At 44.2% G+C, this 288,358-nt stretch overlaps 6 protein-coding genes across 6 annotated transcripts; 5 read left to right on the forward strand and 1 right to left on the reverse strand.

The window, feature by feature from the left end:
- The first annotated feature begins 13,730 nt into the window (after positions 1 to 13,730).
- LOC100665852 (olfactory receptor 1M1) lies at positions 13,731 to 14,904 on the forward strand. The gene has a single exon (XM_003423031.3). The coding sequence runs from the start codon at positions 13,954 to 13,956 to the stop codon at positions 14,902 to 14,904; it is 951 nt and encodes a 316-aa protein (XP_003423079.3). The 5' UTR covers positions 13,731 to 13,953.
- Positions 14,905 to 41,402: 26,498 nt separating this feature from the next.
- LOC111748997 (mucin-16-like) lies at positions 41,403 to 123,841 on the forward strand. Its single transcript, XM_064279867.1, has 7 exons — positions 41,403 to 41,484; positions 42,193 to 42,284; positions 45,545 to 45,983; positions 111,018 to 111,137; positions 116,645 to 116,764; positions 122,008 to 123,652; positions 123,742 to 123,841. The coding sequence occupies exons 1-7, from the start codon at positions 41,403 to 41,405 to the stop codon at positions 123,839 to 123,841; spliced, it is 2,598 nt and encodes an 865-aa protein (XP_064135937.1).
- A 274-nt stretch (positions 123,842 to 124,115) lies between these two features.
- On the forward strand, positions 124,116 to 135,766 carry LOC111748996 (mucin-16-like). Its single transcript, XM_064279868.1, has 4 exons — positions 124,116 to 125,517; positions 127,118 to 127,231; positions 132,424 to 135,598; positions 135,694 to 135,766. The coding sequence occupies exons 1-4, from the start codon at positions 124,116 to 124,118 to the stop codon at positions 135,764 to 135,766; spliced, it is 4,764 nt and encodes a 1,587-aa protein (XP_064135938.1).
- A 953-nt stretch (positions 135,767 to 136,719) lies between these two features.
- LOC135230632 (mucin-16-like) lies at positions 136,720 to 137,926 on the forward strand. Its single transcript, XM_064280565.1, has one exon. It carries the CDS (start codon positions 136,746 to 136,748, stop codon positions 137,817 to 137,819), a length of 1,074 nt encoding a protein of 357 aa, XP_064136635.1. The 5' UTR covers positions 136,720 to 136,745; the 3' UTR covers positions 137,820 to 137,926.
- A 9,275-nt stretch (positions 137,927 to 147,201) lies between these two features.
- Positions 147,202 to 228,826, forward strand: MUC16 (mucin 16, cell surface associated). The gene is made up of 55 exons (XM_064279869.1): positions 147,202 to 147,447; positions 147,537 to 147,604; positions 148,622 to 148,794; positions 149,433 to 149,468; positions 149,675 to 149,734; positions 157,156 to 157,322; positions 157,653 to 157,720; positions 158,337 to 158,509; positions 158,620 to 158,655; positions 158,960 to 159,016; positions 161,777 to 161,898; positions 162,261 to 162,328; positions 166,670 to 166,852; positions 167,207 to 167,242; positions 167,529 to 167,536; positions 169,415 to 169,539; positions 169,787 to 169,854; positions 174,307 to 174,592; positions 175,093 to 175,248; positions 175,609 to 175,676; positions 176,315 to 176,487; positions 176,786 to 176,821; positions 179,943 to 180,097; positions 180,203 to 180,270; positions 180,680 to 180,852; positions 181,153 to 181,188; positions 187,618 to 187,742; positions 187,850 to 187,917; positions 188,365 to 188,537; positions 188,838 to 188,909; positions 194,946 to 195,145; positions 195,251 to 195,318; positions 195,772 to 195,944; positions 196,243 to 196,278; positions 198,561 to 198,739; positions 198,845 to 198,912; positions 199,341 to 199,513; positions 200,217 to 200,252; positions 204,588 to 204,712; positions 204,804 to 204,871; positions 206,932 to 207,104; positions 208,914 to 208,949; positions 210,236 to 210,301; positions 211,206 to 211,330; positions 211,801 to 211,868; positions 212,031 to 212,203; positions 214,550 to 214,680; positions 215,036 to 215,103; positions 216,136 to 216,284; positions 219,766 to 219,944; positions 220,280 to 220,347; positions 222,434 to 222,600; positions 226,050 to 226,091; positions 226,616 to 226,695; positions 228,284 to 228,826. The coding sequence occupies exons 1-55, from the start codon at positions 147,226 to 147,228 to the stop codon at positions 228,380 to 228,382; spliced, it is 6,009 nt and encodes a 2,002-aa protein (XP_064135939.1). The 5' UTR covers positions 147,202 to 147,225; the 3' UTR covers positions 228,383 to 228,826.
- Positions 228,827 to 232,875: 4,049 nt separating this feature from the next.
- Positions 232,876 to 234,154, reverse strand: MBD3L1 (methyl-CpG binding domain protein 3 like 1). The gene has a single exon (XM_064283112.1). It carries the CDS (start codon positions 233,925 to 233,927, stop codon positions 233,343 to 233,345), a length of 585 nt encoding a protein of 194 aa, XP_064139182.1. The 5' UTR covers positions 233,928 to 234,154; the 3' UTR covers positions 232,876 to 233,342.
- Between the last annotated feature and the right edge of the window lie 54,204 nt (positions 234,155 to 288,358).

A 288,358-nucleotide genomic window follows, 5' to 3' on the forward strand; every position in this document is an offset into this window, starting at 1 on the left:
GCATCTTCTCACATATTTATGGGCCATTTATTTTCCCTTTTGTGGAAATTTTCTCTCTGGTATTTCTATTCAACTGTTTATTTCTTATTAATTCATAACAGTTGTGTTTAGGGGTAAATGTTGCACAGCCGATTAATATAATCAATGTCAATAAGTCGAACACCTAAAAAAAACTGCATTGGCAAATAGTGTGTGATGGATTTACAAGAAAAAAAAAAAGAGCAGCTGCTGAGGCTACTTATGTGTAACCAAACATCTTATGGGATTTGATTTCTTGGTTTGGAGGTTTAGGATCATGGTACTGAAACAGGCTGCTCAGCCATATTGAAAACCCCAATCAACACCCCTTTCCCTCCCCCGCTTGTCTTGCTAACCACAAGCTTGTTTTGAGCAGGAAGTCACAGCAGGTAGTGGCTTCATACACTGACTAGCCCTAGTTACACTTTGAAGCATGCACAGATTGAAATCACATCCTTCAACTGACCCCCCCAGCCCCCAAATATAGGCATGGGAGGGCTAAAGGCAGAAAATTCCGGGTACCAAACCCGACCCCCTGACGCCATTGGAAACACAAAGCTCCCCAGCCCCCTTAGTCAGCGAGCACGTGGCCTTAAGGTCACTAGACCCCCACGCACTCCTTGTATGCGCAGACAATAAACTCGCCACTTTCTGTTTCCCTTGCAATCAGTGTCCGTCTTATTTCAATCGGCTAATAAGACAGGACAGGAACCCGAGTGGCGTTCGGTTACAGTTTCATGGAACGTTCCAGTTAATTGGCTTAATATCATGTTTAGTGCTTCTGTTCTACCTCCTAGTTTGTTGTGGAGTACCTGGGATCTTAAAAGCTTGCAAGCAGCAATCCAACATATAACATTGGGTCTCTGTTCACATGGAGCAGCAAAGGAATAAGGGGGGTCAGCAATAGGGGGAAGAAATGAAATGTGTGGCTGATTGCCTCCATGAACAACTGCCTCCTCTGCCAAGAGACCAACAGAATAGGCTGGTATGTCTGGCTTATTTCACTCAGTATAAAGTTTTCAAAGTTCATCCATGTTGTAGCATGTATCAGAATTTTGTTTCTATTTATGGCTAAATAATATTACATTCTATGGATATACACAATTTTGCTTATCTGCTGATGGACACTTGGCCTATTTTCACCACTTGCTATTGTGAGTAATGCTGCAATGAACATTGGTACACATGTATCTGTTTGAGTCTCAGCTTTCAAGTCTCTTGGGTATATACCTAAAAATGGAATCGCTGAGTCATATGGTAACTCTGTGTTTAACTTTTAGAAGAATGACCAATCATTCTTCCACAGTGGCTGTACTTTTACATTCCCAGCAACAATGTATGAGAGTCCCAGTTTCTCCATATCCTCCTCAACAATGGTTAGCTTCTTAGAAAAGGAAACCCTAAGTCTAATATGATCGAACAATAAAAAGAGTTATATCTCATTTCAAGGAAAGGACTTCAGAAGTAGGGAATGTACAGGAACAGGAGGGCAGGCTCCATTTAGTCCTCCCGAGGTGGCTTCATCCTAGAACTTGTTCCCTCTCGTGATCTCCTGATTGCTGCAACAGATGCAGGTATCCTATCCACACATGATGCCTGCCCAGTTAGAGAAGACCTGTCCACCATGGGTGACTCTGCTGGTATTTGAACACTGGTGGCATAGCTTCTAGCATCACAGCAACACGCAAGCCCCCACAGTATGACAAACTGACAGATGATGTCGGGGGAAATAAAAAGAGTCCTAAAACCAAACCCAGTGCCATCAAGTCGATTCCGACTCATATCGACCCTATAGGACAGGGTAGAACTGCCCCATAGAGTTTCCAAGGAGCTCCTGGCAGATTCGAACTGCTGACCTTTTGGTTAGCAGCCGTAGCACTTAACCACTACGCCACCAGGGTTTCCATAAAAGAATCCTAGTTATCTTCAAAATTTAATTCAGTGTTATACTGAGGATTTTGCACAGAAATATTACACCTTAAATCTCTTCCCAGGAAGGGTAATGGAAAAATTTTATAGGTCAACATAATTGGTAATATTGACCCAGGTGCACAATTATAAAAATACTAGCTATTTAAATTTTAAAACTTTATATACGTTGAAGGAGCCCTGGTGGCACAACAGTTAAATGCTTGGCTGCTAAATGAAAGATTGGCAGTTCAAACCCACCCAATGGCTCCACAGGAAAAAGACCTGGCAATTTGCTTCCATGAAAATTACAGCCAAGAAAACCCTATGAGGTAGTTTCAATCTGTTACATGGGGTCACTATGAGTCAGAATTGACTGGATGGCACTCAAAAACAACAATAACAAAATATACTTTTAGATACCAGTATAAAAGAATTAATTTACCTGATATCTACATTTTTTATGCCTGCTTTATAAGGTTATAGCCAATCCATTTTTCTTACGCACTAAAATGTTATGTTTGTACTGTAAGGACAAACATACAAATCGAAATCAAAAGGTTTTTATTTCTCTCCATTGAAAATAAGGAAAGTGGCTCCCCTCCTCCCCTGCTCTTTTAGAATTCACTTTAGGTAATTTATAACTGTAATTTTTTTCTCTTTCTTTGAGAAGTATGTAAACCTAAGGTGTTCCCCCAAAGACCTGTTTAAAAAGTAACTTCAGGTAACCCTCTCCTACCTCCCAGTTTCCTGGAAGATTAGCATGACCTCAGGTGGCCCTGGCCCCAAATTGTGAAATCTACATCTGAGCATAAAAATACTGGAAAATAAGCAATTTTATCTGGAACACTTGAATGTAATCAATTGTATCCACTTAGCATTGAGGAATGGAGTTTTTAATTCTTCTGGATTCCACGGAGGTTGTGGTAACTCATCCAACCTATCATTGATCTTTGAGCCTTGAGCTTTGAGAAGACTGATTTCCTGAGGGTCATCTTTAGGTGGAACAATAGTTTGGCTTAATTAATAAGGAACACTTTGCCTTGGGCATTGTGCTCTTTTAAAGAACTATTTATGTGTAATTTCCACAACAGAAACTTCAAAGGTTAGACTAGAGTTATAAAACCAGTTGCTGTAGAGTAGATTCCAACCCAGAGTGGCCCTGTTGGACAGAGTAGAACTGCCCCATAGGGTTTCCAAGGCTATAATCTTTATGGAAGCAGATTGCCACATCTTCCTCCTATGGAGCAGCTGGTGGGTTCAAATCACTGACCCTTTCACTTAACCACTGCACCACCAGTGCTCCTTTGTTTTAATTGTTCTTCAAGACAATGCTGTATGGAATCGTGCATAACCACAAATTGTTTTATGGGTTATAAACTGGAGTATAAGAATCTGTAAAATGTTTTTCTTCTTTGGAATATTTTTGACTTTCTAGTCAGAACGAACAAATCTGTCTTGGAAGAAGTACAACCAGAATGCTCCTTAGAAGCAAGAATGGCGAGACTTTGTCTCACATACTTTGGACATGTTATCAGGAGAGATCAGTCCCTGGAGAAGGACATCATGCTTGGTAGAGGGTCAGGAAAAAAGGGGAAGGTCCTCAACGAGATGGACTGACATAGTGTCTGCAACGATGGCCTCAAGCATAACAACGATTATGAGGATGGCAGAGGACCAGGCACTGTTTCATTCTGTTGTACATAACAGGGTCACTATGAGTTGGAATGGGCTTGACAGCACCTAACAACAACAGTCAGAATATTACCCCCATTTGCAAATTGCATATTGTATTAAGTAAACTTCAATAAATTTATATTACTTGTTTAATGTTATTTTTGTTTTAACACTATTTAAAGAGCAAAATTCCTGGTTTTGGAATCCCTTTAGTGGATTGCCTGTGATGAATCACATTTTGGCTTAATGCATATTCAATAACACAACTTTTCTTTCTCTTCTATGTTTGTGAAGAGAGTTTCTGGATTGGGAGTAGATTTTTGTTTTTAATTCTATTTCTCCAACAGTTTCCTAATTTTGCACTGGCATAAATTGCAAACAGACAGCCTTCTTTAAGCCAAAATACCCACCATAATTGAATTTAAGTTTTTTTTTTTTTTTTTTTAATGAGAGTCTACAGAATGTTGGGTTAAAATTAAATTAATTTACTCAAATGTACAGTTACACAAACTCTTAACTCTTGTTTCCAAGTTTAATACTAAGGTAAACTTTTATTTCTATACTAATAGGAGGGATTAGTGCCCAGGGGCATTTCTCAGTGTTGATTTTTTCCACACCTTTGGCCTTCTAATGAATTACGGATTCTAATGAATAACAGATTGGAAACCCTGGTGGCGCAGTGGTTAAGAGCTACCGCTGCTAGACAAAAGGTCGGCAGTTTGAATCCACCAGGTGCTCCTTGGGAACCCTATGGGGCAGTTCTACTCTGTCCTATAGGGTCACTATGACTTGGAATCAACTCGACGGCAATGTTCTTGTTTTTTAAGGGCCGGTCCACTGTTTCTTTAAATACTTTCTTCTCTCTAATTTTTGCAAAACAGCTAGATTTTTTCTCATCCAGAATTCTTTTAAGAGAGAGAAAGGCTTTTGGCTATATATTCGCTGCTAGGTGCCATCAAGTTGATTCAGACTCATAGCGACACCATGTGACAGAGTAGAACTGCCCCACAGAGTTTCCTAAGCTGTAATCTTTACGGGAGCAGATCACTAGGCCTTTGTCCCATGGAGCCACTGGCTGGGCTTGAACTGCCAACCTTTTGGTTAGCAATGGGTGCTTAGCTGTTGCACCACCAGGGCTCCTTATGCTATAAATATATATCCCAAAACCCTTGCCCTCTAATCAATTCCGACTCATAGAGACCCTGTACGGCAGAGTAAAACTGCCCCATAGGGTTTCCAAGGAATGGTTGGTGGATTCGAACTGCCGACCTTCTGGTTAGCAGCCATAGCTCTTAACCATTGCATTACCAGGGCTCCAATAAGCTTATACATTTTTTCCTCTCAAATTAAAAGGAAAAATTTCCAACAAGATTTTAATACCCAGTTGAGTCTTTAATTTTTGTTCCAGAAAGCCTCTTTTTCAGGTAGAAAATTACTTTGACATCTGGACCCCTTAACACTAATTTTTAACATATGCCCAAATCACAGTTTTTAAATTGCTACAGTCTCAGATGGCAAAATCATACGCTAGGTGGTCTTGACTAGCTCATTTTGGCTGTTGCTCTAGTGAAGTCACCAGACTAAGACTCCAAGTTTATATTAAAAACAAAATTTATGGAACGAATGAAACGCGGGAGAGCACACATTCAGCTTGCCTGTAACGGTATGCTGTAACTTACAGACAAAAAAAAAAAAAAAGATATTTAACAGAGTGGGTACAGACAACAGTTTCACATCAAAGCAATGGCAGCAATGGAAGAAGCTGAGATTTACAAGAGTGACAATTAACTGTGAAACTTTCTTTACATCAGTTTCTAATCTAACACAAATCTCTCATACTTGATACAATTTAACTAAGGCAATATTTCTAAAATGAAAAGTATAAACAATTTTGACATGAAAGTTTAGTGATATATTTGCAGCTGGGTCAGCTTAATTGGAATCTTTGGATACAGAGCTGACCATTAAAAAAGACAAAGCCAAACCCACTGCCATGGAGTCGATTCCGACTCATAGCGACCCTACGGGATAGAGTAGAACCGCCTCGTTGAGTTTCCAAGGAGCGCCGGGTTAGGAAAGTGTAAATATAATCTGCTTATTTAGCTGAGAGAGAAGAGGCATTGCCTAGGCACCTGCTGAGGAACTTCTCAAAGTAGTTAAAATAACAGGTTTATCTATGGGCTCTAGTTTAACAACTCAATGAAGCTTTTTCTAAAGCCAGTTGCAAGAACGCTCTTAACATAACAGGCATGACTGAGCTTTGTTTTTCAAACAGCAACTTTAACAGAAGCAGAAAGGTTATCAGGAGTGTAGAAGTAAAACCTTCAGTTTAATTTCAGAATGGAGTGCTTAATTTTAGTTCTGAAATCTCCCAAATTAGACTTACAGGCATCTCAAAATTTTAAAGCTCCTCACACATTATTAAAAGAAAGATAAAGAAAAGGAGGAGATAATGAGAGAGTCTGTCTGAAAGACAACAGGGATTTATAGCACCAAGTGCCTTCATTTAGATGATTTGAGTCCACCAAGAGACACCTTGGAGCCCTGGTGGTGCAGTGATTAAGTGATACAGATGCTAACCAACAAGGTCAGCAGTTCAAATCCACCAGCTGCTCCTTGGAAACCCTATGGGGCAGGGTCTATTCTGTCCTTTAGGGTCCCTATGGGTGGGAATCAACTCCACAGCAACGGGTTTGGTTTTTTGGGGCTTAGAAACTCTCTGGAAGAAAAGCCTGGAGACCTACTTCCAAAAAAAAAAAAGCAGCCATTAAAAACCCTATGGAGCACAGTTCTACTTTGAGATACGTAAGTTTGCCAGAAATCTGAGTCAACTTGAAGGTAACTGGTGGTTCTCAACCTCACCACCACCATTTAAGGAGTATCCTTCCTGCAAAAAAAAAAAAAAAAAACCCTTAATCCGATCAAATATCTAGATCTAAAAAACATTTTACGATTATAAGATGAACATGTCAAACAATAGCACAGGGATTCAATCAGCAGAATCCAGACTGTTTCTTCAACAAATAAATTGCAAGCAATGTAAACAAAGAGGAAAACCTATAGATTAAGAAGAATTTACAACATCTATCAACCAGGTAGAATATAGGGATATTATTTGGATTATGATTTGAATAATTTATTTAAAAAATTATGAGACAATTGGGGGAATTTGAATAATAACTGGATATTTTATGATATCATATGATTCTTACTGATATTTTAAAGTGAATGTATTAGTTTCTTAGGGGTGCCATAATAAAACACTATAAACTGGGTGGCTTATAAGAACAAAAATTTATTGACTCACAGTTCTGGAGGCTAATAGTCAAAATTCCGGGTGTCAACAGGACGCTTTTTTCTTGGAAGGCTCTAAGGGAAGACCTTTACTTATCTTTCTCAGCTTCTGGAAGCCACAAGTGTTCCTTGGCATGAAGATGCATCTTCATGTGGCTATCCTTCCTCTGCCTGAGTCTCTTCTCTTTTATAAGGACAATATTCAAATTGGATTAGGACTCATCCTACTCCAGTATGACCTCGTGTTAACTGATAAAATCACCAAAGACCCTGTTTCTACAAAAATTCACATTCACAGGTACTGGATGTTAGGACTTCAACATATCTTTTTGGGGGACACAACTGAGTGCGTAACTGTGAGATAATGGTACTGTGATTATGCTTTTAAAAGGTTTTATTTTTTAGAAACATACCGAAATTATATGATACAGGGAGCTCACTCTGAAATAATCATGTGGGAGTGGGCGAAGTGGGTCGAGTACAGATGAAACAAGGCCCTGAGTTGATAGTCAGTGATGCTGGGTGACGAATACGTGGGTTTCCCTATATTAAGCGGAGGCTTATAAAAACTTGCCAGTTGACAAAAATTGAAGCATATGAAAATTCTGTTGGCCCAAATTGCCAGAGTATCGGCAATCTTGTATGGCTCAATCTAGTACTATTTTCTCTATATTTGTCTACACAAAAAACAAAAATTTGTCTATGTTTGAAATTTTCCATAACTAAAGTTTTTTTTTCTTTTTAAAGATTGGCATTCAATGTAACAATCATTTCTTTAGTGTTTATTGACCAGACACCTGACCCAACCATCTACGGATGACCTCACAAAACTGAATTCCTAAAAATGCATAAGTGGAGACTCCCAGTGACACCACCCTGGTCCCGCTACTCAGTGAGGATCTGGCTGCATTTGGAACCCATCGGGGTAGATTCTGCCTCCTCCATTAGCAGAGCTGGAAAGACGCCACTGTGGCTTTACAGAGAGTTGTCTTATTGAGGTGAAGTGGGTTGAAAGTAGCTTTATTTTTTGGTGCTAGAGCCCTGGGTGAATCTAGGGACTCTTTGGATTGTTTCTTGATCCTTTAAGTGACGAGAAACACTGGGTTCAAAGAAGAATGGAATCTTTGTCCATGAGAAGCCCTGGCCCTTGAAAAGACAAAGTTTTTGAGACTAGGAGAGTCTATTCCCAGGGAAGAGGGTACCAAGCAAGTCGAGAAACACAAACTTGTCCCCTAGTTGCCTCCTGAAGACTGGAAATTGTCAATACAGGCTCCTTACTGCCGTGTCCCAGCCCCCATTGGAAACAGAACTATTCAGGGAATCAAGTTGAAATTGGACAATTTGTCTAACAAGGAACCTTGGGAATTCTTATTTTCCCAGGCATTGTAAATATCCCCTCAGTTCCTACAATTTGTTCCCCACTCCAGCTTCTCTACTTTGGGCCAGGAGGATACATACCTACCTGTGCCTCTAAGGCATCCTTCTGGCCCAAAGATCTAACTTCAACCTCTTTTTTTTTTTCTTTTTTCCTGGAAGCAGAGCCAACATCATTATTATCCATCACCAGGGAAGAAACTGAGTCAGTTTAACTCAACCCTGAGTGATGATGTCAAGAAGAGGAAAGATCACCCAGTAAGTGCTTTAGAAGAGAAAAAGAAAGAGAGAGAAATTGGAGAGAACGTAGAAAAAACAATGAGGGCAGAGCCTCTGTGTTCTCAGAGATGCTGGAAGCTCTACCTGGCTCAACTCAGCATCCAGTTCCCAGAATGCAAAGACCTCTTTTATCCACCCAGCTCAATCTACTTCAGCTGTGATGCCAGTCAGCTCTTTCCAAACCCAATGATACGTAGCACAGTTCTTAGTATCTTGACTTTCTCAAAGGCCAGAGAGGTTCCCATTTCACTTCTGTAGGCAAATGTCTGGGTTATTTTCATCATTGTGCCTCTAAAGTCTTTGCTGATTCCTGATTTTTCCAGGATATGAGAGCTCCTGGAAACTGAGTTCCAGGAGTCTGGCAAAGATAGGAATAGTCTTTCTTGTGTAGAACTTCATCAAGAAGATGAAAGAAACAACTCAATCTCTCAGTTCCTAAGATCTAAAACTTTTCCCAAGAGATGTGGAAACACAAGGGGTGACAGAGTAAGTCACTTATTGTGTATTATTATGTATTACTTATTATGCATCAGGAGTGGGACTTATTGCAATGGCTTCAGGCTCATAGAAGCATAGGACTTTCTAAATGAAAGAATGAAGGGGTGTGGGAAGTGAAATTTATGATTCTTACTTTGGTTGTTATCTGTAATGGCTGAAAGGAAAGTAAGAGATGTTATGCTGCAGCTGAGAGGAGAAAAGCTGCATCTGGAGTGGCTTGGGGCAAAAGTCAGGCTGCTTAAGGAAGATGACTGATAGGGGGCCACAGTCTTCTGGTTCCAGCCAGCCAGGGGCCAAGGCCATAACCATATGAATAGTCAAGGGATGGAGAAGAGAAGATGAAACTGGAATGTTTTAAAAAAGAGTTGTTTATTTGAATGTACTATGGATATTGAATGTTTCCCCTACCTAGTGTTGTAAAACATACCTAAATGTATGATAGAAATGAATACCTGGTATTTATAGATTACAGAAAATGTGTAACTCTTCCTTTGGCCAATACTTGATTAGATATGCTAAAAGGGGAACTAGAACTTGCCAGAGAGAAATGCAGGCTGTTCATTTCAATGCAGTAGCCCTGTGTATAGAGTAAAAAAAAAAAAAAAAAAAATTTGGGAGGGGGGAGGGTTTAAGTGGAAAACCTGAGCCCTACCCAGAATCTTTCCAGTCAGGAAATTTGCATTTGAAAAGACATGCAGACCTACCTAGAACTGCTGAGAGAGCAGGAGATTTGCATTTGAAGGAAGGATTTGCAGGGAAAAAAAAAAAAAAAACTTGCTTTTTGAATTTTGCTCAAGTGGTTTGCCTTTGGGTACGTTGAGGCAGGAAAAGTCAGTGCCCATCAGGAGAACCCCCTTCCAGGACTGGAAGTCAAAGGGAGCTGGTGAGTAGACAGCCTGGTATACTCCCTTGAGGTGACCACCTGGGGCCACAAGATTAGTGGAAGTGAGGGAGGTGCAGCAATGAAGAGATGGGCTAAGTTTGGACATGTTTCACTGACACATGTTGACCTAGACCTCGTAGGCTAGAGATGAAAGAAAGAGAAAGAAAGGGCTTGCTGGTCTGAAGTGCAGGAAATTGTGTGGACTCCTGAGGCTACAGATTGTGCTAATTAGTCTAGCCCATGGGGGCTAGGGATGAGATAGAGAGAGAAAGAGCTGGCAGGTCTGAAGTGTAGGGAGATGTGTAGATTCCCAAGCCTATGACTTGTACCCACTGACCTAGCCTACAGGGCCTAGGGATGAGCTGACCAGAACCAAGCTGAATGAAGAGAAAGATGTTTGACACCATGAGCTGGTGTAGGTTGCTGCAATTTGATGGCTTGCTCTAGACTGGACTTAGCTTATGGATGCTGATGCTCAAAGTTCCAACCAGAACAGAAGATTCTTCAGATCAAGGAACATGCTTGTCTCCTCAGAGTACTGGTTTGATACAGATGGGCAATTTAAACACTGGCTATTTTTTTTTTTTTAATCTAAAACAGGGTGGAAGGGGAGATAAAGGCATGAAGTAGCTGGCTCACATGCTTTCATGAATATGTTTACATTAAATGAGGGGAACAAGGTAGGAACCCCACTGAAGAGATTCCTCTCTTCTTGATAGGCTTAGAAAAGAGAGGGTGGGGGAAGATGTTGATAGGATTATATGATTCAGTTGTGACTGTTGATTGTTAATAGGGCTAATTTTGATTGTAAAAACTGTAGTTACAGAAGCAGTAACTGAAAGAGTGGACTAAGAGGGAGGCACTGACGGACTGGAGTACAGTGGCAGAACCTAAAGTTCCTTAAAGGCTTTGCTATGCTGATGCCTCATGAGGCTCAGAGCAAGGGAATAATCTTCTCTTGGTTAAATTTTATCTGATACTAGAAAGAGTGAAGCAGAGATGACTTTTGGAGAACCGGACGAGATCAGATGGATACCTTTAGCAGACCTGAATGGCTGGTACCTGAGTGACCTCACCCGGAGGACTTTCTGCCCTACTGAAAGACTACTTGTTAATGACTATTTTGGACTAGTGAAATGACTGGAAGGGGAAGTTATCCTCCAAATATGAAATAACCATGTCTAGAATTTTTTTTTTTAGAAAAGCCAGGAGGTGGCCTGCAGTGCGATGGATTGCATTTATATGGCCTTTTTGGCCATGGAAAACCCGATGACATAGTGATTAAGAGCTACGGCTGCCAACCAAAAGATCGGCAGTTTGAATCCACCATCCAGTCCTTGAAAACTGTATGGGTCAGTTCCACCCTGTCCTATAGGGTAACTATGAGTCAGATTCGACCTGACTGAAACAGATTTTTCTAGCCATGGTCTTGTAGCTCCTACCAAAAGATTGGATGGGACTATGCAAATAAGGTGCTTATGGCCCAACAAGGGGATTGAACAGTTTGCTAATAATATAAAAATAAGGTGCATAGCACCCTTGTGGGGGTGGGACCATACAAATAGTATATATGGAACACTATTGAGGGGATTGGTCAGTTTTGCCATTCCACTGGGCTTAAAATGAGCCATCCCAGACAGAGGTGGGAAGGGGGGACCTCACGACCACCAAGAAGAAGAGATGGGAGTGGTGTAAATCCTTTGGATTCTGAGAACCCCTAGACCCAGGAGATATATAGAGAGAGCTGTAACACCAGAGATGGTACAAGACCTTGAGAAGTAGTGGCAGAGAAACAGGGGCAGCAGAACCTGGAGACTCACATGAGGCAGCACAATGTGCTTCCCAACCCATGGAGCAAAGCAGTTGCAATGAGTGTGCCAACCACTGGAGCAAGAGAACTGAGTGCCTTCAGGCAGGAAGGTTCCTGACAAAGTGGGGTGCCCCTGGGAACTAAAGAACTTTGTAACACTTGCCTGAGCAGGGCAGAGGCTGAGCCAAGGGGCTGATTGGCCAAGAGCCAGAAAGAGGTCTGTCTGCAGGCATGGTTGGGAAGAGGCTGTCCTGATGGAAGAACTGTATCCTGAGTCATTCTTAATCCTGTATTGTAAACTGTTACTTCCCTAATAAACCCCATAACTGTGAGTATGGCTGTGAGTTCTGTGTGGCTATTGCAATGAATTATCGAACACAGCAGAGAAGTAGAGAGTGCTGTGAGAGGGATGGCTGGTGTCAGAACTGGTAAAAAGTTTGAAAGATAGAGGTATGTCTGACCTCTGTTTCATGGGAACCAGACTTGGGCTGATGTTGGTGATTCTCTCTCTTCTTCTCTCCTGAAGTTAGAAGAGGACCTCTGATGCCCCTGCCACACCATTTTTACAGTTTTGCCATCCCACTAGGCTTAAAATGAGCCATCCCAGAGGTGGACCGGTGGGATCTCACTACTACCAAGAAGAGATGGATCCCTTTACTGAGAACCTCCTAGACCCAAGAGACAGAGCAAGAGATCTGTAACACTGGAGACAGTAAGAGATGGCAAGAAGCAGTGGCAGAGAAACGGCAGTAGCAGAACCAGATCAATGCAACACAGTGCAGTAGACTTTTCAGTTCATGGAGCAAGGCGGTTACAGTGGGCGTGCCGACCCACCGAGTGAGAATGCTGAGCACCTTTGGGCAGGAGGCTCCCCAGTGAAGTGGGGTGTCCCTGGGCACTTATCGGCAGAACTAAAGAGCTTTGTAATACTTGCTCAAGCAGGACAGATGCCAGGCTGAGGGGCCAAGGGGCCCAGAGGCCAACAGCTAAAGAGAGGCCTGCCTGCGGGCATGGCTGAGAAGAGGCTGTCCTGCTCAAAGAACTGTATAATAATACATAATAATTACATATTATGTACTATTATGACATTCTTTATCCCTTTTAACGCCTTTCGCCTTGAATATATTTTTTCTGATATTAATAAGCTATCTGGCTTTCTTTTGGTTAATATTTCTTGGTATATCTTTTCCCATTCCTTTGTGTTCAATCTTTCTATGTAATTATTTATAATTTAAGTGTATCTCTTGTAAACATCATATAATAAGATTTTGTATCTTTGTCCAGCGTGAGAGTCCCTATTTTTAATGATGAACTTAAGCCATATAGATATTTTTGCAATTACTCATGTTTTGTGATTTTTCTTTGCCTATTTTTAGCTCCTCTCCTGGCTTCAAATGGCTTAATCAAAATCTCTTTATTTCTCTTGTACCCCTACTACCAATTTAAAAGTTATACGTTCTATAGCCCTTATTTTAGAGGTTGCACCTAAACTGTTACCACGTAGACTCAACATAGAAAGTTCAAAATGCTCAATGTTTCTATTCTCCTGAATATCAATAGAAGAACGTTACGAGATTTTTATTCTAATTCTACCTTGTTTAAGTACCAAAAACCAAAAAAAAAACAAACCCATTGCTGTTGATTTGCTTTTTATGCATAGCATCCCAATGTGTTGCAGAGTAGAACTGGGTTTTCTTGGCTGTAATCGTTATGGAAGCAGATCACCAGGCCTTTCTCCTGCAGTGCCACTGGGTGGGCTTGAACCGCCAACCTTTAGGTTAGGAGTCGAGCACAAACCATTAGTGCCACCCAGGAACATTCCTATTATTATTATTATTATTGCTTTTTTATATTTCTAATTTTTTTTTTCTCTTTATATATAAATTTCTTGGCTAACCATTGCTTCTTAGACATCAGTTCTTTTGGGATTCTATTTATTTTATTCTGAAACATACCTGTTTGTTAGTAGTTCTTCCAGCAAGGGTCTGTGCATGGCACACTCTCTCAATCTTTATCTGAAACGGAAGGTATTCGGGGAGGTACTTTGAACTGAATCGTGAAATATGACGTGTTATAAATACCATGTCAGTGGTACAATGTGCAACACAGATATAAGTTGATGTGGTAATTGAGCGCGACCTGTTCTAACTTCCCAGAATGATCTCCACAGCATAGCATTCATGTAACTTCCCCTTTCAATACTTTCAGAGAAATGATTCCCATGGAGCCAAGGAACCAAACCAGCGTGTCTCAATTCATCCTCCTGGGACTTTCAGAAAAACCAGACCAGGAGACTCTCCTCTTTGCTCTGTTCCTCTGCATGTATGTAGTCACGGCTGTGGGAAACCTGCTCATCATGCTGGTCATCAGCTCTGACTCCCACCTTTACTCTCCTATGTACTTCTTCCTGGCCAACCTCTCCTTAGTTGGTTTCTGCCTGGCCACAAATACTGTCCCCAAGATGCTGGCGAATATCCAGACTAGGAGCAAGTTCATCTCCTATCCTTGCTGCCTGACCCAGATGTACTTTTTCCATTTCTTTGGCATCATGGACAGTGTTTTAATTGCTGTGATGGCTTATGACCGGTTCGTGGCCATACGTCACCCTTTGCACTATACCATCATCATGAGCCCACGCCTCTGTGGCTTGCTGGCTGGTGGCCCATGGATGGTTTCCTGCTTCATCTCCCTCACCCACATCCTCCTGTTGGCCCGTCTGGTTTTCTGTGGCAGCAATGAGATTCCTCACTATTTCTGTGACCTCACTCCTCTTCTCCGGCTTTCTTGCACTGACACCACAGTGAACAAGATCTTCGTGCTCACTGTGGCAGGGATGGTGATAGCCACACCCTTCATCTGCATCTTGGCCTCTTATGCTTGGATCATCGTGGCTATTATGAAGGTCCCCTCTGCAAATGGCAGGAAGAAAGCCTTTTCCACCTGCAGCTCCCACCTCTCCATGGTAGTCCTCTTCTACGGAACCACTATTGGGGTCTATCTATGTCCTTCATCTGTCCGGACAGCCGTGAAGGAGAAGGCTTCAGCTGTAATGTACACTGTAGTCACCCCCATGCTAAACCCCTTTATTTATAGTCTGAGGAACACGGACCTGAAGAGGGCCCTGAAGAAGCTAATCAATAGAAAAGTTAGCTCATCTTCCTGACCACCAGGACACCCAGGAACTTCTGGGGAGCAGGATCTATACATCTGGAGTCTTAGGAAAAATTCTGAAATTGTATGGATTAGAAGAATATTTATTTTGAATTTTAGCAATTTAAGAGGAAACCTCAAGATGGCCTTGTGACTTTTTTCCCCAAATACTGCAATCACTAAGGGTCCTTCTGTATATGCCTCATGCTGCCTTCTCAGAAAGATCTGTCTGGCCAAACCAGCTTTGATTTACTCTGGCTCAGAATCCATTTAAAAACCCTGTTGCCATCAAGTCAATATATTTATTGAAGACTTATTCAGGGCTTGATGCTTGGTGAGCAAGAAAGTCATGATCTGGGGTTTATAATTCGATTTGGGAGACAGATACTGGGCATGTAATTACATGAAAAACCAAACCTATTGCCATCGACTTGATTCCAACTCATGGCAACCCCATGTGTTGCAGAGTAGAACCATGCTCTAGGGTTTTCAGGGGTTGTAATCTTTACAAAAGCAGATTACCAGGCCTTTCTTCCACAGCACCTTGGGGTGGGTTCGAACCACCAATCTTTAGGTTAGCAGCTGACCCCTTGCTCCACCCAGAGACCTTGTAATTACAATAGAATAAAATATGAACCATGAAGGGGAAAGGATAAGATGCAACAGGAACACCCAATAGAATCTGGAAGGGAGGATCAGAGAGGCTTCCTGAGAGAGGTGATCCAAACCTTCCTTATCTGAAGGATAAGCAAATACCAGAGGATAGAATGGTGTTGTTGAGGGAAACATGAGGAGAAAGAATGTCTCAGACAAAGAAAGCAGTGTGTGAAAAGATGAGAGAGTGATGAGAGAGAAGAATGCATTTGAGAAGTGAAAAATCCAAAGTGAATGACTTGGGGACTGTCAGGTCAAGAAGGACCTTAGAAGTCGACCTAAGAGTTTGGCCTTTGTCCTGTTAACTTGACTTCTAGTGTCCAAGGTGAGGGAGCATGTGGATGAGAGGCACTCCACCCACCCTTGCCCCCAACATATCTTCTGGGGCAGTGAGATGGGATGTGCTAGGGAAACATTGTGAGAGGTATGAGTGAGGAGGAGGAGAAAGAAATTCGGACCATGCACTAAGAGAATGGGGAATCACCGCCTAATAATATGTATCTGCAGAGCCAAAGGGTAAAATACCAATTGACTGAGTTACAAATCTCCAGTACGGATGGAAGCTGAGACATGTCTCAATTGCCATATATGCTTGTAGGATGTATAGGAGTAGTGACACTGCTTATAATAAGAATGACAGCTTCTCTTTGCAAGTTCAACTTCTGCCACACACCGAGCTATGTTTCTTTGCATCATCTCATGAAGTCATTCTAAAACCCCTGGCAATAAATTACATTTAATCTACTGTGGAGTAATATTAATACTCATATGGAGATTTACAATTACCATACAACAAGCTGTAGACTTTGAGGGGGCCAAAAGTTTTCAATGGTGCTAAAGAGCTGACATCATCTTAAACAGAATGGCTTTGAATGATCATACATCTAATTTTCTTTTGTTGCTTTGCTCCCAAGATAATTAAATTAGAATTCCTTAGTTCAACAAACACATCTGGACCTGTTATAACTCCCTATAAGTAAGAGCATAGGTGAGAAAGATAGAGAAAATTTGCTTCCTGGCACATATTCTGGTGGATAAAACCCAGAATTTAAGATTAGAGTTTGCACGGGGTGTCCAAGTGTCTGCCCAAAGACTTTTTGGAATAATCAAAAATCAGTGAAAGCTGAACAACAGCTCTCTCTCCTTGTAAAGTTTTTCCATTTCCCCACTCACACCCCCACCCTCCCTCCATATGCATGCAAATAGTGACAATGCAGAGCCACGGTGGCACAGTGGTTAAGAGCTCAGCTGCTAACCAAAGGTCGGCAGTTTGAATCCACCAGCTGCTCCTTGGAAACCCCACAGGGCAGTTCTACTCTGTCCTATAGCTTTGCTATGATTCAGAATTGACTCAACGGCCAAGTGACAATGCTGGACGGAAGAGGGTTGGAATTGCTGGAGACTTGGGAAATTATTACAACTTGAGTTTTTTTTTTTTTTTTGAGGGCTCAGAGGATCTTTGTGAAAACCTCTCTCTGTATTTAGCTTAAGCTGAGGACCAATTGAACCCTCTCCACTCCAACTCCCTCTCCTCCTCACCTTCTCTACCCTTTCCACTCTCTCCTTCCCCATGGAATACAAGATGCCATGAAAAGCCATGAGCAACAATAAAAAAACTCTTCAGATTTTGTCAGCCAAACTATCTCAGTCTTGGTTTATGTTTTGAAATAAAGGCCACAACGCTAGGAGAAGATTTGTCCTGGTAGCCCTCACAATATCAACTTCAATCAAGTGTTGACATCAATATCTGTTTCCTTCAACAAATATTTATTAAGTGCCTACTCTATACCATCTTTTGTTCTAGGCGCTGGGAATGGTGTGGCAAACAAGAGATATAAAAACTCCTTCCCGGTGGCTACAAAGGGATAAAACAAGGAAGTTTTGGGGGTAATGAAAGTGTTCTGTATCCTGACTGGAGTGCTTACAAGAAGCTATAGATGGGATAAAATTCCAAGAACAAACCAAAACAAAATCCATTGCTTTAGAATTGATTCCAGCTAATGGTGATCATATGTGTTAGAGTAGAACTGCTCCGTAGGGTTTACCCCCAAAAGAAACACACTGACATCAAGTCGATTCCAACTCATAGAGATCTGTTAGGACACAGTAGAACTGCCCCATTGGGCTTCCTAGGCTGAAATCTTTACTAGGGCAGATTGACGGCCTTTTCTCCCACTGAGTAGCTGGTGAGTTCAAACTGCCGACCTTTTGGTTAGCAGTTGAGGGCTTAACCATTGTACCACCAGGGCTCTCTTTGTACCACCCAAGGACCTAAAATTCCAAGGGGTATACACCAAAAAATGTTGATTTTACTGGTGTTAATTTTAAAAAGTAAAATTAGATTTAAAAATTAAAAAAAAAAAAACAAAACTAATCTAGTCAAACAGGGAAAACAGAAAACAAGCAAAGAAATAAATGAATCAGATAATCACATGTAGTAAGGACCCCAAAGGCATCATGCAGGGCGATGTAACAGTGAAGTGTGGGGGTACTTTAACCTGAGGGTTGGTGGAGGCCTTTCTGAGAAGGTGACTTCTGAGAAACTGTTTTAATTCTCCTATAATCCAGATGGAAACCCTGGTGGCGTAGTGGTTAAGTGCTATGGCTGCTAACCAAGAGGTCGGCAATTCGAATCCTCCAGGAGCTCCTGGAAACTCTACGGGGCAGTTCTACTCTGTCCTATAGGGTCGCTATGAGTTGGAATCGACTCGATGGCAGTGGGTTTGGGTGGATACAATCCAGATTTCTGGGGTGACCCACCCAGCCATTTGCTGTTAGGTGTCCTTTTAAACCCTGAAAAAACTGGTTTCCAAAAGTCAATCTTAAGGAGCCCTGGTGGCACAGTGGTTAAGCGCTCTGCTGCTAAGAGAAAGTTCAAACCCACAGCTGCTCCACAGTAGAAAGATGTGGCAGTCAGCTTCCATAAAGATTATAACCTTGGAAGCCCTATGGGGCAGTTCTACTCTATCCTACAGGGTTGCTATGAATCAAAATCAACAGCCATGGGAGGGTTTGGGAAAGCCACCTTTAAGTCTAACAATAGCCTAGTAAGCAGCTTAGTGGAGAACGTTTTGCCTTAATGCAAAACCATAACCCATTGCCATTGAGTCAATTCCAACTCAGTTTTGGGCAAATCTGCTGCAAAAGACCTCTTTAAAGTGTTAAAAAAGCGAAGATGTCACTTTGAGGCCTAAGTTGCACCTGACCCAAGCCACGATATTTTCAATCACCTCATATGCATGCAAAAGCTGAACGATGAATAAGGAAGACCAAAGAAGAACTGATGCCTTTGAATCGTGGTGGCAAGGAATATTGAATATACTGTGGACTGTGAAAAGAATGAACAAATCTGTCTTGGAAGAAGTACAGCCAGAATGCTCCTTAGAAGCAAGGATGGTGAGACTTCATCTCATGTACTTTGAACATGTTACCAGGAGGGACCAGTCCCTGGAGAAGGACATGATGTTTGGTAAAGTAGAGGGTCAGCAAAAAAGATGAAGACCCTTGAGAAGATGGATTGACACAGTAGCTATAACAGCAGGCTCATACATAGCAATGATTGTGAAGATGGCACAGGACCAGGCGGTGTTTCATTCTGTTATATATAGGGTTGCTATGAGTCGGAACCAACTCAATGGCATCCAACAGCAATACCAGAAATGACATCCCATCACTTTGCTGTATTGTTTGTCAGAAGAAAGTCACTAGGTCCAGTCACACTCAAGGGCAGCAGAGCCCAATGAGGTGGAATAATTGAGAGCCAGCTTAGGGGCTGTCCATCACACCAATATTCTCATAGCTGGCATCTTTTTCTGAGATTGACCCACAGTGTCCTGGGAAGTCAGAGGTATTCTCAAAGCCTGGAGGCTGGACATTGGTTCTGGTCTGGACACAGTCCAGAAACAGCTGCAGTACCACACTGGGACAGACGAGGGCAGCAGCAGCACGTAAGCTAAACCAAAAAAGCAAAAGAACGATTGACCTGTCTCATCAATTCATGGTGACCCCATGTGTGTCAGAGTAGAGCTGTGCTCTACAGAGTTTTGTTTTGTTTTGCTGTGGTGAAAACATACAAAGTTCCATAGGGTTTCCAGTGGCTGATTTTTCAGAAGTAGATCTCCAGGCCTTTCTTCTTAGGCACCTGGGTGAACTCAAACCTCTAACTTTTCAGTTAGAAGTCGAGTACATTAACCGTTTGCACCACCCAGGGACTCCGGTGAGTAGCTAGAACATCTTATTCCCCCAATTCCTCTGAACTGAAGTTTCCAGAGAGCCTCTACCATGCTATGCTCAGACCTTCTGCTAATCCTGGTCCCTTACCCACCCTCCCTGCCCCTTACCTTTCCCCAAGGGTAAACAGTGCATGAGAATGGGGGTGGTCTCTAGTTTAGAAACAGCTTTATTGAGATATAATTCATATATCATACATTCACCCATTTAAAGTATACCATTCAATGGTTTTTAGTATATCCAGAGTTGTGCAACCATCATTACTATCTAATTTTAAAGTATTTACATCACCCCAAAAAAGCAGTTCTGTACCCCTATTTTTCCCCAACCTCCTTATTCGAGCTCTGTTGTTAGCTGCTATCAAGTTGACCCCCAACTCATGGCAACCCCGTGTGATACAAATTAAAACTGCTCTATAGGTTTTCCTGGTCTGTAATCTTTATGGAAGCAATTCTCCAGGCCACCACTAATTTATTTTCTGTCTCTATGTATTTGCCTACTCTGAACACTTCCTATAAATGAAATCATACAGTATATGATCTTTCACATAAATGAAATCAGATGATATATGACCTTTTTCGCTTAGGGTAAGGTTTTTAAAGTTCATGCATGTTGTAACATGTATCAGTACTTCATTCTTTTATTTATTGCCAAATAATCCCACTGGATATACTGGGGCAGAGCTTGAGTGGTAGAATTCTCACTTTCCATTGCAGAGACCTGAGTTCACTTCCCAACCGAGGCACCTCATGTGTAGCCACGATTCGCCTGTCAGTGGAGGCTGGTATGTTACTATGATGCTGAACAGGTTTCAGCAGAGCTTCCAGACTCAGATGGACTAGAAAGAAAGGTCTGGCAATAGACTTCCAAAAGAAAAAAAGAAAGAAATCGGCCAATGCAAACTCTATGGATCACAATGGTACGATCCCATTGTGCCTGGTCATCATGAGTTGGGGGTCAACTTGACAACAGCTAGCTACAACAACATTGGTATACCATATTTTGTTTATTCATTTATCAGTTGATAGGCATTTGGATTGCTTCTACTTTTGGCTATTATGAATAATGCTGCTACCAACGTGTTTTTGCGTGGACCATGTTGTAGTTTTAAGTAAAGCGGTTAGGGAAGGTCTGGCTGAGAAGGTGGCATTTGATTAAAGATCTGAAGGAGGTAAGATAGATGGATAGATAGACAGACAGACAGCTGCCATTGAGTCGACTCTGACTCATGATGACTTTGTGTAAGACAGAAGGAAATGCGGCCTGTCCTGTTTCATCCTCACATTTGCAGGCATGTCCATCATTTTGGCTACTGTGCCAATCTATCTCACTGAGGGTCTCCTTTGCCCTCTCTGGCCCTCTACTTCACCAAATGTGACTTTCTTTTACAGTAATTTACCCCTCCTGATGACATGTCCAAAGCAAGTGAATTGCACAATGTCCTGTTGAGATACTGTTATGGATTGAATTATGTCCCCCCAAAATATGTGTCAACTTGGCTAGGCCATGATCCCAGTATTGTGTGATTGTCCATCGTTTTTTCAACTGATGTGGTTTTCCTGTGCTATAAATCCTGCCTCTCTAGTGTTAATGAGGTAGGATTAGAGGCAGTTATGTTAATGAGGCAGGACTCAATCTATAAAATTAGGTTGTATCTTGAGTCAATCTCTTTCGAGATATAAAAGAGAGAAGCGAGCAGGGAGACACAGGGACCTCATACCACCAAGAAAGCAGCATCAGGAGCAGAGTGCATCCTTTGGATCCAGGGTTCCTGCACTGAGAAGCTCCTAGACCGGGGGAAGATGGATGACATAGACTTTCTCCCAAATCAAACACAGACAGAAAGCCTTCCCATAGAGCTTGTACCCTGAATTTGGACTTCTAGCCTCCTAAACTGTGAGAGAATAACTTTCTCTTTTTTAAAGCCATTTACTTGTGGTATATCTGCTATAATAGCACTAGATAACTAAGACAGATACATAAGATTTTCATTGGCTAATTTTTTTAAGACTTTCAGAAAACCTTATGAATAGCAGCAGAATGTTGTTTAATACAGTGCTGGAAAATGAGCCCCTCTTTAACCAACAAGGTTAAACTATTCCCCCTCCTCCTCCCATCACAGTCAGGCTCCCTGGGTTCCTGATAAGGCATTTCTGTGTTACAGCCTGAGGTCATCTTACTGCTTCTCTGCTCAATGCCACTTCACTACTCACCAACCGCTCTCCCCCTCCATTTGGACATGAGTAATAACCCCCAAAGCTGTCCTTATGTAAACTTCATGCATCATACCCCCCAAAAAGAAACACACTGCCCCAGTAGGCATATTGCACCCCTCGCTGCACCATTAGTTCCTGAAATTGCCCAACTATTCCCAGAAACTTCATGAATCATGCATAACTTCTCTATCCCAAACCCTATAACTGCCTTAGAATCCCCAATCTCAGGTTGCTTAATTTGAAACTTAGTCTCCGCGCTCCTTACTTGACTGTCTTGCAATAAAATCTACTTCCTCTTTCTCAAAGGCCTGGTGTCTCTCAATTGACTCAAGGGGTCACACAGGGCAGAATCCACCCTTATTGGGTTATACCTCGGGTTGGAGAGCACTCAAAATACAACTGGGGAAGAGCTGCCTCCTCCAAATAGAGTGGACCTTAATGACATGGATGGAGTCAAGCTTTCAGGATCTTTCTCTACTAATGTGGCATGACTCAAAATGAGAAGCAGCAGCTGCAAGCATCCATTAACTGGAAAGTGGAATGTATGAAGTACGAATCTAGGAAAATCAGAAGTCATCAAAAATGAAACGGAATACATAAACATCGATATTATAGGCATTAGTGAGTGGAAATTAACTGGTATTGGCCATTTTGAATCGGACAGTCATATGGTCTACTATGTTGGGAATGACAAATTGAAGAGGAATGGTGTCATTGTTCATTGTCAAAAAGAACATTTCAAGATCTTCTGAAGTAAAATACATCAGTGATAGGATAATATCCATATGTCTACAAGGAAGACTAGTCTATAGGACTATTATTCAAGTTTACACACCCACCACTAACGTCAAAGATAAAGAAACTGAAGATTTTTACAAACTTCTGCAGTCTGAAATTGATCAAACATGCAATCAAGATGCACTGATAATTACTGGCAAATGGAATGCAAAAGTTGGAAACAAAGAAGGATTGGTGGTTGTAAAATATGGCCGTGGTGACAGAAATGATGCTGGAGATCACATGATAGAATTTGGCAAGATCAGTGACTTCATGCAAATACCTTTTCTCAACAACATAAAAGGTGACTACACAAGTGGACCTCACCAGATGGAATACACAGGAATCAAATTGACTATATCTGTGGAAAGAGACGATGGGAAAGCTCAATATCATTAGTCAGAACAAGGCCAGGGGCCGACTGCAGATCAGACCACCAATTACTCATATGCAAGTTCGAGTTGAAACTGAAGGACATTAGAACAAGTCCTCGAGAGCCAAAGTACCTTGAGCATATTCCTTGAGTATATTCCACCTGATTTTAGAGACCATCTCAAGAATAGATTTGACACGTTAAACATTAATGACCAAAGACCAGAAGAATTGTGGAATGACATCAAGGACATCATACATGAAGAAAGCAAAAGGTCATTAAAAAGACAGGAAAGAAAGAAAAGAACAAAATGGATGTCAGAAGAGACTGAAAGTTGTTCTTGAACGTAGGTAGCTAAAGTGAAAGGAAGATATGATGAAGTCAAAGGGCCAAACAGAAGATTTCAAAAGGCAGCTCAAGAAAATAAAGTATTATAATGAAATGTGCAAAGACCTGGAGGTAGAAAACCAAAAGGGAAGAACACATTTGGCATTTCTCAAGCTAGAAGAACTGAAGAAAAATTCAAGCCTCGAGTTGCAACATTGAAGGATTCTATGAAGAAAATATTAAATGACGCTGGAGGCATCCAAAGAAGATAGAAGGAAAGCACAGAGTCACTGTACCAAAAAGAACTGGTTGACGTTCAACCATTTCAGGAAGTACCATATGATCAGGAACTGATGGTGCTGAGGGAAGAGGTCTAGGCAGCACTGAAGGCATTGGCAAAAAACAAAACTCTGGGAATTGACGGAATGCCAACTGAGATGTTTCAACAAATGGATGCAGCACTGGAAGTCCTCACTCGTCTATGGGAAGAAATTTGGAAAACAGCTACCTGGCCAACCGACTGGAAGAGATCCATATTTGTGCCCATTCCAAAGAATGGTGATCCAACAGAATGAGGAAATTATCGAACAATATCAGTAATATCACATGCAAGGAAAATTTTTATGAAAATCATTCAAAAGCAGTTGCAGCAGTACATAGACAGGGAACTGCCAGAAGTTCAAACCAGATTCAGAAGAGGATGTGGAACAAGGGATATCATTGCTGATGTCAGGTGGATCTTGGCTGAAAGCACAGAATACCAGAAAGATGTTCACCTGTGTTTTGACTATGCAGAGGCATTCGACAGTGTGGATCACAACAAATTATGGATAACATTGTGAAGAATGGGAATTCCAGAACACTTAATTGTGCTCACGAGGAACCTGTACTGAGGCTAAGAAGCAGTCATTCAAACAGAATGATGGGATACCCCGTGGTTTAAAGTCAGGAAAGGTGTCTGTTGGGGTTGTATCATTTCACCATACTTATTCAGTCTGTATGCTGAGCAAATAATCAAAGAAGCTGGACTATATGAAGAAGAACACAGCATCACGTTTGGAGGAAGACTCATTAACGACCCGTGTCATGCAGATGACCTAACCTTGCTTGTGGAAAGTGAAGAGAACTTGAAGCCCTTACTGATGAAGATCAAAGACTACATACAGCCTTCAGTATGGATTATATCTCAATATAAAGGAAACAAAAATCCTCACAACTGGACCAATAAGCAAGATCATTATAAATGGAGAAAATACTAAAGTTGTACAGGATTCAGTTTTAATCAAAGGACACATTGCATTAGGCAAATCCACTGCAAACGTCCTCTTTACAGTGTCAAAAAACAAAGATGTCACTTTAAGGACTAAGGTGTGCCTGACCCAAGCCATAGTGTTTTCAGTTAAGCTGGACAATGAACAAGGAAGACAGAAGAATTGATGCCTTTGAATTATGGTGTTGAATATATCATGGACTGCCAGAAAAACAAATATGTATTGGAGGAAGTACAGCCAGAATGCTCGTTAGAAGCAAGGATGGTGAGACTTCGTCTTACATACTTCGAGGGACCAGTCCCTGGAGAAGCACATCATGCTTGGCAAAGTAGAAGGTCAGTAAAAAAGAGGAAGACCCTCAAAGAGATAGATTGACACAGTGGCTGCAGCAATGGGCTCAAACATAGCAACAATTGCGAGAATGGCACAGGACCAGGCAGTGTCTCATTCTGTTGTACATAGTGTCTCTATGTTTTGGAACTGACTCAATGGCACCTAACAACAACTAACAACAATTTTCAGAAGTGAATCTCCAGGTCTTTCTTCTCAATCTATCTTAGTCTGGAAACTCTGATAAAACCTATCCACCATAGGTGACCCTGATGGTATTTGAAATACCAGTGGCATGGTTTCTAGCATCACGGCAACACGAACGCCACCACAGTACAACTGCAGTGGGGTGGATCATTTTTATATGGCCTTTCTCACCATTGTCTTGTCACTCTCACCCAAGTGATTGGCTGGGACTATGCAAATGAGGTAATCTCCATCAAGGGGGATTGGTCAGTTTTGCCATTCCACTAGGCCTAAAATGAGCTATCCTAGAGGCGAAAGGAGATCTCACCACCACCAAGGAAGAAAAGCCAGGACCAGAGTTTGTCCTTTGGACCTGGGATCCCTGTGCTGAGAAGCTCCTGGAACCAGGAGACCGAAAGAGAAAGAGAGAGAGAGCTGTAACACTGAAGACAGTGAGAAGTGGTGGAGAAGCAGTGGCAAAGAAATGACAACAGCAGAACCAGGAGAACGGCAGGAGATGGAGAGGTGGACCAAGAGCCCACGAAGCAAGAAAGCTGAGTGCCTTTGGGCAGGAGGCTTGCTGGCGGAATAGGGTGCCTCCATGCACTTGGTGGAGCTAGGTCTGCCAACCCACGGAGCTAAAGGGCAGAAGCCAAAGGCAAGAGAGAAGCATGCCTGCAGGCATGGCTGAGATGAGGCTGTCCTGATGGAAGAACTGTATCCTGAGTGTTCCTCAACTTGGACTGTTAGTTCCCTAATAAAGCCTGTAACTGTGAGTATGGTCTGTGAGTTCTGTGTGGCCATTGCAAGGAACTGTCAAATGCAGCAGAGAGGTAGAGAGTGTCGCGGGAGGGATAGTTGGTGTCAGAACTGGTAAAGATGGCAGAGAGAGGAGGCGTGTCTGACCTCTGGCTCATAGAAATCAGCCTTGGACTGTTGATCTTGATTCTCCTTCCTCCTTGTGAAGTTAGAGGAGCTCAGGCACTGCTCCCACATCACTTTTATAACAAGAAACTGACAGAGAGTTAAGGGAAGGAGCCATATGGATATAGGGGGAGAGTCTATGGGGCAGATTATCCAATGCCCTGATCATCTGTAATGCACAATTTCACATTTTTTTTTACCACCTCAAAGATTCTGCTTGTAGGTATGGGTGGCATCTCTCTCTCTCTCCCAGCCCCACAGCACCTTCCTATAGAATCAAAACCTCTTTTCAAATTTATAATCCCTGTCAGGGATGGATTACCCAGTAGCGAGGTAAGCACAGGATGATTTTTTTTAATAAAAAAAAAAAAAAAAATTTTTTTTTTTTTTTACTACTCTGTAGTGAACAGTTTCACCTGGTTTTCACCATATCACGTGCTTGCTTCACCACACAATGTGGTGAAAATCATGTGAAATTGTTCACAACAGATTAGTAAATAAGCACGAATCAACCGGTGCTTATCTCACTTACTAGGTCATCTGTCCCTGGGGGGAGAATCTTCCAGACAGAGGGGACAGCTAGTGTAGATGACATTAGTGCATGCTGACATGCTCCAGGAATCAGACAGAGAATAAAGACCAGGGCATTTTAGCAGCTAAATAATGATCCCTTATTGCAAGAAAATTGGAGCTATTCCCAGAGACGGCTAAGACCGTGGCCAGTGAAGCGTGCCAAGGGTAGGGGAGCAAAGGGGTGAAGAACAGTGAAAGCAGGGAGCTGTGAGTCATTAGCACAGGAACTGGAGATAGGCAGGGCAGAGGTGTTACCCTGGGGTGGGTGCCAGCCACAGTGCGGAGGGTCTCACACGTGAAAGGGGCAGACCTTAGCCACAGAAAGCGAAGCTGGTACTGCAATGGCCTGAAGCCCCTCTGGGGAGGTGGAAGCCCACCCACTCTTCTTCCCCCACCCTTCATCTCCTCACCCCCCCATCTACCCTAGTCTCCTCTAGCAGCTCAGGCCTGAGTTTACAAATCTTGCTTAAAGAAGGCTTCTGGCTTAGTTTCTTAGTGATGCTGTAACAGAAATAACCCAAGCGGGTGATTTTAAAGACAGAATGTATTTTTTCACAGCTCAGGAGGCTAGAATCAGGGCATTGCTCTAGAAGGCTCTCTCCCTGTGGACTTTGGAGGAAGATTCTTGCCTCAGCTTCTTTAAACCCCAGAGTTCCTCAGTTCCTTGGTGATCTCCACATGGTATCCAACTTCCCCCAATTTGTGCTTGCTTCTCTCTGTGTCTAATCTGCTCTTTTTATATCTCAAAAGTCATTAGGTTCAAAACACACCTTACACTGATACAGCCTCATTAACATGATACAGCCTCATTAACATAACACAGAAAACTTATTCCCAGATAACCAAACCCAAACCTGTTGCCCTGGAGTCGATTCTAACTCACAGTGACCCTATAAAACAGGGTAGAACTGCCCCATAGGGTTTCCAAGGAGCAGCTGGTGGATTCGAACTGCTGACCTTTTGGTTAGCAGCCGAAGCTCTTAACCACTGTGCCACCCGGGCTCCTATTCCCAAATAGGTATACAAAACAAACAAACAAACAAACAAAAAACCCATTGCCATCTTTCTCCCACAAAGCCGCTGGTGGTTTCAAACCACCCACCTTTTGGTTAGCAGCCAAGTGCTTAACTACTGCACCAGCAGGGGTTAGGATTCCAACACATATTTTGTAGGGACACACTCAATCCCTAACAGTGGTCCCTGGGTCAGCCACGCCCCTAGTCTCAAGTGTCATTAATGAATTATTTAGGGATTTTCTGCCTATCAGGTTTCCTTGTTAGTCCAGAGGTCCATGAGGCCAGGGAGGGCCCCACTGTACTGCTCATCGCCGGGTCCCCAGCACCCAGCAGATGTGGAGCTCAGGTCCAGGTCACGTTCACTGTGACGGGCTCCTGCTCTGGGTGCCCTGTGGATTCCCCAGAGCCCAGGAGGAAGTTTGACCTGTCAGGAGAGTCAGGTTTCAGCGAATATAAGAGAAGCCCTTCCAGGGGGCACCTGGAACTCCGAAATAGGGTGTGGGTTCCTTAGGACAGAATGTAATGGGTGTGAGCCGAGCTGATTAGTAATAATCTCTGTAGCCCCTGCTCCAGGTCTTTGCAGAGGGAAGGGAAGTGGAAGGTCCTCTTCAGAAACAAAACCAAAAACCAGTTCCCGTCATGTTAACTCCAATTCATGGCGACCCATGCGTGTCAGAGTAGAACCTCCATAGGGTTTTCAATGGTTGATTTTTTGGAAGCAGATGGCCAGGTCTTTCTTCTGCAGTGCCTCTGGGTGGGTGCAAACTACCAACCTTTCGGTTAGTAGTCGAGCACTTAACCATTCACTCCACCCAAGGACTCCTCTTCAGAAATGAGCCACCTTAAAGCAGCTGCCTGTGCCCTTTTGGGTGGGAGTCAGAGGGAGAGTCTTAGGCACTACTGAAAATCTGACAAACCCAGCAGCCTCTTCTCCAGCCAGACACACTTTCACAGACACATCATTTTTGCTGTTTAAGTGGGTGAGAGAACAGACTTGGGGGGACAGGCTGCCTAGACTGGAATCCCAGATCCACCACACGCCAGCTGGGTGAGCTTGGGTAAGTTTCTTAGCTCCTCTATGCCTCAGTTTTCTTTCTGTAAAATGAGGGTGATAATAATAACAGTGCCTATCTCTTTGGATTATAGGATGGTTAAAAAAAACCCAAAACCAAACCCAGTGCCGTCGAGTTGATTCCGAGATGGCTAAACAAGATAAAAAGGAGCAACGTAAGTGCTCGGCTGTTAGCCAAAAGGTTGGTGGTCTGAACCCAGCCAGGGGCTCCTTGGGAGAAAGACCTGGTAACTTGCTTCTGTAAAAATTTACAGCCAAGAAAACCCTCTGGGGCAGTTCTACTCTGTCACTTGGGTTCACTGTGAGTCAGAATCCACTGCATGGCACTCAACAACAACAAACAAAGGTGTCTGTGGCAAAGAACTAAGTGCTCAATTGTTGTTGTTATTGATGAACCCCGTTGGTGGGCTCCTAAGGGTGCGTGGTCCCCAGGTTGAGAGCCCCTGTTTTAGGGAGGGGTAGGTAGATACACAGCTTTGGGGCCAGGACTCCATGCTAGGTGAGTGGGGAGGGTAATTCTTATTAAGAATCTACGGTTTTCAACTCAGCTTCACCTCAAAGCTGATTCCCAGGTGACCCGGGGTAGATCCAAAAGCCCTGTTTCTAAACTGTTTCTAAAGAGGAAGTTAAGGACATTGGTCTCCGCACCTTGGGAGCAGGAGTGCAGGTGGCTTATGGGTATCTGGGACATGGAAGGTGGAGGTGTTCTAAAAGTATCTCGGTCAAAGGCCTTTGGTGGCCTGCACATCCCGGCAAATGCCCCACGGTTCAGTACTTTCCCCACCTTGTTGAAATAAAATTGGCAAGATTGCTTGGTGGTGAGGGCCTGGGCCTGTGCTAATGTGTGCTGGTATCTGCCCCTGCTGTTGTACAAAAAAAAAAAAAAAAAAACCCAAACCCATTGCCATCAAGTCAATTTCCCCTCAAAGCAACAGAGTAGAACTGCCCTGTAGTGTTTCCAAGGCTGTAATCTTTACACAAAGGAGCCCTGGCGGTACAGTGGTTAAACACTCGGCCATTAATCAAAAGGTCAACTGTTCGAACTCACCAGCCGCCCCATGGAAAAAGATGTGGCAATCTGCTTCCGTAAAGATTACAGCCTTGGAAACCCTATAAAAAACAAACCAAACCTGTTGCCATCAAGTCGATTCTGACTCATAGCAACCCTATATGGGGCTGTTCTATTCTGTCCCGTAGGGTCACTATGAGATGGAATCGACTCAAAGGTAATGGGAATCTTTATGGAAGCAGACTGCCACATCTTTCTCCCGAGGAGTGGCTGGTAGGTTTGAACCTAGACCTTTCAGTTAGCAGCCCAGCACTTACCCGCTGTGTTACCAGGGTTTCTTTCTCCCTGTTGTAGGCCTCATTTATTTCTTTATGGAGCATCTCTGAGGTCCTGGGGAATATGCCAGAGATGAACAAGGCTTTGATGGAGCTATACCTGTGGGAGTGGCCCACATAGTGGGTCCTAGCTCAGCTTGGATGAGAGGTAGGAGTTGGGGGCAGAGAAGCCTTCGGAAGCAATTGGCCCCAGATGAAGGGGGAAGAGCAGAGTGAGAGAAAAGAAAATTGCAGGCAGAAGGAGCAACACATGGGTGCAGCAGAGGCCAAAAATTGCAGTTTTACTTAGGAAGCTGGCAGACAGAGTAACAGCAACTATAAGGCAGATGACTTGTCGTTTTTGTTGTTAGGTGCCATTGTACATAGCAACCCTATGTACAACAGAACAAAACACCACCCAGCTCTGTGCCATCCTCACAATCGTTGCTATGTTTGAGCCCATTTTTGTAGCCACTGTGTCAGTCCATCTCGTTGAGGGTCTTCCTCTTTTTCACTGACCCTCTACTAAGCATGATGTCCTTCTCCAGGGACTGATCCTTCCTGACAACATGTCCAAAGTGTGACTTAGATAACAGAAATTTCTAAATAGATGAATTCATTTCAGAAGTGTAAAGACATAGTTGTTGGCTTGCTTTACTGCCCTCAAGAGTGCAAAGTTCATGAGAATGGGGCCCTGTGTATCTGGTTTCCTACTATATCACCTATACCTGCAGCAGTGCCTAGCCCAGGTGTACTGTCAAATGTATAACAACTGGCTCTTGGGGCAGGGTAGGGGGTCATGGGAGGAGTACTGATTCGTAGTATTTGCCTATTCCCATGGGGTAAATAAATATTCCCATCATGGCTGATATCAGGTACCAATGTGACATCAAAGTTGGGAAGAGATACACAATAGCCCACCGCTGTATAATATTCCCACTGTAAAGCTATAATAGAGTTAAATAACCTCAAGATTATAGAAAATGGTAAAATAGAGGAACGTAATTAGCAAGCGATGAGTTCTGAGTATTTATTACCTTTTTTAAATATCAGGTATTATAAGTTTACATAATTTAATTTTTAATGATGCCTGTGTTTGATATAAGAAGATCTGGTGGCTCAGTGGTTAGAGTGCCGGAATGCAAACCAAAAGGTCAGTGGTTCAAAACCACCAGTGGCTCCTCGGGAGAAAGATGTGGCAGTATACTTCTGTAGCAGCCTTGGAAACCCTATGGGGTCACTATGAGTCGAAATCGACTCAGTGGGAACGGGCTTGGTTTTGTGTGTGTGTGTTTAACATATAAAAAAAATTAATATAGGTTTATATAATTTAATTTTCAATGATGTCTGTGTTTAATTGTTACAAAATTCCTCACAACCTGACAATCAGCTCTTGTGATCCAGGACAAGACTGCTCCAGCATGCCAGTGCCACGGCCTATAGTACCAAAAAAGCCAAACCAGTTCCTGTGGAGTCAATTCTGAAGGACAGTGATCCCAGATCACAAGGCTTGCTTCTGAGACACCTCTGGGTGGGTTTGAACTACCAGCCTTTGAGTTAGTAGTCAAGTATTTAACTGTTTATGCCACCCAGGGACTCCATAGCCCATAGCAGGTACTCAAAGACTATTTATTGAATGGATGAATTAATTCACCAAAGTAGTTCATGCTTGCTGGAAAGTATCCAGACAACCCTGAAGAGAATTAACAGAAAGCCCCCTTTTCTGCCCCCCTTTCTGGGGTAACCACAATATAATGTTGTGTATCTCTCTGGGCATTTCCTATAAAAAAAAAAAAAATTTTTTTTTTTTTTTTTAAATAAAGGTCAGAGGACAGTGTTCTGTTTTGTTCCAATGGGATCTTACCAAACATGTTGTTCTTCCCTCTCCCCACCTTATTAAATTCAACATTGCATCCTGGATGTTATTTCTCTCTGGTGATCAAGATCTAGCCCAGGCTTCTTACTGGTAGCATCCAAAATCTCCCACTAGATGGATCAGAGCTGAACTGTCCTGTACAGCATCCACTAGCTCCAGGTGGACGTTGAGCACTTGAAATGTGAAGAACTAGATTTTCAATTTTGTTTAATTTTAATTAATTTAAAAACTTTTATGTCCACTTGGAAACACCTTTGGTATGCAAATCTACTTTTTCAGTTGTAAATTTCATGTCATTTTAATACAAATCAAGGCCTGGCCATCTGCTTCCGTAAAGATTACAGCCAAGAAAACCCTCTGGAGCAGTTCTATTCCATAACACATGGGGTTGCCATAAGTCTGAATGGAACCAACAGTGATGGTTTGATTTTGGTAATCCTGACGATATTTAGCATCTGAATTGAAATGTGCTATAATTTTTATAAGTATAAAATACACACTGGGTTTTGAAGACTTGGTACGACAAAAAAGAATGTAAAGTACGTTCTTTGGAATTTTGTTACATTGAATTCATGTTGAAGTGATAATATTTTTGATATGCTGAGTTAGGTAAAATATATTATTAAATTAATTTTAGTTTTTTGTTGTACATGTTACTGAGAAAATTTTGATTATGCATACTGCTCACATTATATTTGGATTAGACATTTCCTCGTTTGTTTTGAGAAAAAGGGTGTGTTCTGGAAGGACAGGAATTAGCTTTTCACATGCATCTAAAATGCACCAGGCACCAGAATAATACTTTTACTAATAACAGTAATAATAGTATGCACTATGCACTTACTATGTTCTAGGCCAGAACTTTTCAACCCCAGCACTATTGACACCTTGGGCTGAATAATTCTGTGTTGTAGGGCGCTGTCCTGTGCATTGTAGTGTTATAGGACAAGGCTTCCCAGCTGGGGACCAAGTCCTGTTTAGGTTCTTGCCTTCTACTGACCAAGTATGACCAGGAGAGGCTCAGAAGTTCTACATGAACAAAGGTTTATTAGTGACAGAGAAGAAAAGAGCTCATGAGGGAAGGATGGAGAGGGGCTTCTGCCTACACTAGCTTCCAGTCTCTCTCTGAATGGAGATTTTCCTGGAGTTTATAAGAAGTTTTAGGCAGGAAGGAGCTCACGTTTTATTCACTGCTTTCTGGGGGAAAAGGTGGGGCTTTCTGAGAAATAAAGGGTTAAAAAAATTAGCTGCGCACACATCTGGAATCCAGGGTGGAGTCAGTTTGGACAATGTCACATCAGCACTGCGCAGTCTCAGCGGCCACTTGACCAGACTGTAAGGTCGCACCCATTCTCACTGCGCATGTCCTGGGGATCAGCTGATCCTGTTCATCTTTGGAAAGCAGCTTGTAGGGAAGATATGCGGAACTTTATGTGTCAGAGTCCAGAATGTGGGTTATCTTGTAAGACCACCCCCTATGGTGAGTTCCTGAAAAACAACTTACAAGGGAGATATGCAGGACGCTGACCCCATAGTGGGGTCCCGAAAAACATCTTGAGATATGTGATATTTTGTTCATCACGGGCTGCATGTGTGGTTTGTCTTGTAGCATCCCCCACGGGATAGAGTCCCGGATCAATGGGCCTGTTATTCCGGCCTTGAGGCTCTCCAGCCTTCTGTCCCTGTCTCAGCAGGATACTTATCAGCAATCCTGGCCTCTACCCATTAAATGCCAGTAGAATCCCCACCTCAGTGGTGACAACCAGAAATGTCTCCAGACATTGCCAAATGTCCCCTGGGTGGCAGATTCACCTGAGGTGAGAACCAGTTCTCTAATCTGAGTGTCATTGTTGTCAGGTGCTGTTAAGTTGATTTTGATTCATAGGGACCCCATGTACAACAGAACAAAATGGTGCCCACTCCTGCGCCATCCTCACAGTGGTCGCTATGTTTGAGCCCATTGTTGCAGCCACCATGTCAATCCATCTCTTTGAGGGTCTTCCTCTTTTTCACTGACACTCTACCAAGCATGATGTCCTTTTCCAGGCACTGGTCCCTCCTAGTAACATGTTCAAAGTGAGATGAAGTCTCACCATCCTTGCTTCTAAGGAGCATTCTGGCTGTACTTCTTCCAAGTCAGATTTATTCGTTCTTCTGGCAGTCCATGGTATATTCAATATTCTTCATCAACACCATAATTCAAACGCATCAACTCTTCTTTGGTCTTCCTTATTCATTGTCCAGTTCTCATATATGTATGAGGCAATTCAAAATACCATGGTTTGAGTCAGGCACACCTTAATCCTCAAAGTGACATCTTTGGTTTGTAACATTTTAAAAGAGGACTTTTGCAGCTGATTTACCCACTGCAGGACATCTTTTGATTTCTTGATTGCTCAATGAACTCCTGAAGTATCTCCACCTTGCAGACAGGAAACTGAGGCTCAGAAGGGTTAGGTGACTTGCCCAAGGTCACACAGCAAGATTGAAACCCAGGCCTGCCTGCCCCCGGTCCACTGCCCAGGGCACCACACCCCAATGAGCTTCAATCAGCACAGCTCTGCAGAGTGAATGTCACACACCAAGTCTACCCCCTGAACACCCAGCCTGGTTCTCCAAGGCACCATCACTTAATGGACATGTATGTGACTATGAGTCCTGAGCCTCAGTTTCCCTATGTGCAAAATAAGCCTGCCTGAGGGAAGGCGGGGCCCGCCTTCCCTCAGGTGCCATGAGAATCAAACTGGATTCCCAAGAACAAGGGCCTCTGTAACGGCAGGGGTAAAGGCTTCTTGGCTTACTTCTGCTTTTATTTATTGCAGCACACTCACAGAGCTAGCTCACTATGTACCAAACATTCTAACTGCTTTACACAACCGCTTATGAGAGAGATTCTTTCTTATTCTCAGGGACAGGTGAGGCTCAGAGAGTTGAATAACTTGCCCAAGGTCACACAGCTGGCAGCAGCAGAGTCAGGATTTGAACTCTGGTACTGTGCTCCAGAATATATACGCTTAATCACCATGATTAATTGAGATCCTATGTGTGTGACAACTGTATCAGAATCTGGGGGGAAAGACCTAAACCCTAGGAATCCATTTACCTGTACCCTGACCCTAGAGTCCTGGCCCTGCCAGGTAAGGACCAGGAGTTTACACCATTAGGAGGTGAGTGATGTCAAGCCTCCTTCCCCATCTCCCAGGCATTTCCCTTGATCACATGGAGAGGAAACAATGGCACCAGAGCTTAAGGACAATGGGGAAGGCTCAGTTACTAATGCTGCTTCTGGGCATGGTTTCTGCATTCCTGGGGGTGGGGGTGGGGGTAGCTATAACCCTCCCAGCAGACTCAAGGGAGCTGGAGGACCTAGAATCCAGAATCTCCACTCTGATCCGAAGAAAGCTCCAGGTGTGGTTTGAACTAAAAAAGTCATCCACACTAAGGGGCACTGGTCACCTCTGCCTGAGGGTGTTGCATTTGAGAAAAGGAGCCTAATGGATAATTTTTAACCCATCCTCTCCTCTGGGTGGCCCTCCTTGATTCCCTCAACTCAACCTAACTTCATTTTTACTGAATACAATATTCATTTGTTCATTATTCATGCATTCATTCATTCAGCAAGCATTTTCTAAAATGTTAGATGCTAGAAATGAGTAATAAGCTCATATATAAGGAGGCCTTGATCTTCCTCCTCCATCTCTCCTCCCCTCCCCGTCCCCCATTCTATGGGTCTCTTTCCACTTACTTCCTGTTTTTCAGCCATAGACTGGCCTCCTTCCTGTATGAAGACTGTGCCAGGCACCTTCCTACCTCAGGGCCTTTGCACTTGCTGTTCTCAGCAATGCTCGTCCCCAGGCATTTCGCGTATCTTGGATCTTTCTCATTTGGACACGTCATGTCCTCAGAGGCCTTCCCTGACTCTCCTGTCTAAAGTGCCCCTCCACAAGCCAACATGCTTTGATTAGTCACTGTCTCGTCCCCCTTTTTACACCCTCTGTGATACTTATTGGTATCTGAAATTATCTTGTTTATTTTTATTTGCTTGCCTGGGATCTGTCTCCCACACTAGGCAAAGACTCTGACCACTTTGTCCCCTGCTGTGCCCACAGTGCCAAGAACAGTGCCTTGCACATAGTGTTGTTGTTACCTGCCATCGAGTTAGCCCTAAATCATGGTGACCCCATGCACAACAGAACAAAATGCTGCCCAGTTCTGCACCATCCCCATGATTGGTTGTTGATTGGACCATTGTGATCCATAGATTTTCACAGGCTGATTTTCAGAAGCAGCTCACCAGGCCTTTCTTCCTAGTCTTAGTCTGGAAGCTTTGTTGAAACCTGTTCAGCATCCTAGCAACACAGAAGCCTCCACTGACAGATGGGTGGTAACTGCACATGAGGTGCCTTGGCCAGGAATTGAACCTGGACCTCCCGCATGGAAGGCCTGAAATACCAATACCCCCCATCTGCACACAGTAGGCCCTGGATAAATATTTGTTGCAGGAATGAATGAATGAATCTGCTTGAAGCAGAGCAGGTGTGTGCATGCAAAAGTGCAATAAGCGAGCTCAGCTGGTCAGAGAGGGAAGCAGCAGTGAGGTACTGACACAGGGGAGTGCGAGCAGCTTCTTGAGTGGGTCAAGAAGCCATCATAGGGTCTCATAGGACAAGCAGACATTTGCTAAATGGGTGAAGGGAATGGCATGCCGGTTGAAGGGGACAGAAAAGATCAGCATGTTGAGTTTGGAGGAAGGGTAAAAGGTTTAGAAGTACAGGAATGTGTATGTGTGTGTGAGAGAGAGAGTGTGATTGATTGATTCAGATGACAGGGAGCGGGGACGTTAAGCTGTAAAGGTAGCAGAGACCACCTCCTGCAGGCAGATCCAGCTACAGAATTTAGGGAGTCCAGTGCAAAATGAAAATTCAGTGCTCCTTGTTCAAAAACTATCAGGAATTACAACATAGCAACATCAGAACATTAAACCAAGCCAGCCCTGCTGCAGTCTTGTTTGCCAACTAAAGAACCGAACTTTCTCCTGGGGTGTCACGAAGAAACACTAAAAGTTTTTAAGTTGGCCCAAGTGATGGGATATAAGGTTGTGTGGGGACAGGTCCAAGGGGGAGCATGGGCTACCACTGGACTCGGGGGGTCCAATACAACTCCCATCTTGGAGCATTCTTCCTTGTTCCTCTCCCCCCATCCATCATTCTCCAAGGCCCCTCTGTTCCACCTTCTCAGTGTCTGTTCCCTTCCCTTTATCCCCACTGCCTGCACCTGATTTAGGCCCCATCCTCCTTTCCTGACTAACCCTAGCAACCCCTCACTGGTCCTTCTGTCTCCAGTATCTTTCCTGGGGTGGTTTCTAGAATCCCAACCTCATCCTGGTACTGCTCCATTTAAACGATTTCAGCACCTGTCCAGAGCCTTTGGAGCAAGGTGCAATTCTCCTTGGCATACAGTGCTGTCTTAGTTACCTGGCACTGCTGTAACAGAAATACCACAAGTGGGTGGCTAAAAGTCCAAATCAGGGCCTTGGCTGTATTGATTCTTTCCTTGTAGGTAGTCCGGGTGTTCCTTGGTTCCTTGGGTTATAGGCAATCCTCACATGGCACCTGTCCTCCCGCCCCTGGCCCCCGTGTACGTGTGTGCACGCACACGCACCTGTGTCTAAAATCAAAAGAACTAAACCCGTCACCATCTAGTTGATTCCAACTTGTGGCAACTGTCATGGATTGAATTGTGTCCCCCAAAAATATGTGTCTACTTGACTAGGCCATGATTCCCAGTATTGTGTGATTGTCCACCAATTTGTCATCTGATGTGCGTCTACCTCTATAATGCTAATGAGGCAGGATTAGAGGCGGTTATGCTAATGAGGCAGGGCTTAATCTACAAGATTGAGTTGTACTGTAAATCAATCTCTTTTGAGGTATAAAAGAGAGAAGCCAGAAGAGAGACATGGGGACCTCATACGCCCAAGAAACAACAGCCAGGAGAATAGCGCCTGCTTTGGACGTGAGGTCCCTGCACTGAGAAGTTCCTTGACTGGGGAAGATTGATGACAAGGACCTTCCCCCAAAGCTGACACAGAGAGAAAGCCTTCCCCTGGAGCACCCTGAATTCAGACTTTCAGCTTCCTAGGCTGTGAGAGAATAAATTTCTGTTTGTTAAAGCCACCCATTTGTGGTATTTCTGTTATAGCAGCACTAGATAACTAAGACAGCGACCCCCTATGCTACACAGTAGAACTGTTCCACAAGTTCTCTTGGCTGCAATCTTTATGAAAGCAGATTGTCAGGCCTTTCTTCCACAGCATCACTGGGTGGGTTTGAACCACCAACCTTTAGGTTAGGTGTCAAGCACAAACCATTTGCATCATGCAGGGACCATGTCTGTGACTAACCTGCTCTTTTTTTTATAACTCAGAAGTGATTAGATTTACAATCCACCCTCCTTGGATCTAACTAACAAAAAACACTATTTTCCAGCAGGATGACATCCACAGGTTTAAGGGTTAGGACTCCAGCACATATTTCGGGAGGACATAATTCAGTGCCTAACAAGGGCCCTTCCTGCTCAAGCTCCAAGTGGGAATTCTGGAGAACCCAGTTATCGAGAGACCTTGAGCCAGACCCAGGTGCCCGGTCCAGCCCTGCCCCTCGCTGGCTGTGCAAGCGAGAACAGGCCACTTCACCTCCCTGTATATCAGTTTGCCTTCTCTGAAAAATGGGAATTATTATCTTATCTACCTCCTGGCTACTCCAAGTGGGGGCTTAGACCAGCAGCATCAGCAGCACCTGGAGGCTTGTTAGAAATGCAGATTCTCAGCCCTGCCCCAGACCTGCTGAATCAGAACCCGCATTTTTACAAGGTCCCCAGGTGACTGGGGTGCATACAAAGTTTGAAAGCTCTGGTCTACACAACAGATTCTAAAAAAAGTAATGGTTAAACGAGAAACTCTTTGTTGAGGGCTTTGCATTGAGCCTGGTACACAATAACCAGTTAACCAGTTGCCTTCAGAGTAGAACTCTGCTCCATAGGGTTTTCAATGGTAGGTTTTTCAGAAGTAGATCGCCAGGCCTTTCTTCTAAGGTGCCTCTGTGTGGACTTGAACCTCTGACCTTTTTCTTTTTATTGTGCTTCAAGCGAAAGTTTACAAATCAAGTCAGTCTCTCATACAACAATGTATATACACCTTGCTATGTACTCCTGGAAACCCTGGTGGCGTAGTGGTTAAGTGCTAAGGCTGCTAACCATAAGGGTCGGCAGTTTGAATCCACCAGGCGCTCCTTGTAAACTCTATGGGGCAGTTCTGCTCTGCCCTATAGGGTCACTATGAGTCGGAATCAACTTGACAGCACTCGTTTGGTTTTTTTGGTTTATGTACTCCTAGTTGCTCTCCCCTTAATGAGACAGCACACTCCTTCTCTCCACCCTGTATTCCCTGTGTCCATTCAGCCAGCTTCTGTCCCCCTCTGCCTTCTCATCTCCCCTCCAGACAGGAGCTGCCTACATAGTCTCATGTGTCTACTTGAACCAAGAAGCTTACTCCTCACCAGTATCATTTTCTAACTTATAGTTCAGTCCAATCCCTGTCTGAAGAGTTGGTTTTGGGAATGGTTCCAGTCTTGGTCTAACAGAAGGTCTGGGGACCATGACCTCTGGGCTCCTTCTAGTCTCAGTCAAATCATTAAGTCTGGTCTTTTTAGGAGAATTTGAGGTCTGCATCCCACTGCTCTTCTCTATCAGGGATTCTCTGTTGTGTTCCCTGTCAGAGCAGTCGTCAGTCGAACCTCCAATCTATTGGTTAGTAGCTGAGTGTGTCAACCATTTGCACTACCCAGGGGCTCCCGGTATACAGTAGATGCTCAATAAGTAAATATTAGTACCTAGATTACTGCCTCTCCATCTACTCTTATTATATGAAACTAGTCACATTCTTTCACCACTACTCAGTGTTTAACAAGTACTTCTCCATAGTGTTTATTATAGCATTATGAGTTATTCTAGGGGTTTTAGAAATAGCCACTCTACAGTCCTTGGAGGTGGTGCTATTATTATGCCCATTTTACAGATGAGGAAATTGCAGAGTCCTCCACTTCCCTCTGCTCTGCTCTGGTCCAGGAGGAAGATGGCACAAGACAGTGAGTTTAAGCATATGTGATATGGCACCTGAGAGGCTTGCCTTTGAATTGGCTGTGTGACCTTGGCAACTTACTCAACCTCTCTGTTCTTAAAACCTGCCCACAGTCCAACAGGCTTGGAAAATTCTGGGTTCAATGGGTTTCCTGCTTTTAAAGTACATTCTGAGTTTCTAAGACAGGGATTTCCCCCAAAATATCTCACCCCTTTCTTTCCTCCAAGGGAGGAAATTTTCTCAGGGCTTGTAGTCTAGGCAAAGCTGATTTATCCTTTAAGTACAGTAGACACAGTACTCAGGAACCCACTAAAATGGTTTCATTTCTTTTAAAATGGGAAGGAAAAAATAATAAATATAATCCAGCCTGAATTCTACTGGTCCCTGGGTGGTACAAACAGTAAATGCACTAGGCTGCTAACGGTTGGAAGTCTGAGCCCACCCAGAAGCACCTCAGAAGAAAGGCCTGGAGATCTTCTTCTGCAAAATCAGCCATTGAAAACCCTATGGAGCGCAGTCCTACTCTGGCTCCCATGGGGTTGCCATGAATCAGAGTCCACCTGATGACAACTGGTTTTTGGAATTCTATTTGTTCTTATATGGAGTCCCTGGTTGGCACAAATGGCTAAGTGGTTGTCTACTAACCCAAAACCTAGCAATCTGCTTCTAAAAGATCATAGCCATGGAAACCCTATGTATGGAGTCCATTTCTAGGGGTCAGACTTGATGGCAACTGTTTTAGTTGTTTTTTTTTTTGTTGTTGTTTTGTTTTTTTGTCTTTATTCCAATGCAGCTATAAAATACACTTTTAAAAAATTGTAAGGGAAGAAGACACTCAAGAAGGTAAAAGTGCCTGGGGGGCATGAAAGTCATGTGGCCCTGGAACTGGGGAGCATCTTAGTGAAGTACTGCTGGGTGGAGCCTGTTACTGCCACCCTCGGCTGAATCTGACAGCCAAGCCCTCCACCCCATGTCACCCTGTCACGTAGTAGGCTGAACCAAAGGCAGGGAAGACAATCTGGCCTGGGAACCAGCGAGGGAGCCCTTCCCAGCCCTGTCCAACCTCCAAAGGATTAGGCCAACAGGGCACATTTGATACCTGCAGAATCTCAGCCACCTGGCCGCCCAGCCCTGGGAAGGGGGTGCTGGACATGTCTGTGGGCTCTGCAGGGGGGCTGGACCTAGGACAAGGACTGGCCCCCACGTCTGTCTTCCTGATGCGGTGAATGGCCGGCCTGAGGCAGGGCATCTGTGGAGGCCGCTGGTGGCTTCTGGTGCTGCTGGTGCTGAGTTACCTGTTGCCCACAGGTAAGGGTCTCCTGCTGGTCCTGGACCTTGGGGCGGAGGGGATGGGAGATGGGTGCATAAGAACTGGGGCCCATTTGCAGCCAGCCTTGAGTGTCAGTTTCTGGAGTGCCCCACTGAGTCTCTCTTGCCAGCTTTGATCTTTGCCCAATTGTCACCTTTTCAATGTCCTCAACCACCCCACCCAAATGTCCTTCTTTCCCAAGGAGTTAATTCCAACTCACAGCAACCGTATAGGTTAGAGTAAGCTGTACAATAAGGTTTCCAAGGCTGTAATCTTTAAGGAAGCAGACTGCCACATCTTTCTCCTGCAGAGAGGCTGGTGGGTTTGAACCATCAACTTTTGGTTAGCAGCCAAGCACTTAACCATTTTGCCCCCAGGGCTTCTTTCTGCTCCTTTACTTTCCTTCTTATCACTCCTCCCTACCTGGCATTATATTCCACAGTTACTTGTTTACTTGTTTGTCAGTATCCCCCACTAGCCTGTGAGCTCCACAGGACACCGGTTTGTTCACTGATGCGTCCCCAGTGTCTGGAACAGTGCTCGGCATAGAGTTGGCCTTCGATAAATATTAATTTATAATCTAGTCTAATCCAGCTGGGGGAAGAAATCACAATGGCCAAAGACTCGAGTTTGGGGGCTAAATCTTATCTTCACCAATCACTCGCTATGACTCCTTTAGCTACTGATTTTGACTTTCTGGGCCTCAGTGTTCCTCACCTGTAAAATGGAGATGATGAGGATACTAGTGTCCAGTTCACAAGGCATGTTGGGAGGATTTGATGAGAAAATTCAGACCTGTGTCTGACACAGTGACATGAGCCCTGACCATGACTGCTAAGAAGTGGGACAGACATAGGTGGGGTGAGGGGCATGGGACCCTCTCTCTGTGGCACCCAGAAGAAACCATGTTTTCCCTGGAGGCCTGAGGGGATGTAACATGTAGAATTTATGAGCCCACAGGGAGCTTAGAGATATTCAGGTGGCCTGATGACCCCATTTTACCGACTAGAAAACTGAAGTTCAGAGAAGTCAGGATCTGCTCAGGGCTGCTCAGCAGAGAGGCGTGTGTGTGTTGGGGGGCGGGGTAGGGGCAGGACCCATCACAGCCGCTACCAGTGTCAAAGTCGATTCTGACTCACAGCAACGCCACGTATGTCAGAGGAGAACTGTGCTCTACAGGGTTTTTGATGGCTGATCTTGGAGAAGTCGATCACCAGGACTTTCTTCTGAGGCACCTTTAGGTGGATATAAGTCTCCAACCTTTTAGCAGCTGAATGCATTAACCATTTGCACCAACCAGGGACTTCCAGACCAGGACCCAGTCTCCAGTCTCCCTCAGCTCAGTCCTACGCTCTTTCTGCCTCTCCTGCGAGGCTCTCTCAGCCACTCAACAGGCATTCATTTGTTCAGCCCCTGCCATGGGGCTCTGCAGGCTTTGAGTTTCTCTGCTCCCAAGTAAAGACCTCCTGCTGGTGTACACTTTGGTGGGGGTAGGAGGCGATGGGAGATAGGGGCATGTCTTAGGCTGGGTTCTCTAGAGAAGCAAAACCAGTAAAGCTTATAAATATACAGAAAGAGATCACAGAGCACAAGGACTGGAGCCCAGTTGCAACCAGGACTGAGTGTCAACTTCTGGAGTTCCCCACTGGGTCTTTCTTGCCTGTTCAAGGGTGCATAGGGAAGGCAGGCAGGAAGAGGAAAAGCACAGAGGGGCTTGGAGGAAAGGGGTAAGTAAAGAAAAAAAAAAAAAAAAGCAAGGGGGGCTGAACTATTCCTAGAGTGGGGGGTGGGAGGGGAACCTCCCACAAGGAGGTAGGGTGTCAAGTGGATCCCGAAGGTTGCTTAGCTCCCAAAAGAGGCTCTTGTGTTGGCCTAGCCTGAGGCAGGGGGTGGGGGTCCCAGCCCCAGGTAGGTGTTGAGGTTTAAGTCAAAGGATTGGCTGAGTGAGGTTGGAATTTGCCCTCCCTGCAGATCAGTAGAGGGATCTGAGGTGAGAGAAGAAAGGAAACTTTATGCGCTGCGATTCTAGATTCTGACTCATGGGGCCCCATGTGTGTCAGAGTAGAGCTATGCCCCACAGGGTTTTTAATGTCTGATTTCCTGGAAGTAGATCTCTAGGTCTTTCTTCTGAGGTTCCTTTGAGCAGACTCAAACTTCCAAGCTGCAGCCGAGCTAGCACATTAACCATTGCACCACCCAAGGACTCCTATTAAAATACAGATACTGGTTTTAACTGTTAGAATACAGTTTCTGGTTCAGTAACTCTGAACTAGGGCCCAAGAGTCTGCAGTTCTAACAAGTTCTCCGGTGACACTGCTGTTCTGGGGACCACGTTTTAAGAGCCACTTTTTTTATGACGTTGGCCATTTTCTACCTTATAAACAGGAGCAATCTTAACTCTGCAACCAAAACAGAAAGTGAAAACAGATCCCTCTGTGAGTCTGGCCAGCCAGAAAACCCACAGGGGCCTTCCTTCTGTGCCCAGGCTTACCCACCTGTGTGTCTGTGTGTGTGGGTGGTGGTAGGGTGTTGAAATCCAGATTCCTGGGCCCAACTTACAGAATTAGAATTTCCAGAGAAGGAGCCTTGAGCAAATTACTTTACCATCTGTGGCTCAGTTTCCTCACCACTAAAATGGGTTTGTTTAAGGGATTAAATGTGTTAATGAGTAGTGGCTCACACGCTGTGGGGTACATCTGAATCACCCGGGGAGCTTGTTAAAACATGGATGGCTGGGCCCCACCTACAAGATAACTTGAATTTATAACACATTCCCAGATGCTGCTGATGGTCTGGGGATCATTCTGAAAAGCACTGAGCTCAGTCTGTGGGTGGTACAAACAGTTAACACACTTAGCTGCTGAATGAAAGGCTGGAGGTTCGCATTTACCCAGAGGTGCCTTGGAAAAAAGGTCTGGCAATCTGCTTCCAAAAACTCAGGCACTGAAAACTCTATGGAGCGAATAAATAAAACCAGGGAACAATCCAAATGTCTATGGCAGACAAAAGGATAAATTGTGCTAACTACAAAATAGTGAAAGTAACTTAACATACACATAAGAGGCTGAACCTGACACAAAGTAGAATGGGAAAAAAAGCAAGTCGCAGAAGACTGTATATAATATAAGCCCCTGGCTATGGAGTGGATTCCAATTCATGACGACCCTATAGGACAGAGTAGAACTGCCCCAAAGGGTTTCCAAGACTGTAATCTTCATGGAAGCAAACTGCCACATCTTTCTTCCGAGGAGCGGCTGGTGGGTTCCAACCACACACCTTTGGGTTAGCAGGTAAGTGCTTAACCACTGCGCCATCAAGGCTCCTCATATATAATACAGTCTTTATAAAGCTCGTCATATTGTTTTGCCTAAACCAAAAAAAAAAAAAGTTGCCAGGGAGTCAGTGCCGACTCATAGCGAGCCTGACACACATGTATGGTGAAACATTTTTTTTTTAAAAGAGGACTTAAAAAATGACATTTACAACAATCCAGAGATTGTTGGGGTGGAGCCACGGAGATGGAATCAAGGAGGGACACACAAGGAGCTTGAGCGCAGTGGCGTCACTGGGGGGATGGGGGGTGCAGACCAAACCAGGTGACACTGCTAGAGGGGGTGACACCCATATGACTGTCTATAACATTTTTGTGCAGTGTTTCAGCAGCAATTTATTATTTTTATAAAAATATTCCCGAAGTTAGTTATAACAATAAAAACACTTTTCATAAGCCCAGCTTACATGGATCAATATACCTACAAGACTGTAACTGATCAATATACCTACAAGACTGTAACTCTAATTTACTTTTTGAATCTTCTAATGTGCTCAGGTCAGAGCTGTCATTATCCAATTACAATGACGCTTCGAAGGTTTCATCTGCAGGACTACCAGCACTGGCTATTTTCCTTCCTGCCAGGCCTTTAACCAATGTGCAACCAGGTCAGCAAAATCAGGGAGAGATGGATTCCCTGAACCTGCACACAGCTAGCAAGACTTAGCTTGCTCAGCTCCCTTCCAGGGACCTCAGGCCCCTCTCCCTCCCCCCACTCCCTCCCCTAGGGCTCGGAGGCGACAGCTCTAAGGCCGGGATTAAGAATCGACTCCGGCTGGTGCCTCCTAGCCCTCCCCGCGGACGCTCGCTCCCGCCCCTCTATTGCCCGCAGGGGCCAGGGACAGGCTTCTGGGCTGGTGCACCGCGAAGCCTCTGAGATCCTGAAGACGCTTCAAGGACCTTCAGCCTCACTCCTCCTGAGCTCTACCGAGCTCACCGGGATCCAGAAGGACGTCAGTCCCCGGCTCACAAAAGTCCTCTCCGGGGCACCCCTCTCCTGCCCCCCTCCGTGCCACCAGGCCACGCCACAGCCGTCCCTTCCAGCACCCCAGCCCGTCTTAGCTGGGAAAGCGCAGCTGTCAAGAGGCAATGATAGCTTCAGGATTTGGGACTCTCCTAGTAGCGTGGCCCAGGCCCCGCCCAGGGTCCTCATGTTTAGGAAGGGAGGTGAGAGGAGCAGCAGCAAGAGGGCTCTGGAAGAACTAGGCCCCGGGTGGAAGGGACCGGCCCTTGGTGGAAGGAGTCGCACCTGCACCTTTAGCTCCTCCCTAGGAGCACTTGTCACAGAAGGATGCCCTTCTCCCCCCATACCAACCCCTGCAAAGTCCAGGAGCCTCTCTGTACCCATCGCGTACCCATTTCCCTTACAAGTAGCCAGGATTCATTTATGAACATATTTCACTTTAACCACATGAAACTGTGTAAATGTAAATACGTGTAAGGTTGGATTTGATACTGTAATTTAAAGGTGTAATTTTAATTTTGCTAGTTGTTTATGTCACTACTACTGCCATTACATTCAGTGATACACAGGGATTACAGTTTATGAATAACCTTAGTACAAAAAACATTACTAACGATTCCACATGATCTGGTACTAATGGGTGACACCAACCTTTGTGACGCCACACTGCTTGAGCGGTTTCTGGTAATGTTTGGTTTCTTAAGTTAGGCGGTGGGTGGTTCATTATATTATTAAGTCTTTTTATAAGTCAGAACGGACTCAACGACAATAGGTTTGGTTTGGTTTTAGTTTATACTTTATATAGGAGCCCTGGTTGCACAATGGTTAAGCACTTGACTGCTAACCAAAAGGTCAGTGGTTCAAACTCCCCAGCAGCTCTTCAGAAGAAAAGACCTGGTGATCTGCTCCCTAAAAGATTACAGTCTAGGAAACCCTAAGAAACAGTTCTACTTTGTCCTTTAGGGTAGCTATGAGTGAATTGACTCAACGGCACACAATAACACATATATACTGCATGTATCAAATATTACCAATACAAATTTTTTTTTAATTGAGTGCAAAATGGGATATGTAAATCAAATCTTTCATTATGCAAAACGCTTTCAATAAAACATTAAACAATAAGAAAAACAAAAACCTATGGAGCACAGTTCTACTCTGACTTACGTGGGGTGGCCATGAGTTAGAGTCAAGTGGAGAGCAACTAGATTAAGGTGTGGGAAGAGGGCCAAACAATGCCTGGCACTCATATAATTATAACAGAAGTTACAGTTGTCAGCCACCCCTGGGGGAGTCTGAGGATGGATGCTGCTCTGGGGAACTGCTGGACTCAACTGACTAATAGTGAAAAGCAAGCTGTGTAGGAGGGACAGACAGAAGGCTGAGTGGACCATTGACTGGTGGAGCTCAGGTCACCTTTATTCAAAATGATGTTGTTTAAAAGGACCCAGTGTCTGTACATGGTCAACACTAAATGTTAGCTTTTACCAAAGGGGTGAACAGCTTTAAAAACGCATTGCCATCAAGTTGACTCTGACTCATAGCGATCCTGTAGGACAGAGTAGAACGGCCCCATAGGGTTTCAAACTGCTGACCTTTGATTCGCAGCCTTATGTCATTATTAATATTAGGGCTTGATCCAGTGCTAACCCAATGAGTGTTAGCTATTCTTTCTTTCTTTTTTTAATTTTTATTGTGCTTCAAGTGACAGTCTACAAATCAAGTCAGTCTCTCACACAAAAACTCATATACACCTTGCTACATACTCCCAATTACTCTCCTTCTAATGAGACAGCCTGCTTTCTCCCTCCACCCTCTCTTTTCGTGTACATTTTGCCAGCTTCTAACCCCCTCTACTGTCTCATCTCCCCTCTAAGCAGGAGATGCCCACATAGTCTCAAGTGTCCACCTGATCCAAGAAGGAGCGTTAGCTATTCTAAAAGTGTGGTTGACACTATTTTATATTTTTAGCAGACTTTATTTATTTTTTTTAGAGCAGTTTTAGGTTTACAGAAAAAAAAATGCAGAAGGTACAGAGTTCCCTTATATCCCTCCTCTGCTGCACGCTGTTCTCCTGTGATTAACATCTTGCATTCATTTGGTACATTTGTTATAAATGATGAGCCCGTAGTGGTTATTATTATTAACTCCAACTTTTACTGTAGGCAGGGATCTGTGCAAAGCCAGTGTGTCCACATTAGTCCTGGCAATAACCCTCCGAAATGGATGCTGTAATGTGGATGGCTTTAACAAACAGAAATTTATTTTCTCACAGTTTAGGAGGCAGTAGTTGCTGTTGCTGAGTTGATTCCGACTCATAGAGATCCTGTAAGACAGAATAGAACTTCCCCGTAGGGTCGCTATGAGTCAGAATCGACTCGACGGCACTGGGTTATAGGGCTTCCAAGGTTGTAATCTTTACTGAGACAGACTGCCACATCTTTCTCCCATGGAGTGGCTGGTAGTTCAAATTTTGAAAACCGAGTTTAATTTGAAACCAGCCCTGCGCTGCTGACTCTGCTCTTAGCAGCCCTTAGCTCAAAATCAGAAAATTACCATATTAAAGCCTCTATTTGTTCCACCTGGCATTTCCACTCCCCTCCAATTTTGAAATAAAAAAAAAAAAAAAAAAATCATTGACTCCTGGCAGTGCCTGCCACTCCCTTCCCCCCAGTGTCTTCCCCCAGGGCTGCTTTGTGGCATTGCGGCAGGAAATTCTCTGGTGACCAGTCCTGTTTGGTTAGGATTAGCGAGCCTCAGGAGAACTGCTCAGCTCAAGCCTTGCCAGGGCCTGCCAAGAAGTCTTCACATACCCAACCTCCAGCACCCGCCCCTCTGGGACTCAGGTGTCAGTGAAAATGGAAAGAGAGAGAGGATGAGAGTAAACTTAGGCTGGTGACCTTCCTCCTCCCACTCCTGGGGCAGGAGGCTTCCTGAGGAGTGAAAGGGGGGCAGGGAAGAGAGATGGGGAGGGAAACAGAGAGGGGGGAGTGGGGAGATGGGGGATAAGGAGAGGAGGGTGGAGGAGAGAAGACAAGGAGGTGAGAGAAAGAGGATAAAGGAGAGAGGGACTGAGAGGGAGAGAGGAGAAGGGGGGGGACTAGGCGAGGAGAGAGACGGAGAGATGGACAGGAGGAGAGAGCGATGGGAAGAGAAGAAACAGAGATGAGAGAGAGAGAATAGCAAGGAGAGAGGGATAGAGACTGAAAAAGGGACAGAGAAAAGGGGAAGAAGAGAGAGAGAGACGGAGATGAGAAGGAAAGAGAGATGGGAGGGAGGAGAGGAGACCAGAGATGTGTGTGTGAGAGAGAGGGAGAGACAGAGAGAAGAGAAAGGAAGGGGAGGTGGGAAAAGCGGGGAGAGATGAGAGGGGGGACTTAGGAAGGAAAGACAGTTGGAGAGGAGAGACAAAGGAGGAGGAAACAAGGGGACATAGGGAGAAGAGGTGGGGAGGGGGAGACACAGATGAAGAGAACAGAGAAAGGGGAAGAGAGAAGGAGGAGAGGGAGAGAAAGCAAGGAGAGAGAAGGACAAGAAAGGGCAGAGGGAGGAGCCATGAGGATGAGTTAGAAAGGGAGAGATAAGGAGGGAGGTTGATGAGCAGGAAAGAGGAGAGAGAGGGGAGATATAGAGTGATAGGGAGAGGAGAGAAAAAAGAGAGGGAGATGGGAAGGAGAGATGAAGTGCAATGTTGTTTTCCTGCATTTCTCTCCCATTTATTGAATGTCCACTTTGCGTTGTTGTTGTTGGGTGCCGTCGAGTCGGTTCTGACTCATAGCAACCCTATGTACAACAGAACGAAACACTGCCCTGTCCTGTACCATCCTCGCAATCATCACTATGTTTGACCCCATTGTTGCAGCCACTGTGTCAATCCATTTCATTGAGGGTCTTCCTCTTTTTCACTGACCCTCTACTCTACTAAGCATGGATGTCCTTCTTCAGGGCTGTTAAGAGAAAGGGCCCTAGAGCTGTGCTCTTAAATACAGCAATCACTAGCCAGATGGACTATCAAACTTTCAATTAAAATCAAATAAAAATGAAAATTAAGTTCTTTAGCCACAGTAGCCACATTTCAAGCAAAGCGTGCCTAAAGCCAAAAACACCGAACCAGTGGCTGTAGATTCCAACTCATGGTGACCCCAAGTGTGTCAGAGTAGAACTGTGCTGATTTCTTGCAAGTAGATCACCGGGCCTTCCTTCCAAGGTGCCTCTACGTGGACCCAAACTTAACCATTTTTACCACCCAAGGATGTCTGTTGTGGCAGTAATGATCCATTGGACAGTGATGCTTTAGAGTGAAACTTCCAGGGTTCAAAACCCAGCTACGTGACTTTGGGCAGGTTATCTCTCCTTACCTCAGTTTCTGCATCTATAAAATGGGTTCTGCAATCAAAGGGTTGTTGTGAGGATTCCATGAATTAACATATAAAGAGTTTTTGGACACTGCCTCCATATATTAATAAGCTATTATTATATATGTTATATATATATATATAACTGCATGTGCTATGATTAATATTATTTACTTTCCTATTATAGTAATTATTACTATATATCTTTCAGGCCCAGATAAGTTTCCCACCTCAATCCTCATTCAGCATCTATGTTGTTGTTGTTAGCTGCCTTTGGGTCAGCCCTGACTCATGGTGACCCCATGCACAACGGAAGGAAATGCTGCCCAGTTCCGGGCCATCTTCATAATCGGTTGAGGTTCAGAACATTGTGATCCATAGGGTTTTCACTGGCTGATTCTCAGAAGGAGATCTCCAGGCCTTTCGTCCCAGTCCATCTTAGTCTGGAAGTTCCATTGAAACCTGTCGAGCATCATAGCAACATGTAAGACTCCACTGACAGGTGGGTGGTGGCTGTGAATAAGGCGCATTGGCCAGGAATCAAATCTGGGCCTCTCTCACAGAATGAGAATCCTACCCCTGAGCCATCCATGCCTCATTCAGTGTCTGTAAGGTACACGTTATCTGCTCTGTACTACATATAGGGAAACAGAAGTTCAGATAGCTGTTGTCACTAGCTAAAAGTCAACAGCATTCAAGAGGTAAAACTGGGATATAATCCAAGGCTCTGATGCTCATGCTTGTCCACTCTGTCATGAGATCTCCTGAAGCAGAAGCAGAAGCAAAGGCCTTGAGGTAGGCATTACCGGGTGTGTCTGGGGTGCGATCGTCCAGTTTCGCTGGAATGCAGAGTATGTGGAAGGGAGGGGTGTGCTGGAGAGGGTGAGAAATAAAACTAAAAAGGTTGGAGGGGGCCAACCAGACATTGAGCAATAGCCTCAAGATTTGAGGTTTTGTTTGGGAAGTAATAGGGTGCTCTGAAAAGGATCTAATCTAAGGCAGCCTGTCCTTTAGCTCACGTTAACGAAAATAGCCAGCCACGTCTATTGAGCACAAACTATTTGCTAGGACCCATGCCTGTGAGGATCCTTCTCACTGAGCACTCACAGGAACCTCTTGAGGAAAGGTTTTAGTATTATCACTTCCATTTTACAGATAAGGAAACTGAGGCTCAGAGAAGCCCATTCATCTAGTCAATGGTGGAGTTAACACTTGTACCTCAAAGCCTTCTCCCTAGCCTGTCTCACTGCAGCACTGCCAGGCCGGGAAACTCTTAACCTGCTAACTCAGGAAGATAACTATGAACACCCTTTGCCTTTGAGTCGATTCTGACTTATAGGGACCCTGTGGGACAGGGCAGAAGTGCCCCATAGAGTTTCCAAGGCCATATTCTTTGCAGAAGCAGACTGCCATGTGTTTCTTCCATGGAGCGGCTGATAGGTTCAAACCGCCTTCCTTTCAGTTATCAACTGAGTGCTTACCCACTTCACCACCAAGGCTCCTAGTCAACCATGGAAAAGATCTTATGTTTGGTGGCAAATTCTCCTGTAGGCAAAATCGGTTTCCTCTAGAAGTATTTGCATAACAAGGATGTTGAGGTGCCTGTTGCCTCTGAAATCTCCCAAGGCTGTGTGACCCTGTGAACAGCCAATTGTGGACTGGTCCTTGACCCTGTGGACTCTCCCTGCTTTCCCTCACCCCCTACCCCTGCTTCCCTCTCCTGAACATGTCACTCAAAGAATCCTTTAGAGAATTGCTTGAGGATTTATTGAGCTAATATGTGTACAAGTGCTTAGACAGCCATCTGTCTCTCAATGTATCCTACTGTGATGGCTTGATTGTTGCAATGATGCTGGAAGCTATGTCACTCATATTTCAAATACTGGCAGGGTCATCCATGGTGGACAGGTTTCAGGAGAGCTTCCACATTAAAATAGACTAGGAAAAAAGGCCTGGCCATCTACTTCTGAGAATTGCTCAATGAGAATCTTGTGGATCACAACAGAATATTTTCCAAGTTGCTTGCTTTGGATACATTATCAGGAAGATCAACTGCTAGAGGAGAACATCATGTTTGGTGAAGTAGAGGGCCGACAAGGGGGAGGAAGACCCTCAGCGAGATTTGTTGGCACTGTAACTACAATGGACTTGAACATGCTGGTGATTGTCAAAATGATGCAGGACTGGGCAACGTTTCATTCTGTAGTACATAAGGTCACCATGAGTTGGAGTCAACACAACAGCAACTAACAACAACAATAAAGTGTTTAGAACAGAGGACAGTACATATTAAGTGCTCAATTAAAAAAAAAAAAGACATTGCCGTCAAGTTGATCTCACTGATAGCAACCCTATAGAACAGAGTAGAACTGCCCCGTAGGGTTCCCAAGGAGTGGCTGGTGGATTCCAACTGCCAACCTGCCCTACCAGGGCTCCTAGTGCTCAAAAATGTTAGATGTTAATGATAGTGATGGTAATAGTATTGTAGTTATTATTACCAATGTCCTCATAGAGCCAATAAAACCAACCCCAACGTCAGAGGTTAGGTGAGGATGGAGTGGTAAATTCTTGAGGAAGGCATGAACCCTGGTGCCTAAGAAGTCCTTGTGACACTTGAGAAAGTAGGGACAATTGCCTGTGGTGGGAGAAATCGTATGGCAAAGGGTTTTGGATAGAGGGGCTATGAAAGGAACATTGAATCTTCTAGAATCAAACTCACTGCCATGGAGTTGATTCCAACTCATGGTGACCCCGTGTGTTACAAAGTAGAACTGCTCTTCAGGTTTTCTTTTTTTTTTTTTGGTATTTTTTTTTCTTTTTTATTGTACTTCAGATGAAGGTTTACAGAACAAACTAGTTTCTCATCAAGCAGTTAGTACATACATTGTTGTATGACATTGGTTAACAACCCCACAAATGTCAACACTCTCCATTCTCAATCCTGGGTTCCCCATTACCAGCTTTTCTGTTCCCTCCTGCCTTCCAGTCCTTGCCCCTGGGCTGGTGCGCCCTTTTACTCTTCTTTTGTTCCATGGGCCTATTCACTCTTTGGCTGTGGCAATCTCAGGAGTGACTTCATTACCGAGCTGAAAGGGTGTCAAGGGGGCCATACTCTCAGGGTTTCTCCATTCTCTGTCAGGCTAGCAAGCCTGGTCTTTCTTTTTGAGTTAGAATTTTGTTCTACATTTTTATCCAGCTCTGTCTGGGACCCTCTATTGTGATCCCTCTCAGAGTAGTCAGTGGTGGTAGCCAGGCACCACATAGTTTTACCGGACTCAGTCTGGTGGAGGCCATGATAGATGTGGTCCATTAGTCCTTTGGACTAATTTTTCCCTTGTATCTTTAGTTTTCTTCATTCTTCCTTGCTCCCTAAGGGCTGAGACCAGTGCAGTATCCTAGATGGCCCTTCACAGGCTTTTAAGACCCCAGTCACTACTCACCAAAGTAGAATGTAGAACATATTCTTTGTAAACTATGTTATCCCAATTGAGCTAGATGTTCCCTGACATCATGGTCCCCACAGCCCTCAGCCCAGCAATTCAGTTCCTCAGGGAGTTTGGATGTGTCTATGGAGCTACCATGACGTTGCCTTGTACAGGTTGTGCTGGTTTCTCCAGTATTTTGTACTGTCTAACCCTTCACCAAAGTTTCCACTTATCTACTGCCTATTAAGTGTTTTTCCATCCCTACCCTTCCCTCCCTCCCTCATAACCATCAAAGATTGCGTCTTTTTGTATGTAAACCTTTTCATGAGCTTTTACACTAATGATCTTACACAATATTTGTGCTTTTGTAATTGACTTATTTCACTCAGCATAATGTCCTCCAGATTCATCCCTGTTATAAAGCATTTCACAGATTTATCATTGTTCCCTATCATTGCATAATACTCCATTGTGTGTATGTACCACAGTTTGTTTATTCATTCATCTGTTGAAGGGCATCTAGGTTGTTTCCATCTTTTTGCTATTGTGAACAACGCTGCAATGAACATGGGTGTGCATATGTCTATTTATGTGACAGCTCTTGTTTCTCTACAATATATTCCTAGGAGAGGGATTGCTGGATCATATGGTATTTCTATTTCTAGCTTTCTAAGGAAGTGTCATATCGTTTTCCAAAATGGTTGTATCATTTTGCTTTCCCACCAGCAATGCATAAGAGTTCCAATCTCTCCGCAGCCTCCCCAACATTTGTTATTTCCTGTTTTATTGATTCGTGCCAGTAATGCCGGGGTGAGATGGTATCTCATTGTGGTTTTGATTTAAGATTCTCTAATGGCTAGAGATTGTGACCATTTCCTCATGCATCTATTGGCCGCTTGAATGTCTTCTTTGGTGAAATGTCTTTCATTTCCTTTGCCCATTTTTTATTTGGATCATTTGTCTTTTTGTTGTAGAGGTGCTGGATTTCCTTGTAGATTTTAGAGATTAGAACTTTGTATGGTTTGTAATAGTCAAATTTTTTTTCCCAGTCTGTAGGTTCTCTTTTTACTCTTTTGGTGAAGTCTTTTGATGAGCATAACTGTTTGATTTTTAGAAGATCCCAGTTATCTAGCTTATCCTCCGGAGTTTGTGTGTTGTTGGTTGTGGTACGCATCCTGTTAATGCTGTGTATTAGGGCCTCTAGCATTGATTCTATTTTTTCTTCTATGAATTTCATAGTTTTTCCCTTTATATTTAGGTCTTTGATCCACTTTGAGTTAGTTCTTGTACATTGTGTGAGATAGGCGTCCTGTTTCATTTTTTTTTTTTTTTTTTGCTGATGGACATCCCATTTTGTCAGCGCCAATTGTTAAAAAGACTGTCTTTTCCCCATTTGATGGACTTTGAGCCCTTGTCGAAGATCAGGTAGCCATAGGTGGATGGATTTACACCTGGGTTCTCAATTCTGTTCCATTGGTCAATGTATCTGTTATTGTACCAGTACCAGGCTGTTTTGACTAATGCAGCTGTATAGTAAGCTCTAAGGTTAGGTAGTGTGAGTCCTCCTGCTTTATTCTTCTTCTTCAGTAGTGCTTTACTTATCTGGGGCTTCTTCCCTTTCTGTATAAAGTTAATGATAAGCTTCCCATCCCTTTAAAGAATGTTGTTGCTTTTCAATCGGTATTGTGTTGTACTTATAAATCACTTTGGGTAGAACTGTCATTTTCACAATGTTAAGTCTACCTATCCATGAGTATGGTATGTTTTTCCATTTATGTGGATCTCTTTTGGTTTTCTGCAGTAGTGTTTTGCAGTTTTCTTTGTATAGGTCTTTTACATCCCTGGATAGATTTATTCCCAAGTATTTTATTTTTTTAGGGGCTATTAAAAATGGTATTCTTTTCCTGATTTCCTTTTCATTGTTCTCTTTATCAGTGTGTAGGAATCCAACTGATTTTTGTATGTTTATCTTGTATCCGGCCACTTTGCTGAATCTTTCTATTAAAGTTCAGTAATTTTCTTGTGGAGTATTTTGGGTTTTCTATGCATAGTACCATATCATCCACAAATAGGGAGATTTTAGCATCTTCATTACCAATTTGGATGCCCTTTATTTCTATTTCTTGCCTTATTGCTCTAGCTAGGACTTCCAACGCAATGTTAAACAGGAGTGTTGATAAAGGACATCCTTGTCTTGTTCCTATTTTCAAGGGGAATGTTTCAGCTTCTCTCCATTAAGAATGATGTTGGCCATTGGTTTTGCATATAGGCCCTTTATTATGTTGAGAAATTTTCCTTCTATACCTTCTATAGGGTTTTCTTGGCTATAATCTTTACAGAAACAGATCTCTAGGCTTTCTTCCTCAGCACTGCTGGGTGGGTTCAAATCAACAACCTTTTGGTTGGTAAATGAGTATATAAACCATTTGAGCCACCCAGGGACCTATGGGGATGGTTAAGGGGAGGGCAAAGACCTAGGTGAAGGGGAGAGAGAGGACAGGAGGGAAGGATTATGAGGAAAAGCGCTTTACCATCATTTATTCATCTCACAAACACTTATGGAGCACCTACTATGTGTTAGGGGTTATGGTGGTTCAGTGGTAGAATTCTCACTTCCCATGTGGGAGATCCAGGTTCAATTCTCAGCCAATGTACCTCATGCGCTGTCAGTGGGAGCTCGTGTGTTGCTACAATGCTGAACAGGTTTCTGCAGAGCTTGCAGATCAAGATGGACTAGGAAGAAAAACCTGGCCATCTAATTCCCAAAATCAGCCAATGAAAACCCAAAGAATCACAACAGTCTGATCCTAACCAATCATGGGGATGGTGCAGGAACAGGCAGCATTTAGCTTCCATTGTGCATGTGATCACCATGAGCAAAACAGACACTGCCTTTGTGTTCCTGAGACTGATGTTCTAGAGGGAAAAGAGCCAAAAAACAAGAAAGGAAATTTATCATGTCTGGTGGTACTAAGTGCTATGGAAAAAAGGGAAGGGAGTTAGTGGGTGAAGGGGTGAGGGTGGTAAGAGAAATTTCTTTGAAGAGGTGACATCTGAGTGGAGGTCTGAATGAAGTGAGGACAGCACCGTTTAGATATTTGCTGGATGAGTGTTCTAAGTAGTGGGAATAGCAAGTGCAAGGGCCCTGAGGCAGGAGTGCATTTAAGAAACAGCAAAAAAGATGGCTGAAGCAGAGTGAACACAGGAAAAAAGAAGGAATGAGGGCAGGAAAATGAGCAAGGGACAAAACAGTAAGTCCTTGTAGATCTTAGTTAGGAATTAGGTTTTTACTCTGAGATGAATATGGAGCCACTGGAGAACTTGATCGGGCTCTGATTCATATTTTTAACAGCCTCCTTCAGACTGTTAGGGGCAAGGGTGGAAGCAGAGAGACCATTAGGAGGCTATTGCAATAATTCAGGAAAGACAATGATGGCTGGACCAGAGTGGTAAGGGTGGTGGAGGTGGAAGGTGGCCAGTTTGTGGATAGGTTTTGAAGGAAGACTTCACCTTTAAGGACTTGTCCCGAGTCCCTGTCAGGAAAGTCTGAAGCCACAGCATCCACAGGGCTGGTGAAAGTAAGTAAGGGGTTGGGTCTTGAGGAGAGATAGCAAAACAGTTGAGGACAGCAATGGAAAACAATTTGATGGTTCCTTAAAAACCTGAATGCAGAATTATCATGTTGCTGTTATTAGGTGCTGTTGAGATGGTTCCCACGCATAGCAACCCTACGTACAGCAGAGCAAAATGCTGCTCGGTCCTGCACCATCCTCACAATCGTTGCTATGCTCGAGCCCATTGTTTCAGTCACTGTCATTCCACCTCATTGAAGGTCTTCCTCTCTTTGGTTGACCTTCTACTTGACCAAGCATGAAGTCCTTCTGCAGGGACTGATTCCTCCTGATATCATGTCTAAAGTACGTGAGATGAAGTCTCACCATCCTTGCTTCTAAGGAGCATTCTGGCCGTACCTCTTCCAAGACAGATTTGTTCATTCTTCTGGCACTACATGGTATATTCAATATTCTCATAGTTCAAAGGCATCAATTCTTCTTCAGTATTCTTTATTCACTGCCCAGCTCTTCCATGCATATGAGGCAATTGAAAATACCATGGCTTGGGTCATGTGCTCCTTAGTCCTCAAAGTGACATCTTTGCTTTTTAACATATTAAAGAGGTGTTTTGCAGCAGATTTACCTAATGCAAAATGTCATTGAATTTCTTGACTGCTGCTTCCATGGGTGTTGATTGTGGATCCAAGCAAAATGAAATCCTTAACAACTTCAGTCTTTTCTCCATTTATCATAATGTTGCTTATTGGTCCAGTTGTGAGGATTTCTGTTTTCTTTACATTGAGGTGCATGCAATCCATACTGAAGGCTGAAGTATTTGATCTTCATCAGTAAGTGCTTCAAGGTCTCCTCACTTTCAGCAAGCAATGTTGTCATCTGCATATCACAGGGTATTAACGGAGAATTTTCATATAACCCAGCAATTCCACTCCTAGGTAAACCAAACCCGTTGCTGTGAAAACAGTTCTGACTCATTGTGACTCTACAGAACAGAGGATTTCCAAGGACGTAAATCTTTATGGAAGCTGAATGCCACGTCTTTCTCCCACAGAGTGGCTGGTGTGTTCAAACCACTGACCTTTCAGTTATCAGCTCAGTGCTTAACCACTACACCACCTCCTTTTTTCAGGTTCACCCAGGGTGCACAATTAGAGAGGCAAAAAAGACAGCCTAGGTAATGGGAGGGGGCCCAGCCTAGGATCAATATAGGCAGATGCATCAATCCAGTTAACACTTTCTCCAGCAAACTGGGAGCAGAGAAAGAAGGAAGTGACCTTCTGTTGGTCTGTGATAGACCTCTCAGCCTCAAGCCCCTACCCCAGGCACCTGTCCCTCTCTAGTGTTAGGACAAGGGGCTTCCCCCTCATTTCAATGACTTGTGTTAAGCTCTCTCTGAACACCCTGGCTGTCCAGCAGGGGCTGGGGATGATCTTGCAGCAATGTTTTAGCAAGGGCCTGGAAGTGAAAACCAGCAGTTGAGGAGGAAGCAAGCACTTTACAACTTCCAAGGAGGTGAGAAGAAAGGGACTAGAGAGCCAAAAATGTCTGAAGATGAGAAGAACTTCCAAAATTCTCATATTACATCTTATCGGCATTGCCATGGAAACAGGGAGCCGGAACAGTATTTACATAATAACAATTTACCCTGAAACACAGCATCCAATCTGACCCTGGAGTACCTGTTTCTCAGAACTGACTACACATAGATAGTTCTCCAGAAGGCCCCAATGCCTAAGGCAAACCAGTCTCCACTAGGCTGCTTACTAGGCTATTGCTTAATTTAAAGGGAAACCATATGGGGCAGTTCTACTCTGTCCTATAGGGTCACTATGAGTTGGAATCGACTTGACGGCAACGGGTTTAGGAAACCAGTCTCTTCAAGGCTCAAGGTTCAAAAGAACAGCTAAGGGCAAATGGCCTAGGTGGGTCATCCCAACTCCATGGACCCTAGAAATCTTGATTCCAGGAGAATTAAAGTGGTTTCTCATGGGTGACAGAAGGGAAGTGGAAGGAAACTAGCCAAGAAGCCACCTGAAGCAGATATGCTGGAGACAGAAAGGATTTTTTTGTGAGCATTTCCTTAGGAAAAATTCCTGAAAGTAGAATTACTGGTGGAAAGTTAAACCAACACCCGTTGCAGGTTGAGTGAATTCTAACTCATAGGGACCCTACAGCACAGAGTGGAACTGCCCTCATAGGGTTTCCAAGGCTGTAATCTTCACAGAAGCAGACTGCCATATCTTTCTCCCTCAGGGATGGTGGGTTAAGCCAAGCGCTTAACCACCACTCCACCAGGGCTCCTTGTTGCTAAGTTAGGGGTGTTTGATTTTTGACAGCTCCTGCCTAAAGATCTGTTGTCAGTGGGTGCTGCCCCTGGGGGGAGTTACCACCAGATCTGGTCCTTAGGGTGAATGCTTGTCTTCGTTACCTAATTCTGCCGTAATGGAAATTCCACAAGTGGGTGGCTTTAAAGAACAGGAACTTATTTTCTCAAAGGTGTGGAGGTTAAAGGTTCAAATTAGGGTCTCGACCATGTTGATTCCTTCCCTGTAGGTAGTTCTGGGCCTTCCTGGTTTCCTTGGCTGGTAGACAGTCCTCACATTGTCCGTGTGTGTGTGTGTGTGTGTGTGTACTCTGTTCTTTTTATAACTCAAAAGTGATTATATTACATTAAATGTTTAATACCCACCCTCCTGGGGAATGGTCTAATTGACATAACAAAGAAAGCCCTATTTCCAAACAGGGCTACATCCTCGGGTATAGGAGCCAGGAATGCAACACATATTTTGAGAAGACAGTTCAATCTGTAACAATGTTGTTCTCTACCTAGTAGAGGATGGCTCTTTAGCGCTGAGTGTACACCCCTTCTGCTGCAACCCGCACACTCCAGGATGAGTTGGGGTCTAGGGCCTGCTCCCACACCTCTGAGGCCCCTACACCGCCTCTAGAGTGAGGGGTTGAGGCTCGCCACTGAGAAGCTAAGCCATCTTTTGATTGTTTACCAACTTTTGATTTGCCCTCCCTGAGTTACCTGTTAGAGCCTTTGCCCTGCAAGCTTCTATCACTCACACTGGGATATCTCCCACCTGGCAACCACTAAATCTGCCCTACATTTCTAAAATGTTGTCATTTCAAAAATATTGCATAAACAGAATCCAACAGTATGTAACCATTTGGGTCTGCCTTTTTTCACTCAGCATTTCTGAGAATATTTGTTTTGTTCATTGATGTATTCTAAACGTTTAATACAGTGCCTGGCACACAGTAGGCAGTCAATAAGTGTTTTTGGAGTGAATGAATGAAAGGAGAGTCCCTGGCTAGGGGACACTATGTAATATTTATAAAGTTTCCAGACATAGTCTGAGTTGAGGCAACCCCTTGAAGGACAGAATCGCAGTTAAAGGAAGCCGTTTCAGCCCCGGTGTGGGGCAATGTCCACACTCAGTCAGAGTCTGTGCAGTCTCTTGTATCCTAAGGAATCAGGACTGAGACTCAGAATGATCTGGTAGAGACCTGAGCTGGGGACTGAGAAGACCCCAGAACACTCCCTGTTTGCCTGCTTGTACCTTTGACCTTACGTATACTTGTTTCCTCGCTAAGGTTTAGCTGTATCTATGGATAGTTAAGGGCGTGTGTGGGTATGTCTGTGAATTTGTTTGCGTCAATACACATACTTGTGTGTATTTCTGTGGTTAAATATGTGGGCAGGTCAGTTGGTGAGTGATGATACTGTTTGCCTGTGGGACTTACCAACAGTTGGGGGCCGGTTCCTGGTGTTTCACATTTGTGGGTATATGTTTAGGGAGGTGTCCATGCCTGTGTAATGGATCCATTGGAAAACTCTGGTTGAGGGGAATGGATGCCTGTGCATAAAATGAGAATAAGAACTTGTTTACTATTGCTTGCTTGCATAATTACTGTTTTAGTTATCTATTGCTATGTTGGAAACCCTGGTGGCGCAATGGTTAAGAGCTACAGTTGCTAACCAAAAGGTCAGCAGTTCAAATCCACAAGGTGCTCCTTGTAAAATATATGTGGAAGTTCTACTCTGTCCTATAGGGTCTCTGTGAGTCAAAATTAACTTGATAGCAGCAGGTTTGGTTTGGGTTTTATTGCAATGTAACAACCACCCCAAAATGTGGTGGCTTCAAACAATAGCCATCCATAGTTCCACGGTTTGGTTGGGCTCAGTTGGGCAGTTCTGCTCCATGTAGTATTGGTTGGGGTTGGACTCATCTAGAGATTCAATTGGGTTAGCCTTCCTGACTCTCTCCAAATCCAAGATGGCTTCCTCCCATGGCTAGCTGTCGACTGGAACCTCAGCTGAGACATTGACCAGAGTACCTCAGCTCTCCTCCACATGGCCTGTCTACATGGCTTGGGCTTCTCACATGATGGCGGATGGATTCCAAGAGGAAGTATTCCAGGTTTTCAAAAGGGGAAGCTAAAGGTCTGCTGTCGTGGACTGAATTACTAAAAAAAAAAACCAAAATATGTGTATCAATTTGGCTAGGCTATTTATTCCCAGTATTGTGTGGTTGTCAGCCATTTTGTCATCTGATGTGATTTTCCTATATGTTGTAAATCCTACCTCTATGATATTAATGTGGTGGGAAAGGCAGCAGTTATGTTAATGAGGCAGAGCTCAGTTTACAAAATTGGATTGTGTCTTGAGCCAATCTCTTTTGAGATATAAAAAAAAAAGAAGCAAGCAAAGAGATGGGGGACCTCATACCACCAAGAAAGCAGTGCCAGAAACAGAGCACATTCTTTGGACCCAGGGCTCCTGCATGGAGAAACTCCTAGCCCAGGGGAAGATCGATGACAAGGACCTTCCTCCAGAGCTGACAGAGAAAGCCTTCCCCTGGAGCTGACACCCTGAATTTGGGCTTCTACCGTACTAGACTGTGAGAGAATAAACTTCTGTTTGTTAAAGCCATCCACTTGTGGTATTTCTGTTATAGCAGCATTAGATGACTAAGACATCTTTTAAGGCCCATCCTTGGAAGTCCCACAGTGTCACTTCCTGCACGTTTTCTTGGTCAAAACAAGTCACGTGGCTGAGCCAGATTCAAAGAGACAGGAAATAGATTTTATTTCTAGATGGGAGGAAGGATTTGCAGCCATACTGAGCCCACTACAACTACCTCATCATTAATGATTCTTCCTTAATATCACCTAATAGTGATAGTCCATATTGAAATTCCCCCATTATCTCTAATATGTCTTTTTGCAATTGGTTTCTTTGAATACAGGAATACAAGGCCCACACACTGCATTTGGTTGTGGTTTTTCTTAAATATTTTATTCTATAACAGATTAGGGGTAGATTTAAATTGCAGGGGAGTCCTGTAGGTCTGTTTCTGGTTGTGTGTTTCCTTGAAAAGTTGTAGAAGCAAATAACTGGTGGTATGGTTTTCAGTGGTATCCCTGGGTGGGGCAAATGGTTAATGCACTCAGCTGCTAACCAAAAGGTTAGGGATTCAAGTCTACCCAGAGACACCTTGGCAGAAAGTCCTGGCAATTTATTTCCGAAGAATCAGTCATTGAGAACACTGTAGAGCACAGTTCTACTCTGACACACTTTGGGTCTCCTTGAGTTGGAACTGACAGCAAACGTGTCTTACTGGTTTATGTTTCTAAGTAGGGGGGTGTGGATGAGTTAGTGGGTTTGTGTGAAGAGCCTGTTAAGGTATGTTTCTGAAGTCTGTGTGTCCCTGAGAGAACACACACACAAGTGGGGGTCAGGGACTGTGGGTGGTTGTGTTTGGGTATATAGTGAGATTTGCAGTGGGTGAGTCTGAGTATCTCTAGTTGTAGGTCAGTTTGGGGGCAAGAACCAACCCTTGGTTTTAGTGACAGGAGAGTGTGGCTCTGGACAAGAGGGCTGTAGAGGCAAAGAAAAGGACTCCCTTCCTGTTCTATCTTCTTCCCAAGCAGCCCATTCCTGAAGACCCAGGAAGAGGCCCATGTCTTGAGTTCCAGTGACCATGACTTTTCCCAGTATCCCTGTGAGGTGGGTGTTGGCCTCAGCTCTATCCCTGAGACCACATGCACAGAATTTTGTTTACTTGAAACCTAACCACCCAGAAACACAATAGCGTTTTGTTCCACGCCTTACTTTTTCTTCCACTTGATGCCCATAAGTATTTCCCTCTTGCATGTGTGACAGGGCTCCAGGTGAGGAAGACCAAGATCCACCCTGGACAGGAATCTATACAGTTCAAATGTGTCACTCAACTTCTGGCCTTCTCCATCCGGTGCAGACACTTGGAGTTGCAAGAGCTCCCTCTTGGGGCAGGGGATGTCTCTGGTCCTCAGTTACTCATGTCCACAAACTCCTTCCACTGATATATAAGGAATATTGGGGGCCATGACACTAGAAAATATAGCCTAGGGGCTACATGCAATGGTTCTGGGGGCCACATGTTCAGAGTTTAAATCTTGGCTCTGCCAATCACCAGCTTTGTAGCACTGGGCATGTTACTTAATTTCCCTGTGCCTCAGTTTCCTCATCTATAAAATGAGGGCCATTCTAGTACCAATAGAAATATAATGTGAGCCATGTATGTAATTTTAAATTTTCTAGTAACCATATTTAAAAAAGTAAAAAGAAACAGGTGAAGTTAATTTTAATAATATATTTTACTTTAATATATCCAAAATATCATTTTAACAGGTAATCAAAGTAAAAAATTATTAGTGAGATATTTTACATTCTTTTCTCTGTACCAAGTCTTCAAAATCATGGGCGTATTTTACACTTAGAACATACCTCAACTAGGTTGTTGTTAGCTACCGTCAAGTTGGCTCCGATTCAGGGCAACCCCATGTGTAACAGAACAAAATGGTAACCTGTCCTGCACCATCTTCCTGACTATTCACCTGAGCAAGTACATTATTGCATCCACTATGTATTTTGAGTGCCTCCCTACCTAAGGGGCTCTCTAGCGCTGTATTGGACAATATTCTGTTGTGATCCATAGGGTTTTCTTTGTCTAATTTTTGGAAGCAGATCACCAGGCCTCTCCTCTAGTCTGTCTTAGTCTGAAAGCTCCATGGAAACCTGTCTACCATGGGTGACCCTGCTGGTATTTGAAATATTGATGTCATAGCTTCCAGCATCACAGCAACATGCAAGCCACCCAGTATGACAAACTGACAGGTAGGTGGTGGCACTTGGGATTAGTCACACATTTATTGGAAATACTTGATCTTATAGCTGAAAAACAAATTCACACACCCAAGTTTTTCCAAACATACTTAAAAGTTTTCTAGTAACTGAACTATTGGTTTTTAAATAGAAATTAATTAAATTTAAACCAAATTTAAAAATTCAGCTCTTCATTTACAGCAGCCATGTTTCAAGGGCTCAGTGGCCACATGGGACTGGTGGCCACCATACTGGACAGCATAGTTTTAGTACCTACATTATGGAGTTGTTTTCAATACTAAATGAATTGATACCTTTAAAACACTTAGAATAATGCCTGGTGGATGGTGAATGCTATATAAGTGTTTGCTAAATAGCAAATATACACAACTAATATTTATCAAACATCTACTTTGTGTCAAGTACTGTGCAAAATGATCTTTTGACTCAGTGGCTTCACTGTTGGAACTGTATCTGCTAGCAATAAAAGTAACCAGTTGGTGAGCATCCTTGTTGCAGCACGGATTTTAGTGGAAAACTGTAAACAAAGTGAGTGTCCACTGATAGGGTAATTGTTGTTGTTGTCAGGTGCCGTCGAGTCAGTTCCGACTCATAGTGACCCTATGCACAACAGAACGAAACACTGCCCAGTCCTGTGCCATCCTTACAATCATTGTTATGCTTGAGCCCATTGTTGCAGCCACTGTGTCAATCTACCTCGTTGAGGGTCTTCCACTTTTCCGCTGACCCTGTACTCTGCCAAGCATGATGTTCTTCTCCAGGGACTGATCCCTCCTGACAACATGTCCAAAGTATGTAAGATGCAGTCTCGCCATCCTTGCTTCTAAGGAGCATTCTGGTTGTACTTCTTCCAAGACAGATTTATTTGTTCTTCTGGCAGTCCATGGTATATTCAATATTCTTTGCCAGCACCACAATTCAAAGGCATCAATTCTTCTTTGGTCTTCCTTATTCATCGTCCAGCTTTCACATGCATTTGATGCAATTGAAAATACCATGGCTCGCATCAGGCGCACCTTAGTCTTCAAGGTGACGTCTTTGCTCTTCAACACTTTAAAGAGGTCCTTTGCAGCAGATTTATCCAATGCAATGTGTCTTGATTTGACTGCTGCTTCCATGGCTGTTGATTGTGGATCCAAGTAAAATGAAATCCTTGACAACTTCAATCTTTTCTCCATGTATTATGATGTTGCTCATTGGTCCAGTTGTGAGGATTTTTGTTTTCTTTATGCTGAGGTGCAATCCATACTGAAGGCTGTGGTCTTTGATCTTCATTAGTAAGTGCTTCAAGTCCTCTTCACTTTCAGCAAGCAAGGTTGTGTCATCTGCATAACCCAGGTTGTTAATGAGTCTTTCCTCCAATCCTGATGTCCCATTCTTTTTCATATAAGTCCAGCTTCTCGTATTATTTGCTCAGCATGCAGATTGAATAGGTAGGGTAATAGCCAAGTAAATTAAGGGCCATCCATACTATGGACTGTTGACAATCCGATCTCATACAGGTGATTTTTTAAAGGATGGCAGTACTCATGGGTGATATTCATTATTTTGTGAGCCAATCTGTTAATTAGCTAACAGGTGACCTCAGGGCCTAGTTTTGGTTCAAGGTTTAAAGAGTATCTCTGGGCAATAGTCTCAGGGAGCTCTTCAGTCTCAGTCAGTCCAGTAAGTCTGGTTTTGATTTTTGTTTGTTTTTAAGGAATTTGAGGTTCTGTTCCACATTTTTCTCTCATTTTATCAAGGTCCATCTATTGTGGCCCTGATCAGAGTGGTTGATATGTTGATATCTATTTGTTATATTTTTACAGTTGTCTTCAAATCCTTCCAATAGGATACTGGTGTTTCTTTTAAACATAGTGAGAGGAGTTTTCCTTTTTAATATTCATCAAGTAAAGTAAGTCAATTTGAAGATTTGTTCTGAATCCAGATGTGTTAAGTATAAAATATGCATGGATTTCAAAGACTTAGTGTGAGAAAAAGAATGTAACGTATCTCAATGATTTTTATATCAATTTTGTGTTGAAATGATAATAAAACCAAACCCAAACCCATTGCCATGGACCTGATCCCTACACATGGTGACCCCGTGTGTTACAGAGTAGAACTGAGCTCCAAAGGGTTTTCTTGGCTACAATCTTTATCAAGGCAGATTGCTAGGCCTTTATTTGCAGTGCCACTGGGTGAGTTCGAACTGCCAACCTTTGTTGTTGTCAGGTGCCGTTGAGTCAGTTCTGACTCCCAGCAACCCTATGTACAACAGAACGAAACACTGCCCAGTCCTGCGCCATCCTCACAGTCATTGTTAAGCTTGAGCCGGTTGTTGCAGCCACTGTGTCAATCCATCTCATAGAGGGCCTTCCTCTTTTTCATTGACTCTCTACTTACCGAGCTTGATGTTCTTCTCCAGGAACTGCTCCTTCCCTGATAACACGTCCAAAGTATGTGAGAGATAGTCTCACCATCCTTACTTCTAAGGAGCATTCTAGTTGCCAACCTTTAGGAGACCTGAAATAATAATATTTTAGATATATTGAGTTAAATTCAATATATCATTGAAGTTAATCTCTTCTGTTTCTCTTTACCTTTTTAATACGGTCACTAGAAAATTTAACATGATGTATGTGACTGGCTTGTAGTCTCTTCCTATTGGGCAGTGTTGCTCTAGAACACGGTGACTGATTGCATGTGCAGTGAGGGAGATAAGGGAGTGTATTAGGCTGGGGTATCTGACAAGTTGAGTGATGGTGACATGGCCAAGATCAAGACAGAAGATAATGATGAGATGAGTTGGATTGACACAATGGCTGCAACAATTGACTCAAACATACCAGTGATAACAACAACAACGATGGGTTTAGTTTTGAATGTTGCTTTCGAGTTGCCTGTACTGATTGATCCAACCGTCCATCTGTCAGTCCAGGCATTAACTGATTCAGCCATCTAACCATCCATCCATCCATTCCTCTATCAATTCAACATTCACTGAATGCTAATTTTGCCCAAAGATGTGTGCTTTAAATCTTTACTGTGCAAATCATGGTCTGTGGAGCAGCATCATCGCCTGAGGGCTCATTAGATTCCAAGAATCTCAGTATCCCTCCCTCAGGGCCTCCTGTGTTAGAATCTGCTGCTATAAATGTTACCAATACTGATAAGAGTTGTCATAAAGATCATTTGGAAGGAAGCAGGCCCTGAGCCTAATATATGTTGATGACTCAGTAAATGTTTACCAGTTACCGGTTGCCATCCAGTAGACTCCAACACACACTACCCCATGTGTGTCAGAGTAAAACTGTACTCCATAGAGTTTTCAATGGTTGATTTTTCACAAGTAAGGCTGCCATGCCTTTCTTCTGAGGTAACTCTGGGTGGACTCGAACCTCCAACTTTTTGATTAGTGGCTGAGCATTTTAACCATTTGCACTTCCCGTGAACTTCTCAATAAATGTTAGTGCTGCCATTTTCATTTGATATTATTGGGGCTTCCGAAATTGGGGTGGTTGGAACTGGTATAGCTATTTTTTTTTCAAGGATCATTTTCAATCACAGGTATTTGTTGTTCAGGGGTTGTTTATAGAGAACTTCTGAAGGTCCCTGTGTGGCACAAATGGTTTGCATTCAACTACTAACCTAAAGGTTGGGAGCTTGAACCCATCCAGTGGCACCACAGAAGAAAGGCCTGGCGATCTGCTTCTGTAAAGATTACAGTCAAAAAGTTCTACTCTGTAACATGTAGGGTCGCCATGAGTTAGAATTGACTCGACTACAAAGGGTTTGGTTTTGGTTTTGGTCTCTTCTGAAGTACATTTGTGATTCTGAATTGTCTCAATTACGGAAGAAGTAACCCTGATCCTGTCTGTCTCTTTTCTCTAGGAGGAATTATCCACCTGGACACCACAGCCCTACTAAGCCTAGTTACAACCGCAAGAATTCTGGGTGATCATCATGTGCCCACGTCTCGGCTTTCTGCAGACGGGCTGTGCCCTGAGGTGCCTGTCTCCCCTGGGAGACTCCCTGCGACAGACTCAACGTCCAGAGTTGGGACCACGAGTGATTCTTCTACAGGTGCCAAGGGGCAGCCAAACAAGGGACAGTTGATCCGAAGGGCAGTGGCCAGTCCAGCCTCCTTGGGGTCACCTGTAAGGCTAGAAGCTGCCCTCAGTTCCTGGAGGCCAGGTGCTAGAGGCCAGGGATGGGGCCGAGGAGGCCCCAGGCCCCAGATGCGTTCAGCATCCGCTGTCCAGCCATGCTCTGCACTCTACTGGCTCAAGCATTGGCCAGGCTCCCACACCAAGACTAGAGATGGTAAGTTCTTGCTTTTTTCATCTTTTAAGTGGAAATTTTGTTAGTCATACTGATGTTTTATTGTCTGTGGTTCTTTATTCATCAGTTAATAGATGCTGGGGGGAAGTGGTGGTTCAGTGGTCTATTTCTCACCTTCCATTCAGGAGACCCGGGTTCGATTCCTGGCCAATGTGCCTAATGTGCAGCCACCACCCATCTGTCATTGGAGGCTTGTGTGTTGCTGTGATGCTGAACAGGTTTCAGTGGAGCTTCCAGACTAAGATGGACTAGGAAGAAAGGCCTGGCAATCTACTTCTGAAAATCAGCTATTGAAAACCCTGTGGATCACAACAGCTCAATCCTCAGTAGGTCACGGAGATGGCCCAGGATTGGGCAGCTTTTTGTTCCATTGTGCATGGGATCTCCATGAATCAGAAGAATGAAAGTGGGGGCAGCTAACAATGTGCTTTCACAAGACTTGATTCAAGGGAGAGAAAAGTAGCACAATGGCTCTGCAATGTGGTTATTGTTATTGTCATTAAAATTGTCCTCAACCTCCCTAAGAAAGTCTTGGAGAAACAGAGGCCGCCAGCAGAGGCCTGGCCTTTCTGTGAAGCACTCACTAACGCCCCAAACCCCAGTCTTCACCCTGGGACCACCTTGCCCCCTACAGCATATGGGGCCTGATGGAGTCCTTGCTCTGGGGCTGCACTGTCCACACAGCAGCCACCAGCCACACGTGTGCGACTGAGGAACTGAAAGTTGAATTATATCTGATTTCCATTAATTTAAAATCGGACTTTAAAATTCATACTTGATGCAGTTATTAGAAAGCTTTTAACTTTGGGACAAATGTGAATTTACTTTTTCAATCAATTATAAATTTTACGAAATCTAAATACAGATCAGAGTCCCTGGGTAGTACAAATGGTTAATGCGCTTGGCTGTTGCACCAAAAGGCTGGAGTTCAAGTCCACCCAGGGGCACCACAGAAGAAAGGCCTGGTGCTCTACTTCCAAAAAACCAACCCCTAAAAGCCCTGTGCAGCACAGTTCTACTCTGACACACATGGGATTGCCATGAGTTGGAGTCCACAGCAGCTATTTTTTTTTTTTTAATATAGATCAAGTAATTCTGATAAAAATACAGCATCCACATGGAGGCATGCCGTGAGTGTAAAATACACACTCATTTCAAAGGCTTGGTCCCCCTCCAAAAAAATGTTTGTTATATGCTGAAATGATAATACTTTGGATATAGTGGGTTATTTATAGTATGTATTCCAAACCAAACCAAACCCGTTGCCATTGAATCGATTCCAACTCATAGCCACTCTATAGGACAGAGTAGAACTGCCCCACAGAATTTCCAAGGAGCACCTGGTGGATTCAAACTGCTGACTTTTTGGTTAGCAGCTGTAGCTCTTAACCACGGCAGACTATAGCCTGTGGCCGCTTTTTGCATAGAACTTAAGCCAAAAATGGCTTTTGCTTTAAAAAAGCTGTTAAAAAAAAAAGGAACATGTAATAGAGACCATATGGTCCAGAAAACTCTTTACTCTGGCCCTTTACAGAAAAGTAGAACCTGGGTGGTACAGACGGTTAAAGCACTAAACTGCTAACTGAAAGGTTGGAGGTTTGAGTCCACCCAGAGGCATCTCGGAAGAAAGGCCTGGTGATCTACTTCTGAAAAATCAGCCATTGAAAACCCTGTGGAGCACAGCTCTACTCTGACACACAGGGGGTTGCCATGAGTCTGGATTGTCTTTAAAGCACTGTTTTTGTTTTTTAATTTTACAGAAAATTTACTGAACCCTGGAATATATAAATAAAATTATTTCACTTGTTTCTTTTTACTTTTTTTTTAATGTAGTTGTCCTAAAAAAAAAAAAAAAGTTATCGCCATCGAGTTGATTCTGACTCACAGCAACCCCACAGAACAGAGTAGAAGTGCCCCACAGGGTTCCCAAGGCTGTAAATCTTTATGGAAACAGACTGCCACATCTTTCTCCCGCAGAGCAGCTGGTGGGTTCAAATTACCGACCTTTCAATTAGCAGCCAAGAGCTTAATCACTGTGCCATCAGGACTTCTTATGTGGCTACCAGAAAAGTTTTCATTACATGTATGGCTTCCTTGTATTTCTACTGGAAGCACTGCTGGGGCCGGGCTGGGGTGTGTCCTAGGATCTGTCCCAGAGGGGCCACCTTCCCCCTTAGCTCTTGCTCTTCTCTGCCCCTCAGTGCTGGCTTGTGAGCCTTGATTAAGGTGGGGAGACACAGGGAGCCCAGTGGTCACTCTTGTCAGTCTCTGGCATTAGATTTCCTGGGTCTGAATCCCAGTGTTTCTGCTCCCTGGCTGATGACAAACTGCTTGACCCATGGACCTTCAGCATCCCCATCTGTAAAATATGGATATGGGAGCAATACCTCTCGTTTGCATTGCCGTGAGCATTTCATGAGATGGTACATGGCAAACACTTAACACAGTACCTGGCTCAGAGAATGTGCTAGAAGGAGGATAGCACCATTAAGCCATTTGCTGGGGAGCCTCCAAGTTACCACCTCCCCGGGACAGGAGTAGTTCTTTGTGTATTCCTGGAGCACCAGCATACCTCAGCAGGCACATGCTCTCCTGCTCCCCTTTCCCCGCTCCCATCCCCCAGCACCTTCTTGTAGCCCTTACCAGCTGCTTCTGTGGACACAGGGTTAGCAGCCTGCCAGGGTGCTACCTGAGCTGGCTGATGCCCACAGGTGTGGCCAGGAGACCATGAAGACAAGTAGGGCATTACCATTGCTTGGACAACTGTGTGGTGGGTGGAGGTCTTCCTGGCAGGAAGGAAAATGCCACATGGCTAGTGCAGGGCTGGAGGAAGTGTTGGCTGACCCCTGCCTGGCCAGCTAACAAGAACTGGGCAGGGCATTGGTGCTGGGTATTCTGGGGATGTACATGACAGGATCCTCCTCCTTCCTGCCCCTGCTTTGTTTTCTAGCTCAAAGAATAAAGTGAACCTGTCTCATCGACACAAGCTTCACTCACTCACTCATTTCACAAATACTTATTGAGTGCCTGCTATTGGCATAAATAGTTTGTGTTCCACTATTAACCTAAAGGTTGCTGATTTGAACCCACCCCAGCGGTACCATAGAAGAAAAGCCTGGCAATCTGCTTCTGTAAAGATTATGGCCAAGAAAGCCGTGTGGAGCTGTTCTGCTCTGTAACATACGGGTTGCCATCAGTCAGAATCTACTCGATGGTAGCGGGTTTGGTTTTTGGTTTTTACATGGCAGTGCCTGTGCTGGGCAGGAAGGACACACAGTGAAGAAGGTAGCCGAGGCCTCTGTCCTCATAGGGGCAGAAAGTCAAGAGGATAAATGTTGTGAAAAGATAAACACAGATCTGGGTGAGTGTGTAGCTAGGGGCAGCCTCAAACAAGGTGGTCAGGGAAGGATTCCCTGAGGAGGTGACATGTGAGCCAAGACTAGAATGAGGAGAAGGATCCTGCTAGGGGAAAATCATCTCAGGTGGATGGAACAGCCTCTGCAAAGGTCCTGAGGAAGGAAAGTACATGGCAAGTTTGGGCAGCTTTAAGAAGGCCAGGGGGCCCTGGCGGCACAGTGCTTAAGAGCTCAGCAGCTAACCAAAGGTCAGTAGCTTGAATCCATGAGCTGTTCCTTGGAAACCCTATGGGGCAGCTCTACTCTGTCCTATAGGGTCCCCGTGAGTCAAAATTGACTCGAAGGCAACAGGTTTTAGGTTAAGAAGGCCAGAGTGGTTAGGACACGGCAGACAAGAGATCAGCAAGGTGGGTAGGTGGTAACTATTAGTTATCTATTTATTTAAATAATATTTTATTGTGTTTTTGGTGGAAGTTTACACAGCAAATTAGGTTCCCACTTGACAATTTCTATACAAATTGGTAAATAAGTTGTTCAGTCACATTAGTTATATCTTTCACAATGTGTCAACATTCTCATTAATTGCTTTCTGGTTGTTCTATCTCCAGTACTCTAGTTTCCCTGTTCCCCTTTGTCTCCTCATCTTAGCTTTAAAATAATGGTTGAGCTTTTGGTCTCATATAGTTTTTTTTAATGTGGATTGTTGTTGTTAGGTGCCATTGAGTCGGTTCCGACTCATAGCGACCCTATGTACAACAGAACAAAACACTGCCCAGTCCTGCATCACTCTCGCAATCTCTGTCATGCTTGAGCCCATTGTTGCAGCCGGTGTGTCAATCCCTCTCCTTGAGGGTCTTCCTCTTTTTTGCTGACCCTCTACTTTACCAAGCATGATGTCCTTCTCCACAGACTGGTCACTCCTGATAACACGTCCAAAATATGTGAGGCGAAGACTCGCCATCCTCACTTCCAAGGGGCACTCTGGCTGTGTTTCTCCCAAGACAGACTTGTTCATTCTTCTGGCAGTCCATGGTACATTCAATATTCTTCGCCAACACCATTATTAAAAGGTGTCAGTTCTTTGGTCTTCCTTATTCATTGTCCAGCTTTTGCATGTATATGAGGTGACTGAAAATATCATGGCTTCGGTCAGGTGCACCTTGGCCCTTAAAGTGACACCTTTGCTTTTTAACACTTTAAAGAAGTCTTTTACAGCAGATTTACCCAATTCAATACATCGTTTGATTTCCTGACAGCTGCTTCCATGGGCACTGATTGCGGATCTAATTAAAATGAAATCATTGACATGTCAACCTTTTCTCCATTTATCACGATGTTGCTTATTGGTTCAGTTGTGAGGAAGTTTGTTTTCTCTATGTTGAGGTGTAATCCATACTGAAGGCTATGGCCTTTGATCTTCAAGTCCTCTTCACTTTCAGCAAGCAAGGTTGTGTCAACTGCATAACACAGGTTGTTAATGAGTCTTCCACCAGTCCTGATGCCACATTCTTCTTCATATAGTCTAGCTTCTTGGATCATTTGCTCAGCATACAGAATGAACAAGTATGGTGAAAGGATGCAACCCTGATGTACACCCTTCCTGACTTTTAAACCATGCAGTATTCCCTGGTTCTGTCTGAACTGCTGCCTCTTGGTCTATGTAACAGGTTCTGCATGAGCACAGCGAAGTGTTCTGGAATGCTCATTCTTCTAAATGTTACCCATAATTTATTATGATTCACACAGTCAAATGCCTTTTTGTAGTCAATAAAACATAGGTATACATCTTTCTGGTATTCTCCGCTTTCAGCCAACATCATTCTGACATGAGCAATGATATCCCTCATTCCATGTCCTCTTCTGAATTCAGCTGGAATTTCTGGCAGTTCCCTGTTGATGTACTGCCACAACCGCTTTTGAATGATTTCAGAAAAATTTTTCTTATGTGTGATGTTAATGATATTGTTTGATAATTTTCACATTCTGTTGGATCACCTTTCTTTGGAATGGGCACAAATACGGATATCTTCTAGTTGGTTGGCCAGGTAACTGTCTTCCAAATTTCTTGGCATAAGCAAGTGGATGATATACTCATAGATAATATTGTTTATTTTGCACACCAATCTGTTATTTCTCTAAAAGATGACCTCAGGGGAGAGTTTTGGTTTAAGGTTTAGAGAGTATTTCAGGGCAATAGTTTTGGGAAGTCCTCTAATGGCAACTGGTCCAATAAGTCTGGACTTTTTAAGAATTTGAGCTCTGTTTCATGTTTTTCTCTGTTTTATCAGGGTACATCCATTGTGGCCCTGATCAGAACAATTGGTAGTGGTAGCCGGGCACCGTCTAGTTCTTCTGTTTGTATTATCTATTGCTGCATAACAAATTACCCAAAGCTGAAGGGCTTAAAACAACATCCATCATCTCACAGATTCTATGGGTCAGGAATCTTGGCACAGTTTATCTAGGTCCTCTTTCTCAGGGTCTCCTACAGGCTGCCACCAAGGTGTCCGCCATGGCTGTGGCCATCTCAAGGCTCAACTGGGGAAAGATTTGCTTCCAAACTCACTCAGGTGGTTGTCGGCAGGATTCAGTGCCTCATGGCTCTTGGATTAAGGACCTCAGTTCCTCACTTGTTGTTGGCCAGAGATCGACCTCAGTTCCTTGCCAATTGGTCATTTCCCACATAGCCACTTGCTTCATCAAAGTTATAGGATGAGAAGACAATAGAGAGACTCCAGGAAGACGAAAGCCTTATCCTTCTGTTACCTAACCATGGGAGTGACATCCATCACTTTTGCCATATTTTGTTCATTATAAGCAAGTCACTAAGTTCAACCCAGGAAACTCTGGGTAGTCAAATGCTTAACACACTTGACTGCTAACCAAAAGGCTAGAAGTTCAAATTTACCTAGAGGCTCCTTGGAAGAAAGACTTCCCATAAAATCAACCATTTGAAAACCTCTGGAGCTTAGTGCTACTCTGACATGCCAGGAGTTGGAGTTGATTTGATGGCACCTGCTTAGGTCCAAAACCACACTCAAGGGGCAGAGATTACTTGAGGGCATGAATACCAGGATGTGGGAATCATAAGGGACCATCTTTGAAAGCTGCCTAACATAGCCTTCTTGGCCAAAGTGAGGTATTTGGTCTTATTCTAAGTGCAGGGAACTGGTGGGCACTTGTTAGTTGCCCTTGAGTCGGCTCCACCTCATCGCAACGCCATGTATAACAGTATGAAATGTTACACAGTCCTGTGCCATCTTTATGTTTAAGTCCACTGTTGTAGCCATTGCGTCAGTCCACCTCGCTGAGGGTTTTCCTCACCTTTACTCGCCCTCCACTTTATCAAACATGATGTCCTTCTCCAGTGCTTGGTCCCTCCTGATGATGCATCCAAAGTAAGCAAGTTGAAGGCTCAAACAATATTCTGTGACCCACAGGGTCTTCATTGGTTAATTTTGAGAAATAGATTGCCAGGCCTTTCTTCCTAGTCTGTCTTAGTCTGGAAGCTCTGCTAAAATCTATACATCATGGGTGACCCTTCTAGATGAGTGGTGGGGTGGGCACTTATATACATTACAGGTAATCCCCAATTTATGATTTATTTGAGGTACTATGAACTACACTTTTTTGTGCATTTTCTCATTAGTAATATGTACTACATACAATGTTGCAACACATAATTTGCTGATATTATCACTATCTGTAAGTTTATATGTAATGTTTCCAACCCCCAAAGGCAAATGAAGGCTAGATTTATAAAGATACTGATAATAAAAAGCAAGAATAATGAAAACTAAAAAAAAAAAAAAAAAAAATGAGATATTTGACTTACATAGGAACCAACTTACGATGGAGTTGTTGGAACAGAACCCCGTCGTAAGTAGGGGACTACCTGTATTTTGTCAACCTGCCTCCAGCAGGTGAATGGGATCCCAAATTGGAAGAATGAAGAATAATTCTGTCTTAGTTTACTAGTGCTGCTATAACAGAAATATGCCATAAGAACAGAAATTTATTTTCTCACAGTTCAGGAGGCTAGAATTCTGGATTCAGGGCACCAGCTCTAGGAGAAGGATCTCTCTGTGGGCTCTGGGGGAAGATCTTTATCTCTTTCAGCTCTGTAGCCCCAGCATTGCTTGGTTCATTAGCAACCTTCATTTGGCATCTGTCCTCCCCATTTGTGCATCCTTTTCTCTGTGTCTATGTTGCTTTAGGTTTAGGACACACTACACTGATATGGCCTCTTTAACCTAGCAAAGAAAACCCTGTTTCCAAATAGGGTTACATCAACGTGTATAGAGCTTAGGGTTCCAACATATATTGGGGGAGTACAGTTCAATCCATAATAACTTTGTAGATCCAGTGGTTGAAACTTGGATTCCAACCAAGTTGGATTCCAAGAGAGGGAAGATATCATAAATAACCAAAAAAGTTGTAATGGGCTACCCTGGGTAAGGTAATGAGCCCTCTGTCACTGGAGATATACAGGTAGAGGCTGAAAGACTCCATTTTGGGAATGCTGTAGCAGGGCCTTATAAGTTGGGCAAGACATTCATAAGGTAAAATTGCTGTATGGAGACAGCCTGAGGGCTGAGAGATCTGGGCTCCCCGCTCCTTTCTGTTCTCCCTCTAAGAAGCCATGTGATCCTGGGCAAGTCATATTCTATCTTGGAACTGAAAATAACACTTAGCAAAAGTCATTGAGCACTTCCTGTGTGCCAGGTCCTGCCAATAACCACAACATCATCTACCTCATTTCATCTTCACAGCAGAAGCACTATCAACATTCCCGTTTTTCACATATTTCACAGCCCCAGCTGATACCTAAATCATCTCAGCTTGGCTTAATAATGCAAAGCTGAAAGTTTATTTAATGCATTAAATTTGTTTTGCAGAAGAGTTGCAAAGATAACACAGAGAGTTCTCATATGCCAGGGGTTGGCAAACTTTTTCTGTAAAGGGCCAGATAGTAAATATTTTCAGCTTTGGGGACCATAAACTCTTTGTTGTTACTACTCAGCTCTGCTATTGTAGCATGAAAGCAGCCATATACCAACACCAAACCCTTTGCCATCAAGTCCATTCCAACTCATAGTGACACTACAGGACAGAGTAGAACTGCTCCATAGGGTTTCCAAGGCTGTAAATCTTTATGAAAGCCTATACTCTCCTGCGGAGCTGCTGGTGGGTTCAAGTTGCCGCCTTTCAGATAGCAGCTGAGTGCTTAACCACTGGGTCATGAGGGCTCCTTGATGCAGCCCTAGGCAGTATGTAAACAAACGGCATGGCTGTGTTCTAATAAAACTTAATTTTAAAAATAGGCAGTGGGCTAGATTTGGTCTGTGGGCTATAGTCTGATCAATCTTGTCATATACCCTTCCTCTAACGTTAAAATCTTACAGCCATTATGCATTTATCGAAAGTAAGAAATTAGCATAGGTATAATTTCTATTATACTTCTTTAAAGTGCTAAACAGCAAAGATGTCACTCTGAGGACTAAGGTGCGCCTGACCCAAGCCATGATATTTTCAATTGCCTCGTATGCATGGGAAAGCTAGACAATGAATAAGGAAGACTGAAGAATTGATGCCTTTGAATTACACTGTCGTCAAAGAATGCTGAATATACCACGGACTGCCAGAAGAATGAACAAATCTATCTGGGAAGAAGAATAGCCAGAATGCTGCTTAGAGGCAAGGATGGCGAGACTTGGTCTGATGTATTTGGACATGTTATCAGGAGGGACAAGTCCCTGGAGAAGGAAGTCATGCTTAGTAAAATAGAGGGTAAGCGAAAAAGAGGAAGACCCTCAAGGAGATGGATTGACACAGTGGCTGCAACAATGGGCTCAAGCATAACAAAGATTGCGAGGATGGCAAGGACCAGGCAGTGTTTCATTCTATTGTACATAGGATCGCTATGAGTCAGAACTGACTCAACAGCACCTAACAACAAAAACAAACATAGAGACCGAAATTTAATGGTGGTTACCATGGGTGGGTGAGAGGGAGGTGGGAAGAGGGTGTAGATCCTTGGGGGACACTGGGCTTCTATTAAGATGAAGATATAATTTGGGAACAGACAAGGATGATGGTTGACCAACATGATGAACATAATGTCATTGAACTGTATATGTAAAGCATATTATTATATATATATTTACCACAATTAAAAACAAACCCCAAAAGAAAAAAAAAAAAAAAAGCCAAGAGATTTCACATGAAAACTGCATTTATGGCCTCTCTTGAAAAATCAGGGTGCCTAGCAACTCTGGGCCTCATTCCCACAAGAGAGTATTCTGTGGCCGGAACAGCCAAGGGTCTGCTACCTTTAGGTAGAGTAAGTTCTCCCTGGTGAGGTGGCTCCAGCCACCACCCTGTCCTGCTCCTTCCCTCCCTCAAGTTATCTGCCTGTCTAAGAAGGCCTCTGAGTCTGGACCCTGCCCTTGGGGACCTAATCTTTCAATCTGAGCATTTCCACGGAAATAGTCTGCCCGGGGGCACCAATGAAAAAGCCGTTCTAATTTGTTCCCCATAAAGGAAAATGATAGAATACTCCTGGATCCCTCGGAGGACCTAAATTCACCCTGGAATGTACATCCCTTGCTCCCTCCCCTGTATGCTGGGGCTCAAAAACCCAAACCAAACTATTTGCTGCCCAGTTGATTCCAACTCCTGGCGACCCCATGTGTGTTGCAGAGTAGAACTGCACCCTGTAGGGTTTTCAAGGCTGTTACCTTTTGGAAGCAAATCACCAGGCCTTTCTTCCGAGTCACCTCTGGGTATGTTTGAACCACCAACCTTTCTGTTAGTAGTTGCGTGCTTAACAGTTTGCTCCACACAAGGATTCACTGGTGCTAAAGGGCCCCTCAGAGTTTCCTTCTCAGAGATGTCATCGCTGCTACAGCCCTCCAGAAGGGTCCTTGGGGAAGGACATCTCATTTGCAGCAATGTGGATGCCTTCATTTGTCCATCTATTTAACGAGTGCATATTGAAGCACCACCACCTGTCTGTCAGTTTGTTGTACTGTGGTGACTTGCACATTGCTGTGATGTTGGAAGCTATCCTACCAGTATTTCAAATACCAGCAGGGTCACTCACGGTGGATAGGTTTCAGTGGAACTTCCACACCAAGACAGAGTAGGAAGAAAGGCCTGGAGATCTATTTCCAAAAATTAGCCAATGAAAATCTTATGAAGCACAACAGAGCATTGTCAGACTCGCTTGCTTCGGACATGTCATCAGGAGGAATCAATTGCTGGAGGAGGACATCATGTTTGGTGAAACAGAGGGTCAGTGAGGGTGAGGGAATGAGGGATACCCTCAGTGAGATGGATTGGCACAATGGCCTCGATAAACTCGAACATGCCAACAACTGTGAGACTGATACAGGACCAGACAACATCTGTTGTACATAAGGTCATCATGAGTCAGAAGCTACTCAACAGCAGCTATCTATATCTATCTGTCTGTCTCTGTATGTATGTGTGTCCATCTATTCATCCATCCGTCCGTCCATCCATCCCTCCACCTATTGAAGCACAGAGCTGAAAATACACACACGCTCTGGATTTGAACCTGCTTGGGTTCAAATCCTGCCTTTGCCCCTCCTTTGCTGAATGACTGAGAAAGCTGGACGATTCCTCTGAGCTGTGGCCCCTACATCTGTAAAAAGGAGAAAACAGTACATAGCTCTTGTGAGAGTTAAAGAAACAAAATGAGATCATGCTAGTAAAGGGCTTATTCATCGGAAATGCTCAAAAGGGGGTCAGTGGTGATGATGGTGGTAAGGGTTGCTAGCTTGCTTGTTGATTCATCTATTCGTGTCGTCCAGCAAACAGATTTTGGGGTTGGGGTGTTTACATCTCTTCCTGATGCCCACCAGCTGAGTGTCTGTGGGGAGTTGACATCACCCCTCTGAGCCTCCTCTGTGAAGTCCTCCCTCCCTGACAGGTCCTTCGGTATATGAGCTTCCTACCACAAATCTAGTGGCTAAAACAACATACATATACTATCCATAGTTCTGGAGGTCAGAAGTCTGAAAACAGGTCTTTCCAGAGTTCCTAGATGGTGCAAACGGTTAATGTGCGTGGCTGCTAACTGAAAGGCTAGAGATTTGAGTCCACCGGAAGTGCCTAAGAAGGAAGGCCTGGTGATCTGCTTCCAAAAATTCAGCCACTGAAAACCCTGTGGAGCACAGTTCTACTCTGCACACATGGGGTTGCTATGAATAAGAATCAACTCAGTGGCAACAGGTTTTGGGCTAAAATCAAGGTGTTGGCAGGGCTGCACTCCTTCTGGAGGCTCCAGGGGATAATTTGTTTCCTTGCTGTTTCCAGTTTCTAGAGGCCACACACATTTCTTGGCTCGTGGCCCCCTCCTTCAACTTCAAAGCCAGAAGCACAGCTTCTTCACATTGCTCCCTGACTCTCTGACCTCTCTTGTCACGTCACCTTCTTTCCCTTTGTTTCTGCTCTGGAGAAAAGAGGCTCTGACTCTCCTTTTTTCCCTCTAAGGACTCTTGTGATTACATTGGGAGCAGTTAATGCACTTGGCTGCCTAACCAATAGATTGGCAATTCAAAATTCAAGTTCACCCAGAGACTCCTCAGAAAAAAAGGCCTGGTGATCTACTTCTGAAAAATCAGTCATTGAAAACCCTATGGAACAGTTCTACTCTGATACACATGGAGTTGCCATGAGTCAGGATCAACCTGATGGCAACAGGTGGTGGTGGTGGTGATTACATCGGACCCCCTCAGATAATTCAGGATTCCCATCTCAAAAAAATTAGCTTAATCACGTCAGCAAATTCCTCTTTGCCATGCAAGGCAACATATTCCCAGGTTCCAAGGATTAGAACATGGATGTCTTCAGGAGTCCATTATTCTGCCAGGCACACCTGGGTCCACACCTTCTGGGCCCCACAGCCTTTGTCTCTAGATTCTCTCTAGGCCCCTCTCCTTCTGCCCCAGCTCGCTGACATCCTCCCCTTTGTCTGGCTGACATTACTTACCCTTCAGGCCTCCACCCCCAGATTTCACCGAGCCCAAAGATGAAATTAAACCTCCTCATGGTAAGTCCCAACCACACCTTCTAAGTCACTGTGGTCACACCGGCATGCGAGCTGGTCATTATTTATTGCCTTTCTCCCCCGGGACACTTCAATTTCCCTGACGGGAGGTACCGTACCACCCTCATACCTGGCCCAGCGCCTGGCCTATGACAAGCAGAAATCCGTCAGTTTGAATTAAGTTACTGTTGTGCCCTACCCTTCTCGTCCTCCCACTCCAACGTCTTTGTTTTTATTTATGGGGCTTCTGCCCTCAGAGCCATCCAAGCTTGTAAACTCAATCACCTTTGCCTCTACCCTTTATGTAATTCAGCAAATATGAGTAGAGGGTCTTGCTAGGTATAGTTGAGCTACGTATAACAGGGCATTGAGCAGGGGGTGCTGGAGACCCTAGGCAAGTCCTAGAAGGCATCTTAATCCTGCCTTCAAGATTTGCAAGCAGAGAAGAGCGGATGTGCCTTTGGAACCCATATTTCTCAGACTATGCCATCTGGGGGGATGAAAATGAATAGATTTGAAAATTACAAACAATGACAAGAAACTATTTCCTCGGCCCTTCTCTTACCGGCTTGTCTTAAGTCTGTCAAATTCTCCCCGAGGGCAACTGCAGAAGACGTCTCACATGAGCTCACTGATAAGCATGCTCAGTGCCACCTCAAGTTGTCATCAGCTTTGCTATGTGGGAATGGGGCACTGTGTTAGTTTTCTAGAGCTGCTATAATAGAAATACCACAAGTGGGTGGCTTCAAAGAACAGAAATTTATTTTTTCACAGTTTAGGATGCTCTAGGGGAAGGCTCTCTCTCTGTTGGCTCTGCGGGAATAGTCCTTTTTCTTTTCACCTTGCTGCACCAGAATTCCTTGGTTCCTTGGGGATCTTCCTATAGCATCTCTTTCTCCCTCCCCCACCCCATTTGTATTTGCTCCTGTACCTAATCTGCTCATTTTGTAATTCAGAAGTGATTAAGTTTAGGATACACACTACACTGATGTGGTTTCATTCGCATAACAAAGAAAACCCTGCGGATACATTGTTATGTGGTGTCCGGTCAATTCCGATTCACACTGACCGTGTAGGGCAGAGTAAAACTTCCCCATAGGGTTTCCCAAGCTGTAATCTCAATGGAAACTGATAGCCTGGTCTTTCTCCTCTGGAGAGGCTGGTGGGTTCGAACTGCTAACCTTTCAGTTACCAGCTGAGCACTTAACCACTGTGCCGCCAATGGCTCCTTCCATTAAAAAAAAAAAAAAAAATTTTATTTTTTTGTAGGTACCAGTAAAAAACCTAGCCCACTGCCATCAAGTCAATTCTGACTCATAGGATTTCAGCACATATCTTGGGAGACACAATTCAGTCCACAACAGGCACCATCTTATTTCAGCCTCAGTGAAACGCTGCAAAGCAGGTGCTGTCGTTGTCCCCATTTTAGAGATACAGACACTGAGGCCATTGCTCGAGGCTGTTCACATGGTGAAGCTATGACCTGAATCTGGTCCATCTGACTCCAGAAGTCCCTGGGTGGTCAAATAGTTAAAGCGCTTAGCTGCTAACCAAAAGGTTGGAGGTTCAAGTCCACCCAGAGGTACCTTGGAAGAAAAGCCAGGAGATCACTTCCAAAAATCCTCCACTGGAAACTCTATAGTTTCTACTCTGACATACATGGAGTTTTCATGGGTCAGAGCCAACTACTATTTTGTTTGTTTGCTTGTTTGGTTTTTATGTGTGACTCCAGAGTTTGGACCGGGAACCATGACTCAATAATTTGTCACTCCGAGTGGATGAGAACAAAAGCAATACAGAGAGAGCATACATCCAGTTCAGAGGGTGAACTGGGGTTAGAATTCAAGTAAATCTGACCCCAAAGCCACACACACTATTATTATTCCTTTTTGTTTTTAGGAACTTACAACTTATGCACAATTAAAAAACAAACAAACAAAACAGTTTTCATCAAGTCAGCTCTAACTCATGGCAACCCCACCCGTGTCAGAGTAAAACTGAGCTCAGTAGGGTTTCCAGTAGCTGATTTTTTGGAAGCAGGTCATCAGGCCTTTCTTCCGAGGCCCCTCTGAGTGCACTGAAACCTCCAATTTTCTAGTTAGTTGATGAGTGCTTAGCTGTTTGCACCATCCAGGGACTCCAGCGCCTGGTGAGTACTCAGTGAATGGACGAATGAGTGAATGAATCAACAAACTTGGTTTTTGCGCAGCCACTGTGAGCCAGGTACTCCATGTGGTCTTCACAAGTCTAGGAGTGAAAGAAATGAACACATAAGCATGTGATAATGTGGCCAAACACTATCATGGAGGAAGTTACAGAGAACTCTGGAAACAAAAAGAGGGTGAACACATTCTGTCTGAGGGAAGCAAAGAAAAAAATCAAACCAAGCCCATGGCCATCAAGTGGGTTCCGACTCATAGCAACCCTACAGAACAAAGTAGAACTGGCCCATAGGGTTTCCAAGGAACAGCTGATGGGTTCGAACTGCCAACCTTTTGGTTAGCAGCTGAGCTCTTAACCACTGCACCACCAGGGCTCCAAAAACACATTGCTGTTAGGTCGATTCCAATTCATAGCAACTGTCATGGATTGAATTGTATCCACCAAAAATATGTGTATCGATTTGGCTAGGCCATGATTCCCAGTATTGTGTGATCGTCCACCATTTTGTCATCTGATGTGATTTTCCTATGTGTTATAAATCCTATTTCTATGATGTTAATGAGATGGGATTAGTGGCAGTTATGTTAATGAGGAAGGATTCAATCTACAAGATTATGTCTTGAGCCTATCTGTTTTGAGATATAAAAGAGAGAAAGCAGCAGATAGACGGGGGTGGGGGAGACTCACACCAACGAAAAAGTAGTGCCAGAAGAGTGCATCCTTTGGACCCAGGGTTCCTGTATGGAGAACCTCCTAGACCAGACCATGGGAAGATTGGTGACAAGGAGCTTCCTCCAGAGCCAACAGAGATAGAAAGCTTTCCCCTGAATCTGGCACCCTGAATTTGGACTTCTAGCCTGCTAGCCTGTGAGAGAATAAATTTCTCTTCTTTAAAGCCATCCATTTACAGTATTTCTGTTATAACAGCACTAGATAACAACAACCCTATAGGACAGAGTAGAACTGCCTCATAGCATTTCCAAGGATTGGCTAGTGGATTCAAACTGCTGACATTTTGGTTAGCAGCCAAGCTCTTAACCACAGCACCACCAGCTCTCCCAAGGGAAGCAGAGAAGTCCTCACGAATCAGGGCAGATTTAAGCTTAGCCTGTGGAGAAATGTGTCAGGTGAAGAGATGTCTCTTGTTGCAGGGAAGGGTGGTGGATAATTCAGTAGGGTGGAAGCACTGGTTTATGGGAAATTGTGGCTAAGTGGATGGGGGGCAGGTCCCAGGTCATAATGAGCCTGGGAAGCCAGGCTGGAGAGTTTGGACTTGATCCTGAGGGCAATGAGAAGGCACTGAAGAATTTGGACCAAGGGTGGGGCACAGTCAAGGTTTGCATTTTTGAGAGGTCATTGTCAGCTGGGTGGAGGGGATCCGGGCAAGGGCGGAGCTAGAGGCTGGAGACAAGAAAAAAGCCTGCTTTAAAAGTCAGACAGAGAGATGAGGAGGGCATGAACTACAGAAGGGTGGCGGGTAGGGAACCAAGAATTACTTTAGAAACATCTTAGGATGGAAAGGAAGGGGTCCAGAACAGTGTTTCACAGAGTGTGCCCTAGAAGGCTGGTCTCTGAGGCTGTTGTGCCAAAAACGTTGTTGTTGTTAGCTGCTATCAAGTTGGCCTCAACTCACAGCCCCAACGCACAATAGAATGAAATGCCACCTGGTCCTGTGCCATCCCCGTGATTGGTTGTGCATCAGATTGTTGTGATCCATAGGGTTTTCATTGGCTGATTTTTTACGGAAGCAGATGGCCAAGCTTTCTTCCTAGAGCGTCTTAGTCTGGAAGCTCCACTGAAATCTGTTTGGAATCCTAGCAATTCACAAGCCTCTGCTGATAGCCGGGTGGTAGCTGTGCATGAGATGCACTGGCAGGGAATCGAACCTGGGCCGCCCTCATGGAAGGCAAGAATCCTAATGTTGTCCCCCACATGGCAAAAAAAAGCTAAATTAAATGGGATATGATTCTCTTCTCAACCCTATCCAGAAAATTCTAGAATTTTTTTTTTTTTAATTCAGTAAACATTTGAGAACCTGTTGTGTCCCATTCACAGTGAATACGGAGTCCTAGTGGCATGATGGTTAAGAGCTCAGCTGCTAACCAAAAGGTGGCAGTTCAAATCCACCAGCCACTCCTTGGAACCCTATGGGGCACTTCTGCTCTGTCCTGTAGGGTCACTATGATTTGGAATCCACTCAACAGAATGGGGATAGCTGTGAATAAGATAGACACAGCCTCTTCCCAGGGTGAGAGACAGGAGCAGACAATAGATAAGTAAAAAAATAAATGATAAAAATTAGTTAGAAATTTATAATATTGATATATGCTAGAGTCAGGTCCCTAGATGGTGCTAACAGTTTGCATTCAACTGCTAACCTAAAGGTTGGCAGTTTGAAACCACCTAGTAGTACTGCAGAATAAAGTCCTGGCAATCTGCTTCCACTCAGATTACAACCAAGAATGCCATATGGATCACAATTCTACTCTGTAAAGCATATGGTCACCATGAGTTGGAATCAACTCGATGACAACAGGTTTTTTGTTTGTTTGTTTGTTTGTTTATAGAGGAAGTAAAGAGAACAATGAGGTGGTATGAGATCCAGAAGGCAGTATGCTTTAGGAGTAGTCAGGATGGGCTTCTCTAAGGAGGTGACATCTGAGTGAAAGCCTGAGGTGAGAAGCTGGCAGAGGGAAGAGTATGTGCAAAGGCCCTGGGGTGGCAGGGCCTTGTGTGCACAAGGACCAGCAAGAAGGCCAGTATAGTAGAGCAGAGGAGGGAGGGAGACTGGAGGGAGAAAGAGACTGAGAGGTGCCTGGAGCAAGACTGCGGAGGTCATGAAGGCTATGCTGAGGAATTTAGATTTCATTTTAAGTGCAGAGTGAGGCCACCGGAGGGTTTTGAGCAGATGAACGGTAGAGAATGGTTTGGATCAGGGCAAACAAGGAAGAAGGGATACCAGTGAGCACAGTTTTTGTCCTTGTTCAGGAGAGTGAAGATTATTCAAACAGGCCTAGGTTCAAATCTGTGCTCTGCCATTGGATTCTTTTAAATTTTTTATTTAATTTTTAAAAGGTTTTAGTTGAAGTATAGCATATACACAGGAAAATGCACAAAATGTCCTAATCTTAAATGTATGACTCAATGATTTTTTACTTATGCGTAACCTCCTCACAGCTCAAAGTACAGAACATTCCTTTCCCCCAGAATGGGATTTCTCAGCCTTGGCACTCTTGTCTTTTGGGGCTGAATAATTCACTGTCTGGCAGAGGCAGGGAGGGGGCATCCTGTGCATTTTAGGGTGCTGAGCAGCATCCCTGGCCTTCTTCCATTAGATGCCAGCAGCAGTCCCCCCTTTTCTTATTGTGAACACCAAAAATGTCTCCAGATATAGCCAAGTGTCCCCTGGGGGTAAAATCACCACTGAGTGAGAATCGCTGGTTTAGATCAAACCTGAGCTCAAATCCTGGCTCTGCCACGTCCTACCTGTGTGACTTTGGGCACATCACCGAGCCTAGATTTTCTCATCTGTACAATGGAGCAATTTACAGCAATCGCTTTATACAGTTGCTGTGAGAGTTGCTTTGGTATTATGGTGATGGTTGAAAACTGTGCCTGGCACATAGTAAACCAGTTGCCATCAAGTCAGCTCTGGCTCATGGTGACCCCACGTGTCAGGGCAGAACTGTGCTACACACATAGGTTTTTCAATGGCTGTGAACTTTTGGAAGTAGGTTGCCAGGCTTTTCTTCCAAGGTAGCTCTGGATGGACTCAAACCTCCAAACTTTCAGTTAGCAGCTGAGCACATCAGCTACTTGTACCACCTAGGGACTCAATAGAAGCCCTGGTGTCGCAGTGGTTAAGTACTACGGCTGCTAACCCAAAGGCCGGCAACTGGAATCCACCAGCCACTCCACAGAAACTATGGAGCAGTTCTACTCTGTCTTATAAGGTTGCTATGAGTTGGAATCGACTCGACGACAACGGGCTTAGTTTTTTGGTTTAGGAACTCAATAAACAGTAGCTACGATTACCCATAAGGAGAACCCTGGTGGTGCAATTGTTAAGCACTTGGCTGCTAACTGAGAGGTCGACAGTTCCAACCCACCAGCCTTTCCATGGGAGAAAAGACCTGGTGACCTGCCTCCCTAAAAATTTCAGCCTAGGAAACCCTATGCGGCAGTTCTACTCTGTTCCATAGGGTCACTATGAGTTGGAATCAAGTCGACGGCACACAACAACGTGATTACCCATAGTAAACCTAAACCCATTAACCCCAGCACATCCCAGTGTGAGGACTGGGAGCTCCTGGAGCCCTCAGGCCCCATGGACTGATGATGGTGCTTTGTGGTGCTCATCCCTGCGTCTTGGAAAAACAGAGTTTTGAATCACCTAAACGGAGAGAGCACTGGCTGGGGAGTCCAGGGTCCTGTGGCCCGGCCCCAGCTCTGTCACTGACCCTACAGGTCTTGGCACCATTTGCTAGCAGTTTTTCCATCTGTGAGGTGGAGCAGTTGAACCCAATGAGCTCCCAGAGGACTCTCTGGCTTGGCCTCTTTCCCCGGTTGTTTTTCTTAAGGAAGGGAGAGGTGCCTTGGCAGAACGGGGGGTAGGGGTTTGGACCAAGCGTGACCCACTTCCTCCTTCCTGCCTTCCCTTCTGCTGCCTCCAGGCTCTGTAGCTGCTGTATCTTCTCCTTTCCTTTCTCCCCACGTCCCCTGGCCTAGCAGACTCCAGCAGGTCTTGGTATATGTGGCACTTCCTCCAGGAAGCCTTCTTTGATTCTTTCCCCACTCCGAGCCCTGGACTGGTGTCTCCCACCATTCTCTATGCTTCTGCCCTCCCAGCTCCATCATTCTGTACTCATTCGTCTGTCTCAGCCTCTAGCCTGGGAAGCCCCCTGAGGGCTGGTACTGTCTCAGCATGGGGCAGCAGTTCAGGCTGCAGGACCAGAGCATAACAGGGGCCTAGCATGTGTCTGTGTTGAGCATATGAACGGATGTGGGGCATGCTGAGAGTAGGTCAGTAGAAAATTGCATGGAGCATGGTAAGACCCAGGGGTTGCTGACAAGCCTGGCCTGGCCACAGGTGTGTGGGGCTTGGCTCTGTGCACAAAACACAGTCAAGATGTGAGGCCCCGTGGGGTGCCAGGCACTCCGGGGCAGAATCCGTGGCCTGCCACCTTCCAGCTGTACACTGGCCTTGAAAACTGGTGGTGATAAACCTCCTCTTAGGACTGTTTCAGACTCAAGGGGTAAGGAAGGAGGGAGGAAAGATGAGGGTCTCCTGAGTGCCTGAAGAGGAAGGACTGGGGAGCCCTGATGCTCGTGGTACTTAAGGAGGATGGTCCTGGCAGTCTGTGCTGGGCAGACTGGCAGGGAAGAGCCCGTTTCTGAGGGGTTAGTGTAATAGCTCAGGCCTGGGATGATAAACAGTGGATGGCGGCTGGTGAGATGGAGGTAGAACCCCAGGAACCTTCCCTGCACCCCACACTTGCCTCTTACATCTCTCTTCTGCTGGTGGGAACAGCTGAAGGGCTTGGCTGGGAAGTGAAGGACCGTACCCCATGGGCAGGGGAGGCGTGTGGTGGCCCTAAGGGCTCCCCGAAAATAGAACAAACCCAGCCCTCAGCTTCCGTGGCAGCCAGGGAGTTTCCACATGGGAATGCAGCCTCCCCTCAACTCCTGCACATTCCGGAACCCTCCAGAGCCAGCCACGGGGTGCAGCTGCCGCCCTGCCTCCCCTGGAGGGTCCACCCAGCTTCGGTCTGGCAGCCCCCAAGCAGGGGGGTGTCAGGCAGGAGCTACAGGCTTGTAGGCAAGGGATAAACCAATGCCTGAACCCCTGCCCAGACCCCTTCAGGCAGACCCCTGGGGTCCCTTGGCTTGGCAATAGACTCCAGAGCCAGGCTTCACCTGGGCAGGGCCTCCTCCCGCCCCTCCTCACAGGGTATGGGTCTGCAGGGGTTAGTCACTGTGCTGGCCGTTGCTGAGGGGACTGAATAATGCTGGCCAACCTTTGCCAGCTGAGGCACCCTTTGCTTCCCCTCAGGGCAGGCCCTGCCCCTCTCCACAGGCTCAGCAAGGTGTGTCCTCACGTCCCTCCCTAGAGTCAGGGCTGGGCCAAGTTGAGCTCAGTTGTGGGGACTCACTCAGGGTTTGAGTCTCAGGGGACTTGGGTCAGCTCAGAGCACAGCCCTGGCAGGCAGGAGGATGGGCCAGGAGCGCCCTGTACCTTGGGAGCACCGGCACAGGCACCTGCTGGCTCTGGCCATGAGCCTCCTCCTCATCTGTCTACCAGGTAAGCAGGGGTGGGCCAGGGCCAGCAGAGGAAGTGGACAGATTCCCTGGAGGAGAGTGGCAGGTGTGTAGGTGCTGGGGCTTCCCAAGCCCCCACCGGGGGCACTAAAGGAGGTTTTCTTGTGCTTTTTTGGCAATCACCTGCTTCACACCCAACTTGATGAGGCTGGTTTTCTGGACTGACTTGGGGGGCTCACACATTGCCACATTGTGATTTAAATATCTGCCAGGATCAGTCTAGAGACGACCATGTGTTTTTGTGTCTGCTGGCTCACTCCCATACCCATTCACTAAATCAAAAACTAAACCTCTTGCCATCAAGTCGATTCCAACTCATAGCGACCCTACAGGACAGGGTAGGACTACCCCTTGGGTTTCCAAGGCTGTACATCTTTAGGGAAGGAGACTGCCACATCTTTCTCCCATGGAGAGGCTGGGGATTCAAACCACTAACCTTCTGGTTAGCAGCTGAGTACTTCACCGCTGCACCACCAAGTCTCCTGTAACCCATTCTCCAGGGGGTTTTATCAGCACCTGTGTGCCCTGTACCTGTGCCCAGGTCTCAGAGGGGGGAAATGAGTATGGTACAGCCCAGGGCTTCCAAAAGCCCCCAGCCAGTGGACAAGGCTGTTCCCTGTCACTCAGGGTGCCAGGCAGAGAGGGGCTTTGCTGTCTTTGAGGTGCTGATGAGGGAGGGGGGTTTATATCAACTGTAGGGTGGTGTGTGGCTTGGCCGGGATTTCTACAGGCAGAGATGGAGAAGAGGGGGCAGGGCAGCCCTGGCAGGGGGAAGCGGGGCAGGGGAAGGGGGAGCGGCAAAGGCCAGGAGGCAGGAAAGGCCAGGCGTAACTGGAGAGTTAATATGATGATGGGGATGTGCGGAGGGCAGGGGCAGAAGCAGAAAGGCAGGCTGAGAAGGTTAGGGAGGACTGTTTCAGGGTCCAAAGGGGGAATCTGCAGGCCTATTGGTCATGTAGCATAGTGGTTAAGAGCTATGGCTGCTAACCAAAAGGTCAGTAGCTTGAATCCACCAGGCGCTCCTTGGAAACTCTATGGGGCAGTTCTACTCTGTCCTATAGGGTTACTATGAGTTGGAATCAACCGGATGGTAACGAGTTGTTTGTATTTTAATTGGTCATTTTGGGGGTCAGCTTGGGCCTTACCACCCAAGAAAACCTCACTGGCGTCAGGGGAGGGCTGGGACCCAGCTTGGGGTGTGTGTGAAGGTGGGCAGGCACTCTCCCCCAAGGAATGAAGGTCCAAGATCTCCCACACTGGTCCCAGGGTTGCCCCGACTCACAACTGTTTCCATCTGGCCACCTCCTTGGCTGGGAAGTTGGGGTTTTCTAACTGCACCCCTCTGGTATCCACGACAACCCAAGGCCCCATTGAAAGGAGCCACAGGATGTACAATTGCCTAAACATCTGTTCATTTACTCCTCTGAAGAGGGGCTGTCCTCACTGAGAGTGGTTTGAAGAGGAATGAGGTGGCCCCCTCCTGCGTCCCTGTCCCTAGATGGGATGGGGACCTGTGAGTTGCCTCAGGTGGTCAGGCTGCTGCCTTGGCCCCTCCCCCACCCAGAGCAGGCAGGGAAGATGCCCCAGCTTCCTCCCCCACCCCACCCTGAGTCACAGAGGCCCAGCTGTGGGCCTAGTGAGAGCTTTGTAGCGGACACCATTATGAGCCATCCACACAATGGACTGAATGGCGGGCGGGTTTCCACAGGACAGATCCTACCACCTCCAATGGGGTGCATTCTCCAAGCTATCTCCAAAGCACATTGCCACAACAGAGGCTGTTTAGCTGTTTCTGTCGCCCAGGCTCACTTGGGCTGACGCCAGTGGCTGTTACATGGGGCAGACCCCTGCTACAGGGAGCGCTGGTCACCTGGGCTATAGGATGACACCTCTGGCCATTCCCACAGGACATGGGTCAATCCCTCAGGCCACACACTCCTTCTCCAAGGGATTCTCCTGGAATCGATCCAGACACCCTCCAGGGCTTTTGATGTAGAAGACAGAAAAGATTTCCTTAATCCCTGGGCAGAAAGGGACAGAAATCCGAGTTTATCTTTAACAAGCTGTGTGCCATTGGGACAGACCCTTAGCCTCTCTGTTTCCATTTGCCTAAAGAGCAATTTTAAAAACCCCAGAGCTGGGGAAAATCCACCCCCACTTCCGTCTCCCTTTACCTTGAACCCCGTCCATCCTCCTCTATACCCCAACCCTGTGCCTTTCCCCTCTTTGCTCCTGTGGCTGCATGTCTTGGCCATCTAGTGCTGCTATAACAGAAATACCACAAGGGATGGATTTAACAAAGATAAATTTATTTCTTGACAGTAAAGTAGGCTAAAAGTCCAAATTCAGGGTGTCAGCTCCAGGGGAAGGCTTTCTCTCTCTGTCGGCCTTTTCATCAATCTTCCCCCAGACTAGGAGCTTCTCTGTGCAGGGACCCCAGGTTCAAAGCATGTGCTCTGCTCCCAGCATCACTTTCTTGGTAGTATGAGGTCCCCCTGTCTCTCTGCTTGCTTCTTTCTTTTATACCTCAAGAGATTGACTCAAGACACAATCTAATCTTGTAGATTGAGTCCTGCCTCACTAATACAACTGCCACTCACTCTCCCTAATTAACACCATAGAGGCAGTATTTACAACATATAGGAAAATCACAAAATACCAGGAATCATGGCCCAGCCAAATTGATACATACATTTTTGGGGAAACATAATTCAATCCATGACACCGAGATACTCAGAGATCCCAAAGGGCCTCAAGAAGCATCATTTTGTATTGCACATCTCTCTGTTCCGGGCTTTACCCGCATTATCTTGAATGAGCCTGCATGAATGGGAACGGGGGCACCTGTTACCCCCATTTTACAGATAAGGAAACTGAGGCTCACACAGCAAGGATTCAAACCCCAGTTTCTGGATGGTTCCTAAGCCCCTGCCTTTACACTTTGTCTGGGAAGACCCTGAGGATTAATGAGGATTTTGTCTCTCCTGGAAGTTTCTGGGCATAAAGGTCCCCCCTTCTCTGTATCCTCAGGAGGTGAATGCTCCCGCACCATCCCTCGCAGCAGGGCTCCCAAGGGCTGTGAAGGTACAGAGCACCCAAGGTGTTTACCGTGCTCTGCTGAGCTCCCTCCCAGGTCCCTGTACGCCGGCCATTGTCCCATCCCAGGCCTGGCCAGGGAGCTCTGAGATCCTGGGAGGGGGGTTGCTAAGGGAGGAATGTTGATGGGAGTAGGTGTGGGTGTGTATGTTGGGGGTACTTGGAACTGTGAGGGGGCCCCATGTCTAACCTGCCCTGGCCAGAATTTCAGTTTATCTTTCTCCACTTGTGCCCCATCTCCTGGAAAAGCAGAAAGGTTGGCTCACATTTCTCCCAGTCCTCAAGGAACAAAGTTACTTTTTCCCCAGGAGCTGGGTGGGCTTCCAAAAAGGAAGGTGTAAGACAAGATACTCATCAACCCTCAGCCTCTTCCCAGAGAAGGGGTAAAAACGAGGGCTTAGGACTCACCTAGAAACCCGGGTTCAAATCCTTGTTGTGTGAATTTAAATGAAAGGCTTAACCTCTCTGAGCCTCAGTTTCTACTTTTGTAAAATGGGAGGTAATTGTGTCCACCCCTCCATTTCCCCCTATGTAACTTATCACACCCAGCTTGTCCTTTGGTCACTTTTTGCTCCCAGAATTCCCCGCAGGGGGACAATTTAAACAGATGAATGAAGCTCCTCCTACCTCCCAAGGGCAGGACAGAGGCGGGCATTGTGATTCACCCAGGGACCCACCCAGTGCTGACCTTAGACTCAGAGGCCCTGACAACCATCTCATTTTACAGATAAGGAAACAAGCTCAAGAGGAAGGTCGTGCAGTAGCCAGGGTAGAGGTGGGCTTTGATCCCAGGTTTTCTGACTCCAAACTCTACATCTCCCTGCCACCATCCAGGTTTGTCCTCTGGGCATGGCCATCAGCCAGCTACCTCATCTTCTTCACCCTGGAGGCCCTCACTCACACCATGGGCTGGTCAGTTCTCTAAATGTAGCTCAGAGCTCTCCCAAGGGGCCCATACTCACTGTAAGCACAGAGCTGTGGAGGCAAAGCCAGATCAGAAGGACACAACCAATAAACCAGTTGCCGTCATGTTGATTCCAACTCATGGTGCCCCCATGTGAGTCAGAGTAGAACTGTGCTCCATGCAGTTTTCATGACTGTGACTTTTTGGAAGCAGATCTCCAGGCCTTTCTTCTGAGGCATGTCTGGGTGGGTTTGAACCCCCAACCTTTTGCTTAGCAGCATAGCCCATTAGCCATTTGTATCCCCAGGTACTCCTCACATCCCAGTAGGGTAACCAAATGTCCCGGTTTGCCGGAGACCAAGGGAGTTCCCAGGATGCAGGACTTGCAGTGCTAAACTGAGAAAGTTCCAGGCAAGTTGGAACAACTTGGGCAAGTTGGTTGCCCTCCATCTCAATTGTTCTCCTGTACTCATTCGCTTTCTGGCACTTCCTGTCTACAGCCTGTCCCAGTACCTGGTGCACAGTAGACATCCAGTGAATATTTGTGGCATGAATGAATGAATGAAATAACAGACTACTTTGGGGGCAGAAAGTGAGGAGGGTTTCTGTATCGGATGAAGTTTTCGTGGTGTCCTCACTCGCCCTAAAAGATGGGAGATCCCCTTCTCTCTCACCCTAGAAAAGAAAGAATCTTCCTTCTCCTTTTGAGAGGGTTCCCTTTCCCTCTCATTGAGGAAAGGGCCTTTGTCTACATTCACTCTATCAGGAAGGACCCTCACTCGTTATAAAATATTTGGAGAAGAGCCCCTGGGTGGTGCAAATGGTTAACACACTCAGCTGCTAACTGAAAGGTTGGAGGTACAAGTCTCCCTAGAGGCACCTCAGAAGAAAGGCCTGGCAATCTACTTTTGAAAAATCAGCCACTGAAAACCCTATGGAGCACAGTTTTACCCTGACACCTATGGGGTTGCCATTAGTTGAAGTCTACTCAGTGGCAACTGGTGCTAGTACTAGACTTGGAGATTCATTCTTTCATTTGATCTGTGGCTATTTACTGAACACCTACTGCGTGCCAGGCAGTTTTCTGGGCACTGGGGATACAGCTGTGAACAAAACAGACAAATATCCCTGCTGAGCTGACCAAGAAGACAGACCATGAGCTATAAGAACAGCTAGTAAGTTATGTCGTATGTTAGAAGATGATAAGGAGAAAAGAAATAGAACAGAGAATCATGGGTGCTGGAGTGGGTGTTGGGGGTCAGGTTGCTGTTTTCAATAGGGTAGGGTCAGGGAAGGCCTCACGGAGAAGCAAAGACTGAAAGGGGCTGGGGTTGTTATAGATCCATGGCTAACTCATTTTAGTTACCCTGCTGTAATGCCCTGGGTAGGTGTACTCTTATTATTTTTGTTTTTCAAAAAGCTAAACCAGTCATTGTCAAGTTAATTCTGACTCATGGTGACCCCATATGTGTCACAGTAGAACAGCTCCGTTGGGTTTTTAATGGCTGCAATATTTTGGAAGTACATCACCAGGCCTTTCTTCCAAGGCACCTCTGGGTGGACTCAAACCACCAGCCTTTAGGTTAGTAGCCGAGCACTTAACCATTTGCACCACCCACAGAAAACTATTTTTCCTTTAGAGATGGTGAAACAGAGGTTCAGTGAAATTAGTTGACTAGTGGCAGAACCGATGAAACCCAGGACTCCAGGACTTGAGCTCTTGCCTTGTGTGAGTGTGGGAGTATGTGTTTGTGAGTGTGTGTCACTGTGTATGAGTGTACATGGGATTGTGAGTATACATGAGTATGTGTGAATGCGCATGGCTGTGTGTATTTGTCTGCATGAGTGTGGGTGTGAGAGTGCATGTATGTGTGTGTCCAAGTGTGTGTTTTTCTTCCTCCTCCTGAAGGATCATCATCTCACTCCTGGCAGAATGTCTTCACTTTCTTCAAACGGGAAGGAGAAGCCTCAGCGCTCTCGTTGCAGGGCAGGTAGGCTGCAGGGGAGTAGTTGGTGCTGAAACCCTGAAGGAGCCCCAGCAGTCCCTGTGGCTGCAGGGCGGGCTAGCATACCTGGGTGGGGACAGTGGAATTTGCCCATGGCCTTGGCTGTCTCAGACCTTCCTCAGGGCTGGAGGAGGGTAGGTTCACATTTCCACCACTGTCCTGGGCCGGGCGGCCCCTTTCTACGCCCCTCCTTAGTCCCTGCCTGGGATGTGAGGTCCAGGGGGCTGCCTGGCTAGTCTAGCTGCATACCTCTGTGGAGCAGGGCCTCACAACTACCAAGGGAACAGACACCGCCGTGCAGCAGGGCAGCCTGGCTAGCTGTCTCCACCCTCTCTAGATCTCTGGTCCCATCCTGCACAGTCTCCTCTCCTCCATTTAACCACCTCACTCGGCCCTCATGAGGTCTGTTCTGGAACAGTTATTCTCTGTGTGTCTGACCTTACAACCCCCAACACACAGTGATCATCTGACCCGCCCCCTGGTTCCCCCAGTGACCCTGGCCTGGCCCCTCTAAATGACTCCAAACCATCCCCCCTCAGTGACTCTGATCCCACATTACACTCACCCCATTAATAACTGGAGTGCCCGGGTGCCACAAGCTGTTAAGCACTCAGCTATTAGCCAAAAGGTTGGTATTTTGAATCCAGCCAGAGGCACCTTGGAAGAAAGACCTGGCGATCCACTTCCAAAAAATGAGCCACTGGAAACCCTGTGGAGCACAGTTCTACTCTGGCACACATGGCATCTCCGTGGATCAGAATCAACTGAATGGCAACTAGTTTTTCTTTTGTTTTCTTAAATAATTAATGATAAATGCTGTGTGACAATACTAACGATAGCTAACAGAGAACACTAACATGTGCCAGGCACTATTCTAAGCTCTTTACATATGTTAATTCACTTATTCTTCATAGCAAACTGAGCCGGTAGATGCTATTATCATTTGCATTTTACAGGTAAGGAAATCGAGACATGACTGGTTATGTCACTTGCCCAAGGTCCCATAGCTGGTGTGTGGTGGAGCCAGGCACTTTAAGTTCCCGGCTCCCCTGTGATCTCATACCCCCTCCCCAGCAACCCCAGGTCTGTGCTGAAGGGAGGGAAGAGAAGGCATGGGGAAGGAAGCCAGGCAGAGCTGCATATCAGAGGCTGAGCTGACGTCAGAGCTACAACGGTGTCTGGCTGACTGTTTTGGGCTAAGAATCCCCCTATAAGAAATACATGATGGTACGATGTAGTTGGTAAAGTAGAGGGTCAGCAAAAACAAGGGAAAACCTCCAGGAGAGCGATCGAAACAATAGCCACAACGATGGACTTGAGCACAGCAACGATCATGAAGATGACGCAGGACCCAGGCAATGTTTTGTTCTGTTGTACACAACAGTAACTAACAACAACACAATGTGGTAAATGTGGATGATGTGCCTAGTTATGCCTATAGGTGTGTGTAACTGAAAACACTCTCAGAAAATAGCTCAACTCTTGCTTCATTCAGCGCACCCTGATGTCTTTCATTCCGTTTTATTCTCTTCTTTTAACCATTTATTTATTTATGGATGCTGGTAGCAACGCACTAAATTGACTTCCTACCTACTTTCTCCATGGTAACAGCCTCAGAAGCTGCAACTTGGTTCAAGTCATCTAACCCCTCTACAGCAGAGTTTCTCAGCCTCTGCACAAATGTCAGTAAAGTTGGTGCTGGATAACTCCCTGTTGTGGGTGTCCTGCCCTGTGCATTGCAGATGTTGAGCAGCATCCCTGGCCTCTACCCACTAGGTGGCAGTAGTATCCTCCCTTAACCCCAGTCAGAAACCAAACCAGTTGCCGCTGAGTCAATTCCAACTCTACGTGGTTCTCACCCCAAGGCCACTAACAACAATCCCCAGTCAGGAGTCCCTGGGTGGTCAAACGGCTAATCGCTCAACTACTAGCCGAAAGATTGGAGGTTCAAACCTGCCCAGAGGTGGCTCGGAAGAAATGCCTGGTGATCTGCTTCCAAAAAATCACAGCCTTGAAAACCCAAGCAGCTCTACTTTGCACACATGAGGTCGTCATGAGTCAGAGCTGACTTGGCAGCAACTGATGGCAACAACAACCCTGTCGTGACATCCAAAAATGTCTCCAGACGTTGCCAAATGTCACCTCTGGGCAAAATCGGTCTGGGTGAGAATCATGGGGTCTATCTATAGCCTCTACCCAGAAAGCATGGCAGAGGCCCCGACAGCCTTACAGGATGCTGCCTCATTGACCACTGGCCAAAGTGAAACCCAAACTCCCCACGCTGCCCCTACTGGCATAAAGACAAGCAAAACATCTTCTTTAGCAGCTGCAGCCTCTTCAGAGTGCCCCAGGGCAAACCCAGCCCTCGGCTTCCCTGGGGCGCCTATAAAAGCACCCAGTTTAAACCCTTTTCATCCCCACAGGCCCCTCTGGGGGAGCCCCCTGGGTTTATGTCAAGAGCCTCTTCAGCCAGGACTCCGTCCCCTCCCCCGTCATGGGCATCATCCTCTCTGTCCTTGGGGACATCCTTGGTGCTATGCCCAGTGTGTCTCGAATTCCTCCCCTCTCCACAGTGTGTCCCTAGGAAGCACGCTCATCCTGAGGCAGTTTCTCAGGGGGTTCCCTGGAGACAGAGCTGTCCAGTAGGAACTCCATCAGCTGTGGCTTCCACTGCTGAGCCTACAACACCCCTGAGCTGGGGCATCCATACCTGGCAGCTCAGAGCCCACAGTGTTGAGTGAGGAGAGGCCTGTGGGATCAGGGACACTTCCTGGGCCACCCACTTCCATCATCACTCAGTTTACAAGGAAGGAGTGCTGCCTTCCGGGTGTGTTGGGCACGGGCAGGTAGGCAGCACTCTCCGTGGCTGATCAGGGAGAATTCTGTCTTCTGGCTTCATTTGTTTCAGAATCTGTTCTCTGCTGTCTGTCTGTGACCCCTTACTTCCTAAATTCATTATCCTTGCCTTCATGCTTAGCTTTATCTTTGCTTCATCCTTGTTTCCATCCTTTTTATCTTATTAAGGAGACCGAGTGGTGCAAACGGTTAACACACTCAGCTCCTGATCAAAAGGTTGGAGATCTGAGTCCATCCAGATGTGCCTCAGAAGAAAGGCCTGGTGATCTACTTCTGAAAAAATCAGCCATTGAAACCCTATGGAGTACAGTTCTACTCTTGACCACACATGGGTTGCCGTGAGTTAGAATAGACTTGACAGTAACTGGTACTGGCTTTTCATCTTATTATTGTTAAGAGGAATCGTAGCCATTAAATGATTATTTAAAAAAAAAAAATCTTGACTTCCTAAGCTCTGAATGCTATTCATCACCCTCTGGGTTATCAAGAGCAAAATTTTTTAAGGTCCCTGAAGTTTGGAGATCTAGGAATCTGGGAGTCCTGTCCCCACCACTTCAAGGGAAGCCATTTATATCTGGCTTCTCTCTCTCTCTCTATATATAAACAGTTACCACGGATTTGACCCCATTTTTTTTATAGCCATAGCCAATCCCATGTAGATCAGAGTAGAAGTCTGCTCCATAGCGTTTTCAATTGCTGGTTTTTGGAAAGTGGATCGCCCGGGCTTTCTTCAAAGGCACCTCTGGGTGGATTCAAATCTCTATCCCTTCGGCTAGCAGCCAACTGCTATTGTGTCAAGCCATCTCACTGAGGGCTTCCCTCATTTTTGCTGACCCTCTACTTCACCAAACATGATGTCCTTTTGTATTGATTGGTCTTTCCTGATAATGTGCTCGGAGTAAGCGAACCAAAGTCTCACCACCCTCTCTTCTAAGGAGCATTCTAGTTGTTATTTCTTCTAAGCCTGACTTGTTTGTTCTTCTGGCAGTCCAGGGTATATTCAGTATTCTTCACCGAACCACAGTTCAAACGTATCGATTCTTCTGTCTTCCTTTTCATTGTCCAGCTTTTGCCCGCACATGAGGCCATGGCTTGGGTCTGGGACATCTTAGTCACCAAAGTGACACTTTTGCTTTTTAAAACTTTAAAGAATTCTTTTGCACGAGATTTGCCCAATGCAATACATCATTTGATTCATAGAAGGTGCTTAATAAGTGTTTGTAGTCGACGGCATTGGGTTTTTTAGAGTGAATAGGCCCAGGCTGAGAAAGGAACCATGGAAAGTTAGTTACTCCAAGGTGGGAGTAGGGTTTGCCATTGTTCATCTAAAAGGCAGATGTGGGGCTGTAATATGGGGGCCACTGAGGAGAGGATCAAGATCACTGGTGGAACAAACAGTTTACACTGGATTACTAACCTCAAAGTTGGAAGTTTGAACCTACCCAACAGTACCATGGAAGAAAGGCCTGTTTATCCGCTGGTTGTATCTGATGCCATTTCTACCCCTCACCACCGTAGTGCCCTAGATAAGGCCGTGCCCACCTGGGAGAGGTTCTCAAAGACAGTGGACACTTCTCGCAGATCTGAATGCAGCTCTAGTCCACAGCCAAAATCCAAGGCACTCATTGTTGGGAAGACGATTGCAGGGGGGTGACCTGGACACAGGCTCTGCTCCACCCAACTCTCCTCCTATAAGAGCTGCTGCTTCCGCCTTCCTCAGTGTGCAAGTTGGGGGGTTAGGCTGTGTCTATTCCCAGGTAAGTCAGACTGAATCTGACGAGTCTCCTTCCAGCTCCTTCACGTGGGTCTCTGAACTTGAGGCACTTTTCTGGCCATTCAACAAGGGATTACCAAGTACACCAGTATTCCAAATACGAGCATGGTCAGCCACGGTGGACAGATTTCAGTGGAGCTTCCAGACTAAGACAGACTAGGAAGAAAGGCCTGGTGATCTAATTCCAAAAACTGTTGTTGTTGCTCACTTGGACATGTCATTAGCACAGATCAATCGCTAGAGGAAGACATCATGTTTGGTGAAGTAGAGAGCCAGTAAGGGTGCTGAGGGTCTTCCTCTCTTTTGCTGACCCTCTACATTACCAAGCATGATGTCCTTCTTCAGGGACTAAAAAAAAACAACCCACTGCCATCAAGTCGATTCCCTCTGAAAAATTAGCCACTGAAAACTTTATGGAGCACAGTTCTGTGACACGCGTGGTCGCCATCGGTCAGAACTGACTCTACAGCAACTGGTAACTGGTGGTAATGTTGTAGATACTTTGAAATATCCTTTATGCCTTCCTTCAAAATTATGGTAGTTATTAGGCTTGCTACTAGATCTTATTTAACGTGGTGGTTAAATAAGTGCCTATATTATAAAAATTTTATTTTTAAGAATGATAATTACATTTCAATATAATTGATTCTTTAATAATTTAAACACTTTAAAATTTTATTTTATATTTTATTCTGTTTTTTTTAATGAAGGATTCATATGGTTCATAAGCCTACTAAGGAGGCCCATGATACAAAAGAAGTTAACAATTCCTGTTCTAAGCAGAATGTTACGTGTCTCATTTTAATTTATAAAATGAACAGCTTCCCTTCGGGGATCTGACAGTTTTTCCTGAGAGTATCCTGTATTTGACCTCCATCACGTCCTGTTAGAAGGTTCAGTTTGAAGTCACCTGACATCCTCTGGCTCACTCATACATCCTGGGCTCTACAGTGTCTGAGTTGAGGCAAAACAGAACAGTCAATGTAAAGGAATTGTATAAGCTGAGAGTTCTTCTTACACTTCCGGCATTCTGAGATAACGGATACCTGAATCTTTCCATCTCTCTTTTCTTTCAGGGACTGATGGAAATCTTGTGTCCACTACAAAGATGCCAAACCAGACAGCACATGAAGGCTACACATGGTCTTCCTTGTCACACCGGACAGGGACCAACTCAATAGGTATGCACACGCTTCATTTCTTTTTTCTGCTTGGCTGGCCCCACCCAAGTTCCTCATGGCACAAATGGTTAAGCTCTTGGCTGTGAACCAAAAGATTGGAGGTTTCAGTCTACCTGGAGACACCTTGGAAGAAATGCTTCATGATCTACTTCTGAAAAATCAGCCATTGAGAGCCTTATGGTGCACAGTTCTACTCTGACACACATTGGATCTCCATGAGTTGGAATCAATTGGACGGCAGTTGGTTTATGCTCTGTTTAAAATTTCCAAATGTTAACAGATGAATAAGTGAGAGGCCCTGGACTATTTTGCCCTCCTCCTACAACTCTTACAATTTGACTTCACATCTTGTCTAAAACCTCAACTTCAATGACAGGAAAGGGTTCCCACTGACCACAGTCCTTTCTGTGTCTCTGACATTCTTGGCACTTCCTCTGAACAATAGGGGATGTTGACCTTTCTGGAGTGTCATAAGATTACCACAGCTCCAGTGTGCAACTACAAACGATATCAGCCTTTCCAAAGATTCTTTTACCCCTAGAGACCTCAACGTTTGATGCCACGGTCTCAGAGCCAACGTGTAGTCTCGCAGAGACCGTTACTGAAATTCCAGTCTTCCCTAGCCCAGAGACAAATTCTCTTCCACTTCTTCATCTGAGCCTATAGCCACAACTCAGTCAGTTGTAGCAGGAGGAATGACTGTTGGCCTAGATCGTTCCAAGAGAAGAACTATAGCTCTAAGCATCAGGACACATATGGCAGAATACCTATTCTGTTTGAAAGCTCAATTTTAGTAGCTACTACAACTAGGATAGAGATGGGCTCACATAAAGCACTCTCCACTCAGACCCACAGTTCTGATCTCACCAGCAATGGATTCCCCAAATTCCATTGTCTGGGGATGACCATAGTTCTTCTCTGAGAAAAGCAATGAAATTGAAACAGTTTCTTCTCTGTCATTTAGTTATGAGCATGGCTGAGACACTGACACCATCCACATGACAATGATTAGTCATCCCACCCCACACTCTGCAGTTACCACTGTAAGAGCATCTAGTGGTCCTCTGAGAATCGCATCTTCTGCCCCTGTCCTCTCTGTGCCATCTAAGGCCACATCTCCTTTGCCCACAGTTGCCATAGCAGAAGTCCTCACAGATTGCACCGCAACCCCATCCTTCCCTGAGGTCACAAGTGAGAAGACTTGGCCATTGTTCAGTTTGATCCATGCCATATGGGGGGACTGCACACATCAACCCAGTACCAAAGATAGCAGAGCTTCTTGTGCAGTGGCCACTCCTTCCTCCAACAGTTCAATCACTGTTGTCACCAACTTGAGTGCCAAACCAGCTGCCATCGAGTCAATTCCAACTCATGGTGACCCCATGTGTGTCAGAGTAAACTGCTTCATAAGGTTTTCAATAGCTATGACCTTTCGGAAGTAGACTGCCATACCTTTCTTCTAAGGTTTCTCTGGGTGGAATTTTGGTTAGTGGCTGAGTGCTTAACTGCTTACACCATCTATACAGCCATGAGTCAGTGAGTCAGTGTTGACTCCACAGAAACTTGGGCACAGACCTAGACATATCCATGAATTCCACTGAGAACCTCAGGGCCATCCACACTATTTCTAATACCCTACCTTCCATGTTAGTCTTTAAGGATGACCTAAAACATAGTCAGGCTTCTTAACACTAGAAAAGCAATCCTTGTGCCTGAATCAATGATCATCTTCCACCGGAATTCAGGATTGCCTTAGGAGTGGAGGCCAAACTGACTGGATTTTGACCCCTTCTCTATCACAGGACACTACTTTCCTCAGGTCCAGTGCAAAAGCAATGACAAGTTTGGTTTCCTCATGGATCAGACCATTCTCTACAGAAGACTTCAGCACTTTGGAGCCCATGACCTCCACACTGAATGCCTCCCCACCCCCCAACTCCCACCATCTACTAGACCCTCAAGAGTATCAGAGCCTGGGAGCCTGGCTCTACTTCCTACAAACTCAACTCTAACCCTATTTTCAGATTTAACAATAGCGTTGTCCCCAAATCACACAGTTCTCATCAGGACCATCTCCTCTAGAGAACTCTTTAGACAATATCCACCTCTATGAGAGGAGAGAGTGGTAGGACAGGAGCCTCATCCTTGATAATCACTATTTCTGAATGCTTGACACATCCAAACTGGACCTTTGACTCCTCTTGCCAAAGCTATGTGACAAGTAGCAGCACTTGTGGAAAAGAGACAAGCACTGCCTTAGCTCCTGCCTATTTCATGTTGTTAGTTGCTGTTACGGTTTGAACTGTGTCCCCAAAAATGTGTTACCTTGGCCAGACTATGATTCCAAGTATTGTGTGGTTGTCCTCCATTTTGAGATTGATGCAATTTTCCTATGTGTTGTAAATCTTAATTTCTGCCTGTGGTTAATGAGGCAAGATTAGATTATGTTAAAAAGGATTAGGGTGGAATGTAACACCCTTACTCAGGTCACATTCCTGATCCAATGTAAAGGGAGTTTCCCTGGGATGTGGCCTCTATCACCTTTTATCTTACAAGAGATAAAAGGAAAGGGAAGAAAGCAGAAAGTGGGGGACCTCATGCCACCAAGAAAGTAGCCCCAGGAGCAAAGCGTGTCCTTTGAACCTGAGGTTTCTACACTGAGAAGCTCCTAGACTGGAGGAAGACTGATGACAAGGATCTTCCTCAAGAGCCAACAGGGAGAAAAAGCCTTCCCCTAGAGCTGACACCCTTAATTTGGAATTCTACCCTACCAGACTACAATTTTATCTTTGTTAAATCCATCCACTTGTGGTATTTCTGTCATAGCAGCACTAGATGACTAAGATAGTTTGCATCTTGAGTCAATTTCTTTTAAGATATAAAATAGAGAACTGATGAGAGGAGGAGAACCTCATACTACCGAGAAAGAAGCACTGGGAGCGGGGTACTTACTTTGGACCTGGGGCCCTGTTCTGAGAAGCTCCTACACCAGGGGACGACTGATGATAGGGACCTTCCACCAGAGCTGACAAATAAAGAAAGCCATTCCCTAGAGCTGGCGCCATGAATTCAGACTTCTAGCTTCCTAAACTGTGAGAGAATAAATTTCTGTTTGTTAAAGCCATCCACTTTTGGTATTTCTGTTACAGCAGCACTAGATAATTAAGACAGTTACCACTGAGTTGATTTTGACTCATGGTAGCTCCATGTGTTGTAGCTTAGAACTGCTCCATACGGTTTTCAAGGCTATGTCCTTTCAGAAGCACATCACCAGGCCTGTCTTCTGAGGCACCTCTGAGTGGGTTCAAACCACCAACCTTTCTGCTAGTAGTTGAGCCTTTAACTGTTTGCACCACCCAGGGACTCCCATGCCAACATGAAATCAGGACTGGTTTCTTCTACCTTTCATGTATTTAGAATTGCAGTTTTCATGGAAGAGGTCTGAATGATAGGTAAATATCTCTGTCCAGGTTTGTTTACTTCTAGGACTCCTCTGTCCACATTTGATCCCTTGCTTCATATCTTTTAATTTCAGTTTTTTCTATAATCTTCCTGAGCAACTTCAGTCTGATCCAACCTCCAACCTCCCTACAACAATAACTTTGATTTCCTATTGCCAACCGTCCTTCCCAATTTGCAGTCCTACACAATAAGATAACTCCAAATGGCTTTATGGTGGGGAAGGGAGGCACTACATGTTACTAATACTTACTCCCTAATCCAATCCTTTAGCTTTTCATTGTTGAGCATATTTGTGGATTCTGTTGATGCTGGGACTAAAGAGATAAAAGACACAATTTTTTTCCCTTTAGTTAATTTGTCCATGTCTGTTCATGACACAATTCTTGTGCAACACTGGAGTTCAAGTCAACCCAAACATGTTCCCTACTGTCTCTAGTCTTTGAGTAATGCTTCCTTGTAAATAATTGTCTTTGTTGACAAAGTGTGTGCCTGTTGGTTTTTCCCATTAACCTTCCTTCTAAATGGATTTATAGCCATTCCATTCGTCTTTCTCTCCTACAGGCACTGATGGGACTGCAGGATCAACCACTAACTTTCCCACACGTGAAAGTTCTGCACGGATGAAAAGTGACCCTTCAACACCCATGACCGTGGTTGACTCTACAGGTATGATGGCACTTCATCTCCCTGCCACCAAAATTTGCCTCTCAAGGGGCTTTGTTTCTGATGAATTATAATTTGTCTAGAAATAATCTGAAAAGTTGGTGCCATATTTTTTTTCTCCTAAGTATGCTGTAGGCCTCTCTGCCCTGTTTCTTCAATATGAAACTTAAGTATTTTAGAACACAAGAGACCCCTCTTTTTAAGTGACTTTCATTAGTAGGATGGTTCTTGCTAAAAGAGGTCTGAAACTAATATGACGAGAATTGATGAGGCATGGTTGATGATTTCTGGAATAGCCCTTAAATGGAAAAGAGCCATGATCTTGGAAGATATGAAGTAATGAGAAAGTTAGCCCTGTGTCCTGAAGGCATTCCCAAAGAGGAAACGGTTCTGTCTTCTCAGACAGAAGTGATGAAGGCCTAGAGGCTGACCAACCTTTTTATAATCTGCTTTCCCTGCATTTAACTTCTCTTTAAAGACCATATAGGAGTCTCCAAAAAGGAGAACAATAAGAGGAGAAATGTGAATTTTTCCCACAACCCCTTAGAAATATTATCCAATGGTCAAGGTTTCCAGATAGGCACTTGGTGAGCAAGGCCAAGCATGGAGAAGGAGCAGAGGACATAGAAGAAAAAGGACAGAATCTTCTCCACCTTGGTGAGATTTGAGATGTGTTCCATGTTCTCTTAGAACAAGCTCAAAGAGATCAATTTGATAGGTATGGAAACCTCACCACAATCTTTCACACTTCCTCAAATCCTGAGTGTATGTTTTAGCACATGGAGGGCTGGATGGGAGTAAGAATACAGAGAAGATTTTCTCAGGGAAAGCAAGAACTGTCCTCTGCATCCATATACAAGCAAGAACTCCAGCTCCACTGTCCTATCACATTTTCTACCCAACCAGGTGATCCTGTTACAGACCTGTCCAGCAGCATCCAAAGGACAACAAGGATGACTGATACGTCCACTACTCAAAGCTTCAGGGAGCCCACCAGTATCCAAGGGACTAGAGCCACTGTACAAGGAAAAGAGAGTGCCTTCACAATGCCCACCACTGGATCTTCCCACCTTCAGTACACCATTCCCACAGGGTCCGCACCTAGGTGGGGCAGAAGTACAACAAACATCCCAAACAACGCCTTCCTGTTCTCCAGATCCACCACTCCATCTGAGTCATCTGCAGACACAACACTGGATGAAGGAAGTACCCCAGATTTCACTTCTGCAGCTGACATTACCCTTGGCTCAAATACTACAGAAAGGACCAGCCTTTCATTTGGGCCATATCCCTCTGCCCTCTCTGAGTTAACACCTAGAACAATTCCAGCTTCTGGGGAGACACCCAACACAGCTCATGCTCCTGGGACTGATTTCTCCTCTTCTGGGACAAGTTCCATTGATGGGATCAGAAAGAGTACCTATTTTTCTCTGACGACATCTACCACAACTCTAGGTGCTGATGGTCCAACCCATGTGATAATCAAAAACACAATCTCAGAGGAACTTGTATCCAACACAGGTATGTACTTAAGTCCATCTGTCCTTCCTCCAACTGCTCTGAACAAAACTCCAATGGCAACTCCACCAGCTGTGAGTTTGCCTGATTTAACTCCCTCTGCCAAGACAACCCTGACAGTAAAGAGCGATTTGTCTCCCAGTGCCTTCCCTGAGGACACAGGCACACAGGGAACCACTCAGGCTAAAACCAACATCTCACTCATGACTCATGACTGGATAGAGGGTTCAAGACCCATGAGCTTCTCGTTCATGTCACAATCCCCATCCTAGAATCTACATCTAGAACATACATTGGAACAAAAGCAGAAACTGTTAAAAATTCTTCACTATTAGTGGCCCCCACTGAGGGCTTGAATTCTAACTTTACCATCGTCTTTATGACCAGCCCCAAGGAGGGAGTCAGAACCATGGACAGGGCCCAACCCACTAAGATCACCACAGGATACCCAGGGATCACATCCATTGGTGGCTCAATAACTACAGTCTCTTCCAGTGCCAGCCACTTGGGAAAGCCCAGTTGCAGCTGCCTATATAACTCACTGGCAAAGCACTTCTTTACCAGAAGTGCTTTCTGCAAAAGAGACACTACAGGCAATAAACTCTTTGCCAATCCCTGCCTCCAAGCCTCATGCTTACCCTGCTGCCACAACTTCAACCACACCAATGGTATTATTAACAGTTCAGGCCCCTGAATATACAACACTTACCACAAGTAGACACAAAATCAGTACCTTTGGAACTAAGATCAGTAGTACATCAATGACTGCTAAAGACAGGGGAGCTTCCACTGGTTCTAAGACTACAAAAATAACATTGGCACACAGAAACACAGAAGCAGAGGTAACACCAGCTTTGCATATTCCCATAGTCCATTCTGAGTATTCAAGTGCAGATGCAGAGACAAGTGTGTCCCTGTTTATTTCACAGCCTGGCTAAGCTACCATGAGCCTCAGCAGTACCTTGGGAGTAAAATCCAGCTCCTCCACACTTGCCATTTCCCTGTCAGTGGAGGCCAAGATTCAGAATTCTGTCACAGAATTAGAGACCCATGACACTGCCTCTCCATCTGGGATTCCACCTGAGTCTTTACTCTCTACTAGAGTGACCAGCGGGGGTAGTAGCTATAAGGCTATCACTCCAGGTGTCACCCACAAAAGCTGGTGGGGAACAAGCTCAGTTCCAACAAAAATGCCTAACCCAGAGGAGGGTTCCAGCACCAGGGATAGTACCCAAGCACCATACACCAACACAGCTGCCCCACGGACTATCACAGACACAGCGCCCACCTACATGCTTCTGGTTCTCCCAAGTCTGGTTCTTCTGAAAGAACACATTCTTCCTCAGCAACAACAACTGCAACAAGCTCTACCCATTCTCCTGTGACTTTCCCTGGAACCAGCCTGGCTACTTCATCCTCCACTTATTCAGCTAAAGTCATGGAAGTTGGTAGAGGTGGGAGAACGTTAAGTCCAGGGGACACAGCTACATCTGTTCTCACCACAACTTCTGATGACCAGGAGGTGAGCACCTTAGTCTCTATGATTTCAGATACAAACTGGGGTTTCAAAAGCCCTGAACTAACAACACTAGATGTTTCCATTACTTCTTTTGAAAAACCAAGCACACAGACTAACATAGATGACCCCTTTCCCACTACTCTGCCTGATTCTGAGTCTACCTTGAACTCGGACACAAGTGGATCTTGATCACCAGCAATTATAACCAGTGCAACTCCTCAAAGAGACACAAGTTCCCAAGAACACATTTTAGAGCCTGAGACCAGGCCACCCATCTCAATACTGGCCTCCTTTTCAGGGTCTAGGACAGGTGGGGCCAAGTACCCATCAACGGTCAGCAGCACAGAAGTGACTGTTATGGGAGCACCAGTCTTTACTGCACTGAGGTAAAGCAGACCATGGCATTTAGTCCCCCAGAGCACAAGTCCACAGTAGCAGTGACACTGCCTGATGCAACTCTGATTCTGAGTACAAGTACACAGAAACAGATTCTAAGGGCACCTACATTAGAGATGACACTTTTACCCATTTCCAGGAGTGAGGCACAAACAATCTCAATAATACCACTGACCACTGAGGTGAGAGGAGTCTCTGCCAGCTCAGTGGGGCTCATCAGTGGGATCCCTTACTCTCTGGCCTAGAGCAAACCATAGCTCCAGTGAGCACAAACCAAGAAACCGAGAACAGTTCAACTCCAAATTTGATCAGCACCTCAGTGGAGAGACTGGCTGATTCTGAGACCATCACAGACACCACAGAGGGAATTCATCCTTCCACAGATGCATCAGTGTCCACTGTGTGGGCAAACACTTCTGGAGCTGAACTACATTCCTCTGCTTCTGCTCACTCAGTGTCACAATAAGATCACATCACCCATGATTACTGCCTCCACTGTGGAGGTCACCACCATTTCTTCTTCAACTTCTAATTTTCCTAAGTCTGCAAGAGCTGGGGCAGAACCTATTTCCATATAGACCGCTGGACTGGGAGAGACCACTACTTACCAGGATACCAGGTCAACCACAGACACAGCCTGGCCATTTTCCAAATGTCCAGTACTGCAACTACAGAGGTCCCCAAGACAGAGTTCATTTTCTCTGAGAAAATATCTAGCCCAGATCCTACTAAGTCCTTGGAGGCCCACAATATCCCCCACAGAAACTAACACCAACCATTCTATTTCTCTTCCCACTATAGAATCTGAAGCTATGGCCACCACACCGAGAGATCCCACTAGGGCTACATTAGAGGGTGCCCTTACTCTGGACAGCACGACCATAGCCTCCTTGGAAGAGACCCCCTCAGCTGAGACACAAGGTTTTCCACTCTCAGAGATGACCTCTTCTGCGAGCAGAGGACTAGACATTCTGTCATGGACAAGCCCTTCCTCTGAAGAAGAAACCTGGTCCCTGTCTTCACAAGTGCCTGTTTCCAGCTTAACCTCACCTTCCTCCCATTCATCTGAAGGAAGGAGATCCAGGGATTCCACTTCACCTTCTCCTACCTCAGGACTGATGCTATTTCCAACGTCTACAAACACTGAATTCCAGCAAACCAGAGATGCCCCAGGAACTGTTTTCCCAAAAGTCTCCTTATCCCTGAGCACTGCCACAGGAGAAGACAGGACCTCTGAGATGAACTCTATAGACATCTCCACATCAGTGGCTGGGGATCAACCACCCAAGGCCCCAACATCTGACATATCCAAGACTACAGCCACCAAAGAGAGCTCTCCTGCTGTAGAGCCCAGCTCCACTCTAGCCTCTGACAATTTCACCCCATTTACAAGTAAGAACCCACTGTTCCTGACTTCCTTTGCATTGGGATTCTGGAATTTGGTAGATATGGTTGACTGGGGAGAACAGAAAATACCTGGTGAGACTTTCCTTTCTGGTTCCACATCACTACTATGGTCATTCCATTCTCTATTAGAAGCTAGTGGCACTTTCAGCATCCTTAACCTCAAATTCATTTCCTCCCAGTCAGGGTCTATCTTTCCCCACCCCAGGTATGAGCTATGCAATGACAACAGTTCTAAAAGAATGTTAAAGGAAAATAGAGTGAGTAACCAAAAAATGTTATTTATATACGTTAACTAAGGCACTCCTTGGAAACTCTATGGGGTAGTTCTACTCTGTCCTATGGGGTCGCTATGAGTTGGAATCGACTCGAAAGCACTGGGTTAATCTGATATGATGCTGTGATATTATCCTGGTTTTACTTATTGAAAGTCCAGAATAGGGGAAGGGAAAACTAAGTAATGTTGAATTCACATAAGTGGCAGAGACAGAATATCTCAAAAGTGCTTTCTGCTTGAGACCACATCAAATCAATAGTTCCATCATCAACAGTTCTCCATTCATTATGATCCAGGCCATCTTGAGGATTTGATTTTATGCCAACAAGGGAATTCTTCTTTGAGATGTGAGGGTGTTCCTTGTGGACATGCATTCTGAGGAAATGCATGACTGACACTTCCACCCTCTTCTCCTTCAGGGCCTGATGAGTCTGTGGTGATCACAACTAGGGAGCTGCCCAGAGAAGGGGTACATGGAGGCACCACGTGGTCAACCAGTGATCCTACATCTCCGGTGACTACCACCAATCTGGATCTGGGTACGTATGACCATCTGTGCACTCTAATTGGGTATTTCCTCCTGGTCTTGGAATAAAGTCTTTGATTCTTTGAATCCTGGGCTCTGGTGGATGAGGGCCAAAAAACCAAATATTTCTCTCAAGTTGATTTCAACTAATGGCAACTTCATTTCTGACACAATAGAACTGCGTTCCATAGAGTTTTCAATGGCTGAGTTTTAGGAAATAGATTGCCAGGACTTTCTTCTGAGATGCCTTTGGGTAGACTTGAACCTACATCCTCTTAGTTAGCAGCAGAGCGTGTTAACCATTTTCACTGCTCAGGGACTCCTACATGAGGGTGACTTCCTACAATTATACACAGAGGCTATTGATAATATTTTTACATGGAGATTTTATTCACTCCTAACTTCATTGTTTCTACTTTGTTTATTTATGTGATCAGAAGCCAACCATGTCACCCTTATGAGCTGACATTTCTCTGCACATCCCCTGACTAAAAACGAAGTGGCTTCCTAGAACAGAGATCATCAGTAAGGTCAGAAGTTGAGAGTGAAGGAGAAGGGTGAACATGAGATATTGTAGGTTTGCATTATGGTAAATTTATTGACTGCAATAAAAGATGAAAGAACTGTGGCCCTTTTTTGTGGCTTTAAATACATGGCCTGTAGTTGACAGGAGGTGTTCACTTGAGGTAGTGAGGCTGAAGGGGACAGTTGTCCTGATTCCTGAAGCAGTTACGTGATACGTCCTTCAATGCTGGAAGGCAAAAGAACTCTAAGGTGATGAGAGAGTTGGAGGAATATAAAATTATTCAGGAAGAAAGATGCCCCATCTTTCTCTTTCAATTAGATGCAAAGTTTTTGTTTTTGTTTTAACCATTTTTTTATTGTGGTAAATATATAGGTAACAAAGTATTTTCCAAGAATCTTCACATGTACAATTTAGTGATATTAAATATGTTCATCATGTTGTTCAACCAATAACACTGACCATTCTTGAAATTTTCCACCACCCTCGAAGAAGTCCCGTAGGAGACACAAAGTTTTGTTGCCCTAGGGAGAAAGGCAGTTTATCAGACTACAATAAGTTGATTAAATCCTCCAAGGAGGAACAATGGCAGAAAAGAAAACAAACGAGAGATTCTTCCTCAGCTCTGAGGGAAATCCTTACCCTTCCTTAGGATATTAGTCAGGTAGATAGGTCTGTGTAGAGGTCATCCTACAGACAGAAACTTCTAATGCAAAACTGAGCTCTTCAAGCCAGCAAGAGACCAAGGTGTTATATCCCGTGTTAGGCATGAAGATAGAAAATGATTCCTGCCATCTAGAGTGATGGTGGTCCCTGGATAGCACAAGTAGTTTGTCCTAGACTGCTAATCTAAAGGTTGGTGGTTCATACTCACTCAGTGGCGCTGCAGACGAATGGCCTGGTGATCTGCTTCTGTAAAGATAATAACGAAAAACAGCCTATGGAGCACTTCTACTCTGTATCACATGGGGTCACCATGTGTTGGAATCGACTCAGTGGCAACAGGTTTGGTTTTAGAGGGCCAGAGTATGGGCAAAGGATGTATCTAATAGATTATAAGGAGGGAGGAAATAAAATCAAAACCAGAAGATCTCTCTTTACACCTCCTTGCAAACTTCCTAACTAAACAGCTGTTCCAGTCACACGCCTACCCACCAGAAGTCCAGGAACACCTGAAGAGCTCATGAATCCAAGCTCCAAGGAGCCCAGCAGCAGCCCAGAAACCAGATCCACTGTGGGAACTTATCCTAGGGAGACTCTGACAAAAAATTCTCCCACAGATACCATGGTGGGACTGTATACCCTTCAGTCCAGGGCCGCAGAGAGTGGCAGCACCAGACTCCCTCACCTGGACACAGGAGTCACAGTGCCAGTGGAATCACCAACAGAAGGAACAGTGCCTACAGAAAGTGTCTCACTCTCCCCACTCCCATCTGAGACGTGGGCCAGCCTCTATTCTGGGACAACAGGAGGGACCAGCCAGTCATGGGGCACAGTGTCCTCTTACCACAGGAGTCAAATCCTAGCGGCACCACAGGGACTGGCAAGGAAAGCACCTCTGCTCTGACTCCCAAGACAGCTGGAATAGACTTGTACACATGGCTTGACCCCACTAGAGGGACTACAGTGGACACACACGTTCTTCTGAGCACTTCTTCCACTGACCTAGAAGACTCTGCAACAAGCTTTGTTACAATCTCAAAGGTAACCACAACCTCCATAACAGATGAATCTGAACTTAGATCCAAGACATCAGTCAGCACCACAGCCATTCCTTCCATTGTCCTGAGTAGAAAGGCAATGACAGTTGAACAGTGGGCAAGTAGAGCTGTGAGTGACCCTTATTCATCTGCTATCCCATCATTAGATCAGTCAACTGGGAGTGACCTGACTGTAGGTACCTTCCCTGAGGACACAGACATAACTAGTACCACTCCCACAACCCACATCATTTCAAAAAGACCTTGGACCTCTGACAGGTCAGAAGGCCCAGTCACCATCAGCCCCACAAGTATGGCAGAAAAGAAAATGGCATCTTCTAGATCTGCTACCTCCTCTTTAGTGAGGCCCAAATCTGAATCCATCACAAGATGGGAGACCACTGAAACTACATCTCCAACGGGGACCCTTTCTGTGACATCATATCCTACAAGACCAACAAGCGAGGGTGGGACCCCCACTCCAGGTATCAACACCTCCAGTCCCATGAGAGCAAGCTTGCTTCCAACTACAATGTCTAGCCCAGAGGGGAGTTCCAGAACCACAGACAACATCCAGGTAACAGGGATCAGCACTGTTGCTTCACCCTTTAGTCCAGGGTTGATTGGCATAAATACAGCAGCCCCCTCACATATCACTGTTTAATCCAAGGTCATTTCTACACAAAGGACACATTCTTTCTTAGGAACAGCCACTGAAACAGGCTCTACCCATCACCCTGTGACTTTGACTGGAACTAGCATGGACAACCCACACTCCTCTTATCCAGTTAAAGTCATTGACGTCATCACAAGTGTGAGAACCTCAAATCCAGGGAATACAATTACATCTGTTCCCAAGACAACTTCTCCTGATGACCGGGAGGTGAACACCTCAATCCCTGAGATTTCAGGTAAAAACCAAATGTCCAGCGGCCCTGAAAGAAAAACACTAAATGTTTCTATCATTTCTGAGCAGCCAAGCACACAGACTGACATAAATAGTTCCCTTCCTACTTTTATGCCTGATGTGCCCACCTTGAACTTGGCTACTACACGATCTGTGTCTTCAACAGGTATAATAGGCTCAACCCTTGTGGGAGCCATCAGATCCCAAGAATTCACCTCAGAACCTAGGACAAGCCCATTAATCTCACTGCCACCATCCCCTTCCAAGGCCCTAACAGATGGGATATTATTGCCTCGCACAGTCAGCAGCACTGAGGTGACTGTCACAGAAACACCTGTGCTCATCAGCAGAGAGGCAGAGCAGAGTTCTGTCTTGCTTCCCACCACAGCTTTTACAATTTCAGCACAGAGGTCCACAGTCACATTGACTCCTCCAGAACAGATGATGTCCACAATGGGAATTCTGACCAGGGACAGAGTCTAGGAGGACTCCTCTGTCAGAGATGACAGATTCACCTATTTTTCTAGAAGTGAGGTGAACACAACGCCAACCACACCACTGGCCACTGAGATGACAGCGACCCCTGCTACCTCACTTGAGACAAACAGTGAGTTCCCTCACATCTCTGGCCTGGTGAAGACAACAGCTCTCATGGGCACAAGATTTGGAGCTGGGAGCACAAGATCTCCAGTTTTGATCAACTCCTCCAGTGAGAGAATGGCCACCTTTAAGACCATCATGGAGACAGAGACAAATCCTTCCACAGAGGCATCACTGACAACTTTGAAGACGACCAGTTCTAGCCCTGGACCACATTCCTCTGCCCCTGTCCACTCAGAGTCACACAAGGCCATTTCTCCAATGGTTATTGCCTCCACTGTGGAGGCTACCAACATTTCTTCTTCAACTGACATTTTCCCTAAATCTAACAGTCCTTGGGCAAAACCTACTTCCATGCAGACCACTGGACTGAGGGAGGCCAGTGTCTCCCAGTATAGCAGATCAGCCATAGACACAAGCATGATCCCTCTCCAAGTGTCCAGTGCTGCTACTACTGAGGTCACCAGGACAGAGATAACTTCCTCTTACAGAATATCTAGCCCAGGCTCTGCTCAGTCCATGGAGGCCCACAGCATACCCACAGGAACCAGCAGCAAACATTTTACGTCCCCTGCCACAACAGAATCTGCAGACCTGACCTTCACAATGCCAGTAGGTTCTTCTAGGGCCACATCAGAGAGTGCCCTTACTCTGGACACCACAAAGACAGCTTCCTTGGAAGGAATCCCCTCAGCTGTAACTAGGGACTTTCTACTCTCAGAGATAACCACTCCTCTGAGTAGACAACCAGAGGCTGTGCCATGGACAAGCCCTTCCCATAAAAAAGAAACTAGATTCCTGTCTTCACAAGTGTCTGTCTCCAGATTAACCTCAATTTCCTCTGGTTTCTCTGAAGTAGGGGTGCCCAGAAACCCCACTATACTTCCTTTTACCTCAAGTCTGACACTCTTCCCATCATCCACCAACATTCATACCCTGAAAACTACAGTTGTTCCTGCCACTGGTTTCTGGGAAGACTCTTCCTGGTCCCTGAGCACTGCTATAGGAGAGGACAGAACCCCTGAGATGACCTCTATAGACATCACCAAGGATGGGAATAGACTACCCACATCAGACATGGCTGAGACTACAGCCACAGAGGAGGGCTCCCCTTATGTAGGGGCCAGCTCCACTCCAGCCTCTGAAAATTTCGCCCCATTTACAAGTAGGAACCCACTGTTTCTGACTTCCTTTGCATTGGGATTCTGGGGTTGGGGAGATATGGTTGAATGGGGAGAAAAGAAAATTCTTGCAGAGACTCTCCTTTCTGGTTCCACATCACTACTGTGGTCATTTTATTCTCTATTAGAAGCTAGTGACACTTTAAGCATCCTTAACCTCAAATTCATTTCTTCCCAGTCAGAATCTACCTTTTCCCACCCCAGGTATGAACTGTGCAGTGACAACAGTTCTAAAAGAATGTTAAAGGAAAATAGAGCAAGTAATCAAAAAATGTTATTTATATGTGTTAACTAATCTGATATGATCCTGTGATATTATCCTGGTTTTACTTATTGAAAGTCCAAAATAGGGGAAGGAAAAACTAAGTAATGTTGAATTCACATATTATAAGTGGTGGAGACAGACTATCTCAAAAGTGCTTTCTGCTTGAGACCATATCAAACCAGTAGTTCCATCATCAATACCTCTCCATTCATTATGATCCAGACCATCTTGAGGATTTGATTTTATGCCAACAAGGGAATACTTCTTTGAGTTGTGAGGTGTTCCTTGTGGACATGCATTCTGAGGAAATGCATGACTGACACTTCCACCCTCTTCTCCTTCAGGGCCTGATGAGTCTGTGGTGATCACAACTAGGGAGCTGCCCAGAGAAGGGGCACATGGAGGCACCACGTGGTCAACCAGTGATCCTACATCTCCGGTGACTACCATCAATCTGGATCTGGGTATGTATGACCATCTGTGCATGCTTCTTGGGTATTTCCTCCTGGTCTCTGGAATAAAGTCTTTGGTTCTTTAGATCCTGGGTTCTGTATAGATGAGGGTCAAAAAAAAAAAATAGTTTCCATCAAGTCGATTTCAACTCACGGCAACTCCATGTCTGTCAGAATAGAACTGTCTTCTGTAGAGTTTTCAATGGTAATTTTTAGGAAATAGATTGCCAGGCCTTTCTTCTGAGATGCCTTTGGGAAGACTTGAACCTCCATCCTTTTAGTTAGCAGCCAAGCATGTTAACCATTTGTACTGCCCAGGGACTCCTACATGAGGGAGACTTCCTGCTATTATACACAGAGGCTATTGATAATATTTTTACACGGAGATTTTATTCACTCCTAACATTCATTGTTTCGTCTTTATTTATGTGATTAGAAGCCAACCATGTCACCCTTAGGAGATGATGCAAAGTCATTTCTCCTGACTAAAGGTGAAGTGGCTTCCTAGATCAGAGGCCATCAGTAAGGTCAGAGGTTGAGAGTGAAGGAGAAGGGTGAACGTGAGATAATGTAGGTTTGCATTATGGGACAATTTACTGACTACAATAAAAGATGCAAGAATTGTGGCCCTTTTTTGTGGCTTTAAATACATAGCCTGCAGTTGACAGGAGGTGTTCACTTGAGGTGGTGAGGCTGAAGGGGGCAGTTGTCCTGATTCCTGAAGCAGTCATGTGATATGTCCTCCAAAGCTGGAAGGCAAAAGAACTCTAAGGTGATGAGGGAGTTAGAACAACAGAAAAATACACAGGAAGTATGACGTCCCATCTTCCTATTCTGCTAGACTATTGAAGCCAAAACATGGAGCTAGCTTCCAATTAAACACAAAGTTTTGTTTTTAACCATTTTTTTGTTGTGGTAGTGGTGGTGAACATATATGTAATGAAAACATTTTCCATTTCATCAACAATCTTCATATGTACAGTTCAGTAACATTAAATATGTTCATCTTGTTGTTCCACCAGTACCATTGACCATTCCCAAATTTTTCCATCACCCTCAACAGAAGCTGAGTGTCCCATAAGAGATACAAAGTTCTGTGGCCTTAGGGAGAAAGACAGTTTATCAGATTTAGATAAGTTGATTAAATCCTGGTCCCACAGAGGAAAAATGGAGTAAAAGAAGGGAGAGATTCTTCTTCATTCCTGAGTGAAATTTTACTCTACACTATGATAATAGACATGTAGATAGTTCTGTGTAGAGACCATGCTGGAGGTAGAAACTTCTAGTGCCAAAACGAGCTCTTCAAGCCAGCAAAAGACCAAGGTGTTATATCCTATGTTAGACATGGAGGTAGAAAATGATTCCTGCCATCTAGAGGGCCTGGTGGTCCCTGGGTGGCACAAGTAGTTTATCCTAGACTACTAACCTAAAGGTTGTTCGTTCATACCACACAGCAATTCTGCAGAAGGACCTGGTGATCTGCTTCTGTAAAGATTATAGCAAAGAACATCCTATGGAGCACTTCTACTCTGTATCACATGGGGTTGCCATGTGTCAGAATCGACTCAATGGCAATTGGTTTGGTTTTAGGGGGCCAGAATATGGGCAGAGGATGTATCCAATAGATTATAAGGAGGGAGGAAATAAAATCAAAACCAGAAGAACTCTCTTTCCATCTCTTTGCACACCTCCTAACTAAATAGCTGTTCTAGTCACAGGCCTGCCCACCAGAAGTCCAGGAACACCTGAAGAGCTCATGAATCCAAGCTTCAAGGAGCCCAGCAGCAGCCCAGAAACCAGATCCACTGTGGGAACTTATCCTGGGGAAACTCTGACAGAAAATTCTCCCACAGATACCATGGTGGGACTGCATACCCTTCAGTCCAGGGCCACAGAGAGTGGTAGCACCGGACTCCCTCACCTGGACACAGAAGTCACAGTGCCAGTGGAGTCACCAACAGAAGGAACAGTGCCTACAGAAAGTGTCTCACTCTCCCCACTCCCATCTGAGACGTGGGCCAGCCCCTATTCTGGGACAACAGGAGGGACCAGCCAGTCATGGGGCACAGTGTCTTCCTTCCTCTGGGAGTCAAATCCTAGTGACACCACAGGGACTGGCAAGCAAAGCAGCTCTGCTCTGACTCTCAAAACAGCTGGAATAGACTTGTACACTTTATTTGGCCCCACTAGAGGGACCACAGTGGACACACATGTTCCTCTGAGCACATCTTCCATTGACCTAGAAGACTCTACAACAAGCATTGTTACAATCCCGAAGGTAACCACAACCTCTGTAACAGATGAATCTGAACTTAGATCCAGGACATCGGTCAGCACCACAGTCATTCCTTCCACTATCCTGAGTAGAAAGACAATGACAGTTGAACGATGGACAACTACTAGAGCCACTATAGGAACTGGTAAGCAAAGCAGCCCATCTCTGTATCCAAAGTGGCCTGGACTCACTAGACAGACCATAATGGACACACATATTCCCTTGAGTACATCTTCCACTGGCATGGAAGACTCTGTGATTACTCCAGAGTCTGCAACTGTAACCATGAGCTCAGGGACAGATACATCTGAACTTAGCACCAGCAAATTGGCCAGCACCACAGTCATTCCTTCCACTGTTCTGAGTAAAAAGACGATTGCAGCAGAAAGGTGGATAAGTGGACATGTGAACGGGGCTTATTCAACTGTTAGCCCCTGGTCAGGGCAGACAGCTGGGAGTGACTGGACTCTTGGTACATTCTCTGAGGCTACTGACACATTGCACATCACTTCCAACTCCACAGACCAACCCACTTCACTAGTGTCTCCAAATGCTAAAGGCCAACCCATCATCAGCCCCACCAATGCTTCAGGAGGAAAAATAGGGCCTTCACCGTCTGCCACATTCCCCTCAATACAGCCTAAGTCTCTGGTGGCCACCACAACTGTAGCAACCAGGGACAGTGCCTCTACACCTGGGCAACTGTCATCGACCCCATCTGTTGGAATGAGCACTGGAGGCATCCTTACTCCAGGTGTTACCATCAGCATCATCACCATGGGAACAAGCTCAGTTGGGACTACTATGCCCAGCCCAGAGGGGAGTGTAAGCACCACAAATAGTATTGTGGCCACAGAGACTGCCTCAAAGCACCCTCCCCACTGGCCCTCCAGTGCTGCTTCTGCCCCAACATCAGGCCCCTGGACTATCACAGACCTGGCTTCAAATCTGGAAGTCACAACTTCTCCTAAAGCAATTTCTGCAGTAGGGACAACTTCATCCTTAGCATTAACCACAGCTTCAGGTTCTGGGTCTACTCCTCATGGCCCTGTGACTACCACTGGAACCAGCCTGGTCACTCCACCCTCCTCTGCTTCAGCTGAAAAGATATATACAAGTGTGAGAACATTGAGTCCTTCAGACACAACTGCCTCTATGCCTATCTCAACTTCTTCTGGTGTCCAGGGGCTGAGCACCTCAGTTCCTGACATTTCAAGCACAAGCTGGTCTCCCAGTAGAACAGAAACAGAAGTCCTGCCTGTTTCAGTGCCTTCTACAGGCCATCTAGTTATAAAGACTGACACCAATACCCCTCTGCACACTCCTCCACCTGATCCTCTGTCTACTGTTGACTGGATCACTGGAGGATCTGCATCATCAGCCACAATCACTACCTCAGCTCCTCAGGGGGGCACAACTCCCCCAAAACTACCTTTAGAGACTGCAATCAGCCCAGCCACGTACCAGTTGTTCCTTTCTATAGGAGGCATTACAAGTGGGATCACACCCGATGCAATGATAAGTAGCAATGGAGTCACTTTCTCAGGGAGTCAAGGTCTCACCAGTAGAGAGGCAGAACAAAGTTCTACCTATCTTCCCACCACAAATTCTGCAACTCTAGGGCATGTGTTCAGAACAACAGCAACAACTCTGGGTATGACCTCATACACAAAAAGAACTCCAGATCCAACTACCCAGGGCCATGGACTAAGCACTCCTACAACAGAAGTAAGAGTTACATCTGACTCCTGGACCGGGGAAGAAATAGCCTCAAGTGCATCTCTGAACACCAAGGTGTTAAGTGTCTCTTCTGGCTTGGGAGAGACAATCAAGAAGGATACTGACTCCTCTGGCTTATTGAGGACCACAGATCTGCTGGACACAAGCTTGGAATCTGGGACAAGTTGGAAAAACAGCACATATGAGAGAATAGCTACTTCTGAGCCCACTACAGACAAAGAGGCAATTCAGCCTTCTATAAATGCAACAGGGACAAGTGTGTGGACCACAAGTTCTAGACAGAAACCTCATTCCACAGTCCTGGTCCACTCAGAGTCATCCAGGGCCACATCACCAATGGTTACTGTCTCCACCACGGAGGACATCATTGTTTCCACATCAACATTCATCTTGGCAGAGTTCCCACGAACTGGAACAGAGATTGATTCTTCCATAACCAGTGAAATGATGACATCCAATACCTACATGAACACCAGCTCAGCCACAGAAAAAAGCATTGTCTCCTCCCCAGATTCCAGTGCTATTACTAAGTGGTCTAGGAGTGAAGTCACCTCCTTTGAAACAATATCCAGTCCAGGTCCAGTTCAGTCCACAAGATCATCAGATGTCCTCACAGAAAAAAGCATCAGCCCCTCTTCCTCCCCTCTTATAATAGGATCTACAGGAATAATTTTTCCCAGCCAGAAGGGTACTTCTGGAGCTATATCATTTGGTGAACTTACCTTCGACACATCAAACACAGGCTCCTGGGAAGGAACACAATTACCCTTCTCAAGGCCTTCTGGGGCCATAAATCCAATGAATACTGCCTCCATCATGGATGACACCACTATTTCCACATCAATGCCTGCCTTCTCTGAAATCCAAAGACTAGAGACAGAGACAAACTCCAATGAGACTCCTGGACTTGAGAATACGAGTACCTCTCAAATGACCAGCTCAGTCACAGAGACAAACACTGTCTTTTCCTATGTGTCCACTGATGCTGCTACTACTGAAGTCTCTTGGACAGAATTCACTTTTAGTAGGGCATCCATTACAGACCCTATTCAGTTGAAATCTTCTCCCAACACATCTATACAGAGTGGCACTAGCCTCTCTGACTCTGCAAGAATGCCCTTCACTACACAAACAGATATTTCTAGTGCTAAATCACAGGGTGCACTTAACTTGGACACATCGACTATGGCCTCCTGGTCAGGGATGCCATCGGTTGTGACTCAAGGTTTTCTACACTCAGAGATGACCACTCGCATGAGCAAAGGTTCTGAGGATGTATCAATGAGCAGACCTCCCCCCGTGGAAGAAACAAGTTCTTCCTTTTCTTTGTCTGCTTTCCCTGCCACAACCTCACCTTCCCCTGTATTGTCCACATTACAAGGGTACAGTCCATCCTCTCTGCTACCTGTGACCCCAGTCTTCACTTCTGATCTAGTGAAGACTGCAGACATGTTGGGCACAAGCTTGGAACCTGGCACCAGTTCACCTCCAAATTTGAGCAGCACCTCAGGTGACACACTGACCACTTTTGAAGCCACCAAGGATATGGAGGCAATTCACACATCCACAAACACAGTAGTGGCCACTGCGGGGGCCACTAGTTCTGGACATAAAGGACATTCCTCGGTCCTGGCCCCTTCGGAGCCAACCAGGGTCACATCTTCTGTAGGTACAACCTTTATCATGGGGGAGACCAGTGTTTCCAGATCATTACCTGAATACTCTGAGACCACTGGGATTGAGGCAGAATCAACTTCCTCCCTGACTCATGGACTGCAGGAGACCAGAACATCACTGGATTCCAGTTTAGACCAGTGGACACCAGTCTATGTGTCCACTGGTGCTGCTACTGAGGTCCCAAGGACAGAAGCCATCTCATTCAGCAGGAGATTTGTCCCAGGCTCTACTCACTTCAAAATGTCTCCCAATACACCTACAGAAAGAAACACCAATCCCTTTATCTCCCGTCTCAGGAGTGTATCTTCAGGAATAACATTCGCCACCACAACAGGTCCTCCTAGAGCTACATCACAGGGTGTATTTACATTGGACACGTCAGCCACAAATTCCTGGGCAGGGATCTCCTCAGTTTTGACTAAAGGTTTTCCACATTCAGAGATGACCACTCTCAGAGATGGCCACTCTCAGACCACACTCAGAGATGACCGCCAGGATGTGTTGAGCCCTCTCTCTGTGGAAGAAGCCAGCTCTCTCTCTTCCATGGCACCTACTCCTGCCACGACCTCACCTTCCTCTGTGTCCTCCATGTTACAAGAGGACAGTCCCTCCTCTCCTCATCCTGGGACCTCAGTTCTCACCTCTGGCCCAGTGAAGACTACAACCAATTTAGGGACAAGCTTAGAACCTGACCACAGTTCACTTCCAAATGTTAGCAGCACCACAGGTAAGATACCGAGCACTTCTGAAGACACCACAGATACAGAGGCAATTCACCCTTCCACAGACACAACAGGGGCCACAGCTGGGACCACCAGTTCTGAACATGTATCACTTTCCCTTGTCCCGGCCCACTCTGAGCCATTCATGGTCACATCTCCCGTGGTTATCACTTCCAGTATGGTAGACTTCACTCTTTCCACATCACAACTTGCATCCCCTGAGAACACAAGGATTGAGACAAAGCCACCTTCCTCCTTTAGTAATGGAGTGAGCGAGACCAACACTTACCAAGGAACCAACTCACCTACTGAGACATACAATGTTCTTTCCCATGTATCAACAGGTGTTGCTACTACTGAGCTCTCCAAGACAGAGATTCCATCCTCTGATAGAGCACTCATCCCAGCTTCTACTCAGTCAACATGGCCCCCGGAAATCTTTTCAGGAACCAGCAGCAGACCCTCTATCTCCCCTGTCATGACAGGGTCTGTACATAAGACCCTCACCACACAGACTGTTTCTCTTGAGCCTGCTACATCACTGGATGCACTTACCTTAGACACCCTATCCACAGCTTCCTCAAAAGGGATCCATTTTGTCTCCTCAAGACCGTCTGGGGCCACATCTTCACTGGTTACTTCCACTACTTCCACATTAATACCCGTCTTCTATGAGACCACAAGGACTGAGAGCGGGTCAACTTCCTCCCTGACCCCTGGACTGACTGAGTACAGCACGTCCCAGATGACTGTCTCAGCCACAGATATAAGCCCTCTCCCTGCTCAAGTGTCAATTGGTGCTGCTACTAATGAGGTCTCCAGGATGGAACTCACATCCTCTGACAGACTATTCAACCCAGGCCCTGAACAGTCCAAAAGTTCTACTGATATATCGACAAAAGATAGTCTCAACCCTTCAACTTCACCTCTCATGAAAGATTCTGCAGGAATGACTCTCACCACTCACACAGGTACACTTACCTTGGACACATTAATCACAACCTCATGGGCAGGGACCCCCTCAGTTTTGACTCAGGATTTTCCACACTCAGAGATGACCACCCTTATGAGCAGAAGTCCTAAGGATGTGTCGAGCCCTCCCTCTGTGGAAGAAACCAGCTTTTTCTATTCCCTAGTGCATATCCCTGCCACAACCTCATCCTCCTCTGTTTCATCCACATTACCAGAACCCAGTCCCTCCTCTCCCCTTCCTGTGACCTCAACTCTCACCTCTGACCCAGTGACAATCTCAACAATTTTGAGTACAAACTTGAAACCTGGCACTAGTTCACCTTCAAGTTTGAGCAACGCTTCAGTTGAGATAAAATCCACTTCAGAAACCACCACTAATACAGAGGCAATTCACCTTTCCACAAATACAACGACCACTGTGATGACTGCTAGTTCCAGACATGAATTGGTTTCCTCAGTCCCAATCCATTCAGAGCTATCCAGAACCACATATGCAAAGGTTACTGCCTTTTCAATGGAGGACACCACTATTCCCATGTCAATGCCTGCCTCTTTGGAGACGACAAGTTTTGAGACAACACCACTTTCTCATCTGACTCCTGGATTAAGGGACACTAGTAGGTCTCTGGACAGTGGCTCAGCCGTACCAACATACACACCTGCATCTCCTGTGTCCACTCGTCTCTTGAAGAATCCCAAGACAGATACCACCTCTTCTGTGACAATACCAATCCCAGATCAGTCTCCATCTTCACAGTCATCTGAAACTCCTGTGGAAGCAATCACTCACCTTTATGCTTCTCCCTCTGTTACAGGATCTCCTGGGGAAACTTCCCTCCTAGAATCTAACCTTACTGCACCTGTATCAGGAAGCACTCATCATCTGAGCACAGATATGCCTCCTTCAGCTGAGACCATCCCAGCTGACATTTTGAGCCCTTCTCTGCCAGAGGCCATGGCTTCCTTTGGTACGACTGGAGTTCTAGGCACCAGCTCAGCTGCCCTTTCAGCCAATCCATTCCCTATGACAGAGTCAAGCCCTGGGGTTGATACTATCTCCACCATTGCAGAAAACCTGCCTTCATTGGCTTCGACACCATTCCCCTCTTCCACCTTTACTACCACTGACTCTTCAACCAGCCCTACTGTCCATGGGATGACTTCCTCATCAGCTGCCCCACATGCAATGGACACCAGCCTTGGGGCAGAGAGCAGCACAGCTAAAGGACTCTTGATGATGGCCAGTACTTTGGAGATGTGGACCCAGCCAATCAGGACATCTTTATCACCCATTGAAGATACCAGAATAACAGAAAGTGTTGACTTGGGAACACTGACAAGTGGTTCTCAAATTCCTTCACGCTCAACACCATTGACAAGTAAGGACCCACGGTTCCTATATTCCCATTCTTAGGGGCTCATAGGAAATGGCTCCTTCCCTGAGAGGTAAAAAAGAGTTAATTAGGGTTTTATACCTGTACCAAAAATTCTTGTCAGTAAACATTTGTTGATCTAGTCTCATTTTCAAGCACTTGGTTTAAGCTTTAGGGAAATAAGGATAAATAAGTGAATAACTGAAAATTATAGTACTGTAATAAGTGCCCTAACATTACCACCAATAATGACAATGACAATAATAACATTAAGTGTTTATACAGCACTTCTTTTGTGCCAAGCACTATTCTACTAAGTTATTCAATCCTCATTGCAGTACTATTTGAAGTAGGCACTATTATAAGCCCATTTTACAGAAGAGGAAACTGAAGCACAGAGAGGTTAAGTCATTTTCTCAAGATTACACAGCTAAGTGACAGAACTAGGATAAGAACTCAAATTATCTGACATTGGGAATCCATGCTTTTAATGACTAGGCTAAGCAGAAATGGTCAGAGAGATAAAAGGAAAAGCAAGAGAGTATGACATGACAGAGGCCGTTTTAAGAAGGGGGAGTGGTCAGTTCTATCAAATGCTAAAGAGTAGCCAAGTTTATATGAGGTGAGAAGTTCTTTGGTAACATGGGAGTCCTTAGGTCCTCTAGTGAAGAGAATATCAGTAGATTGGAGGGGACGAGGACAAAAGCTAAAATATTACATAAATTAAAGGAAGTGTTTCTCTCTTTATATATTGATATTAAAGAGTCAAAATCAAGGGACAGGTGAAAAAAAAGGTCATCAAAATAAAATTGAGGCAACAAAGTACTTGACAATATGGGAGGGACCCAAGACTTAGGAAGAGAAACACCATTTCCAGATCAGTAGATGAGGGATGGAACCTCCTGGGGATTCCATTTCTTTGAAAGGGTTGAATTTGGCCCCCACTTTTGTTCTGGACTCAAGACCATAGACGACCTCTAACTATTCCAGCACCTACTTCCCCAGACAATGTCTACAGGAGGATGACTTTGATTCCCTCTCACAATTTTAACAACTCACAGTAAAGTCAAACACATTGATGGCTATTGACCCATGTTCTAAAACATGGCTTAGTAGTTCAGTCATTGGTGCTCAGTAAGTAAGTAGTGAGTAGGATAGTAAAAAGATGGAAGTGTGGCTGGATGGGTGGCAGGAAGAAAGGAGAGACAGAGAGAGAAGAAAGGAAGGAAGGATGAAAAGAAGGAAGGACGAATGGAAGGGAGGATCAAAAGTAGTAGAGGTTGAAGGAAAAAAGGATGGAACGAATATAGGAAGAAAGATTGAAGGAAAGAGGGGGAAGAAAAAGAAAAGAGGGAAGAATTACTGAAGGCTAGAAGGAAGGATGGAAGAATAGCTTGGTAGATCTAAGGATGGATGGAAGAATATGTGTGGATGGATGGATCTGTGATGAGTGTAGATACCCATGGCATGTATTCTGACTCAAATTCATATAGAAAGCCCTGAATACAATTGTGTTGAGTAGTCAATTAAGTGAATCCATTTAGACAGCGCTGTTCTTCTGGATGAGATGAGTTACCCCATGTTTCTTCCTCACCTTCACCTTCAGGGACTGATGGCATAGTGGAGCCCATCATAAAGATACCCAATGAAGCAGCACATGTAGGCAGCACAAGACCAACTAGTTTCTCTCAAGCATCTACATCACCTGCTAATCCCAGAGGTATGTACAATTTTGCTTACTTCCAAGTAGTTCAATTTGCGGCCTTGTATCCTGTTCCAGAGAGATGAAATATTTGTTGTCTTTGTAGAGAGAATTGTGTGGGCCGTCCTTGGCTTCACTTTCTAAGCTGAATCTTTGTTTAATGGTTACCAGGTGGATTTTACCATTTTGCCTTCCCTCAAGATATGTTAAGTGAGCTTAGCTTTAAGGTAGATATGTCGACTTCACAAATACAACCCAGTTTAATCTAATTCTGAAAACTCTTATCAATTGCCTACTATATGTAGAGACTATGCAATGAACTGAGACCACAAAGATGAAAACATTTTGGCATTGTACCCATGGAGTGCTCAGTCCCAGCAGAGGAGACAGCTAAGGAACAATATAATTATGACGCAACTTTAAAAATATGTAATTGAGGCATATTTGAACCACAGAGGGAAGGATTCCTGGAGGAGATAATGTTTGAATAGGATTTTACAGGACAAGTAGGGGTTTACCAGGAAGACAGAGGGAGCTAATGAGGATGTTCTGGGCAGAAGGGAGAGCAGCGTGCAAGGACACAGAGGGAAAAAATACCAGGGAATGTGTTTTCCAGTTCAGTTGCCATGGAGTTGATTCGGACCCACATGTGTCAGAGTAAATCTATGCTCCATAGAGTTTTCAATGGCTAATTGTTGGAAGGAGATCACCAGGCTTTTCTTCCGAAGGGAATGTCTGCTGTAGTACAAATCATTTACCTTTGCTACGGCATAAAATTTTTAAATCCCTATGTGTCTGTCAGTTTGTCGTAAGGTGGGGGCTTGCACATTGCTGTGATGCTGGAAGCTATGCCACCGGTATTCAGATACCAGCAGGGTCACCCATGGAGGACAAGTTTCAGCTGAGCTTACAGACTAAGACAGACTAGGAAGAAGGACATGGCAGTCTACAAACTATGGATAACATTGCGAAGAATGGGAATTCCAGAACACTTAATGGTGTTCATGAGGAACCTTTACATAGATCAAGAGGAAGTCATTAGGACAGAACGAGGGGATACTGGTTGGTTTAAAGTCAGGAAAGGTGTGCGTCAGGGTAGTATTCTTTCACCATACCTATTCAATCTGTATGCTGAACAAATAATACGGGAAGCTGGACTATATGAAGAAGAATGGGGCATCAAGATTGGAGGAAGAAAACCTGTGTTATGCAGATGACACAACCCTCCTTGCTGAAAGTGAAGAGGACTTGAAGCACTTACCAATGAAGATCAAAGACCACAGCCTTCAGTATGGATTGCACCTCAACATAAAGAAAACCAAAATCCTCACAACTGGACCAGTAAGCAACATCATGATAAATGGAGAAAAGATTGAAGGTGTCAAGGATTTCATTTTACTTGGATCCACAATCAACACCCATGGAAGCAGCAGTCAAGAAATCAAAAGACGCATTGCATTGGGTAAATCTGCTGCAAAGGACCTCTTTAAAGTGTTGAAGAGCAAAGATGTCACCTTGAAGGCTATGGTGCACCTGACCCAAGCCACGGTATTTTCAATCGCATCATATGCACATGAAAGCTGGACAATGAATAAGGAAGACCAAAGAATTGACACCTTTGAATTGTGGTGTTGGCGAAGAATATCGAATATACCACGGACTGCCAAAAGAACGAACAAATTTGTCTTAGAAGAAGTACAACCAAAATGCTCCTTAGAAGCAAGCATGGTGAGACTGCATCTTACATACTTTGGACATGTTGTCAGGAGGGATCAGTCCCCGGAGAAGGACATCATGCTTAGCACAGTACAGGGTCAGCGGAAAAGATGAAGACCCTCAGTGAGGTGGACTGACGCAGTGGCTGCAACAATGAGCTCAAGCATAACAATAATTGTAAGGATGGCGCAGGACCGGGCAGTATTTCGTTTTGTTGTGCACAGGGTCACTATGGTCAGAACCGACTTGATGGCACCTAACAACAAAACAACAGCAGCAGCATAAAATATAAGAGGGTGATGGTGGGAGATGAGGCTGGTGAGGTGGTCATAAAACAGCATTCAGAAAACCTTCTAAGGCTTGATAATGCTTGAATGTGCTTTAACGAAGAGACAAACAAGTCTGTGGTCAAAAAAGTTTGATAAACATTTTGCTCCTTAGAAATTCATAACACACATGAGTATATTAAAGACACTGAATTAAAAAAAAAATCATATTGTAAAGAAGAGAGTTCTTGGGTTGTGCAAACAGTTAACATGCTTGGCTGATAGCCACTTTCTCCCCTTGCCACTGCTGACATTTGGAACCAGATAATTCTTTGTCCTGTGCATTGCAGGATGTTTAGCAGTATCCCTGGCCTCTACCCACTCAGTGCCAGGAGCACCTCTCTACACACAGTTACGACAACCAAAAATGTCTCCAGACAATGCCAAGTGTCCCCTGGGGCAACATTTCCCCTGATTGAGAACCACTGAACTTTGAGTGCTCCTCACTGTCTTCTCTTTCCATCCTAGCCCTCAGCCCTCAAGGGTCCTGGAATTCAGTTAGGGAGTTAATATAATGCAGGAGTTAAGAACGTAAGTTTAGGGCTTAGACAACTAGCTTCAGATTTCTACATCATCACCCAGTAGCTGTGTGACCTTGGCAAATTATGTCTCTGAGTTCTGTTTTTCTATTCCGTTAGTTGACAAGAATAAAAGGACTTATGACTTAGTGTTCTTATGAGGATAGACAGATAAACATGTGAAAAAAAAAAGTTGCCACCAAGTCGATTCTAACTCATGGCAACCCCAGGTGTTAAAGAGTAGAACTGCTCCATAGGGTTCTCTTGTCTGTAATTTTTACAGAAGTAGATCACTAGACCTTTCTTTCACGGCACCACTGGGTGGGTTTGAACCACCAACCATTAGGTTAATAATTGAGTGCAAACTGGTTGCGCCACCCAGGGACCTTTCAAAGCATGTAAGATTCTTTGCCATTGCACCTCCTCCTCCTCATCAAATAAATATAAAACACTGAATGCCCACTCTCAGAAGTAAGGTCTTCAAGGTATTCTCAGCTACACCAGGAACACTGATGTTTACCTTTGGCAGACCTGACCCCTCATGGGAGTCAAATTCCTCTTTGTTTTTCCCCCTCCCTGCACTAAGCTCCAGTAGACTTTGTGGTCATTCTAGAGGAGTCTCCAGGTGTTTTTTCTCCTTCCTGGAAGCCATTTTCTTTTATTTATTTATTTGAACTTCAGATGAAGGTTTACAAAACAAATTAGTTTCTCATCAAATAGTACACACATTACTGTATGACCTTTGTTAACAACCCCACGACGTGTCAACACTCTCCCTTCTCAACCCTGGGTTCCCTATTACCAGCTTTCCTGTTCCCTCCTACCTTCCAGTCCCCGTCCCAGGGCTGGTGCACCCCTTTACTCTTCTTTTGTTTCATGGGCCTGTTCAATCTTTGGCTGAAGGGTGAACCTCAGGAGTAGCCTCATTACTGAGCTGAAAGGGTGTCTGGGGGCCACACTCTCAGGGTTTCTCCAGTCTCTGTCAGGCCAACAAGTCTGGTCTTTCTTCTTGAATTAGAATTTTGTTCTACATTTGCTGGGAGCCATTTTCTAAAGCCCCGGTCAATAGTTGCTGTCTCAGCCAATGACACTTTACTCTTTTTCAGAGGCTGTATTTCCGTCCCTTTGGTCAGCTCTGGTCAGCTCTGGTACTATATAGACTAGTGTAATTCCTGGTGAATTCAATTCAGCAAACATTTGTCTTGCAGTAGAAGTAGATGTACTAACAGTACTAATAGTGGACAATAGTAGTAGTAACAGTAGTAGTAGCAGCTGTTGCTGGGTGCCCTCGAGTCAATTCTGACTTATAACATCAGTAGTAGTAGGTAATAATAGCAGTAGTAACCATAGTAATAACACTAGTAATGGTAGGTAATAATAGTAGTAGTAATGGTAATAGTAGTAATAATAGGGAGTGGTAGTAACAGCAGTAATAACAGCTGTAATGGTAGGGAGTAGTAACGGTTATAGTAACTAAAGTAGTTACAGTAGTAGTGGTAGAGAGTAGTGGTAGTCATAACAATAGTAATAGTAGTAGTAGTTGTTGTTATTAGGTGCCTTCTAGTCGGTTCTGACTCATAGCGACCCTATGCACTACAGAACGAAATACTGCCTGGTCATGCACCATTCTCACAATTGTTGTTATGCTTGAGGTCACTGTTGCAGCCACTGTGTCAGTCCATCTCTTTGACGGTCTACCTCTTTTTTGCTGACCCTCTACTCTACCAAGCATGGTGTCCTCCAGGGATGATCCCTTCTGATAACACGTCCAAAATATGTGAGATGTAGTCTCGCCGTCCTTGCTTCTAAAGAGCACTCTGGCTGTACTAGTAGTAGTAATAATGTATTATTATGAGCCAGGAAGCACTATGCTTGGTGCATTTTTAACAACCCCCTCAGATGACCCCTGTACTTATCCCGACTTTATAGGCCAGAAATGGAGGTTCACAAAGTTTGGTAATGTAGAGAGCAACACATCTATTTAGTGGAAGAACCAGGCTATTTTATTCCAGAGCCCAAGCTCTCAAACACTATGATACATGATCTCTATCAAGTCAGAGGAGACTCCCTTATGATCCATCCATCCACATGTATCCATCCATCGACCTACATATTCATTCATTCAACAAATATTTGTTGAGCAACTACTATATGCCAAGCCCTCACACATTAACAGCCATTACAGAGCAGACTGTGAGGGGTGGTAAAGTGCAGTTCAGACAGTGTGATAAGAAAATATCAAGAGAGGGAGGAGATGAATTCTGATGCAAATTTGTGAAGGTGGTTTAAGCTTGGGTTTGAAGAAGGGCAGAATGTAAGAATCTACGGGGAATGGGCATGTCAGGCAGAGAGAACAACTTGAACAAAGCTCAGAGGCTGGATAATACAGGAAATATTTGGGAACAGGGAGTAGACTATTCTGGTCAACAGTCCATGGAAGACTTTTAACCCAAAATTAGGCAGCACAGGTAGGTGAATGCCAATCACAAGCCCATTTCCCATTCCAGAAGCATCCCAGTTACATCCTATTTAGCAATAACTGAGAGACATTTCTCTCCCTTTCCTCACTTGGAGAAAAAGTAAGCTATATCCAGTCCAGTAAGTTATCCGATCATCTTGTCCAAATTTTGTGCTTTTTCCCAATTCACAGGACTATCCACAAGAGGGACAGAGAGGGCAGAGACCACCATCCCAGCTTTGAAGGCCACAGAAGGCATGGCAATTCTGACCACCACAGCCTCCACTCCCACCTCAGGAACACTGACTGCCCTCAGGACATCAGGTGACAGAGTCAGCTCTAGCACAACAGGACTGATCATCACAATGTCAGCTGTTTCTCCTGATGTTCTAAAGATAACAGCCTCGCTGGCCACCCAAGCAGGGCCAAAAACCAGCACAGCTGTTCCCAAGACAGCTCTGTCTGTTTTCAAGAGTGAGCCAGAGACTACAACCACGCTGGTCCCTAGTTCTGCAGCAGAGACCAGCCCAGCTCTTGGAGTTCTGACTGATTCCCCTCGTGAACCAGAGATAACAACCTCATGGGTCACCCATCCTGCAGAGACCAGCCCAACTGTTCCTAGGATAACCCTGAATGTTTCCCACAGTGAATCAGACACCACACACTCAACAGCCACCAGTCCTCGAGCAGAAGCCAGTTCAGCTGTTCCAAATCCTAGTGCCTCCCTTGGTGTACCAGGGGTAGTGACCTCACTGGTCACTAGTACTGGGGCAGAAACCAATACAACTATTCCAACTCCGATTGATTCCCTGAGTAAACCAGGGACTACAGCCGTACCAATCACCCATCATGGGTCCCAGGCCAGTTCAGCTATTTCCACTGGTAAGCAGGGGATGGTGACCTCACTCGTCACTATTTCTGGGGCTGAGACCAGTACAACTATTCCAGCTATAACTGATTCCCCAGGTCAATCAGTGACCACAGCCTCATTGACCACTCATCCTGGAGCACAGACCAGTTCAGCTGTTTCAACTTCAAAGGTCTCCTCTAGTGAGCAGGGGGTGGTGACCTCACTGATGGCTGGTTCTGAGGCAGAGACCAGCATGGCTATCCCAACTATGACTGATTCCCCTGGTGAGCCAGATACAACAACCTCATTGGTTATGTATCCTACAGAAACCAGCCCAAATTTTCCCAGGACAACCCCAGATGTTTCCCACAGTGAAGCAGACAGCACACCCTCAATGGCCACCAGTCCTGGGGAAGAAGCCAGCTCTGCTGTTTCAGCTCTGACTGTCTTACCTGGTGTCCTGGATATGGTGACCTCATTTGTCACTAGCTCTGGGGCAGAGACCAGTACAACTCTTCCGACTATGACTGACTCCTTTCATGAGCCAGAGACTACAGCCTTACCAGTCACCCATTCTAGGGCAGAAGTCAGTTCAGATGTTTCAGTTTTGACTGTCTCCCCTGGTTTACCAGGGATGGTGACCTCATTGGTCACTAGTTCTGGGCAAGAGACCAGACCACCTCTTGGAACTCTGACTGATTCCCTTCGTGAACCAGAGACAACAACCTCATGGGTCACCCACCCTGCGGAGACTAGCCCAACTGTTCCCAGGACAACCCCAACTGTTTCCCACAGTGAATCAGACACCACACCCTCAGTGGTCACCAGTCCTCAGGCAGAAGCCAGGTCAGCTGTTCCAACTCTGACTGCCTTGCCTGGTGTCCTGGATATAGTGACCTCGCTGGTCACTAGTTCTGGGGCAGAAACCAGTACAACTGTTCCATCTATGATTGATTCACCAGGTCAGTCAGTTACCACAGCCTCACTGACCACTCATCCTGGGGCACAGACCAGTTCAGCTGTTTTAACTCCAACTGTCTCCTCTAGTGAGCAGGGGATGGTGACCTCACTGGTCACTAGTTCTCAACCTGAGAAAAGTACAGCTATTCCAGCTATGACTGATTCCCCAGGTCAATCAGCTACTACAGCCTCACTGACCACTCATCCTGGGACACAGACCAGTTCAGCTGTTTTAACTCTAACTGTCTCTTCTAGTGAGCAGGGGGTGGTGACCTCACTGGGCACTAGTTCTGGGACAGAGACCAGCATGGCTATCTCAACACTGCCTGATTCCCCTGGTGAGTCAGATCCAACAGCCTCATTGGTCACATATTCTTCAGAGAGCAGCCCAAATACTCCCAGGACAACCTCGAATATTTCCCACAGTGAATCAGACAGCACACCCTCAATGGCCACCAGTCCTCGGGCAGAAACCAGTTCAGCAGTTCCAACTCTGAGTGTTTCACCTGGTGTCCTGGATAAAGTAACCTCACTGGTCACTAGTTCTGTGGCTCAGACCAGGACAACTATTCCAGCTATGACTGATTCCCCAGGTCAATCAGTGATGACAGCTTCTTTGACCACTCATCCTGGGGCACAGAACAGTTCAGCTGTTTCAACTCCAACTGTCACCTCTAGTGAGCAGGGGGTAGTGACCTTACTAGTCACTGGTTCTGGGGCAGAGACCAGCATGGCTATCCCAACTATGACTGATTCCCCTGGTGAGCCAGATACAACAGCCTCGTTGGTCACATATCCTACAGAGGCCAGTCCAAATGTTCCCAGGACAACCCCAGATGTTTCCCACAGTGAAGCAGACAGCACACCCTCAATGGCCACCAGTCCTGGGGAAGAAGCCAGCTCTGCTGTTTCAGCTCTGACTGTCTTACCTGGTGTCCTGGATATGGTGACCTCACTTGTCACTAGCTCTGGGGCAGAGACCAGTACAGCTCTTCCGACTATGACTGATTCCTTTCATGAACCAGAGACTACAGCCTTACCAGTCACCCATCCTAGGGCAGAAGTCAGTTCAGCTGTTCCAATTTTGACTGTTTCCCATGGTTTACCAGATATGGTGACCTCACTGGTCACTAGTTCTGAGCAAGAGACCAGACCAGCTCTTGGAACTCTGACTGATCCCCCTCTTGAGCCAAAGACAACAACCTCATGGGCTACCCATCCTGCAAAGACCACCCCAACTGTTCCTAGGACAATCCCAATTGTTTCCCACAGCGAATCAGACACCACATCCTCAACGGCCACCAGTCCTCAGGCAGGAACCAGTTCAGCTGCTCCAACTCTAACTGTCTCTCCTGGTGTCCTGGATATAATGACCTCGCTGGTCACTAGTTCTGGGGTAGAGACCAACACAACTATTCCAACTACAACTGATCCCCTCCATGAACTGGAAACTACAGCCTTACCAGTTACCCATCCTAGCACAGATACCAGTTCATCTCTTCCAATTCTGACTGTTTCCCCTAGTGGGCCGAGGACGAAAACCTCATTGGTCACTAGGTCTGGAGCAGAGACCAGTATGGCTATTCAAACTCTGACTAATTCCTCAAGTCAACCAGAGACCACAGCCTCATTATCGACCCATCCTGGGGCAGAAACCAGTTCAGCTGTTCCAACTCCAACCATTTCTCCTGGTACATCAGGAATGATAACCTTGCTGGCCACTAGTTCTGGAGCAGAGACTAGTACAACCCCTCCAACTCTGATTGCTTCTCCTGGTGAACCCAAAACCACATCCTCATTGGCCAGCCATCCTGGGAATAAGTCCAGTTCAGTCACTCCAAATCTGATTGTTTCCACTGGTGTGACAGAGATGGTGACCTCACTGGTCACTAGTGCTGCAGCAGGGACAAGTACAACTATTCCATCTATGGCTGATTCCCTGCATGAACCAGAAACTACAGCCTTACCAGCAACCCACCGTAGTGTAGACGCCAGTTCATCTGTTTCAGTTCTGACTGTCTCACCAAGTAGGCCAGGAATGGTGACCTCAATGGCCTTTAGTTCTGGAGTAGAGACCAGTGTCAGTACTCATACTCAAAATCTGACTAATACCCCTGGTCAACCACAAGCCACAGCCTCGTTAGTGACCCATCCTGAGACTGAATCCAGCTCAGCCATTCCAACTCCGATGGTTTCCACTGGTGTGAGAGAGATGGTGACGTCACTGGTCACTAGCTCTGGGGTAAAGACAAGTACAGCTTTTTCAACTCTGACTACTTCTCCTAGTGAATCACAAACCACAGCCTTACCAGTCACCCATCCTGGGGCTAAGTTCAGTTCTGCTGTTCCAACTCTAACTATTTCCCCTGGTGTACCAGGGGTGGTGACCTCACTGGTCACTAGTTCTGGAGCAGAGACGAGTACAAGTAGTCCAACTCTGACTGATGCCCTTCATGAACCAGAAACTTCTGCCTTACCAGTCACCCATCCTAGGGCAGAAGCTAGTTCATCTGTTCCAGCTTTGACTATCTCCCCTAGTGGATCAGGGATGGCCACTAGTTCTGGAGCAGAGGCACATACAACTGTTCCAACTCTGACTGCTTCTCCTGGTAAACCAGAGACCACAGTCTTACCAGTCACCCATGCTCAGGCTGAGTTCAGTTCAGCTGTTCCAACTTCGGCTGCCTCTCCTGGTGTACCAGGGATGGTGACCTCCCTGGTCACTAGTTCTGGGGCAGAGAGCAGTACAACTATGCCAGTGCTGACTGCTTCTCCTAGTAAACCAGAGACCTCAGCTTTCTTGGTCACCCACCCTAGTGCAGAGACAAGTCCAGCTATTCCTAATTCCACTGTTTCCCCTCATTTATCAGAGACTACAACCTCACTAGCCATCACAGCCAGAGTAGCGATGAGTACAGGCCTTCCAACCCAGACTTTTTTCCTTGGTGTAGCAGAGACAACATCCTCTCTGGTCACCATACACAAGACTGAGACCAGCAGATATGATCTATCTCCAATGACTTCACCTGGAGTTCCCACAGAAACACCCTCACTCTCCACCCATCCTGGGACAGAGGCCAGCACAACTATTCCAACTTCAGCGCTTTCCCTTGGCCTATCAGAGACCACAGGTTTATTGGCCACCAGCCCTGCACAAGAGGCCAGCACAGGTGTTCTGGCGCTGACTGTTTCCCCTGGTGTACCTGGACCTGCCACTGGCCCTGCAACAGCTGGGGAGCCTAACACTGTAGCTTCCTGGAGCACAGAAACCTCAGCACCCGTGACCTCAGTTGGACCCCTAGAACTTTCCAGGACAGTTACAGGGGCCACTGTGACCTTGATACCAGCAGAGACCCCAACATCACCTAAAACCAGTCATGGAGAAGGAGAAAGTCCAACAACTATCCTGAACACTGCAAGTGCTGAGATCACTGATTCAGCTGCCACAGGGCCAGGTGCTACTGTGGCCAAGACTACAACCACCTTCAGTACACTGTCCAGAAGTCCCTCTGCCCCTCAAACCACACCTGGGATAGCCACCTGGGCCTCTGTGAGTGTGACTCCAGCAACAAGTAAGAGTAACTTTTTAACCTATTCTTTTTATGCTTTTTTTCCCATTAAAAATAGTACAATTATGCTGTCAAAAATGTCGAAAACATGTAAAACTCTAAGAATGAAAAATCCCATATACCCCCACCTACCACCTGGAGAAAAACTCCTTTTTTTTTTTTTAATGATATTTTATTGTGATTTGGTGAAGGTTTACACAGCAGTTTAGTTCTCCGCTCAACAGTTTCAACACAAATTGTTCAGTGACATTGATTATATTCTTTGCAATGCACAGACATTCTCATCATTTCCATTCTGCTTGTTCCATTTCCATTATTCTAGTTTCCCTGTCCCCTTACCATCTCATCTTTGTTTTAAAGTAATTGTTGACCATTTGGTCTCATATAGGTGATTTTTTAAATGAGCACAGCACTCATGGGTGATATTCTTTATTTTGTGAGCCAATCTGTTATTTAGCTAAAAGGTGACCTCAGGGCTTATTTCAGTTCCTTTGTTTGGTTTTTAAAAGAATGACCAATCATGCAAAAATATACTTTCGTAATTCGTAAACATTGCCTGTGTTATATAATCTATTAACAGTTACTTTTATAATATGGTTTGGCTCTACCATCATTTTATTTAAACCATTTGCCATTGAGTCAGTTCAGACTCAGAGCGCCCCCATGTGTGTCAGAGTAGAACTGTGCTCTACAGGGTTTTCAATCGTGGATTTTTCAGAAGTAGATCACCAGATATTTCTTCCAAGGTGCCTCTGGGTAGACTCGAACCTCCACACTATCCAGGGAGATTAGCAGTTGAAAAACTTTTCTTAAAGGGCCCTATTGTAAATATTTTCAGCTTTGCAGGCTATACAGTCTCTGTTCAGACTATTCAACTCTGCCATTGTGGTGTAAAAGCAGCTAATAATAATATGGTAACAAATGGACATGGCTATGTTCCAATAAAACTTTATAAAGATACAAAGCCAGCTTGCAGACCATAATTTGCCAACTCCTGATTTAAAAATCCCCAAGGTGAATATCTAAATTTTCAATTATTTAAAAAATTTTGTTTTTATTGTGATAAAGTATATGTAACATAAAATTTGCCATTTTAACAATTTTTAAGTGAGCAAGTCAGGGGCATTAAGTACAATCACAATGTTGTGCAATCATCCCTATTATCTATTTCCAAAACCCTTTCATCATTTCAAACATAAACTGTGTACCCATTAAACAACAATGAGATGAACACCCTTATAGCTAACTTTTTATTCTCTGCTCTGCACTGGTTGTGTGTTTGCCAAAGATCCTTCCTTATTAATATATTTGGCCCAGATAAATACTTATTAATAATAGGAGTCCCTGTGTGGTGCAAATGGTCATGCGCTTAGTGGTTAATCGATTGGTTGTAGGTTCAAGTCTACCTAGAGGAGCCTCAGAAGAAAGGACTGGCAATCTACTTCCAAAACTCAGCTATTCAAAACCCTATTGAGCATGATTCTACTCTGATGCATATGGGCCACCATGAGTTGGAGTCAGCTTGATGGCAACTGATTGGTTAATAACCCGTAACTGTAACCCGTTGCCGTCAATTGAGACTCATAACAAACCTATAGAACAAAGTAGAACTGCCCCATAAGGTTTCCAAGGAGCAGGTAGTGGATTTCAACTCCCGACCTTTTGGTTAGCAGCCAAGCCCTTAACCACTGTACCACCAGGGCTCCAGTTGGCTAATGGTTATTAGTAATAGTCATAGATAACCCTGTGCCAGCACTTTACTAAGTGTTTAGCACATATGGTAACACAATCAGTTAAGTTTTGCATTGGGCAAATCTGCTGCAAAAGACCACTTCAAAGTGTTGAAAAGCGGAGGCGGAGCCAAGATGGCGGAATAGACAGGCTTCAGTTGAGCCCCCTTTACAACAAAGACCCGAAAAAACAAGTGAAGCAAGTATATTTGTGACAAGCTGGGAGCCCTGAGCATCAAAGGCAAGCTTAGACAATGAACTGAGGGGCAGAGGAATAAAGAGACCGTTCAGAAGCAGAGAGGAGTTAACAGACCTGAATCGCAGAGAGCCCTCAGGCACTATTCACGGAGCGGCAGCAGCAGTGGCAGTGGCAGACTGGCACTAGCTTTTGGCCCCAGCTTCCTCAGGGAGAAGCAGCAGCCACACAGCCCATTCACACCTCCGGAACCTGAGGAGAAAGGCGCTCTCGGCAAAAGCTAAGTACTTGCCTATATTTTTCCCCGCCCCCCCTCCCAACCCAGCTTCAGCGTCTGAATCCCTGGGCCTGAGATAGACCCTGGCGAGCACCAGGAGTCGTCCTCCTGGCCTTATGGAAGGAAAAAATCTGCGACGGGGGGAGGTGGGGGGAAGATAACTTGCTAGCTCCGTTAACTGGGGGAGCTCAGGACAGAAGCGGCTCCTGTGCAGGAATAAACCATCCATGGATCTTGAGCACCTTTCCCTTCTGCATGGACCTGTGTGGGCCTATTTCAGGAGAATAGGCCCTTGTTGGCAAACTGCAACCATTTCAGCTATGTGGTGGAGAGGTGGGTGTTTGACGTTTGACATTGCTTTGCCTGTTAAACCTACCACAACAGGGTCCTAAGGACTGGTGGCTCCACTTGGGTCACCGAGCCACGTGCGACACAGGTCCAGGGATAACTGGTACCTACCAGTCCTTACAACAAAAACTTTGGGTGATCATGGTCCCTCTGCAGAGGCCACCCACCAGCATGTTCTAGGGAACAGAGACGCGTTTTCCTCAGAGACACTTGGGAGTCGGTTCTCAGCCCCCTGCCTTGTTCAGAGCGTGACCCCCTGCTGCAATCAGATACAGGTATATACAACAATCACCCCTGCCCCTCCAAGACTGTAGGACAGAGCCTGTACCACACACTTGATATCAGCTACCTGGAAACCTGAGCTGAATTCATACAAGAAAACTGAATGGACTCCTAGACTGATATACCTGATAACAGCTCTCGCCAGCTGGGGACAGGACACCAGAGGTCCAAAGGAGAAAATAATCAAGCTAGCTCACTCAAGCAACCCATAGGGGTATACCAAAACAAAACAAAGCAAGAAGCTATGACACAGTAAGCAAGCGTAAACTAATACAATAACTTACAGATGGCTCGGAGAGAACAGTCAATATCAAGTCACATAAAGAAACAGGCCATGATCACCTCAACAGGCTCTCAAAACAAAGAATCCAGGGATCTTTTAAATGAAAGTGCATTCCTAGAATTACCAGATGCAGAATACAAAAGGTTAATATACAGAACCCTTCAAGACATCAGGAAAGAAATGAGGCCATACGCAGAATAAGCCAAAGAACACACAGATAAAGCAACTGAAGAAATCAGAAAGATTATTCAGGAACATAATGAAAAGTTTAATAAGCTGGAAAAACCCATAGACAGACAGCAATCAGAAATTCAGAAGATTAACAATAAAATTACAGAATTAGATAACTCGATAGAAAGTCAGAGGAGCAGAATTGAGCAAGTAGAAGCTAGAATTTCTGAACTCAAAGATAAATCACTTGGCACTAATATATTTGAAGAAAAATCAGATAAAAGAATTTTTAAAAATGAAGAAACCATAAGAATCATGTGGAACTCTATCAAGAGAAATAACCTACGAGTGATTGGAGTACCAGAGCAGGGAGGGATAACAGAAAATACAGAGAAAATTGTTGAGGATTTGTTGCCAGAAAACTTCCCTGATTATTGTGAAAGATGAGAAGATATCTATCCAAGATGCTCATCGAACTCCACATAAGGTAGATCTTAAAAGAAAGTCACCAAGACATATTATAATCCAGCTTGCCAAAACCAAAGATAAAGAGACAATTATAAGAGCAGCGAGGGATAAAAGAAAAATCACCTACAAAGGAGAGCCAATAAGAATAAGCTCGGACGTCACAGCACAAACCGTGCAGGCAAGAAGGCAATGGGATGACATATTTAAAAACTTGAAGGAAAAAAATTACCTGCCAAGAATCATATATCCATCAAAACAGTCTCTTAAATATGAAGGTGAAATTAAGATATTTCCAGATAAACACAACTTGAGGGAGTTCATAAAAACCAAACCAAAACTACAAGAAATACTACAGGGAGTTCTTTGGTTAGAAAATCAATAATATCAGGTATCGACCCAAAACTAGAACACTGGGCAGAGCAATCAGAAGTCAACCCAGACAGGGAAATCCAAAAAAACAAACAAAAAAAAAGCAAGATTAAAAAAAAATGCCCAACACAGGGTAACAGCGATGTTATTATATATAAGAAGACAACATTAAAATAATAAAGAAAAAAAAAAAACTAAGAAATGTAATCACACACCTTCCATATGGAGAGGAAAATACGGTGATACAAGGAAATACAAGTTAGTTATAAATTTAGAAAAATACGGGTAAATAATAAGGTAACCACAAAGGAGACGAACTATCCTACTCATCAAAATGAAATACAAGGGAAAAATACAGACTCAGCAGAAACAAAACCAACAACAACAAATATGAGGAAAGGACAATATATAAAGAAAATCTACTCAGCACATAAAATCAAGTGGGAAAAAGAAGCTGTCAACACAAAAAAAGACATCAAAATGATAGCACTAAATTCATACCTATCCATAATTACCCTGAATGTAAATGGACTAAATTTACCAATAAAGAGACAAAGAGTGGCAGAATGGATTAAAAAACAAGATCCATCTATATGCCGCCTACAAGAGACACACCTTAGACTTAGAGACACAAACAGACTAAAACTCAAAGGATGGAAAAAAGTATACCAAGCAAACAACAATCAAAAAAGAGCAGGAGTGGCAATATTAATTTCTGACAAAATAGACTTTCAAGTTAAATCCATCAGAAAGGATAAGAAAGGACACTATATAATGATTAAAGGGACAATACACCAAGAAGATATAACCATATTAAATATTTATGCACCCAATGACAGGGCTGCAAGATACATAAAACAAACTCTATCAGCATTGAAAAGTGAGGTAGACAGCTCCACAATAACAGTAGGAGACTTCAACACATCACTTTCGGTGAAGGACAGGACATCTAGAAAGAAGCTCAATAAAGACACCGAAGATCTAAATGCCACAATCAACCAACTCGACCTCGTAGACATATAGGGAACACTGTGCCCAACAGCAACCAACTATACTTTCTTTTCTAGTGCACATGGAACATTCTCTAGAATAGACCAAATATTAGGTCATAAAGCAAGCCTTAGCAGAATCCAAAACATTGAAATATTACAAAGCATCTTCTCTGACCATAAGGCCATAAAAGTGGAAATCAATAACAGGAAAATCAGGGAAAAGAAATCAAACACTTGGAAACTGAACAATACCCCGCTTAAAAAAGACTGGATTATAGAAGACATTAAGGATGGAATAAAGAAATTCATAGAATCCAATGACAACAAAAACACTTCCTATCAGAACCTTTGGGACACAGCAAAAGCGGTGCTCAGAGGCCAATTTATATCAATAAGTGCACACATCCAAAAAGAAGAAAGGACCAAAATCAAAGAACTATCCCTACAACTTGAACAAATAGAAAGAGAGCAACAAAAGAAACCCACAGGCACCAGAAGAAAACAAATAATAAAAATTAGAGCTGAACTAAATGAAATAGAAAACAGAAAAACAATGGAAAGAATTAACAAGACCAAAAGCTGTTTTTTTTTAAAACTCAACAAAATTGATAAACCATTGGCCAAACTGACAAAAGAAAAACAGGAGATGAAGCAAATAACCCAAATAAGAAATGAGATGGGCGATATTACAACAGACCCAACTGAAATGAAAAGAATCATATCAGATTACTATGAAAAACTATACTCAAACAAATTTGCAAACCTAGAAGGAATGGATGAATTCCTAGAAACACACTACCTACCTAAACTAACACAAACAGAGGTAGAACAACTAAATAGACCCATAACAAAAGAAGAGATTGAAAAGGTAATCAAAAAACTCCCAACAAAAAAAAACCCTGGTCCAAACGGCTTCACTGCAGAGTTCTACCAAGCTTTCAGAGAAGAGTTAACACCACTACTACTAAAGATATTTCAGAGCATAGAAAAGGATGGAATACTACCAAACTCATTCTATGAAGCCACCATATCCCTGATACTGAAACCAGGTAAAGACACCACAAGAAAAGAAAATTATAGACCTATATCCCTCATGAATGTAGATGCAAAAATCCTCGACAAAATTCTAGCCAATAGAATTCAACAACATATCAAAAAAATAATTCGCCCTGACCATGTGGGATTCATACCAGGTACGCAGGGATGGTTCCACATTAGAAAAACAATTAATGTAATCCACCACATAAATACAGCAAAAGACAAAAATCACATGATTTTATCAATTGATGCAGAAAAGGCATTTGACAAAGTTCAACACTCATACATGATAAAAACTCCCAGCAAAATAGGAATAGAAGGAAAATTTCTCAACACAATAAAGGGCATTTATATAAAGCCAACAGCCAACATCACCCTAAATGGAGAGAGCCTGAAAACATTCCCACTGAGATCGGGAACCAGACAAGGACGCCCTTTATCACCACTCTTATTCAATATTGTGCTGGAAGTCCTAGCCAGAGCAATTAGGCTAGATAAAGAAATAAAGGGCATCCAGATTGGCAAGGAAGAAGCAAAATAATCTCTATCTGCAGATGACATGATCTTATACACAGACAACCCTAAGGAATCCTCCAGAAAACTACTGAAACTAATACAAGAGTTCAGCAGAGTATCAGGATACAATATAAACATACAAAAATCAGTTGGATTCCTCTACACCAACAAAAAGAACATCGAAGAGGAAATCACCAAATCAATACCATTTACAGTAGCCCCCAAGAAGATAAAATACTTAGGAATAAATCTTACCAGAGATGTAAAAGACTTATACAATGAAAATTACAGTACACTTCTGCAAGAAACCAAAAGAGACTTACAAAAGTGGAAGAATATTCCTTGCTCATGGATAGGAAGACTTAACATTATAAAAATGTCTATTCTAGCAAAAGCAATCTATACATTTAACGCAATTCCGGTCCAAATCCCAAGGACATTCTTTAATGAGATGGAGAAACAAATCACCAATTTCATATGGAAAGGAAAGAGGCCCCGGATAAATAAGGCATTACTGAAAAAGAAGAACAAAGTGGGAGGCCTTACTTTACCTGATTTTAGAAACTATTATACCGCCACAGTAGTCAGAACAGCTTGGTACTGGTACAACAACAGATACATGGACCAATGGAACAGAATCGAGAATCCAGACATAAATCCATCCACATATGAGCAGTTGATATTTGACAAAGGCCCCAAAACAGTTAAATGGGGGAAAAGACAGTCTTTTTAACAAATGGTGCTGGCATAACTGGATATCCATCTGCAAAAAAGGGCAACGATCCATACCTCACTCCGTGCACAAAAACTAACTCAAAACGGATTAAAGACCTAAATATAAAATCTAAAACGATAAAGATCATGGAAGAAAAAATAGGGACAACGTTAGGAGCCCTAATACATGGCATAAACAGTATAGAAAACATTATAAAGAACGTAGAAGAAAAACTAGATAACTGGGAGCTCCTAAAACTCAAACACTTACGCTCATCCAAAGACTTCACCAAAAGAGTAAAAAGGCTACCTACAGACTGGGAAAAAGTTTTTAGCTATGACATTTCTGATCAGCGCCTGATCTCTAAAATCTACACGATACTGCAAAAACTCAGCTGCAAAAAGACAACCCAATTAAAAAATGGGCAAAAGATATGAATAGACACCTCACTAAAGATGACATTCAGGTAGCTAACAGATATATGAGGAAATGTTCACGATCATTAGCCATTAGAGAAATGCAGATCAAAACTACAATGAGATTTCATCTCACTCCAACAAGGCTGGCATTAATCCAAAAAACACAAAATAATAAATGTTGGAGAGGCTGTGGAGAGATTGGAATACTTCTACACTGCTGGTGGGAATGTCAAATGGTACAACCACTTTGGAATTCGATTTGGCCCTTCCTTAAAAAGCTAGAAATAGAACTACCATATGATCCAGCAATCCCACTCCTTGGTATATGTCCTAGAGAAATAAGAGCCTTTACACGAACAGATATAGGCACACCCATGTTCGGTGCAGCACTGTTTACAATAGCAAAAACATGGAAGCAACCAAGGTGCCCATCAATGGATGAATGGATAAATAAATTATGGTATATTCACAGAATGGAATACTACGCATCGATAAAGAACAACGAGGAATCTGTGAAACATTTCATAACATGGAGGAACCTAGAAGGCATTATGCTGAGTGAAATTAGTCAGTTGCAAAACGACAAATATTGTATAAGACCACTATTACAAGAACTTGAGAAATAGTTTAAACTGAGAAGAAAACATTCTTTTGTGGTTAGGAGAGGGGGGAGAGAGTAAGGGTGGTAGAGGGGTATTTACTAATTAGACAGTAGATAAGAACTACTTTAGGTGAAGGGAAAGACAGCACACAATGCAGGGGAGGTCAGCATAATTGGATTAAACCAAAAGCAAAGAAGTTTCCTGAATAAACTGAATGCTTCGAAGGCCAGCGTAGCAGGGGCAGGAGTCTGGGGACCGTGGTTTCAGGGGACATCTAAGTCAATTGGCATAATAAAATTTATTAAGAAAACATTCTGCACCCCACTTTGAACAGTGGCATCTGGGGTCTTAAACGCTAGCAAGCAGCCATCTAAGATGCATCAATTGGTCTCAACGCACCTGGGTCAAAGGAGAATGAGGAACACCAAGGACACAAGCCCAAGAGACAGAAAGGGCCACATGAACCAGTGACTATATCATCCTGAGACCAGAAGAACTAGATGGTGCCCAGCTACAACTGATGACTGCCCTGACAGGGAACACAACAGAGAACCCCTGAGGGAGCAGGAGAGCAGTGGGATGCAGACTCCAAATTCTCATAAGACCAGACTTAATGCTCTGAGACTGGAAGGACCCCGGTGGTCATGGCCCACAGACCTTCTGTTGCCCCAGGACAGGAACCATTCCTGAAGCCAACTCTTCAGACATGGATTAGACTGGATAATGGGTTGGAGATGGATGCTGGTGAGGAGTGAGCTTCTTGGATCAGGTGGACACTTGAGACTATGTTGGCATCTCCTGCCTGGAGGGAAGATGAGAGGGTGGAGGGGGTTAGAAGCTGGGGAAAAGGACACGAAAAGAGAGAGTGGAGGGACAGAGCGGGCTATCTCATTAGAGGGGGAGTAATTGGGAGTGTGTAGCAAGGTGTATATGGGTTTTTGTGTGAGAGACTGACTTGATTTGTAAACTTTCACTTAAAGCACAATAAAAATTATTTTTTTAAAAAAAGAACATAAACAAAAAAAACCAAACCCATTGCCATCAAGTCGATTCCAATTTATATCTCACTGTAGGTACCCCGAAATCAGGGCTTCTGGGAGAAGACCCAATTTCAGGAACCCGGGTTGTTGGTTATGACTTACATGGTGGTCCTTGCCTGCACTGGCTCAAGAACGCAGCTGAATGGAGCCCTCTGGTGGAGAGAATCAGATGCCACATGTGGGAGGGCTAGGGAGGCTGGGCAGGTACAGGACAGGATCCTCTCAGAGCCCAGGACAGGATTTCTTATCTGCTTCCCCTGTTGCAGATACAAGACCTACCCTGGTCTTCTTCACCCTGAACTTCACGATCACCAACCTGTGCTACACCGAGGACATGGGGCATCCCGCATCTGCCAAGTTCAACACCACGGAAAAGGTCCTACAGGACATGGTAAGAGCCCTGAAATGCCTTCTGCCCACTCCACCTCTCCCCTGCATGACCCCCAGCCCTTCTGCTCACCTGTCTTCCTTCCTCCCTAGCTCAGTCCTTTGTTAGAGAACACCAGTATTGGCACCCTCTACTCCAGCTGCAGAGTGACCTCACTCAGGTGAGATGCCCAGGGGAGGATGTTCACACCTGTGCCCTGCCTAGACTCTGTTCCTCCACTCTACCAGGTGCTTGCTCCCCACCTGAGCACCTACAAGTGGGAATCCATATAGATGCCATATCCACCCCATCCCCAGTTCCTGCCCCCTCAGGGTTCTAGTTTGTCTTCCTTCTGGTCCTATCCAAGGTGCAGTTTTCAAAAAATAGTTCATTACTGAACAAAATATACAACATAAATGAACAGTCATTGTGATATGAGTATTCCTTAACCCACATGTAATGTATTCAAGGGCGATACACCTAAGGTATTTGCAAGATCTTGGGACAGCCCTCACCTGTTTTTTTCCCTCAGCCTAATCCGGGAGTGGGGTTGCAGGAGGCTGGTACATGGATGATGAACATTGTGCCAACTCTAATCCCAGTTCACCTTCTTCTATTTATCATGTATAAATTCTAAAATTTTTGGTCTCCATTTTTTTCCCCCACTTTCTGTGGTTTTTGCTGTTTTTAGCTGCCTTTGATTCGACTCAGACTCAGGGAAACCTTATATACAACAGAACGAAATGTTGCCCGGTCCTGTGTCATCCTAACAATCGCCAGCACCTTCCAGTCCATCATTGTGGTTATTGCGCCAATCCATCTCTCTGAGGGTCTCCCTTTCCCTCACTGGCCCTCTACTTCACCAAACATTATATCCCCTCTAGCAATTGACCCTTCCTGATGACATGCCCAAAGCAAGTGACTCAGACAACGTTCTGTTGTAACCCATAAGGTTTTCATTGGCTAATTTTTGAACGCAGATCACCAGGCCCTTCTTCATAGTCTGTTTTAATCTGGAAGCTCTGCTGAAGCCTGTCCACCACGTGTAACCCTGCTGGTATTTGAAATACTGGTGGCATAGCTTCCAGAATCATTTCACCTTCTAAGGAATGTTTTTCAGCTTTGTGGCTTTTCTTTTACATTATCATTCTTGCAATTCGCCCTCATCATCATTCCTGCATATATCCTCCCTCTCCAGGCCTGAGAACGATGGAGCAGCCACCAGAGTAGATGCCATCTGCACCTACTCCTCTGACCCAACAAGCACTGGGCTGGACAGAGAGCAACTGTACTGGGAACTGAGCCATGGGACCCACGGAGTCACCCGGCTGGACCCCTACACCCTGGACAGTGACAGCCTTTATGTCAATGGTGAATGGTGGTGCTGCAGCCGATGGCTCCTCCTGCTTCCCTGTGGGTCTCAGCACAGCCTGTGCACCCTCGGCTCACACAAACATCCAGGGCTTACCGGCCTCTTCGGTGTAGGAATGGTTTAAGCTTTTCCCAAACTGGCCTGCACCTTTGCTTCTTTCCTTCATGAGGAAGTGTACATTTTTGAGTTCTTAGTGGTTCAAACAGTTAAGCACTCAACAGCTAACTGAAAGTTCAGTGGTTCAAGTCCATGCAGAGGCACCTCAGAAGAAAGGCCTGGCAATCTAAATCTGAAAAATCAGCCCCTGAAAACTCTACAGAGCACAGTTCTGCTCTGGCACACACAGGGTAACTCCAAGTTGGAGTTGACTCAACGGCAACTGCAAAAGTAATGAGGGACTGGAAAGTCAGAGAAGTAGGCGGGCGAGTGGCAGAAGTGTGAGTGGCAGATGGCCTGATGTAGAAATTCTCCCTGAACTCCAGGTGCATTCTCTGAGGTTTGTTGAAAAGGTCTGCACTTTGAGAGCACTCTGTAAACATTAGATGAGTAGATTCATAGAAATCCAGCGTGCTCCAGAACTGCCACTTCTCCCTGTCCTTATACTTCTTCACCCCCCTCCCTCTCCCTCTCTCTGCAGGTTACACCTCTCAGGCCCTGACCTCCACCCCCAGCAGTGAGTAATTGGGCCCTGGTGATACTACTGTCTCAAAGCCCCCAGGGAGGGAAAAGGCCTATCTTTCCTCCTCGGTGGCTCAGCAAAGGCCAGTCCACCACAGGCCTGAGACAGAACAGGAAAAGGGGTATAAGGTCCCGTGACGGGTCCCTGCTTGGCTGGGAGGTACCTTCCACCCCATTTGCCTCATTGTGTTTTCTTCTCAGCTGCTGTGGCCTCTACCATCTCCCTGGCAACCTCTGTAGCCCTGGTCCCCACTCCCTCAGGTAGGAGCTTCCTCTCTGTGATTCCTCCCTGTGGAGGTCTCATGCACGTGACCAGTGGGAGGCATCACATGGGCAGCCAGGACCCTTTATTCACTCATGCAACAAGTATTTTATGCGCGCTGTGTAAAAGCCCTTGTAATGCAGCAGTGAGGCAGGGGTGGCTCAGTGGCAGGACTATCACCTTCCATGCAGAGCACCTGGGCTTCTGGCCAGTCCACCTCTTGCACAGCCACCACTCATCTGTCAGCGGTGATTTTTTTGTTTTTCTTTTTTTATAGTGCTTTAAGTGAAAGTTTACAGTTCAGGTCAGTTTCTCATACAAAAACTTACACACACGTTATTATGTGACCCTAGTTGCTCTCCCTACAATGTGACAGCACACTCCTCCTCTCCACCCTGTATTTCCCATGTCCATTCAACCAGCTCCTGTACCCCTCTGCCTTCTCATCTCACCTCCAGACAAGTGTTGGCCACATAGTCTCATGTAGCTACTTGAGCTAACAAGCACGCTCCCCACCAGTATCATTTTATGTCTTACAGTCCAGTCTAATCTTTGTCTGGAGAGTTGGCTTCGGGAATGGTTTTAGTTCTGGGCTAACAGATGATCCGGGGCCATGTCCTCTGAGGTCCCTCCAGTCTCAGTCAAACAATTAAGACTGGTCTTTTTACTAGAATTTGAGTTCTGCATCCCACCCTTGTCCTGCTCCATCAGGGATTCTCTATTGTGTTCCTTGTAGGGGCACTCCCTGGTGGTAGCCAAGCACCATCTAGTTCTTCTGGTCTCAGGCTGATAGAGTCTCTGGTTTATGTGGTCCTTTCTGTCTCTTGGGTTCATATCTTCCTCGTGTCTTTGGTGTTCTTCATTCTCCTTTGCTCCAGGTGGGTTGAGACCAATTGATGCTTCTTAGATGGCCACTTGTTATCTTTTAAGACCCCAGATGCCACACACCAAAGTGGGATGCAGAATGTTTTCTTAATACACTTTGTTATGCCAATTGACCTAGATGTCTCCTGAAACCATGGACTCCAGAGCCCCGCCCCTGTTACTCTGTCTTTCAAAGTGTTTGGTTGTATTCAGGAAACTTCTTAGCTTTTGGATTAGTCCAGTTGTGCTGATTTCCTCTGTATTGTGTGTTGTCCTTCCCTTCACCTAAAATAATTCTTGTCTACCGTCTAGTTATCGAATACCCCTCTCCCTTCCTCCCCACGCTCGTAACCATCAAAGAATGCTTTCTTCTGTGTTTAAACCTTTTCTTGAGTTCTTATAATAGTGGTCTCATAAAATATTTGTCCTTTTGTGACTGACTAATTTCATTCAGCATAATGCCTTCCAGATTCATCCATGTTATAAGATGTTTCATGGGTTCATTGTTGTTGTTTATCATTGCATAGTATTCCACTATGTGAATATACCATAATTTGTTTATCCATTCATTCATTATGGGCACCTTGGTTGCTTCCATCTTTTTGCGATTGTAAACAGTGCTGCATATCTATTCGCCTGAGGGCTCTTATTTCTCTAGAATATATTCCAAGGAGCAGGATTGCTGGATTGCATGGTAGTTCTGTCGCTAGCCTTTTAAGGAAGCACCAAATCAATTTCCAAAGTGGTCGTACCATTTTACATTCCCAAAAGCAATGTGTAAGTGTTCCAGTCTCTCCACAGCCTCTCCAACATTTATTATTTTGTGTTTTTAGTATTAATGCTAGCCTTGTTGGGGTGAGATGGTATCTCATTGTAGTTTTGATTTGCGTTTCTCTAATGGCTAGTGATCCTGAGCATTTCCTCATGTATCTGTTAGCCACCTGAATGTCTTCTTTGGCGAAGTGCCTGTTCATACCCTTTGCCCATTTTTTAAGGGGCTTATTTGTCTTTTTGCTGTTGAGGTTTCGCATTATCTCATAGATTTTACAGATTGGACACTGACTGGATTTGTCGTAGCCAAAAATTTTTTTCCAGTCTATAGGTAATCTTTTTTTTTCTTTTGGTGAAGGCTTTGCATGAGCATAAATGTTTGCTTTTTAGGAGCTCCCAGTTATCTAGTTTCTCTTCTGGTGTTTGTCCATTGTTAGTGATGATTTGTATTTTGTTTATGCCATGTATTAGGGCTCCTGACATTGTCCCTATATTTTTGTTCCATGATCTTTATCGTTTTAGATTTTATATTTATGTCTTTGATCCATTTTGAGTTAGTTTTTGTGCATGGTGTGAGGTATGGGTCTTTTTTCATTTTTTTGCAAATGGATATCCAGCTATGCCAGCACCATTTGTTAAAGAGACTGTCTTTTTCCCAATTAACAGACTTTCGGCCTTTGTCAAATATCAGCTGCTTGTAAGTGGATGAATTTACGTCTGGATTCTCAATTCTGTTCCACTGGTCTATATATCTGTTGTTGTACCAGTACCAGTCTGTTTTCACTACCGTGGCAGTATAATAGGTTCTAAAATCAGGTAGAGTGAGGACCCCCACTTTGTTCTTCTTTTTCAGTAATGCTTTACTTATTCAGGGCCGCTTTCCCTTCCATACAAAGTTGGTGATTTGTTTCTCTATCTCATTAAAAAATGACGCTGGAATTTGGATCAGAATTGCATTGTATCTATAGATGGCTTTTGGTAGAATAGACATTTGCACAATCTTGAGTCTTCCTATCCATGAGCAAGATACGTTTTTCCACTTATGTAGGTCTCTTTTGGCTTCTTGCAGTAGTGTCTTGTAGTTTTCTTTTTATAGATCTTTCACATTTCTGGTTAGATTTATTCCTAAGTATTTTATCTTCTTGGGGCCTACTGTAAGTGGTATTGATTTGGTGATTTCCTCTTCGATGTTCTCTTTGTTGGTGTAGAGGAATCCAAGTGATTTTTGTATGTTTATCTTGTATCTTGACACTTTGCTGAACTCTTCTATTAATTCCAGTAGTTTTCTTGTGGATTCTTTAGGGTTTTCTATGTATAAGATCATATCATCTGCAAATAAAGATACTTTTACTTCTTCCTTACCAATCTGGATGTGCTTTATTTCTTTATCTAGTCTAATTGCTCTGGCTAGGACCTCCAGGATAATGTTGAATAAGAGTGGTAATAAATGGCATCCTTGTCTGGTTCCCATTCTCAAGGGGAATACTTTCCAGCTCTCTCTACTTAGGATGATGTTGGCTGTTGGCTTTGTATAAATGCCCTTTATTATGTGGAAGAATTTCCCTTCTATTCCTACTTTGCCAAGAGTTTTTACCAGGAATGGGTGTTGGACTTTGTCAAATGCCTTTTCTGCATCAATTGATAAGATCATGTGGTTCTTGTCTTGTTTTATTTATGTGATGGATTACCTTGATTGATTTTCTAGTGTTAAACCTTCCCTGCATATCCTGCTATGAATCCCACTTGGTCATCGTGAATTTTTTTTTTTTTTGATGTTAAATTCTATTGGCTAGAATTTCGTCGAGGATTTTTGTGTCTAAGCTCATGAGGGATATTGGTCTGTAATTTTCTTTTTCTGTCATGTCTTTACCTGATTTTGGTATCAGGATTATGCTGGCTTCATGGAATGAGTTTTGGAGTTTTCTATCCTGTTCTATGCTCTGAAATACCTTTAGTAGTAGTGGTGTTAACTCTTCTCTGAAAGTTTGGTAGAATTCTCCAATGAAGCCTTCAGGGCCAGGAATTTATTTGTTGGGAGTTTTTTAATTACGTTTTCAATTTCTTCTTTTGTTATAGGCTTATTTAGTTGTTCTACCTCTGTTTGTGCTAGTTTAGGTAGGTAGTGTGTTTCTAGAAATTTGTCCATTTCCTCTAGGTTTTCAAATTTGTTAGAGTACAATTTTTCATAGTGTTGTGTTGCAGTTCTTTTAATTTCAGCTGGGTCTGTTGTGATATTGCCCATCTCATTTCTTATTTGGGTTATTTGCTTCCTCTCCTGTTTTTCTTTTGTCAGTTCGGCCAATGGTTTATTGACTTTGTTGATCTTTTCAAAGAACCATCTTTTCGTCTTGTTAACTCTTTCAATTGTTTTTCTGTTTTCTATTTCATTTAGCTCTGCTCTAATTTTTATTATTTGATTTCTCTGGTGCCCGAGGACTTCTTTTGCTGCTCTCTTTCTATTTGTTCGAGTTGTAGGAATAATTATCTCATTTTGGCTCTTTCTTCTTTTTGGATGTGTGTGTTTATTGCTATAAATTGACCTCTGAACCCTGCTTTTGCTGCATCCCAAAGGCCCTCGTAGGAAGTGTTTTCATTCTCATTTGATTCTATGAATTTCTTTATTCCGTCCCTAATTTATTCTACAATCCAGTAGTTTTTAAGCAAGGTGTTGTTACGTTTCCATGTGTTTGTTTTTTCCTTATTTTTACTGTTATTGACTTCAACCTTTTTGGCTTTATGTTCAGAAAAGATGCTTTGTAATATTTCGATGTTTTGGATTCTGATAAGGCTTCCTTTATGGCCTAATGTGTCTTCTATTCTAGAGAATGTTCCATGTGCATTGGAAAAGAAAGAATATTTGGGTGGAGTGTTCTATATATGTCTATGAGGTCATGTTGGTTGACTGTGGCATTTAGATCTTCTGTGTCTTTATTGAGCTTCCATCTTTCACCGAAAGTGGTGTGTTGAAATCTCCTACTATTATTGTGGAGCTACCTCTCTTTTCAATGCTATTAGAGTTTGTCGTATGTATTTTGGAGCCCTATCGTTGGGTGTATGAGTATTTATTATGGTTATATCCTCCTGGTATAATGACTCTTTAATCATTATATGTTGTCCTTCCTTATTCTTTGAGGTAGATTTTACTTTAAAGTCTATTTTGTCAGAAATTATATTGCCACTCCTGCTCTTTTTCAATTGTTGTTTGCTTGATATATTTTTTTCTATCCTTTGAGTTTTAATTTGTTTGTGTCTTTAAGTCTGAGGTGTGTCTCTTGTAGGCAGCATATAGACAGATCATGTTTTTTTAATCCATTCTGCCATTCTGTCTCCTTACTGGTGCACTTAGTCCCTTTACATTCAGCATAATTATTGATAAGTATGAGTCTAGTGCTATCATTTTGATGTGGGTTTTTTTGGTGTATTGTTGAAAGTTTCTTTGTTCCACTTAATTTTCTGTGCTGAGTCATTTTTCTTTATATATTTTCTTTTCCTCTTTTTCATTGTTGTTGATTTTGTATTTGCTGACTCTTTATTTTTTTCTTGTTTTTTATTTTGATGTGTAGGATTGTTAGTTTCTTTTGTGGTTGCCTTAATATGTACCCCCTATTTTCTAAGTTTAAACCTATCTTTTATTTCTTTATATTGCCTTGACTTCCTCTCCATATGAAAAATCTATGACTACATTTTTTAGTCCTTCTGTTTTGTTTTAATGTTGTCATCTTTTATATAATGACCTCTCTGTTTTGAGCATTTTAGCCTTGATTTACTTTTGTGATTTCCCTGTCTGGGTTGATATCTCGTTGCTCTGTCCTGTGTTCTAGTCTTGGGTTGTTATGTTATTGATTTTCTAACTAAAGGACTCCCTTGAGTGTTTCTTGTAATTTTGGTTTGGTTTTGCAAATTCCCTAAACTTCTGTTTACCTGGAAATTTCACCTTCATATTTGAGAGACAGTTTTGCTAGATATATGATTCTTGGCTGGCAATTTCTTTCCTTCAAGGCTTTATATATGTCATTTCATCACCTTCTTGTCTGCGAGTAGTCCGAGCTTAGTCTTATTGACTCTTCTTCGTAGGTGGCTTTTTGTTTATCCCTAGCCACTCTTAAAAGTCTCTCTTTTTCTTTGGGTTTGGGAAGTTTGATTATAATATGTCTTGGTGACTTTCTTTTGGAATCTACCTTGCATGGGGTTCAATGAGCATCTTGGGTAGATATCTTTCCATCTTTCACAATATCAGAGAAGTTTTCTGCCAACAAATCTTCAACAATTCTCTCTGTATTTTCTGTTATTCTCCCTTGTTCTGGTACTCCAATCACCCATCGGTTATGCTTCTTGATAGAGTCCCACAATATCAGGGAAGTTTTTTTGCCAACAAATCTTCAACATAATTCTAGGGATTCTTCATTTTTTTAAATTCTTTTCCTCCTGAACTCCACTGCTCACCTCACTACGCTCACACCAGTGAACCTGGTCTGTGGGGCACTGGCTCCCACTAGGCAGGTCTGGGAACTCCTTGCTGCTTCTGAACTATCTCTCCCTCCCCCTGCCACTCAGTCCAACTCCTCAACTTTGCCCTTGATGTTCAGGGTTCCTAGACTGTCACATATAATCAACTGACTTTTTTTGGGCTGGGGGGTCTTTGTTGTAAGAGGAACCACAGGAAGCCTCTGACTACTCCACCATCTTGGCTCTGCCTCTGTCAGTGGTAGTTTGCATGTTGCTATGAGGTTGAACAGGTTTCAGCAGAGCTTCCAGACTAAGATGGATAAGGAGAAAAGGCCTGGCAATGTACTCCTGAAAAACAGCCAGTGAAAACCCTATGGATCACAAAGGTCCCATCCGCAACCAATCATGAGCACGATGCAGGCCAGGGCAGCATTTTGTTCTGTTGTGCACAGAGTTGCCATGAATCGGGGCCAGCTCAATAGCAGTTAGCAATAATGACAACAATATTGCAACTGTAAACAGAATGCCAAGGGCCCTCATCTTTGATGGGCTCATGGCAAGGAAAACAGAGAATAAAGACAACTGTACAATTAGGATTGTGTTATAATCAGCATGGTGCCAGCACAAAGAACAACTCCAGGGGCACTGCAGTGTGTGGAGGGGCTTCTCTTTGATGCTTAGTTTTCATTTCCAGGAAAAAAGGAGACTAGGTGGTGGAATTAGGAGCACAGAGTCTGGGTTCTACAAGGCCTAGGTTCAAATCCAAGTTCTACCACATAGAGACTGTATGATATGGGACAAGTTATTGAAGTTCTCTTTGTCTAGTTCCATATCTATAAAATGGGGATAATAATACTACCTCCACCCACAGGGTTTGTCTCAAGGCTTAAATAAGTTAAAATTCAAGTCAAACACTTAGAACAGGGTCTGGCAGATAAAAATACAATGTGAGCATTTCTTTAAACAAAACAAACAAACAAAAAACTCAATACAGTGGGTGTCCAAGAACCAATATGAGTAAAAAACCCAGGTACGGAGGATGTCTGTCTGGAATCTTACCCCATCAGAGAGCCAGTGATATTTGCTTTCTCCTTGATGGTCTTTTGACTTCCACGGTACAATTTTTCACATGTACTCTAGTGTCCCTCAGTTAGTGTTTGACTTGAATTTTGACTTATTTAAGCATTGAGACAAATCCTTCAGATAATAGTATTATTATCCCCATTTTATGTCTGGGCTGTGGTCCCTTCCCAGCTAAAACTCCCCATTCTGCAGGAAGGGCTACCTCAAGGCTTGAAGACACACATATGGGAGACCTCAGGCTGGGCTCCCTGAATAGGAGGTCAGCTCAGTGGGTGTCTCTCTCCCACTCTCACTGCAGGCACTGGCCCTATCCTGGTGTCCTTCACCCTCAACTTCACCATCACCAATCTCCACTACAAGGAAAACATGCTTCTCCCGGGTTTCCTGAAGTACAACAACACAGAGAAGATCCTACAGCGCCTGGTGAGAGCCCCATCCACCTCACCCCGTCCCCGCCCACCTCACCCCATCCCCGCCCACTTCACTCCGTCCCCGCCCACGGTGGCTATGCCTCGTCCACTGATGTCAGCCCCTCCCACCTCAACCCTGCTGTATGTGCCGATGTTAGTCTACAAGCAAATGTTCGCCAATGACACCAGCCCCTTCCACTGATGCCATTGCCGCCAACAGATGTCAACCCTGCCATGGGTACTGATGCTGGTCCCCTCAACACATAAATGCCTGCCCACCTGACTCCTGCCCCACCTCTATCCCCTCAGCCCTCCTACTTACCTCCCTCTTCGTCTTCCTCAGCTTGGGCCCTTGTTCAAGAACACCAGTGTCGGCCCCCTGTACTCTGGCTGCAGACTGACCTCGCTCAGGTGAGGCCTCCCGATAGAATGGCCGGCCAGGGCTACCCCAAGTGCTCCTAGGCCCCAGAGGTCTGGATCGCCTTCTTCCTGCCCTGCCTGATACAGTGTAGTCAGCGGAGGTGGAATCCAGGAGGCACTGGCTCCAGGACCAAGGCATCTCCTGGTGGGCCCCCCAGAGCCCTCAGGCTCTGCAGAGCCCATCAGCAGGACTAGCCCCTCTCTCGTCACCCCTCCCACCCCACACTCCCTCTCCTGAACAATGAGGGCATTTCCTTTGGGTGTTAAATTCTGTCCCCAGGGATTCTATTCTATCCAGACAAAGGTGCCTTCTCCACTGGCTTTAATCCCAAATCCCAGCCTTTTTTCCACCTCATGTGTGAGCTCTCCAGTACCTATGCCATGAAAATCCAGATTTTAGCCTTTCAGTTTAATAAAAATCTCCCATCTATGACTGCTCACAGTCCCTGGCTGAATAGCTGTTGGTGCCCTCAGACAATCTAACTCTGGCTTCTCACCTGTCTACCAGGCTTCTCATTTCCTCTGACCTTTTCTTGTCTTGCCCCCACGATCTCAGGACCCTTCTCTGAGGGGTTCCATTTGTTGTCATCTCATCTTCCCTCCCCAGGCCTGAGAAAAACGGGGCCGCCACCGGAGTGGACGTCATCTGCACCCACCGCCCTGACCCCAAGGGCCAAGGGCTGGACAGAGAGAAGCTGTACTGGGAACTGAGCAGGCTGACCCGTGGGGTTACCCAGCTGGGCCCCTATACCCTGGACAGGGACAGTCTCTACGTTAGTGGTGAGGGAATGCCATCCTTTCTTGAAGCTCAGCAGACCCCACATCCTTCCTCACCATTCCTCCCTCTCTCTTCTCTCTCACCTTCATCCTTTCTCCATCTTCCTCTTCAGGTTACACTCACCAGATCTCAGCCACCACCCCCAGAAGTGAGTATTCTGAGGCTTCAGAAATCTCCACAACCCCTGTGAGCCACCTGCACCAGGCTCAGCCCTTAGGAATGGAAAAGGCCAGGAGAACACTGCCTCCATTCCCCACCCCACCACACCCCACCCCACCCCACCCCACCCCACCCCACCCCACCCCACCCCACCCCACCCCACCCCACCCCACCTCCAGCTTCCTTGACCAGGAACCCATGGCCAGAAAAGCCTCAGATGTGGCCATCCCCTCCCTAGCACCTCCAAGGTGATGGGGTCCCCACCCCAAACACTCTCATATTTTTCTTCCCAGCTTCTGTGGTGGACACACTTTCTGCAGGGTTGCTGACCCCCTTCTCCAGTTCTACAGGTAAGAATTTGCCTTGCTGAAGATGCTTTCTGCAATTCTTGTTGGGTTCTAACCACAGGAGGCAGGAGGAGGGACAGATGGTGCCATCTCTCAGGGAAGCCAAGGCTATTCCTGATGGATCTGACAGGACGTTCCTAGGTCCCTGGGGGTTTCTTGAATACCAGTCCCAATCCCAGTACTCACCTAACATGCATCTGAAACCTCAGGGGGCCCCTGTCTTCAAATCATCTCCCAACCCTGTTGTTGTTGTTATGTGCCATTGAATCAATTCCAACTCAGAGTCACCCTACAGGACTGAGTAGAACTGCCCCCATAGGATTTCTAAGGCTGTAATCTTTACAGAAGTAGGCTTCCACACCTTTCTCCCATGGAGCTTCTGGGGGGGTTGAACCACCAACCTTTCAGTTAACAACTGCACTTAACCACCGCACCACCGGGGCTCCTTCTGAACCCCCAGAAGGCTGGAAAGCAGACAGTCACTGAGACTATGGACAGTTTGCCAGAAGCCAACTGAGTAGAGAATCAATTCCCCAGTTTACCCAGCTATCCAGTTTAACAACAGCTTGTTTTAAGGAATATTCTTCTTGAATATATTGAATAGATATGCCTTTTTTCTTCTTGCTAGTATTTTTATGAGTATGTTCCTTGTGGATATACATAATCTACCCGACTACGTCCAATGAATATAGTCATTTTAGCAGCATTTTAAGGAATGCTCAATTTGTCAAAGTCTTGAGGCTATGGAATCACTGCAATACTTCATGGATACTTCATGTGTGTTTGTCCCTCCTCCCCCAACATTTTATTATAATTGTCAAATATAATAGAAAAGTTGAAAGAATAGTACATCTCTCTGTCAGTAATTGATATTTAGTTTTATTTGCTTCTCATACATAGTCAGTTCTGCTATAATGGGACATATGTGCCCCTAAAAATCACCACACTAAGCAAAATAGTGCAGTGAAAGCCACAGCGTTTATGGGAAAAATGGAACTCGTGGCACAACACTCAAAAACATTGTCAGCGACACACAAAAAGATAGGGAAATAGTAGCACAGCTTTATACATGTTAAATGGTTAACATAAATACTACACTAAACATGGCACTTCACCTTGAAAAGAGCTGATGTCAGAAGGGTCGCAGAAGGGGAGTCATTGTGGAGAGACAGGAGGCTGATCTGAAATTGTGAGACTGTCAGAACCCGGACTTGGGTGAACGTAGCTCCTAACATGCGGGATCTTAGAGACTGCAGAGTGCGCCGGCTCTGTGCTACTGGGCGTGGTTTTCTCTTTTCATCCAGCGTTGGTCTAGTGTGTCTCCCAGATGAAATTGTGCATAGGCCAATGCGAAATTCACGTGATGTTAATTCAAATTGGGCTCTCATATTTCCCGCTCGCTGAAACAGTGATATTTTCAAAACAAGCATTATAGCAGAACTGTGTATTTGCTGTTGTCGTTTGTTGCGGTAGAGTCTGATTCTGGTTTATGGCGACCCCATTTTTTTTTTTTTTATAATTATTGACTGTATAGAGATATAATTTTTTTCTTAATCTTTTTAAAGTTGCAGAGATCATGATGCTTCATCAGTTAATATTTCAGCAAGAATCACCATAAAACCAGGACATTGTCCTAAGTAGCTTTTATATTATTATCACACTTTAAAACTGACAATAATACCTTAGTATCACCCTAACATGCAGTCTATATTCAAATTTCCCCATATGTCCCCCTACTATAGGTGGCTTTTTCCAAACCAGGATCAAATAAAGCTTCCCAGATTGATTAGATTATTGTCTTTTAGTGTCTTTTGATCTAGAGTAGTCCTACTTGGCACCTCCATCTTTTTCCCCCATGGCACTAACTTTCAACTACCCCCAGGTATCTGGCAGTACCTGGTCCCATTGTCTAACTTCATCTGATTGCTTTAACTATACTCTTCAATAAGATTATTTCAAAAGGAATTATTTATAAAATGTTGTTGTCGCCAGGTGCCGTCAGGTCGGTTCTGACTATAGTGACCCCATGTACAACAGAATGAAATACTGCCTGGTCCTGTGCCATCCTCATAATCCTTGCTATGTTTGAGCCCATCGTTGCAGCCACTGTGTCAATCCACAGTGTCATCCAACCTGAGATGCTCATCTTCTGGCACTTTATCAGACAATGTTCTAACGCTGTTCATAAGGTTTCCGCTGGCCACTTTTTTCAGAAGTAGACCTCCAGGTCCTTCTTCTTAATCTGCAAGCACCTCCGAAATCTGTCCACCATGGGTGACCCTGCTGGTATTTGAAATACTGGTGGTATGGCTTCCAGCATCACACCAACATGAAAGCCACCACAGTACGGCAAACTGAGATACACGTGGGGATTTATAAGCCTTGTTAAATGAATAAATTTGGTAAACTGGGGGAAATTTTTTTATTTTGCAAAATGCTCCTCAGCAAGTTGCCCTATAGACCTTGGAGAGTGAACTTGTCTGGGAGGGTCTTCAAAAGAGCCTTGGTGGGAGGAAGGAACTGGCTCAGGCCAAGACGAGCTTGGGCTCCTTGACTCCCCACTTGTCACCTGTTCTCACATCATTCTAATCCAGACGCACCACTTCTGGTGTGTGGCCAGTTGGGACCATGTCTAACGCAACCAACCAAGGGCTCCAACACAACCTGAGCAGTCAGGGCTTGTGCCCAGGGCTCTTTGACCTACATATTACTTAGTCCTGACTTAGGGCGTGACTTCTCTTACTCTTCTTCATCCCCTTGCAGTCCCTGGCCCAGCCCTGGTGCCCTTCACCCTCAACTTCACCATCACCAACCTTCGCTACATGGAGGACATGTGGCCAGGCTCTGCCAAGTTCAACTCCACGGAGTCAATCCTGCAATTCCTGGTGAAAGCCCCCTCTACCATCCTTTTCCAACTTCCTCCCCACCCTCAATGAATCTGCCTGCTATACTTTCTGGGGATTTGGCATGCTTAAAATGGCGGGCTCAACAGGCAGACAGTTCCAAGTTCAAAAATTGGCACTCTCACTGACAAACTATGAGACCTTGGACCCCTGACCTTGCCTTTTGTTACCTCTGTTTCCTCATCTATAAAATTAAGATAATAAAAGCACTTATTCCATAGGGTTGTTTTTGAGAATTAATGAGGTATTCTGGTGGATTAGCTAACGGTTGTTTTATTAAAATTATTTACTGTTTTAAGACAAGTAATTTTACGTTCATTTTCATTCACTCACTCCCTCCTCAGCTCAAGCCCTTGTTCACCAACAGCAGCATCAGTTCCCTCTACACTGGCTGCAGGCTGACCGTACTGAGGTGAGAGCTCCCCTCTGTCCTGCCTTAGGAGGGGTAATGAGGTGTTAGCTGGTTGGGTGGCCAGGACTTGGACTAGGGCAAGGCAAGGGAGTCACCCAGGGTTCACTCTAAGGAGGTGCTCACCCTCAGGGGCTGTTTTGATTCCCTAGTGCTACTCCAACAGAAGTACCACAAGTGGGTGGCTTTAATGAACAGAAATTTATTTTTCTCACAGTTCAGGAGGCTACAAGTCTGAATTCAGGGCACTAGCTCTAGGGGAAGGCTCTTGGGAAGATCCTTGTATCTATCAGCTTCTGTAGCCCTTGCTTTCCAGGATTCCTTGGCAATCTTCATGTGGTGTCTATCTTCCACTTTTGAGCTTCCCCGTGTCTGCATCTGTGCTGCTCCTTATAACTTAGAAGTGATTCAGTTTAGGCTACAGTCTATACCAATATGGCCTCATTAACATAACTAAGAAAATCCTATCCCCAAACAGGACTCCAACACATATTTTAGGGGGTCAAAATTCAGTCCATAATAATTTAGTCCATAACAGGAGCCAACACTGCATGTGCACAACCCTGATAGTGAGCCCCTCCTTTAACGTTGGCCCTAGGTGCTTTGCCTGCCTCCCCTGTTGCCAGTCCTGGGGCTGGCCCTGTATACCGCCCTCTCTAAGTCACCAGAAATCCAATTAGACAGTCAGACTTCCAAGGCTTGAATAGGCCGTGCATGGCTTCCATTGCACTTAGAAGGGTATGGACAGGAAACTGCAGGCCAGCAGGACCCTCTTTGAAGTTCAAGGGCTATTCTCTTTGGCCTCCCAGTGACAACTCGTATGCAAGGAAATGTGACCTCAAGGGACAGATGTTAGAACCACACCATGTTCCGAAGACAAACCGGTATCTCTTGTAACAGCCCCTCAAGGGTGTTTTGGAGGATTTTGTCTTAGAAATTAATAGAGAGATGCTCAGGTTTTTCATGCATAAACTCATTTAGTTTATTGCAGGGTAGTCTTGCCAAGGTATGCAAGGAAGACGGTCATTCAGAAGTAGAGAATCAAAATTAATGGTTACAATTACAATGTTAGTTCAAAGGCAAGAGTCCAAACCTTTAGACTTCAGGCTTTTACCTTTAATGAGAGGTATCAGGATGAAGGTTTAACCATGGCTCAAACTCAGTGGACATTCCTTGCAGCTAGGGTCCGAATTTGGTGTTGGTGGACAGAGTCTCAGCAGGCTTTGGTTCTTCAGAGACAGAAAGAGACTAGAGAAAGATCCCTTTGCCTCTGTCTTCTCTCAGTGGGAGCCCTGGTGGCACAGTGGTTAAGAGCTCAGGATGCTAACCCAAAGGTCGACAGTTTAAATTTGTCAGGCACTCCTTGGAAACTCTATGGCGCAGTTCTACTCTGTCCTATAGGGTTACCATGAATCAGACTCCATGGCAATGGGTTTGGTTTTTGGTTTTCTCTCAGAGAGTGAGTGAAAATTCAGGATTTGTATGTGAAATTCTCACCTTGGTCTCACACAATAAGGGCCAGTGTGATGTCAAAGATTAGCAAGGCTTTTCTCCAGGGTTAGAGATGAGCCAAATGACACATCTTTTCTTCAAGGTTAGAGATTAGGGAGGGTGTTTATGCTTATGTCTCAGGGATAGTTTACAAAGATTAATTATGCTATTCTGTTAACTGTGTCCTCTTCTTTTAAATTTCATTTATTGTTGCTGAGACTATACACAGCAAAACATACACCAATTCAACAGTTTCTATATGTATAATTTAGTGACACTGATGACATTTTTCAAGTTGTGCATCAATCCTCATCCACCTTTTCTGAGTTGTTCTTCCCCAATTAATTTAAAGTCACTGTACCCTAAGGATTCCATCTAATCTTTCCAGTTGCTGTTGTCAACTTGATCCCGTATAAAAGTGCATAATGCTCAAAGCAGGTATTGTTTTTTTTACTAGTTAAGTTAAACATTTGTTTCGTTTTAAGAAGACTTCAGGGGATATTTTTGGTGTAAGGTTTAAAGATTACCTCCTAGTTTGCTGCCTTGGGTCTTTAAAGTGTGCAAGCAGCCATCTAAGGTACAACAATTGGTCTCTATTGCCTGGAGCAACAGAGGAAGAAGGAGAATCAGGAACAGGAGGAAGATATGGAATGTGTGGCTAATTGCCTCCATAAACAACTGCCTCTTTGCCATGAGACCAGAAGAACTGGATGATGCCCGACTACCATAGCTGAACATTTTAATCAAAAATTCTGTAGAAGAATCGTGATCAAAAGGGGGAAAATGTAGACCAGAATTTCAAATTCTCATGGACTCCAGACTTTCTGGAGCCATGGAGGCTGGATGATCCCCTGAAGCTATCTTCTTTATCACAGCACGTCAGGTCTAAGTCAACTTAATGGTTGCTGCACATCCATGCTTCTGTGTCTAAGTTCAGAATTTTTCTAAATAACTTTCTCATGGCTTACAGTTTCTAATGACTTATAGTTAATGTTAGAAAACTTCAAACTACAAAGGTAGACATATTTCTGTTTCTAAGTTCATATATGAGTGCTTATACATAGGTACTTTGAATGCATAATAGTGACTTATACCTTATGGGATCTGATATCATTATAGAAATATACAGAACCAAGGGAGAAGCCCAGTTATCAGGGTCAATGTACTCAGGGCAGCCAAAAGCTATAGCTTCCTGTCAGGTATTGAAGCCCATTCAAAGTCCTCCTGAACAAGATGCAGGTCACTAACCAAAGTCATTTACATCAGAGGCAATGTCACCAGGCAACACAACTGGCATTGCACCATTATCAGGTCTCTAGGATGAGAGGTGTCAGGATTGAAGGAAGACTCATTAACAACCTGAGTTATGCAGATGACACAACCTTGCTTGCTGAAAATGAACAGGACCTGAAGCACTTACTGATGAAGATCAAAGACCACAGCCTTCAGTATGAATTACACCTCAGCATAAAGAAAACAAAAATCCTCACAACTGGACCAATGAGCAACATCATGATAAACAGAGAAAAGATTGAAGTTGTCAAGGATTTCATTGTACTTGGATCCACAATCAACACCCATGGAAGCAGCAGTCAAGAAATCAAAAGACACATTGCATTAGGCAAATCTGTTGCAAAAGACCTCTTTAAAGTGTTGAAAGATGTCACCTTGAAGACTAAGGTATGCCTGATCCAAGCCATGGTGTTTTCAATCATCTCCTATGCATGTGAAAAGCTGGACAATGAATAAGGAAGACCGAAGAAGAATTGATGCCTTTGAATTGTGGTGTTGGAGAAGAATATTGACTACACCATGGACTGTCAAAAGAATGAACAAATCTGTCTTGGAAGAAGTACAACCGGAATATTCCTTAGAAGCAAGGATGGCGAGACTATGCCTTACATGCTTTGGACATGTTGTCAGGAGGGATCAGTCCCTGGAGAAGGACATCATGCTTAGTAAAGTAGAGGGTCAGTGAAAAAGAAGAAGACCCTCAACAAGATGATTGACACGGTGGCTGCAACAATAGGCTTAAGCATAACAATGATTGCGAGGATGGCGCAGGACCAGGCAACGTTTCGTTCTGTTGTATGTAGGTTGCTATGAGTCGGAACTGACTCAACAGCACCTAACAACAGGACGAGAGCTACAAACAGCTGAGCTCAAGGTCATTACCACCCTTCAGAGGTGCAAAGACCATTCCAATTCTCCCTGGTAATGTTCTCTGGCAGCGCAACCTGCTGGCATCTCAGGCCACGCCTTCAGGCCCAGTTTTTCCTGCTGCCCCTGGGAGATAATAATGCAAGAGGCTGGTGGGTGGCAGGTGAGGGGCCCCTGTTCTGCATCTTCTCATGCTCAGCAGCTCAAGTCCAGAAATCAGTTTGGCTCAGCTTTTTGAGAGCTAAGGAGTCTCCGTTTCAAACCGCTATCCAGTCTTTCCAAGGACTGGGGGTGGCCTGGGAATAGTTGTTTAATTAACCAGTTAGTTAATGAGTACCTGTAATGTACCTGGCACCAGGGATGGGTACGTATATCAATCATCTCTGAATCCCACAACATTTGAACCAAGTGGCTGCAGCATTATTCACACTGTGCAGGTAGGAGAACCAAGAGTCAGGGAAGATGTGCAGTTATGAAAAAAAGACAGAGCTAGGGTTTGAATCAATAGTCATCTGACTCTAAAGTGTGCATTCTGGTCTTCCATAGCTCAAAGATGTCCCTTTTTTTGTGGGTGGCTCATGTCTGGGCCTAAAGGGCTTATTAGGAGGCATCCATACGCAAGTGGGCTCAGAAAAGGATGCCCTGTCAAGGGTGCGGCTCTGTCTGCATCCCTCTGTCCTTCCCCACCCCCAGGCCCAAAAAAGATGGAGAAGCCACTGGAGTGGATGCTGTCTGCACCTACCACTCTGAGCCCACAGGCCTTGGGCTGGACAGAGAGTGGCTCTACTGGGAGCTGAGCCACCAGACTCATGGCATCACCCGGCTGGGCCCCTACACTCTGGACAGAGACAGTCTCTATGTCAATGGTGAGTGGTGGTAGTAATAGGGGTCTTCTCCTGCTCCCTAGCAGGGTCCTGCTGCTGCTGCTGCTGAGCTCTGGCCACAGGATACATCCCTGTCTGCATCTAGATTTCTCTCTCCTCACTCTTTCCTTTGTAAGCATCTGCTGCTTCCCCACCAAGTGCGAAGCCACAGAGAGATAGAGACAGGAAGTCAGAAAAGGGCTGTAGGAGGCATCACCCAGAACCTGGAAGGGATATGACCCCCTGACTCAAGGACACCTTCTTGGGGCCTTCCCGTTGGCATCTGTTCTTCCTCGATGGTCCAGCCCCTCCGTTCCTCCCTGAACTTTTCAAATACTCCACCTCACTCTTACCTTACTCTCTGCAGGTTACACCAGACCAGCCTGGACTCCCATTCCCAATGGTAAGTGTTCAAATCCCAGAAGGCCCTGCGTCCCATTTCCCCTTGCAGGGGTAGTTGGTCCCTCCCCCCACAGTCGAGGGCCCTGGGGATTAGGAAGCTGTAGGGCCCTGGTCACACACCCCCAACCTCTGCCTTCTGTGACTCAGGCTGGGTGTCAGGGCCCCTCGTCAATGACACCTCCAAGGTGCTGGGGCTGCATCATTCCCATTTCTGATGCTTCTTCTTCAGTTGCTGTGACTGTCACACTATCCTCGGGAGCCTCTGCTGCTCCAATCCCTTTCTCCAGCTCCACAGGTAGGAGCCTGCTCTCCATGTCTCCTTCTTTCCCACCCACATGCCTCTGTACTTGGCAGTAAGAAGAGCAAATGGAGTTTGCACAGGCAGGTTAAAGCAACGGGACATGGTGGGGGGCATAAGCCCTTGAGACCACTCCCCTGTCATGGACCAGTGCAGCTCCATGCCTGGGTTTGGAGAGCCCTGTGACTCCAGGTTTACACTTCCAGACTAGAGCACTAAGTCCCTTTAATCCATCCTTTGCTTTCTGCTAAGGCATTGTATCAGTTAGCTTTTACTGCATAACAAACAACCCCAAAATTTAGTGAATTAAAAAACAACCGTTAACTACTGTGCACTAGTATACAGATCAGTTGGGCAGTTCCTCTGGTCTCAGCTGGGCTCCCTTATGTGTCTGCTGTCACCTGCAGGTCGGCTAGGTGCCTCAGCTTCTAGGGGATGCTTGGCTGTTGGTTGGAGTGCCTCAGTTCTCCTTCATGCGGCCTGTCATCCAATAGGCTAGCTTGGGCTCATTCATATGATGGTCATTTGAGTTCTCAGCAGCAGGGAGGACAAGTGCTTTTCAGCCTTTAACTGTGTCACATTTCTCTTATCCTATTGACCAAATAAATAAATAAATAAATAAAATATTGACCAAAACAAGTCGCATGTCCAGGCCAGATTCAAGAGGTGGAAAAATAGACACCCACCTCTGAATGGAAGGGGCTGTAACATCCCATTGCAAGGATATAGATGCAAGGAGGGGAAGAATTTGTGACCATTTTGACAGTCAACCCAGGTGACCTGCTAGGGGCAGCTTGTGACCATGTTCTCTGTCCCTAGCCCTTAGGAGGTCCAGGGGGTCAGTTAGTGAGACCAGAACTAGCAGTTCATTCTGGGACAGTGCCCAAAGCTTCACCTTCTTTTAGGATGGAAAGGAAATAAAACCAGTTGCCATGAAGTCAACTCCAACTCATGGCAACTCCATGTGTGTCAGAGCAGAACTGCACTCCATGGGGTTTTCAACGGGTGTTTTTTCGGAAGTAGATTGTCGGCTTTCTTTCGAGGCACCTCAGGTGGACTCTAACCTCCAGCTTTTCAGTTAGCAGCCATGTGCATTAACTATTTGTGCCCCCCAGGGACAGACAGGAAATAGAACAGGGCAATCCAAGCCTAAATCAGAAGGGACAGAGACTAAGAGGGTCAGCAGAGAAAGCAGAGGTAAACAACGTTAATATCAGCAATGACAACATGGAACACCAGCATTCACTGATTGTTTGTCATGTACCAGCAACCTTGCTTTATATGTATGATCTTACTTCAGCCCTAGCAGGTAGGCGCTATTACTTCTTCATCTGAGAGAGGCAGAAAATGGAGCTCTGGATGCTCCATGATTTTTCTGGGGTCAAAAAAAAAAAAAAATTTTTTTTTTTTTTTTACATAGCCAGCAGACGGCCAGGACTTAATCTCAAGTCTTTCAAACTCCAGAGCCTGAGCTTGTGCCTTAAGGAGCTGTGTGGCCTTGGGCAGTACCTTAACCTCTCTGAAACTCAATTTCATCCTCTGTAAATTGGCACTAATTAATAGAACTCACCTCATGGGATTGTTTGGGGATTAAAGGAGGTACTGTTTATCACAGAGTGTAGCATAGAGTAAGCTCTTGCCAAATACCAGCTGGTATCATTGCTGCTGTTTTCATGGTTATGGTTATCATTACTATTACTAGCATCTTTCTAAAGAAAGTTTTCCATTTTGAGAAGAGACATTCTGGCCTTGTGCAACAGAGGTAAACACACTGCCCATCACAGAGATGGATGGAGATTCTCAGTTCCCACCTCCACCAGGTCTAGTACAGGCCTGATTCAGGGCATGGCTTCTTCTCTCTCTCCACTGCCGTAGCCCCTAGCTATGTCCTGGTGCCCTTCACCCTCAACTTCACCATCACCAACCTGCGCTACGTGGAGGACATGCATCTCCCAGGCTCCCTGAAGTTCAATACCACGGAGAAGGTCCTGCAGCACCTGGTGAGAGCCCTGCCCACCTCATTCAGGCCCTCTACTGATGCCTGCCCCACTCACCTTCCTCCTGCCCACCATCTGAGTCAAGCCCTGCCCACTGATATTTGCCCCACTCACTTCACCCCACCTCCCAGCCGATGCCAGCTCTGCCCACCTCAACCTTGCTCCACCCACTGGTGCCTGCCCAGCCCACCTCACACTTGCCCCACCCTTGTCTTCTCAGACCTCCTCTTCACCTCCCTCTCTTCTCCAGCTCAAGCCCTTGTTCAAGAACACCAGTATTGGCCTTCTCTACTCCAGCTGCAGACTAACCTCCCTCAGGTGAGACCTCCAGAGAAGGTGGCCTCCCAGGCATGATGAGGACTCTACCCAAAGGCTCCCAGGGGTGGGCCCTCCCACTTTAACCATTTCCAGCCCCAAGCCTGGGATAGCAGCTGCCTGTGGGGCTCCTGACTCATGAGTCCTCAAATCTCCCATGCAGTTTTTACTGGGAACAAAAAGAAAAATGGAACAGCTCACAAGTATGCACCAAACCCCTTCACAAAGGACACACCCCTGATTGAAACATTTGCTGTATGTCAGTGAGCTGCTCAGCCTGCCATGCCCCCAACCCTACACCATGTCCAAAGGTTAACACACACTGTGCTAACCAACCCCACACCACAGCCAAATGCTCCTGAAGGTTAATTCACATCATGTCAGCGAACCCTACACGACATCCAAACACTCCTGAAGGTTAACACACACTGAAGGTTAATGCTCACTGTGTGTCAGGCATTGGCATAAACCAGGGTTCTTCTGCCACCTCAACACTGCAGGTAGTCCTTGCCTGAACAACGGGGTTCTGTTCCGGCAGCTCCGTTGTAAGTCAGTTCTGACGTAAGTTGAATACTTCATTTAAGTTTTTATTTTTACTGCATTTTATTATCAGTATTTTTATAAATCCAATCTTTATTTTCTTTGAGGGTTAGAAACATTACATATAAACTTACAGCTATATTTTAACACATACCTACATACATAAAAATTGCACACATCATTTAAGGAAAATGACGGTTTAAGTGCAGTTCTTCGTAACTCTAATACATTGTAAGTCAGAGACTACCTGTATTGACATTCTGGGTTGGTAATTCTTTGCTGTGGGAGGCGGTCCTCTACATTTGAGGATATTAAGCAGCATCCTTACCCCAGACCCACCAGATACTAGTAGCACCTCCCCAGTTGCAACAATCAAAAATGTCTACAGATGTTGCCAAATGTCTCTGAGGGTACAAAATTGCTCCAGGTTGAAAATCACAGAGCTAAATGCTTCCCATACATCATCGCCTTAAACTCTTACAAAAAAGCTATTATTATCAGCTGTGTGGCCTTGGGCCACTAAATTAGCCTCTCTGAAACTCTCTTTCATCCTCTGTAAGTGGATAGTAAGACTAACCTCATGCGATTGTCGGGAGGATTAAATGAGGTACTGGATGGATGGAAGGTGCTTAGCAGAGTGTGGCATGGAGTAGGCTCTCACCAAATATCAGCCATTACCATTGCTGCTTACAGATGAAAAACCAAAGCACAGGAAAGTAAGGCATGTGCGCAGAGCCGCACAGTTTTCAAATGGTGAGCCGGATTCGAGCCCAGTCTCTGAAGAATCCATTTATTTATCCACTAAGCTTACCTTGCCTCTTCCTCTCAGGAAGAACTTCATGCCCTCATCCCCCTTTCCCTGTGAACCCAGCCTCCAGTTCTCTGCTTCTTTGCAGGGAGGAGGTGAGGGGCTTGTCCCTTGCCAGGTCACAGATGGGGCTTTTCAAGTATGAGTGGCTGGCTCTGTTCTGAGGTCTCTGGGAGGGTTTAACTTTGCTGAGCATCTTCTTGGAATACACTCCATGCCTCTGCAGAAGTGGAGAGAGAGGAGATCCTCTTCTGACATACTAGGTGGAGAAGGAAGGAAGGAAGTCATCTCTTAGAGACAAACCCAGGGTGCTGATGTACCCCTACCACAGTGGTCTCTCCCCTCTCCTAAACTGGGGTTTCACAAATTTTCTGTCCTTGCACAAATGTTCTTTGAGCACCTAATGTGTACCACACTCTGCACTCAGCTCAGAATACTCAGTGGAGGCTAAGCATAGACTACTGTCAAGAAAACTCGTAAACAGATAACTAACAGAGTGGCAATATGGTAAATAATAATAATAAATAGCAAATCCTCACCTGGTATGGCACAACCTTGCTTGTTGAAAGTGAAGTGGACTTGAAGCACTTACTGATGAAGATCAAAGACCACACAGTTTTCAGTATGGATTACACATCAACAAAAAGAAAACAAAAATCCTCACAACTGGACCAATAAGCAACATCATGATAAATGGAGAAAAGATTGAAGGTGTCAAGGATTTCATTGTACTTGAATCCATAGTCAACACCCATGGAAGCAGCAGTCAAGAAATCAAAAGATGCATTGCTTTGGGCAAATCTGCTGCAAAAGACCTCTTTAAAGTGTTGAAAAGGAAAGATGTCACCTTGAAGACTAAGGTGTGCCTGACCCAAGCTGTGATGTTTTCAATCGCCTCATATGCAAAGTGGACTATGAATAAGGAAGACCAATGAAGAATTGACATCTTTGAATTGTGGTGTTGGCGAAGAACATTGAATATATCATGGACTGCCAAAACAACAAACAAATCTCTCTTGGAAGGAGTATAGCCAGAATGCTCCTTAGAGGCAAGGATAGTGAGACTGTGTCTCACATATCTTGGACATGTTATCAGGAGGGATCAGTCTCTGGAGAAGGACATCATGCTTGGTAAAGTGGAGGGTCAGTGAAAAAGAGGAAGACCCTCAATGAGATGATTGAAACAGTGGCTGCAACAATTGGCTCAAGCATAACAACGATTGTGAGGATGGTGCAAGACTGGGCAGTGTTTCATTCTGTTGTACATGGGGTCACTATGAATCAGAACCACCTCAATGGCACCTAACAACAACACCACCTAGTAATTAGGGTGTATCAGTTACTATTTTAAGCACTTATATTAATTCATTTAATCCTCACAAGATTTCCCTTCTCATCAGTGTGGTGGGTACCAATCATTATTCCCATTTTATAGATGAGAAAACTGAGACATAGAGAGACCGTTGAAGTGCCAAGAGATGAGGTAAGGGCAGCGGGCTCAGGAGAAACTGATATCAAAGCTCCTACCTGGAAACAAGTAGGTGTTGGCCAAGAGACACCTCTGGGCCAGGAGACGCAGCTCTGGGGAAAGGGAAAAATGGGTACCAAGGGCAGGGCCTGACGTGGGGCATGCAAGTAGATTGGAAATACTCAGCTGCAAGTGTGAGAGTAGAGAGGTGAGCAGGGCCATCATGGACGTTCTGATGTCATGTGAAGACACTTCTGGTCCCATCTAAAGGCAGTAGGGAACCATGGAAGAATTTCAACAAAAGTCTAACAAGGAAATACTTCCATTCAGAGTGAGAATTGGCTGCTTTATGGAGAGTGGATTGTAAAGGGTAGAGAGGATGTGATGAGAGCCTGGACTCAGGAGGCAATGTTTGTTGTTGTTGGTGCCGTCTAGTCGGTTCCAGCTCATAGTGACCTATGTACAACAGAAAGAAACACTGCCTGGTCCTGTGCCATCCTTACAATCGGTGTTATGCTTGAGCCCGTTGTTGCAGCCACTGTGTCAATCTATCTCATTGAGGGTCTTCCTCTTTTCTGCTGACCCTGTACTTTACCAAGCATGATGTCCTTCTCCAGGGACTGATCCCTTCTAACAACATGTCCAAAGTATGTAAGACACAGCCTCGCCATACTTGCTTCTAAGGAGCATTCTGGTTGTTCTTCTTCCAAGACAGATTTGTTTGTTCTTTTGGCAGTCCATGTATATTCAGTATTCGTCACCAACACCACAATTCGAAGGCATCAATTCTTCTTCAGTCTTCCTTATTCATTGTTTATGAATAAGGCAATGTTTAAGGAACGATTTTTACGATGTGAAGCAAATTCCCTCAATGGTGGGTGATGCAGTATCTTGGATTCTGTTGACAAGAACTCTACCACTTTCTTTTTCTTTTTATTAAATGATATTTTACTGTGTTTTTAATGAAGGTTTATACAGCAGTTTAGGTTCCCATTCAACAATTTCTATACAAATTGTTCAGTGACATTTGTTACATTCTTTTCTATGCATGAGCATTCTCATTATTTCCGTTCTGGTTATTCCATTTCCAGTAATCTAGTTTCCCTGCCCCCTTAACTTCTTATCTTTGTTTTAAAGTAATTGTTGACCGTTTGGTCTCATATAGGTGATTTTTATTATCTCACGGTGATATTCTTTATTTTGTAAGACAATCTATTATTTAGCTAAAAGGTGACCTCAGCGGCTAGTTTCAGTTCAAGGTTTGAAGAGTATCTCAGGGCAATAGTCTCAGGGAGTCTTCTATTCTCAACCATTTAGGTAAGTGTGGATTTTTTAAGAATTTGAGGTTCTATTCCACATTTTTCTCCCATTCTATCAGAATCCATCTATTGTGTCCCTGATCAGAACAGTTGGTAGTGGAATATGGACACCATCTAGTTCTTGTGGTCTCAGGGTAGATGAGCCCATGGTTAGTATAAACTGTTAGTCTTGTAGACGAGTTTCTTCTTTGAGTCTTTAGTTTTCTTCTTTCTCTTTTAAGAGCCTTACCAGTTTCTAACTTTCCCTATATGCCCACCATGTCCTCAGGAGCCGCCCAAAGATGGATCCTCATTGTTCCCATCCTTGTATCTCTTCCTAGGTCTCAGAAAGATGGAGCAGCAACCAGCATGGAAGCCATATGCACCCATCACCCCAACCATGCAGGCCTTGGGCTGAACAGAGAGCAGCTGTACCAGGAGCTGAGCCAGTTGACCCATGGCATCACCCAGCTGGGCCCCTACACCCTGGACCAAGACAGTCTCTATGTCAATGGTGGGGGGCTGCCATCTTGTTTTGCATCCCAGAAGTCCTCACATCCTCCCTCCTCATCTCACCCTTTCCCTTCTCTCTCACTTACCTCATCCTTTTCCCCTCCACCTCTGCAGGTTACAACCATCAGACTTCAGAAAACACCCCCAGTGGTGAGTATTCAGTGATGCCAGAGAGCCCTTTCCCCTGGGAAGAAAACATCAGGCCCCTTGCCCACATTCCCTGTAGTCAGGAGGGAAGGAGTCAAGGGCACAGGCCAGGAAGTCATTGCATTAAGACTCAGCTGTGAATCACTTCTGTGTTGCCAACTGGGCATAGAGAAATGGCCACTAGATGTTGGCTGAGTGGGTGGATGAATGAAAGTAAATAAGCAATTCATTGGAAATAAATAAGACTATTGGGTCTTTGAATGGCTGTTTCAAAGCTTTGTAGCTTCCAAAATATTCCCTCCTTCACCTCAAGTAGATAGTGGTCAAATGTCATCCAAAACTAGTTCTTCTGGTACTTGGCCCCAAGGATCCTCAGCTATTGCTATGGTCCCCTGTGGGATGGGTGCTGGGTCTAGGCTTATGGCCTCAGGCCCTGTGCCCCACATCTTCCCCAGACTCTGCTCAAGCATGGCCTCTCTTCTCCTTCCTTTGCTGCAGCCACAGGCCCCACACTGGTGCCCTTCACCCTCAACTTCACCATCACCAACCTGCGCTACACCGAGAACATGGGGCCTCCAGGCTCTGTGAATTTCAACACCACAGAGAAGGTCCTGCAGTATTTGGTAAGAGGCCCTCCCACCTCTCTCCTGCCCTGCACACTGGTGCCAGCCCATCTCACCTCACTCTGCCCTGCCCACCTGTGCTAGCCCATTCCACCTCAGTCATGCCCTGCTCACTGATGCCATCCTTGCCCACCTATGCCAGCCTCTCCCACCTTGCTCCTACCCTGCTTATAGATGCCAGCCTCTCTCATCGCATTCCTACCCTGCTTACTTATGCCAAGCCTGTCCACCTATGAAAGTTCCTCCCACCTATACCAGCCATACCCACCTCACTCCTGCCCTGCCCACTGAGGGTAGCCCTGCCCACCTATCACTCCCTTTCTCTAGCTCCACTTCTCACCTCCCACTCCTTCTCCACAGCTTGGCCCCTTGTTCAAGAATAACAGTGTTGGTCTCTTCTACTCTGGCTGCAGACTGATCTCGCTCAGGTGAGACTCCCCGAAAGGACAGCTGGGGGGCTGCCCCATGTGCTCCCAGGCCCAAGCCTTTTGGGCAAGGTCCTTCCTGCCCTGCCTGACACAGTGTCCTTAGCAGAGTGGAATTCAGGAAGCACTTGCTCCAAAACCAAAACATCTCTTGGTCTTCCCTCTCACCCTCAAGCTTTATAGCATCCATAGGGAGGACTGGCCCCTCCCTGGTCACCCTCTGAACACCCTCTCCCCTTTCCTCTAAGGAGGGCATTTTCTTTGGGTGTTAAATTCTGTCCCCAGGGATTCTGTTCTCTCCAGACAAAGGTGCCTACTCCACTTGCTTTAATTCCAAATCCAGATCTTCCCCTGTCTCCTGTGTAAGCTCTTCATCTACAGTCCCTATGTCATGGATAGGCAGATTTCAGCCTTTCAACTTACTAAACATTTCATACCACAAATCAGTTCATTACAGCAACAAAAGAAAGTCCCATGCTGACCATCAGTTGGTGCCCTAAGAGAAACTAAGCCTCCCTTCTCACCTCTCTACCTGGTTTCTTTCTCATTTCCACTGACCCCTTGCTATCTTGCCCCCACAATCTCAAGACCCTCCTCTGGGGCACTCCATTTGTGTTCATCTCCTCTTCCTCCCTCTCCAGACCTGAGAAGTATGGAGCAGCCACCACAGTGGACGTCATCTGCACCCACCACCCTGACCCAGGGGGCCCAAGTCTGAACAGAGAGCAGGTTTACTGGGAGCTGAACCAGCTGACCAATGGAGTCACCCAGTTGGGCTCCTATACCCTGGACAGGGACAGTCTCTATGTCAACGGTGAGAGGCCCTGTGGGGGTGGGGGTCTCCTCCCCCTTGCTGGGTGGGTCCTGCTAGGGCAGGTATCTGCCCCAAGTCCAGGCCTCCATCTAGGCCTCTCATTTTAGAAGGCTTTGATTAAGGACTGTCTCTCCTGGGCAGGAGGGGTATGTGTGGCCTTTTATTACTGCCAAGTGGGGGCTCTGACTTCCTCATACAGAATCATAGGTGTGATGGTCCAGCTGCCATCTCTGCTGTGACCAAGTGGCCTCCTCATTGAATGTCTCTCCCTCCCCCTTCCTCAACATCCCATCTGCAGGTTACACCCACCGGACCTCAGCCACCACCTCCACCAGTGAGTATTATAGACCCTGACACCCCTATGTGCCTGGGATCACCACACACCTCCTGAACAATAGGAGTCGCTGGACCCGCCAACCCCTCCCCTGCCACTACTTACCATCAGAAAGGAAAAGGGTCCAGAAGACTTGCATAGTGTGTGGACTGAGTTGAGGATGAGATGGGTCACCCCTTTGCCCATGATCTTGAAGGATGATGCCCTCTCCCTGGGCTGAGAGGGGCATGAGAGAATTGTACATTTCCTTACCTCATTCTCCACCCCACCACCCGCTGCCATTTTCTTGGAGATAGCTCACCTTGGATTTCAACCCTGGTGTTTCTTCCCCAGAAGCTGTGACCTCCATATCCTTCCCAGCATCCTCTCTGGCACCTGCCCTCACCACCAAACCCACAGGTAGAAAAGGCTCTTATTGATAATGAAATTATTTCTCCAGCAGTACTTGTATCAAATAATTTCTTCCTTCATTGATTACTCTTCCCAAAGGAGCTCATCCATTTATGAGTATTCTGCAGACCATCTAGCCTCGGTACACAAATCCACACCTTACACTGGTCCATCCATCTCCTAGGACATCACTCACGTCGCTTGTTCTTAACATGACCACCCTGAAGTCATCATCATCCTTAAAACCTGCACCTTCTTTCATCACCAAACCCAGTGACAATCTTGCCAACATTGGCCTACCCTGTCCTTCACCTGCCACATCCATCCATCTCTCAAGACTTGCTTTTCTCTGCATCTGTATCACCTAAAATGTTACTCAGGTAACCAGCATTTTCCACTAGGATGGCTGCACTAGACACCACTCTGCCCTACATGTGTCCACCTAATTCCTGTCTTGTAGACAACCTTTGGATGGCTCTACCTGGCCTCAAGTCAGTCCAAACTCTGTTCTGGATAGTCACAACCTCCCCTTTTTGGGCTCAGAGGATCCTTCCAGTCCCATGTCTACACTTCTGTAGCCACCATGAAAGGACTTGAGATTTCTTGTGTGCAGCTGCTCTGCCCTACCACCAGGCCTTTGCCCAGGCTGTTCCTCTATCTGGAGTTCTTCTTCCAGTTGTTGGTTGTCATGTACCAAATTCTTAGCCCTTATCATAATTACATCTGAAATGGTGCTTCCTTTGTGAAGCTTTACTGAATCTTTGAGTTGGGTGACCTTTCTGGACTCATATGCCCTCCAATTACCCCTGTGCTTAATGGTCTGATCACTGACATGGCCACAATACCAGAAACTAAGGCATGTCTTAGTTTCCTAATGCCACTGTAACAGGATTATTACAAGTGGATGGATTTAAAGAGCAGAAAATTTTTTTTCTCACAATTCAGGAGACTAGAAGTCCAGATTCAGGGTACTGGCTCTAGGGGAAGGCTCTCTCTCTGTCAGCTCTAGGGGAAAATTCTTGTCACTTTCAGCTTCTGTAGCCCCAGCATTCCTCACTTCCTTGGTGATCTACACATGGCATCTAATTTCCCCAGTTTATGCTTGTGCTTCTGCATCTAATCTGTTATTTTTATAACTCAGAAGTGATCAGGTTCAGGACACACCCTACGCTGATGTTGTCGTTGTTCTTAGGTGCTATGGAGTCGATTTCAACTTGTATCAACCCTAAGTACAAAAAAAGCTGCCTGTCCTGAACCATCCTCATGATCCCGGTTATGCTTGAGACCATTGTTGCAGCCACTGAGTCAATCCATCTCTTTAAGGGTCACCCTCTTTTTGCTGATCGTTTACTTTACCACTCATGATGTCTTTCTCCAGGGACTGCTCCCTCCTGATAATATGTCCATACTTCTTGCTTCTAAGGAGCATTCTGGCTGCACTTCTTCCAAGACAGCTTTGTTCCTTCTTCTGGCAGTTCATGGTATATTCAACATTCTTCATCAACACCATAATTCAAAGACATCAGTTCTTCTTCCATTTTCCTTATATATTGTCCATCTCTTCCATGCATCTGAGGTGATTGAAAACTGCATGGCTGATCAGGCACATTTTTGTCCTTAAAGTGATATCTTTGCTTTTAAACACTTTAAAGAGGTCGTTTGTAAGAGATTTGCCAGTGAAATGTATCATTCGATTTCTTGACCACTGCTTCCACAGGCATTGCTTGTACATCCAAGTAAAATGAAATCCTTCATAACTTCAAAATTTTCTCTGTTTATCATGATGTTGCTTATTGGTCTAGTTGTGAAGATTTTGGTTTTCTCTATGTTGAAGTATAATCCATACTGAAGGCTGTAGTCTTTGATCTTCGTCATTAAATGCTTCATGTTCTCTTCAACTTCAGCAACCAAGGTTGTGTCATCTGCATATCGCAGGTTGTTAATAAGTCCTGCTGCAATCCTGATGCCCTGTTCTTCACATAGTCCAGCTTCTTGGATTATTTTCTCAGCATAAAGACTAAACAAGTATGGTGAAAGGATACAACCACGACACATGCCTTTCCTGATTTTAAATCACACAGTATCCCCTTGTTCTGTTCAAATGACTGCCTTTTGGTCTATGTACAGGTTCCTCATGAACACAATGAGGTGTTCTGGAATTTCCATTCTTCAAAATGTTATCCATAATTTGTTATGGTCCACACAGTCAAATGCCGTTGCATAGTCAATAAAACACAGTTCAGCATCTTTCTGGTATTCTCTGCTTTCAGCCAAGATCTATCTGACATCAGCTATGATAACCCTCATTCCACATCCTCTTCTGAATGTACCTTGAATTTCTGGCAATTCCTTGTCCATGTACTGCTGCAACCATTTTTGAATTATTTTCAGCAAAATAATTTAAAATATTAAAGCTTACAGCCTAAAAGGCCCTATGGGGCAGTTCTCTGTTATAACAGATACCTATGATCCACAGGTATAAGGATTAGGATTCCAACACATATTTTGGGGAGACACAATTCAATCCTATACCTTATTCACCTATAAACCTACAAAGCCCAACACAGAGTTTGGCACCCATTAGTGCAAAATTATTAGACATTGAATGAAATGTCTCGAGTATTCCAGAATATTCCCTCCTTCAGCTCCGGCAGCCAATAGCTGTATTTAGTCCACTACTGGTGCTTCTGGCCAGGTTTCAGGCAACCTTGACCATTGCTATGGTCCAAAGGGACAACTTCCTCTTTCTCCCCCAACGCAGCTCCTGAACTTGCCTTGGTTCTGCTCACTCTTAACTTCACCATTACCAACCTGCTCTACACGGATAACATGGGATGCCCAGGCTCCACCAAGTTCAACTTCACTGAGAAGGTTCTGCAGCACCTGGTAAGGACCCGGTGATGATCACTTTGAAGCCCCACCTCATCCCTGCCCATGCAGCCCCTCAGCCCCTTGGGCCATCCTGCTCACTTCCTTCTCTTTTCTCACCAGCTTGGGCCCTTGCTCAATAAGTCCAGTGTGGGAACCCTCTACTCTGGCTGCAGACTGACCTCGCTCAGGTGAGACACCTTGAAAAGGCAACTGGTGGGGATGCCACAGGTGTCCCCAGGCAGTTTCCTTCCTGCCCTGCCAGATACAGTGTCCTCACAGAGGTGCATTGCAGGAGGCACTTCATCCAGGACCAAGGCATCTCCCAGTCCCCACTCTACAAAACCCATCAGCAGGACTGGCGCTTTCTTGTTCACCCCCTGAACTCTCCTTTCCTGTGACCACAGAGGGCATTTCCTTTGGATGCTAAATTCTGCTCCAGGGATTCTTTCCAGACAAATATGCCTTGTGTACTAGCTTTAATCCCAAATCCAGCTCTGCACCTGTCTCATTTCCCCTGCCCATTCTTGTCCTACTAAAGGCTCTCAGGACCCCTGTCTGGGGGACTCTATTTGTTGTCATGCCCCTCATCCACCCCAGGCCCAAGAAGGATGGGAAAGCCACCAGAGTGGACACCATCTGCACCCTCCACCATGACCCTGAGAGCCGCAGCCTGGACAGAGAGCGGCTTTACTGGGAGCTGAACCAGCTGACTCATGGGGTCACCCAGCTGGGCCCCTACACCCTAGACAGGAACAGTCTCTATGTTAACGGTGAGAGGCCATGCTATCGTGGGGGTCTCCTTCCCCTTGCTGGATGTGTTCTGCTAGGACAGGTATCTGCCCCAACTTCAGACTTTCATCTAGGCCTATCATTATAGTGGGCTTTGAGCAAGGCCTCTGTCTCTCCTGGGAGGGAGAGGGATATGTGGCCTTTGATCACTGCCAGCTAGGGGCTCTGTCTTCCTTGAAAGGAATCACAGCTATGATGGCCTAGCCACCATCTCTACTTTGACCTAGTGGCCTCCTCATTGAATGTCTCTTCCTCCCCCTTCCTCACCATCCCATTTGCAGGTTACACCCGCTGGGCCTCAGCCACCTCTTCCACCAGTGAGTATCACAGACCTCAATATCCCGGTGTGCCTGGGATCACCCCACATCTCCTGAACAATAGGAGCTGCTGGACTTGCCAACCTTTCCCCTGCCACTACTTACCATCCAGAAGGAAAGGGTCCAAAAGACGTGCATAGAATGCAGACTGAGTTGGGGATGAGTCACCCCTATGCCCACCCTCTTGAGGATGATGCCCTCTCCCTCGGCTGAGAGAAGCATAAGAGAACTGTACATTTCCTTACCTCGTACCCCTCCCCGCCGACCCACTGCAATTTCCTTAGAGATAACTCACAATGAATTACAACCCCAGTGTTTCTTCCCCAGCAGTTGTGACCTCCTCATCCTTCCCAGCAACCTCTCTGGAACCTGCCCTCACCACCAAGCCCACAGGTAGGAAAGGTCTCAGGCTCTTACTGATAAAGAAATCATTTCTCCTGCATTATTGTATCAAATCAATTCATCCTTCATTGCTCACTCACTGTCTCCAAGGGAGCTCATCCATTTATGTGGGTTCTACCAAGCATCTAGTCCCGGGGTGCCCAAATCCACACCTCACACTAGCTCCAGACCCTTAGTCCATTTACCTTCTAAGACATCATTCAGGCTGCTTCGTCTCAACATGTTAACCCTGAAATCATCATCATTACTCAAACCTGCTCCTTCCCTCATCACTAAATGCAGAGACAGGAGTGCCAACCTTGGCCCTCCCTGTCCTTCACCACCCACATCCATCCATCTCTCAAGACTGTCCTTTTTCTGCATCTATATCATCTAGAACTTTTCTCGGGCAACCAGCATCTTCCACTAGGATGGCTGCAATAGCCACCATTCTGGCCTACATATATCTACCTACTTCCTGTCTTGTGGACAATCTTTGGATTGCTCCACCTGACCTCAAGTCGGGTCCAGCCTCTGTTCTGGATAGTCACAGATTCTCCTTTCTGGGCTCAGAGGATCCTTCCAGTCCTATGTCTTACTCCCTATGGCCACAAGGAAAAGACTTGAGGTTTCTTGTGTGCAGCCGCTGTGCCCTACCACCAGGCCACTGTCCTGTGTGTTCTTCCTGTTTGGAGTGCTCTTTCCAATTTTTGGCTGCCATGTACCAAAATGCTATGGCTTCTTATAATCACACCTGAAATAGTGCTTCCCTTGTGAACTTCTCTGAGTCATTGGGTTCGTGCCCCTCCTGGACTCATATGCCTCTCAGCTCACCCTACAGCTTAATGGTCTGATCACTGACCTGGCCACAATACCACAAACTAAGGCACGTCTTAGTTTCCTAATGCGACTGTAACAGAATTATTTCAAGTGGGTGGATTTAAAGGACAGAAACTTATTTTCTCACAGAAAGGAGGCTAGCAGTCTAGATTCAGGGAACCAGCTCTAGGGTAAGACTCTGTCAGCACTAGGGAAAATCCTTGTCACTTTCAGCTTCTGTAGCTCCAGCATTCCTCACTTCCTTGGAGATCTGCACATGGCATCTAACTTCCACAGTTCATGCTTTGCTTCTGCATCTAATCTGTTCTTTTTATAAATAAGAAGTCATTACGTTTAGGACACGCCCAACACTGATGTTGTTATTAGGTGCCATCAAGTCAGTTCAGAAGCACGTCGACTCTAAGTACAACAAAACGAAAAGATGCCTGTTCTGAACAATCCTCACAGTCGTTATGCTTAAGCCCATTGTTGCAGCCACTGTGTCAATCCATCTCTTTGAGGGTCATCCTCTTTTTGCTGACTGTTTACCATGCATGACGTCTTTCTCCAGGAACTGCTCCCTCCTGATAACATGTCCAAAGTATATAAGATGAAATCTCGCCTTCCTTGCTTCTAAGGAACATTCTGGCTGTACTTTTTCCAAGACAACTTTGTTCCTTCATCAGGCAGTCTATGGTATATTCAATATTCTTTGCCAGTGCTATAATTCAAAGACATTAATTCTTCTTCCATCTTCCTTATTTATTGTACATTTTTGGCATGCATATGAGGCGATTGAAAACTGCGTGTCTTTTTCAGGCACATTTTAGTCCTTAAAGTGACATCTTTGCTATTTTAACACTTTAAAGAGGTCTTTTGCAGCAGATTTGCTGATACAATGTGTCATTTGATTTCTTGCTCACTGCTTCCATAGGCATTGATTGTGCACCCAAGTAAAGTAAAATCCTTGACAACTTCAAAATTTTCTTCATTTATCATTATGTTGATTACTGGTCCAGTTGTGAGGATTTTGGCTTTTTTATGTTGAGATGTAATCCATAATGAAGGCTGTAGTCTTTGACCATCAGTAAATGCTTCAAGTACTTTTCACTTTCAGCAAGCAAGGTTGTGTCATCTGTTAATTGCAGGTAGTTAATGAGTCTTCCTCTAATTCTGATGCCCTGTTCTTCTTCATATAGTCCAGCTTCTCAGATTATTTGCTCAGCATAAAGACTGAACAAATATGGTGAAAGGATACAACCTTGACACATACCTTTCCTGATTTTAAACCACACAGCATACCCTTGTTCTGTTCGAATGACTACCTCTTAGCCTATGGACAGGCTCCTCATGAATACAATGAAGTGTTCTGGAATTCCCATTCTTTGAAATGTTATCCATGATTTGTTATGACCCACACAGTCAAATGCCTTTTCATAGTCAATGAAACACAAGTAAACATCTTTCTGGTATTTTCTGCTTTCAGCCAAGATCCATCTGATATCAGCAATGATATAACTCATTCAATGTCCTCTTCTAAATCTGTCTTGAATTTCTGGCACTTCCATGTTGATATACTGCTGCAGCTGTTTTTGAATTACTTTCAGCAAAATAATCTAAAAATTAAAGATTACAGCCTAAAAAATTCTATGTGGGCAGTTCTACTCTGTCATATTGGATGCCTATGAAACACAGGTATAGGGGTTATGGTTCCAACACATATTTTGGCGGGGGGGTGTGGAATTCAATCCATAACACTATGCCTTGTCTATGAACCCACAGAACCCAGTACAGAGCTTTGCATCCATTAGTGCTCAATTGTTGTAGTTGTTGTTGTTAGGTGCCACCGAGTCAGTTCTGACTCATGGTGACCCTGTGCACAACAGAATGAAACACTGCCCAGTTCTGAGCCATCCTTACAATTATTGTTATGCTTGAGCTCACTGTTGCAGCCACTGTGTCAATCCACCTTATTGAGGGTCTTCCTCTTTTCCGCTGACCCTGTACTCTACCAAGCATGATGTCCTTCTCCAGGGGCTGATCCCTCCTGACAACATATCCAAAGTATGTAAGATGCAGTCTCACCATCCTTGCCTCTGGGGGGCATTCTGGCCGTACTTCTTCCAGGACAGGTTTGTTCATTCTTTTGGCAGTCCATGGTATATTCAATATTCTCCGCCAACACCACAATTCAAAGGCATCAACTCTTCTTCGGTCTTCCTTATTCATTGTCCAGCTTTCACATGCATTTGATGCAATTGAAAATACCATGGCTGTGGTCAGGTGCACATTGGTCTTCAGGGTGACGTCTTTGCTCTTCAACACTTTGAAGAGGTCCTTTGCAGCAGATTTACCCAATGCAATGAGTCTTTTGATTTCTTGACTGCTGCTTCCATGGCTGTTGATTGTTGATCCAAGTAAAATGAAGTCCTTGGCGACTTCAATCTTTTCTCCATTTATCATGATGTTGCTCATTGGTCCAGTTGTGAGGATTTTTGTTTTCTTTATGTTGAAGTGCAATCCATACTGAAGGCTGTGGTCTTTGATCTTCATCAGTAAGTGCTTCAAGTCCTCTTCACTTTCAGCAAGCAAGGTTGTGTCATCTGCATAATGCAAGTTGTTAATGAGTCTTCCTCCAATCCTGATGCCCCATTCTTCTTCATATACTCCAGCTTCTTGGATTATTTGTTCAACATACAGATTAAATAGGTATGATGAAAGAATACAACCCTGACGCACACCTTTCCTGACTTTATACCAATCGGTATCCCTTTGTTCTGTCCCAACAACTGCCTCTTGATCTATGTAAAGGTTCCTGATGAGCACAATTAAGTGTTCTGGAATTCCCATTCTTCGCAGTGTTATCCATAGTTTGTTATGATCCACACAGTCGAATGTCTTTGCATAGTCAATAAAACACAGGTAGACATCCTTCTGGTATTCTCTGCTTTCAGCCAGGATCCATCTGACATCAGCAATGATATCCCTGGTTCCATGTCCTCTTCTGAAACCGGCCTGAATTTCTGGCAGTTCCCTGTTGATATACTGCCGCAGCCGTTTTTGAATGATCTTCAGCAAAATTTTGCTTGCGTGCGATATTAATGATATTGTTCTATAATTTCCACATTCAGTTGGATCACCTTTCTTGGGAATAGACATAAATATGGATCTCTTCCAGTCAGTTGGCCAGGAAGCTGTCTTCCATATTTCTTGGCATAGACGAGTGACCACCTCCAGCGCTGCATCTGTTTGTTGAAACATCTCAATTGATATTCCATCAATTCCTGGAGCCTTGTTTTTCACCATTGCCTTCAGAGCAGCTTGGACTTCTTCCCTCAGTACCCTCAGTTCCGGATCATATGCCACCTCTTGAAATGGTTGAATATCGACTAATTCTTTTTGGTATAATGACTCTGTGTATTCCTCCATCTTCTTTCGCTGCTTCCTGTGTCGTTTAATATTTTCCCCGTGGAATCCTTCACTATGGCAACTCAAGGCTTGAATTTTTTCTTCAGTTCTTTCAGCTTGAGAAACGCTGAGCGTGTTCTTCCCTTTTGGTTTTCCATCTCCAGCTCTTTGCACGTGTCATTCTTTACTTTGTCTTCTTGAGAGGCCCTTTGAAATCTTCTGTTCAGTTCTTTTACTTCATCAATTCTTCCTTTTGCTTTAGCTGCTCGACGCTCAAGAGCAAGTTTCAGAGTCTCCTCTGACATTCATCTTGGTCTTTTCTTTCTTTCCTGTCTTTTCATTGACCTCTTGCTTTCTTCATGGATGATATCCTTGATGTCATTCCACAACTCTTCTGGTCTTCGGTCACTAGTGTTCAATGCATCAAATCTATTCTTCAGATGGTCTCTAAATTCAGGTGGGATATACTCAAGGTCATATTTTGGCTCTCATGGACTTGCTCTGATTTTCTTCAGTTTCAGCTTCAACTTGCATATAAGCAATTGATGATCTGTTCCACAGTCGGCCCCTGGCCTTGTTCTGACTGATGGTATTGAGCTTTTCTGTCGTCTCCATAGATATAATCAATTTGATTTCTGTGTGTTCCATCTGGGGAGGTCCATGTGTACAGTCACCGCTTATGTTGGTGAAAGAAGGTATTTGCAATAAAGAAGTCATTGTTCTTGCAAAATTCTATCATTCAATCTCCAGCATTGTTTCTATCACCAAGGCCAAATTTTCCAACTACTGGTCCTTCTTCTTTGTTTCCAACTTTCGGATTCCAATCACCAGTAATTATCAATGCATTTTGATTGCATTTTCAATCAATTTCAGACTGTAGCAGCTGATAAAAATCTTCTATTTCTAGTGGTTGGCGCGTAAATTTGAATAATAGTCATATTAACTGGTCTTCCTTGTAGGCGTATGGATATTTTCCTATCACTGACAGCATTGTACTTCAGGATAGATCTTGAAACGTTCTTTTTGACGATGAATACAACACCATTCCTCTTTGAGCTGTCATTCCCAGCATAGTAGATTATCTGATTGTCTGATTCAAAATGGCCAACACCAGTCCATTTCAGCTCACTAATGCCTAGGATATTGATGTTTATGCGTTCCATTTCATTTTTGATGAGTTCCGATTTTCCTAGATTCATACTTCGTACATACCAGGTTCCAATTATTAATGGATGTTTGCACCTGTTTCTTCTCATTTTGAGTCATGCCACATCAGTAAATGAAGGTCCCGAAAGCTTTACTCCACCCACGTCATTAGGGTCGACTCTACTTTGAGGAGGCAGCTCTTCCCCAGTCATCTTTTGAATGCCTTCCAACCTGGGGGGCTCATCTTCCAGCACTATACCAGACAATGTTCTGCTGCTATTCCTAAGGTTTTCACTGGCTAATGCTTTTCAGAAGTAGACTGCCAGGTCCTTCTTCCTAGTCTGCCTTAGTGTGGAAGCTCAGCTGAAACCTGTCCTCCATGGGTGACCCTGCTGGTATCTGAATACCAGTGGCACAGCTTCCAGCATCACAGCAATACACAAGCCCCCACAATACGACAAACTGACAGACACGTGGGGGAGTGCTCAGTTAATCGTCATTAAATGAGTAAGTCAAGGTTCTGAACGTCTTGTGAACTCCAGAATGTTCCTTCTTTCAACTCCTATAGCCGATGGTTGTATTTAGTCCACTGCTGGTGCTTTTAGCCAAGTTTCCATGAAATTTGGCCATTCCTATAGCCCAAAGGGACAATTTGCTCTTTCTTCCCCAATGCAGCTCCTGAACCTGCCCTGGTTCTGTTCACCCTCAACTTCACCATCACCAACCTGCGCTACACAGATGACATGGGACGCCCAGGCTCCACCAAGTTCAACGTCACTGAAACGATCTTACAGCACTTGGTAAGAGAGCCCCCTGATGACCAACTGACATCCTCACCTCATCCCTGCCCACACAGCTGCTCAGCTCCTTGGGCCCTCCTGCTTACCTCCTTCTGTTTTCTCACCAGCTTGGGCACTTGCTCAATAAGACCAGTGTGGGCACCCTCTACTCTGGCTGCAGACTGACCTCGCTCAGGTGAGACACCTTGAAAAGACAAATGGTGGGGCTGCCACTAGTGCTCCCAGGCCCAATGCATTTGGCTGGTTTCCTTCCTGCTCTGCCAGATACAGTGTCCTCAGCAGAGATGGATTGCAGGAGGCACTTGCTCCAGGACCAAGGCATCCCCTGGTCCCCACTTCTACCCTCAGGCTCTACAGAGCCCATCAGCAGGACTAGCCCCTTCCTATTCAGCTCCTGAACTCTCCCTTCTTGTGACCAAGGAGGGCATTTCCTTCAGGCGTTAAATTCTGTCCCCAGGGATTCTCTCCAGACAAAAATGCCTTGTGCGCTTGCTTTAATCCCAAATCCAGCTCTTTGCCTGTCTCATTTCCTCTGGCCCCTTCCTACCCTACCCCTAAAGAATCTCAGGACCCCTCTCTAGGGGCACCATTTATTAACATCTCTCACAAATTCCATCTCTAGGCCTAAGAAGGACAGGGAAGCCACCAGAGTAGACACCATCTGCACCCTCCGCCCTGACCCTAAGGGCCACAGGCTGGACAGAGAGCGGCTTTACTGGGAGCTGAACCAGCTGACCCATGAAGTTACCCAGCTAGGCCCCTACACCCTGGACAGGGACAGTCTCTATATCAACGGTGAGAGGCCATGCTATGGTGGGGGTCCCCTCCCCCTTGCTGGGTGGGTCCTGCTAGAGCAGGTATGTGCCCCAAATTCAGGCTTCCATCTGGGCCCCTCATTTTAGTGGGATTTGAGCAAGGTCTCTATCTCTCCTGGGCAGGAGAGGGATATGTGGCCTTTGATCACTGCCAGGTGGGGCCTCTGTCTTCCTTGTAAGGAATCACAGCTGTGATGGTCCAGCCACCACCCCTACTGCGACCTAGTGGCCTCCTCATTGAATGTCTCTCCCTCCTCTTTCCTCACCATCCCATCTGCAGGTTATACCCACTGGGCCTCATCTATCATCAACATTAGTGAGTATTACACATACCAGTATCCCTCTGTGCCTGGTACCACCCCACATCTCCTAAACTATAGGAGCTCCTGGACCTGCAAGCCCTTCTCCCTACCACCACTTACTATCAGGAAGGAAAAAGGTCCAAAAGACATGCATAGAATGTGAACTGAGTTAGGAATGACAGAGGTCATCCCTATGCCCATCCTCTTGGGGATGATGCCCTCTTCCTGGCCTATGAGGGGCATAAGAGAACTGTACATTTCGTTATCTCATACCCCTCCCCCTCGACCCACTGCAATTTTCTTTGAGATAGCTCACAATGAATTTCAACCCCACTGTTTCTTCCTCAGCAGCTGTGACCTCCTCATCCTTCCCAGCATCCACTCTGGCACCTCCACTTACCACCAAGCCCACAGGTAGGAAAGGTCTCAGGCCTTCCTGATACCAAAATCATTTCTCCAGCATCATTTGTACCAAATCAATTCTTCCTTCATTGCTCACTCACTCTCCCTGAGGGAGGCTCATTGATTTATGTGGATTCCACCAAGCATCTAGTCTCTAGGTGCCCAAATCCACAGCACAGCACACACCATCTCTGGACCCTTAGTCCCTCCACCTCCTATCATTCAGACTGCTTGGCCTCAACATCTCCACCCTGAAGACATCACATCCCTCAACTTGCTCCTTCTATCATCACCAAACTTGCCCAATTTGTGCTTGTGCTTTGGCATCTAATCTGTTCTTTTTAAAACTCAGAAGTTATTAGGTTTAGGACCCACCTTACCCTGGTATAACCTCACTAATGTAACAAAGAAAAACCTATTCTCAAATAAGATTACATCCACAGGTTTGTTGTTGTTAGGTGTCTTGGAGTCAATTTTTGACTCATAGCAACCCAAAGGGGCCCTGGTAGCACAATGGTTATGCACTTGGCTGCTAACCAAAAGTTGCCAGCTCCAACCCACTTAGCAGCTCCTTTGGAGAAAAGACCTGGTGATATCTTCCCATAAAGATTGTTGTTGTTGTTAGGTGCTGTTGAGTTGGTTCCTATTCATATCAGCTTTATGCAGAATGGAATGAAACACTGCCAGGTCCTGCACCATCCTCACAATTCTTGCAATGTTTGAGCCCATATTTGCAGCATCTGTGTCAATCCATCTTGTTGAGGGTCCTCCCATTTTTCAGTGACACTATACTTTATCAAGAATGATAATCTTCTCCAGCGACTGACCTCTCCTGATGACCTGTTAAAGTATTTAAGATGAAGTATCACCATCCTCACCTCTAAGGAGCATTCTGTCTGTACTTCTTCCAAGACAGCTTGGTCATTCTTCTGGCAGTCCATGGAATATACAATATTCTTCACCAACACCATAATTCAAAGATGTCAACTCTTCTTCAGTCTTTCTCATTGTCCAGCTTCCACACCCATATGAGGCAACTAAAATACCATGGCTTGGGATAGGCACAGCTTAGTCATCAGAGCCACATCTTTGAATTTTAAGATTTAAAGAGGTCTTCTGCATGAAATTTGCCCAATACAATATGTAATTTAATTTCTTGACTGCTGCCTCCATGGGTGTTGACTGTGGATGTAAGTAAAATGAAATCCTGACAAATTCGATCTTTTCTCCAATTAGCGTGAAGTTGCTTATTGGTCCAAATCCGAGGATTTTTGTTTTCTTTATGTTGAGATGTAATCCATACTGGAGGCTGTGATCTTTATCTTCATCAGTACGTGCTTCAAGTCCTCTCCACTTGCAGCAAGCAAGGTTGTATCATCTGCATGTCGCAAATTGTTAACAAGTCTTCCTCCAATCCTGATGCTATGTTCTTCACATAGCCCAGTTTCTTGGATTATTTGCTCAGCATACAGACTGAATAACTTTGGTGAAAGGCTACACCTCTGAACACACCTTTCCTGATTTTAAGCCAGACAGTATTTCCTTGTTCTGTTCAAATGAATGCGCCATGGTCTACGCACAGGTTCCTTATGAGCCCAATGAAGTGTTCTGGAATTTCCGTTCTTCCCATTGTTATCCACAAATTATGATCTATCCAGTCAAATGCCTTTGCATAGTCAATAAAACACAAGTAAACATCTTTCTGGTATTCTCTGCTTTCAGCCAAGACCCTTCTGACTTCAGCAATGACATTCCTCGTTCAATATCCTATTCTGAATCAGGGTTGAATTTCTTGTTGCTCCCTATTGATGTCCTACCGCAACCTTTTAAAATTATTTTCAGCAAAGTAGTTTAAAAATTAAAGATTACAGCCTAGAAAACCCTATGTGGGCAGTTCTACTCTGTCATATTAGATACCTGTGATCCACAGGTATAAGGGTTAGGGTTCCAACACATATTTTGTGTTGAGTCAATTCAGTCCATAACACTATGCCTTATTCATCTGTGATTGCCAGAGCTTTGCACCCATATATGCTCAATTAATGCTGATTGAATGAGCAAGCCTGGTTTGCCAAAATCTTTCTTCCCACCTTCAGCTCCTGCTGCCAATGGCTGTACTTAGTTCACTGCTGGTGCTTCTAGTCAGAGTCCACCTTGGCCATTGCTATGGTCCACCTCCACCAGTGAGTATTACAGACTCCAATATCCATGTGTGCCTGGGATCACCCTACATCTCCTGAACAATAAGAGTTGCTGGACCTGCTAACCACTCTCCCCCACCACTACATACCATCAAGAAGGCAAAAGGGTTCAGAAGATATCCATGGAATGTAGACGGAGTTGGGGATGACAGGGGTCACCCCCTTGCCCACCCTCTTGAGGATGATGCCCTCTCCCTTGGCTGAGAGAGGCATAAGAGAACAGTACTTCTCCTTACCTAGTATACCACCCCCACCACCCACTGCAATTTTCTTGGAGATAGCTCACCTTGGATTTCAACCCTGGTGTTTCTTCCCTAGCAGCTATGACCTCCTCATCCTTCCCAACAACCTCTCTGGCACCTGCTCTTTCCACTAAGCCCACAGGTAGGAAAGTCCTCAGGCTCTTACTGATAAGGAAATCATTTCTGCAGAATTATTGTACAAAATCAATTCTTCCTTCATCGCTCACTGACTCTCTCCAAGGGAGCTCATCCATTTATGTGGATCTACAGAGCATCTGGTCTCTGCATATACAAAGTCACACCCCACACCGGCTCCTGGCACTTAGTCCATTTACCTCCTAGGACATCACTCAGGCTGCTTGGTCTCAACATGTCTATCCTGAAGTCACCATCATCCCTCAAACCTGCTCTTTCCCTCATCACCAAATACTGAGGCAAGAGTGTCCTCACCTCCCACATCCATCCATCACTCAAGGTTTTCCTTTCTCTCATCTGCCTCACCTAAAACTTTCCTTGGACATCCAGCATCTTCCACTAGGAGGGCTGCAGTAGCCACAATTCTGGCCTACATATGTCTACCTACTTCCTGTCTTGTTGACAACGTTTGGATTGCTCTGTCTGACCCCAAGTCATGTCCAACCTCTGTCCTGGATAGTCACGGATCCCCTTTTCTGGGCTCAGAGGATCCTTCCAGTCCCATGTCTTACTGCCTGTGGCCACAATGAAAGGACTTGAGGTTTCTTGTGTGCAGCTGCTCTGCCCTACCACCAGGCCTTTGCCCAGGCTGTTCCTCCTGTGTGGAGTACTCTCCAGTTGTTGACTGCCATTTACCAAACTCTTACCCCTTCTTATAATCACACCTGAAATGGTGCTTCCTTTGTGAACCTTTTTAAGTCATTGGGTTGGTGCCTTCCTGGACTCATATGCCCCCAGCTCACCCTGTAGCTTAATGGTATGATCATTGCCCTGGTGGCAATACCAGAGACTAAGACATGTCTTAGTTTCCTAATGCTGCTGTACCAGAAATATTATAAGTGCATGGATTAAAGAACAGAAATTTATTTTCTCAGGAGGCTAGAAGTCCGGATTCAGGGCACTGGCTCTAGGGAAAGGCTGTCTCTCTGTCAGCTCCAGGGAAAATCCTTGTCACTGTCGGCTTCTGTAGCGCCAGCATTCATCGCTTCCTTGGTGATCTGCACATGGCATCTAGCTTCCCCAGTTTGTGCTTTGTTTCTGCATCTAATCTCTTCTTTTTATAACTCAGCAGTCATTATATTAGATCTGGGACACACCCTACACTGACATGACCTCACTAGTGTAACAAAGAAAAGCCTATTCCCAAATAAGATTACATCCACAGGTATGTTGTCGTTAGGTACCTTGGAGTCAATTTTCAGCTCATAACAACCCAAAGGCCCTGGTCGTACAATGGTCAAGCACTCTGCTGGTAATGAAAGGTTGCCAGTTCCAACCCACTTAGTGGCTTCTCAGGAGAAAAGACCTGGTGATCTGCTCTCATAAAGATTGTTGTTATCGTTGTTTGTTAGGTTCTGTCAAATCAGGTCTGACTCATAACAACCCTATGTACAACAGAACGAAATACTGCCTGGTCCTGCACCATCCTCACAATTGCTGCCATGTTTGAGCCCCTGAGTCAATCCATCTCATTGAGGGTCTTCCTCTTTTTCACTGACCCTCTTTTACCAAGCATGATGTCCTTTACCAGGGACCAGTCCCTCCTGATGACATGATCAAAGTACGTGAGATGAAATCTCAACATCCTCACTTCTAAGAAGCATTCTGGCTGTACTTTATCCAAGACACATTTGTTCATTCTTCTGGCAGCCCATGGAATGTTCAGTATTCTTCACCAATACCATAATTCAAAGGCATTAATTCTTCATCAGTTTTTCTTTTTCATCGTCCAGCGTTCCCATGCAAATAAGCCAGCTGAAAACACCGTGGTTTGGGATAGGCACATCTTAGTCATCAGAGTGACATCTTCGCTTTTTAAGACTTAAAGAGATCTTCTGCATCAGATTTGCCCAGTGCAATATGTATTTTGACTTCTTTACTGCTGCCTTCATGGATGTTGACTGTGGATCCAAGTAGAATGAAATCTTTGACAACTTCAGTATTTTCTCCAATTATCATGATCTTGCTTATTGGTCCAGCTGAGGATTTTTGTTTTCTTTATATTGAGGTGTAATCTGTACTGAAGGCTGTAGCCTTTGATCTTCATCAGTAAGTGCTTTCAAGTCCTCTTTGCCTTCAGCAAGCAAGGTTGTATCGTTTACATATCGCAAGTTGTTAATGAGCCTTCCTCCAATCCTGATGCTTAGTTCTTCATATAGTTCATATTCTCAGAATATTTGCTCAACATACAGATTAAATACGGGTGGTGAAAGGATACAACTCTGACACACATCTTTCCTTATTTTAACCTATGCGATATCCCCTTGTTCTGTTTGAATGATTGCCTCTTGGTCTATGCACAGGTTCCTCATGAGCAGAATGAAGTGTTCTGAAATTCCCATTCTTTGCAATGTTATCCATAATTTGTTATGATCCACACAGCCAAATGCCTTTGCATAGTCAATAAGACACAGGTAATCATCTTTCTGGAAACGCTGGCGGCATGATGGTTAAGTGCTACAGCTGTTAACCAAGAGGTCGGCAGTTCAAATCTGCCAGGCGCTCCTTGGAAACTCTACGGGGCAGTTCTGCTCTGTCCTATAGAGTCACTATAAGTCAGAATCAACTCGACGGCAGTGGGTTTGGTTTTTTGGTTTAATCATCTTTCTGGTATACTCTGCCTTCGGCCAAGATTCATCTGTCACCAGCAATAGTATCCCTTGTTCCACCTCCTTTATTTGAATCAGGCTTGAATTCCTGGCCATTCCCTATTGCTGTTCTGCTGCAACCTTCTAAAATTATTTTCAGCAAAATAATATACAAATTAAAAAATCACAGCCTAAAAAAAGCCCTATGGGGGCAGTTCTGCTCTGTCATACTGAATGCCTGTGGTCCACAGGTATAAGGGTTAGGGTTCCAACACAAATTTTGTGTTGACACAATTCAATCCAAAACACTATGCCTTATTCACCTATGATTCCACAGAGCTTTGCACCCATATGTGCTCAATTAATGCTCATTGAATGAGTAAGTTTGGGTTCCCAAAATCTTTGTTCCCTCCTTCTGCTCCTGGGGCCGATGGCTATACTTAGTTAACTGCTGTTGCTTTTGACCAGGGTCCCAGGCAACTTTGGCTATTACTATGGTCCAAAGAGACAACTTGCTCTTCCTCCCCATGCAGCTCCTGAACCTGCCCCGGTTTTGTTCACCCTCAACTTCACCATCACCAACCTGCGCTACACAGATGACATGGGACTCCTGGGCTCCACCAAGTTCAACTTGACTGAAAAGATCCTGCAGCGCCTGGTAAGAGCACCACGATGACTACTTGGCAGCCCCATCTTGTACATGCCCACACTTTCCCTCAGCCCTTTGGACTCTCCTGCTCACCTCTTTCTCTTTTCTTACCAGCTTGGGCCCTTGCTCAATAAAACCAACGTTGGCCCCCTCTACTCTGGCTGCAGACTAACCTCACTCAGGTGAGATACCTTAAAAAGACAACTGGTGGGAACCCTGCAAGTGATCCCAGGCTCAAGGCATTTGGTCTGTTTCCTTCCTACCTTGCCAGATAAAGCCTCCTCAGTAGAGGTGGAACTCAGGAGGCTTTTGTTCCAGGACCAAGGCATTTCCTATCCCCACTCCCACCCCCAGGCTCTGCAGAGCCCATCAGCAGGACTGGTCCCTCCCTAATACACCCACCCCAAATCCCCTTCTCCCCTTCCTGTGACAAATTAGGGCATTTCCTTTGGGTGTTAAATTCTTTCCTCAGGGATTCCTTCCAGACAAAGATGCCTTGTGCACTTGCTTTAATCCTGAATCTAGTTCTTTACCTCTCATTTCCTCTTGCCCCTTCCTGCCCTAGCCCTAAAGAATCTCAGGACCCCTCTCTGGGGGCACCATTTGTTGTCATCCCTTACATCCTCCCTCCCCAGGCCCAAGAAGGATGGGGAAGCCACCAGAGTGGACACCATCTGCACCCTCCGCCCTGACCCTGAGGGCTGCAGGCTGAACAGAGAGCGGCTTTACTGGGAGCTGAGCCAGCTGACCCATGGGGTCACCCAGCTGGGCCCCTACACCCTAGACAGGGACAGTCTCTATGTCAATGGTGAGAGGCCCTGCTGGGGTAAGGGGTCTCCTCCTCCTGGTTGGGTGGGTCCTGCTAGGGCAGATATCTACCCCAACTTCAGGCTCCCATCTGGGCCTCTCATTTTAGAGGGCTTTGAGCAAGGCCTCTGTCTCCTGGGCTGGAGGCAGGTGTATGGCCTTTGACCACTGTCAGGCAGGGGCGCTGTCTTCTTGAAGGGAATCACAGCTATGATGGTCCAGCCATCATCTCTACTGTGACCAAGTGGCCTCCTCATTGAATGTCTCTCCCTCCCCCTTCCTCATCATCCCATCTGCAGGTTATACTCGCTGGGCCTTAGCCACCACCTCCAACAGTGAGTATGACAGACCCTAATATCTCTGTGTGCTTGGGACCACTCGACATCCCCTGAACAATAGGAGCTGCTGGACCTGCCAACTCCTCCCCTGCCACTAGCTACCATCAGGAAGTAAAAAGGTCCAGAGGACATGCATAGAACGTGGATTGAGTTGGGGATAACGACAGTCTTCCCCTTGCCCATCCTTTTGAAGATGATGCTCTATTCCCAGGCTGAGAGAACTGTATATTTCCTTACTTAGTACCCCATCCCAACCACCCACTGCCATATCCTTAGAGATATTTTATCTTAGATTTCAATCCTGGTGTTTCTTCCTCAGCAGCTGTGACCTCCACATCCTTCCCAACATCCTCTCTGGCACCTGCCCTCACCACCAAGCCCACAGGTAGGAAAGGCCTCAGGCTCTTATTGATAACAAAATCATTTCTCCAGCATATTTGTATCAACTTATTTCTTCCTTCATTGTTCTCACTCTACCCGAGGGAGCTCATCCGTTTATGTGGATTCTACAAACCACCTAACCTGTGAGTGCCCAAATCCATACCCCACTCTGGATCCCTTGCCCACCCACCTCCTGGGACATCACTGAGGCTGCTTGGTCTTAACATGTGCACCCAGAAGTCATCATCATCCCTCAGACCTGCTCCTTCCCTCATCACCAAACACAGAGGCTGATGTGCCAACCTTGGCCCTTCCTGTTACTTACCTCCCACATCCATCCACCACCAAAGCTCATCTCTTCTCCCTCCTGAATATCTCTCAAGTCCTTCCTTTCTCTGTATCTACATCACCTCGATCTTCATTTTCAGGCCACCAGCGTCTTTCACTAGGATGGCTTTAGTAGCCTCCACTATGGCCTATGTATGTCCATGTAATTCCTGTCTTGTCAATCTTTGAATGGCTCCACCTGGCCTCAAGTCATGTCCAAACTCTGTTCTGTACAGTCACAACCTCCCTTTTTGGGCCCACAGGATCCCTCCAGATTCATATCTGAACTTTCCTGTAGCCACAATGAAAGGAGTTCAGGTTCCTTGTGTGAAGTTGCTCTGCCCTACCACCAGGCCTTTACCCAGGCTGCTCCTTCTGCCTGGAGCACTCTTTTCCAGTTGTCAGCTACCATTTACCTAACTCTTACTCATCCTTTTGGTCACACCTGAAATCATGTCTCCTTTATGAAGCTTTCCTGATTTGTTGAGTTGGGTATACTTCCTTGACACATATGCCTCCTAGGTTCCCCCTGCATTGTAAAGGTCTGGTCACTCCTGTGGCCACAACACTGGGAGATTACATACCTTAATTATCTAGTGCTGCTGTAAGAGAAATACCAAAAGTGGTTGGCTTTAAAGAACAGAAATTTACTTTCTCAGACCTTCAGAGGCTACCGGCACCTGTTTTAGGGGAAGGCTTCCTCTCTGTCAGCTATGGGGGAAGATCCTTGTCTCTTTCAGCTTCTGTAGCCCAACATTCCTTGGTTCCTTGGAAATCTTCACAAGGAATCTATCTTCTCCAGCTTGTGCTTGTGCTTCTGTGTCTAATCTGCTCTTTTAAAAACTCAAAAGGGATCAGGTTTAGGACACACCCTACACTGATAACATAACATAACAAAGAAACATAACATAACAAAGAAACCCTTTTCTCAAACTGGATTACATCCACAGTTACACAAATTAGTATTCCAACACATATTTTGGTGGGACACATTTCAATCCATATCATTATGCATTATTCATCTATTAACCCACAGAGCCCAGCACAGAGTTCAGCACCCATTCTAAAACCAAAACATCAAACCACTTGCTATCAAGTCAATTCTGACTCATAGTGACCCCAAGTGTTATAGAGTAGAACTGCTCCACAGGGTTTACAAGACTGCAATCTTTATGGAAACAGATCACAAAGGTGGGCTCAAACCACCAAATTTTAGGTTAACAACCAATTGTAAACCACTTGCAGCATGCAGAGACATTTGCACCATTAAAAAACCCCTTACTATTAAGTCAATTCTGACTCATAGCGACCCTATAGGACAGCATAGAAGTGCCCCACAGGGTTTCCAAGGAGTGGCTGGTAGATTCAAACTGCCGACCTTTTGGTTAGAAACCAAACTCTTAACCATTGCACTACTAGGGCTCCCCTTACCCAGACCCCTTAGGGCTCAATAAATGCTCATTGAATGAGTGAGTCCAGGTTCCCAACATCTTGTGAATTCCAGAATATTCCCTCCTTCAGCTTCAGCAGCCTCTGGCTGTACTTAGTCCACTGCTGGTGCTTCTGGCCAGAGTCCCAGGCAACCTTGGCCGTTACTGTGATCCAAATGGACATCTTTCTCTTCCTCTCCAATGCAGCCCTGGTTCCATTCACTCTCAACTTCACCATCACCAACCTGCGCTACACAGATGACATGGGACACCCAGGCTCCAGAAAGTTCAATTTCACTGAAAGAGTCCTGCAACGCCTGGTGAGAGCCTCATGATGACCATTCACCAGCCCCCCTCATACCTTCCTGCACAGCTCCTCAGCCTCTTTGGACCCTCCTGATCACCTCCTTCTCTTTTCTCACCAGCTTGGACCTTTGCTCAATAAGACCAGTGTTGGTCCCCTCTACTCTGGCTGCAGACTGGCCTGGCTCAGGTGAGACACCTGGGTAAAGCAATTCAGCAAGTTGAGTGGACCCTTGTGCACAGAGCTCAGTTTCCACGACCTCCAGCTCCACCTGACCACTTCATGCCCTCTTCATTCCCAGAATGCTCAAGGCTTAAAGACAAGAAACCATGTTTACAGTTTACAGGCTCCTGATGATATTTTGTTATAAATGAGGGCTCTCCTCTTAGAAGTAACCACTGCATCCTGTCTGCAAATTCTAAGGACAATGTTTTCTGTCCCCAGTAGTAAACATGTTATCTCAGATGAGAGACACCAGGAGAGTCCCTTCCAACCTCAGAGTTAGCTCCTTCGTCATCTCCCTCAGCCTCATCCCTTCAATTCTCTTCCCTTCCACACCTGGAATGCTCAGGGCTCCTTCTTAGTGTTTCCTCATCCCCATATCCTTCCTTCTGCAGGCCTGAGAAGGGCAGAGCAACCACCGGAGTGGACGCTGTCTGCACCTACTACTCAGACCCCAAAGGCCCCAGGTTGGACAGAGAGCGGCTATACTGGGAGCTGAGCCAGTTGACCCATGGTGTCAACCGACTGGACTACTACAGCCTAGACCGGGACAGTCTTTATGTCAATGGTAAGGCACTGTGCTGCAGCCAGGGTCTGTCTCCCAGTTGGAGTCTTGTGTTTTCCCAAAGCTCTGAGGAAAGCCTCGGTCTCCCCAGAGTGAACATTAATTTATCCTTTCCCACTCCTGGTTGGGTTTGGTCTTTGTTGTGATGAATCAAAGCCCTAATGTGGATAATGACTGGGTCCAGCCACTTCAACATCATAAACTGGTTGCCTCTTCCCTGAACATCCCACCACAGCCTCTTCCCTCTGCTTTTTCCTGCAGAAATTCCTAATCCTCTCTTTTATTTAATGTTTTCAAGGTTCATCCTTGTTGTAACATGTCTGAGGACTTCATTTCTCTGTATGGCTGAGTTATATTCCACTGTGTGTACAATCACATTTTTTTTTATCCATTCATCTGTTGATGGACATTTAGATTGTTTCCACCTTCTGGCTATTGTGAAGAGTGCAGCAATGAATATGATGAATATTGATGGTGGTGTAGAGGTTAAGAGCTATGGCCGCTAACCAAAAGTTCAGCAGTTCAAATCCACCAGGCGCTCCTTGGAAACTCTACGGGGCAGTTCTACTCTGTCCTATAGGGTCGCTATTAGTCAGGATCAACTTGACAGCAGTGGGTTTGGTTTTTCTTTTTGGGGGGCAGGGAAGGTTCTTATGCTTCATATACATCCTGACCCTCTTCAGCTTTTCTTCCCTTCTCTTTGCAGGTTACACATATGGAGCCTCAGCCTCAGCCACCACCAGTGAGTATTTCTGGCCCTGATTCCCTGGGTCCTGTCACCACTTTGGTGGGAGAGCTGGTTCTCCTTTACTGCCTACCCTCAGTGAGGGAAATATACTGCCCCTAACTCACACCGCCTCTCTCCCCTGGCTCCTGATGGAGAGTCCCAGCCTAGGGTGAAGAGGGCAGAGACACAGATATGATGTGGCCTTCACGTGGCTTTCATTTTAATGTGAAAAAGTTGCCTGGTATTCTCTCTTCTTATCCTTTTTTTTTTTTTTAATCTTTCATTTTTTAAGTTGTGTGTGTGTATGTGTGTGGTAAAAAATTATATAACAAAACGTGTCAGTTCAACAATTTTTACATGTATAATTTTGTGATATTAATTACATTCATCATGTTAGACAACCATCACCACTATTCTTTGCCAAATTAGGCCACCACCATTAACAGAAATTCAGTGCCCCTTAAGCAATGACTCCCCCTTCTTCCTTCCTTCTACTCCTAGTAACCACTAATAAGCTTTGGTTTCTATATATTTGCCTATTTCATATAAGTGGGATTATATAATATTTACCCCTTTTGTAACTTATTTTGCTTAGCATAATGTTTTCAAGATTCATCCATGTTGTGGCATGCAACAGAACTTCATTTCTTTTTATGGCTACGTAATATTCAGTGTGTGTGTATACCACATTTTGTTCATTCATCTGTTGATGGACATTTAGGTTGTTTCCACCTTTTGGCTATTGTGAATAGTGCTGCGATGAACACTGATGTTCTTCTTATCCTTTATCTCATATCTCTGTTATTCTGAGACTTTCTTAACATCACTGTTGCACCTGCTGTGATTGAGTTTTCAACTAACATTTATTGAAACCAATGACCTTCCAGACACTGTGCTAAGCAAGGTACATACACTATCTTCTTTAATCCTCACCACAACCATGTGACCTAGCTCCATTTTACAGATGAAGAGACTCGGGCTCAAAGAGGCTGAGTCTCCTGCCAAGGTCACACAACAAATGAATACTAGAACCAGGATTTCACAAGTTCCAACTCATTGTCTAACTCTCCACACTACCTGTCTATTAGTTTATTCATTACAAAAGACATGCTGATTTTTGGGGTATATCTCTTACGTTCGAGTTCAAGGGCCAAACTCCTTTTGCATCCCCAGAAAACCCTGTGATGAGCACCTTGTTGGTTTTCAAGAATTAATTGCCCTTGCATTAGGACTATGTTCTCTCAACCCAGTCAAACCCTCCTCGGGTCCATCACCGGTCTCTCACATTTCATCCTCCATCTCTCTCTCTCATCACAGCAGAAGTCTGGGCCACTGAGGTGCAATAATAACCATCTTTTTCCAAATGATAGGAGGAAAATAAGTCAATATCATCTCTATGAGAACAAGGTCTGTGTTTTGTTTGTCAGTCTCTAACCCTCACAAGAGTTTCTGGAACATTACAAGGCAAAGTCAATATGTGTGGAAGGTAGAAAAGATGGATGGATGGATGGATGGATGGATGGATGGATGGATGGATGGATGGATGGATGGATGGATGGATGGATGGATGGATGGATGGATGGATGGGTGGGTGGGTGGGTGGGTGGGTGGGTGGGTGGGTGGATGGATGGATGGATGGATGGATGGATGGATGGATGGATGGATGGATGGATCGATGGATGGATGGATGGATGAGAAGCTGGATGGAAGAAGGAAGGAGGGAAAGATAGATGAAGGATAGAGAAAGAAAGGCAGAAGAGAGGGAGAAAGAAGAATGGAGGAAGGAAGGATAGATGGATAAGATGGGTGAATGGATGGAAGAGAAGTTGGAACCAAGAATGAAAGTAAAAAGGAAGGGTGGAAATATGGACAGAAGGGTGCATGGAAAGAAGTATAAATGGAAGGAAAAAAAGAAAGATGGGAAGAAGGAAGGAAAAATAGTTGGGTGGAAGGAAGGAATGGAAGGAGGAAAGGAAGTGCATGGACAGTGTCTTAGTCATCTAGTGCTGCTGTACCAGAAATACCACAAGTGAAGGGTTTTAACAAAGAGAAGTTTATTCTCTCATAGTCCAGTAGGCTACAAGTCCGAATTCAGGGCAGTGGCTCCAGCGGAAGGCTTTCTGTCTCTGTCGGCTCTGGAGGATGCATCAGTCTTCCCTTGGTCTGGGAGCATCTCAGCACAGGAATGTCAGGTCCAAAGGATACGCTGTGCTCCTGGCACTGCTTTCTTGGTAGTATGAGGTCGCCCTGTCTCTCTGCTCACTCCTCTCTTTTATATCTCAAAAGAGATTGGCTTAAGACACTACCTAATCTTGTAGACCTCATCAATATAACTGCTGCTAATCCATCTTATTTTTTTTAATCCATCTTATTACACCACAGTGATAGGATTTACGACACATAGGAAAATCACATCAGAAGATAAAATGGCAGATGATCACACAAGCATACAATGGATTCATGACCTAGCCAAGTTGACAGATATTTTGGGGGGACACAATTCAATCCATGACAGACAGTATGCATGGAAGGAGGTACAAACAGAAGGAAGGAAAGATGGAAGGAAGGAAAGACTTATGGATGGAACAAAAGGAAGATGCAGGGAAAGAAGAAAGAAGAGATAGGACGAGGGAAGGAAGGACAGGCAAAAGGATGCATGGAAGGAGGGATCAGTGAAAAGAAGAAGAGGGAGGGAGGGAAGTCAAGAAGGGGGTAAGTTTTTCTTCCACAGGTTTGTCTTAAACGTTTAGCCCCCGCACCACTTATCCATTCTAGAGTCAAGTCACAGGACTCTGGTCTCACCTGTGCCATGAGTCCACTTATGCTCCTTCCCATGGGTTTCTGCACAGTTGCCCCACTATTGTGCACTGCCCCAGCTGCACAGGTCTGAGGACTTGCATAGCAGGGAGGTTAAGAGCATAGACTCTGGGGTTGGAGAACCTGGGTCAAAACCCAGCCTCACCCTCCCTCCAGTCATGTGACCCTGGGCAGGCTACCCTTTCTGGGCTTTGATTTCCTCCTTTGTTAACCAAAAACCAAACCCAGTGCCGTCGATTTTAACTCATAGCAACCCTATAGGACAGATTAGTACTGCCCCATAGAGTTTCCAAGGAGTGCCTGGCAGATTCGAACTGCCAACCCTTTGGTTAGCAGCCGTAGCACTTAACCACTATGTCACCAGGGTTTCTCTTAAAATGGGAGTGATTATCACACCCATCCAGGGACAGACCCAGGTTACAGAGGCCCTGAAGGTTTTATATTTATGGGGCCCTCTTTAGAAAAGCCAAACTCGTTGTCGTCGAGTCGATTCTGACTCATAGTAACCCTGTAGGACAGAGTAGAACTGCCCCATAGAGTTTCCAAGGAGACCTGGCAGATTCGAACTGCCAGCTCTTTGGTTAGCAGCCATAGTCCTTAACCACTATGGCACCAGGGTTTTCTCCTTTGTTAGATGTGGATAATTCTAGTACCCAGCTCACATATATCCATGTAAAAACTGAATTCCCAAAGTGTTCACTTATTTATTTTGTATAATAGACACATAGTGCTTACTCTGTGCCTGGCACTGTGCTAAACATTTTATAAAGATTAACCTGTTTAAGCCTCATAACAACCTTTGAAGTAAGAATCATTATTATCCCATTTACCAGGTGAGTAAATGGAAGTGCCATTTGGTGTGGCTGTTAGGATTATTTTTTGTCTGTGTCATTTCTGTTTGTTTGTTATTAATGTTATTATTAACCAACGTATAGAAGGTTGTTACATCTGACTGTAAGTGTACGGGAGACAGAAATAAAAAGAGAGAGGCAGAGAGAGAGACAGAAGCACTGACAGAGAAAGAAAACTAGAGATGGGGAGCAGAGAAAACCTGAGTGAAAATGTCAGGGGTCTTTGGTTCCATACCAGTGTGTCAGAATTAAGCCTTTCCTTCTGGGAAAGAATAAAATTATTGTTTTCACCACATTCTCCCTTCCTACATCTGGGTAAAAAGGGCCTATCTCGAGGTCCCAAATCATTAAGCATCCCCACCCCAGTTTCCTGCTGGAGTCCCTGGGTGGTGGAAATAGTTAATGCACTCAGCTGCTAACCTCAAGGTTGAGGGTTTGAATCTACCCAGAGGTGCCTTGGAAGAAAGGCCTGGCAATCTGCTTCCAAAAAATTAGCCATTGAAAGCCCTATGGTGCACATTTCTACTCTGACACACACAGGATCCACTGCACTAGGCAGGTTTGGTTTTTTACCCCCTGCTGGAGTTGTCTCCATCAACTAGTGACCTTCAGGCTGATCTGGAGGAGGACATGAGGACCCTCGAAACCCCTCCCTGAGCCTTGTCTCTCTTCCTTGATGCAGCCGGGGAGGTCAGTGAGGAGCCATTCACCCTGAACTTTACCATCAACAACCTGCGCTATTCGGCGGACATGGGCCGCCCCGACTCCCTCAAGTTCAACATCACGGACACCCTCATGCAGCACCTGGTGAGAGGCCTGCTTTCCCTGCCCAACCCCTTGTGCCCAGCCCAGCTCTTGCTTGTATCTAACCAACACTGGCTCCCTCTTTGCCTTCCAGCTCAGCCCATTGTTCCAGAGGAGCAGCCTGGGTGCCCGATATGCAGGCTGCAGGCTCACTGCACTAAGGTGAGAACCCTCTTTCCCTTCAGCCTGTCCCCTCCTCTCTGCCACCACTGAGGAATTTGGGGTTCTGACCTCTGACCATGGGGGCCACCCAGGCTGGTCATGGGCTCTCCGTGGAGGGTCCTCTTCTGCATCCATTTTTACTCTCAGGTCTCCGGGTCAGCTTGCATGCTGCTGGCATTTACTAAGCACAGGCCCTAGGTGGTGCAAATGTTTGCGCTCCAGTACTAAACTAAAAGTTGGCAGTTTGAACCTACCCAGTAGTACTGCAGAAGAAAGGCCTGGAGGTCTACTTCCATTAAGATTACAGCCAAGAAAACTCCATGGAGCGGTTCTACTCTGACACACAAGAAGTTGCCATGGGTCAGAACTGACTTGACCGCAAAGGGTTGGGTTTGTTTTTTCAGTCCCTGGAATAGTTAAGCGCGCAACTACTAATCAAAAAGTTAGAGGTTCAAGCCCACCCAGAGGTGCCTGGGAAGAAAGGTCTGGCAATCTACTTCTGACATTTAACCATTGAAAACCCTATGGGGCACAGTTCTACTCTGACATACATGGGGCTGCCATGAGTTGCAGTCAACTCTGTATCAACTGGGTTACTGGTGTCCATTCATATTTTCGTTCAACACCTATGGTGCAGTTTCTCTGAAGCAGGTGGCAGGTACCACAGGAACAAGACAGACACTGCCTACTGCCCTCATCTACTGAAGAAAGAACAGATCTTAACAGGAAAATAGGTATCTACATAAGATGATTTCAAACAGGGTGAAGTGATGCGAAACATAGAGAGTGATGGGGAGGGCAGCTTTCCCCAGGACACAGGGACAACCTCTTTGTGGAGCTGACTTCGGAGCTGTGTACTGAATGGCAAGAAAACTGTTCCAGTCAGAGGGAACAGTATGGGCAAAGGCCTTGGGGTGAGAACAAGCTCTGCATGTTTGGTGAACAGCAGTGAAGCCAGAGCAGAGGTCAATGTTCTATAGAAGGGTCTACAGCACATAGGGAGTTGGAGGACTTTGATTTTAATATGAGGCAGGCACTGTGCTAGGTGCTGAGGTTCAGCATAACAGTGAATTAGGCTGGCCCAATCCCTGCCCCATGGAGCCCACAGTCTGGAGGGAATGTGGGCAAAAAATATATGAAGACATAGAGGGCAACTGGGGCTGTCATCAGTCAATGCCCATGGAAGCTGCGGTCAAGAAATCAAATGATGTATTGGGTGAATCTGCTCCAAAGGACTTCTTTAAAGTTCTAAAAAGCAAAAATGTCACTGATGAATAAGGTGCACGTGACCCAAGCCATGGTCTTTTCAAGTGACTCATATGTATGCAAAAACTGGACAAGGAAAAAAAGAAGCCAGAAGAACTGATGCATTTTAATTGTGGTGTTGGCGAAGAATATTGACTGTACCATGGACTGCAAGAAGAACGAACATATCGGTGTTAGAAGAAATACAACTGGAATGTTCCTTAGGAGCAAGGATGTTGAGAGTCATGTTGCTTACTCTGAACACATCATCAAGAACGATCAATAGCTAGAAAAGGACACCATGTTTGGTAGACGGCCAAGGAAAACCCTCAATGAGATGGACTGACACAATAGCTGAAACAATGGACTCAAACATACAAACGATCATGAAGATGGCACAGAACTGGGCAGCATTTCTTCCTGTTGTACATAAGGTCGTCATAAGTTAGAGCCAATTTGATGGCAACTAACGACAGCACAACAACCAGTACTGTGATGGGGAAACACAGGGGGCTGGGGATCCTGGAGGAGGTCCTTAACCCAGAATGGGAGGGTCCTTGGAGGAGGAGGCATCTAGGCTGAGACCTGAAAAATGACTGGGGAATTACCCAGGTAAGGAGGGAAAAGGAGTCTTCCAGGCAGTAGTAACTGTATGTGCAAAGGCCCTGAGGTGAGAGAGTATAGCCAGGTAGAAATGCTGTGAATGCTTCAATGAGGCTAGAACTCGGGTGTGAGGTGTGCAGTGGCCACAGGTGGCTAGCATCCCCCAAAAGCCAACCTCTCCTTTGTACCCTCAGAAGCATCTTCCTCCCCAGGTCTGAGAAAAATGGTGCCTGGACAGGAGTGGACGCCCTCTGCACTTACCGGCAGCACCCCAGGGGTCCAGGCCTGCATGCCAAGCAGGTGTTCCATGAGCTGAGCTGGCAGACCGGTGGCATCACCCGGCTGGGCCCCTACTCACTGGACAAGGACAGCCTCTATCTCAATGGTGAGTGGCTCTCATTCCCACCTCCCTAAGCCTACCCTCTCATCCCAGGAGGGTCTCTATTTACAGGTCCTCCAGGGAAAGACTTGAAACTAACTCAAGTGTGAATCCTGGCTCCAGCACTGACCTCCCACAGTCACCTGCAAGGCTTGATTAATCCCATTTTACAGATGAAGAAACTGAGGCTTATAAAGGCTAACTAATTTGCTCAAGTGGGTGAGCTTGAGAGTGGTGACCTGGGCCATGAACCCCAGTTGTCAGAATTCAAAGCTTTGATCCCTTCTACAGGATTAACTCATAGAAGAGTCTTCTTGGGGGACCCCAGGGAAAGAAATTCCCACCTGTCTCCCCTCCTTGCTTCCAATGGACTTCTCTCCTGGGTGGACCCCTATGCCGAGGAAGGGAGGCAGGCACTCTGAACACCTAGGGGGTCTAAGTTATAGACACACGAGACATCAGCATCGGCCTAGAACTTGGGAAGGGACAGTGTTCAACAAATGGGTGTCTCCCATCTGGGCTCTATGAGACAGAGTGTGGCCATGGTAAGGTCAATCAGAATAACTCCCTTCCCAACCCCTCCATCCCCAACCTGGGTGCGGCGCTTGGCACTCACACTCTTGTCACCACTGCCCTTGATTAGGCAGGGAGGATATGGCCTTTAAAAACAACCAAAACCTGTTGCCAGTGAGTCTATTCCAACTCACAGTGACCATATAGGACAAAGTAGGACTGCCTCATTGGATTTCCAAGGCTGTAAATCTTTACAGAAGAAGACTGCCACAACCTTCTCCCATGGAGCAGCTGGTGGGTTCAAACCACCAACCTTTTGGTTAGCAGTTGAGCACTTAACTACTGTGCCACCAGGGCTCCTAAGTGGGCTTTATTACTCTCATTTTAGCAAAGGGGGAAACTGAGGCACAGGAGGGTGAAGGGCTCTGCCCACTCCCATAGTAAGTTTGTGGCCAGTCTGCATCTTGATGTTCTGAGTCCACATCTGTTCCCTTGGCTTCTGCCATTGCAGGGGCTGTTTAGGATTTCCCCCCTTGGAAAGTGCACAATGTGTATGCATCATTTTGTGCATTCAGTCAGCATTTGCCACCCACCTACTAGAAGCCAGGCCCTGTGCCTGGCATCAGGGACAGAGATAAGTCAGATGTGTGTCCTGTCCTAATATAAGCTCCAATGGGCTAGGGACTGTTTTGCTCAATGCTATAAAGCAGCCCGGACCTAAAAAAAAAAAAAAAAAAAAAAAAGAACTGTTGCCATCAAGTGGAATCCAACTCATGGAAATCCCATGTGCATCAGAGTAGAACTGTGCTCTGTAGGGTTGTCAAAGGCTCATTTTCAGAAGCAGATCAACAGGTGCCTCTGGGTGGACTTGAACCACCAACCTGTCAATTAGCAGCTGATTACTTAACTGTTTGTGCCATCCAAGGACTCCTGGCATCTAATAGGGCCTCGATAAATATTCATTAGATGGGGGGATAGATTGGAGGGAAGGTGGAAGAGTGGAGAGGTTTGTAGGTGGCGGGATAGATATGTGAATACAAGAGCCTCTTCTTGGGGGCATGCTGGAGAGGTGGGGACGTAAACGTCAGATCAAGAAAACTTTTAAGGGACAGGTCAGTTCTAACTGAAATATCAAGAAAACATTTAGAGAGCAGGTAACATTTGAACTGGATCTTAGAAGGCACAAAGATGCTCCCTAGGTGGACAAGAGAAAGGCATTCAGCAGGGGACCACATAGACAAAGGCATGGATGTGTCTAGGGCTGTTCTGCCACCTCCCCTTATGTGTGATATTTTTTTCCAGGTTATAATGAACGTGGTCCAGCTGAGCCTCCTACAAGTATGTATCCTTGCACCCAGTGCCCATGTCAGACTTTGTGGGTCCCGGACCAAGCTTGTCTCCTCAATCACAGGGGAGTTTTCCCCTGTCAGCCTGCTCACTGTGCCAACTCAAAAAGAGCAAAACTGTCAAGCCAAGTCCAAGTCTGGGCTTGCCAATAGAAGGACAACTTATACAAAGGCACTGGGTGGAACGACTCTTTATTCACATAGGGAAGAGACAAAGCAAGGTCAGTTTCAACAGCAACACCAGTACCCCATGGCCAGTGGGTCACTCCTCACAGCCGATGCAGAGCTGATGTTCTGCATGCGGCCCTCTTGTGCCACAGGTGGGGACTTTACTCCTTCCCCGCTGGGAAGATATAGAAGTGGGGTTGGCCACGTGCCATATGCTGCACACACATAAGCAGAAAAGAGAAAGTACTGTGTACCAGGACAGGGAGTGAGGATCCCTGATAAGGAGAAGAAACTGAGAGAGAGAGAGAGACTCAGTTCCCAGCCTTCATTGTCAGGGAATGTTCTGGGCAAGGCTGCTGATTATACCGTGTGGGTGAGAAGCACAGAGACCTTGGCAGAGTGGCCTCCCAACAACCCCAAACCCAGGCAGGTCTCCTGAGTCAGCCAAAGGCCTCAGTGTGAGGAAGAAGGCTGGGACTTTGACCTCTTCTGGACCTATGACCATGGTATTGATGTTCAGAATTTTCCACACCCTCTGGGCAAGCATTCCCTACAGGGATAGGGGCTGAGGTTAGATGATGACCATGTAGTGCATGCCTCCCGCTAACAAGAGCCCAAATAGGGACTTCACTGTCAATCTGCAAACTCTGGCAGCTGCTTGAGTGGCTTTGGCCAAATACGCCCCTTCACTCATTCAGTGCCCCAAGCATCTACCTTTCCATCCATCTATCCCTCCAGTCATTCCTCCTCTCAGCACCCATCCTTCCATCCATCCATCAGTCCTTCTATCCTTCCATCTCCAACATTTCTTCCTTGTTTTTACTCTTTCCAACTCTCTATTTTTCTATTCTTCCTTCTGTTCACCCATCTATCCTATCGATCTGTCAAATTTTCTACCTATCATCCTCTTTGTTCAACCTCTCCCTGACTCACATACTCATGCTCCCTTGGGTTAATCCACTTGCATGCTTTCTCAGGTCTTCACTCATTGCCACATTGTTCCTCATTCTCATATATGGTACACCTGGGCTGAACTGCCACAGGAGCCCAGGTGAGCCCCTACTTTCTGTGGCGGACTGTATCCTTCCCTGATGACTGTCCTTTTCACAGCTCCTGAGCTGGCCACCACAGTCCTGCCTCCCTCATCAGCACCTGTGAAGCCAGAAGCCACCACAGGTATCTGGGGGCCCCCTTCCACTCTGAGGGAAGCTCCCCAGTCATACATCTCCACCAGGTGTCAGACGGGGACTGGAAAAGTCAAGGTGTAAAAAGTCTCAAGTCAGAGTGATTATTCTGATCACAAAAATTGGGCCAGCAATTTCATACTACTCCTGCCGTCAAGGAGCTCCCAGTCTTGTGAGAGAAACAGACCATTATGACACAATGTGAGGTGTTTCGGGGAGAGGTACCTGGCATAATTTGGAAGGGGGTTATGGACAAAGTTTCACCTGAACTGGGTCTTTAAGGGCGAGCAGGAGTGATCTAGGCAGTTAGCACTTGAAGGATGGTCCTGTCAGAGGGGATTGCAAAATCACCAGCTCAGTGTCCTGAAACAGCATAGTTTTGGGGGAGCATTGAGAGGAATTTGGTTTGCATGAGAGATTGACTGAGAGTCAGTAGGGACCACATTGGGAAGGGTCTTGAAGGCCAGGTCAAGAAGCATGAGCTTAACACTGAAGACCGCAGGGAGCAATAGGCAGTACTAGAGCAGGGGTGGCCCTTGTGAGACTTTAATTTCAGGAAGATTCTTCTAGTGTTCAGTGTCCCTTCAGACAGGGAACCTAGTGAGTCAGCTGGGGGAGCTGATCCAGGCGAGAGAAGATGAGGCCTGCGCTGGGATAAGGATGGAGAAAGAGGATGTATGTGAGAAGCATCCATCAAGTGGAACTTTCGTTACTTGGAGCTGAGGGCAAGGGAAGAGCTGGGGAGCTATGCAGGTTCTGACTTGGGTGACCATGGAGGTGGGTGGTCGTGCCACTGGAAGAGAAGACAATAGGCTATGATGAGTGCAGGGCTCCAACCTGATTCAGGCCAGCTCTCAGGGATGGGCATCTCTCCCTCTCCCTCTCCCTTCCTGCAGCTACAGGACACACCCTGAAGACCTTCATGCTCAACTTCACCATCTCCAACCTCCAGTATTCACCAGACATGAGCAACCTCAGCTCTGCTACATTTAACTCCGCCGAGAGGGTCCTGCAGCACCTGGTGAGACTCGGATTACAGCACCAGCACCTCCTGATGGGATAAGCTCTGCCCAGCCCCTCCCCTAAGAAAGGCAGCGGTGGTTCAATGGTAGAATTCTCCCCTTCCATGCAGGAGACCTGGGTTCAACTCCCGGCCAGTGCACCTTATGTGCAGCCACCACTGCCTGTCGGTGGGGGCTTGGGTGTTGCTGTGATGCTGAACAAGTTTCAGTGGAGCTCCCAGGCTAAGATGGTCTAGGAAGAAAGGCTTGGTAATCTACTTTATAAAACCAGCCAGTGAAAATCAACATGAACGGCAACAGTTCAATCCACAACTGATCATGGGGATAGTGCACAACTGGGCAGCATTTCCTTCTGTTGTACATGGGGTCACCATGAGTCAGAGCCCAACTTAATGGCCACTAACAACAAAAACGGCCCCTCCCCAAACTACAGTGCCTCCTGCTCACCCTCCTCCCTCTTCCTCCCCAGCTCAGGCCCTTGTTCCAGAACAGCAGCCTGGGCCCCTTCTACTCAGATTGTAGACTGATTTCCCTCAGGTGAGGCCTCTTCCTGGTGGTTTACCTGTAATGACCACCCCTTTCTGTGACTGCCCCTTTCTCAGTTTGCCCACTCCTCCCACTTGCTCCACCCTCTTTATGGCTGTCCCCCCAGAGGTCTCAGTACCTCTCCCTAGAATCCTCACATCCCTTCCTCCCCAGGCCTGAAAAGGACAGGGCAGCAACCAGAGTGGACACCATCTGCACCTACCACCCTGACCCTGCAGGCCACAGCCTGGACAGAGAGCGACTGTTCTGGGAGCTGAGCCAGCTGACCCAAGGTGTCACCCAACTGGGTCACTATACCCTGGACAGGGGCAGTCTGTCTGTCAATGGTGAGTGGTTATGCTAAACTTGGACTTACAGTGGCCATTACTGATCCTTGTTCTATTGTCTTTCCTCTCCAAAATGTCAGCCCCAGGCCTAGTTGAAGGCCACCCTTCCCCAAACCACCATGGGTAAGGTCTTGTTATTTCAGGTAAATGGCACAGCATTCTTTGACCAAATTAATGCAGTGAATTTTAATTCAAGCCAAAAAGTCTGACCCACTCAATCTCCTGAGACAGGGTTGCATGCAGGTTCCTCTGCATGAGGTTCCTTCATATCAAGGGTTCTTATCTGGTGGCAAATCTGTATCCCAGGATCCACCTGACAATGTCTGGAGATGTTTGTGGTTGTCACAACTGGGGGAGGATGCTACTGGGATCTAGTGGGTAGAGGCCAGGGATGTTGCTCAACATCCCTCAGTGCTCAGGGGTCCCCACCACAGTGCTTGGGGACCCCTACTACAATGCACGGAGGCCCCAGCCACAGCGCATGGGAGCACATCATATAGTATGAGACCCCACCTCCAAAGCTAAGTAAACCCAATAGGGACAAGAAACAGAATGGGCCATGAATACGCCCATGTACTGGCCAACAGGGCCACACAGGGCCTTAGGGTATGAAACGGAGAGATACTGAGTGCGAGAATCTTACCCCTCGGGTTCAGATGACACTTGACACTTACACTCCCCATGCCTCAGTGGCCAGGCTGCCAGACAAAATACAAGATTCTGTATTTATGCATCATATAAGAGTTATGTAGCCCCAAATGCCAGTACTGCTGAGGATGAGAGACCCTGCTGTACATGGCCACACAGTTCCTAGATGGGCAGCAGGCCAGCACTTCCCACATGTCGCTATAATCACTTAATTATCTGACTGCCCCCTTACACTGTGAGCTCTAGGGCATTAGGGTGTGTCTGGTTGGTGTGCCACTGTATCCGCAGTTCTCAATATGTTGGCACATTGTAGTACAGTGTGCTGAATGAATGAATGAATGGATAAATGAGTGAACAAGTGAAAAATAATTATCTCAGCCCCCGATGTTCAGGGTTCTGCTGCAGCTCACATTCATTCATTCAACAAACATATATGGGTGATCATTCTGTCCCAGGCCCTGTGCTGGGTGTGGAGATAGAAGATACGTCTCCTGTCTCTGAGAAACTCACAGTCCAATGAACCAAGGATTACTACAGGGCACAATTAAGTCAGTGACACTCTTACTAACAGGGTGCTAAATGGTAGACTTCTTGCCTTCCATGTGGGAGACTCGGGTTCTATTCCCAGCCAATGCACCTCACGCCACCTCCCATCTGTCAGTGGAGGCTTGCACGTTGCTGTGATGCTGAACAGGCTTCAGCAGAGCTTCCAGGCTAAGAAGGCAGGCCTGGTAATCTACTTGCAAAAATCAGCCAATGGATCACGATAGTCTGATCCCATTGTGCACGGGGTCTCCATGAGTTCAGGGCTGACTTGATGGCAGCTAACAACAATAGCAAGGACAACATGGGAGCTTAGAGAAAGAATGGATCAAAGAGGGCTTCCTGGAAGGGTATGTTTTCAGCGTTGTGCTAGGCACTGGGACATGACAGTAAACAAGACAGACGTGGGTCCCTCCTCTCTTAGAGCTCCATCTCACTGGGCTCCTGAAGCTGAAATAGGAGTTTTCCATGAACAGAATGTAAAAGAGCATTCCAGGAAGAGGGAACTACATAGGCACAAGCAGGAAAGCTCAGCTCAGGAGAATCCCCGTAATATCCCAGCCTTCCCTCTCTTTGGGGTGACTTTCCATTTGGGACCCCCAGCCACCCCCTTCATGCAGGCCTGATTTTATCTGACTATGGCCCTAGGGAGCCATGGTGATGCAGTGATTAAAGTGCTCAGTTGCTATCTGAAAATTTGACTGTTTGAACCCATCAGCTACACTCCATGGGAGAAAGATGTGGCAATCTGCTTCTCTAAAGATTTACAGCCTTGGAAACCCTATGGGGCAGTTCTGCTCTGTCCTATAGGGTCGCTATGAATCAGAATCAACTCAACAGCAATGGGTTATGGCTCTATGTGGTGTAAATAGTTAACACACTCAGCTGCTAACTAAAAGTCTGGAGGTTTGAGTCCATCCAGAGGCACTCGGAAGGAAAGCCTGGCAATCTACTTCCAAAGAGTGAGCCATTGAAAACCCTATGGAGCACAGCTCTACTCTGACATACATGAGGTCACCATGAGTCAGGATTGACTTCATGGCAACTGTTTTTTGTTTCTTTAGTATGGCAGCAAGCAGGGGCCCTGTGGTCTACCCTGACTCTGCAAAGGGCTAAGGGTCCCTGCCTGCCTCTCCTTCCTCTTTGTGTCTCCAGGCTATGCATCCCAGAGTCTATCGACCCAGAGCGAGTACCTGCTGCACTTTCGCATCGTCAACCGGAATCTCAGCAACCTGGACCCTGCGTCCTCAGAGTACACTGCCCTGCTGTGGGACATCCAGGACAAGGTAGGGTCATTCCTGCCCCTCCTGTCTCTTCCTGCCCTGGGTCTCTTTCTTCACCCTCTGACTTAACATCTACTAAGTGATTATTTCAACTCTTCACCTTACCCATGTGTTCTGGCTTCTCTCAGTTTCCAAAGGTGGTGCCTGGGCTGCCTCCCCATTTCCAAGGTAGGCAAACTGTGGCTCAGAAAGGGGCATGACATGCCTAAAGCTGCACAAGTGAGTTAGGAGGCAGAGCCAGGATCTGAACCCAGTCTGTCTTCCTCCATGGACTGTGTTCTTTCCACTGGTTCCAGTTGTTCCTCCACCTCCAAGAGACCCCCCTCTACCTCAGCTCTCTCCCTGTCCTTTATTCCAGGTCACCACACTCTATACAGGCAGCCAGCTACGAGATGTGTTCCGCTCCTGCCTGGCCACTGACTTGAAGTAAGTTGGGGCAGTTCAGGGCACTGGCTGAATTGGTGGCTGGTGGCTCTTCGCTCCCATGTCACATATTTGAGCTGGAAGTTACTGACATGGTGCTCCCCCTCCCCGATGTCCCTGACAGCTGATCCTGCCTTCTACTTCCATAGGTTTCTTTGGAGGGGGGCATTAATCCCATGAGGCCATCAGCCTCTGGGATCTACCTCTTTCTCCTCTTTTTGACACTTGGGAAAGCCAACTTTTTTGATGTAGAACTCAAAATAACAACCAGTTGCCATCAAGTTGATCCTGACTCATGGCGACCCCATGTGTGTGAGAGCAGCAACTGAGCTCCATAGGGTTATCAGTGGCTGATTTTTTGGACCTGGATCACCAGGGCTTTCTTCCGAGGTGCCTCTGAGTGGATTTGAACCGCCAACCTTTTGGTTAGCAGCCAAGCACATTAACCGTTTGCACCACCCGGGGACTCCAGAACTTAAAACACCAGTCTAATAGTAATATTTACCATAGGCCAGACTCTCTGTTGAGCACTTTCACGCATTATCATCTCATTTAAATCCCACAACAGCTCCTGTGAGGTGGGTACTATTATTATTCCCATTGTTCCGACAGAAAAACTGAGGCTTAGAGAAATGACAGAAACTGCCTAAGAACTGTCAAAGCTAGGGTTTGAATCCAGACCTCTGAGGGCTGGTGAAGGAACTAAGGCATCTACACTGGGGAAGAAGAGGATTATATGAACATGGTGCTGACTTTGAATGTTTGTAAAGTTCAGTTGCCTCATCTGTAACATGGGGATAATTAGAATACCTTCCACTGAGAGTAGGGGTATGTATGCTCAATAGATATTTGTTATTGTCACTTTTATTCTTTCCATCCCTAATTCATGGTCAGGGTTTCTTCCCTGGACTGGGGAGAGTGCTTGCTTGCTCCTCCCTGCACCATTTGCCCCAAGGTCCTTGGCTCTGTAGCCTGCAACTCAGCAGTCACCACTGGTGTTGGATGCTGGCTGAGTTCCATGGTCTCTGTCCCCAGGTTGAGCTCTGGGTTGGTCACCATCGAGGCCCTGTTCTCCTCTAAACTGGAACCCAGCATGGTGAAGCAAGTCTTCCTAGCCAGGACCCTGAATGCCTCATCCCACTGGCTGGGCACCACCTACCAGTTGGAAGACCTGCACGTGATAGGTGCGAGGTAGAAGGCTGGTTTCATGGTTGGAATGGGACTCTGAGGAAGGGATGGGACTTTCAAGAAGGAGTGAAATAGGTGGAGGTTCTGGAGGTAAAAATGGGACCACACTGATGACGCCCAGCAGTGGGTCATCCAACAGGAGGCAGTAAGAGAATATGCACCAATTGCATCCAAGGAAATCGTTACCTTTATATGTTGTCTTAGGTACCTAGTGCTGCTATAACAGAAATACCACAAGTGGGTGGCTTTAATGAACAGAAGTCCAAATTCAGGATGCCATTTCTAAGGGAAGGCTCTCTCTCTTTGTCCACTCTTGGGGAAGATCCTTGTGTCTTTTCAGCTTCTGTTCCTTGGCTCCTTGGTGATCTTCACGTGGCATGGCATCTATCTCCCCCCATCTCTGCTTGCTTACTCGATCTGCTCTGCTCTTTTTATGTCTCAAAAGAGATTGACTTAAGACACACCCTACACTAATACTTCCTCATTAACATAATGAAGAAAACCCTATTCCCAGATGGAATTATAGGCACAGGTATAGTAGGATTTATAACACATGTTTTTGGTGGACACAATTCAATCCAAAACATATGTCAAGCTCTCTGGCCTAAATGTGGAGGATCCTATGCTGCCTTCTTAAAAAACAAACAAAAACAAAAACAGTTTCTGTTGTTGTAGAGAAACAACTTTAAAGCCTGCTGCAACAAAGAGATTTTTACTGTGACATATCAGAAAACAAAGATGGGAAAAGGATGCAAGCACTTAGGCCATAAAGAGACCAAAATCCAAAAAAGTTCAATCTATAAGTGCTTTTTATACAATTTTGATAAGTGCTGATTTGTTATGAATAAATTACTTACAGATTATGATTGGTTAAAATAAAGACAAAAAAGTAAGATCATGATTGGGTGACCTTTTCTTCTTCTCTAACAATGAGGTCTCTTGGCTCAGGGGTCCTGGGTCTGTCATATGATGAGTGTTGTTTAGTTGTTAGGTGGGCTATGTATGATATTAGGTAGATCTTTAACTTGCTTCCTGGGGTAAATTGTTATTTAATTTTGGAACACACGTCCACTGTCCACTGAACCAGTTAGAGCACTCTGTCCCACTTCTTTGATGTATTTTTTTTCTATTGTTTGAAGCTTTTCAGATTCTGAAAAACAAGTTGGTCTTTTGTGGTTATGGCCTGCTGTGGTTAGGTTGACTTTATCTCTTTTAGGTCAATTCTGACTCATAGTAACCCCATATGTGTCAGAGTAGAGCTGTGCTCCATAGGGTCTTCTTGGCTGTGATCTTTATGGAAACAGACCGCCAGGCCTTTCTTCCAAGGCTCCTCTTGGTGGATTCAAGCCTCCAGCCTTTCAGTTGGTAGCCAAGCACTTAACCATTTGCGCCACCCAGGAACTCCTAAATTGTCTTCTTAGGTCCCTAGTTATGAGTCATACATTTATTGACTCATTCATTCATTCATTCATTCATTGAACAAATACTTAATGAAAGTAAACAGGCATTGATGATACATTGTGATAATTGCTATAATAAGCGATTTTCAGGAGACTGTGGGAGTTCCAAGGACACACAGCCCTGTCTTGGAAAGTTTTCTGAAATAAGTAATGAAGAAGCCAAGATCTAGTGGAGAACAGGACCAAGCTAGGGGGAAGAGAGGAGGAATTGTGCTCTACATGTCTAGAATCTAGAGGAGAGAGAGAATGTGGCCTATTTAGGGGAGATATAAGAAGTTTGCTGTGGCTGGAGCACATGATGTGAGAGAGAAGAGGTGACAGTTAAGACTAAAGAGGTGGGTGGGGACTTTGTGGGGCACTAGAACATTTTGAGGAGGGACACACCACACTCAGAGTTCTGCTACAGAAAGTTCACCCTCTGGGTGGTGTGTGGAGGATGGATTAGGACAGGAAGATGACTGGAGGCAGGAAGACCCATTGGAAACCCAGGTCATGCGTCAGAAATTTAGGCAAAGTTATTTCAGTTTAGGGAAATGCCTTTGGGTCCCTAAGAGTCACTTCACCTCAACAAATAGGTATTACTATCTGTGAGAGGCCAGAACTGTGAGAGGAGACAAATAGGATAGTTTGTCATTTCCTGCCTCTCTTCCCTGACACTTCTAGTTGGTGAACTTGACTGCTTCAGGTGGACTTGAGGTCCAAGTTGGCTTTAGATCTGCCCTTCAACTGTCCCACAGTCATCCAGAGGAAGCAAGTGTTCTGTCAATGCCTTTTCTTGGTCATCTTCTTCGCATATTGAATTTAACATCTGAACCCAAGAGCTCACCATATTTTTTTTCCATTGCCAATCACAGCATCCAAATGTCCTACTTATTGATAAAGCATTTGGAAAGTATTTTATCCTTTCTCCAAGAGAATTGTATAAAATGTCCATTATCTCAAATTAAAGCATTTCCAAGAGCCAATTTGTTAGCTTACTTAAAAAAAAAAAAAAATAAGGGCAAAAATGGCTTGGGCTCTTCAAGAGACAATTAGAAAATTAACTCTTCACAGATTTTTAACTTTGAAAGCACAGAATCTTAGTGTGACAGAGCAACAATAGGCTCCCTCATTTTGCAACTGAAGAAACTGAAGTTCCCCCTCTGTTACCCAGAAGACCCAAATAATCATTCCACATCATTTGTGGATGTTTGAAGACAGCGCCCTCATAACAGAGCTGATATCTTTAATCATTACCATAGTGATTGCTCTTAGCATGCGTGACTGTGGCTAGGAGGAATGAGCCGCAACTCCCAGTGGCTCTGCCCCATGCTTGGGTTGAATGGAAAGCACCTGGGAAGCCAGATTTTTTTATCGAAGCCTCTGTAGAGAAGACTTCTGGAGAAAGAGCACATGACCAGACATCAGAGGAATGGGTTCTAGTCCCAGCCCTACTGCTGCCTTGGTGGAACCAAGCCAAGTTTCTTCTTTCTCCAGGTCTCAATTTCTTCCTTTGTAAAATTATGCCTTTGGTTTAGAAAAGGGCTGCCCTTAAGCTAATATTGGTTCCTAAGAAAGTTCTCTCTGAAATGAGCTAAGATGAGGACTATGCAGTGAGTTCTTAAAGCTTAGTCTAGAGGATAGTCCTTTACTTTGACCTATATCCTTTCTACATGTAGTGTTCAAACACCATTTTTAAAAATTAAATGGAGGTGCAAGTAAAAAAAAAAAAAAAAAGAAAGGAATTTAGGCAAAGGTGTGTGACAGATGCCAAGTGGGGTGGTCCACACTTGCACCTGCCAACCAAGCCCTAGAAAGGCACAGTCTCCTCTTTCCCACATCCTAGTGCACTCTCATGTACTTTCTTGATGTAAGGAGAGTTGGAAAGGCAGACAAATGGAGACAAGGTGGACAGGTGAATAAAGGGTCTTCTGTAGCCCACCTTTAAAAAGCTAGTTTAGGTCACATTGCTAACAAAAAGTAGACTGGTTGAAATGACCTCTTGGTCAAACTCTCCCCCCTCACATGGTGTTCTACATACTTTATTTTCCAGGAGTGGGGCCATTAGTTTATCTACTGACAGACAAACCAACGAGCAGTCCCAGCCCCGACCACTTCCAGCTGAATTTCACTATCACCAACCTATTTTATTCCCAAGACATAGCCCAGCCAAACTCCACCAAATGCCAGCGGAACAAGAGAAGTATTGAGGATGCGGTGAGTATGGGGTTCTGTATCCACTCTGTTCCCATGCAGAAGGTGGCCCAAGAACACCAGGTAGTCAGAGGGTAAATTTTCGTAACAATTCATGAAGACAGATCCTCAGTCCCCTTTTACAGATAAAGAAGTAGGTGCAGCGAGGTTCAGTGGCTGGCCCAGGGGTACACAGCTAAGTCATACCCTGAAACAGAATGTCTTTTGGCACATGCACCTGTTCTAGTGTTTGTTGAGACAAGAAAAAGACAGATGGGGAAGTGGGCTTACTAGCCAAAACTTCTCTGAGGCTTCTGGGCTTGGGATTCTGACCTAGGAAATATTGTCCTCTCTTACAGCTCAACCAGCTCTTCCGAAACAGCAGCATCAAGAGTTCATTTTTAAACTGTCAAGTTATAGCATTCAGGTGAGTTGCAACTAAGGCGCTAATGACTCTGGGAACTTCTCCCGTCCTTTAAATTGCCCCGCATTATCATCTCTCAGTTCTTAACTGTTAAGGAAGAGCTCAGCCTAGGTAAATAGGGCCGTCACTTAAAAATCAGGTGAATGTACTCAAATCAGAAGTGATTAGTAGGTTTAGGATCCACCCTACACTGGTATGACCCCAACTGACTGATAGATTACATTACATTAAATTGCATTATGGAATGTTAAGTACATTACATGACGCATGCATGCAAAAGCTGGACAACAAATAAGGAAGACAAAGAAGAACTGACACCTTTAAATTATGGTGTTGGCAAAGAATATTGAATATACAAAGAACAAACAAGTCTGTCTTGGACGAAGTACAGCCAGAATGCTCCTCAGAAGTGAGAATGGCAAGACTTCATCTCACATACTTTGGACACATTATCAGGTGGGACAAGACCCTGGAGAAGGTCATCATGCTTGGTCAAGTGGGGGGCCATTGAAAAAGAGGAAGACTCTCAATGAGATCAGTTGACACAGTGGCTGAAACAATGGGCTCAAGCATAGCAAAGATTGTGAGAATGGCTCAGGACCCGGCAGTGTTTCATTCTGTTGTACACGGGGTCGCTATGAGTTGAAACCCACTTGATGGCGCCTAACATCAACAGCACTATACTACACTACATTAAGGAAAGCAGTCTGCTCTACCCAAGGCCAACTGAATTTAATCTCATGATTAAATTGTAACAGCATATAGTCAAGATTTCAATACATGCTTTGGGGGGGACACAATTTGATCCATAGCACTGGTTTTCAAATTTACTGAGGAGCTGGAAAGAGGGGATTGGAATAGGATAAAACTTGCTGTCATTACCAAGATTCAGCTATTTGGGTTTCTTTTCTTTTTCTTTTTTAATAATAACTTAATTTGTTGTTGTCATTGACAATATACATAGCAGAACATATACCAATTCAACAATTTCTACACGTACAATTCGGTGATGTTGAGAATTGTGCAACCATTCTCACTCTCTTTTTCTGAGTTGTTCCTCCCCCATTAACATAAACTCACTGCCCAGTAAGGTTCCTATCTAATCTTCAAGTGGCTATTGTCAGTTTGACCCCACATAGATAGATCTTTAAGGAGCATACTAGTTAAGCTAAACTACTGTTTAATTTTAAGAAGACTTCAGGGGATACTTTTGGTTTAAGGTTTAAAGATTATCTAAGGTCAAGAGTTTCCAGGATTCATCTAGCCTCCATGGCTCCAGAAAGTCTGGAGTCCATGAAAATTTGAAGCTCTGTTCTTCATTTTCTCCCTTTTGATTAGAATTCTTCTATAGAATCTTTGATCAAAACATTCAGTAATAGTAACCAAGTACCATCCAGTTCTTCTTCTGTCATGGCAAAGGAGGCAGTTGTTCATTGAGGCAATGAGCCACACGTTCCATTTCTTCCACACATTCCTTTTCTTCCTGATTTTCCTTCTTCCTCTTTTGCTCCAGGTGAATAGAGACCAATTATCGTCAGCTGTTTTTCTTATATAAATGCTCCTTGGATTGTTGCAAACCTTTGATCAATTTCCAGACTTCTTTAAAAAAGTTGATTTTGGCAAGTTTTGCCTGTGTTCTCACTGCTTTTGTGAATTTTCAGAGGTTTTTAGTCTGCCATTCCAGAAGTCCTGGGACTACTTACCCACACTAGAAAATTAAAACCCATTGCCCCTGAGTTGATCCCAACTCATGGCAACCCCATGTGTTACAGAGTAGAACTGCTCAGTAGGGTTTTCTTGGCTGTAATCTCTATAGAAGCAGATTGCCAGGCCTTTCTTCTGTGGCACCACTTCCATATAGTAGTCAAATGCAAACCAGTAGCACCACCCAGGAACTTCTTCACTCACACTAGCCACATTTTAAGTGCTCAGTGACCACACGGGGCAAGTAATGATTGTATTGGATAGAGCACATACAGAATGTTTCCATCACTGCAAAAAGTTCTCCTTGACAGGGCCTGGAAATAAGGAACCTAGAACAAAGTTCTTGAATTCCAGAGACCCTTGTTCATCTCTCTTGTCCTTCCAGATCTGTTCCCCTCAGCAACCACACCGGGGTGGACTCCCTGTGTAACTTCTCACCATTAACTCGGAGACTGGACAAAATTGCCATCTATGAGGAATTCCTGCAGCTGACCGAGAATGGTACCCAGCTACAGAACTTCACCCTGGACAGGAGCAGTGTCCTTGTGGATGGTAAGTCTCCCAGGTCATTGGGGCTCGGGGACGAGTGGGGTTTGACTCCCACAGCTGGGGCCTTCCTTGAGAATCTGGAGGCTTGGGATGAGTCCGCATTGAACTTACTTAGACCAGCAGGAGGTGGCATGGTCCCCCAGGCTTTACCCACCATTGAAGGAGAGAAAGGGGGTCCCTGGGTGGCACAAATGGTTTGTATCCAACTACTGGCTGAAAGGTAGGCAATTCAAATCCATCCAGCAGTGCTGCAGAAGAAAGTCCTGGTGATCTACTTCCATGAGATGACAGCCATTGAAAACCCTACGGAGTATAGTTCTACTCTGAAACCCAGGGGGTCGCTGTGAGTTGGAATCAACTCAATGGCAGCAGGCTTTTTTTTTTTTTTAATGGGACATTAGAAGTCTTTCTCTCCTAGCCAGCTGTGTGACTTTAGGCCAGTCACTTCCCCTCTCTGGGCTTCTGTTTCCTTATCGCTATACTGCAAGCCACTTCACAAGATGGTCAGTGAGGGTCTCCCTCTGAGATGGGTCTGATTCACCCTTGACAGGTATAATAGGATGGACCTATTCTCCCTCTCCGATGCTTCCACGGTGGCTAAACCTTGCACACCCACATTTATTCATTCAAACAATGGTTCTTGAGTGTCTACAATGTACAGTATACCCAGAATATAGCAGGAGAGGAGTCCCTGAGTGATGCAAATGGTTAACGCCCTCATCTGCTAACTGAAAGATTAGAGATTCAAATCCACCCAGAGGTGCCTTGGAAGAAAGGCTTGGTGATCTCCTCCCAAAAAATTAGCTATTGAAAGTCCTGTGGAGCACAGTTCTATTCTGACACACGTGGGTTGCCTTGAGTAGGAGTCAACTTGATGGTAACTGGCTTTCTCATTATCATATTCCAAGAACCCAGTATTCTGCCTGAGACATAATAAACACTCAAAACATATACTGAAGGAAAAACCAGACCTCATATACGATCCCTTTTAGGTTGAATGTGAATAACAAATGAGATGGGACCCTCCAGTGCCCATGTGCACTGTTCCTGGTTTTGTATTATTGTTGTACAAGAGGACATTTGTGATTCTCTAGAGCAGGAGTCAGCAGGTTTTCTTCTGTAAAGGGCCAGATAGTAAATATGTTAGGCTTTATGGGCCACATAGGTTTCTGTCATGTCAACTAAAGGACTTATCAATGCTTTTAAAAAGTAAAAACCACTGTCAGCACACAGGCTGTACAGAATCAGGCCATAGACCTGACTTGGCTCATGGGCCATCATTTGCCAAGTCCTGCTGTTGATCAACACTATCCAACAGAACTTTCTGCAGTGATAGAAATGTTCTATGTCTACGCTGTCCAGTACAGTAGCCACATGTGCCTACTGACCATTTTAGGTGTAGCTAATGTGACAGACGTACTGGATTTTCAATTTTATTTGAATTTAACCTAAATTTAAGAAGCCACTTGTGGTTGGTCCTACCATATTTGATAGCACATCTATCTTAAGTTTGACCCAAAAGGGGTCTGTTGGGTATCATGGATGGTCAAATGCAGCATGAGGAAGTGAAACTCACACAAGAAGGCCAGAGGACAAATACAATTTAGTACTTACGGGTCACATGGAGGTAACTACACTATGCCTAGACACCAGGCCACACAGAGGCTGCACCCAGGGACAAGGCAACAATAAGCCGGAACTATAAGAGAGAGAAGGCAAGCAGGGTAGGGTCTTGGGGTAAGAACGTGCTGGAGTCTGATCGGTCAGTTTAAAGTTTCTAGGGCATTAATGCGGGAAAATGGAGAAATTTCATCACAAGAATCATATTGGACATGGCTGGGAGGGCAAGAAGTAACTGTCCCATTAAGAGACTGGGTTACAAGATAGTAATGGGTTTTTATCACAGGACACCATATGCGGGATGCCAAGTAGGGCCAGTTAGAAGCCACAACTGTTGAGAGACTGGGACGAGATAGGAATGGCTGTGTTAGAAACTGGGTGAAAGGACAGCTAGGAGAAATGAACAGATGCCGAAGAGGCAAATTATGGAAGCCACAAATTGGCCTCGTGACAACATCTTTAACAAGTTGGCTGAAGAGAGGCTATACAAGAAGGGGAAGTGCAATTATCTCCCTATACCTGGTGGATGCTGTATCTCTGCACATAAGGAGTTTATACTGTAAAAAAGAAAAAGGTGAGAATAATAAGAGCAGGCAGTTGTCACTTTTAAATTCTTTGATGTGAACCTATCCAGACCAGGAGAATAATAAGAAGACTTCCTGGAGGAAATTACATTGAAGATGAAATCTGGAAGATGAGTATAAAATAACTAGGTGAAGTTTGATAAGGGGATGAATATGTTTCTAGGCAGAGGAATAGTTTTTGAGTGGAAATTTCCAAATTTAGAGAGACTCTGAAGGCTTCTCAACTTGTGACAACCCATTCTCTTCCCACCACCAGTTGGCCCAGGGCAATTTAGTTTTCCCATGCCCAGGGATATGAATTTGATTTAGTTTATCATACCCTTTTGGTGTGCTAATGGCCTTGTGAATATGTAGCAAAGTGTCCTTACTATTTAGACACACAAACTGAAGTAGTAGGGGGTGAAGTATCAGAGCCCCAAAATATATAAAGCAAACATTAACAGAATTGAAGGGAGAAATAGACAGTACTACACTAAAAGTTGTAGATTTCAACACACCACTTTCAATAATAGACAAAACATCTAGAAAGAAGATCAACAGGACATAGAGGACCTGAATGAATCAACTATACCTAGCAGACATATCTAGAACACTCCACCCAACAACAGCACAATATACATTCCTCTCCAATACACAAGAATCATTCTCCAGGATAGACCATATGTTAGGCCACAAGCAAGTCTCAATAAATTCAAAAAGACTGTAATCTTACAAAGTATATTCTCCAACCATGATGGACTGAAATTAGAAATTTAACAACAAGAGGTAAACTGAAAAATACATAAATATGTAGAAATTAAGCAACCAATGGGTCAAGGGAGAAGTCAGAAAATAATTGAATGAAAATGAAAGCACAACATACTAACACTTACGGGATGCAGTGAAGGCAGTTCTCAGAGGGAAATTTATAGCAGCAGATGCCGATATCAAAAAAGAAAAAAAGATCTAAAATCAATAGCCTAAATCTACAGCTTGAGGAACTAGAAAAAGAGCAAACTAACCCCAAAACTACCAGAAGGGAAATAACAAAGATCAGTGCAGAGGTCAATGAAACAGAGAATAGAAATATCATGATGTCTACTTAACCTTTCCGTGAAAATATTAGCTGAAATAAGTGTTGCAAAGATGTTAAAAATTGTTAAATCTAGACAGATGTTCATTATATGTTCTATTTTCTGTATATTTGAAAAGTTTTATTTAAAAAAATAAAACACACACACATACACTGTCCATTTCATTTATTTTCAGGGTATTCTCCCAACAGACATGATGCCTTGACTGAGAATGCTGGTAAGTCTCAAAGGGGAGTCCCTGGGTGGTGCAAATGGTTAGTGCATTTGGCTGCTAACTGAAAGGTTGAAGATTCAAGTCCACCCAGAGGCACACTGGAAGAAAGTCCTGGAGATCTACTTAAAAAAAAATCGGCCATTGAACACCCTATCACATACACAGGGGCATATGAGTTAGAATTGACTCAATAGCAATTTTTTTTTTTTTTTTTAAAGTTTCAAGGAGCCCTCACAGGGAGGGGGACATACTGACGTTGTGCCAGTCAAGAAGCACCATGCAAACAGAGTCTCTGATGATAAGTGTTGACTTACCCATGTGAAGGACTGATGAGGCACAGTGAGGGGATAATGGGAGTTCTGGCCTGCTGAGGAGCCCACTATTTTGGGGCTTCAGAGGCAGGAGGCGATTGGGCCACCAAGCTCTCCACTGTGGATCCATGCCCATCCCTCAGGCTGCCCAGGATCGGAGCAGGAGCCCCGGGAGGGATGACAGGAGGTGACTTACCCCAGCACTTGTCTCCCCAGACCTCCCCTTCTGGGCGATCATCCTCATCTGCTTGGCGGGACTCCTGGGACTCATCACCTGCCTGATCTGCTGTTTCCTTGTAAGTGAGGGAGTGTTGCTTGTTTTCTTATTACTGATTTATAGAAATTCTTTATATATTCTAAACCTGAGTCCTTTGATGGGTATATGCTCTGCAAATATTTTCTCCCAGTCTGTGTGTGGTTTGCATTTTAGTTTCTTAACATCATTAGCCATTAAGGAAATGCAAATTAAAGCCAGAAGAAATACCACTACATGAAGGAATGGCTAAATAAACAGACTGACTATACCAAGCGTTGGTGAGGATGTGAAGCAACTGAAACTCTCATATAGTGCTAGCGGAAAATATTTGGGATGTTTCTTTAAAAGTTACATACACCCTCCATATGACCCAGTCAATTCCACCGCTAGGAATTCATCTAAGAAATAAATGCATATGCCTATGCAAAGACTTGCACACAAATGTTCGTAGCAGCTGTTTGTAATAGCCTAAATCTGAAAACAATGCAAATATCATCAATAGGCAAATAGATAAACAAACTGGTATATCCCTACAATGTAATGGTATTCAGCAATAAAAAAGAATGAATTATTAATACATGGAACAAGAGATAAACCTCAAAATAATTATGCTGAGTAAAAGAAGCTAGATATAAAAAGAGCTCATACTATAAGATTGCATTTTTTTTAATTCTAGAAAATACAAACTATAGTGACAGGAAGCAGATCAGCAGTTGCCTGGGAATGAAGATAAGTTTGGAGGGGAGGGTGCAAAGAAGGAAGAATTACAAAAGAATACGACTAAACTTTTGGATAATGGGCATACATTACCTTGATTGTGGCGATGGTTTAAACACAATCAAAGCTTATCGAGCTGTTTACTTTAAATATGTGCAGTTTATTGTATGACAATTATACATCAGTATACTTATAGGGTCGCTATGAGTCAGAATCTTTCATGACCTCTTCCCCTTCTTCTCTCACCTGTTTCATTCTCAAATTTTCTACCTTTTTTCCTCTGATGTTCTTGTTAGCTGCCATCTGACGTGTAACAGAATGAAATGTCCAACCCGGATTTCTTTGTTTGTTTTAATATCTTGGGAAGTGGGGGAGGAGACAGAGAGAGAATGAATATGAAGGACTATCAGAGTCAGAAGCAAGGATGTGAGTCTTTGGCTCGATTATTTTAAACACATCATCAGGAAACACCAATCACCAGAAAAAAAAATCATGTTTGTTAAAGCAGAGGGTCAATGAAAACCCTTAATAAGATGGAGTGACAGAATAATTGCAACAATAGACTCAAACATATCAAAGATGATGGCGACGGTGCTGGGCTGGACAACATTTCATGCTGCTACACGTATGGTTGCCATGGTTCAGAGCCAACTTGATGGCAGCCAACAAGATCAACATCAGAGGAAAAAAGGTAGAAAATTTGAGAATGAAAGGGGTGAGAGAAGGAGAGGAAGAGGTCATGAAAAGAAGGAAAAGGGACAGGAGAAGGACTGAGGGAGACAACTAAATGGAAAAAAAGGAGGGAGACATAGGGAACATAAAACTCCTGTGGCTTTGGCCACATACCCCTGCAGTTGCCCATTCTTAGGCAGCTGACCAGTCCATTCTGACGCCCTCTCTCACCCTCACAGGTCACCACCTGCCTGCGAAAGAAGGAGGGAGACTATACGGTGCAGCGCCACCGCCTGGGCTATTACCTGCCACACCTAGATTTGAGGAAGCTTCAATGACTGGATCTGCTTGAGACCCCTTCCCCCAGCCAGGGTCCAAAGAAGCTTGACTGGAGCAGAAATAAACCATATTGGTCGGACACAGCCTTTTGGTCTTTTGTGACTCGGCTCTCACTGGTTCACAGCAGACTAATAGAGAAGGCTCCCCCTTTCTTTAATCCTGAAGGCACTGTTTTGTGGCCTCACACTATTTCATCCCTCAGGGACACCAGATCTACTGAAACTGGTACCGAAATTACCCATTATATAAAGTCAATGTCCCACTGCTCTGTGAGGTTTTTCACTTCTTAGTCACCCACTATACGCCTCCCCTGGACCCCTGTGCCGACCATCACTCAGCCACCACCCATCTGTGTTTCTCCCTCTCCCCACCTCCTGCAGAGGCCCTGGCAAGCTCAAATTCTGCATTTGCTACTTCATTTTCTGAAGCCCAGATTCATCAGGGCTCTCAGATCAGTCTACCTCAGTGGCTGCTCACCCCTTCATATGCCCTCCATGATGGGAAATAGGCTAAGAAGGAATGAGTGGGTCAGAAATTACTCTGCTTTTAACCTTGGGATTTGGGAGCTGAAATGGCTACATATCCGGGAAGCCTGAGTCCCAAAGTTATACCAAGTCTTTACAAAACCAGTGTCTACTTTGGATGCAAAGATGAATAAAACTCAAGGTGGGGGGTGGGGGGAATCTGAGGGGAAAGAAAGACAGTCTTCCTTTCATCTTTATCTGCACTGAATAAAACCACAGTTATAGTAGAGGCTCCCAAACGAGCAGCTCAAAGCCTCCAAGCTGGGCTAGCCCACCTTGGGTTTGCTGAAAGACTGCATTATCTCCACAAGTTTTGCAGACTACCACAGCTGAAGATACCTGAGGGCTAAGAGTTTAACTTGCCTTCGTTCAAGCTTATTTGGTGTGAGCTTCACATTCTCAGTCTTAAGCAGGGTCATTCTGCCAGAATGTACTCTCTGAAGATTGTAATAATGATAATAATAGCTGTCACTTACTGACTGCTTCAGATCTACTAAGCACAATGGTTGATAAGTTCTGCATGTGTTATCTCAGTTATCTTCACCACCCTTGAGGGTTGTATTTCCACTTTATAGATAAAGATCTGCAGACTCAGAAATATCAATAACTTAAAAAGAAGAAAAAATGACTTTGAACATAAATTATATACCTAGCCAAACTATCTGTCAGAGATAACGACATTTTCAAACATACAGACAGGCTCCGAGTTTAACTTCCACGGGCCTTCAGTGAAAATACTAAAGAATGTACATAGCAAGAAGTGTGAACCCAGAACATGTATTGAAATGAAAAAACAGAAGTAATGAAAAGGGTGGGGGGGGGGAGTGTATCTCAATTAGTATTATTTTTTAAATACGACATTAAAACATACTCTAAAACTCCAGATGATCACCACACGGAAGGATAAAGAAAAGAAGGTGGAATTTTAAAAGAATTCATTTTTAGGGAGTTAGAAACATAGGCATTCTACCATTTTTTAACACATTACTCTCATAAATTGTTAAATCCATCAATAAAAATAAGTGAGGATAAAGAGGATTTGAATAATACAACAAGCTTGATGAGGCAAATAGACAAATAGATTTAAACTCGTAAGCCGAACAAGTAAGACTTGTTAGATAACAATATTGACAAGGTTCTCCCTTGATATCATGATCCTGCAAATAGCATGTCAATTTTTATTAATCATGAATAAGGGAAAGTCTGATATTTCATTAAATGAAACTTTTCAATCTCTGAATTAACATGTAACAAATAACAGAAAAAATAAAGAAATAGATACTATTTAAGAACATAGGTATAAAAGCCCTTTAATGAAATATTTTGGAAGCTACTGAAATAATACACAAAAAGGATAATCCATTCTGATTTCTTATCTTTAGCTGCCATTAAGTCGGTCTCACCTCATGGCAACCCAGTGCACAATGGGACTGGACCATTGTGATCCATAGTTTGCACTGGCTGATTTTTGGAAGTAGAACAGCAGGCTTTTCCTCCTAGTCCTTAGTGTGGAAGCTCTGCTGAAACCTGTGAGCAACATAGCAACACACACGCCCCCAGTGACAAGGGAACTGAACTCAGGTATCCCACATGAAAGGCGAGGATGTTACCACTGAACCACCACTGCCCCAACCTTTCTGACTAAAAACAAACCCACTGCCGACGAGTCAATTCTGACTCATAGTGATCCTATAGGACGGAGTAGAACTGCCCCATAGTGTTTCCAAGGAGCACCTGGCAGATTTGTACCGCCAACCCTTTGGTTAGTAGCCATAGCACTTAGCCACTACTTAGCCAGTGTTTCCCCTTTCTGACTAGGTAGATTTCAATCTCGACTGTAAAGACAAAACACTGAATAATAATCCCATGACTTTGACAACTCCCTATTGACTTCAAAATACAAACAAATATAAATAGTAAATGAAAATGGCTATATAACATGAAAACAAAAGGTTTCTGTCCTCAACTGAAGCCCAATCTCTCATCTCAAAAAAAAAAAAAAAACTTTATATTTTCTTATGTCACGCAAAGGGGTTTAATAAAGCAGAGCATTATGGATTAGATTGTGTCCCTCCACCACAATAAATAAGTGTCAGAATCCTAACCCCTATATTAGTGCCCTTGTGGCATAGTGGTTAAGAGCTAAACAAAAGGTCAGCAGTTCAAATCCATCAGTTGCTCCTTGGAAACCCTATAAGGCAGTTCTACTCTGTCCTATTGGGTCGCTATGAGTTGGAATTGACTCGACAGCACCTAACAACAATAACAAATACCTGTGGAAAGGAGCCCTGGTAGTGTCATGATTAAATGCTGGGCTACTAACATCAAGGTTGGAGGTTCGAACCCACCAGGTAGCTCTGCAGGAGAAAAGGCCTGGCTACCTGCTCCAGTAAAGATTGTTGCTGTTGTTGTTGTCAGGTGCCGTCGAGTCGGTTCCGACTCATAGCGACCCTCTGCACAACAGAAAGAAACACTGCCTGGTCCTGCGCCATCCTTACAATCGTTGTTATGCTGGAGCTCATTGTTGCAGCCACTGTGTCAATCCACCTCATTGAGGGTCTTCCTCTTTTCCGCTGATCCTGTACTCTGCCAAGCATGATGTCCTTCTCCAGGGACTGATCCCTCCTGACAACATGTCCAAAGTATGTAAGACGCAGTCTCGCCATCCTTGCCTCTAAGGAGCATTCTGGTCACTCTTCTTCCAAGACACATTTGTTTGTTCTTTTGGCAGTAAAGATTACAGCCTAGGAAGCCCTATGGAGGCAGTTCTACTCTGTCCTGTGGGGTTGCTATGAGTTTGAATTGACTGGGCACACAACAACATACTTGTGGATGTAATCTCATTTGGCAATACGGTTTTCCTTGTTATCTTAATGAAGCCATACGAGTATAAAACCAAAAAAAAACAAAAAAAAAAAACCCATTGCTGTGGAGTTGATTCCTAGGGACCCTGTAGGACAGAGTAGAACTGCTCCATAGGGTTTCCAAGGAGCACCAGGTGGATTGGAACTGCTGGCCTTTTGGTTAGCAGCCATAGCTCTTAACAACTATGCCACCAGGGTTTGGGTGTCCTAAACCTAATCATCTCCGAGATATTAAAAAAGCAGATTAGACACAGAAGCGAGCACAAACCTGGGAAAGTAGATATAACCAAGGAACACCCAGGCTACCAACAAGGAAGAAATCGATATGGCTGAGACCTTTATTTGGACTTTTAGCCTCCAGAATTCTGAGAAAACAAATTTCTGTTCTTTAAAGTCACGCATTGATGGTATTTTTGTTACAGCAGCACTAAGAAACTAAGATACAGAGGAATGATATATTTTAGTTTCAACAGTTCGAACATTATGGACACTCTAATGATTTTAATGATACTAATAAAGTGCTGAGATCCATTTTGTCTGTGTTATCTTCTCTTTCCATATCAGCATAGGGTGTGTCCTAAATCTAATCACCTCTGAGATGTAAAATGAATAGATTAGACACAGAAGCGAGCACAAACCTGGGAAGACAGAAGTAACCAAGAAACACCCAGGCTACCAACAAGGAAGGAATCCATACAGCTGACTAAGAGCTTAAAATCTGAGGCACTTAAGTTTGTGGAAAGCTATGGTTTACAGCTAGAGCTCTGACCCCATCTTGAGATTTGATATAGAATCCAAAAATCCACTTTACCACTTGTTAAGTTACTCCTTTAATGCTCGCTTGACATGACAAAGGCTTACCTAAAGTACAGGCCAGAATCTGTCTTGGCCTCTTGACCATTGTCTGGAACTTAGTTCCACTTTAAAATATGTTTTACAGTTTGTTCTTACTAAAACTTGGAATATTCTGCTAAAGTATTAACCATCAGATACATTTGTTAACTCATTGTGGTTTCTTTGCTAAAGCTACTTAACATGTTTTAGTATATTCATAGTTTCTCCTGTAATTCCTACCAACATGTAACTTCTACCGTAACTGTTTAACATGTATGCAATCAGAGTGTGATTATTACAATATTCCTTAATTTTCCTGTGTTTAACATGGCTTAGTTCCTCTTTTGACCCTTAAAAAATGCTTGTGTGATGGTTTTTCTCCAGACTACTTCATTTCATTTTGTACCAGATAGTACCCTAATCGCAATGTGTTCGGCCTTAATAAACCTCTTGGCTTTTAAAATTTCAGACAAGTGTCCAAGTCATTTTGCTTGTTCACATGGCCAAGACCTCTATTTGGATTTTTAACCTCCAGAACTGTGAGAAAATAAATTTCTGTTCTTTAAAGCCACCGATTAGTGGTATTTTTGTTACAGCAGCACTAAGAAACTGAGACACAGAGTAATGGTATATTTTAAGGTTTGAAGAACTCAAAGCAAGAAAACATTATGGACGCTCCAATCATACTAACAAAGTACAGAGCTCCATTTCGTCTGTGCTAACTTCTCTTTCTTTTCTTAATGTTTTTCAGGACATTCTTCTTGGCCTCTCACTTTCTCTGCCTCACTAGCGAGCCTGTCTGCAATCCGTGCTATTGCCAACCTCTCCCTTGCTGTCTTCACTTTCCTCTCCTGTTTCCTAATATCTTCATCGGTTACCAGAAATGGTTTGCAGAGGAGCTGTGAGATATCAAGACCTGCTCCTGGGGTCATCTTCGCCAAGTCTGAAGATGGGCCAGGGGTGGGCATGGAGATGGAGTGCAGATCACCAGCAAGAGCCTGGGGCAGGGATTCACCTGTGTAACTAGGTACAATTTTTTGCAAGGCTTTGGCAAGATCCAGAGTACTTAAAAGTTCCCCTGCACTGCTGTAGGCCTGGAGTCCCTGCAGTCTCTTCTGCCAACAGACCTGCTGGGGCTTGTCTAAGTTCTCCTCCCATTGATGGCACCTGACCTCATTGCCAGGATGGGAAGTAATTCTAGTAACCGGTCTCTTGAATATGTAACTGGACATCCTCAAAGGAATTGCGATGCTTAAACCAGGTTTTGGCTTGGCTTGGGTTACGTAATCACGTTGCTTCCTTTGTGAAGTCTTGACCATCATACTTCTTTTCCTTTTATCCTATAAATCATGAAATTGGATCAAAATGTAATTGAAGCCTACCTCCTGTGGGCAATTATCTTGGCTCATTTGGACTTCTACCCTTCTCTCCTAGGGATAAGTATGACCTACATGCTGGGGCATCATCAAGCAATCAAGGGAATGAGTCAAGAACAGAAAGCTCAAAATCAATATTCTGGGCCTTATCCAGATCGTTTCTCCTACACCATTTTGTAAAACTCCCTTTTTGCTTGAGTATGATTTTTTTTTCCTTTTTGTCCTTGTCACTCTCACCTGCACAAGTCCTGATATTTCTACTTGTGACGCAAGGTCCCCTGTCTTTATCTAAGTCCTAAATCATGCCATTCTTCTGTGCTATTTTACTAGTCATTTGGTTAACCCATTCACCACTTTGTTTTCATAGCTCCTTTAGAGCCTAAATATTAAATGGTGAAATTATCAGTTGCCCTATCCTTAGTGATTCACACCCATACCCCAGATGTTTTCATTCAACCCAAGTGCTCATGCTCAAGAATAATTCAGAAAACTTAACTCAAGACAAATTTCTGAGTTACAGCTTTTTTAACCCACACCATAGATACCTGCTCCTCAAGATCAAAGTTAAAGCAGCCCGTGATATCCTTAGCTTAATTTCTTCCTTCTTCTCCCAATTTCTATCCATACTGGATACCATGGTCCATAAACTCAATCATTTCCTTGGAATAGCCCCAAATTCCTTATCTTTCATCATATCTGCCATATAAAACCTCAAACCTGGAAGATTCCAGTTATCTGCCATGCCATGGTTACTGCTGGTCTTACGATAACCACTGAAGAAAAAGCACACAACATAATATTTTGGTACCACCATAAACAAAAGGGGAGGGTCATCAAAAAAGAGGAAGAACCTCAACGAGATGGATTGACATAGTCCCTGCAACAATGGGTTCAAGAATAACAATTGTGAGGATGGAGCAGGACTGGGCAGTGTTCCCTTCTGTTGTACATAGTGTCACCATGAGTTGGAACCAATTCGATGGCACTTAACAACAACAACATAAGTACAAAATCATCCGCATCAACTGGGAACCATTTATGACGCTCAGAAATTTTACTTTCACTTTATTTGTTGGCGTATTTATTTGAGAGACTAAATGAACAAATGGACAATGGCCAGACCATAGAAAAACAGAACTCTGACCTACTGTCTGCTCAACCAGCCTAGGATGTCAAGCCACTATCTGCAGCTATCAGTCCAGGAAGCCAAACAACAATCTCTGTAACAATGGGGCCAAAATGGCCAGAGCTGGATGAGTAATTTACAGCTTCCTTAAATTTGGTCCCTGCTTCCAACTTGGAACCAATCAGAGAAAGCCAAATATACCCTCCTAAACAATCAATATAAAATGCACTGCTTGTAGTTAGCCTACTTCCAGTTTCCCCATGCCAACAACTCTCAGACAGGGCATACCTGAAGCCTTCCCTTGTTTCCACTTTATAGCTTTCCTACTTTCCTGTCTGCCTTTGAGACTCTGCCAGACTAAAGGGATGCTGTCTGACTCTCCTGCTATATATAGCAAGCTCTGAATACATAGACTTTGTTTGTTATTATGTGGGTATTTTTTATTTGTTTGTTTTATTTTGTTGCTTGTTTTGTTTTTCGGTCTATTTCCACAACTTCTTGATTTTCTCCCAAAGCCTGTTTCAAAATTTCTCCATTCTTCTCATACACACATAATTTCCCTTAACTTGCCTGATATTTCACTGAGAAATTGTAAACTACTAGGTTTAAATTTTACTGTCTAGTTGCCAAATCTGCAAATATCTCTGATAGGCTTCCATTGTTTCCAAATTTCCTCTAATTATATTCAAACAGATTTCTTTTATCCTCCAAAGGTAGTCTGGGCCTCAGCCCTTTTTCCTTCTTAGTAACCTTATGCCCCCAATATTCCCAGGTAGCACCTGTATCTTTGATCTCTCTTTTTCTACTGAATCCTTCCTTCAACATTTATATACATTCAAATCTCTCCCAACTATACAAAATTCCCTCACCTAGCCTTCTTGAAAAAAAAAAAATCCTAAACCACTGCTGTTCCTACTCCTTCCTTTTAGCTGTGCACCACTGAGAAAAGGTCATCTATATCACATGTCTCTGTCCACTCACCTCCAACCAACTCCTCAGACCACTCCAAACTTTCTTCTGCCTTCACCATTCTATGAATGCTTGCCTTGATAGGTCACAATGACCCCATTGTTACTAGATCCAACGGGAGCTTTTCATTCTTTATCTGGCATGAGCTTTAGGTGGAAAACTTTGAAGCATGTATATTTGGAACAACTTTGATGTGTGAATCTTCTTTCACCACTGTAAATCTTATAAAATCTACTTACAGAGCAGGTACATCTGATAAGTCAGCTAACAAATTGAGATATGCTGTAAGTGGAAAGGACAAACTGAATTTCTGGAAGTCAGCACACACACACACACACACACACGCATAAATATAAAGTATCGCATTACTAATTTTTATGTTGATTGCATGTACAAATGGTAATAATTTTGGACACAATGTGTTAAATAAAATATACTATTAAAATTAGTTTCACCTTTTTTTAAACTTTCTTTTAGTGTGATTACTAGAAAATTTAAACTTATATAATGTACAGTGCAAAATACCAGTATTAGGCAGCCCTGGTCCAAGACACTTGTCGAAGAGAAAAATTAATAGCAGACATTTTACTTTGATTTTAAGGTTTTCTCACCCACAAAACCAAATATTCACTATAAAGAAATTCCTGACCAAAATTAATCCTGCCAGCAGCTTTTCCTTCACCCAGAGTTGCAAATCTTTTCTTTCTTTTTGGAAGTGAGGCTTACTAAATTTGAATTTCAAAAGATATGGCTGAATGGAGGGGCAGAGACCATCTTGTGACCTGGTATCAACTGATCTCGGTAAAAAAGGACAGGATTCTATCAATCATGTTAAGATTAACCAGTAATTGTTCTACATTTCTCCCTCCTCTTCTCTTTATAATCTTCATTGTACCTAGCTTCTTCAAGCCATTTTCTTTGTCTGGAATCAAAACAGTCTCCTACATCCCTGTAGTGGAGCCCAGGTGGTGCAACAGTTAAGTGCTTGACTGCTAACCCAAAGGTTGGTGGTTCAAACCCCCCAGTGGCTCTGCAGGAGAAAGGTGTGGCAGTCTGCTTCCATAAAGATTGCAGCATTGGAAACCCCTGTCCTTTAGAGTCACTAAAGGACAACTCAAGGGTCTACTCAACAGCTATGGGTAGTGGGTGGATATGCATATAGAATAACTGCTCAGAATAAGTCTTATGTCCAAATTTTGTTAAGTGTTGATTATTTTTAACACATGAATGAAAACTAAGCCCATAGAAAGTGGTCAGGGGAAAAAATTCCCAAGGAAAGATGTCTTCCTCCCTACTCCCACATCAAGAAACAGCAACCATTCACACAAACGTACACAAACACACAAACATTCATAAACACACCAAAACACACACACATACACATGCTACAAAACCAATCAAACATCATCTCAGATTTCCATTACTATTTCTCAAATGCCATGAAGTTGCAGTCCTATATAGTTTTAACTGGATGATCTTAAGAGAGGAAACAGGTATTGATATAATTTGCTGGTCTGGGAATGGAAACCCTGGTGGTATAGTGGTTAAGAGCTATGGCTGCTAACCAAAAGGTCAGCAGTTCTAATCCACCAGACGCTCCTTGGAAGCTCTATGGGGCAGTTCTACTCTGTCCTATAGGGTTGCTATGAGTTGAAATTGACTTGATGGCAATGGGTTTTTTTGTTTGTTTGTTTGGGAAGAGCCAAAACCAGAGACAAAGAGTCAAAACCAGGTGGCTCTGAGCATGCCCTGAGGACATCAGAAGGTCTTCAGTTTCCTGTCCAGGCGAAGTGGCTCCTTTCCACCACTGACGATACCACCTGGGAGATCAAATTAAAGATGAATCTGATTCAGACAAGGGAGCTTGGAAAGTGAGTCTCCCGTATGCACAAGAGGAAGAGAGGACTCCCGAATGCTGCCAGGCCCCAATGGGATGTCCCAGAAGGGATCAGCCCCTCTGTCCTATGAAACTCCTTCTTCATCCCACACTACTATTTCCCCTCAACTTTATCCCGTGTCCCCACACCTAGTGCAGAGAGGCATTCATGGCTGGCCAATTTCAGCTTGGACCTCCGTGCTCTGGGGTCTTTATCCAGCTCTGCACTTCAACCTCTGCCTTCCTCACCATTCAGGGCCCCAATCCTCCTACAGGGGCCATCACAGACCTCCTAGCAGGGCCCCAAAATGTCTCTTCCAGAGGTGAATGACCCTAAGTGGCACCCCCTCCACATCTCCGATTGTCCAAATGCTTAGTCTGTGAACACTCTACAACCAAGAAACAGAAACACACCATTCAAAAATTATGGGCAATGGCTCCTTCGTGGATGTGTCCCATGATCTTCATTCATTACTCTGGACATCGGGCAATCTGTGATGTTACAGATGCTCCAGGAATAGGAGAACTACCAGGAATTCAGACAAAATGTTCCTGTACTTACATGGCACATGCTCTTTCTTGCAAATTCTCATCCTTATCCAACTACATGTGTCTAACCACACTCAGCCAACTCCCTACAGTGTCCAAATGAGGGTTCTGCTCCTAGCACTAGTTCACCTGAAATTATGTTATTGTGGTCGTTGTTACGTGCCATTGAGTTGGTTCTAACTTATAGAAACCCTATAGGACAGAGTAGTACTGCCCCATAGGGTTTCCAAGTAGCAGCCTGTGATTTTCAACTGCCAACCTTTTGGTTAGCAGCTGAGCTCTTAAACATTACACCACCAGGGCTCTATAATTAGAGAGCTTTTTTTTTTTTTTTTTTAAGTTGTGAATAAGTGTCTAGTGATTGATGAATTATTTAGAAAAAATAATGTTAACTCCTCACTCCATAATCGCCAATATATTTCCAATATTATATGTGGAACAAATGACCATGCTAGCTATCAGAAGAAAACATGGAAAAATGTACAGACAATATAAATTTAAATACAGATATAATGTAAGAAAGGAGAAGCTCTTTCTGAATATGCAGTTTAATAAGAGAGAAAAAGATGGATAATTAGACCAAAAATGGAAAAACTCTGAATAAGAAAAGGTGCCCTGCAGAAAACTAAAAGGCAAAAAAAAAATCTATTTGACTGATAAAAATTTTTACATCTAATATATAAATTCCTAATTATAAATCATAAAAAGATTAATCTACCACCTGTCTGTCAGCTTGTCATACCATGATGGCTTGCAAGTTGTTATGATGCTGGAAGCTATGCCACTGGTATTTCGAATGCCAGCAGGATCACCCATGGTGGCCAGGTTCAGCAGAGCTTTCAGACTAAGACAGACTAGGAAGAAGGACCTGTCGGCCTACTTCTGAAAAAATTGGCCAGTGAAAACCTTACGAATAGCAGCAGAACACTGTCTGATTTAGTGCTGGAAAATGAGACCCTCAGGTTGGAACACGCTCAAATTGTGATTGGGGAAGAGCTACTCCCTCAAAGTAAACTTTACCTTAATGACGTGGAAGGAGTAAAGTTTTCAGGACTTCCATTTGCTGATGTGGCATGACTCAAAATGAGAAGAAACGGCTGCAAAAATCCGTTAATAATCAGAACGTCGAATGTAAATGTATAAATCTAGGAAAATTAGAAATCATCAAAAATGAAATGGAGTGCATGAAGATCAATATCCTAGGCATCTGAGAGCCCAAATGGACTGGTACTGGCCATACTGAACCTGACAAAATCATACATTCTACTATGCCAGGAATGACAAATTGAAGAGAAATGGTGTTGCATTCATCATCAAAAAGAACATTCAAGATCTATGCTGAAGTACAAAGCTGTCAGTGATGTAACAATATGCATACGCTACAAGCAAGGTTAGTGAGTACAACCATTATTCAAATTTACAAACCAACCACTAAAGCCAAAGATGAAGAAATTGAAGGTTTTTACCAACATTTGCTGTATGAAATTTATTAAACATGCAATCAAGATGCACTGATAATTACTGGTGATTGGAATCCACAAGTTGGAAAAAAGAAGGACCTGTAGTTGGAAAACATGGTCTTGATGATAGAAATGATAATGGAGATTGCATGATAGAATTTTACAAAACCAACAAAATATTCACTGCAAATACCTTTTTCAACAACAGAAACAGTGACTATATATGTGGACCTCACCAGATGGAAAACACAGGAATGGAATCGACTGCATCTATAGAAAGACAGATGGAAAAGCTCAATATTATCAGTAAGAACAAGGCCAGTGGCTGGATGCAGAACAGACCACCAATTGCTCATAAGCAAATTTAAGTTGAAGCTGAAGAAAATTAAAATAAGTCCACAAGAACCAAAATATGGCCTTGAGTATACTCTACCTGAATTTGGAGACCATCTCAAGAACAGATTTGACACACTGAACACTGACAACTGAAGACCAGACAAATTATGAAATGGCATCAAGGACACCATATATGAAGACAACAACAGGTCATTAAAAAGACAGGAAAGAAAGAAAATACCAAAATGGATGTCAGAAGAGACTCTGAAACTTGCTATTGAACATAGAGCTACTAAAACAAAAGGAAGAAATGACGCAGTAACAGAGCTAAACAGAAGATTTCAAAGGGTGGTTCTAGAAGACAAAGTAAACTATTATGATGAACTGTGCAAAGACCTGGAGTTAGAAAAGCAAAAGGGAAGAACACACTTGCCATTACTCAAGCTAAAAGAACTGAAGAAAAATTTCAAGCCTTGAGTTGCAATTCTGAAGGATTCTACAGGCAAAATATTGAATGACACAGAAAGCACCAAAAAAAAGAGGGAAGGATTACACAGAGTCACTGTACCAAAAAAAATTGGTCAATGTTCAATCACTTCAGGAGGTAGCATATGACCAAGTATTGATGTTATTGAAGGAAGGAGTCCAAGCAACACCGGAGGCATTGGTGAACAACTAGAATACTGACAGAATTCCATTTGAGATGTTTCAACAAATGGATGCAGTGCTGGAGGTGCCCACTCATCTATGACAAGAAATTTGCAAGGCAGCTACCTGGCTAACAAAATGGAAGAGAACCATATTTCTGCCCATTCCAAAAAAAGGTGATACAACAGAATGTGGAAATTATTGAACAATATCATTAATATCACACATAGGTAAAATTTTGTTGAAGTTCATTCAAAACAGTTGCAGCAGTATATTGATAGGAAACTGCCAAAAATTCAAGCCAGATTCAGAAGAGGGTGTGGAAGGGTGGATGTCAGATGGATCTCTGAAAGCAGAGAATACCAGAATGGTCTTTACCTGAGTTTTATTGACTATGCAAAGGTATTCAACTGTGTGAATCCTAACAAGCTATGGATAACATTGAGAAGAATGGGAACTCCAGAACAGTTCATTATGCTCAGTTGGAGCCCGTGCATATATCAAGAGGCAGTCATCAGAAAAGAACGAAGGGATACTGCGTGGCTTAAAATCAGGAAAGGTTGGCATCAGAGTTGTATTCTTTCACCATACTTATTCATATCTGTATGCTGAGGAAATAATCTGAGAAACTGGACTATATAAAGAAGAACATGACATCAGGATTCGTTGAAGACTCATTAAAAACCTATAATATGACACAACCTTGCCTGCTGAAAGTGAAGAGAACTTGAAACACTTACTGATGAAGACCAAAGACTACAGTCTGCAGTATGGATTATACCTCCACATAAAAAAACAAAAATCCTCACTACTGGACCAATAAGCAACATAATGATAAACAGAGAAAGGACTGAAGCTCTTAAGGACTTCATTTTACTTGGATTCACAATCAATGCCCATGGAAGCAGCAATCAAAAAATCAAACGATGCGTTGCATTGGGCAAATCTGCTGCAAAAGACCTCTTTAAAACATTGAAAAGCAAAGATGTCACTTTAAGGACTAGGGTGCACCTGATCCAAGCCATAGTATTTTCAATAGCTCCATATGCATGGGAAAGCCAGGCATGAATAAGGAAGAATGAAGAAGAATTAATGCCTTTAAATTATGTTGTTGGTGAAGAACATTGAATACACTCTGGACTGCCGGAAGAACAAACAAATCTGTCTTGGAAGAAAAACAGCCAGAGTGCTCCTTGGAAGCGAGGATGGTGAGGCTACACACTTCGGATAGGTTATCGGGAGGGATGAGTCCCTGGAGAAGGACATCATGCTCGGTTAGGTAGTTGTTGTTGTTGTTAGGTGCCTTCGAGTCGGTTCCAACTCATAGACCCTACATACAACAGAAGGAAACACCATCTGGTTCTGTACCACCCTCACAATTGTTGTTATGCTTGAGCCCAAAATAAGAAAAATAGAAGCCAAATAAAATCATCCAAAACCAAACTGCTGTCAAAACAACTCCACCCTTCTTCAGACATTGAGCAAAGAAAGAAAAGGTGCAGCCCAAGGGAGACACCCAGAGTATGGGCTTCTCCCACAGGATAGCTGTCCAACAGCGCCAGCCCCAAGTGGGATTGGCAATCCCAGTAATGTTCTATGGGGGATTGGTGGAGGCAGGAAGAGTATCTGCTTATAAATACGGCTTGAACATAAATAGGGCTTGAATACATTTCTATCTGAAGCGAAGGGATGTGAGGAGGCCAGGAGCAGAAGCCAGAGTGGACATTCCCTTCCGTCGTCTCCCTTCCTCACCATCCCATTGTTGCTCATTGTGTCAACCTATATCACTGAGGGTCTTTTCTGACCCTCTACTTTACCAAGTATGATGTCCTTCTCCAGGGACTGATCCCTCCTGATAACACATCCAAAGTGTGTGAGACGTAATTTCACCATGCTTGCTCTAAGGTACATTCTGGTTCTACTTCTTCCAAGACAGATTTTTTTATTCTTTTGGCAGTCCATGGTATATTCAATATCTTTTCCAACACCACAATTCAAAGGCATCAATTCTTCTTTGATCCTCCTTATTCATCATCCAGCTTTCACATGCATGGGACATGACTGAAAATATCATTACTTAGGTCAGGCACACCTTAGTCTTAACGGTGACATCTTTGCTTTTCAACACTTTAAAGAGGTCTTTTGCAGCAGATTTGCCCAATGCAATGCATCTTTAGATTTCCTGACTGCCGTTTCCATGGGTGTTGACTGTGGATCCAAGTAAAACGAAATCCTTGACAACTTCAATCTTTTCTCTGTTTATCATCATGTTGCTTATTGGTCCATTTGTGAGGATTTTTGTGAAGAGAACTTGAAGCACTTACTGACAAAGATCAAAAACGACAGTCTTCAGTATGGATTATAACTCAACATAAAGAAAACAAAAATCCTCACTACTGGACCAATAAGCAACATCATGATAAACAGAGAAAGGACTGAAGTTGTCAAGAACTTCATTTTACTTGGATTCACAATCAATGCCCATGGAAGCAGCAGTCAAGAAATCAAAAGATTCATTGCATTGGGAAAACCAGTTGCAAAGGAACCCTTTAAAGTGTTGAAAAGCAAGGACGTCACCTTGAAGTATAAGGTGCGCCTGACCCAAGCCACAGCATTTTCAATCACATTATATGCATGTGAAAGCTGGACAATGAATAAGAAAGATGGAAGAAGAACTGACATCTTTGAATTGTATTGTTTGAAAAGAATATTGAATATACCTAGGACTGTCAAAAGAACAAACTAATCTGTCTTGGAAGAAGTACAACCAGAATGCCCCTTAGAAGGAAGGATGGCGAGACTGCATCTTAAATACTTTGGACATGTTGTCAGGAGGGATCAGTCCCTTGAGAAGGACATCACGCTTGGTAAAGTAGGGGAGGGTCAGCGAAAAAGAGGATGACCCTCAATGAGATGATTGACACTGCGGCTGCAACAATGGGCTCAAGCATAACAACGATTGTGAGCATGGTGCAGGAATGGACAGTGTTTCCTTCTCTGGTACATAGGGTCACTGTGAGTTGGAACGGACTCGACAGTACTTAACAACAATTGTCAACAACGACCCCTGCACTACCGAGTCCTATGGACACTTTTCTTTTTAACATATTACATAAATTAATTGGTCAAGCAAGGAAACAAACACTGTGATCTCTCAGCTCTGGGCTGAGCTGGATTGGTTCTTGGGTAACCTCAGTAAATGCTGTCAGGGTCCATTCTCTCTGACCCTTTTCTGCATCAGCCTCTGGGCTCTTGGGCTCAACGTTTCCAAAGAGCAAACTTCCAGTGGGAGGCATATGGGCTCTTAAGCATCCTGTATTCAGACTTCCACTTAATCCTACTTTTCACCCATCTGTTCCACTACAGGATACCTGAATCCTCCAGTTCAGAGCTTCTGAGCAATTTGCAGCATGAATCACCTTGCTTATACTGCTGCTACTGTAGCTTAAGTTTTAGCTTTGTCATGCTTGCTAAAATGCTCCTACTCACGCATCTACATTCATGCCTCCTTGACACTTCTCTTTATTCTTGTGATTACATACTTTGGACATGTTGTCAGGAGAGATCAGTCCCTGGAGAAGGACATTATGCTTGGTAAAGTAGAGAGAGAGTCAGCGAAAAAGAGGATGACCCTCAATGAGATAGATTGACACAGTGGCTGCAACAATGGGCTCAAGCGTAACAACGAGTGTGAGCATGGTGCACGACCAGACATTCCTTTTGTTCACTATCACTGAAGTGGACTTATGGAAAAGTGGAGGCAAATGTTTATGTTCATTTTCTGATGATTATAAGGAATCATCTAATAAAATTCTTAGATGCATTTTTACACACTATTTAAGTTTAATCCCATGTCCTAGTGTCTTAGAGCAAAATAACTGTTTTATGTGTGTGTGCGTGTGTATACAGATAAGAGGGCATCAGTATTAGACTCAGCTTAGCCGAGCTTTAATTTTATGCTATTAATATATTTAATCACAATTGGTTCTTTTTTACTACTTTTCATCACATATTTTATAAGTAGCTTAACTTTTAAAATCTATTTTTTTCTTTTACAGATTGATATTAAATCTATGCGAAAAGAAGTTCCTTTCCAGGAAGGACTAAAAACTGCCTTGCCTGGAACATAAAAATAATTTTTCAAAATATAGGAGGACCTCTTTCTTATTATATATGCTGATGGCCTACCTACTCACATTAGGAAAATCTAAAGAAAAAAATTAATAATATAAAATTAATCACAACTCTCTGTATGTGGACCCCAGAAACCAGGTGCTTGGTATGACTAAAATGGCTGGCCCAGATCTAAATTAAACTCCATTTTGAATTAAACTGCAACTTGGCCTAAATTTCTCTGCTTCTGCTGCCCTAAAAAGACAGTTCAGCTTCTTGTAAAAGTTTAAGTGTTTGCAACACAGAAAGGAGCAAGGGTTAAGGCTTTGGCTTCTATTAGGAATTGTTTCTTAAAAGATGTTTGCTAAGGACGTTTACACAGCTTGGTCTAAGAAGAATGTCTCAGTCAACATGTTCCAGGAGGTTAGTGAATAGAACTGATAATGTAATAAAATTTGTAGATTAATGATCTCCCTTGTAATTTCTTGCCATTTATCTCCTCTCTGCCTGAAAGCATGTAGCCCTTTGTTTTTCTCCACCCAGTGGAAACCTCACTGTCCTTCTGCAACTTGGAACACTACAACATCCTGCCTGGTGCTTGTGTGTTTCCCAGATTCACAAATCTCTCTCTCTACCTCACAATAAAATGCTTTGCTTTCACTTCCAACAGAATGTAAAAACCGATGCTTCACTACGACAACTCTCACAGATAGAACATTATAAAAATTATCTACAATAATTTCATTTTTATGACCCTATTTCTTTTTGCTATTAGTTTAAAAATATTCTCATGGAGTCCAGAAATAAACTCTTACGTCTGTGGCTAATTCATTTCCCATAAAAGTGTCAGTTCTATGGGATGGGAAAAGGATAGTCTCTTCTACAAATGGTCCTTAGACAACTCTATCTCGGTATGCAGAAAAAAAATTAAGCTGGACCTATACCTTGTACTATATACAAATAAGAACTCAAAATTCATCAGTGAGGTAAATATAAGAGCTAAAACATATAACATGTAAAAGAAAATACAAGGTAAACCTTCGGGACCCTGTTTTTGGTCATAGTTTCTTAGATATGACACCAAAAGATGAGCAATAAAAGAAAAAAATAGTTAAGTTGGACTTCAACAAAATGAAAAACATTTGTGCATCAAAGAACATCATCAAGAAAGTGAACAGCATTATCAAGAAAGTTAAAAGACGACCCACAGAAATGGGAGAAAATATTTTGAAACCGTATGTGGGATAATGCATGTGAAAGCTGGACAATGAAAAAGGAAGACCAAAGAAGAGTTGACGTCTTTGAATTGTGGTGCTGGCAAAAAACACTGAATATACCATGGACTGCCAAAAGAACGAACAAATCTGTCTTAGAAGAAGTACAACCAGAAAGCTCCTTAGAAGCAAGGATGGCCAGACTGCTTCTTACATACCTTGGACACGTTGTCAGGAGGGATCAGTCCCTGGAGAAGGACATCATGCTTGGTAGAGTACAGGCTCAGCGGAAAAGAGGAAGACCCTTAACAAGGTGGATTGACACAGTGGCCACAACAATGAGCTCAAGCATAACGATTATAAGGATGGCGCAGGACCGGGCAGTGTTTCATTCTGTTGTGCATAGGGTCGCTATGAGTCGGGACTGACTCGACGGCACCTAACAACAACAATGTGGGATAAGGGTTCAATACCCAAAATACATAAAATATCTAAAGAACTCCTGAAACTCACCAACAAAAAAGACAAACAACCCAGTTAAAACCTGAGCAGAAAGCTCTGGTTCCAAGATCCTCCCACTTTGAGTCACTCCTCTCCTCTCACACCCACTAAACCTGCTATCACCTGCCCCTCCCGCGGGCCCCGCCTCTTCCGTGGACCCCGCCCCTCCCACGGGCCCCGCCCACTGAGCCCCGCCCCCTCCCAGCGGCCCCCGCGGACCCATCCCCCCCACTACCACCCTGAAGGGCAGGCAGAGCAGCAACACAGCGGCCCGGGCGCAGGTCCAGCGGCCCTGGAGGAGGAGGTGGGTCTGCGCTGGGACTGCGGACTCGTCTGGGAAAGGCGCGGAGGGCGAGGTGCCGGGCCTCTTCTCCGCCTACCCGGCACCGGCACCGGGGCCCGCGCTGCCCGACATCCCGCCCCGCGCCCACGCCGCCTGGCCACCACCTCCTCCAAGGGCTCTTCCCCGGGGTCGGGACCCCGCCTCAGCTGGAAGAACTGCAGTGACTTGACGCGGACAGGGCCCCTGCGCTCCTTGCTCTTTGACCCCTGGCCCTTCCCGTGACCCTGGAGGTCTTGGCTGCTCCACACCCCCTTCACGGGGGCTGGAGGCCTGCCTGGCAGGCGGGCCCTTCACAGCTCCATACCCCAGTCTTTGCTGAAGGGTCAGCGGGAATCCCTTTGGCTTGGGAAGGGGGTGACTACAGCCACTCTGCGCCCCTTTCTCCTCCCTCTGCTTTTACCCTGGCAGCTAAGTCAGGACCTCAAAGCTGGACTGGGTGGGGTTCTGCTGAGAGAATCCACTTCAAATCATCTGCATGCCCTGTGCTCAGAGGAGGAGGTATGAAACCCTTAAGGGAACCACCAGCAGCAGGGAGGTTGATGGAATGATGAAATGGGGAGGATGTCAGAGGAGTAGTTTTTGTTGTTAGGCACCCTCAATTTGGTTCATAACTACCATATGTACAACAGAAAAGAAACAAACACTACCCGGTCTTGCACTATCCTCACAATCATTGCTATGTTTGAGCACATTGTTGCAGCCCCTGTGTCAGTCTATCTCAACCAGGGTCTTCTGCTTTTTTGCTGACCCTCTACTTTACCAAGCATGATGTCCTTCTCCAGGGACTGGTCCCTCCTGATAACGTGTTCAAATTCTGAGACAGGAAGTCACCATCCTTGCTTCTAAGGAGCATTCTGGCTGTACTTGTTACAAGACACATGTGTTCGTTCTGGCAAGTCCATAGTATATTCAGTATTCTTCACCACCATAACTGAAAGTCATCTTCGGTTTTTCTTATTTGCTGTCCAGCTTTTGTATGCATATGAGGCAATTGAAAATACCATGCCTTGAGTCAGGCACACCTTAGTCCTTAAAGTAACATTTTGCTTTTTAACACTTTAAAGAAGTCTTTTGCAGCAGATTTGCCCAAGGTAATATGTCATTTGATTTCTTGACTGATGCTTCCATGGGCATTGATTGTGGATCCAAGTAAAATGAAATCCTTGACAACTTCAGTCTTTTCTCTATCATGATGTTGCTTATTGGTCAAGTTGTGAGGATTTTTGTTTTCTTTATGTTGAAGTGCAATCCATACTGAAGGCTGTCCTCTTTAATCATCATCAGTTATGTGCTTGAAGTGCAGTTCACCTTCAGCAAGCAAGGTTGTGTCACCTACATATCACAGGTTTTTAATGAGTCCCTCCTCCCTCCTCCAGTCTTGATGCCACATTCTTCTTCATACAGTACAGCTTCTAGAATTATTTGCTTAGCATACAGATTGAATAAACATGTTGAAAGGATACAACCCTGATGCAGCTTTTAAATTTTAAATTTAGGTCTATGACCCAACACAGATCAATTTTTGTATGTATACGTGTGAATGTAGGGAGGCAAGGTTTATTTATTTATTTATTTATTCTGTGTGGATATTGATACTCCAGCACTATTTCTTTGATTTAATTCCTTTGGAAACTTTGTGGGAATTTACGTGGCTGTGTTAATGTGCCTCCATGCATCTGTCAGTTTGTCATACTGTGGTGACATGTGTGACGCTGGAAGCTATTCTAACAGTATTTCAAATACTAGTAGAGTCACCCATGGGGGACAGGTTTCAGTGCTGCTTCCAGAGTAAGACAGGCTAGGAAGAAGGACCTGGTGGCCTACTTCTGAAAAAATTGGCCAGTGAAAAACGTAAGAATAGCAGTGAACATTGTCTGATACAGTGACAGAAGATGAGACCCTTAGGTTGAAGGCACTCAAAATACAACTGAGGAAGAGTTGCCTCCTCAAGTAGAGCTGATCTTAATGACATGGATGGAGTCAAGCTTTTGGAACCTTCATCTGCTGATGTGGCATGACTCAAAGTAAGAAGAAACAGCTTCAAACATCCATTAATAATCAAAGGGGAATGTACGAAGTATGAATCTAGGAAAGTTGGAAGTTGTCAAAAAAGGACTGCATAAAGATCAATATCCTAGGCATTAGTGAGCTGAAATGGACTGGTATTGGCCATTTTGAATTAAACAATCATATGGTCTACTATGCTGGAATGACAAATTGAAAAGGAATGGTGTCTCACTGATCATCAAAAAGATCGTTTCAACATCTGTCCTGAAGTACAATGTTGTCGGTGATAGGATAATATCCATATGCCTGCAAGGAGGACCAAATTAATATGACTACTATTCAAATTTACACAAGAACCACTAAGGCAAAAAAAAAAAAAAAAAAGACAAGGAAATTGAAGATTTTTACCAACTTCTGCAATCCAAAATTGATCAAACATGCAATCAGGATACACTGATAATTACTGGAGATGAGAATGCGAAAGTTGGAAACAAGAAGGATCAGTAGTTGGAACATATGGCCTTGGTGATAGAAATGACAGTGGAGATTGCATGATAGAATTTTGCAAGACCAACGACTTAATCATTGCAAATAAGTTTTTTCAACATAAACAGCAACTAAACACATGGACCTTATGGGGTGGAAATAACAGGAATCAAATCGACTACATCTGTGGAGAAAGTGGATGGAAAAGCTTAATATTGTCAGTCAAAGCAGGTCCAAGGTCTGTCTGTGGAACAGACCAGCAATTGCTCATATTCAAGTCCAAGTGGAAGCTTGAAGAAAATTAAAAGAAATCTTCGAGAGGCAAAATATGACCTTGAGTATATCTCACCTGAATCTGAAGACTACCTCAAAAATATATTTGACACACTGAAAACACTAATGAACAAAGACCAGATGAATTGTGGGATGACATCAAGGACATCATACACGAAGAAAGCAAAAGATCATTAAAAAGACAGGAAAGAAAGAAAAGACCAAAATGGACATCAGAAAAGACTCTGAAACTTGCTCTTGAATGTAGAGCAGCTGAAGCGAATAGAAGAAATGATGAAGTAAAAGAGTTGAACAGAGGATTTCAAAGGGTGGCTCGAGAAGGCGCAGTAAAGTAGTATAATGAAATGTGCAAAGACTTGGAGTTAGAAAACCAAAAGAGAGGAATGCGGTCGGCATTTCTCAAGCTGAAAGAATTAAAGAAAAAATTCAGATCTTCAAATGCAATATTGAAGAATTCTACGGGCAAGATACTGAATGGATCAGGAAGCATCAAAAGAAGATGGAAGGGATATACAGAGTCACTGTACCAAAAATAATTGAAGTTTAACCATTTCAGGAGGTAGAATATGATCAAGAACCCTTGGTTTTGAAGGAAGAGGTTTAAGCAGCACTGAAGGCACTGGCAAAAAACTAGGCTCCAGGAATTGACAATACCCGTTGAGATGTTTCAACAAATGCATGCAGCACTGGAGATGCTCAGTCATTGATGCCAAGAAATTTGGAAGATAGCCGCCCAGCACCTGAATGTAAGTGGTCCATATTTGTGCCCCGGCCAAAGAAAGGTGATCCAGCAGAATGCAGAAATTACCAAATAATATCATTAATATCACACACGAGTGAAATCTTGCTCAATATCATTCAAAACTGGCCACAGCAGTACATCCACAGGGAACTGCCAGAAATTCAAGTCAGATTTAAAAGAGGACATGGAACAATGGATATCATTGCTGACGTCAGATGGATCATGGCTGAAAGCAGAAAATGTCAGAAAGATGTTTACTTGTGTTTTATTGACTACAGAAAGGCATTTGACTGTGTAGATCATAACAAATTATGGATAACATTGCAAAGAATGGAAATTCCGGAACACTTAATTGTGCTTATGCAGAACCTGTACATAGACTAAGAGGCAGCTGTTGAACGGAACAAGGGGATACTGCGTGGTTCAAAATCAGGACGGGTGTGCATTGGGGTTGTATCCTTTTACCATACTAAATCTGTATGCTGAGGAAATAATTCGAGGAGCTGGACTATATTAAGAAAAACAGGGTGTCAGGATTAGAGGAAGATTCATTAACAACCTGTGTTATGCAGATAACAGAACCTTGCTTGCTGAAAGTGAAGAGGACTTGCAGCACTTACTGACGAAGATCAAAGACTACAGGCTTCAGTATGGATTGCACCTCAAACTAAAGAGGACAAAAATTCCTCAGAACTGGACCAATAAGCAACATCAAGATGAACGGAGAAAAGACTGAAGTTGTCAAGGACTTTAAGGACTTGGATCTACAATCAACACCCATGGAAACAGCAGTCAAGTAATAAAATGACCTATTGCATTGGGCAAATCTGCTGCAAAAGACCTCCTGAAAGTGTTGAAAAGCAAAGATGTCACTTTGAGGACTAAGGTGCACTTGAGCCAAGCCATGATATTTTCAGTCACCTCATATGCATGCTAAAGCTGGACAACGAATAAGGAAGATCGAAGAAGAACTGATACCTCTGAGTTATGGTATTGGCAAAGCTCACTGAAGTATACCACGGACTACCAGGATAACGAACAAACCTGTCTCGGAAGAAGTACAGCCAGATGGTCCTTGGAATTGAGAATGGTAAGATTTCATGTCTCGTACTTTGGACATGTTGTCAGAAGGGACCAGTCCCTGTAGAAGGACATCATGCTTGGTTATGTAGAGGAACAACAAAAATACTTAGACCCTCGATGAGATGGACTGACACAGTGGCTGCAACAATGGACTCAAACATAGCAAGCATTGTGAGGATGCTGCAGGACCGGGTAGTTTGTTCTGTTGTACATACAGTCGCTGTGAGCTGGAACCTAATCCACGGCACCTGACAACAACAACAACGTTAATGTGGGTCAATTTTTCGACTCTCTGTTTCATTCTTTGATCTACTTGATTATCCTTACACTGTTACACTTTCTCAATTACTGCAGCATTATAGCAACTTTTCAAACAACTTTTTTTTCCCAAGATTAGTTTGCATATCCACAAAGTCTACATCTGCCTTCATACTTAATGATGAAAGACCGAATACTTTCCCCAGTGTAAAGGAGGAAATGAAAACATGCAACTCAGTAAGCCCAGTGCAATGTGCGAACAGCGGCCGCTGCCTGGACGCTCCTGAGTGGTCTACGGGAGCAGGAAAGACCGGTGCGGTGGAAGGTATTTTAGAAGACAGCGTTCAGCACATTGAACACATGACCAGGTAGGGAGGCCTTCCTTAAACGTCACTTCCTTAGAGTCACGCTCAACATCCAAATTTAGAGATCAGCATTTCACCCAAATGTTGAAATATTGCACAGTTAAAAAAAAAAAACAAATATTTTCACACATATACATGTACTTCTGTGCACAAGAATATACATACTTATACATATATCTAAATATACAAATATATATATCCATATATTTTTTAATGTCCTTTATTTTTCGAGCACTTTAAAGTTTTCAGGAGCTGTCTACCTTTGGGAAATTTACAATACATATTAGCATCTTAAAGGCTCTGAGAGGAATTGCAGAATGGTTTACTGAAACCAAATATTCCGGGGACATCCACAACTCCCCTATTTTTCATGGCCTAACTAGTATGTTTATAGACATACTTTACATAAAGCTGAATATTGTTTAAAGTTCCACTTAACAACTCCCCAACCAATCAAAATAAACCTGCCACAAATTAAGCTGATAAGCTTTTTCTCAAACCCAGAATGAACGCTAGGCACAAAAGAAAAACCCTGTGCCTGGAAGTGTATTTCATTTGTAGTAATGAGCATACTCAGTTTAATAAAAATATTGCTTCTTCCCATTTGCATGTGGGAGTTCTATGGTAAACTTCTACCTAGATGTTAAATACCCAACGCCTAATCACAACTGGAAGAAAATATCTTTTACCAATGATAACCACAGTGGTTTTAATACAACTTTACTGATTTGGTTTATTAACTAGCATCCTTCTTTCAAGTATAATAACCTATTCTAGTGATCTTAAGCATAAATTAAAATTCATCAGAAGATAAAGAGGCACCTCACCAAACCCAAGGATAGGAATGCAACCCAAACTTATGGAATGCAGTAAATCCAGGGACTGGACCGCTGTGCCTCTCTCACTCTCTCCCCCTTCATCAATGATTCTCCTGCCCCTTTACTGTCTTCTTCTGATTCTCCAGTCAATATGGCTGAAAAACATGGCTATAACAGCTCCTGAGTTTCAGGTTACAAGTTCAACCGTGACAAGACACTGAACTCTGATTGATGCACCTTCTGTCAGTTCCCCGCTCCTCCCTACCCCAGCCTGTCAGGAACCATCCCTGAAAGGTGATGAACATGAACAGAGGACAGGGCAGGGAAGCCATTACCACAAAGAGGGAAAGGGAAAATAGACAACCTGTGTCTACTACATCTGGCAAATTGCTCAAACAAAGCAAAGACAACCCTTGGTTAATCACACACATGCTATTCATTCCATTACATTAACAACCTAAATGTGGCTTCAGGCTGGACCAGAATCGGTAGAGACTACAAAATGTGCTTATTCCTTTTTCTCAACTAAACACTGAAAAAGATATCTTAGGAATAATTAACAGCAGCATAGAAGGTGAGAAAGAAGTACTGAAATGGAATTAACAATCCTTAATAAATAATGATCATTCCACACACCGACTAGGATTCCAATTTTATCGGTTATTCCGTAACTATTCTCAAATTAACATTCCTGTGAGCAGGTGTCTACATGGCAAGTTCTTATTCTCTCTTCAGATCTCACAGCCTGATATGAACAAACACACAGACTCATCTCTGCCACTTCCCCATGCCCACCAATGTTGCGGCTACATAGAATGGCTTGCCCCTTCCAGATTTATAGGACTTGTATGAAAAAGTATTGTTTATCTGAAATTCAAATTTAACTGAGTGCCTCTTATTTTTTATTTGCTGAGTTTGCCAACCCTACCCAGACCACACTCTGTGCTGTCAACGCTCCCTTGACCTTGTCACCCTTTTCCTTTCACTTAGAGTGCCCTCTCTTGGACAAAATCACCCTTCCAGTGCCAATGAAGACACTATTTTCTCTGTAAAACATCCCCTATTTTCCTCAGGTAGTTAGACCATTCTAGGATACTTTTCTCAACTCTCAATTAAAACACTTGCCACACTGAATTGGCTACCTATTTCTACCACTGGCCATGACCACTTCAAGGCCACGACTGGGTTTCAGATATCTTTGAATCTCCATGCCTGGTACATGGCAGATATTTCATAAAAGTGAGTAAATGAATGAATGAATTTCTTTGTAAATGAACTACTGCTATCACCTATTAACTCCCATCCCATTTCCCTCTGTGATTCCATGCTCCATCTCCTAAACACAGTATATTTTGAACTTCAGGCCACTCCTTTGTAGGTAGAAAAATTCATTTAGTGAATAAAGCTAGCATGAAATAGAATCAAGTGAAATAGTTTAGAGGGATGTGGAGTGAAGTGTAATGGAAACTAAAGTGCTGCACATAGTAAGGCTAAGTCCTGTTCATCTCAAGTTTCAGTTGTGTGTGTGTATGGGTGTGTGCATCTATATGTGTGTATTGGATTTCAGCATAGAATGCATTTTTACTGTGGGTTCTGGTCAAAACAGTATATGAAAGCCACGTGTCTGTCAGTTTGTCATATTGTGGGGGCTTGTGTGTTGCTGTGATGCTGGAAGCTATGCCACTGGTATTCAGATACCAGCAGGGTCACCCATGGAGGACAGGTTTTAGCTGAGCTTCCAGACTAAAACGAACTAGGAAGAAGGACCTGGCAGTCTACTTCTGAGAAGCATTAGCCAGTGAAAACCTTATGAATAGCAGTGGAACACTGTCTGATATAGTGCTGGAAGATGAGCCCCCCAAGTTGGAAGGCACTCAAAAGATGACTGGGGAAGAGCTGCCTCCTCAAAGTAGAGTCGATCTTAACGACATGGATGGAGTAAAGCTTTCAGGACCTTCATTTACTGATGTGGCACGACTCAAAATGAGAAGAAACAGCTGCAAACATCCATTAATAATCGGAACCTAGAATGTACGAAGTATGAATCTAGGACAATTGGAAACCATCAAAAATGAAATGGAATGCATAAACATCAATATCCTAGGCATTAGTGAGCTGAAATGAGCTGAAATGGACTGGTATTGGCCATTTTGAAGCAGACAACCATATAGTCTACTATGCTGGGAATGACAACATGAAGAGGAATGGTATTGCATTCATCATCAAAGAGAACATTTCAAGATCTATCCTGAAGTACAATGCTGTCAGTGATAGGATAATATCCATACGACTACAAGGAAGACCAGTTAATATGACTATTATTCAAATTTATACACCAACCACTAGGGCCAAAGATGAAGAAATAGAAGATTTTTATCAGCTGCTACACTCTGAAATTGATTGACCATGCAATCAAGATGCATTGATAATTACTGGCGATTGGAATATGAAAGTTGGAAACAAAGAAGAAGGATCAGTAGTTGGAAGTATGGCCTTCGTTACAGAAAAAATGCCAGAGATCGAATGGTAGAATTTTGCAAGACCAACGACTTCCTTATTGCAAGTACGTTCTTTCACCAACATAAACGGCTACTATACACATGGACCTCACCAGATGGAACACACAGAAATCAGATTGACTACATCTGTGGAAAAAGACGATGGAAAAGCTCAGTATCACCAGTCAGAACAAGGTCAAGGGCTGACTATGGAACAGACCATCAATTGCTCATATGCTAATTCAAGCTGAAACTGAAGAAAATCAGAGCAAGTCCACAAAAGGCAAAATATGACCTTAAGTATATCCCACCTGAATTTAGAGACCATGTCAAGAATAGATTTGATGCACTGAACACTAGTGACCGAAAACCAGAGAAGTTGTGGAATGACATCAAGGACATCATACGTGAAGAAAGCAAGAAGTCATTGAAAAGACAGGTAAGAAAGAAAAGACCAAGATGAATGTCAGAGGAGACTCTGAAACTTGCTCTTGAACTTCGAGCAGCTAAAGCAAAAGGAAGAATTGATGAAGTAAAAGAACTGAACAGAAGATTCCGAAGGGCGCCTCGAGAAGACAAAGTATTATAATGACATGTACTAACAGCTGGAGGTGGAAAACCAAAAGGGAAGAACATGCTCGGCATTTCTCAAGCTGAAAGAACTGAAGAAAAAACTCAAGCCTCGAGTTGCAATAGTGAAGGATCCCATGGGGAAAACATTAAATGACGCAGGAAGCATCAAAAGAAGATGGAAGGAATATACAGAGTCATTATACCAAAAAGAACTGGTCGATGTTCAACCATTTCAAGAGGTGGCATATGATCAGGAACCAATGGTACTGAAGGAAGAAGTCCAAGCTGCTCTGAAGGCAGTGGCAAAAAACAAGACTCCAGGAATTGATGGAATATCAGTTGAGATGTTTCAACAAACAGATACAGCACTGGAGGTGCTCACTTGCCTATGGCCAGCTTCCTGGCCAACTGACTGGAAGAGATCCATATTTATGCCTACTCCCAAGAAAGGTGATCCAACCAAATGTGGAAATTATACAACAATATCACTAATATCACATGCAAGCAAAATTTTGCTGAAGATCATTCAAAAACAGCTGCAGCAGTATATTAACAGGGAACTGCCAGAAATTCAGGCCAGTTTCAGAAGAGGATATGGAACCCGGGATATCATTCCTGATGTCAGATGGATCCTGGCTGAAAACAGAGAATACCAGAAGGATGTTTACCTGTTTTTTATTGACTATGGAAAGGTATTCAACTGTGTGGATCGTAACAAACTATGGATAACATTGCGAAGAATGGGAATTCCAGAACACTCAACTACGCTCATGAGGAACATGTACACAGATCAAAAAGCGGTTGTTCAGACAGAACAAGGGGATACTGCGTAGTTTAAAGTCAGAAAAGGTGTGTGTCACGGTTGTATTCTTTCACCATACCTATTCAATCTGTATAATGAGCAAATAATCCGAGAAGCTGGACTATATGAAGAAGAACGGGGCATCAGGACTGGAGGAAGATTCATTAACAACCTGCATTATGTAGATGACACAACCCTGCTTGCTGAAAGTGAAGAGGACTTGAAGCACTTACTAATGAAGATCAAAGACCACAGCCTTCAGCATGGATTACACCTCAACATAAAGAAAACAAAAATCCTCACAACTGGACCAATAAGCAACATCATCATAAACGGAGAAAAGATTGAAGTTGTCGAGGATTTCATTTTACTTGGATCCACAATCGATAGCCATGGAAGCTGCGGTCAAGAAATCAAAAGATGCATTGCATTGGGCAAATCTGCTGCAAAGGACCTCTTCAAAGTGTTGAAGAGCAAAGATGTCACCCTGAAGACTAAGGTGCACCTGACCCAAGCCATGGTATTTTAAAATCACATCGTATGCATATGAAAGCTGGACAATGAATAAGGAAGACCAAAGAAGAGTTGACCATATATATATGGTTCTTTAAAGAACACAATGCAAACATTTCTTACTAGTTAAGTTCAACTATTTTTTTTTTTTTTAAAGATGACTTCAGGAGATCATTTCAGGTTAAAGTTTAAAGATTACCTCAGGGCAATGGTTTTAGGGAGGTCATCCAGGCTCAACTAGTTTGGATTCCATAAGAGTTTCATATTCTGTTGCATATTTCCTCACTTTTGATCAGGATTCTTCTATACAGTCTTTGATCAAAATGTTCAATAATGGTAGCCAGGTACCATCCAGTTCTGGTCTAGTGGCAAAGGAGGCATTTGTTCACAGTCTTTAGCCTTAAGCCCCTGTTTTCATTCCACCTAGGGGTATTGTTGCTTGTGAAAGCTGAACAGTGAATAAAGAAGACCAAAGAAGAATTGGTGCATTTCAATTATGGTGTTGGCAAAGAATACTGAATATACCGTGGACTGCCAGAAGAACAAACACATCGGTCTTGGAAAAAGTACAGCCAGAATGTTCCTTAGAAGCAAGGATGGAAAGACTTCATCTCACATAGTTTGGACATGTTATCAGGAGGGACCAGTCCCTGGAGAAAGACATCATGCTTGGCAAAGTAGAGGGTCAGCGAAAAGAAGGAAGACCCTCAGTGCGATGGATTGACACGGTGGTTGCAACAATGGGCTCAAGCATAACAACAGTTGTGAGCATGGCACAGGACTGGGCATTGTTTCCTTCTGTTGTACATAGGGTGGCTATGAGTTGGAAGTGACTTGACAGCACCTGACAACAATAGAGCTGTTGTGCAGAGAATTTGTTCATACCATCAATCCAGCTTCTATCCCATAGCGTTTGAAAGTAGTGACTTGTGTGGACTTAGGCAGTCTTATTGGTTCCCATTTGGCATGTCCAATCAATATGGGCAGAAAGATGTAATTACATACTTTCTCTTTTCCAATACTAGATAGGGGAAGTGTTCCCCAGTCAAACACAATATCCATCCCCATAATATGTTCAGGTAAAGGAGACAACCACTTTCCATAAAGGCTGTTCAAGCATTCCAATTTATCATCCAAACTTTCATCTTAATCCCATTACCCGTTCCATTTCTATATCCTTCCAATCTGCCTGTACTCACTCTTAGGATACAGCCAACAGGCTTTTGGTTTTTGTTGTTGTTGAGAATATACACAGCAAAACATATACCAGCTGTTTCTACATGTATAAGTCAGTGACACTGATTACATTCTTTGAGTTGTGCAACCATTTTCATGTTCCTTTTTTGATTTGTTCCTCCCCAATTAATATAAACTGCTTCTTAAGGTTCCTATCAAATCTTTGGAGTTGCTGTTTTCCCTATGTGGTTCCATAGAGATAATTCCTTAAAAGAGCATAATGCTCAAAAAAAAAAAACCCAGTGCCTGGGCAGATATTTATTAGTTAAGCTAAACTGTTGCTTGGTTTTAGGAAGAATTCAGGGGTTATTTTTGCTTTAGGTATTAAAGATATCTCCGGACAGTAGTTTCAGGGGTTCGTCCAGCACTCTTGGCTCCAGAAAGTCTGGAGTCCCTGAAAATCTCAAATTCTTTTCTGCATTTTTCCCTTTTTGATCAGGATTCTTCTACAGGATCCTTGATCAAAATGTTCAGTAAGGTAAGCTAGACACCATCCAGTTCTTCTGGTCACATGGCAAAGAAAGCAATTTTTCATGGAGGCAATTAACCACACATTGCATATCCTCCTCCTGTTCCTAACTCTCTTCTTTTGTTGTTCCAGCCCAATAGAGACCAATTTTGGTGCCATGGCTAGATGCTTGCAAGTTTTTAAGACCCCAGGCATTACACAACTAACTAGGAGGTAGCACAGAAACATTAAACACGTTAGTAGACCAGTTAACTGGGATGTCCCATGAAATCCTGACCCTTAACCTTCAAACCAAGGAACCAAATCCTGTAAGGTTTTTGGTTGTGCTTAAGCAGGGTCAGCAATTACCCTTTATTTTTTGTTGTTGTAAATATATTTGTTACAGATTGAATTATGTCCCCCCAGTATATGTGTTGTACATCCTAACCTCTATGCCTGTGGTTATAATCCCATTTGTGAAGAGACTGTCTTTGTTATGTTAATGAGGCAGGATTAGTGTAGGGTGTGTTTTGAGCCAATCTCTTTGAGATGTAAAAGAGATTAAACAACCAAACAAGGAAGCAGAGATGGGGGAAGAGATCTCCCAGAGCAGAAGCTCAAAGACACAAGGACCTTCCACCAGAGCCTACATAAGAAGAAAGCCTTCCCCTAGAGCCAGCAACCAGAATTCAGCCTCCTAATCTGTAAGAAAATTAATTTGTTTGTTAAAGCTATGCATTTGTGATATTTCTGTTACAGCAGCAAGAGATAACTAAGACATTATCACACAACTTTTGCCAGTTCAACTTTTTATAGGTGTATAACTTACTGACATCATTTACAATAATACGCTGTGTAACTCTAGCCTTAATTCAATTTTCCATCACTGTTAACCACCCTTTCTTCCTCCTCCCTACTGCCCCTCCCAGTGCCCTGGAGTCCATTCTGACTCATAGCGACCCTATAGGACAGAGTAGAACTGCCCCATAGAGTTTCTTCCCCTAGTATCCACTAAAAGACTTTGGTTTCTACACATTTGCCTTTTCTTGTTTTTTTTCAAGTGAGCTTGTACAATATCTGTCCTTCTGTGATTGACTAATTTCACTCAGCATAATGTCTTCAAACTCCATCACCAAGTTTTGATGTTACAATGGTAGGGAGAGGAAATTTCCCCCAGTCAGACATACATTCCCCAATAGACATCATTTCCATTCCCATAATACATTCAAGTAAAAGGAATTTAATCACGTCCCATAAAGCCTGTTCATCCAAACTTCCACCTTAATGGTCTCAAATATTGTATCCTCCCTATCTAACTGTAGCTCCCATTAAGATTCACCAACGAATTTTGGAAGCAGTGCATGGAGCTCCTGTCTCAAGGAGTTCAGAAGGTCTACTGGTCATTTTGTCCACTCTTGTTCATATGACCTTGAGTCTCCAGCCAAGGCTTGGACCAAGAACATCAGACCTTCTCAAAGATCCTTATCCTGATTAGATTCTGCACCACTGACCCTGGCAGTTGTAGGTCAGGCTTCTCATTTTCACCTTTGTCTTGCAGGGTTCTCAATTCCTCTAAATGAGGGTCAAAAAAATAGATTTATCTAGGGATCTTCAGTATTGGATTACTAGCAGGTCTCCTGTCAGTCCACCCAACTTCAGAGTGTGCCTTCATATTTTTTTTTTTTTAACCCCATCAGTGTTTGTTTTAGTCCTCAATTTCTTAATAACCTACTGAAGTTCTCCACCCTGCTGAATAGAATCCCTTGACTCCTCCCTTTCCCTTTCCCCTCTGTTGTTCCAATTCTAAACTTCTTTGCTATCTTCAGCATAAGTCTTTCTTTTGGAAATGGCGCTGATGCTGGTGGCTATAGCTTGGTCTTCCATAATGCAAGCTTGACCCAGTGTCAGGATCCTTTCTGAAACTTGCTTTTTCTCTCATTTTAAATTCTCCTTTGATAGGGTTATTGGGGTAGAGGCTGTAGCTCAGACCAGACAGAATCCAAGCTTGGTCCAATGTCAGGATCTGCCCCAACACTTTCTTATCCTTTTTTTTGGAAATTAAAAATGTATTCTTTTTTAATATTATACCTAATTTTCCATTTTAATCAGTTTTAAGTGTACTATTTAGTGGCATTAAATAGATTCAGTGTTATATAACCATTATAACTTGTTGTTAGCAAAATTTTTTATCACCCAAATTAGAAACTCCATACTCATTCAGAATAACTTCCCCTTATTCTTTTCCCCAGTCCTGGTATCCTCTAATCTACTTTCTGTCTCTATGAATTGGCCTATTCTAGTTTGTGGGTTTAGATACTTCATATACGCTTACTTTACTTGCTATGTTTTCAGAATCTATCAATATTATGGATCAGAATTTCATACCTTTTTTGGCTGAATAATACGCCATTGTATGCATATACCACATTTTGTGTACCCATTCATCTGTTAATGGACACTTGAGTTTACACCTTTTGGCTATTGTGAATAATGAATATTGGTTTACAAGTTACTCTTGAGTTGCTGTTTTCAATTCCTTTGGTATATACACATAGGAGTAGAAGTGGTGGGTCTCGTGATAATTGTTTACCTTTCTGATTAAGCACCAGTGTGTTTTCCATAGCAGCTGCACCATTTTACATTTCCCCCAGCGATGTACGAGTGTTCAAACTTAGCTACATTCTCCACACTTATTTTTTATTTTTGAAAATGATTGTTATATCCAGCCTATTAGGTATGAAGTAGTATCTCATTTTGGTTTTGATTTGCATTTTGCTAAGGACTAATGATGTTTATCACCATTTCTTACAATTCTTGGTTATTTGTATACCTTCTTTAGAGAAATATCTATTCAAGTCCTTTGCTTATTTTTAAATTGGTGGTTGGTCTTCTTGAGTTTTCAGAACTCTTTACATATTCAGGATCTTATACCCTTATGAGTTATATGACTTGCAAATATTTTCTCCTATTTTATAGGTTGTCTTTTTGATTTCTTGATGTCTTTTTTTTCTTTCTTTCTTTTAGAACAACTTTTTTTAACCTTTTTGTATTGTAAAAATATACAGAACAAATCATTTGTCAATTCATCTTCAGATATACAATTCATTGATACCAATTACATCAATCATATTGTGCAACTGTCACCAGTATCTATTGCCAGATTTTCTATCACCATAAACAGAAACTTAGTGCTTCCTAAACAATGATGGACAAAATTTGTAATTTCAATGTGATCCAATTTTTTATTTTGTTGTATATATTTTTTGTGTCACATGTAAATATATATTGCCAAATCCTTATCGTTTCTTCTAAGAATGTTATGACATTAGCTGTCATATTTCATTCACGAATCACTTTGAGTTATTTTTGGACTGTGGGAGGAACAAATCAAACTTCATTCTCTTGCATGTAGAATTCCAGTTATCTTTGTACCATTCGTTAAAGAGACTCTTCTTCCCACCACTGAATGGATGTGGCATCCTTATTGAAAATGAATTGACCTGACCATATATGAATGGGTTTAATTGTAGGGTTTCCATTCCATTCGGTTGTTCCACATGTCTATTCATATACCACTATCACACACTTTGATTACTGCAGCTTTGCAGTTGTTTTAAAATTGGGTAGTACGACTTTGATCCCTGTGTTTGAAGATCATTTTGGCTATTCAGGATCCCTAGCAATTCAAGATGAGCTTAAGTTGTGGCTTTTCAATTTCTATAAAAATGGCTTTTGGAATTTTCATTGGGATTACACTGAATCTGTAGATTAATTTAGTAGAATTGTCATTTTGAGAATATTAAGTCTTCCATTCCATAAACACGGTCTTTCCATTTATTTAGGTCTTCTTGAATTTGTTTCAGCAATATTTTGTAGTTTTGCCTCCTAAGTTAAATTTATTCTTAAGGATTCCCTTTTTTAGATGCTATGGGAAAAAGAATGTTTCTCTTTTGATTGTTGTGTGTGCTTGAGTTTATTTTCCTTGAAATTTGTTTAGCTTCTTACATTTGTAGATTTACATCTATAATCAAATTTTGGAACTTTTCAGTCCTTATTTCTTCAAGTATGATTTTTATCACTTTCTCTCCCTTTTCTCCTTCTGGGGTACCAGTACTGGTCATCTTGATTGTGTCGAGCAGGTCTCATAGGCTCTGTTTACTTTTCTTCTTTTTTCATTTTGCTCTTGAGACTCAGCAGTTTCAACTGCCCTTTTTTCAACTTTGCTGATTGTTTCTTCTGCCTGCTGAAATCTTTGCATCCTCTAGTGAGTTTTTATCTCAGTGTTTGTATTTTTGAGCTCCTGAATTTTTGTTTGGTTTCTTTTTATACTTTCTCTTGATTAATATTCTCATTTTCTTTCATACATTGCTGTCCATATTTATTTATTTCGCCATGTTTTCCTGTGGCTCTATAGGCATATTTAAGACAGTTTTCTCAAAGTCTTTCTCTAGTAAGTCTGATGTGTGGACTTGAACATTTTGTCAATTTGCTTTGTTCCTTAGAATAGAACAAATTTTCTTTTTCTTGTATGTGTTATGATTTTTTTTTTAACTGGACATTTTAATACATAAAGTGGCATTTTCTGTTCCCGGTAAGCAATAATTCTTTGTAGTAGTCCATCTGTATCTCCAGCATCTGGGGCAGCAGTTTGCTCTGTAACCTCAGTTCTCTGGTAGATCTAAGACCTGTTGTTGCTTTTCAGCTTTTCTCTTGTTTTGAAACTACAAGAGACATCCAAGCTGATCTTATAGTAGAATGGAAGCTGGAAATCTCCAACTAGTGTTTTTACAGTGATTTTATTAAATGCCAGGAGCTAAAAAATACACAGAAAAAACAAACAAATCAAAACAAAACCCACAGCCACCTCTCCCAATCTGTGCAGATTGACTCTGTGCTGGCGCACTCCTTAAACACTTAAAGAGTGAGGTGAAAGCATACGTCTGTCTCAGGTCATTTCTGAATATAACTTTTGCTCTAGATGTGTGTAGCCTGCTAAATTTTCCCAAACACATAGTTGCTTTTGAATTCCTGATTTTCCAAAGAAATACTTCCCAGTTTTGGACTCCAGGCATTAGGCAATCTACTGTATGTTTTGACCATAACATTTAGCTGCAGCCATCTATGGGTTGTTAGTTCCTCTTGCCACCCTTCTTTACAAATGCCTGCCACCCTACCAGCCTGACTTGTAAGTTAGGTAAAACAGAGACAAAGTCCTTGCACCAGTACTTCAGGTATCCTCCAGAAAGATTAGAACAGACATACACAATAATCTTCTGTACTCCAACTGGAGCCAGGAACCAGGGTCCCACGCTGGAATCACAAGCAACTGCTGCTGCTGCTATAAGACAACCGCTTAGCTGGGGAGGGAATGGGGCAAGGGCAAGTAAAGATGCCACAAAGATTTCTTACCTTTCTGAAGTCATCTTTTCCTTGATTCAGCATTTGCTGGGTTGATGCAAACTGGTGCTGTTTTCCAAGGTTCTCACAAGGCAGTAACAGTTTCTAGGTTTTTTTTTTTCTTTTTTTTTTCTATGATGGGACAAGAGCTTGAAACAATCTATCTCACCACCTTACTGAACTTTCCCACTTGATGCATTTTAACTTTGTGCTTTGATAGGGCTCTGAATGAGAGATGGGAACTCAGCAGACCAGAATCCAAACGTGCCCACCTTCACAGGTAGGATTGCTGACAAGACCCAGCAGAGCTCATCCAACCTCCACAGACTATCCCCCAAAGTAAAAATCATTTATGTTTTTGTCACTTTGTCATTTTTTTTTTTTGGTACTTATTTTTTCTAGTTTATATATTCTTATTCTCATTTAATTTTTTATTTGCTTGTTGCTAGTTGCTGTTGAGTAGATCACAACTCACAGCAATCCCAATGTGCAAAGTAGAACTGCTCCATAGGGTTTTCAAGGTTGTGACCTTTTAGAAGCAGCAACCAGGCCTTACTTTCGAGATGTCACTGGGTGAGTCTGAACTGCTAACCCTTCAGCTAGTAGTCCAGGGCTTAACGATTTGTGCCACCCAGGGACCTAGTTTTTATTTAGTCATAGTTTTTACCACTTGGAATCCTGTCCTGGGACTAGTTGACCCTAAGCTTAGCAAGACTTAACCCAAGTCCAAGATGATGCAAGGCCCTCTCAGCCTTCTCTTCTGAGGAGGAGACCCATGTGGGAGGCTACCAGATCCTCAAAACCCTCTGTAAGGTTACCCTCACCAAGGTGAAATTGGCTAGGCCCATCCTCACTGAGGATAAGGTAGTGGTAAGGCCATTAGGAAGATCCAGGAACCTCCTCCAGCATTCACAGACGATCCCAAGAGGTAAAAATTATGAAGGCTTTCAATCATGCCTTCTCTTCCTTTATTCTGCCCTAGAACTCTTCCAGTGAAAAACTATGACGAATCCCCAATTGGATGTGCGGACCCTGGAAGACATCTTGTATTTGTTAGCAAGTGGATCCCTGCCTTTTGGTGGAAACAACCTTCATGGAGCTGTGAGAGTGTGTACTGTAAAATTGTTTGAAGTCATCAGGAATGAGAACACACTTTATATAGTGATGGCGTATGTGTGTGCAGGGGAGGTGTTTCATTACAGAACGGCTCCTGGCAGGATGAGGGAAAAAGAGGCTCAAGCCATCAAATTCCACCAGATAGTATCAGCAGTGCAGTAGTGTCACAACAGCGGTATGGTTTAGAGAGACCTGAAAAGAGAAAACCTGCTATTGGATATGGAAATGAACAGCAAACTTGCAGACTTTCATTTTGGAAATGAATTCATCCTGGCCAACGAGCTGTAGACCTTCTGTGGCAATCTACCTTCCTTTATTCTGCCCTAGAACTCTTCCAGGGAGAAAAGTATGACGGACCTCCAGTGGATGTGTGGAGCCTGGGAGTCATCTTGTATTTGTTGGTGACTGGATCCCTACCTTTTGGTAGAAACGCCTTCAGGTATGTTTGTGCAATGTGAACATCTGCTGAACAAAATTTTCATTCATGACCCCAGCAAGAAAGGCACATTAGAGGAGATTCTGAGACATCCATGGGTGATGGATTAAAAATAAATGCTGTACATGGAGCCACTCCCAGATTACAGTGACCCCCAGCGGATTAAGGTGATGGTCCACATGTATTACACATGGGAAGAAATTCAATACTCATTGCTGATCCCAAAGTACAGTGATGTGATGGCCACCTATCTGCTCCTGGGTCACAAAACATCTGAGACAGAAGGCATACCAGCACTCTGGGACATCAGACTTCAGTTGATCTTCAACCCATGAGGTACAGTGTACCCTCAGTGCTAACCCAAGCAGAGGAGTTACAACAAGCCTGCCATTTCCACCTGTGATTCCTCCTGCAATTATGCCAAAAATAAGTGGTCTGAGGAGGACCAGGAGTCAGGGCAGAAGAGAAGCAGCACAACAACACATCTGTCAGCTCTCTACCCATGCTGGAGAGGAAGAACACCACCCTTCTTGCCCTCTGTGAACAGCAACATCTTCACCAGCAAACAGGAAAGTGGCAATTCCATACCTTTAGTGAAGACTACCCTTGCCCAGGGCAATATCCACAATGCTTTGGACGGTCTATCTGATTCAGGATCAGGGGCCTCCATGGCATCTGCTTCTACCTCAGTCTCCCCACCCAGTCCCATATGCACCACGAATCCAGGACAGACTCGGTGCAGCCCATCCAGGACGCTGGAGAGTGCTCCAAGGTAAGCAACAGTGACGTGCTCCAGTTCCCAGGATGTCTCTGAGACTTCCTCCTCATCCCCCACCATCAGCAGCAGTGATGGAGCCCAGAGGAAACCAGCTTCCTCCAGGGAGTGTCAAAACTATGCTCCTTGCATGCTGAGAAGCTGCAAGAGATGCCTGACCAGCCGAGTTTGCCTCAGATTGGGACCCCAGCCTCTCCCTCTGTCAGCAGCCAGGGCTGGCAGGGGGCCACTGAGATGTTCTTCAACTTTATTTACAGAAATACACGTTTTGGTTTGCCACTTCAGCCCCAAATGTTTCTAACTCACTACAAGTGGCAAGAAGGAAAAGGGGGAGATTTTGGGAGCGATCAGGAACTCGATATGGGGGCCCACACATTCAGTAGGACAGTCGATTGGGAAAATGACTCTGCACAGCCTTAAGTGACTAAATAAAAAAAAAAATTATTTTATTTAGTCACTTAAGGCTGTGCAGAGTCATTTTCCCAATCGACTATCCTAGAACTCAATATTTAGAATGCCTCTGCATCACTTTAGAAAGTCCTTGCTCTTTGTTGATCTGCAGCCTATATTTTTCACAATGTAAATCCTGCCAACAATGTATGCCTTACAACTACTGGCCTATTTTTCTACTAATTATAATGATCTCTCTCCCCCTCCAGTACAAGCCCCTTTTATTGAGGTGCAGATAAATCTCACTAACCAAGTGGCCAAGGGTAATGTTCACTATCAACACAGTCAAGGAAGGCAATGAATACAGCGTAATATTAGGTGGGCCAAGGCATGTCTAAAAAACTCAGGAACTACAACTAGCTTGGAAGTTCTTCCCTAACCTAACCTCACACTGTCAAAACACAAGATTTTTTTTTTTTTTTTTAATAACACTCAATATTTGCAGGTTCTATAAATTGTTATTTTGGCTATGCCCACAGTAATTAATCATGGCTCCTGGGGGTTACAGCAAAGAAGCTTCTCATGAAAAATATACTTAATCTCTGGAGTTACTCAAGCACTCTTTGTACAGGAGAGTCTAACCAAAATTAACAAATGCTTGCTTACAATATTTGTTGGGCCTACCAAAACCATTAATATGGAAATGGAGATATTTGTTGGAAATTGATGCCCAATGTTACTCTTCTGGGGAATCCTTAAAAAATATAGATACCACACCATACAGGAGCTAGAGCCAACCATGAAAAGCTGAGAACCAAAGTCAACTTGGGCAAAATATATTGGCATGCCACCTCCAAGGCTGTTAAAGTTAAATCAATGGCTGTGCTAGAGAAATTTCTCCAAGGATGGAGATGATAGAGCAGGTGGTCCCCACTGAAAACAATAAGCAGGGACAGAAAAGGATCAAATGCATAATGCAATTGCTGTCTATTCTCAAAATACCTAGGCCGATCTGAAATGATCCCATGCTGAGTTCCCCGTAGTCCAGGATCTAATTTGAGGACTAAACTAGCACAGGTTTTCAAAAACCACACAGAACACCTGAAAATCTATGGAAACACATCAATGCCATTTAATTTTGCCAACTGGCAGGAAACTCATCCACCAGTGCACACCAATCAGAACAGGGAGGAACATACAATCACTAACCAGCCCAAATTTGCCTATGGCATTAGCCACAGCGCTGCATGAGATGATCAATCTCTGTTTAGCTTGCTCTGGCAACCTAATTTTAGTACACAGACTATAACTACCCTCTCCTGGCCAGCCTCCTCCATAAATCTCACATATGACCATAGTTTCTTAACCATTTACATCTTTCGAGAGGCTAGTCTCACATTAATACATGCACAATGATGGGCTGAACCCATGACCAATTCATTGACCCAGATACTGAAAACAAGGCTGAGAATTCACAGCTTTTTTGGCTATAACATTATATACTCCTAGTTTTTTTTACTACCACCACCTGGAACTGTAGTAAGCCACACAAACTTACCTTTATAGGGAGACAGAAAACACAGGCAGTAGAGGCAGCCTGGAAAATATCAGTTGCCATCCAGGGTATTCTGACCATGGCGATCCTATGTGTGTTGGAGTACAACTGTGCTCCGGGGGGGTTTCAACGGCTGATTCTTAAGCAGATTCTTTGATATGACACCAAAGGATGAGCAACAAAAGAAAGATAAAGGTAAGTTGGACTTTGACAAAATGAAAAACGTTTGTGCATCAAAGAATTTTATCAAGAAAGTGAAAGGACAACAGACAGAACGGGAGAAAATATTTCGCAACTATCTGGGGGATAAGGGTTCAATATCCAAAATACCTAAAATATCTTTAAAAAAAAAAGAGCTCCTGAAAGTGACCAACAAAAAGGACAATTTAAAAATGGGCAGAGAGCTCTGGTTCCCAGATCCTTCCACTTCAGACCCCTCTCCTCCTCCCACACCCACCCAACTTGCTGTGATCCTAGCCCCAGGAGTCACTGCTCCTCTCCCATCCCCCCCACTCACCCCGCCCCCTCCCCCAACGGCCCCGCAGACCCTCCCCCGCCACGAAACCCTGAGGTGGGCGCGGGGAGGGGAGAGGGTAGGTCTGCGTTGCAGTTGGTCCCGGAAGCGATCGGAGGGCGGGGAACAGGCGCTGGGCGTCGGGTCTCTCTGACCCTGGCTCTAGCCTTTCCCGGCTGCCCTGGGCACGGAGAAGGGACCCGCCTCCTGAGGGCGGGCGTGGCCTGGACTCCAGCACCTCCTCTCAGCCTCCGGGCTCGCGACCCGGTCTTTTGACTCATGACCCTCCAGCTGACCTTGGAGGTTTTGGCCGCCCCACCCATAGTTCACTGGAGCTGGAGGCCTGCGGGGCTGGCGGGCTCCTCAAAGCACCAGACTCCAGGCTTTGCTGAGGGGTTAGCGGGAATCCCTTAGGCCTGGGAAGAGGGTGACTACAGACGCTCGCGCACCTTTCTCCTCCTTCTGCTTTTGCCCTGGCACCCAAGGCAGGACCTCAAAGCTGGCCCGGGTGAGGTTCTGCTGGGATAAGTGATGTCAGACTTGGAAAGCAGGATGGCGAGAGTTCCTCACATGTACTTTGGACATGTTACTAGAAGGAACCACTCATTGGAGAAGGACGTCATGCTTGGTTAGGTAGATAGTGAAAAAGGGAAAGACACACCATGAGATGGATTGACAGGGGCTGCAACAGTGGGCTCAAACATAACAAGGATTGTGAGGATGGCGCAGGACGGGGAAGTTTGTTTCCTTCTGTTACATATAGAGTCACTATGAGCCAGAACGGACTCTAAGGCACCCAACAACGTTAGTGTCCATCACTGGACTCTTGTTCATTCCTTGATCTATTTGATTATCCTTACATCGATACAACACTTTCTTCAATACTGCAGCATTATAGAAAATTTTCAAAGAAATTTTGTTTTTCCCAAGGTGCATATGGTGCCCTGGTGCCAAAGTGGTTAAGAGCTCTGCAGGTAATCACCCGCTGATCTTTGGAAACCCTACAGGGCAGTTCTACTTTGTCCTATAGGATCCCGGTGAGTCGAAACTGAGTCAATGGCAACAGGTTCAGTTGTTGGGTTTGGGTTTGCATATCCACAAAGCCTACATCTACCTTCATACTTAATGATGAAAGACTAAATACTTTGCCCAGTGTAAAGGGGGAAATGAAAACATGCAACTCAGTAAGCCAGGTGCAATGTGAGAACAGTAGCCACTATGCCTGGACACTCCTGAGTGGTCTATTGGAGCAAGAAAGACCAATGCAGTGGAAAGTATTTTAGAAGACAATGTTCAGCCCCCTGAATACACAACCGGGTAGGGAGACCTTCCTTAAAAGTCACTTGCATAAAAGTCACGTTCAACATCGAAATTTGTTGTTGCTGTTGTTAGGTGCCATCAGGTTAGTTCCCACTAATACGGACCCTGTGTTCAACAGAATGAAACACTGCTTGGTCCTGTACCAACCTCGTAATGGTTGTTATGCTTGAGCCCATTTTTGCAGCCACTGTGTCAGTGTATCTCACCGAGGGCCTTCCTCTTTTTCGCTGACCCTCTACCAAGCATAATGCCCTTTTTCAAGGATGGTCCCTTCTGATAACATGTCCAAAGTATGTGAGAGAAGTCTCGCCATCTTTGCTTCTAAGGAGCATTTTGGTTGTACTTCTTCCAAGAATGATTTGTTTGTTCTTCTGGCAGTCCGTGGTATATTCAATATTCTTGGCCAACGCCGTAATTCTAAGGCATGAATTCCTCTTCGGTCTTCCTTATTCATTGTCCAGCTCTCACATGCATATGAGGCGATTGAAAACACAGTGGCTTGGGTCAGGCACACCTTAGTCCTCAAAGTGACATCTTCGCTTTTTTTTTAACACTTTAAAGAGGTCTTTTGCAGTAGATTTGCCCAATGCAATGCACATTTGTTTCCTTGACTGCTGCTTCCATGGGCATTGATTGTGGATTCAGTAAAATGAAATCCTTGACAACTTCGTTATTTTCTCCATTTATCATAATGTCGCTTATTGGTCCATTTGTGAAGATTTTTGTTTTCTTTATGTTGAGGTATAATCCATACTGAAGGCTGTAGTGTTTGATCTTCGTCAGCAAGTGCTTCAAGTCCTCTTCACTTTCAGCAAGTAGGGTTGTGTCATCTGCATATCACAGGTTGTTAATGAGCCTTTCACCAGTCCTGATGCACTGTTCTTCATATAGTCCAGCTTCTTGGATTATTTCCTTAGCATACAGATTGAATAAGTATGGTGAAAGAATACAACTCTGACACAAACCTTTCGTGACTTTAAACCATGCAGTATGCCCTTGTTCTGTTCCAATGACTGCCTCTTGATCTTTGTATGGATTCCTTATGAGCACAATCAAGTATTCTGGAATTCCCAGTCTTTGAAATGTTATCCATAATTTGTTGTGATGCACAGAGTCGAATGCCTTTGCATAGTCAATAAAACACAGGTAAACATCTTTATGATATTCTCTGCTTTCAGCCAAGATCCGTACAACATCAGCAGTGATACCCCTTGTTCCACGTCCTCTTCTGAATCTGGCCTGAACTTCTGGCACCTCTTTGTCAATATACTGCTCCAATTGCTTCTGAATGACCTTCAGCAGAATTTTACTTGTGTGTGATATTAATGATTATTGTTGAATAATTTCCGCATTCTGTTGGATCACCTTTTTTTGGAATGGGCATAAATAAGGATCTCTTCCAGTCAGTTGGCCAGGTAGCTGTCTTCCGAATTTTTTGGTATAGATGAGAGAGCGCTTCCAGTGCTGCATCCATTTGTTGAAACATCTCAGCTGGTATTCCATCAGTTCCTGGAGCCTTGTTTTTTGCCAGTGCCTTTAGTGCACCTTGGACCGCTTGGGAACCATCGGTTCTTGATCATATGCTACCTCCTGAAATGGCTGAATGTCAACCAATTCTTTTTGGTACAGTGACTCTGTTTTCCTTCCATCTTCTTTTGATGCTTCCTGCATTGTTTTAATATTTTCCCCCTATAATCCTTCAATATTGCAACTTGAGGCTCGAATTTTTTCTTCAGTTCTTTTAACTTGAGAAATGCCAAGCATATTCTTCCCTTTTGGTTTTCTATCTCCAGATCTTCTCACATTTCATTATAATACTTTGTCTTCTGGGGGTGCCCTATGAAATCTTCTGTTCAGCTCTTTGACTTCATCATTTCTTCCTTTTGCTTTAGCTACTTAACATTCAAGAACAAGTTTAATGGTTTCTTCTGACATCCATTTTGGTCTTTTCGTTCTTTCCTGTCTTTTTAATGACCTTTTGCTTTCTTCCTGTATAATGTCCTTGATGTCATCCCACAACTCGTCTGATCTTCGGTCATTAGTGTTCAATGCATCAAATCTATTCCTGAAATGGTCTCTAAATTCAGGTGGGATATACTCAAGGTCATACTTTGGCTCTTGTGGGCTTGTTCTAATTTTCTTCAACTTTGAGATGTTTCAGAAATAGACTACAGGCCTTTCTTTTAAGGCATCTCTGGGTGGAGTTGAACCACCAACTTTTTGGTTTGCTGTTCAGCTCATTGACCATTTGCATCCCAAGGGATGCGAGAAGGAGCTTGATGGCCCTGTTAGCGAATCAGATTGCTTCCCCTATCACAAGCTTCCCCTCCTCTGACCCTGAACAGATAAAGTTTGGAGTGTCTGTTTTGTTTCGAAGAAATGTTTGCTTCACACATGCTAGAGAGGACCTGAGTGAACCTGAGAGCAGAGATGTGGTAGAGATGCTAAAACCCTGAGAGGCCAAGCCCTGCTCAGTGACATTTCAGTGGGGGAACCAGCTTCATGGAGCCTGATGAGGATGTTGTAGAAGATCTGCTAAGTGGGATCTCACTCAGGTATACACGTTGCGGTGCACACATGGCATGCAGGCCAAGAGGACTGTCTGGGTTGATAACTGATAGAACTATTCTGTGTTCTAGTCTTGGACTCTCTTTAATATTTCTTACAATTTTGATTTGGTTTTTACAAATTCCCTTAAGTTCTGTTTATCTGGAAATGACCTAATTTGCCATCATATTTGAAAGACAGATTTGCTCTATATGTAATTCTTGGCTGGCAGTGTTCTTCCTTCAAGGCTTTATATATGTCACCCCATTGCCTTGTTGCCTGCGTGGTTTCTGCTGAGTAGTCAGAGTTTATTCTTACTGGCTCTCATTTGTAGGTGACTTTTGGTTTATCCGTAGCCACTCGCAACATTCTTTGTCTTTGGTTTTGGCAAGTTTGATTATGATATGTGTTGGTGACTTTCTTTTGGGGTCTACTCTATATGGGGTTCATTGAGCTTCTTGGATAGATATTTTCTCATCTTTTATGATATCAGGGAAGTTGTCTGCCAGCAAATCTTGAACAATTCTGTATTTTCTGTTATCCCCCATTCTGGTACTATGATCACTTGTAGGTTTTTCCTCTTGATAGTGCCCCACATAATTCTTAGGCTTTCTTCATTTTTTTTTAATTCTTTTTTTCTGATTTTTCCTTAAAGAAATTGATGTCAAGGGATTTATCTTCAGTCTCACTAATTCTGACTTTCATTGTCTCAATTCTGTTTCTATGATATTCCATTGAGTTGTCTAATTCTGAAATTTTATTGTTATCTTTTAGATTTCTAGTTGCTGTCTCTGTGATTTCTATCATCCTGTTAATTTTGTTCTTCTGTTCTTGTATTGTTTTCCTGAATTCCTCTGTTGCTTTGTCTGTGTGCTCCTTGGCTTGATCTGAGTTTTGGTTGATCTCATTCTCTTGGAGAGCTCTGTATATTAGCCTTTTTAATTCTTTCTCAGGTGATTTCATTTCCTTATCTTCCTCCAGAAGGTTTCCTGGTTCTTTATTTTGGACGCTTGCTGGAGCCATCTTGACCTACTTCTTTATGTGATTGTTATTAAGTTATTATATTTATTGATTGTGTGTTTGTTTACCATGTCCTTTTTGTTTTGTTTTGATTTTCCCAAGTAGACTGGGTGTGTGAGCTGCTTTGATTGTTGGCATCTTTGAAGCTCTCACATCACGTCTCCAAGTGGTCAGAGCAGCTACTAGGTATGTAAGCCTAGGAGTCTGTTCACTTTTCTTGTGGGAGTGGGCATAGGTGTCCAGGCTGTTGTTCATCAAGTCTGTGGTGCAGACTCTCGCCTACAGTCCTAGATGGGCAGGACTGCATAGGGGTGTTCGGAGCAAGCACAGGTTTCTGACGGCAGGAGGGGGCTATGTGCAGAGCAAGACAGGGTGCTGATGGCTCCTCTTGGGTGCCTAGGTGGAGGGCATGTCCTTGTCCCCTCGAGTGCATAGTGTGGAGGGGAGGGTATTGCAGCTCGTCCTTGGGTACCCAGGGCTGCTGGCTGGAGGGACTGGGAGGCACCTCTTATTCTCAGACCCCTGTTGTGGGAAGTTAGATAGAGTGGTGGTACCACCAGCCCTCAGACCCCTGGTGTGGGTGGTTGAAGCACCTGCTTAGGGGGTAGGGTGGTATGAAATGTCACATATTTGCAGCTCCACCTTGGCTGCCATTGTTGAAAATGTGCTTCAGGTGTATGCCCTGCTGTTTTATGGTAATGAGGGCATGTGGTGTTGAACCGGCCAACATAGTTATGGGCAAGTGTGAAGGGTGCTGTAAATCCGTGGACCCCCTATGCCAGTGGCTGGGCGAAGTGGCTGTGAGACTGGTGTGGGAGCAGAGAGCCCTAAGTTCCCAGCATAGGGGGTGTGGCATTTTTTAGTATTGTGGGATTGGTCTCAGAGAGGCGTGGGGTTGGGGGTGAATGAGGGGAAGGAATCACTTCTTCTCTGTGAAACTCCGGGAGGGGGAGGGGTTGTTTTGCCCCAGTGCACTAGGTTAGAGGCTTGCCCTTAACTGTTACAGGTCTGGTGTCATCCTACTGGGCTCTAGAGGCATTTGCAGATGAGCTGCTGCTTGGCTACACCCGCTGTGATGACGCTTGTCTTTAAATGTTGTTCCTTGTCTCAGCCTGTGTGAGCTACACTGACTTAGCTAACGGGGCACTGGCAATCTTGCTATCGGTACTTCTCTGCTGCGTTTGGATTGTCTAACCTTCCCCCTGCTGCTCAGTCCGATTCTTCAGCTTTGTCTTTGATGATTAGGGTGCCTAGATTGTCGTATATAATTGATTCACTTGTTTTTTCGGGCCTTTGTTCTAAGAGGAACAACAGGCAGTGTCTGACTATTCCATCATCTTGGCTGCACTCCCCTGGGAGTGTCTGTTGTGGTTTGAAGGAATGTTTTCTTCACATGTGGTAGAAGGGACCTGCATGAATCTGAGAGAAAAGATGTGGTGGAGATGCTCAAACCTGGAGAGGCCAAGCCATTCTCAGTAAGTTTACAGGGGAGAAGCAGCTCCATGAACCCTGATGAGATGATGTGGATGATCTGCCAAGTGCGGGATGCCAGTAGCTGTGAGTGGAATCTCACCCAGACATACGTGCTGCTGTGCACACATGGCACACAGGCCAAGAGGACTTCGTGCAGTGGAGGTTGAAGGTGTGCACAAGAGTGGTGGAGCCACTGGCTGGTGATTTTTCAACAAGATTCGAGTGAAGAGAATTTCAGGCACTTCTATGGCCTTTAAAAACTTTGCCTCCCAAAATTACCAAGGAGCTTAACCTATGAACTTCTCTGTTCTCCTGGGCAGCTGCTGGTACCATGTTAAAGTACAAGTTCCCTGGAAAGATTTGAGGCAATGCTATCGAAGGCCTCAGAGGTGCCTGAAATTCTCTTCAGTTTCATCCCATTGAGAGTCTGCCGAGGCAGTGTGCACACCTCCATCCTCCACTGAATGAAGTTCTCCTGTCCTGATGTGCCATTCAAACATAGCAGCGTGTATTTGTGGGTGAGATCCCACTCACAGCCATTGGCATCCAGCACTCAGCAGATCTCCTGCCTCATCTCCTTGGGCTCCATGGAGCTGATGATCTTCATCTTCCACATAAATTTGAGAGAGTGAGGCTTGGCCTCTCAGGGTTTGAGCATCGTCTCTACAGCTTTGCTCTCAGATACCTTCGGGTCCTTTTTGACACACATAAAACCAAGATACCTTCTCCTGATCTTAAAGAACCTCCCAGTGGCCCCCTGCTGGCCCTGGCTGCTGACGAAGGGAGAGGCTGGGGTCACAGTCTGAGGCTTATTTGGCTGGTCAGGTACGTCCTGCACCTGCTCATCATTTAATGAGCTTAATTTTAACACTCCCTGGGAGAAACTGGTTCCCTCTGGGACCCCACTACTCTTGTCGATGGTGTGGGCTGAGGAGGAGCCACAGAAACACATTGGGGGCTATAATGGGCTGTGGTACCTCACTGTTTCTCACCTTGGCACACAGTCCAGAGGTCTGGTTGGGCTGTGCTTAGGCTGTCCTGGATTCCTGGTGCAGGTGGGACATGGCCATTAGATAGACCGTTCAAAGAATTGTGGATGTGGTAATCATAGGTGGGAATGGCAGTCTTGGTGTAACTATACTGTTTGGGTCTAGCACAGGTGGTAGGATGCACCTCATAGGGTGAGGACGAAGTGTGGCTATTGGTGCAATGGGCTGCAGCTTGGGGTTTCAGGGTGCTGGTGTGGCTCTCCATCTCAGATGTGTTGTGACCCAGAAGCAGATAGGTGGCCATCACACGTCATTGTACTTTTGGTTCAACAGGGAGTCATGAATCTCTTCCTGTGCGTAACCAATGTTCACCATCACCTCAATGCACCAGGGGTCATCATAGCCTGGGAGTGGCTGGACATATAGCCTGTTTTTCTTTATGGTCCACCTTCATCCATAGATGTCCTGGGATCTCCTCTAATGTGGCTTTCTTTCTTGGGTCATGAATGAAAATTTTGCTGAGCAGTTATTAACACTGTGTAGACATGTGGAAAGGAATATCATATTGTCCCTCCAGTACCTGCTCTCACAGCTTCATTAAGGTCTTTCCACCAAAAGGCAGAGATGCACTTACCATGAAGTACAGGATGACTCCCAGGCTCCACACATCCACTGGGGGTCTCTCATACTTTTCTCCCTGAAAGAGTATAAGGGGGATTTATACTCTTATAAAGGAATAAGGGGGACTACCACAGAAGATATCCAGCTTGTTTCCCGTGGTGAATTCAGTTCCAAAGCCAAAGTCTGCAAGTTTGATGTTCACTTCCTCATCCAATAGCAGGCTTGCTGTCCTCAGATCCCTATGAACAATACCCTTGTTGTGACAATACTGCATCACCAACACTATTTAGTGAAATTTTCTTTGGGCCTCTTTTTCACTCATCAAACCATGAATCACTAGGTGATAAAACATGTTCCCTCCACTTGCATACTCCATCACTATATTGAGGGTGTTCTCATTCTCTATGACTTGAAACAGCTTTACAATATTTGGATGATGGAGAGCCTTCATAATTTTTATTTCTTGGTATAGTCTGTGGAGGTTGGAGGACATCTGTTGGATCTTGTCAGCTGTTTTAATCAGTGCCTCTTTGTCGGTGTTGATGTGCTGGCCAACTTGGCCCTGACAAATGTCCCCTTGCCAATGGTTCTGAGGAGGTGGTAATGTCCCACATGGGTTTCCTTCTCAGCAGAGAAGGCTAAGTGGCTCTGTAGCACGTTGGATGTGCAGTCAAGGCCTAGTGGGCTTTGGGATAAGAGGTGCCCTTGTGGTAGGATTAAAAATGGAAAAAGTTATGACTAAAAACTTAATGAAATATGGAAAAAATGAGAAAAGTAAGTTAAAATGTAATAAAAAAGATAAAAGGAGAAAAAAGCAAAACTTTAAAAGAAAAAACTTGTGAAAGCTAAAAACATAATTAGAAAAAATAAAATAGATCAAATGAAAGTCACCAAAATAAAAGAATAAAAATAAAACGAAAAGTAATTAGAAAAATAATAATCTACAAGTTTGAAGTGATGTAAAACAAAAGAAGTAAGGAAAATTAAAACAAGAGAATTAATAAAAGGAGAAATTTAAAAATATATTGAAAAGATAAAATTAGAAAAACAAAAACTAAATGAAAATGATATACAAGAGAAAAATATAGAAATGAAAAGAATTAAAAAAGAATAATATGACAAAATTAAAAAATAAAGAAAAAGATTAAATGTGAATATCAAAGAATACAGAAATGAGAAAAAATGGTAAATGGAAAATAAAGCAATAAAGAAAAGGATAAAGAAAAAGATAAGATAAAAACATAAGATGTACATGAATTAGGTAAAGGAGAACAGCAAAAGGAGGAAATAGAAAATTAAGATTAAAATGGCAAAAGGTAAAAAATTATAAGCAAAATAAATTCTATATATAAACACAAAACAATAAATAAAGGGTCAAGAAAAAAGGCAATAAACAAAAAAAGGATAAGAACAGATATAAAATGAAAAAAGTAAAATGATAAAGAAAAAATAAACAAGTACATAGAAAAAGTAAAATGAAAAATTGAGGAAATAAAGGGAAAGGAAAATAAATGAAAAAAATAAACGAATGAAGGAAATGAGGAAAAGTAAAGACAGAAAAAAGTAAAGACAAAATAAGAAAAGCTAATAATGAAATAGAAACCCCACAATTTGAAGAAAATACAAGCTAAGTTCAGTCACAGTCTCTCAGGTAGCTGAAACAACTTCTTGAGCTAGAAGGACCACAAATTTAGTTTTCCAAGGACTTATACACGGGCTTTGAGCTCCAAACAATTGACTCCTTATGAGGTTGCCTCAAGAAATGGACCAGTCAAAACTGGGGTAATTCACTGTGCTTTTCTCACTTTTTGGTCTCAAAAATACCCATTTTTTCAAAAAGAAAAATTTGTGTGTGTTTGTGTGTGTATGTGTGTGTGTATTGTATATAGGAAGAGAATTCCACAGAGCTTTCCTTTTTATTGACCTTCATATTTTTTTGTGTTGAAAATATACATAACAAAACATGCCATTTCAACAATTTCTACACGTACATTTCAGTTACATTGCTTATATTCTTCAAGTCGTGCAAACATTCTCGCTGTTATTTTCCAAATCATTCCACTACCTTTAACAGAAACTCAGTGCCCCTAATCAAAAACTCTTCCTTTTCCCCTCCTTGTCACCCCTGGTAACCCCTAATAACCTTTATTTTGTGTATATTTGCTCATGTCCTGAATTATTTTGTTCAGGTTGGTGTTTTCAGGCTTCATCCATGTTTTTGTATGTGTCAGGACTTCAATTTTTGCGGGGAGGGGGGTCTGTAATATTCCATTGGGAGTCCCTGGCTTGCAGCAACAGTTAAGTGCTCATCTACTAGGTTTCGGGTTCAAATCCACCCAGAGGCTCCTCACAAGACAGGCCCAGCAATCTGCTTCTGAAAAATCACAGCCTTGAAAACCCTATGGAGCAGTTCTACTCCATTGTGTGTATGTAGAAGATTTTGTGTGTTCATCTCTTGGTGGACATTTTGGTTGTTTCCATCTTTTGCCTATTGTGAAAAGTGCTACAGTGAATGTTGTACAGATTTCTGTTTGCCTTCCTGCCCTCACTTCTTCTGGAATTGGGACTGCTGGGTTGTATGGTAGTTCAAAGTTCAGTCTTTTGAGGAAATGCCAAACTGTTATCCACAGTTGCTGTTGTGTTGTTAGGTGCCGTCAAGTTGATTCCAACTCATAGTGACCCTAGGTACAACAGAACGAAACACTGCCCAGTCCTGTGCCATCCTCATAATCATTGCTATATTTGAGCCTTTGTCGTAGCCACTGTGTCAGTCTATCTTGTTGAGGGTCTTCCTCTTTTTCACTGACCCTCTACTTTACCAAGTGTCTTAGTTATCTAGTGCTTCTATAACAAATATTACAAGTAGATGGCTTTACCAAACAAATTTATTCTCTCACAGTCTTGTTGTTGTTGTTGTTAAGTGCCGTCGAGTCGGTTCGACTCATAGCGACCCTATCCACAACAGAACAAAACACTGCCCGGTCCTGAGCCATCCTTACAATTATTGTTATCCTTGACCCCGTTGTTGCAGCCACTGTGTCAATCCACCTCATTGAGGGTCTTCCTCTTTTCTGCTGACCCTGTACTTTGCCAAGCATGATGTCCTTCTCCAGAGACTGATCCCTCCTGGCAACACATCCAACGTATGTAAGACGCAGTCTCACCATCCTTGCTTCTAAGGAGCCTTCTGGTTGTACTTCTTCCGAGACAGATTTATTCGTTCTTCTGGCAGTCCATGGTATATTCAATATTCTTCCCCATCAGCACAATTCAAAGGCATCAATTCTTCTTCAGTCTTCCTTATTCATTGTCCGGCTTTCACAGGCATACGATGCGATTGAAAATACCATGGCTTGGGTCAGGCGCATCTTAGTCTTCAAAGTGACATTTCTGCTCTTCAACACTTTAAAGAGGTCCTTTGCAGCAGATTTGCCCAATGCAATGTGTCCTTTAATTTCTTGACTGCTGCTTCTGTGGCTGTTGGTTGTGGATCCAAGTAAAATGAAATCCTTGACACCTTAAGTCTTTTCTCTGTTTATCAAGAGGTTGCTCACTGGTCCAGTTGTGAGGACTTTTGTTTTCTTTATGTTGAGTTGCAACCCATACTGAAGGCTGTGGTCTTTGATCTTCATTAGTAAGTACTTCAAGTCCTCTTCACTTTCAGCAAGCAAGATTGTGTCATCTGTATACGGCAGGTTGTTAATGAGTCTTCCTCCAATCCTGATGCCCCGTTCTTCTTCATATAGTCCAGCTTCGCGTATTATTTGCTCAGCATACAGATTGAATAGGTATGGTGAAAGAATGCAACCGTGGTGCACACCTTTCCTGAATTTAAACCAATCAGTATCCCCTTGTTCTGTCTGAACAACTGCCTCTTGATCTACGTAAAGGTTCCTCATGAGCACAATTAAGTGTTCTGGAATTCCCATTCTTTGCAATGTTATACATAGTCTGTTATGATCTCACAGTCTAGGAGACTAGAAGTCCAAATTCAGGGTGCCAGCTCCCTACAAATGCCTTTTTTCTCTGTTGCTTCTGTGGAAGGTCCTTGTCATCAATCTCCTGGTCTAGGAGCTTCTTAGCACAGTGACCCTGGGCCCAAATGATGTGCTTTGCTTCTGGCACCTTTCTTGGTGGTATGAGGTCCCTGTATCTCTCTGATTGCTTCTCTCTCCGTTTATGTCTTGGAATATAAAAGGTGATAAAGGCCACATCCCAGGGAAACTCCTCTTACATAGGATCAGGGCTGTGACCTGAGTAAAGGTGTTGCATCCTTTACAATTCAATCCATGACATTCTAGCCTGTGGCCCTCAAAATTCATGTCCTCACAACATGTAAAACACTTTCGCCCCACCATATCATCCCAAAAGTCTTAAATGAACTCCAAGTCCAAATTCTATCCTGGGGCAAAATTCTTCTTCATCTGTGAAATCTAGAATACAAGTTATCTGCTTCCAAGTAGAATGGTGGAAGAGGCACAAGGTAGATATTTCCATTACAAATGGTAGAAACTGGAGAGAATGAGGGGATAATGGGCATCAAGAACAATTTACCTTAGCTCTCAAGGCTTGAAAATAACCCTCTGTTTTCTGTGACCCTCTGGACAATGGGCCTGTCCTCCAGACTCCGAGTGGTGGCCATACTTTCTAGATTCTGGGCGGAGGCTCCTCAGCCCTAGATTTCAGCTCTACCTTCCAGGCCCCCTGGGACAGCAACTCTGCTCCATCAGCTTTGGGCTGCCCCATTCTCCTAATCCATCTGAGTGGCAGCTTCACCTGCTGTCCTTGACAGGCCCCATTCTTCTGCCCTTTGGGCACAGCAGCCCTGCCCCCTCACCTTTGGGCTGTGGATCCTTCCCCATCCTTCAGCAAAATTTTAGTTGTGTGTGATATTAATGATATTGCTTGATAATTTCCACATTGTTGGGTCATCATTCTTTGGAATGGGCACAAATACGGATCTCTTCCAGTCAGTGGGCCAGGTAGCTGTCTTCCAAATTTCTTTGCATAGAGGAGTGAGTACCTCCAGTGCTGCATCCATTTTGTTGAAACATCTTGGTTGGTATTCTGTCAATTCCTAGAGCCTTGTTTTTTACCAAGGTCTTCAGTACAACCTATGTTTGAGTGTTCATCTCTTGGTGGACCTATGTTGATGCCACTGTGTCAATCCATCTTGTTGAGGGTCTTCCTCTTTTTTGCTAACCTTCTAATTTACCAAACATGATGTCCTTCTCCAATGATTGGTCCTTCCTGGTAACCTGTCCAAAGTAAGTGAGGCAAAGTCTTTCCATCCTCCTCTTTAAGGAGCATCCTGGGTGTATGACATATTTGTTCATTCTGGCAGTCCATGGTATATTTAATACTCTTCACCATAATCGAGGCCTCTGTAAAGACTTTAAGGATCCCTGGTGGTGCGGTAGTTAAGCATTCAGCTGCTAACCAAAATGTTTGCAGTTTGAATCCACCAGCCCCTCCATTGTGATAAGATGTGGTAGTTTGCTTTCATAAAGATTAAAGCCTTGGATACTGTGTGGGGCAGTTCTCCTCTGTCCTATAGCATCCTTAAAAGCTGGAACAGACTTGACAGCAATGGGTAAAGACTTTTAATCTGTGAGATTAAAATAAGAGTAAGAGATAAACTAAGCTCAGATTCTGGCCAGTCCAAATTGGAGCCTGAAGGCAAACCACCCCTACCGAAGCAATGTGTGGGAGAGGAACCCAAGGCTTGGTTGAGTTTGGACTTGGGTGTGGATCTGGAGGCTGACCTGAAATTAGATTCAGTGGGTGTGGAGGCACAGCCACCAGTCAGAGTGGGGGCGTATGGAGGTCAGTTTATTAATGGAATGTTAGCATATGTCCATCTCACAGTGGGTCCAGTGGGCCCCTGAAATCACCCTGTAGTGATTTCCCCAGTTCCAAAATGTGTAATTGGAATAGACATAGTCAACATCTGGCAGAACACACACATTGGATCCCTGACATGTGGAGTAAAGGCTATTATGGTAGGAAAGGCTAAATGGAAGCCATTAGAACTGCCCCTACCTAGGAAAATAGTAAACCAAAAGCAATACTGCATTCCTGGAAGAGTTGTGATTACTGCCACCATCAAGGACTTGAAGGATGCAGGGGTGTTGATTCCCACCACATCTCCATTCAACTTGCCTATTTGGCCTGTGCAAAAAATAGATGGATCTTGGAGAATGCCAGTGGATTATCAAAAACTTAACCAGGCAGTGACTCCAATTGCAGCTGCTGTTCCAGATGTGGTTTCATAGCTGGAGCAAATTAATACGTCTCCTGGTACCTAGAATGCAGCTATTGATCTGGCTAATGCCTTTTTCTCCATACTTGTTTTGAAGGACCTTCGGAAGAAGTTTGCCTTCAGCTGGCAAGGCTAGCAATATACATTCACTGTCCTACCTCAGAGGTATATCAACTCTCCAGTGTATGTCATAATTTAGTCCACAGGGATGTCATTACCATCAATCAATAAGAGACAGGAGCAGAGTGCCCCCTTTAGACTAGAGTCATTGTGCTGAGAGGCTCCTGGACCCAGGGGAAGTTGATGATAAGGACCTTCCCCTAGAGCCAACAGAGAGAGAAAGCCTTCCCTTGGAGCTGGCAGCCCGAATTCAGACTTCTAGCCTCCTAAACTGTGAGAGAACACATTTCTGTCTGTTAAAACCATCTACTTGTGGCATTTCTGTTATAGCAGCACTAGATGACTAAGAATTCAAAAGCCAACCTTTTCTTAATAGAATATTTACATGATTACAGGTCTCCTGTTGCTATATCTATCATTTTTCCATGTTAAAAAAAATTGCAGTGGTATTAAATTTTATTGCTAAATTTCTAAACACAAGTAAAAATGGTAATGTTGGAAATTTGTTATAATTGCATTGGCATATATATTTTATTACCACAGCAATTCTAAGACTCAAAAATATTTTTTATTGTACTAGTTTTATGTGTAGTATTTGGCAGAGGAATTAAGAGAAATGAGAGTTCAGAAATGAATAATCTAAAGCATGAGATCTCAAACTCTGTCATGAACCTGGGGCTTGAGTCATAAGACAGAAAAACAAACAGTGAATGAATATTCACATTCTCTTCCCTTCCTCCAGGAATCCTGACATTGGCCTGCATCTTGCCACTCAATCTTGACCTTTCTCTCCATTCAATTCATCACACTCTAACCAGAATATCCTTGCAAAAATGAATCAAATCGCTCCCTTGTTTCCAATCCTTTCATGAATTCTCACTAGTTTTAGAAGAAATTCAAAATTCTGAATGCACCTTATTGAGTCTTATGTTATCTGGCCCCTAAAACTTTAGTGCACTTGTTACTACTTTCCCCCCTCACTCTCTCAACTACAATCAAGTGAAACTGCAAATATCCTGTCGTCTCTACTGTTCCACTCATCCTAAATCCTCTCTCCCCAACCCCGACTGCTAACTACATTTTACCAATCTTTCAGGTCTCTGATCAAATGTAACTTCCTCGGAAATTATACTCAGGGGCCATTACTATACTTCCTCGTGGCATCTGGGATTCTCTTTATACTCCTTATCTCATGTCAAATAATTATTTGTCCAACCATGTAGAGGTTTCCAATGGCGTATAGGGCTAATGTGCCTACAGATGCATTGTCATAGGCCCGTTTGTAATCTACGCAGCTTGTTGCCTCAGCATCCATTAATCCCTCCTAGCTGCCCTCCCACCCACTCTCTGACATGGTCATTCCTATCTCGTCACACCCTGTGTGGCTCTGCATGCAGATATGCTGTTGTCTCCTCTCTGACCTGTGAGCACTAAATTCTATATTCTCTGGCCTTCCTGCGTGAGGTTCACTTCCTTGGGCGTACCTGACAGACCGTCTATGACACCCACAGACCTCTTTTGGATAAAAATTATGAGACAATTAGGGACGAGGATGGGATGGCCCATAGGACTGCTACTGGACTACTCCTAGCTCACTAACTGGCTCCCTCAGACTGACAACACTAGCTGGGTAGCTCTCTGTCTTCCTGGCATTTGTCTGGGATGCTGGCAGCTGCTTTTTGTGGTCTCTTCTGGGTGCTGCCGAGGCTTTCCTCCCCAAAGTGTGGATCCCACAAATGTGAGTCCTCCCTGGACTGCACTGACCAGCCCTAACCTGGCACAAGGAGGAAAGAAAGAAAAAAATTCCCCCAAGTTTTCCCAGGAGGAACATCCTGGCTGAGTTTGATTGGGTGGGTCAATAAAAACGGTCCGTGCAAAAGAGTTTAAATTAATTCCTATGAATGGGGTCAGGTGGTCGACAAGCCCCACCAGCAGACAGCTGCGTGGTCTAGGTGTGGCGTGACCCCAGTGATGGAGTAGAGTGGGAGTCTCTTCCCTGATACTGTCCTTTGAGTCCAGGGGTGGTGGCGGGACTGGTAGCCAGTGCGTAAGACTCCTTTCCCCTTAATTTATCCTCTGGCGTCCTAATCAGTGAGAGGACATCCCCACCCCTGGGAAGTAAGTGTGCCTCCTAAGAGTCAATACTGCAGGGGTGTACAACCCCTCTGTTGCTGCATACCTTGCTTCTGTCGCTTTTTGTCTCCTGACCCCATTGTGGGTCTAATGGTTGGCATTTGGTGGAAAGGGACCTCGTGAGTCAATTTAAGGGCCAAGAACACTTTGTGCAGGCTCCTCTGGAAACTCCTGAGGAAATCAGTAAATTGCGAAAGAAATGCGGAGCTCCTATATGATGAACTGAGGCCTATCAACATGCCAAAGAGCTGGTTCTCTGCTCTTGCAGACTAGAGGCTCTGCCCCCAAAGACAACCCTGCCGCCGTATTGTTAGTGGAATCTGAACTCAACCCCAATGACGAAAATTGGAGGGAAAAAGCAAACAGCTGCCTATGATCAGAGCCACGAGGGACCACCAGAAATTTACTTGGAAAACACCTATGGGGAAAAAGGTTGGGGACAAGCAAGAGATTGAAAACCTTAAGAGTTAAATATTAAGATTTTACTGGGCTAAAAATACAACCTATTAAATTAAAAGATTTTGTTCAAAAAGGTTAATGAAAAAGGGAGCCTCCTGTTCCAGCAGGCTATCCTGGGAAAGAAAATCCCACTCTAGAGAAGGGGCAGAGCCTAAATGAAAACCTGAGAAGGGAAAAAAAGGTTAAAAGGCAAGAGGCAGCAGCTACTAATGACAGGTAGTTTGAATTTAGAGTAGAATATTTACACAGTTACAGGCCTCCTGTTGCTATATTTATCATCTTTTGTGTGTTTAAAAAATTTCAGTAGTATTACATTTTATTGCTAAAATTTCTAAGCACAAGTAAAAATACTAATGTTCGAAGTTTGTTATAATTCCATTGGCGTATATATCTTATTGCTATAATTGTTGTAAGACACAAAAATATTTTTAATTGTGTTAGTATCATGTGTAGAAATACAAGAAGGAATTTAAGAGAAGTAAGAGTTCAGAAACGAATCATCCATAGCAAGAGAACCTGTCATGAACTTGGGGTTTGAGTTATACGACAGAAAAACAATCACTGCATTCTCTTCCCCTCTTCCAACTATTTCGATTTTGGCTTGCATTTGTAGCCACATCAGTCTTGACCTCGCTCTCCATTTAATTCCCCACGCTGTCACCAGGATATCCTTGCAAAGATACATAAAAGATCAAATCACTCCCTTGTTTATAATCCTTTCGCGAATTTAGTTTTAGGAGAAGCTCAAGATTCTCAACGTGGAGCCTTATCAAAACCCAAACCAGAGAGGAAAGAAAGTTAAAAGCCAAGCAGCAGCAGGGTCTAATGAAAGATAGGTTGGGTTTGGAGTGACCACTCTTCCACCCTGCCACTCTGCTAGTTGTAGCTCTGCTACAAGAAAAGCCTACTCCTCAGGGTTCTAGGGAAAACACCCATGCCACCCTGTGGCCCAGCAGAGGAAGGAATTCAACTCAACCTAAGCCCAGGGTTCTTAAACCATGAACCATTGCCATGGGGAGATCCATAAGCCCGACTATACTGATGAGAAGCTCTCTAGAAGAAAAAAGAATATTATAAATATGGCAGGAGAAAGAGCCCCTCCCATAGCATAATATATATACGTGAAATAAATTAAAGCAAAAGTTCATAATTTGATCCACTCAGATAGCCAAAATTGATGAAAATATTTTTATTATTGTTAAGATAATTTACACAGCAAAAGAAAAAAAGGCACTGATTGGCTCTTGTGCCTCTACAATGTAACTTCTAAATTAACTTCAGTATCTGCCAAAAAACACCAATTGAAAACCATCTTGAATTAATACTGGGACAGAAATTACAGTTATTCCTGGGAATCCTGCTAAGTTTAAACATGGTATCCTCTATAATCTAGGGGAGTTACTGAATATAAAATGAAGAAGAAACAAATATGCCTCATCTTAATCATCAAAATTGTTGCCTTGCCTAAACTTCCTGGAGTCATAGCACTCACTGCCCTAAAATATCCCATAGTTGGCATGGACACTCAGATGCGATAAGTAATAAATGACATGAAATTAAGTCTCTTGACATGTACAAACTGTCTTGACAAAATGGGCCCCCACAGACCCTCGGTTGTAATAATATGGCCAATATGTGTTAAAACATGGCCTTCAAGGATTAAAACTTATCATATAATCTAAATTGCTTTGTCTTTCAATAAAAGCTCTTTCCTTTTAATTTCAACTGGACTCTGCCATTTTTCTTGCACATTTCTTGGTGTCAGAAGCGAGATCTGAAGGAGAGCTGTTGAAGTGACCCTGGAAGGCTCAATAACTTGGGTGCCAGTAGCAGTAGGAGCCTCTTGGCTCTTCACTTCCCTGGATCTCCTTGGGAGCCTCCTCAGGTAAGCCCCCTCTTGGACCCAAACTCCGCTCTCTGTGTGTAGAGTTCTCCAAGCTTTATTGAGGATTACTTTCTCTTTCATTTTGTCTGGATTTGTCCTAGGATTGG

This window comes from Loxodonta africana, chromosome 3 (assembly GCF_030014295.1).
Source record: "Loxodonta africana isolate mLoxAfr1 chromosome 3, mLoxAfr1.hap2, whole genome shotgun sequence".
Lineage (NCBI taxonomy): Eukaryota > Metazoa > Chordata > Mammalia > Proboscidea > Elephantidae > Loxodonta > Loxodonta africana.

What these genes read in the sequence shown, in the direction of transcription:
- LOC100665852 (XM_003423031.3), top strand. Translation starts at nt 13,954, where the DNA reads ATGATTCCCATGGAGCCAAGGAACCAAACCAGCGTGTCTCAATTCATC.
- LOC111748997 (XM_064279867.1), top strand. Translation starts at nt 41,403, where the DNA reads ATGGCCGGCCTGAGGCAGGGCATCTGTGGAGGCCGCTGGTGGCTTCTG. An exon ending in TACCACCAATCTGGATCTGG is followed by an intron (nt 111,138 to 116,644) that starts GTACGTATGACC and finishes CTTCTCCTTCAG; the next exon opens with GGCCTGATGAGTCTGTGGTG. An exon ending in TACCATCAATCTGGATCTGG is followed by an intron (nt 116,765 to 122,007) that starts GTATGTATGACC and finishes TTCTACACTCAG; the next exon opens with AGATGACCACTCGCATGAGC.
- LOC111748996 (XM_064279868.1), top strand. Translation starts at nt 124,116, where the DNA reads ATGACTCTCACCACTCACACAGGTACACTTACCTTGGACACATTAATC. An exon ending in ACGCTCAACACCATTGACAA is followed by an intron (nt 125,518 to 127,117) that starts GTAAGGACCCAC and finishes CTTCACCTTCAG; the next exon opens with GGACTGATGGCATAGTGGAG. An exon ending in ATCACCTGCTAATCCCAGAG is followed by an intron (nt 127,232 to 132,423) that starts GTATGTACAATT and finishes CCCAATTCACAG; the next exon opens with GACTATCCACAAGAGGGACA.
- LOC135230632 (XM_064280565.1), top strand. Translation starts at nt 136,746, where the DNA reads ATGGTGACCTCCCTGGTCACTAGTTCTGGGGCAGAGAGCAGTACAACT.
- MUC16 (XM_064279869.1), top strand. Translation starts at nt 147,226, where the DNA reads ATGCCACATGTGGGAGGGCTAGGGAGGCTGGGCAGGTACAGGACAGGA. An exon ending in CTCAGCCACCACCCCCAGAA is followed by an intron (nt 158,656 to 158,959) that starts GTGAGTATTCTG and finishes TTTTCTTCCCAG; the next exon opens with CTTCTGTGGTGGACACACTT. An exon ending in GGACAGTCTCTATGTCAACG is followed by an intron (nt 176,488 to 176,785) that starts GTGAGAGGCCCT and finishes TCCCATCTGCAG; the next exon opens with GTTACACCCACCGGACCTCA.
- MBD3L1 (XM_064283112.1), bottom strand. Translation starts at nt 233,927, where the DNA reads ATGATGGTCAAGACTTCACAAAGGAAGCAACGTGATTACGTAACCCAA.